Source organism: Petaurus breviceps, unplaced genomic scaffold (genome assembly GCF_028583685.1).
Source record: "Petaurus breviceps papuanus isolate PSGF00001 unplaced genomic scaffold, PetGlider_PUasm1.0 90750, whole genome shotgun sequence".
NCBI classification, from domain to species: domain Eukaryota; kingdom Metazoa; phylum Chordata; class Mammalia; order Diprotodontia; family Petauridae; genus Petaurus; species Petaurus breviceps.
The window spans coordinates 9454118-9714379 of NW_027187335.1; the positions used below are offsets into that span (position 1 = coordinate 9454118).

At 38.7% G+C, this 260262-nt stretch overlaps 4 protein-coding genes and 1 long non-coding RNA gene across 28 annotated transcripts; 2 read left to right on the top strand and 3 right to left on the bottom strand.

Annotated features, from left to right (window-relative positions):
• Positions 1-43369: 43369 nt before the first annotated feature.
• Positions 43370-88272, bottom strand: UTP18 (UTP18 small subunit processome component). The gene is made up of 14 exons (XM_069067502.1): positions 87851-88272; positions 82945-83057; positions 82589-82684; positions 79028-79095; positions 77147-77232; positions 75863-75988; positions 75564-75738; positions 69337-69437; positions 69006-69096; positions 60344-60467; positions 54607-54781; positions 50169-50311; positions 46338-46377; positions 43370-43648 (listed from the first exon to the last, which is right to left on the bottom strand). The coding sequence occupies exons 1-13, from the start codon at positions 88187-88189 to the stop codon at positions 46353-46355; spliced, it is 1662 nt and encodes a 553-aa protein (XP_068923603.1). The 5' UTR covers positions 88190-88272; the 3' UTR covers positions 43370-43648; positions 46338-46352.
• Positions 88273-88374: 102 nt separating this feature from the next.
• On the top strand, positions 88375-169277 carry MBTD1 (mbt domain containing 1). Of its 19 annotated transcripts, none has more exons than XM_069067489.1 (20): positions 88667-88923; positions 89961-90076; positions 90450-90610; positions 100665-100826; positions 110257-110458; positions 121278-121417; positions 122643-122757; positions 123571-123653; positions 134960-135077; positions 151114-151248; positions 151728-151816; positions 152890-153124; positions 153752-153807; positions 154150-154254; positions 155144-155291; positions 156177-156259; positions 156819-157053; positions 157476-157553; positions 161085-161276; positions 165993-169277. In XM_069067489.1, the coding sequence occupies exons 4-20, from the start codon at positions 100815-100817 to the stop codon at positions 166109-166111; spliced, it is 2145 nt and encodes a 714-aa protein (XP_068923590.1). In that variant the 5' UTR covers positions 88667-88923; positions 89961-90076; positions 90450-90610; positions 100665-100814; the 3' UTR covers positions 166112-169277. The 19 variants fall into 19 exon arrangements, with proteins under 19 accessions (XP_068923596.1, XP_068923595.1, XP_068923590.1 ...); XM_069067493.1 differs by having other exon boundaries at positions 88680-88738; XM_069067490.1 differs by lacking the exon at positions 90450-90610 and having other exon boundaries at positions 89942-90076.
• LOC138145874 (uncharacterized) lies at positions 161285-165551 on the top strand. The gene is made up of 2 exons (XR_011164329.1): positions 161285-162857; positions 162898-165551. It is a non-coding gene; the product is annotated as an uncharacterized lncRNA (long non-coding RNA).
• Positions 169278-178134: 8857 nt separating the features above from the next.
• On the bottom strand, positions 178135-184222 carry LOC138145875 (nucleoside diphosphate kinase B). The gene is made up of 5 exons (XM_069067506.1): positions 184067-184222; positions 183569-183698; positions 181287-181388; positions 179513-179625; positions 178135-178439 (listed from the first exon to the last, which is right to left on the bottom strand). Exons 2-5 carry the CDS (start codon positions 183692-183694, stop codon positions 178322-178324), a joined length of 459 nt encoding a protein of 152 aa, XP_068923607.1. The 5' UTR covers positions 183695-183698; positions 184067-184222; the 3' UTR covers positions 178135-178321.
• Positions 184223-189629: 5407 nt separating this feature from the next.
• Positions 189630-202978, bottom strand: LOC138145877 (nucleoside diphosphate kinase A). 6 transcript variants are annotated; one of them, XM_069067509.1, is made up of 6 exons: positions 202792-202977; positions 202077-202173; positions 200175-200304; positions 198828-198929; positions 197984-198096; positions 189630-189919 (listed from the first exon to the last, which is right to left on the bottom strand). In XM_069067509.1, exons 3-6 carry the CDS (start codon positions 200298-200300, stop codon positions 189802-189804), a joined length of 459 nt encoding a protein of 152 aa, XP_068923610.1. In that variant the 5' UTR covers positions 200301-200304; positions 202077-202173; positions 202792-202977; the 3' UTR covers positions 189630-189801. The 6 variants fall into 6 exon arrangements, with proteins under 6 accessions (XP_068923610.1, XP_068923608.1, XP_068923611.1 ...); XM_069067507.1 differs by having other exon boundaries at positions 201994-202173; positions 202792-202976; XM_069067510.1 differs by lacking the exon at positions 202792-202977 and adding an exon at positions 202509-202601.
• Positions 202979-260262: the final 57284 nt, after the last annotated feature.

Here is a 260262-nt window from a genome sequence, read left to right on the forward strand (position 1 = left end):
TCTCTCTCTCTCTCTCTCTCTCTCTCTCTCTCTCTCTCTCTCTGTCTCTCTCTCTCTTCCTCAAAAGTCTATTTTGCTTCTAAACATTGCCTCCCTTAATCTTCCCTCCTTTTTATCACCTCTGTCTTTCTCTTAGCTACTTCTCCTATTTCCCTATTGGGTAAGTTACATTTCTATACACAACTGAGTGAGTGAGTGAGTGTGTGTGTGTGTGTGTGTGTGTGTCTTTGCATGTACTTCCCTTTTTGAACTACGTCAAATGAGAGTGAAATTCAAGAATTCCTCTCATCTCGTTTCCCCTTCATTGTAAAAGCTCTTCCTTGCATGCCTTTTATGTGAGAAAATTTTCCCCTCTTTCTACCTCTTCCTTGCCCCTTCTCCCAATGCATCTTTCTTTCTTACCCCTTCATTTCTGGGGGAGGAGATCATTCCAATATAAGCGACTCACATCCATGTCCTCTATCTATGTAAACTCCTTTTAACTGCCCTAATAACGATAAAATTCTTAGGAGTTACATGCATCATCTTCCCATATAGGAAAGTAAATAGTTTAAGTTTATTGAGTCCTTTATGATTACTCTTATATGTTTACCTTTTTATGCTTCTCTTAAATCTTCTATTTGAATGACAAATTTTCTATCCAGCTCTGGTCTTTTCACCAGGAATATTTGAAAGTCCTCTATTTCATTAAATATCTATTTTTCCCTTAAAGATTACACTCAGTTTTGCTGAGTACGTGATTCTTGGTTATAATCCTAGCTCCTTTGCCTTCCAGAATATCATATTCCAAGTCCTCCCCTCCTTTAACATGGAGCTACTAAATCTTGTGTGATCCTGACTTTAACTCTACTATATTTGAATTCTTTCTCTCTGACTCCAGGAAGTATTTTCTCTTTGACCTGGGAGCTCTGGAATTTGGTTATACTATTCCTGGTAGTTTTCACTGTAAGATCTCTTTCAGGAAATGATCAATGGATTCTTTCAATTTCTAATTTACTCTCTGGATGTAAGATATCAGGGCAGTTTTCCTTGATAATTTCTTGAAAGATAATGTCTAGGCTCTTTTAATCATGGCTTTTAGGTAAGCCACTAATTCTTAAATTATCTTTCCTGCATCTATTTTCCTAGTCAGTTGTTTTTTTTCCAATGAAATGTTTTACATTTTTCTTCTTTTTTTTCATTCTTTTGATTCTGTTTTATTGTTTCTTTATATCTCATGGAGTCATTGGCTTCTACTTGCCCAATCCTGATTTTTAAGGAATTACTTTCTTCAGTAATTTTGTTTTCTTTTTGTTTTTCTTTTTCCATTTGGCCAATTCTGCTTTTTAAGGAGTTCTTTACTTCAGTGTTGTGTTTTGGTTTTGGGTTTTTTTTGGTACCACCTTTTGCATTTGGCCAATTATGTTTTTTAAAGATTTCTTCTTTGCAATGGATTTTTGTGTCTCTTCCACCATTTTACCAATTCTGTTTTTAAGGTGTTTTTTTCTTCAGTATTTTTTTTTTGGTGCATTTTTACCAAGCTATCAATTCTCCTTACAAATTTTCTTCCATCACCCTCATTTCTTTTCCCATTTTTTCTCTACCACTTTTATCTCTTTCTTTAACTTTGCCAGGAATTCTTGTTGAGTTTGGGTCCAATTAACATTTTTCTTTTAAGGTTTTTAATAGCTGTTTCCACTTTGTTATCTTCTTCTGAATTATGTCTTGGTCTTCCCTACCATTGAAATAGCTTTTTATGGTTAAAGTCATTTTTTGTTATTTGTTCTTTTCTTCCAGCCTCTTCCTTGACTTTGAACTTTAAGTTAAAGTTGGGCTCTGCTCACCTGGGAGTGGGAAGACACTGTCCCAAATTTTGGTTTTTTCATGCTGCTATTTTCAGAGTTAGTTCTAGGGGTCTGCAAGTTTTTGGTGCTCCCAAGATGGTGTGATCTTTGTATGGTCACTGCTCTCCAGGTGTGTACTCTTAGCAAGAGGTCCTGGTCCCCTGCAGCAACAAGCACTACCAGTCCTATTTACTTTGGAACTGTGACCAGGACCCCTACTCCATTGTGACAGACCACCAGCACCACTCCCCACCTCCGAAGTGAGACCCAGAACTATGTATGAGCAAAAGAACTGCCAATAAGCACCAGCTGTACCCAGTGCCAACAAAGAATCCCCTGTCTTTTTGACTGATTGCCCTACCCCCCTTACTGTCTCTGGGCTGAGAGCCCCCAAAGCTGCTGCTGCAGCTGCTGTTGTTGCCTCCACTACATGTCTGGGCTCTGGACAGACTGCCACCCTGGTGTCACAGACTTCTGCTACTTCTTAAGTTTTCTTAGGTTGGAAAAATGACTCATGCTGACCTTTTGCTGGCTCTGTTTGGAGGGGAATGGTAAGAGAGTTCAGCTGAGTGGCTATCCCAGATGAATCCACTATCATGGCTGTGACTCAACTGGCTGATTATTAAGAGAGTAGATGAGTCCCTTAGGGAGACAGTCAGCTATAATATTATTGATTCTGTGGGCCCAGCAGTTGTTCTTTAGTGTAGGATTTGGAAGAGTTTTGGAGGGGCTGATTCCAACTCACCCCCACTGCCCAGTCCTTTTGAAGATCCCCACCTATGTCTGAGGTTTGTCTGACTTTGGTTTTCTTTTTGAACAAAGCCTCCTTGTCCTATCATTGGTTGAATTTGGAATTCAATTTGGATTGTCCAATGCCTTGGAGGGGAAATTTCAGTTCCCAGCAGTGGTTCTTCAATGTTAGACATATAATTGCCGCTGACATTTGCGGCCATTGTAAATCCCTGCCAAGATATTCCCCATCTCTAATGGGACTCCTTCACAGTGAGATTACATCCTGCCTGATGAGCCCATTGTCACTTCATTAATTTCTCCCTGATATTTTGCCTCTTAATAGCTATTTATTCTTAGTCCTCTGAGGTCAGACAGGGTCATCATCTCTGGGAGGAAATTCAAGACAGTCTATGGCAGCTCAAGAGAAGGTGAAAGGGAGATGAGACTCCCTTTGTGAGAATGCAATTGATTCCTATGCTTCTTTGTTTGGTCAATTATTACATGTAAAGATGAAGCAAAACATGGGGGAACAACAAGAAGCAAGTCCCCTTCCTGGGTAAAGAAAATATTTTGTAAAGAGTGAAATCATTAATTATTCAAAATGATTACTGGTCATCCTGAGCAATAAAAAGAAAAAGATGAATTGAATTCCGGGTAAAGGCACACTTTTCTGATCCAGTCTTTGTCATGTGTAATTAACCACTTAAGATTTCACAAACATCAACTTAGTTCCCAAGCCAGGCAGACAGGCACCAGACGGGACTGTAGGATTTATAAGCATCGTTAAGCTTTGCTGTAGAGACTGCTCAGTCACTCTAATGATTTGCATTGCCGGTACTTAATATTTTCAAGTAAATGCCAGGAATGGGGTTTTGGACGTAACTTAAAGAGTTTGCTAATTCCTTTGTTCCTTGATTATTTTGTGTGTGTGTGTAATTGTTGCAAAAACATGATTGCTTTTCTTAAAGTTTCCAATTCATCCTTGGCAGTGAGGGGAAGTAGTATGGTACAGCGGGGAAAGAGCCAGATTTGGAAACAGAAGACCTGAGTTCATGTCTAGCTCTGTCACTTAACTACCTGTGTGACCTTGGACAAATCACTTAACCTTTCAGGTCCTAGTTTCCTCATCTGTTAAAACGAGGGGGTTGGACTAGATGTACTTTTCGGTTCTAAATCTGATACTATAGTCAGGCAGAAGAAGTGCTGGGAACTGAAGAATTCCAGGTTCAAGGTACTTAGTAGGTGTAGGATACCGGCCAAGTCATTTATATAACTTCTCTGAACTTTAGTTTTTTTTTCCCTGTAAAAATTAGATTTTACCACTATCTACTTCATGGAGTTGTTGTGAAGAAAGTGGGTTACGAATCTTAAAATACTATAGTAATGTGAGTTATTATTATTATTATTCATTTTCATGTTCTTCCATGTAGGGGAAGGAAGGGAGGAATGGAGAAAGGAAGGGAAGGCATGGAGGAAGGAAGGCAGGAAGGGAGGAAGGGAGGAAGGAAGGAAGGAAGGAAGGGAGAAATGACTGTCAGTGTATACAGGATATGGGCACTTAGCAAATTTCTCAGGTTATACTTGAAGTGTTGCAGAAGCAACAATATCTGGCAATTAAATTATGTATTTGCTTTCTGCAACCAGATAGGAAATAGAATAATACACTAATGAATTAATTGACCACTGAAGGAGATCTCATAGCTGTAGGTAAGTAACCCAAAACCACTGAGTCTCAGATTTGCAATGGCTAGGAAAGAAGAAAGTTCTAACTAGCCCAAGTCCTAGAATTCTTAGGGCATGGCACAGGTTATGCTTCAAAATTACTAAAACAGGAAAATCTTGGTTCTGTGCTCTTGAGCCCTCATCTCCATTTTTGGAGTTTCCTTATCTTATTCATGACACACACCCCTTTTAATAAATTCCAGTGGTTCCCTACCACTTTCAGGGTCAAATATAAAATCATCTGTTTGGTTTTTAAAGCCTTCACAATCTGGTCCCCTCTCTACCTTTTCAGTCTTCCTACATGTTACTCCCTTCCATTTATTTTATGATCCTATGACACTGGCCTCTTTGATGTTCTCACACAAGACACTCCATTTCTTCACTCTAGGCATTTTCACTGGCTGTCCCCCACACCTGGAATGTTTTCCATCCTCATCTCTGTCTCCTGCTTCCCCTTGCTTCTTTCAAGTCTCAGCTACAATCAATCCCACCTTCTGAAAGAAGCCTTTCCTGATCCTTCTTAGTTTATGTCTTTCTTAGTTTATCTCCAGCTTACCCTATATATACATCTTATTTATATGTAATTGTTTGCATATTTTCTCTCCTGCTCTCCTATTAGACTGTGAACTCCCTGAGGGCAGGAACTATGTTTGCCTTTGTATCCCCACCACATAGCACAATGTTTGGTTGCTAAATAAATTCTTCTTGACTTAATTCCAGCTATGGATCCGACTAGATGATCCATGGTGTCTTTTCCAACTCTGAAAGTCTGTTCTGTGAATATAAGGTCCCTTTCTCAGCATCCAACAATTCTGCAGATCCCACATGATTGTAGTTTCAATATAGTATCTATTGATTGAGACAATGTATGACAAAAAGTTACTATGATTTTAGTTATGCTTTTAAATGAATTTACTAAACTTTTAATTTAATTAAATCTTAGTTATTAATTAACATAGTTAAATTTTAACAAATTAAATGTATTAAATTATTCATTGCAAGCAATTAACAAGCTTTAATAAATGCCTACTATGTGCCAAGCATGGGAGATACAAAGAAAAAAGTGAAAAGTCTCTGCCTTTAATGAACTTACCAGCCAGCCATCCTGACTTTTTGTGTTGCCACTGGACTCTGATGACTCAGGAAGAGAGAGTGAGGCTGACAACTTTATGCTACTCTTCCTCACTTAAATCCACTTCACAAGCAAGTCAAGATATCACCTTGTGATTTCTTTGGTCCTCTTAGTGAAAAAGACTGAACCACAAAACCACAAAATTATCAAGGAAGACAATATGTGCTATATGTATGTTGCTGTACAGTCGTTTTTCAGTCATGTCCAATTCCTTATGACCCCATTTGAGATTTTCTTGGCAAAGATAGTGGAGTGGTTTACCACTTCCTTACTATATAGCTACATACAAAATAGATATAGGCGTAGGGGCAGGAAAGAGCAAAGAACAAGCAACTGGGAGAGGGGAAAAAAAGACTTCATGTATAAAGTGACCCTGTAGTTGAACCTTAAAGGGAAGAAAGCAATCTAAGGGAGGGAGGTCAAGAGGAAATGCATTCCAGACATAGGGTACAACCAGTACAAACGCACAGAGACATGAGATAGAGTACAGTATATAAGGAACAGTAAGGAAAACCAGTGTATATAAAGGGAGGTAAATATTACAAAATAGTATTAAAGCTTATAAAGTTCTTTACATATACATATGTAGGGTATGTACTACAGATACTATCCCCTTTTCACAGATGAGGAAACCAAGGTTCAGATTGGATAATTGACTTGCTCATGATCACCCAGCGAGTCAGAGGTAAAATTTGAGCCCAGGTCTTCAAGACTCATATCCTACCAGGAAACTTTGAGATGAGAATCTGTTCTATAAAAGGGCACTGAAATGAAGAAGTCTCATTGTCACTTTTCTGTAGATGCTTGGTGCCTGGTATGAATAGATAAAGGGGGCAGCTAGATGACACATGGTGGATAGAATATCAGGCCTGGAGTCAGGAAGACTCATCTTTGTGAGTTTAATCTGGCTTCAGACAATAGCTGTTGGACCCTGGGCAAGTCACTTAACCCTGTTGGCCTCAAGTTTCCTCATATATAAAACAAGTTAGAGAGGAAAATGACAAACCACTCCAGTATCTTTGCCAAGAAAGCCCCAAATGGGGTCACAAAGAGTTGGACATTACTGAAAAAAAAGACTAGAACAACAGCATGAATAGAAGAAAAAGGGGCTAGTTTTAAAATGAATGAATGAAAAAGCATTTGCTAAATGCTTAGCTATGCCAAACACCATGCAAAGAGTTGGGATGCAAAAACAAAATCAGACAATCTCTGACCCCAAGAAGTGAATGTTCTATTAGAAGAAGATAGCACTAATAGAAGAACAGTGGCCAGATGGGATGCTACGGTTTGGAAAGGCCCTGGGACGGTGAGTCATACAGACCGATGTGCCACTGATAACACAGCTGTTCTCCATGCTTGGAATTCTCTCCCTCTTCACCTCTGCCTTCTGCTTCCTGCCTTCAAAACTTAGTCCAGATCCCACCTTCTGCAGGAAGCCTTTCCAGGTCCCTTCTCACATTGCTAGTGTCTTCCCTCCGAGATTGGGTTCCATTTACACTGCATATAGCTTGTATGTACTTGGTTTATTGAATGGAAATTCCCCCTTTAGAATTTGAGTTCCTTGGGATTAGGGACTATTTAGTTTTTCTTTTGACCCTGACCCCGAGCACAATGGCTGTCTTGTTGTTCAGTTATTTTTCAGTCGTGTCTGACTCTTCATGACCCCATTTGGGGTTTTCTTAGCAAAGATACTGGAGTGGTTTGCCATTTCCTTCTCCAGATCATTTTATAGAGGAGGAAATTGAGACAAACAGGGCTAAGTGACTTGCCCAAGATCACATAGCTATTAAAGTGTCTCAGTTCATATTTGAACTCAGGAAAATAAATCTTCCTGATTCCAGGTCCAGAGCACTCTACCCACTACACCACCTAGCTGCCCCCATGGCTGGCACATACATTGTCCACACCTCCATTTTTATTACAATAACATGTAGTTAGCCCAGATTCTCAATGCCTATACCCACAAAATACAAGCTCTAGTAGGTCTTACAAGCTGGAAAGAGTTTGAATTGATTGAAGGCCCATGACGGACTGTCCATCAGTCCTAGATCCCCTGCAAGGTGTTACATCATCATCATCATTATTACTGACAAGCTGTCAAAAATACTCCAAAAGTTGTAGTAATGTTACAATAGGCCCCACCCTCATGAAATCAGAAATCATTGAATTGTCTAGAATTGGGGCAGTGGAGAACAGTACTCAGGAAATCTTAAGCCCCTGGAAGATTCTACCCAGGCCCAAACTGCTCTGTGGAGAACATCCCACCTAGGCCACAACCCAGGATAATTCAAATTCCTTCAGTTACATTCAGACAGGCATCTAATTTGGTCTCATAGACATCTTATTTCCAGTTTTCACCAAGCTGATGGACACTAAAGAAATCTGATTCATTACCCCCTGGTTCTCCTTCCCCAGTCATTATCCCCATCATAACAACCTTTCATGATGTATAAAAGGTCATTAGCCATTTGGAGGGAATTCACAAGGTCAGGCCCTGTCCCATTCCATCAGAATCAACCAGTTCCTAAAGCACTGAAGAATTCCAAGAACCCTCATTATTTCTTCATCATTAAACTAGAAATATGCAGCCAATAAAGCAATCAAAAAGTAAAATTACAAAGCAATAAACATGTTTGAGTGGTTTCATTGCTGCACGAAGCAGAATGCAGAGCTGATCACTACACATCACGACTTCATTAGCAAGAGGACCTCGTCAAACAGGCCTCCATCTTGTAGGGTACATGCGAGTAATTCACATTTCTGTAGCACATTAAGGTTTACAAAGCAATTTCTTCATAACTATAAGAGGTAGATAGCGCAAATATTATTATCCCCCATTTAATGGATGGAATGTGACTTGCCCGAGAACAGACAGCTAGAATGTATCAAGAACAACCATCTATCATGGTGGAAACTCCTTTCAGTCATCTACGATTCAGTAATAGATGAAGCAGCAAAGTAGCACTTTCAGGAAAACTTGGGTTCAAATTTTATCTCAAATATTAGCTGTGTGACCTAGTAGCTCAGATACTTCCTCACTGTGTGACCCTGGGAAAGTCACTTAACTTTTCTCTCTCTCTATCTCAGTTTTCTCATCTATAAAATGGGAATAATAATAGCACCCACTTCCCAGGATTGTTGTGAGAATTATATGAAATAATATTGGATAAGTTCTTTGCAAACCTTAAAGTGCTATATAAATGTTAGTTATTATTGTTGTTGTCAGGGCAGATAGATGGCAAAGTGGATAGTCAGAGGCTGGGCCTGGAGTCAGGAGTAGAATGGAGTAGAACACAAAAAATGTAGGACTGAAAAACAGCTGAACAACAAACGATTGTCATCATCATTACTATTATTATTATTAAATAAGTCCCTGGGAGTTACTTGAGAAGGTGAGATACTAGATGGTTTGCTCAGGGTCACACAGATAATAACAGAGATGGACTTTAAATCTAGGCCTTCCTGACTCCGATTGCATCTATCTACTACTTTTTACTACTCCTTGTTTTTGCTGTTCAATTCTCCGTGACCCCATTTAGGGTTTTTCTTGGTAGAGATACTGGAGTGGTTTGCCATTTCCTTCTCCAGCTCATTTTACAGATGAGGAAACTGAGGAAAACAGGTTTAACTGACTTGCCCAGGGTCACACAGTGAGGAAATATCTGAGCCTGGATTTGAACTCAGGTCTTCCTGACTCTAGGCTCATATCCCTCTCCATTGCACCACCTATCCACCCTTTTGCTATTTCCATTACACTCTGTATATTGAAGTAATATACTAGTTAGTATGTTTATGCCACTTTAAGCTAGCATTTGTATACCACTTTGAGGTTTACAAAGTGCTTTAGAAATATTATCCCATTTTATTTTCACAACAATCCTGGGAGGTATGTCCTATTATTATCTCCATTTTACTGTTGAGGAAACTGAGAAAGAGAGGATGAGTGACTTGGCCAGGGGTCACACAGCCTTAAAGTGTCTAAGGCTGGACTTAAACTCAGGCCTTCCTGACTCCAGGCTCAGAGCTCTCTATAATGTATGACCTACCTCCCTAAAAATATGAATTAAAATAGAGCAAACTATTACAAATGTAGGCTGAATTACAAGCAGCCCCACCCAGTGCTTCTGCTAGATCCTGAGCCAATTCATTAACCAGAAATGCTTCCACAGGCCTAATTTTAATCAAAAATCTCAACTCCACTGATAAGAGAATGAGAGACCCCCAGCATCAACCCCTACAAGAGTGTCATCCTGGGAGAAGGATGAAAGCAAACATTTTCCTGCAGCAGAATGACATGTTCTTCATGATATATATTAAAGAACCAGGAACCTGGAAGTCTCCCTTGAGAACTTATCCTTTGTGTGAAATGCAACCCTGTAAAAATTCATTAATATCTTTCAGTGGCATAGTGTATTTCACAATATCTATTATGAGAATTAAATCATACCACAATTTCAAAATGCATAAACATAAGATAGGTTTTATTTCAACTTGGAGGGTCTCACAGTAATTTACCACAATTTATAACCGTCAAAGGCATTTCCCAGTTGATGGGAATCCACAGACGGCAGCAGCATGTAGAAAACAAACCCATTGCTTGACAAATGCCATCTTCTTGACCATCCCATAGAAAGCCTTACAGGAGACGACCAGTGGTTTGTTCCTCACTCTTCCTGGAAACTGCCCCAGCAGAATTCTAAGAGCATAAGGAACAACACAGCAGTAAAGAGGACAGTGAGAGCTGAACACAGCCTTGGAAAAAACTGCTTGGGAGCCTCTCTGAGGGGAAATAGGGTTTTACAGCATTGTGCTATGGTGACAACAGCCCTGGATCCTTCGTCAAAACATCCATGCTCTGATCTCAGCTGTGCCACTCTGTATCAGCAATGCCATATTCACAATGCCTATGGAGATTACAGATATGCTGATATAATTATCCCTCACAAAATAGTCAGGTTTGCCATTTGGGGAAATAAACTAGAAAATTTATTAAGATACCAAAAGACTGAGTCCCAAAACCAGAAAGTGAAAGCCATCAGAGTAATTATGATATTGGCACAGGTAGATAAAGTAGAAAGCACCCACATTTTCAAGCCTTTAAAACAGAACAGGCTACCTCAGGCAAAGGTCCTCCTCTCCCCACTCACAGCAACCACCCAGCGCGCTCCCAGCAGCTCCGGCCCCCGGCAGTGCTCAGCAGGAGTCCTTAGCAGAAAGTCCTTAGCAGTCCTAACTCAAAAAAAAAAAATTTTATTTCCCCAAAAAAGGGCTTTGCGCTGCCGCTGCCTCTGCTGCTGCCGCAACCGCAACCGCCGCCAACCGCCAACCGCAGGACCGTTAGCTCGGCTTTTCACTTTCTCTCGCTTTCCGCTTTCTCTTGCTCCGCCCCTTCCTGCTACGTCAGCAAACCGCAGGACCGCTAGCTCGGCTCAGCAAACCGCAGGACCGCTAGCTCGGCTTAGCAAACCGCAGGACCGCTAGCTCGGCTTTCACTTTCTCTCGCTTTCCGCTTTCTCTTGCTCTGCTATGTCAGCACGTCCATGGGGCATGGGAGACCTTTAAATCCCATAACCCTTACATTCGGCCCCAAGATCTTTCATGTCCCTTACTTGGCAAAAATACAGTAGGAATAACTGGTGTCAACAAAATTTCACAACAATATAACAAGAATAGCACACAATAAACACATAAAACCATATTTTAGGGTGGGGCTTGAGCACAAGCTCCCCATCATTCCCCTCACCCCGAACAAATGGGGCCCCAAAATCTTGTGGTAAGGGGTGAAGATCTCTTCTTCTATGGCTACTTGCTGCTGAAATCGGATGTAGAGCTGTCCCTGTCCTAAGGGGTCCCATTTGAGAGGTCAGTTCTTAATATGCTTGATGCCAGGTCCAAGGGTGACACATCACAGTTGCAGACAGGGGGTGACATCCAGCTTAAGCTATCAGGCATCTACAGATGGAGGGTACCAAGCCTGTGGAAACAAATCTAACAAACAAGATGAACAAACAAAAAATCAAAAAGAAGCAAAGAGACAATAACCAGACTATTGTAGCCTCACTCACGGTAGAATAAATGACTTAAGGGTACAATTTTGTAATCATCTTCTCCAGAATAAACAATAGTTACAGTGTTATCCTTCCCATATGCTATAATCTCTGCAGCCTTTGGAACATCATCTGGCTTCCGTTTTACCCATACTTTAGCTCCTGATTTTATTCTATCACTAGAACCAAATCCTTCAGTTCCTGTGACAGTTATTTTGGAAGGAGGGTCAGTTTTTACAAGTGGCATTGTTTTACAAGGAACGATAATCACTTCAACTATCCTATCATTCTTGTGAATCTGTATGGGCCCCTCACCTAAATTCTGGAATGTTACAACAATTTCTCCTTGATAATTAGAATCTGTTACTCCAGCCAATACATGTATTCCTTGAGCTGCTAATCCTGATTTGGGTAAAATCTGTCCAAAGTGATTTTTAGGGATTCTTATGCATATCCCAGTGGAAATTTTTCTTACTTCTTTCCTGTCCAACCAAAAGTCCTCTAAACAATGTAAATCATACCCCACCGAACCAGGTGGTCCTGGGTACGGTGCTGGGACATCTGGCCTCAAGGTCCAATACTCAATAATTGGGATCTTGTGTGTTTGTTGTTTTCTAATTTGCAGATTGGGGGTCATCATTCTGGCTAGAGGTGTACTTCCTCCCAATGGTCTATTATTCAAATTACGCAAAGCCATAAACAAATTATCCTTCCAATGTTGATATGAATTATTGGAACTTAACTTCCTCAATTGTCCTTTCAGTAATCCATTCATTCTTTCAATCAACCCAGATGCTTCTGGATAATATGGAATATGATATATCCATTCTATATTGTTTAGTATACAATACTTCTTCATTTCATTGCCTTTGAAATGTGACCCGTTGTCACTTTGAATCTGCATTGGGGTTCCATAATATAGGCTTATGAGATCTAGAGTTTTACAAGTGTTTTTCTGGGTTGCATTCTTATAAGGACAAGCTACTAGTACACCTGAATAGGTATCAACACAAGTACATATAAATCTGCATCCTTTATCCAGTGGTAGTGGACCAATATAATCTATTTGCCAGATTTGGGCTGGGACTTTTCCTCTTGCTATCTCTCCAGTTACTACCCGAGGAACAGTTCGCTCCTTTTCCAATTGACATATGTGACATTCTTCTGCTATCTGTTTTAACAGTGAATGAGAGATACTAATACCTCGATCTTGTGCCCACTGGTGTGTGGCCTGGACCCCCAAATGGCCTGCTGTTTGGTGGACCCATTTTGCTAATACCGGATCATCAGTTGTTGTCAAAGTAGGAACAATACGTTCAGTAGCAATCTTTGCCAGTCGATCAGCATGAGCATTGTACTCACGTTCTGGTGTGGTGGGGGCCACGTGAGCATCTACATGAAAAACTGACAAGTCAGTGACCAAAGACATGTTCCAGATATCTTCCCATAATTCTTTGCCCCAGACTTGTTTACCATGAATTTCCCAATTTTCATTTTTCCACATGGGCATCCATGTAGCTAACCCATTAGCTACCGCCCATGAATCAGTGAATATATGACACTGTCCTCCTTGTTCTATTTTGATGGCTTGATATACTGCCATAAGTTCAGCATATTGGCTACTTGCACCTATCCCAGTACTTTCCAAAGTCCTTCTAGTTGCATGGGTTATAGGCCACTGCTTTCCAATGTCTTTTTTGCCCCAAATATTTTGCTGTCCCATCAGTAAACCATGCATGTCTCTTTTGTTCCTCAGTTAATACATCATATCCCTCATTCCATTTTACAGTTGACTGTACCAACTGTTGCTTTGGCTCAGGGGGTGTGTCATTCCTCTCAATTTCTATGTTTGCTATAGATTCATGCAGAGCAGAGACTCCACTTTTGCCTGTTTTCACTATATTTTGAATATACCACTTCCATTTGATTATACTAGCCTCTTGGGCATGTCCAATTCTGTGAGAAGCTGGGGTACTCATTACCCAGGTCATAATTGGGATTCTAGGTCTTAATATCACTTCATGGCCCATAGTCAGTTGTTCAGTCTCCACCAAAGCCCAATATGCAGCTAACAACTGCTTTTCAAAAGGTGTGTACTGGACTCCAGATGAAGGGAGTTTCCTACACCAAAATCCCAAAGGTACATTTCGGCTTTGTTGTTTTTTCCATAAGCTCCAGTTTGCATAATCATCTTGTACAGTCACTTGCAATTCCACTGGACCATTTTGCATGGGCCACAAATCTAGGGCCAATTGTATGGCAGTCTTGGCTTCTTCAAAAGCTTTACTCTGCTCAAGTCCCCAATCGAATTCATATTTCTTCCGTGTGACTCTATATAAAGGTTTTAAAATCTGTCCCAAATGTGGAATGTGGTGCCTCCAGTATCCAAACAATCCTATAAACTTTTGGGCCTCCTTCTTATTGGTAGGGGTAGGAAAATCCTGAATCTTTTGTCGGGCTCGAGGAAGAATCTCCCTTGGCCCCTTGTTCCATTGTATACCCAAAAACTTCACATTCTGAGCTGGTCCTTGAACCTTTGCAGGGTTAATTTCCCACCCTTTACTTTTCATATGCTCAATTAGAAGGGTCAAACTCCTTTCCACTACTTTCGCATCTTTTCCCTGTATCATGATATCATCAATGTAGTGGGTAAGCTGTACACCAGGTAGCTTTAATTCATCCAACTGTTCAGCCACAATCCTGTGACAAATAGTGGGGCTATGTATGTACTCTTGTGGCAAGCGAGTGAAAGTATATTGTCTACCCTACCAAGTGGAAGCGAAGTGGTCCCATTGTTTAGGGTCTATTGGGATGGTGAAGAAGGCATTTGCCAAGTCAATAACTGCATACCAAGTCCCATCATATTTCTGGATCCTTTCTATTAAGGTGATGGTATCTGGAACAGCAGCATACAAAGAAGGAGTAACCTTATTCAACTGTCTATAATCCACAGTCATTCTCCACGTCCCATCTGATTTTCTTACTGGCCAGACAGGATTATTCCATCTTGTGGTTGTAGGGACTAACACTCCTGCTTCAACATATTCCTTTATAGTAGTGGCAATTTCATCTTGCCCACCTGGCACACGATACCGTTTTAAAGTAATTACTTCAGAAGGTTCAGGCAAAGTGATTGGGTCCATTTTTAGTTTTCCCACTAAAACTGTATTAATTCCTATCTTCCTCACAGCAAATTGGTATCTTCCTTCAGGTAAATTCAGAGTCATGCCTCTCAATACATCTATTCCAATGATGTATTCAAGAATGGGTACAACAACCACAGCATATTCCTTCTTAGGTAACTGCCCAATTTTCATTGTTATTTTAACCTGTCTGGCTGATATTTCAGTGTCTCCTAGACCTGTGATGGTAATAGGAGTTCCATATTTAAACTTATCAGGGTTACCATAGATAAGTGTGGCCTCAGCCCCAGTATCAATCAGTGCCCTAGTCACAGTAGTTGATCCATTCTTCCAATATATTGTTAAACCAATATGGGGTCTGCAATCTCTTCTGCATATTTCTTTTACCTGGGCTGGGGCTTGGCCTATCTCCTATTCCCCCTGAAGGTGGGGCAAACTTGGATACAAAGATTCAGATTCAGAAATACCTGCGGGGGTGGTTCCTGCTTCCCTGTTCATTCTAATGCTAAGTACCTTTTCTTGGTACAGCTTATGCAGCCCTTCAGTTGGAATACCATCTATTCTTCTAAAGTCCACCCCAGCTCTTAATAGAGCAGTAAACAGTTCCCTTCTTGTGGGACTATTTTGTCTCTGAATCCTCTGGCTGTTTACTCTTCTCTCTCGAGGCAATTTGTCTTTTTCCCATTCCCCTAAATCACTTAATTGTGAAATCTTATCCAGCACCTCTGAAAGAGGGTGCCCTATTTCTCCAATTAAAAGAGTCAGAATTAGGTGCTTATATGCAGGAGGAGCCGTCTTCACTATGATATTTCTATGAGGAACTCCTAGGGGGGTATCATAATATGCATTTGCATCTCCAATCAGGATAGCAGTTTTCATTACCTCCTCCTTTAGCTTTCTCATACAGTCTCTAAGTGAGTACCAGGGTCTGTCTCCCCTAGGCCACATAGATTCAGTTGGATATTGCTTTTTGCATCCTTCTGCAGCTAAAGCTAGAAGATTAGTTTTGTTATTTCCTCCTTGCATATGGTGATCCCTAAAAGCCTGGTGTACAAAAGGATTCTGACTGATACTTATGAATTTTAAACAGTCCTCATTGTCCAGTGTTATTCCTCCAGCGCCTTCATCAGTGATTCTTACTATCCAAGACACTAAAGACTCCCCCATTCTTTGGGTGAATCTACTCAATATATCAGTGATCTCCTGTTGAGTGAAATCCTCAATTATCTCCCTGGACTCTGTTTTGCCTCGGTGGTTCTCCTGTCTTCTTCTTCATATGGGGAGAGCTTCTACATTAGAAGACTCCTCAGCTAACCTTGCTCCATTCTCCTCACACACATTCTCCTGGAAGCTGTCAGGGCAACTCTGCCCAGCCTGTACAAAAGCTGCATGCACATTTGTTCTGCTAGTTTTTTGCTTCCTTTTAGCTACATGAACTAAATATTCTCTAAATTCACTAAATATAAGTGCTTGCTCCTGGACCACATGAGTCCCTCCAGTTTGGTCTTCTGAGTGCTGTGACACAGAAGAATCCTCAGGCAAACCAGCTGACTCCCTAGCCATCCGAGCTCTTTCCTTCAGCAGCTTATCCCTACTTTTACACATAAGGCGATAACTTGTTAGCAGCACCCAGCCTCTCCTGCACACTCCTGCCAGTTCTTTGCCTGGTTCTATGGGTATTGCTTTCAAACATCTTTCCAAATCTCCAGGTTCTCCCTCTTTTAGCCTTGGTTCCCAGTTTTCACAGGGCCCTGTGCTTTTAGCCCATTCTCTGGCTAGAGAGGAATAAGGCAAATCCTCCCATCCTGGAATAGCCATTTCTCCCTCTAAAGACCCACTGCTTCCAAATAGAGGCCTGACATTTTGTGATCCCATCCTCGTCGCCAAATGTATCAGCAATGCCATATTCACAATGCCTATGGAGATTACAGATATGCTGATATAATTATCCATCACAAAATACGTCATGCTTGCCATGTGGGAGAATAAACTAGAAAATTTATTAAGATACCAAAAGACTGAGTCCCAAAACCAGAAAGTGAAAGCCATCAGAGTAGTTATGACATTGGCACAGGTAGATAAAGTAGAAAGCACCCACATTTTCAAGCCTTTAAAACAGAACAGGCTACCTCAGGCAAAGGTCCTCCTCTCCCCACTCACAGCATCCACCCAGTGTCCAGGAAGTGCGCTCCCAGCAGCTCCGGCCCCTGGAAGTCCTCAGCAGGAGTCCTTAGCAGAAATTCTGGCTAAGTCAAAAAGGGCTTCGTGCTGCCGCTGCCTCTGCTGCTGCCGCCGCCGTAGCCACCACCACCAGCCACCGCAGGAACTCCAGCTTGGCTTCTGCTTCCTCTTGCTCCGCCCCTTCCTGCTATGTCAGCAAGTCCAATGGGGCATGGAAGATCTTTAAATCCCATAACCCTTACACACTCATTCAGTGTGCACAATTCACTTCTCCTGCCAGGCATTTCCTCACCTGTAATATGAGGGGAGTGGGTTCAATTATTTCTAGGCCCCTTCCAGTTTTCTCTCCCCCTGTAAACTGCTGGAAAGCAGGGACTGTCCTTTACCTCTTTTTGTATTCCCAGAGTTTAACATAATGCCCACTACATATTAGGTGTTTAATAAATATTTATTGATTGGTTAACTGACTGATGATAACGGGGAAGAAACGGAGAGACCTGGGGTGTAATTCTAACATCTCTATTTTCTGTGGAACCTTGGACAAGTCGCTTCGTTTCTCCTGTTGACTCTCTCCAATTTATCAGGTCTCTATTTCTTGTTTGTATGTAGTTCTTTTCATGTTGTCTCCCCTATTTAGACTGTGGGTACCCTAAGAGCAGGGACTGTCTTTTGCCTTTCTTTACTATCTCTTGTACTTAGCACAGGACCTGGCACTTAATATGTGCTTATCAATTGAAGATGCCTGGTGAGAGTGGAGTGGCACTCAGTTGCATCATCCAGAAGATGGAAATAATGATACTTGTCCAGCCTACCTCATAGAGTTATTCTGAGGACTGAATGCGAGAATTAGAGCTCCTGGATCAGAGGTTCCCTCTTGACATAAAGTACCTAAATGAACTTTAGGACCTCTCGTTTATCTTGCTGGTTAGACCCATTGATATGGAACATGGAAACTTTAATAGTTAACACTTCCTTTCCCTCACCTTATAAGAACACAGGCTTGCAAGGCTTCAAAATATATGTTTGTTTGTTTTTTTTAAGCAATCAGGGTTAAGTAACTTGCTCTAGGTTACACGGCCAGTTATTTCTGGGTGTGGTGCTGAGTGTCTGAGCCTGGGATTCGATCTCCAGGTCTTCTCAACACTGGAGCCGGTGCTCTTACTCGCTGTGCTACCTGGCCGCCCCCAAAATATATGTTTTGTTTTCACAGTAAACATTACAGAAAGTTCTCAAATCAGAGTTCATTGAAAGTCACAACTACTATACTACCCTTGGTAAGCCCCTCTCTCTCTGAGAACTTGTACAGTCTCTATGACTTACAGTATTACCCTTGGTGGGGCCACAGAAAAAGAGAAGGCTAGAGTTCACCCTTCCATGTTTGTATTCATACTCCATTGCTCTTTTGCCAGCACCTTGCCTCCCACAGGTGCTCTGCCACTCCACTCTCACCAGGCATCATCAATTGATAAGCACATATTAAGTGCCAGGTCCTGTGCTAAGTACAAGAGATAGTAAAAAAAGGCAAAAGACAGTCCCTGCTCTTAGGGTACCCACAGTCTAAATAGGGGAGACAACATGAAAAGAACTACATACAAACAAGAAATAGAGACCTAATAAAATGGAGAGAGTCAACAGGAGAATGGCAGTAGCATTGAGGGGAATCAGGAAAGGCTTCTCATAGAAAGTGGGACTTTAGTTAGGACTTGAGGGAAGCCAGGAGGGAGAGATGAGGAGAGAGTGGAATCCAGGCATAAGGAACAGAAAAGGCCTGGTTTGGAGAGATGGAGAATCTTCTCATGATAGCCAGGGAAGTACCAAGATAATGAATTGCAGAGGCAGCCACAAGTCAAGCAGGAATGTTTTAATGACACTAGTGTCCTGGCATACCAGGAGAGAGAGTCCTGGATTCTACTCTGCCAGTGCCCCAAGCCAGGTTGGACCACTGGAAAAAAAGCAGGGGCAGCTGACTTACCAGGTTTAACTCAAGGAAAAATCAAGTTAGTCAAAACAGCTGGTAACTGCATTCCTACCAGGGAGGAAAGAGTTGTATTCACTCTCCTTTGCAGAGGAGACAAAAACTTCTTAGAAAACAGACCCTCTTCCATAGTCCCACCCCATTAAAAACAAACAAGTATTCGACCATTAACATCCCAATAATAATAGCAGCTCACATTTTCATAATTACAAGGTTTACAAAGTTTTTTTTTATATTCTTTATTTCATTGATCCTTGCAACAATCCATATAAGATAGGTACCATTATTACCTCCATTTTATAGATAGGGCATGTTGTAGGAGCAAAAGTCTACCCTTCCATATCCCATAAAAATTACTCTAGTTTTTCCTTAAAAGGTATTGAAACTATTCTCAAGACTTGATTATGTCAGAGGTCTAAAGGTTCAGGCTATTGCTATCAGTCTATGGTTTTCTGAGCATATAAACAACCACAAGGTTGTTTACGTGCTCAGAGATTTGGCTGGAAAACCATTGATGGGTAACTCAGAAGCTTTGTAAAGCTAAATCAACTTAGAATATCTTAAGCACATATTCCTTACTGAAGCTCTTTCTCTTGTTACGGCTCAGTAAATATCCTTTTGTTAACTGTTGAATGAGCTACAAAGTCTCATTTCATTCGACTATAAAATATAAACTACCAGGGGACTGGCCTGAGTCAGGCCCAGCCAAGAACAGGGAAACTGAGGTTCAGAGAATCTGATAGCTGACTAGAAAACCCAAGTCTTTGGAGCAGCTAGGTGGCACAGTGAATAGAGCACCAGCCCTTGAGTCAGGAAGATCTGAGTTCAAATCCAGCCTCAGACACTTAACATAAAAACTAGCCATGTGACCTTGGGCAAGTAACTTAACCCCAATTGCCCTACCCTCCCCCCTCCAAAAAGCAAAAAAAAAAAATTTTTTTTAATTAAATAGAAAACCCAAGTCTCCCTGGTTTGAAGTCTACTGCTCTATCACCAAAGTCACACTGGAGCTCTCAATGCAGCATAGAAGGAGTCAACAGCTTCAACCTCATGAGAGGGTAAAGAATTCAGCTATAAGAATACAGTGATTCTGGGCCTAGCTTTGCTAACCTTTAGTTACTTCTCTCTGCATCTCAGTTTCTTCTTCCATAAAATGAGAGAGTCTGTCTCTAACATTCTAAGATCCTCAGATCCAGAAAAACCTTTTTGTATCATGTAATCCTCCAGCAGTCTGGCAAAGCCTATATAATCCTTGTAAGAAGAATGTTATTAGGTAGAAGCACGACCTTCCCGCGGCTCCGGCTTCCACCCTCCCCAATCCATGTAAAAAGGGGACTCTAAACAAACTTTGGAGCTGCAGAACCCACAAAATGACACAGAGAAGCTAACCTCCCGCTGAGGACAGCCCCGCAGGCCGGCATGAATCGGCCAGCGCAGCGCTCTGGGAGCCGAGCCCAGCCCCACCGAGGCTTTAGCCCCAGGGTGGGCCTGACCAGCCGCCTGCCAGAGGGACTCCTGATCAGCAGCAGCTGTGGCCGTTTCCAGATTTATCAATACATAGATGCGAAGGACAAGGTGAGAGGCCAGTGCAGTCGGGACTTTGGGACTCAGGAAGTGGGAGTGCGTGGCTTTTACCCCCGGAGCGAGAAACCGCTGAGATGCCAGCACAGCCTGCCAGCGCCACGTGGTGTCTTCAGCTCCTGGCCTGCAGAGTGTAGGGGGACCAAGCACCAGTCTGAGGGGTCATCGCTCTTGCTTTAACCTGCTTGGATCTGGATTGCAGTCTAGAGTGGAGGTCCTGGGGTGTGTGTCCAGCTTGCCAGAGCGTGTGGAGAACTCAGAGAGGGCACCCATCTAATACCTCCGGGAGCTGAGAAAACCCCAGCGTTTGGGACGAAAACTCCCCTGTCTGGTGGCAGAGTCCTACTGTGGCAAAAAGCCCAAAAGTCAAATCATTGAGTGGCAAAATGAGCAGGCAAAGGAAACAAAGCAGACAGAAGATTCCAACATTACACTCCTATTTTGGGGATAAGAAGGAGCAAGGCATGGAACAAGAGGAAAACAGTGAAGTCAGAACTCCTGCACCAATAGCTTCAAAGGAAAATACAAGCTGGTTACAGGCCATAGAGGACCTTAAGAAGCAGATAAGAGAAGTGGAGGAAAAATTGGGAAGAGAAATGAGAACAGTGCAAGAAAATTATGAAATGAGAGTCAACAGCCTGACTGAAGAAAATAATACCTTAAAAAACAGACTGACTCAAATGGCAAAGGAGGCTCAAAAAGGCAATGAGGAGAAGAATGCCTTAAAAAGTCGAATTTGCCAGATGGAAAAAGAATCTCAAAAGCTCACTGAGAAGAATCATTGCTTCAGAATTAGATTGGAGCAAATGGAAGCTAATGACTTTATGAGAAATCAAGATGCTGTTAAACAGATCCAAACAAATGAAAGAATAGAAGGCAATGTGAAATATCTCATGGGAAAAACCACTGACCTGGAAAATAGATCCAAGAGAGATAATTTAAAAATTATTGGACTGCCTGAGAGCCATGACCAAAGTAAGAGCCTGGAAAGCATCCTCCAGGAAGTTCTCAAAGAAAACTGCCCTGATGTTTTAGAACCAGAGGGCAAAATAGAGGTTGAAAGAATCCACCGATCACCTCCTGAAAAAGATCCCAAAAAGAAAACTCCTAGGAATATTATAGCCAGGTTCCGGAATTCCCAGATTAAGGAGAGAATATTACAAGCAGCCAGGAAGAAACAATTTGAATATTGTGGAAACACAATCAGGATAACCCAGGATCTGGCAGCTTCTACAATGAGGGATCGAAGGGCCTGGAATGTGATATTCCGGAGGTCAAGGGAGCTGGGATTAAAACCAAGAGTCACCTACCCAGCAAAACTGAGTATCATGTTTCAGGGGAAAATATGGTCATTCAGTGGAATAGAGGACTTTCGAGCATTCTTGCTGAAAAAACCAGAGTTGAATAGAAAATTTGACATTCAGATACAAGAAGCAAGAGAAGCATGAGAAGGTAAACAGGGAAAAGAAATCATAAGGAACTTATCGAAGTTGAACTATTTTTTTTTTTAAACAATCGGGGTTGAGTGGCTTGTTCAGGGTTGCATGGCCGGTTGTAGTTTCTGGGTGTGGTGCTGAGTGTCTGGACCCGGATTTGATCCGGGTTGTCCCGGCACTGGAGCCGGTGTTCTTGCTCGCTGAGCCACCTGGCCAAAGTTGAACTATTAACATTCCTACATGGAAAAACAATAATTGTAACCTATGAAACTTTTCTCAGTAGTTGAAGGGATTAGAAATATATATATATATATATGTCTTTATATGAGGGTATGCGGGCATATGAATACATATGTGAATGTGTGTATATACGTTTACAGGTATACATAGATAGAGGGCACGGGACCAATTTAACAGGAAGGGATGATACTTAAAAGGTGAAATTAAGAGGTGAGAGGAATATAATGAGAGGAGATGGGGAGAGACAGTGGGGCAAACTATCTCATACAGAAGAGGCAAGGGAAAATGGTTACAATGGAGGGGAAGAATAGGAAGGCAAAAGGGAATAGGTCAACCTTATTCCTATTGAATCTGGCTTGAGAAGGGAGGGAAATACACACTAAATAGGGGATCTCACCCTCCAGGAGAATAGGGGGGGAAGGGGATCTGAGGGGGAATGATGGAAGGGAGGGCAGGCTGGAGGGGAGGGAAGTTGGAAGCACCCACTTTTGAAAAGGGACAGGATCAAAGTAGAGAATAGAACAAGTGTGAGGTGGGATAGGAGGGAGGGAAATATAGTCAGTCTTTTACAATACATCTACTATGTTATTGTTTTGCATTAGCCACACATGTACAACCTATACTGAACTGCTTGTCCCCCCAGTGGGGGTGGGTGGCAGGGGGGGGGGGGAGGGGAAGGAAATGGGAAATTAAAGATTTAAAATAAAAATATAAAAATATATATATATATATAAATATGTGTGTGTGTGTATACACTATTATTAATACCATCTTACATGTAATTAAGAAAAAAGATATACAGGCACTGAGGCATAGAGATCCACTGGAAAAGTTGAAACGGGTATGGGAGAAAATATGGGAGAGAGCAGATTGGAGTTGGGGATATCCTGTGGGACTGATGTTTTGGGGGGACGGGTGGGGGAAAAACGGGGAGAAAATTTGTAACTCAAAATCTGGTGGAAACGAATGATGTAAATCAGCAGTTAATAAAGCATTTAAAAAATGATAAGGAAAAAAAGAGTGTTATTAAATGCATAAAGTAAAATGCATAAAGGAAGAGGAGGGAGGGAAGCAGGCATCTATTACACTACTGAAATGCAAAAATAAATAAATAAAATATATATGTAATCTGCCATTGTTCAGTGGTGTCCAGCTCTTTCTGACCCCATTTGGTGCACCAAGCACTGTACTAAGCATTTTACAAATATTATCTCATTTGATCTTCTGTTAAAATTAATCATCTGAAATAAAAAGGAAACCGATGACAAAAGTGATCGAGTCATATGCGGTCAGATATGGCCAATGTGTCAAATTTGCTTTTGCTTAACCATTAGATCTGTAAGCTCCTTGAGAGCAGGGAGTGTAGGTACTTAATAAATATTGATTGATTGATTACCGATTATTTGTTTTAAGGGACAGTTGGGGTAGGGGTAGGGAGTCAGTATTGAGAAATAATCTAGATGTAGATGCAAAAGAAAAGAATCAGTAAAACTAAAGAGCAACCAAAGGAAACTTAATTAATATATTTATTGTCATGTTAGGGACATATCATTGAGCTGAGAAAAGTTAAATTATACTTCCCAAACTACTTCTTGCTCTGGAATTTGTTTTACCAGACATTCAGAGAAAGCACAGTGGGGCTCCCACCTCCCCCAACATGAGGAATATCTAAGAAAAGCTTCTAGGAGATATGAACTTGATCTATGGTTTCACTGATGGAGAGAACACTCAGGAAAAAAGTTGCCTAGAGCACCAATGACTTATCCAGGGTCACACAGCTAGTGTGAATCAGAGGCAGCCCCTTGAACTCATGTCTTCCTGGATACTAGGCCAGTTCTCTATCCATTACTCCAAGTTGCCTCTACAGATACTGAACTACAAGGTGCTTTCAAGGTCATAGAATGCAACCTATTTGTTTTAATAAATAATGAATCAGAGCCCAACAAAATGAAGTGATTTACCAAAAGCCATGCAGTTAGAAATTGGCAGTGGCAGGATTTGAATCTAGGTCTAACTATCTCCACATCTACTACAATCCACTTTCACCTTCACATCATGAATTGCACTTTCACATTCACATAGTCAATGGGTGGGGAGGGGGAGGGAAGGATGGGAAGTATTTGATTTGGTGTTCTCAAATCATCAAAAACCAAAGATAAATTACATTTAAATTACTTTTTTTTAAAAAAGAAGGAAAACTATGCAGAGCAGCTACTTTGGAACAAACAGGTAGAGGGGGGAGGGAGGAAGGGGAAGAAAGAGAGGAGGGAAGGAGAGAAAGAAAAAGACATGGAGGCAGAGAGATAGGTGGAAGGGAGGAGGGAGAGAGAGAAGAAAGAGGAAGGAGAAAAGAGGAAGGGACGGGAGAGAAAAGAGAGAGACAAAGGGGAAGAGAAAGGAGAGAGGAAAGGTGAAGGAAAGAGAGGAAAGGAAGGGAGGGAAGGAAGAGGAAGGAGAGAAAGGGAGGAGGGAGAGAAGAGAGAAGGGAGTGAAAGAGAGAGAAGGGGAAGAAAAGAGGGGAACGAGAAAAGAAAACTCAAGAGAAACAGAATTAAGTTCCTTTATCTAATCCAGAACTAAACAAAATTATAGCCAAGGATAGAAGGGAGGGAGGGAGAGGCAAAGGCAGAGGGAGAGAGAGAGAGGGAAGGATGGAGAGGGAAGAGAGAGAGACAGAGAGAGAGAGAAAGAGAGACAGAAACAGAGAGACAAAGACAGAGACAGAGAAAGAGACAGAGACAGAGAGAGACAGAGACAGAGGAAGGAGAGAGAGAGAGTGCACAAGCACTACATCTTTGTAATTCACAAAGTAACCTACTCCTTTATGATTTAAAAAGCCAACGTGTACCATTATGTGACTGGAGTTTTTAAAAGCTCACAGTTAATTATGGAATTCAAATAAGGCCTCAGGGGTTTTCCTCTTTAATAATCATTTCAGGGCCTGCATACAATTCTGTGAGTAAAATGTGACTTCATTCACAGACTTCTAAGAACATTGACACTCACAGAGGCTGACATTATGGCAAAAAAAAAAAACAAACAAAAGTTGAGAGACACCAGCTACTTTGTCCAGCATCTTATTTATCATTACAGATGCTGCTGCTACTAATACTAATAATAATACTCCACATTTTCATAATACTTGATGTTCCTAAAGGGCTTTTCTCAGTTCTGAGGTAGAAGATATAAGTATTATTACCTTCATTTTTATGCTAAAGAAACAGTTTCAGAAAAATATAGTGACTGGCCCATGGTCACAGAGTTGGTAATCTCAGATCCATGATTCCAATGATATGAATTCCAATCCATATTTTGTGATTTCTTGTAATAGAAACAGTAATAATAGTGATTAACATTCATCTAGTGCTTGCAAAGATATTTATATATATTTACTCATTTGATCCTCAAAACAGCTCTGGGAGGTAGAGGCTATTATCCTCATTTTACAGATGAGGAAACTGAGGCTAAGAGGTTGAATCACATGTTTTGTAAGTATCTGATGCCAGATTTTAACTCAGGTCTTTTTTACTGACTTCAAGTCTGGTACTCTTACCTGCTATGCAGCCTAACTCCCAGATTCCCATTTTTTAAATTACATACTAAATTCTTACTGTGGAAAATACTACATTAGTCCAGGATACAAAGGGGGAAAATGACACAATACTTGCCCTCAAAGAACATACAGTTTGGGAGGTACAACACGTATAAAATGTAGAGTATTTGAAGCAGAAGAGAGCTCCCTTGCCCCTCAGAAGTAGGATATGTTTTCCAGTTTCACAAAGAATTTATTATAGTTCTCAACTTGTCTTCCCCAGTGTCCAAGCCATATAATTCCCATTCACATCAGCACACTTTTCTGAATGCAGGGTTTTTTTGGGAGGAGGGGAGAAGGAAAGGGGGACCAATTTTCTCCCCACTAGTCCCTTTACCCTCTTTCTTTCCCTAGGGCAGCTGGGATAAGTTACTCAAATTCCTCAAAATTACTTTTCTGAAATTTTAGAGAAAAGGTGGGAGAGACAGAGCTCCTCCCATGGACTGGGGAGAAAGATTTCTATCTCTGATACACTAAAAATTCATTTCTTAAGGGTTTATTATGTGCAAGGTACTAGGGACACAGAACAAAAAGAAAACCATTCCTGTTCTCAAGGAGCTTACATTCTACTTGGGGAATGACTCAGTTAAATATAATACAGGCTAACAAGTGAAATGGCAAAAAGATCAGATGAATAGGTCAAGGAAAATCTGAGAATGGAGCAAGAACAGCTAATGCTGCAGACAGTTCAAGAAGAAAAGATCTAGAAAATGGCCACTGGATTTGGAGAATAGGTGATTAGTGATTTTGATAGAACAGGAGTAGGGATTAAATCCAGTTATTCTACCAGTAAGTAGAGGAAGAAATGAAACGGTATCTAGAAAAGATGGTATAGAAAAAAAAAATTAAGGAAAAAAAGGGTTGGAGAACATTTCTAGTTATGACAGTTTGAAAGGAAATGAAAAAAGCCCAGCTCTCTTATATAAACCCAAAAAAAATCTGAAAAGAACCCCAGAAAGATCAATGATGAAGAAAACTCAAGAGAAACAGAATTAGGCTCCTCTATCTAATCTAGAACTAAACAAAATTATAGCCAAAAGCCAGTGGAAGCTAATAGAAGGATCATATCAACGATCCCAATGAGAGTTTAGGCAAATGAGCCAGAAGTAGGCAGATGCACAGAGAGGAACCACGCCAAGAAAGTTAGTGCAAGGTCCTGCAAATATAACTGAAGCCAGAGGTTGTTCTGAACAGGGAGTCCAAAGCCAGCCAACATAAAAAGTTAAATCCTGGACCTGTCCTGTAAGGAGAGAAGCTGGCAAAAGCATGAGACACATTAGGTCTCTGAAAAGATAGAGAGGGCCTAGCCACACACTCTTCAGAACACTGGAAGTCACAAAAGGAAAATAGGGACAACTCTGTTTCTTGCTGCAAGCTTGAAAGAGGCAGTGCTATGCAGTTGGTCTAAGGTGAGCAGGTAAAGTAGGAACTAACTCCTACTTGGGAATCATGCAAGAAGACAGAGAGAAACTAAGGCCAGAACTCACAATGGATCATTAGTAGACTCATAGAAACCAAGGTCCAATTTACAATTAGGGGCCCATTACCAGCTACCCCATTCAGATAAGCAGTGAAATATCCACACTAGAGATGGAACAGGATAAGCAAGTCCTACCCAACCCATTTGAGAGTGCTAGTATTGCGATCTAAACCCAGGGATGCCAAAAACTGTTGCAGTGGGGCTCTGCTCACCCCAAAACTATTGGAGTTTCATGATGCATTGTGGTGGAACCATCTCAAAGAATTCAGTCAGACCACCTCTAATCCAAGTATAGGCATTTATTAAGATTGACACCTATCATGAAGCCAGCTAAGTTCCAAGAGGAACCAGCAACTTCAGAGAAAGCAAGATGGATTTTTATAGGGTAAAGATGCAATAACATAATCAAAATTTACATAGAATAGAAGAATATGATTAATATTTAAAAGGCAGGAGGAGGTTGTTAAGGGATTAGGTAATGGAGGAGGGGGTCCCATCTATGGTGGTTAAATATTCTGGTCATGCTACCCTCCAATTGGCTAGCTATTGTGGTCCTGTCTGGTCAAGATAGATAGGTATAGCCCTGTCTTGGGCTAGATGGATGGTGTGATTGTGATTACCTGTTTCTGTGGGAATGGCTCTGGGGGCAGTGACTAGATAGAGGCAGTAGTTGGATTCCCATCACATGGACACACCTGCTGTTTCTGTAGGAACTAAGAGTTCAGGGACACACCTGTTGTTCCAGTGAACAGTGAGGCATATATGAAGAAGTTAGGACATTGGGCAGGAGGAGGCGGGGTATTGGTAGGTGCAGTGGACCTGCTGTTCAGTAGGGTCAGGCCTGTAACGAAGTTAGAAGTTAGGGGGGCAACTTTATTAGGATTCCATCACTAGAGTGGACCAGCCTAATCATGAAGTCCCAAACCAAGAACTAAGAGGCTGAAAATATGGGTAAACAGAAGAAAACACCTATTATATTGAAGAAATTCTATGAATTAGGAGAAGTCATGGGTGAGTAAAATGAAGAACTAGCAGTTACAGTGTTGGAAACAGAATCAATATGTATGTTGAAGTCTGCTCACAGGGAGGCAAAAGTAGGAGAGGAGACAAAGACTGCAAATGAGGCACTGACCTTGTTGAGAAAAAAAGGAGGTTGGTAGCTACCAGAATCTTGATTAGGTAACAAATATGAATTAAATGAACCTCAAAGGAGAAGTTAATGAACGATGGTGGTTGAGGGAGTAAGCAGCAACCAGGAGCAAGGAACTCCTGCACCATGACCAGTGAAGGGAGTGGAATTACAAGCACAAACTGTACTGGAAAGGGTGGAGAAGAAAAACCAGGAAAGATCCAGGTCTCAGTGAGTCCTAAAACACAGGAGTTCCACCTATTGCTTTAAAGTTTACAATGTTTTACAAATACTATCTCATTTTATCCTCACAGGAACTGAGGGAAGTTTCTTTAGTTTTTTTTATTAGTTTATTTTGTTATTAGCTATTATTATCTATTTTTTACAGATGAAGGAAACTGAGGAAGACAGATTAAGTGAATTGTCCAAGGTCACATAGCTAGTGTTTGAGGCAAGATTTGAGGTTTTTCTGACTCCAGGTCTTATTCTCTGTCCTATACACCATCTAAGTGCAAAAGGAAAAAGTTTAAGATGAAAGAAATTTTTTCTTTTTCTTTTTTTGTTTAATTTCTTTATTTCTAGTTTTCAACATTTATTTCCACAAGACTTTGAGTTACAAATTTTCTCCCTGTCTTTTCCCTATCCCCACCCCAAAATAGCAATTCTACTGAGTACCCCTCTCCTCTTCCCCCAATCTGCTCTCTCTTATATCCTCCCCCATTTCCCCTCTGACTTTCTAGTAGGGCAAGATGGATTTCTATACCCTAGTGCCTGTATATCTTGTTTCCCAGTTGCATGTAAAAATAATAATATATGTATTTTAACATTTGATTTTAAAACTTTGGTTTCCAGTTTCCCTTCTTCCCTCATCACCCACCCCTTCTGGGAGGAAAAGTGATTCAGTATAAGTTATACATGTGTAGTTACGCAAAACATTTCCATAGTAGATATATTGTGAAAGAACAACTGTATTTCCCTCCATCCTATCTCGCTCCCCACTTATTCTATTTTCTGTGTTGACACTGTCCCTTTTCAAAAGTGTATGCTTCTAACTACCCTCCCCCCCAATCTTCCCTCCCTTCTATCATCCCCCCTCTTATCCCCTTCCCCTGCCTACTTTCCTGTAGGGTAAGATACCCAATTCAGTGTGCATGTTATTCCCTCCTTAAGCCAAATTCAATGAGAGTAAGGTTGACCCATTCCCTTTTGCCTTTCTCTTCTTCCCCTCCATTTTAAGTTTTCTCTTGCCTCTTTTATGAGAGGTAATTTATCCTATTCTATCTCTCCCTATCTCCTCTCATTATATTTCTCCCTCACTTCTTAATTTTATTTTTTAGATATCATCCCTTCCTATTCAACTGATCCCGTGTCTGTATACATGTACACATATATACACACACTCACATATGTATTTATACACACATATACCCTCCTATATAAACATATATGTATACACATATATATTCCCATCGACTATCCTCATACTGAGAAGTCTCATGAGTTACAATGATCATTTTACCATTGTTCAACTTTAATAAGTTCCTTATGATTTCTTTTCCCTGTTTACCTTCTCATGCTTCTTGTACTTGAAAGTCAAATGTTCTATTCCATTCTGTTTTTTTCATCAAGAATTCTTGAAAGTTCTCTATTTCATTGAATTACCATATTTTCCCCTGAAACATTATACTCAGTTTTGCTGGGTGGGTGATTGTTTTAATTCTAGCTCCTTTGAAATTCAGAATATCATATTTCAAGTCCTTCGATTCCTTAATGTAGAAGCTGCTAGATCTTGTGTTATCCTGATTGTGTTTTCACAATACTCAAATTGTTTCTTCCTGGCTGCCTGTAATATTTTCTCCTTGACCTGGGAATTCTGGAATTTGGCTATAATATTCCTAGAAGTTTTCTTTTTGGCATCTTTTTCAAGAAGTGATAGGTGAATTCTTTCCATTTCTATTTTGCTCCCTGGTTCTAAAATATCAGGACAATTTTCCTTGAGAATTTCTTGAAGGATGATTTCTAGGTTCTTTTTTTGATCATGGCTTTCAGGTAGCCCAATAATTTTTAAATTATCTCTCCTGGATCTATTTTCCAGGTCAGTGGTTTTTCCAATGAGATATTTCACATTGTCTTCTATTTTTTTCATTTGTTTGGATATGGTTTTATAGTATCTTGATTTCTCATAAAATCATTAGCTTCCATTTTTTCCAATCTAATTTTGAAGGAATTAATCTCTTCAGTCAATTTTTGAAATTTCTTTTCCATCTGGCAAATTTGGCTTTTTAAGGCATTCTTCTGCTCATTGGCTTTTTGGGCCTCTTTTGCCATTTGAGTTAGTCTATTTTTTACAATATTATTTTCTTCGGTCAGGTTGTTGGCACTCTTTTCATGATTTTCTTGCATCATTCTCATTTCTCTTTCCAGTTTTTCCTCCACTTCCCTTGCTTGATTTTTAGAATCCTTCTTGAGCTCCTCCATGGCCTGTGATCAGTTCATATTTTTCTTGGGAGTTTTTGATGCAGGAGTTCTAACTGCGTTGTCCTCCTCCCGTTCCATGCTTTCATCCTTTTTGTCCCCAAAAAAGTATTGTATGGTCTGATTGCACTTGCTCTGCTTGCTCATATTGCCAGCCAATTACTTGACTTTTGAGCTCTTTGTCAAGGTAGAACTCTGCTTCCAGAATGGAGAGAGCTTTGTCCCAAATCACTGGAGTTTTCACAAATGTTGTCAGAGGTCTGAGGAGGGCACCCTCTCTACAGACACCACACCAGCAAACTGGCGTTTCTCACCCCAGGAAAGCAACCCAGACCCAAGCAGGTCAAAGTAAGAACTTGGTCCCCCTACAATCTGTAGGCCAGGAGCTCCTGAGGCAGTCACATGGAAGCTGCTGCAGCCACCATACCTCTGCCACCTCTTGCCCTGGGGGAGGAGCCAAACCATGCCCTTCCTTTCTAACAGAGTTCCCCACTGACCTTTTATTTTCTTTTTGGCATTTATGGGTTGAAAAGTCTGGAAACTACTTCTAGGGTTATATCCCAAAGAGATCATAGAAGTGAGAGGAGACCCATCTGTACAAAAATATTTATAGCAGCTCTTTTTGTGGTGGCAAAAAAATGGAAATTAAGGGGATGCCCATCAATTGGGGAATGGCTGAACAAGTTGTGGTATATGTATATAATGGAATACTATTGTGCTATAAGAAACAAGGAGCAGATGGATTTCATATTTACCTGGAGAGGGTTATATGAATTGATGCTGAATGAGAAGAATAGAACCAGAAGAAATTTGTACACAATTACAGACACAATGTATGTGTGATGACCAACTTTGATAGACTGGACTCTTCTCAGCAATGCAGTGCTATAAATCAATCCCAAACAACTCATGATGGAGAGAGATGTCTACATCCAGAGAAAGAACTAGAAAGAACTGTGTTTGAATCCAGATTGAAGCAAACTATCTGATCTTTTTCTTTTTCTTGTTTGGTTTTATTTCTTCTTTACCATTTTTCATTCCATCTGATACAATCTGTCTTTATAACCTGACTAATGTCTAATGTGAAAGTATTTGCAGATCCTATACTTGATTGTATGCCATCATGGTGGGGGGAAGGGAGGGAGGGAGGGGGACAAAATTTGAAACAAGGAATTGTGGAATTGAATCTTGTAAACTAAAAGTAAACAAATTAATAATAAAAAAAAAAAAGTCTGGAAACTGCCACAGCTGCTGGAAATTCATTCTCCTGAAGTCTGCTCCAGCTGCAGTTGCTTCCCTGGGGTCAAAACCGCAAGGCTCACATGGAACCACACTCAGTTCCCAGAACGTTGCAATGGACCTTTCCTGTCAACCTGCCAGGTTGCCTTCAGGGGGAGATTTGTTTCTCTCTGTCACTTTATAGGTTCTGTAGCTCTAAAATTTGTTTAGTCATATTTTATAGGTATTTAAGGTGGTTGTGGGGGGAGGTCACGGAATTTCCTGCTTCTACTCCACCATCTTGGCTCCACCCCCTAAAAGCAAATTTCTAATCTATGGAGTGTGCATTCCAGAAAGCATGACTGGACAGTTTTAGAGTGGAATGCTCAGGAGGGTTGGGTTGAGGGAAATTGGAATAAGGGTGCAGGCAATGTCAGATGAAGAATGAGTTTAGTACAATGACAACAGTTGAGTTAAGAATGACTAGGATGAGGAAAGCATGACAGGGTGGGAATATGATAATCATCAAGTAATTGGTTAGATTATCATCCCTCAGTGGCCAAGTGTAGAGATCAGGCAGGTTGGTGGTAGAAAGTGAGCTATGAGGCTGGGCCTTCTTATACAGAGGTTCAGCTTCTGGTGTGTAGCTGGAAGAGGTACAGGGTGGGGGAAGTACTAGTTCAAGTTCATCTTGTTTATCTTTAGCTAGATTTGGCTAGGTCTGCAAGGAGCTAAAACTGCCTCGGGAGGGGAAAAAAAATCAATAAATTGAGCATCAAATTGAAAAATTAGAAAAACAACAAGCTGAAAAAATCTCTAATAAGAGAAATATTACAAAAAATTTGAAATGATAAATAAAATTAGAATCTAGTTTTTTTTTTAATCTAAGAAAACAGATAAACCATTAGTTAATCTGATTTTTCAAAAAGAAAGCCAAATGGCCAATATAAAAGTTTTTAAAGGAATTTCACAACATGTGAAAAAGAAAATATTAGAAAAGAAAATAGTAGAAGCTATTTTCTCCAATTTTTTACCAATAAAACTGATAAGTGAAGTGGATTAATGTTTCCAAAAATATAAAATGTCTAAATTAACATTATGAAAAATAGAGAATTAAAATTCAGAAAGAGAAACTGAATAAGTCAAAATGAACTGTCAAAGGAAAAAATCTCAAGAACAGATGAATTCACAAATGAATTTTATCACATTTAAAATTCTATCACAGATTCTATCAAGCATTGAAATTAATTCCAATACTACATAAATTTTTGCAAAAACAGAGAAAGAAGAGATCCTAGCAAACTCTTTCTATAAGACAAATATGTTCTAGAGATCTAAAACAGGAAGAGTCAAAGCCAAGAAAGGAGGCTGTAGACTAATATATCTAAAGAATATCAATGAAAAAATACTGAATAAGATGTTAGCAAATGCTACAACTAATTTTTTAAAAAAGACACACTATGACTAGGCTGACTTTATACCAGGAACATAGAGTTGGTTCAATATTAGCAAAACTATAAACATAATAAACCACATTAATAATAAAAATAATAAAAGCACAAGATTGTATCAGCAGATTTAGAAAAGGTTCTTAACAAAATTTAACTCCCTTATGTTTAACCATTTAAGGAAGTTTGCTACTTGATAAATAGTATGGATGGATGAATTAATGAGATAAATGCAAAGGTAGTTATTAAACAATTAATATGTGCCCAGCGCTGTGCTAAGCACTGGGAACACAAACACAAATGTTATCTTGCAAGGGCAGCTTATGGTTGTTGAGAGTCAGTCCATACAAAATTTACTCTTCATTTTCAGATGTATCCGACTCTTCATGGGCCCAGTTTGGGTTTTCTTGGCAAAGGCACTGGAGTGGCTTGCCATTTCCTTCTCCAGCTCATTTGACAGATAAGGAAACTAAGGCAAGCAGGATTAAGTGACTGTCCAGGGTCACACAGCTACTAAGTGTGTGAGATCACATTTGAACTCAAGATGAGTCTTTCTGACTCCAGGTCGGGCACTCTATGAACTATGGCACCACCTAACTGCCATTATTTATCATAGAGCCTTAATTTAGAAAGGCCATTGCATTCTGGGTTATAGCCATCATCTTGTCTTTTGTCCTGCCACTAAGACTTAGAAAATCACTGAAGCTGAAGTTTAGAGAGATTATAACAATGACAACAATAACAATAATAGTTATTATTACTTCATTCTCATCTTTTTGTATAGGGCTCATTTAGATAGAAGTGGTTCTAGGACAAGTCGTCATCCTGTTGTTCTTTCTATAATTGGTATTCTACAGACACTTGTGGCCCCCAACACTATGTGACCCTGGGCAAGTCACTTGTCTGCTTTAGTTTCTCATTGATAAAGTGAGCTGGAGGAGAAAATGGCAAACCACTTCAGTATCTTTGCCAAGAAAACCCCAAATAGGGTCATAAAGAGTCGAACATGACTGAAAAATGACTCAATAAGGTACCACATCTCACCAGTCAGATTGGCTGAGATGACAAAACAGGAAAATGACATTGCTGGAGAGGATATGGGCAAATTGGAACACTAATGCATTGCTGGTGGAGTTATGAACTGATCCAGCCTTTCTGGAGAGCAATCTGGAATTATGCCCAAAGGGCTATAAATACTTCCATATCCTTAAACCCAGCAATACCACTCCTAGGGTTATATCCCAAAGAGATCATAGAAGTGGGAGGAAGACCCATATGTACAAAAATGTTTATAGCAGCTCTTTTTGTGGTGGCAAAGAATTGGAAATTAAGGGGGTGCCCATCAATTGGGGAATGGCAGAACAAGTTGTGGTATATGCATGTTATGGAATACTATTGTGCTATAAGAAACGAAGAGCAGACGGTCTTCATAAGCCTCTATGGAGAGGCTTATATGAACTGATGCTGAGTGAGAAGAGTAGAACCAGGAGAAATTTGTACACAATTACAGACACAATGTATGTGTGATGACCAACTTTGATAGACTGGACTCTTCTCAGCAATGCAGTGATATAAGTCAATCCCAAAAGTCTCATGATGGAGAGAAATGTGTGCATCCAGAGAAAGAACTAGAAAGAACTGAGTTTATATCCAGATGGAAGCAAAATACCTGATCTTTTTCTTTTTCTTGTTTGGTTTTATGTCCTCTTTACCATTTTTCATTCCATCTGATACATTCCATCTTTATAACCTGACTAATGTATAATGTGAAAGTATTTACAGATCCTATACTTGACTATATGCCGCCATGGGGGGGAGGGGAGGGAGGGGGACAAAATGTGAAACTCAAGGAATTGTGGAATTGAATCCTGTAAACTAAAAGGAAACTAATAGAAAAAAATCTTTTTTAAGTAAGAAAACTCAGCAAGTAAGAGTACCAGCTCCAGTGTCGGGATGACCTGGGGATCAAATCTGGGCTCAGACACTTAGCACCATACCCAGAAATAACTGGCTGTGTAACCTTGAGCAAGTTATTTAACCCCAATTGCTTAAAAAAAAAAAAAGAAAAAGAAAAATGACTCAAGTCAGACACAACTGAAACAAATGAACAACAAAAAATAGCACTTACCTTCCTGAGATTTTGTGATTAAAATAATATTTGTAAAGCACTTCACAAACCCTAAAACACTATGTAAATGCTAGCTGTTATTATAAACCCCTTATTTTACAAAGGAGGAAACAAGCCCACAGGGGCTAAATCTCATCCAGTCACTTATGTCCCTGACTCCAAATCCAGTGCTATCATACATTACACCACAATGCCCTTCCTGTCTTATAAGGTAAAATGGCATTGTCCTTCCATACTTCCATTGCCCAAGGTCACATTATCTTCTTGCCTAAATAGTCTGCTAACTGGTCTCCCAGCTTCCAGTCTCTCCCTTTTCAGGTGTGACAGGGTATAGGATCTTTCTGCTTACTTCAAGAATTTGTCATTGCATTGGCAGGGGCACTCCCCTGATATGAATCACACACATCCCTTCACCTTATTATTCTTCTATCAATTACTGCAATTCATAAGTTCATCACTCTTGTGGCCAAACTTTTGGCAATGAACCATCCTAAAAGAGAGCTGTTGGTCCTCATACAAAAGACATACATTACTGTTTTTTTATTTTTGTTTTGGGTTTTTTTGGGTGGGGGGACTTGGAGGTGATCTTCCTATTACAATACTGTTATTTCACTAGATGGGAAGAACAAATTTAAAATCCAGTTAAGGGGTGGCTAGGTGGCTCAGTTGATAAGAGCACTGGCCCTGAAGTCAGGAGGACCTGAGTTTAAATCTAGCCTCAGACACTTAACATTGACCAGCCCTGTGACCTTGGGCAAGTCACTTAACCCCAACTGCCCTCCAAAAAGGAAAAAAAATCTAATTAAGACAGGAGTCTCTTCATCCAAAATATGGTCCTTGATATATAATCTCAAATCAAACAGCAACAAAAATCATTCTGATGTTCAATGGCTCATAAGAACATTTGTTGAAAAGATTAAATATCGTCCACGAAAGACCTGAATTTCTGACTCTGAGTGCTTTTATATGTCTAATGATGAAACACTGATGTACAGTTATCCCTTGTACATAACAAGAGGTAAGCATGTTCCCACAATCTAGAAAATCCACATAAAATCTTTTGTCCTCCCTTCGTACCAGAGAAGTCTGAATTTTTCTTTTTCCTTTATGGAACATTTACAATATCTTATTATAAAACTTCAGTTGATATATACCATACATGTATTTTACACATTTCTGAATTTCTAAATTTTTTCTGTGTTGTCTGTGGCTTCTACAAAACTGCCCTAAAATACCAATTTAATTTATTACATATCAAAATCTCGATGGGAAAAATCTTGATGTGGAAAGCATAACTATAATTGCTATCTCACAATGTAAGATGGTCACCCCCAAACTGGGAGAAGTACATGCTATTTTAGCTCCATTTGATTTCAAAGGTCCATAGATTCATAGCTAAAAAATATGGAGTCCAGCCTCCCCATTTTGCAGATGTGAGACTCAGAGAGGTTAGATAACCTGTCCAGGATCATGTGGCTAGGCATGTTTTAACCTCAGGTCTAACTCCCAAGTTCAGTATTCTGTCCACTACAGCACCCAGTTCCTGACAAGGTCTCGGATCTCACCCCTTTGTAGATCTGAAGGCCCCAATAATGATCTGATCCCAGACTCTAGAAAGGAAGGTTTGCAGATATGGAGCAAGTTCTTTTCAGCAGTCAACGCACTCAAATTACAGTTTTGGCTTTAGCAATGCCTACAAACTGTATCCCTCTCCCATTAGTCATTTTGCCATCAAAAAACAAAGCAATATAGAAAACACAGAGGCTCTGAATCCATCGCCACTCTTGGTGATACAAAGTATGTGTATCATTAATCTCACCTTCCCATTTGAAGGAGAAATAAGACTGTATGTGAAGAGGGACCAGGGGGTGGTGGATAGCACACTAAATTTAAAATTTAAAAAGATGTGGGTTCAAGTTCCTCTGCAAACACTCACTACCTGTAGAAACCACAGCTAAGACACCAAACCTACCTGCTGTAAAATGAGGGGGTTGAATTTGATGGCCTCTAAGATTTCTTATAACTAGATGTTTTGATGGCTACAATTTTTGTTGTGGACTAAGGACCCATACTAAAACAAGAAAAGGATAAAATTCTTTGTGAGGCAGCCAGGTGGTAGAGTGGATAGACTACTGAACCTGGAAAGCAGGAGAGCTGAATTCAAATCCAGTCTCAGAACTTACTAGCTTTGTGACTCTTACTTAAAAAGTCACTTACCCTGCCTCAAGTTTCCTCATCTATAAAACAAGGATAATAATCATAATAGCACCTATCTCCCAGGACTGTTGTGAGGATCAAATGAAATAATATTTGTAAGGTGGTTAGCCCAGTGGCTGGTACACAGTAGGTGCTAAAATGCTTGTGTATAGTCCCATTTTGAAAGTTTTGTGATTAGATCAGGAAGGCATCATAACAGAGACAAATAGAGAGGGCATCCTAACCGCTACTCTCACAAATCACAAACCATCTAGTCCATTTTCATCCTGTGCTATTTCTATTCTAAAGTGCAGATGATAGTTTAACTCCCCTTTCTACCTTTTCTGTAAAAAATAAGAGTCCTTTCAATGCCCTTGGTTTCCAGAGATTGAAAATTATTGGTAAACAGAAAATTGTTGATAAACGATGTTTCCAAGCCAATACTCCAGGGTTTTAGTGACAGCAACACAAGACAAAGGCAAATAAACTGGTTGGTGACCATCTCAGGAATGAATGATGATTTAGATTGGTCTAAGCACAAGGTGATAGGAAAAAATATCCTAACAGCAACCGAGCAGCTATGCAATCAATTCCACAATCCAATGCTGCCCTCTAGCAACCTAACAGGGAAATAACATGGTAAGTTTACTTAGTATTGTAAATCTGTCAGTAATTTTGGCCATTGAATATGGTGCAGAAAAGGAGGGAGAGGAGAACGGATGGGACAGATATACAGCAAATGAAAAGTTCATTATTGTTCAGTGCTTGTGTTTTCCTAATGCTAGAAGAAGTGCTTTGTGTCCAGTTAGTAAGCACTTAAAATCATTCATTCCTTCCTTCTTGAAAGAATTAGAAAAACTGAGCATTCTAAATGGATCCAAAAAGGTGGCTATATCATGCAGTAAGAGGAAAGGATAACAATCAGTCTAGAGGTGTATTAGTACCCATTGGTCAAGACTGTGTTCACGTTATGGGACCACATTTTAGGAAGAACTTTTAATAAAATGGAGAGAATCCAAAGTGGGTGACCAGTAAGTGCCTCAAGATCATGCCATATCCTTAAGGCTAGGTTAAAGGAAATGGGGATATTTAACCTGGAAATTAGGGGAGATGTGATTGACAGCTGTTGTCCAGCATCCAAAAGGCCGCCATATATAAAAGGGAGACTTCCTCATCTTGGCTGGATCCAGGTGGAAAACCAGAGTATATAAGCTTGATGTGAGCTAAAATATAAAAAGTTATCCTAGTTAGGGGGCAGCCGGGTAGCACAGCGAGTAAGAGCACCGGCTCCAGTGTTGAGAAGACCTAGAGATCAAATCCCAGGCTCAGACACTTAGCACCCACCCAGAAACACCTGGCCGTGTAACCTTGAGCAAGTTACTTAGCCCCAAAATGCTTAGGGGCGGCCAGGTGGCTCAGCAAGTAAGAGCACCCGCTCCAGTGTTGGGATGACCTGGATCAAATCCGGGCTCAGATACTACTCAGCACCACACCCAGAAATAACTGGCCATATAACCTTGAGCAAGTTACTTAACCCAGATTGCTTTAAAAAAAAATTATCCTAGTTATCCTAGAATGTAATGGGCTTCCTCAGGAAGTAACAGGTACCCCCTGCCCCCGCAACCCTCCGCACCCATCCCCAAGATCTTTAAACAAAAGGGTCGATGACCACTTCTAAGAACTGTTGTAGAGTGGATTCTTTTATGAATTAAGAGTACATGGACACTGAGGTCTCTTTCAATTCAAAATTCTGTAATTAAAGACTTACAGGAAAGCTTCCACCATGTTAGGAAATTCTTGTATCTATAGAAAAGATAAAAATAAATCACACAGGATGGTATTCATAAAATTTAAGAGTTTAAAAACCTGGATCAACCTCTTCAGGCCACAGATGTATAAAATGCAGCAAAGAGACATATAGTGACTCTATCTAAGGTCACACAGCCAGTAAGCAATATTGTCAGAATTTAAAATCTCTTAACTTCAAGCTCATCACTTATTTCAAGAAAAGGCATGGACAAGTTAGAATCTGCATAAGGAGGCAGAGCTGCAGACTGACCTATTGAAGTATCAAGGGAGAAAACAAAATGACTATGAGAAATATCATATTACCTCAGTATAACTGTCATTTATTTAACAATAGCCAGCACTTATATAATGCTTTTTTTAAGGTTTGCAAAATGCCTTAAATGTTATCTTAAAGAAGATGGTGGCATAGAAGCAGGAAAACTCCATATGCCCCATCCATAACCACCGCAAATAACTATCAAAAATTACTCTAAACAAACTTTAGGGCTACAGAACCCACAAATTGACAGAAACAAACCTCCTACTGAAGACAGCCAGCAGGAAGGGTCCATTGCAGTGCACTGGATGCTGAGTCCAGCCCCACATGAGCCGTGGCTTTAGCCTCAGGGCAACCATGACCAGAGGGACTTTAGGAGAATGGATCACCAGCAGCCTGGCAGTTTCCAGAATTATCAACCCATAAATGCCAAAGACAAAGTGAGAGGTCAGTTTGGACTTTTTGGGAATGAGGGGTCCAGGAGTGCAGCCCAGGGAGTGCAGTGCAGCCTCTGCCCCCAGAAGTGGCTGAGGTGCAGCAGCTGACACCACATGGCTGCTTCAGAGCTCCCAGCCTGCAGATTGTAGGAGGACCAAGTGACCAGTGTGAGGAGTCATCACTCTTGGTTTAACCTGCTTGGATCTGGATTGCTATCTAGGGTGGAGATTCTACGGTGTGTGACCAATGTGCCAGAGCCAGTGGAGGCTTCTGAGAGGGCACCCAACTAATAGCTCCAGCAGCTGAGAAAACCCCAGCGATTTGGGACAAAGCTCTCTTCTCTGAAAGCAGAGTTCTACTGCTACAAAAAGCTCAAAAGTCAAGTAACTGAGTGGCAACATGAACAAGCAAAGGAAGCAAAGCAAGCACGGCAATCCAACTTTGGATTCCTTTTTTGGGGACAAAAAGGATCTAAGCATGGAGCAAGAGGAAGACAATGAAATCAGAACACCTGCACCAAAAGCTTCCAAGAAAAATATGAACTGATTACAGGCCACAGAGGAGCTTAAGAAGGATTTTGAAAACCAAATAAGAGAAGTAGAGGAAAAATTGGGAAGAGAAATGAGAATGATGCGAGAAAATCATGAAAAGAGAAAACAACCTGACTGAAGAAAATAACCCCTTAAAAAATAGACTAACTCAAATGGCAAAAGAGGCTCAAAAAGGCAATGAGGAAAATTCTGAATGCCTCAAAAAGCTGAATTTGACAGATGGAAAAAGAATCTCAAAAGCTCACTGAACAGAATCATTCCTTCAAAATTAGATTGGAGCAAATGAAAGACAGTGACTTGATGAGAAATCAAGATGCTGTTCAACAGATCCAAGCAAATGAAAAAATAGAAGGCAATGTGAAATATCTCATTGGAAAAACCACTGACTTGGAAAGTAGATTCAGGAGAGATCATTTAAATGCTATCTTAACTGAGACAACAACTCTATGAAGTAGGTATTATTATCATCCTCATTTTATAGGTGAGAAAACTGAGGGTGAGAGGTTAAGAGACTTGCCCAGGGTCATACAAGAAGTTATCTGAGTCAGGATTTGAACTCAGTTATTCCTAACTCCAAGTTCAGCACTCTATCTACTATACCATCTAACAAATAATTTTGGTTTAGGCATTCAAAATCTACTAGCAACTCTTAGTGTTTACTTTCTGGAAACATGAAAAACACCACCATCCTTGCCTTTGCCTTCAAAGACCTTGCAATCTAACAGCGGAGTTAAGATACATATACAAATTAATAGAATAAAAAGTAATGCAACAAGGGCAAAGGAGAAAAGCAGAGAGTATAAGAAGGCAAAGGCAATTCAAAACAAGTAGAAATTGTTTTCATTTGCTGAGGGGGGAAATCAGAGGTTTCAAGGAAATATGAGCCAGCTCATCAAAAGAAAGGATTTCCACAAGTGGGAGGGAGGGAGAGGAGTATATATTCAAGACATGGGTAGATAACTTGTACAAACATTTAGTGAGGGGGAAAAAAGTATATAGTCACAGCATGGGTAGATAACTTGTACAAATGTTTAGAGGGAAGAAAGGACAGGGAAAGATAAGAAAATATCTAGTCATCAAATCTGGCTGGAAAGCAAACTGTATAAAAGTAAATAATGTCAATAAGGTTGGAAATGAAAGTCTGAGGCAGACTGTTAAGAACAAGGTAATGTTTTATCCAACAGCCAGGGGAGTGAGGAAGAAACTGAAAGTTTTTGAGTAGGACATGGCCAGGTTGTACCTAAAAGTTAGGGTGGCATTTTCATGGGAGATGGACTGGAGAGACCAGAAGCAGTGAAACCAGTGAGGAGGCTACTACTGCATAAGCCCAGGTGAGAGGTAATGAACGTCCCAGCCTACTGGGGGTGGTAGGGGATATAAATGATGTCACAAGTACCAGAAAATGATACCAGGTAGAATCAGTAGGACTTAACAATAAAATCTGTGTGGAGGATGTAAAAGGGGAAGATAGTAAACTTGAGGAAGAGGCAAGACTAAAATATAACTTTTATTTCACACTCAGGTGTCATCAACCGAATTAAGGAAATCAGAAGGGATTGTTCCAAGAGAAAGAAGAGATGCAACTGACGATTTAAGCTGGAACCAAGGGAGAAACTAAGCATAGGACCTTAGAGTCATACAGAGAGGTGATTACTGAAACTAGAGAAGTGGGTAAGATTGCCACAGCAAGGGCGGCTAGGTGGCGCAGTGAGTAAAGTGCCAACCCCGGAGTCAGGAGGAACCGAGTTTGGTTTCAGCCTCAGACACTTAACACCCACACACACACAAAAAATTAGCCATGTAACGTTGGGCAAAGTTACTTAACCCCAACTGCCCTTCAAAAGGAAAAAAAAAAAGATTGCCACAGCAAAGTCAGCAGAAAAGAACAGTATTACAGAAGCCAAGAGGCCAAAGTATCCTAGAAGAGGTCGAATGGCCAAAAAGGCAAGAAAGATGAGAACTGGGAAAAGGATACTGGATTTACTAATTGAAGGGTCAATGAGTGTAATTTCAATAGCATATCGTGGTAGGGGACACCACAAAGAGTGAGAGGCTACTAATGTGAGAAAGTATCTGAGCCGGAGAAGAGATTTTTAATACAGAAAGCCCTGATATGATTACAAGCAGAAGAAAAAGGGTTAACAAAGAGAGAAACTGAAGGTGAAAAGATAACAGAAAATAATACAGGGAGCAAGATTCCTAAGGAAATGGGAAGGAAGATGATGAAGGGCCCAAGTGGAAGGGTTAGTTTTTATAGAGAAGAGGGCTACCTCATGCTATAAGACTGAAATAAAAGATGATAGGCTGGAAGAGTGCAGAACCTTAGAGGTATGGTGTATGGGAGATGAGGGAGCTCATGATGGATGGCCTCAATCTCCTCAGTAAAATAAGAGGTAAGGTCATCTGAGAAAAAGGAGGTTAGAGTAGGGGTCTTGAGGAAAATCAATCATTCAAAAAGGAAGGAAAATACTAGGCAGAATTAACTGTATGGTGAGACTTTTGCTTATATTATTCTTGAATACAAGCAGGTGTTTCTATTCTCTCAAATTCAGAGATTTGAAATGTATACAGCAAAAATAATAAAGGAGGGAGATGACACATCTGCAGACTAAGTCACTGTGATTAAGACAACACTGCTATTAAACAAACAAGTTGTTTTATTAATTTATCTTTCTTTTTTTTGCTTTCTGGAGGGCAACTTGGGTTAAGTGACTTGCCCAAGGCCACACAGCTAGTTTTTGTGTTAACTGTCTGAGGCCACATTTGAAGTCAGGTCCTCCTGACTCCAGGGCCGGTGCTCTATTCACTGCACCTCCTAGCCGCCCCCATCTTTCTTTTATTAACATATATTTATAAAACAGTAAAAAAAAAAAAAAAAAGGTATCAGCAAGAACTTCTTTTGTGATTTAACTGGATCTGAGGAAAAAAAACAAGAGATGATAGTGAATTAATTTATGTTGGTGATCAATAATATATATTATATAATATATAATAATAACTCATTCTAGAACCTTTCCCTGATCCTTCCAGATGAAAGTGTTTTGTCTTTGGTCACACTTTCCTAGATTGCTCTGAATCCATTTCCCTGCCCTCGCCCCCAAAACACACACACACACACACACACACACACACACACACACACACACACAACCCCAACCACCTTGGTGCATGTCATATCACCCCTAGTAGATTCTAAGCTCCTTGATGAAAATGACTATTAATGACATCCAGACTAAATGCTTAAGAAATGTCTACTGAATTGATTAAAATGATGAGCTTTCCTCCCTGTTGTCACTTTAAATGTCTGCTGTAGGGACCATTATTACATTGCTCTTCCCTGAATATGCTGTTATTTCTAAAGGGGAAACACCAAGGCACTAGTGACCTGTGGGCAGCCAAAGTTGCTCAACACAAAAAGGTTGAAAACCCCAATGTTCTCAATTTTTTACTCTACTTAATTTCTTCTGAGCCCTATGCTCTATGCACCAGTGCCAATTACTATGAGCTGTGTAATTATTCCATTGTTCATAATGACATTTTGATTTCATCTAATCAAAAGACAAGTTGCCACAGCAACATGCTAAATGGCTAATCTGTAGCACTGGCCACCTTTCGGTAAAACATCCCATCATTTACAGAATCAATTTAAAAGGGCCCTACCGTAACTGCCCACAGATTCCTAATATAAGAATACCTTCTACAAAATCAGTTTAAATTCCTAAAATTTCAAACTGGAAAAGATCTTAAATTTCTCCTCCTTTTTAAAGATAAGGAAAAAGAGCGCCAGAGAATGGCAGGTCTTCTCCATGATCCCACAGGTAAGAAATAGCAAAGCCAGGATTTGAACCCAAATCCTGTGCTTTCAAGCCAGGACTCTGTCTCTCTAGGACAAAATGCTAAATCTTAGAAGCCTAGACACAGAGCTGGAGGGATGCAGACATTGTACAGATGAGGACACTGAAGCCCAGGAACGTAAGTTGACTTGTACATGTTATACAGCTTGCACCACAGAATTAAAAGAGCACATAGAAATCATCTAATTCACTACCCTTATTTCACAGGAATCTGAAGCTTAGAGAAATAATGTTATTTGCCCAAAGTTTCAAACTTAGGTTTTCCATTACCCCACACTGCCTCTCCTGAAAAGTGGCAGCATAGCTTATGTGTGAATACCTCTAGTGATAAGATACTCAACATGAACCTGATACATTGTTAAGACAGCTTTAGCTAGTCTTCTATCTCCTAAACGTCCAACCATCAATCCTTATTCTGAACTCTGGAGTTACATAAAGGTTTACTCCCCTTCTCAAAAATCTGACGATAATACGTAGTCTTCTGAGCTAAACATCCCTGGTTCCTTCATCTATTCCCCATATGACAAGGGTTACATTCTCACAATTTTAGCCACTCAGCTGGGTGGCATGAAAAAGAATGCATGACTAGAGTACAAGTTTGGCCTCAGACACTTATTTGCTCTGTGCTCCTAGGAAAGTCACTTAACCTTGGTTTCCTCATGTATAAAAATGGGGACAATAATAGTACCTACCCCCCAGGGTTGTTGAGAGAAGCAAAGGAGATAATAGTTGTAAAGTGCTTTAGCACAGGGCCTGGAACCTAGTAGTTGCTATGTTAATGTTAGCTATTACTATTATTATCATTATCATCATCATTATTATTATATTAACATCCTCATAAAATATCATGCCAATAACTGAATGCGATACTGTAAGTAATCCAATCAAAAGAGCACAAGATGATTCTTTCCCATGGCAATAGTTTATATAGTTTATGATCAACTTTCCTTACAAGCCTGTGAGGCAAAGAGTACAAACACTTACCTCATTTTACAAAGGAAAAAATAGAGGTTCAGGGAGAGTAAAGCTAGTAAATGCCCCAGTCTGGATTCAAACCCATGATTAACCCCAAGTCTATTGATGTTTCTACCACACCAGTCTTTTGTAATCTGCAGATGATTTCCAATGTACTGTGTTTCCCCGATAACAAGACCTATCCCGAAAATAAACCCTCCCCTTACTGTGTAAGATTCCTCTAAAATCAGCCCTCCCCCGAAAATAAGCCCTATTGAGATTGCTACTGTAGTGAAGGTGATCCCCTGTGCTACATGCTACATTACGGTACCCTCTGTATGCACCGTACCCCCCCCCCCCGAAATGCACACGTGCTCCGAGCTGCATCCAATCAGAGCTGCAGCAGTGAGAGCATCATCCTGTTCTTTATTGAATTCATTATTGAATAAAGGTACATTTTTTTGTTCACATTTACCTGTTTATTAAAATTGCTGTCAATGTTTATTAAAATAAGCCCTCCCCTGAAAATAAGCCCTCTGGTGTTTTTCTGTCCAAAAATTAATAAGACAGTGTCTTATATCGGGGAAACACGGTATTGTTCCAAGGTTATTTTGAGCAAAGTAACTCACCTCTTCCTTCTCTATTTCCTATACCTTCAAAATAAGTAGCTCCTCCCAAATGTAGATGAAATGCACCCCACTCACATCCATTCATCAAAGAATTCAAATTCCTTTGTCCTTCAATGGCAAAGAACATAACCTTAGGCCCAAAGGAGTTTTAACAAAAACGTTTCTTACCTGCAACAACCCTCCTCAGAAGTCTGAATAATGGTGCAACCTGCAAACAATAAGAGAAGGAGTTAGTCATTTCACAAAGTATTACAATTCCTGTTTCAATCAGAACTCAGAAACTTTCCACTGCGCTTGGAGCAGACTCATTCTTCTTTCACAGAAGAACATTAAGCAAAAATGTCAGCATATATACTATCTGATGACTTAAGTCACTTGGAACCTAGTCCAGATAACTCACAGGTGGGGAGCAAACTAGAACATAAAAATGGAAAAGGGTTTGCTATGTGACAATAATGTTGCAGCAATTCAAAACACCTGCTGAACACATCTTTAGTGTAGAATGTTTAATGTAGAATGTTCTGTAGCCTACATTTCAGATCAATGGCAATTTCAGTTTCCACAGAAAAAGGTTACAGAGATTTTATTACATAAACAGGAACTATGGAAAAAAAACAAAATACTTAAATATAAACTAGAATCAATTTCATCCTATAGATTCGGAGTATAAACAGAAGCTAGAGAAAATGTTCAGAAGCCAATAAAAATTCAAACAGAACCTTCACTGATGAAATGGCATTGTTTTCTAACCAAGATATTTTTTCAAATAATAAGTGTTCTTTTTTTAATTAATCTGTCCCTTCCATTACCACCACCACCTACCACTGAGCAAATTTCTTTTAAAATCTCTGTCACAAATCCATCAATTCATAGCTAATACAGCCCAGCAAAACCAATTCACACAACAAATATGTTCAAAAGCATATGTGCCCTCCGTCACTCTTTTGGACTCATGCTTGATCACTGCATTGGTCAGAGTTCAGAAGCTGTTTTTATTTTTATAAATGTATAAGCATTTTAAAATTAGTCTCCTAAAAAAATCTCCTCCCCTCTCCCCAAATATACCAAGCAAAACATTTTTTTCAAAACTGAAAAAAAATTTTCATTACATATGCCCAAAATCTTTTTTCAAAACCAAAAAAAAATTTTCATTACAAATTCCCTCATTAGCCATGTCCAAAAAGGCATATCTCTCTTTCTGGATCTTAAAATCACCACCTCTCTTTCAAGAAATAAGGGGTATTTCAACCTCATCCTTTACCATTGTGTTAACCAGAGATCTACACTTCTTCAAAGCTATTTTTCTCTACATTATCACTGTATAAACTGTTATCCTAGTTCTGCTAATTTTGCTTTTAATCTGCTCATAAAGATCTCCCTAGTTTCCTCTAAAATTGTTCACTTCATCACTTCTTATGGCACAATGATATTCCATTAAACTCATATACTACAATTTGTTCAGCCATTCACCAAGAGGACGATGCCCCTTTAGTTACCAATTTCAGGGCTACTACGAAAAGAACTGCTATATGTACAAAAAAATTTTTTTCTTTCTTTGATTTCTTTGGTTCCTAAGCTCAGTATTGTTATACAATATAGGTAGATTTATTTCACACTCTACACATAAGTGCTGAAGTTATCATTTCAATAAAATTTTTAGTTGACTTTCTAGGGCTCTCTAAGTATACCATCCTAATCATCCATTTTTTAAAAAATGACAATCTTGTTTTCTCTTTGACTATGATTGTTCCCTCAACTTATTTTTCTGTGATAGCTGGGCATTTCCAGCACTGTTTCTAGCACTGTTAAAATAGTAGCGGTGATTATTAGCATCATCCTTGCTTTATCTCTAATCTTACAGGAAAAGCCTTTAATTTTTCTCTATTACATATAATGTTTGCTCTAGAATTTAGATAGATAATATTTACTGTATTAGGGAAAGGTCCATTTACTCCTATGATTTCTAATTTTTAACAGAAATGAGTGCTACATTTTGTCAAAGAAAGTCTTTTCTGTATCCAATGATATAATTACATGTTTTTGATTACTTATGTCAGTAACACAGCTTACTGCATATATAATCTTCTTTATGCTGAATCAACTTTCCTGGTACAAACCCAACCTAATCATAGCATATAAACTAATATGTTGTTTTAGCCTACTTGCTAATATTTTATTTAACATGTTTGCATTTCAATGTTCATTATGGATATCAGTCTGTATTTTTTTTTTCTGTTTGTCTCTCCCAACTAAGATATTTTTTAAATATCCCATTTTGGAATCAAAGTTATAGGATCACTGATTTTCCTAAACTAGCTTTTGGCCCCCTTTAGAATTACAACAATAAGCCACATTACAATCTCCTACATTCTCTTTACAGGGATGGAATACCTCCAAAAACTCTTAAAATATTCCTTTTTCTAATTTGCAGAGTTGCAGATTGTTTGAAAATATTCATTCTACAATGATTCACCAATAAGCACTTATTAAGTTCTTACTATGTGCTAGAGGAAGGAAGGAAAGGAAGGAAAAAAAGGAAGGAAGGAGGAAGGGAGGGAGAGAAGGAAGGAGGAAGGGAGGGAGAGAAGGAAAGAAGAAGGAAGTCCTCCTGCTTTCATGTAGCTTACACTGGGGGAAAATATGCACACGTGTAAGTTGAATACAAAATATAAAAATGTTGATACAAGGTCATTTGGAATGGACGATGAGACAACAGTAGAGCAGATTAGGAAAAGTCTCATGTAAGAGATGGCATATGAGCTAAACTCTGAAGGAAACCAGAGATTCTAAGAGGTAAAATGAGAAACACCATCCAAAATATAGAGATGAGCAACAGAATGCCACATGTGAATAATAGCACATAGGCCAATTTATCTAGAAGGCAGAGCAAATAAAAGGGAATAAGCCTAGAAAAGCAGTCAAATTGTGAAGGTATTTAAATGCCAGAGAAGTATGTATTTTGTTCTTTAATATCCAGGAATGAAGAAAGGAGGCTAAGTACTCATAGATGTTCTGGTGAAAGCTGTTTAGTTCTCTCTAAAGAATATCTATGTCTTCTGACCTTCAGGCAATTAAACCTGGTATATTCTTGGGTTTCCAGCTAATATATGTGGGAAGCATAAAATGGGCCGAGCATACAAGTTTTCATTCCCCTTGAAATTAGCCATCATTAAGGCTTTATACGTGCAAATAATCTTAATATGTTAAATAAAACCTGATTTTTACAGAGTATTACATGTTCAGGTCAACTTAATAAAATATTTATTAAATACCCACTGCTTAAAGAATACTGTGCTAAGCTCTAGTGAGTCATGAAGTTTAGATAAGACATAGTTCTTGCCCTAATGGAGGCAAGACAAGGGATATGGACTCAGACAGTTAAGAGTACAAAAAATATATGACAACTGAAAAAACAATGTGCTATAGGGATACTCTAAAAAGAAAGGTCATTACCAATTGGGGTTAAAGGAACAAGGGAATGTGGTACATTGGGAAAACCTTAGACATAGGTTCAAGTCCTTTTTTTACTACTTATCACCAACTAACTTACAAAGGAACCTAGAGCAACACTTTATGCCTTCAGGTTGCTTTGAACATGGCTGACTTGGTCAATATCAACACTGGTGAATCAGAAGCACACATTCTGAGTGAAAGGTAATCAGCTAGTAAATTGCAAGGGCCCTCTCATGAAAGATTTGGGGTCTATTGCCCACGCTCCCTGCCTTCATGGGCATTCACAATGGGAAGCATTTCACAAGCACTCAAGCCACAGTTCCCACTTCTGGAATTTTGGTATTTTGGTTCTCTTTTATAAATGACACATTAAACTTCCCTGCCAATAAAAAACATAGTATGGAGCATAGCTAAAGTCAGATGTCATAATCTGAACACGAGACAACCTATCAAAGACCAAGTATGCTAACTGGTATCCTTCACCCCCTGCTTTCAAATGTAGTCTGCTATGAGTGAATCTTTAAGCCTTTTAAAGTCACATCTTACCTATACAATAAGGCTTTGCCCTTGTTGTTCCCCAGTGCAAAATATCCACTTCTAGGAGAGAAGTCCAATGTTTGAGTGAGGAAAATCTGCTTTATTCTATTCATAGGGAAGTTTAAGAATACTGTACAGGAAGGTAGATGAACCTGCAGGAGATAATAAAATTACCTTAATAACAGCAAGAATTGGAAAATCTTTGCAATTTTAATGTTCATTTGAACAGTGGCTAAAAAACTAACTGATTAAACCTTACATTACATATAGTACTCCAAATGAAGTAATGTTCCTACATTAAAACTAGATTTGGGTTTTATTTGATTTGTAATTTAACACAACTCAGCCAACTTTAAATTTTGAGGAAAAATTTAAATATGCTTACAGATTTTAACCTAGGATACCAGGATGTAGAGAACATAGAGGAGAGCCAACGGTACTATCTATATTCATAAGGAATTGGCCTTAAATCATGAAACTCAACTCAAATCCAACAAGAATTTACTGAAGGAATAATCACGTACCAGACTCTCTGATAATGTGATGATAATGATGACGAGGGATCATGCCAGTTTGCTACAAGAACGCTAACTGCAAACAGCAACCTCCTAATATTATGGAGATAATTATGGGAGATTGTACATGCCAAAAATGCCAACATAATTAACACGGAATCTTTCAAAATAATCTGAGTATTTTTCTCACATCTAACTTGATTTGTAAATATGTGAAATACCCTTTTGGTCCCAGATTAGGATAAGTCATGAGAACCTGATGTATGCAATGACTAAACAAATATTTATGTTTTCTCCTATTACCACAGGAGAGTCACAGCATATCTGAAGATAGGGCAAGGTTGAATCACAAATGCTGTTATCCCCAGCAGCTGAATTTTATTTACTGCCATGGCCTATTCTGTATTATCTTCCTCCTTCCTACTACTCCCTCCACAATACAGATCAGAGAGACATACACTTGAACAACTTAGCTCAGAGATAAATGTATATGGACAAACATATACACAAATTTTATTCAGTGATTTCCCTCGACAATTTGTCAGCTTTCACTTAATACAGTCACATGTTTAGAGATATGACTGTATACCATAATAACATCAAGGTTATTTTCAGTGTAGTGCTAGTTAAAACACATTACACTGTTTAGTTTACTTAATTAAACTCTCTGCCCAGACATTTATCAGACTTAATCTGAGTAGCTGACTATGAGAAAATGTAAAGAATTTATAGGGAATGTTCGCATTAGAATATCAGACATGTTCACTTAATTCTAACTCTATGCCAATTTTTCCTGCAGAGCATGTTGCTAATGCTAAGTGCATTCACGCTCAGAGGGTTTGGATCCATAAAGAAGTTGGTAAGTCTCAAATCTGACTTTTGCTAGAGTTCTTAAACTCTATTTTCTCTCCAGATTCCTTGAGCAACTAGCCTGAATGTCAAAAACATTTTATAAAAACAATCAACTACCTGGGTACCTATGTTAATGAGTGCTAATGACAGAAAATGCAAAAATTATTTGTATTTTCTTTAGAGATGTATATGATTTGAGGGATGTTAGGAGATTTAATTCCCTAATTACGGTTTGCTTCTGATTGCAGCAAAATTAGTTGGACTTTCTCCAAATAGATACCAGCCAAGAAGAGTGAAGGTGAACAGTGAAGTACATATAATGGTTAAACGGGAAAAACAGACCAGAATTAATGATCTACCATAGGGGTCAAATAATAAAATTGTCTATTAATTTGTTTTGCTTCCATAACACTTGCCATCTAACAATCAAGTGAATTATGCACATTAACTTTCTTTTTTTAATATACTTTATTTTAACATGCATTTTTAAAAATTTTCAGTTCCAAATTCTCTTCCTCCATCTAGCTCCTACCCCACCCATGAGAAGGCAAGCAATATTAATATACATGATATACATTAACTTTCATACCACAACTCTCGATTTATTTTCTGTAAACCTTTTGAACCAGAATATGGATAGTTCAATCCTTCTACCTGACCTGAATGATTTCTTAAAGAATCAAGGCAGCTAGGTGGTGCAGTGAATAGAGCACCAACCCTGGAGTCAGGAGGACTTGAGTTCAAATCTAGCCTCAGACACTTTACACAAAAACTAGCTGTGTGACCCTGGGCAACTCACTTAAACCAACTGCCCTGCAAAAAGGGAAAAAAAAATCTTAAAGAAAGGAAGTTTTAATCAGTCCCTTTCTCATTTTAAGTACAAAGATCAACCCCAATTTGAATTTATTTAATTTTCCAACTAACACATTTTAAGGAACACAGTTGGAGTAAGGCTTAGAGACTTCCCCTAAGTTAAAAGCTTAAGGACAAACCCAGAGAAAGTTCTGGCCAATTTTTGCCAGAGGATAGAGCCTATGCCTTCTTGGGTCAATAAATCCAACAGAAAGTATCAGTGTTCAGATGATGAAGCCCTGCACACTGTGAGATCCAGGTCATTGAAATTCATTGAAATGACATCTTCTAGACTAGGAAGTTAAGAAGCTAGAATTCTTGGCCACATCATACAGCCATTTACCTGTGTTTAGGTTTTTGTTTGTTTTTTTGTTTTATTTTTTATTTCAGGGAGTCAGGGAGAGTGGTTGGGAAGTTTGCGCATTTTTTTTATGTTAAAACCTTCTGACCAAAAATGTAAGCACCAAATTGGCTCATTGAATAAGTGATTTTAATTAATTTTAAAAGCTTTGCTTCCCAGGGCGGCCAGGTGGCGCAGTAAGAGCATTGGCCCCAGAGTCGGGAGACCTGGGTTCGGTTCCAGCCTCGGATACTTGGCAGCCACACAAAAATAACTGGCCATGTAACCTTGAGCAAGTTATTTAAACCCAATTGCTTTAAAAAAAAAAAAAAAAAAAAGCTTTGCTTCCCATTGTGGATTTTTTTAGATCCTAACCACTGAAAGCATTTTTAAAGACTCCTGACCATTTTAGTAATAACCATTTGTGATATCCTTCAATGCAACCTGTTGCTGTGTTACTACAACTTGTCTGAAGCCAACTATTTGATTTGGATAGAAATCTGTCTTCCTCTACCCCTACTCCATTATATGCCTCAAATTAAAAGCTGTGATTGTAGATTTAATTAAAGGGATCCTGATAAAGCTTTGATGATTATGATCCAGGAAGTTCCTTTCCACGACAACACTATTATTATCATAACAATTAGGTTTTCTAGAATCAAATGTCCACAAATGAAGTCTACTCCATATGTGGATGCCTACAACTTAATGGATGAAAAAGTCCTACAGTCGTTTTCTCTGTTCAATATACCAAGTTCCAAATAATTACACTTCTATGTTTCCTACTGGTATAATGTCTTGGATTTATATACATTACTTTGTAGTAAGATAATAGAAAAGTCTGCATCATTTTAAAGTGATTTTATATAATGGGGTCCAACAACTAACTTAACACTCTTTCACTGATATATCAGGACAATGACGTCCTTGGTTCCTTTTCATTGGACATTAACTATTTTTTTAAATAACAAAGCTATTTTTAAAATGGCTATTTTAAAAATAAATATCCCTACCATTTTCCCACAATCACAAACCAGTGCACTTTCATGACCACTAAGGAAAACCAGGAAGAACACTGGTTACATATATTTCAGAATACATTCTGTGAACATCAGATCCCAAAGTTTCCTGAAAAAATATGCTACCATCAAAAAAATGAAAAGTCATCTAAATGCTATAGAACAACACAAATTTGTGAAATAGATTTTCTTTAAAAGCAGTAATGAGTTTTATCCTTCCTCATCTATTTGACTGTATCACTGTTAGAAAAATGACACACATATCAAAATTTATTATTTTTCCATAATGTATTAAATTTCTAAAGCTAGCAATGTAAGAATTTCCTTTCACCCTACTAAGACCACAGACTCAAAGATGTAGGGAAGGAATTCAGGAAAGAAACTGTAGAGGAAGGAATTATAAGCTATATATTTCCCTTATACACTTGAAGGGGAAAAACACCCTCAAAGAATTTCAAGACAAAGAATGGCAATATAAATATTCATTTTTTTTTAAAACAGGGAAAAATTCATTTATATATATATTCATCTAAACTGAGAGTGAAGATGCAGCTTTGCCAAAAGTATGATCCTAACATCTGGACATACCTGGGTACTAAGGTAAGGTCCAAAATCTGGGAAGTCTCCAGACTAGGACCTTTTCCCAGTCACTCAACAGACATTTATTAAGCATCTGTTATGTGACAGGCCTATGTCTAGGTGCAGAGGGTACAGTTTCACACACTATGTCAAGTGATGCCAAGATATGGCAAGTATGCCTTCATATTTCTTTTTTAAACCAATATTTTCTTTTCCAATCTCCTTTTCAAATCTTTAAGTTGGATTAAGAGCTATTATGAACACTATAAAGAAAAGGTTAAGAAAATTACCAATCTAGTAGCTTCGTTTGCTTCACTAGAAGCTATAGCTAGAATTTCTGTGGTAGGATTGAAGGCCATAGAAGTAACGCCAGTAACCAAATTCATTATAGCTTTTATTGGCTTCGGGTTAGTTTCTCGGAGACAAGTATCTTGGTTATAGATATTTACCACACCAGAACTGGAACTATGAAAGAAAAAGGAAAAACAAAGCAAATATCAGACTCAGATCATCCAGAAGAGCACAGTAAGAATTTTCACAACCTATATGAACACAAATAGATATAAATGGATATTGTCATTCACAAAATCTTTGAGAAACTGGGACCTATTCATATATATTTGAACACTAATTTAAAGTTTTAGAAGGTTAAGTACCATTAAACTTTTTTTAGTTCTACAAAGTTCAACTAAACTATCCGTAGATAAGACCTCAAATATTTTTTGATGATCAAGATGTTCAGAAAATGGAAGAGATAAACCCCATATTTTCACACATTCATTAATCATGAGAAGGAAAAAGGTTAGTTTTGCATATTAAAAAGCAACAAAACCAATCAGGTGCTAATTAAATCAAAAGCATTTACATTAAGTCTAAAGTAGGAAATTCTTATCTTTTTTTCTGCAATTGGGGAATCCCAAAAAGACTCCAAGAACCTTGAATAGCAGCATTTTCCACCCCTGGTCCCACTTCCTGCTCAACACTCACAGCCTCATTCAGAGAATCAACCCTACAGAGTAGCAGGTAGTGGGAATTTGCCAGCCACAAAGGTAATACTGTGTGGCAAATGTGCAGGTTCTATTTTGGAAAGCCTTATAGGTATAGTACGTGTAGTTAAGAATAAGAGACAAGAGAATGGCTAGGTGGCGCAGTGAATAGAGCACCCTAGAGTCAGGAGGCCCTGAGTTCAAATGCAGCCTCAGACACTTAACACACATACAAAAAAACTAGCTGTGTGACCTTGGGCAAGTCACTTAACCTCAATTGCCCTAACTTCCCCCCTCCAAAAAGCAATAATAATAATAATAATAATGAAGAATAAGAGACAAGAGCTGTATAAATAAATAGTTTTCAAAAAAGGAAATTCAAGTTATCAACAACCATATAAAAAGATTCTCCAAACTCCTAATATTAGTCAATTAAAATAACTCTGAGGTTCACATAACAAGTTAACAAAGATAACAAATATGGAAAAGAACAGTTACTGGAAGATTTTTAAGAGGAGAAATCACTGATGCACTGTTGGTAGACCAATTATTCTCAAAAGCAATTTAGAGGTATAGCCAAAATGTCACTAAACTATTCATACCATTTGATCCAGTGATATTACTATTAAGCACAGATTCTAAAGAGGCAAAAAAAAAAAAAAAAGAGGAAACACAAAAATATTTATAGTAGCACTTTTGTTGAAGCAAAGAACTAGAAATAATGTGAATTCCAATCAAACTGATAATGGCTGAATTAATTATGGTATATAAGCATAATGGAATATTACTGCATCGTAAAATATGACAAAAGGAACAGTTTCAGAGAAGCCTAGGATAACCAGTGTAAGTAGAACAAAGTGAAGTGAGTAGAACCAGAACAATTTGTACAATAATTACTATATTATAAAAGAATGCTGTTAAAGAATTCTGATCAACACAATGACCAAGGATCCACAAGACTGATGACAGCATGTTTCCCATTTCTTGGATGAGAGGTGACATAACCAGAGATACAGAATGAGACATGCATTTTCAGAGTCAGTGGGTGTTTCCAGCACTGTATCTCCAACTGCCCTTTGGATGTCTCTTACTAGATATCTCAATTATCTTAAACTCAATACGTCCAAAACTGAACTCATTTACTTTGCCCACAAAACTCTTTCCTCTTCCTAACTGCCCTGTTATTTGAGAGGACACCACCATCGAACTTCCAGTCACCCAGCCTGACAACTGAGGTGACATATTTGACCCATCACTTCCTTTCATCTCCCATTATCCAATCTGTTGCCATGTCCTATAGATTCTACCTTCACAATGTCTCCCATATACGTCTTCTTTTCCCTTAACACTGCCAATTCTCCAATGCAGGTCAACATTGCCAATACCCTGGTGGAGGTCCTCATCACCTTGAACCTCAATTATTACAATAGCCTTCTGGTTGGCCTTTCCTCCCTCTAGTCCATCCTCCACTCAGCTATCAAAGTCCTTCCTCAGGTGCAGGTTTAATCATGTCACCCCTGTATTCAACAGACTTCAGTGGCTCCCCATTGCCTCCAGGATCAGACATAAAATCCTGTTTGGCTTTGAAAGCTCTTCACAACCTAGTCCCTTCCTACTTTTCCATACTTCTAACACTTCATTACTGTCCACATACCCTGTGCTCTTGGCCTCCTTATTTCCCAATTCCACGTCTTTGCCCTGGCTGTTCCTCCTCAGCCCACCTCACCTCTGCCTCCTGGATTCTCCAGTTTCCTTCAAGTTTTAGCTAAAATTCCATTTTCTGCAAAAAGCCTCTCCCAATCCCCCTTAATGTTAGTGCCTTCCTTCTGCCTCCAATTTAAACTATACATTCAATATTTGAACAGTTGTTCTCATGTTATCTCCCCAATTAATCTGTTTCCTGGAGTGTGGTTGGGGGGAAGGGAGTTCATAGTTAAGGAGAAGGAGGAAGAATGTCAACTTTTTTTTGGTTTACAGAAGAGAGTAAAAAGAAACTGAGAAACAGAGACAAGCAAAATACAAAAATTATCACGTAAAATTTAAAATAATTAATAACAGTCGGTGGGTAATAAGAATATCTCAGTTTCATATAATCCTTTCTGTACTTCTTTCAATATGGGTGTTTGCTGTTGTTTCTTTAGTTCCCAATTAAAAAAGAGAATTTTTTTTTTTAAGTAAAGGCCAAGGAGTAGCTAGGTGTCGCAGTGAGTAAAGCGTCAGCCCCATAGTCAGGAGGACCCGAGTTCGGTTCCGGCCTCAGACACTTAACACCCACACCAAAAAAACTAGCTGTGTAACCTTGGGCAAGTTACTTAACCCCAACTGCCCTCCAAAAGGCAAAAAATATATAAAATAAAATAAATATAAAAATAAAAAGGCCAACATTAGAAATAGCAGCAGAACCAGGATAGTAGTATTTTTTGTTTTTGTTTTTCAAATCTAGGAGAAACCTGTGTATGTTTGAAAATGAACCATAGAGTCTGAATGCAGATCAAAGCATACTATTTGCTCTTTTTTTTGTTTGTTTCTTCTTTCTTGTGGTTCCTCCTAATGGTTCTAATTCTTCTTTATAACATGATTAATGTGAAAATTTTTTTTAAGAGTAGAGAAAAAACAGATGAAGAATGCTACAGAGATGGGGGACAAAGTAGAAAACAAAGTGGAAAACAAAGTCCTTAGGAAGCTGGAAGGGCTAGAGTAGAATAAAAGTTTAAATGGAATAGCTAGCCTTACAGGAGAGGCACTGCTTCTGAGACTAGAGGAAAGGATGAAAGGACAGCTACAGAAACAGCTTCGCACTACAGAGAGCCTCAGTTCCCGAAGTAAAGTAAAAGCTGAGGTCACCCTCTGAAAGTAAACAGGAAGAAGGAAAAACTTGAGTCTTTGGTAAAGAAAAGCTCAATACAACAGCTAAGGTGGCCCTCAAACCGGGGAATCAATAATAATGTAATAACAGTTCCCTTGTGCTTATTCAGTGCTTCATACTTGATAAAGGGTTTCACATCTACCCCTTTATCCTTAAAAGGTCCTAAGGGGAAATCCTTTAAAACGTACCTCACAGATGAGGAAAGTAAGACACAAAGAAGTTAACTGATTTGCAAGAATAGTTTGTCAGTGTCAAGGCCCAGCCCACAAAGAAGATTCAACTTCCAGTTTCTGCTCTTCCTACTAAACAACACTATCTGCCTTAATTGTAGTTTCTTTTTAAGATATGAAAAAATACATGCCCAAGTAAATGCATCAATCCAAGCCAACTTGGGATGCTTCAAACACTGCCCTGCACAGAAAATCTTTATCCTAACTACAAAGGTCCAGTAAATTCTCACATCACCACCAATACTATAGCAAAGATTCAACATGCTAAGAAGGTGTCAGCCACTAAAGTATTATCTTCATGAAGAGATGAGTTGTGAAAAACTGTTCTAAATTAGGTTGGGAGGGAAGAGCAAATCCAGACACATTTTAAATGTCCTATGGGCAGTTCACTGATTAAAGGACAATCAATTTCTGTAATGACTACATGTAACAACGCAAACATCATAAAATGGGGAGTTAGGAAATCTGAGTTCTAGACCAGGCTTTGTGAATAAAATAACCCTGGGCAAGTCACCCAACTGCTCTAAACTTCAGTTTCCTTATTTGCAAAATGAGGAGGTAAAACAAGACTTTGTCTAAGGTTCCTTCTAAATGTAAGAATATGATTCTTATAAACTAGATTCTATATAATACCACCATAAATAGAACTGCTACTTTATAAATTATAAACATCTTTCAGAACTCTTCTAAGGTTGTACAGCTATCTCATTTGACTGATTTTCCCATTGGTTAAATTCTGGAACCTCCATTTTGGGAAAAAGTCCCATCCCTCCTTCTCTCAACTTAGCCACCATATGCCTCAGCTGCCTTCTGACCTATGGGCAGGCCCCTTCTCCCACTGGTGAGTTCTGCCTGGAACCTCTATTCTGGGAAAAAGTCACAGACCAGCCAAACCTCTTCTCCAGATTTAGCTACCATGCCTCTACCTATACACGACCCCACCCCACAACCTGATTTTCAGCTTCCTTTTTGTATGTTGTCCTCCCCAATTACAATACCCCTAGCAATTGGCATAGTGCCTGGAACAAAGTTAAGTGCTTAACTAAATCCTTGCTGACCAATGACTAACTCCCCTTACCCAGTAAGGTAAGAAGAATAAGTATTCTGTCCTAATCTTCCTGATAAAGAAAGCAATGCTCCAAGAAGCAGTAAGTTTCCCAAGGCTGCATAGCTAGAAAGTGGCAAAATTAAGGTGAGAACGCAGGTCTTTTGACTCCAAATCTAGGGCTCTTTCCACTATACTATACTTTCTTTCATGAAAAAAAAATTTCCTTTTAATTCAGAAACAAACTATAAATTAGAAAGAGATAACAAGGAAGGAAAAAGGAGTCATTAAGAAAAATTTCAATAGTGAAGAAATATTTGAAAGTGATAACAGAAAAACAAAATTTATGTTACTTTAGAAAAAGTTCCTTGTTATAAAGATGGCTTTCTCATTGCATTCTAGACTATCAACATCTTTTTAGAGTCTGATTCAGTCAACTACTATGTTAAAACTCCCTCTAAGGCTTGGTGCTATCTGCAAATTTGATGAGCAGGTCATCTTAACTTTAATCCAAGAAAACATTAAAATATTAAACAGCACAAGGCCAATGATCCATTCCTGGGTACTCCACTAGGAAATGCCCCCTCCAGCAGCACGAGGGTAAAAATAGTTACACAAATGTTAGGACATGGCAAAACTGTTCCTTCCAATTATAAAATTAAATGCAATTGTAAGGTCACCCTGCATTTTACTGGTTCAACAGCTGCTACAGAAACACCAAAATTAAGTCCTATGTTATGGCAATAACAAGCAAAAGGCACATCTGAATTTAGGCTACTGATACAGAATTTTGAGTTACTTCTATGAAGAAGAGCAAATATATTATTTAAGTAAGATATCTAGCATTATCATTAATTAATATACAATGCTAAGAGGTTACAACCATTTATCTTTACTCACCCACAAGCAACATATTGTCCATTCCTAGACACAGCGATGCTTAATCCCCGCAAACACCCTTCATCAGTAAATTTGTTCAGGCACTTCCTGGTATTTACATCCCAAATGTAAACTTCACCATCCACTGAATGAAGGAACAAAAGGGGAGAAGTAACATTACAATTTTATCATCTCAAGGAAAAAAAAAACATCAGTCCTTGGAGCCACCCAGGAGTTACCAGGTAGGCATACAGTAAGCACTATATGCGGCAATCTGTGACACCTAAAGAAGACACTTTTCACTTCAAATTAAACCTAGATAAGGTGCAGCTAGGTGGCGCAGTGAATAGAGCACCGCCCTGGAGTCAAGAGAACCTGAGTTCAAATGTGACCTCAGAAACTTAACACTACCGGTAGCTGTGTGACCTTGGGCACGTCAGTTAACCCCAATTGCCCTGACATCCCCCCTCCAAAAAGAAAAAAAATTTAAACCTAGATTAATGATAAGAAAATAGCTGTTTCACACTGGATTACTAGCTTCAGATTTTTAGACAATAAATCAGGGCTTTAAATGACAAATTTAATTCCTACAAGTATGATAAGCATTTTTATTTTTTCCTAAATTTGACCCAAACCTAGTGAAATCCTCCTTCCTGCCTCAGGCCATCCTCCCCCCCAGGAATAGCTGCACTTCCCTTTCAGACTCAGTTCCTGCACCATTTCCATAAGGCATTCCCTGAAAATCCCTGTGGTAGATGCTCTCTACCAAGTCAAACTTTTCTAGAGCTTCTTGTTTTGCTTTTGTCCTTGTGATGGGGTACCTGGGGTCTAGGTCAAACCAACTTGTAAAACCAGTCTGTGAAGTTGTAACTGCTACTTGTCCTTTCCCACCCTTGAGCTCTGCCCCTTCTCCCTATCCCACACTCCACCTAGGCAACACCCTGTGACCCCTTTTGTCTCTCTTCATTTCTTCCTGGCCCACACCCTCCTTTGTCCTTGCCTTTTGTCTCTTTGACCTGGCCCAAATCTTATCTAAACTATCTATTCACATGCTCCTCTTGGTCAGCTCTGACCTTTGTCTATGCACTGAGGCCCCTCCCATCAGGTCAGCCCTGACAGTGGCAGCCCTACCCTTTAAAGGTAAAAGCATGCACCCCTCTCACTCGCAGGTCCCCTAAAGGATTCTTGCCCACTGTGATGGCATAATAATAAACTTTCTCAACTCTAACTCCAAGCAAGGCTGAGCTGAATTCTTTCCAGACACCCTTGCAGGTTTCCTGAACCTATTGGGATCCCGTCCCCCATCACAACCACTCTGGAGAACAATTTGGAACTATGCCCAAAGCTGTGAGACTGTACATACCCTTTGATCTAGCAATACCCCTTCTAGGTCTGTATCCCAAAGAGATCACAAAAATGCGGAAAGAACCCACATGTACAAAACTATTCATAGCAGTTCTTTTTGCAGTGGCAACTGAGGGGATGTCCATCAATTGAGGAATGGTTGAACAAGTTGTGGTATACAAATATAATGGAGTACTACTGTGCTAATAAGAAATGATAAGCAGGTAGATTTCAGAAATACCTGGACTTACATGAAATGATACTGAGTGAAGGGAGCAGAACCAGGAAAACATTGTACATAGTAACAACAATAGTTGATGACCAACTTTGAAAGACTTAGCTCTTCTCAGTAATACAATGATCTAAGACAATTCCAAAAGACTAGTGATGAAAAATGCTATCCATATCTAGAGAAAGAAATGTGGAGTTTGAATGCAGATCAAAGCATATTTTCTCTTCTTTTTCCCTCAGGATTTTTCCCTTTTGTTCTGATTCTTCTTTCACAACATAATTAATATGGAAGCATTTTCAATGACTGTGCATGTATATAGCCTATATCAGACTGCTTGGCATCTTGGGGAGGAAAGGAGGGAGAAAAAAAAATTTGTAACTCAAAATCTTATATAAGTAAATGCTGAAAACTATCTTTACATGTAATTGAAAAAAATTAAATACCCATAAGTGGGGGAAAATAAAGTATATGTTTCTATAAAATATATGTTCAGTAAGAGCTTGAAGTTCTACCTTTGTTTCTTTTAAAAAAAATTTTTTTAAAGGGAAATGAAGGCAAGAGAAGCATGATAAATATAATATCCTTTGACTATAAAATGATAGGCTAATGCAGGAATTTCCATGGATCCCAAGTTCAGAGGAGGCTAACAAGTTCATTTTAATGAGAAGGCTAAGGGTGAATCTGAGGACCACAAGGAAAAGAATACTGCTTCTTTAAAGCACCAAAGGAACAGAGAGAGGCCAGATAGTCACTGAGATGTTTGTAAAAGTAAGTTATATGGAAATACACAAAAGATGTAATATTTCTTCAACATGTGAGAACTCACTCCAGCAACAGAGTTCAACTGATCTATGACTCAGGATATGGGCTGTAGAGTGTTGTCTGAAGCTCATAAAACATCAAGTGATTTGCCTTCTAAGTATCAGAGGTGATATATGAACTCAAGTTTTTTTCTTAAAAGTAAAGTAAAAGGGTGGCCAGGTGGCACAATGAATAAGAGCCGGGCCCCAGCATCAGGGAGACCCGGGATCGGTTCCAGCCTCAGATACTTAACACCCACACAAAATAACTGGCCATGTAACCTTGAGCAAGTTACTTAACCCCAATTGCTTTAAAAAAAAAAATAAAGTAAAATAAAATAACAAAAAAGAATAATAAGAGCCCATTCCTACCACCCCAGGTCCATGACAGAAAAACCTAAGTAGTAACCATTTAACACTTTAAACTTACATTAAGCTAAATTAGAAACATGACTTTTTTTGCACTTATAACTTATATAACTATATCATTTGCTCCCAGCCTCCTTTAAACTATAGCAAAACAGGTGTGTTCTTTAAAGAGAGCCTCTCAGGGTCACAGAGCAGGAGGGTTTTGGAAGGTAATCAAAGACACATTATAAGGAAAAATCCCAAAATGCTTCATAAATCCCAGAAGCTTAGTTTGTCATAGATAACTCTTCCCCACATTCCAGGGGGTGGCAATGAAACAAAGACAGGCAGAGAGGGAAACAAAGTTGGCAAACTTTCAATCTTAGGGATGACCTAAACTCACTTATTTCCTTATAGAACACAGATTTTCAGGAAGAAGCAGCTGAGTAAAAAATTTGTCTTTCATTCATTCAGCTGTGTCCAACTCTTTGTGACCTGTACTATTTGGCCAGCTAATTATATCGCCTCTTTTCTTTATCTGAATATGAATTCCTAAATCCATAACACTTTACATTATTCAAAATGCTTTGGTATTTTTTGTATTGCATAAATTACTAGGTCTGTACAAGATTTTTTGGAAAAGACTAAGATCACTGGGCCTGAAATCAGGAAGACCTAAGCTCAAATCTGGTCTCAAGATACTTACTAGCTATGTGGCCCGGGGCAAGTCACTTAACCCTGTTTGCTTCAGTTTCCTCATTTATGAAATGAGCTGGAAAAGGAAACAGCAGACCACTCCAGTATCTTTAGCAAGTAACTTCAAATGGGGTCACGAGGAGTTAAAAAAGACTGAACAACAAGATCACATAAGGAATTTGGCAACAGTTAACTATGATAACCTCCCAACTCTCAAGTACAAAATAAGATCCCCTATGCACACCTTTCACTCACACCTGGAATTTCCCACCCTTGACCTTTAATTCCCAATCAGCCCTTTGTATTCAAACTGAGATAACTTTGCATTAAAATCAAGCAGTACTGGGCGGCCAGGTGGGGATGACCTGGGGCTCAGATACTTAGCACCACACCCAGAAATAACTTGGCCATGTACCTTGAGCAAGTTACTTAACCCCAATTGCTTTTAAAAAATAATAAATAAATAATGCAGTAGGTGCCCCACTGTTGGAATTGGATTAGGACAGGAACTCACTATAAATTATACTTTCTAATTCCCAAAGCATTTCTTTTAAAAACAAAAAACCTCATACATACTCAAAGAATCACCAATTTTGAAAAGCACTTCATTTGAACAAGACCTTTATACTGCTGAAGCAATATGGCATAGTGGATAAAGCAAAGTCTTTGAAACTAGGAAGACCTGAATTCAAATCCTGCCTCTGGCATATACTACATAACCAAAAACAAGTCACCAAAGCTTTAGGTGCCCTGGGAACTCAGGACAGTAAGTTACAAGGGAGCTTCCAATCTGCCACATCAGTGAAACCACAGTTCTAGCTAGAGAAGAAAATGCTCTAAGCTCTGTGCTTAAATCTCATATTAAAAGGACATTTCAATGAGCATATGCCAAGAAGATGGTGTCTAAAGAAAGCATTTGTTATACAGGACTTCTTGTTCAGACAGAGCTCAAGGTAGAGACAATAAGTTTATTAAGTTCTTAACACAATGCAAGCATGTAGAGATGCAAATAGCAAAATGAAACCATCCTTGTCCAGAAGGAACTGACATTCCATTAAGGCAGGGTTAGTACTCATTCCTGACAAGGTCACGAAGACACCCTTGTTAAGGGGCTGTTACACTGAAGTGGCCAAAGGAGAATAAGCAAGTTTTCAAAGAAATGCAGACTATCAACAACTGTATGAAAGAATGCTTAAAATTATTAAAAATAAAGAGAAATGGTAAATTGAAATAATGTTTCACCTTACAACAATCAGATTGGCAAAGATGACAAAAGATAAAAATGGCAAATGTGAGGACTTTGGGAAGAGGGGCACATTATTATACTGTTCATAGATCAGTAAATTGATCAAATCCTTATAGTGATACCATATACCATAGTTGGGAATATATATGAATTATACTAAGAAAGTCACTAAGCTGAACCCTTTGACCCAATGACACCAAGACTGGGCATCTTCTCAAGGTCAAAGACCCTTCTAAGGAAAGTTCTTAAATATAATATTTATAGCAAAATTTGTATACCAGCAAAAAATTGTGGAAAAAGACTAACTGTCCAACAAATGGAGAAAGGCTAATGAAACTGTGGTGTATAAATTAAGGGAATAGCACTACACTATAAGAAATGATGAATATAAAGGATTAAGAGAAATTGGGAAAGAATTTTATTACCAAAATAAGTACAACGTAACAATTTACACTAGGACCACATCAATGTGAAAAAACCCAATAATGAAAGAGGTCAGAACTCTGAATGCAATGATCAATCTTGACTCCAGAAAACAGTAACACATACATCCCTCCTCTTGGCAGAGGTGGTGGATTATAGAAATGGAATGAGGCAAATATTGTCATGAAAAATAATATATTTTTCATCTGTCAAGAACACACACATACACAATCTTCTTTCTTCTCTGAGTCTTACAGTTATTTCCCCCATTCTCCAAATCAAGAACTGTCAAAGGCAAATGAGGAAACCTAAGACAAAAAGCAACCAAGTCCCATGGTGCAATATACCATAGTAGGGACATGCCCTTTCTAAAGTTCAATCTCTCTCATAAATTAAGAAGATAAGAGTAATGTAAATCAACTAAGTCAGTGCAGTTTGGTCTCATTTACAACCCATTCAATATGGTCAAAATCCTTTTGAGTTATTTAAAGCACAGCGGCAGCAGGCTGCCTTCAAGAGGTTTCCTGAAAACAAAATGAACCATGCCAGCTCCTGAACCTCTAATGCAATATTAGTTCGAGGTGACACCATGCATGGAGAGAGGCTGCTAATAAAAATCCACTAATGCTCCCTCTACTCTCCAACTCTGCCTTGTTGAGGATCCAGACCCAGACTAGCTGGTGGAATACTTTTATCTTTTTTATTTCTATTAGAGCAGTTTTCCCACATTCAAATTTTTGATGAAGTGAAATTTAATTCCATTAAAACTGGAATGAGGACAAGTGGGAAGCTATTCAAGAAGGAAGACTAGGAAAAATGATGCTCAGGAGGACCATACATGAACAAAAGTGATGAGAGAAACGGTATATGAAAATGAGTGAAAATTATTAAAGTTTAGTTTTAAACCTCTTTGGGGGGGAGGGAGGCACATGGGGGAAGTAGAGAAAGGAACAGGTAGAGCCAAACAGTTGAAAAACTCTTCACTCCTCCCTCCTTCCAAACATCAATCAATCAAAATCAATACACATTTAATTAAGCACTTACTATGTTTATGTGGCAGGCACTATGCTAAGCACTGGAAATACAAAAAGGGGCAAGTGACAGTCCTCAAGGAGCCTACAATCTAATGGGGGAGACAACAAACAAATACACAGAAACAACTATACCCAGGATAAATAAGAAATATTTAACAGAGGGAAGGTACTAGAATTAGGAGTTGGGAAAGGCTTCCTGTAGAAAATGGGATTTTAGTTGGGATATAAAGGAAGCCAGTGAAGTCAGTAGGTAGAGATGAAGAGGGAGAGCATTCCAAGTATGGGGAACAGTCAAAGAAAATGCCCAGAGCCAAAGGATGGAGCTTTTCACTCAGGAAACAGTCAGGAGGTCAATGTTACCAGATGGAAGAGTACATGGCATAAGAAAGTTGTAAGACTGCAAAGGCAGAAGGGGGCTAGATTGTGAAGCGCTTTGAAGACAAGCAGAGGATTTTTTTTTAAATAAAAAGCAATTGGGGTTAAGTAACTTGCTCAAGGTTACACGCCCAGTTGTTTCTAGGTGTGGTGCCAAGTATCTGAGGCCCAGATTTGATCCCCAGGTCATCCTGACACTGGGGCTGGTGCTCTTGCTACCTGGCCACCCCTAAACAATTGGGGTTAAGTAAGTTGCTCAAGGTTACACAGCCAGGTGTTTCTGGGTGGATGCTAAGTGTCTGAGCCCGGATTCGATTCCCCAGATCATCCCAACACTGGGGCTGGTGCTCTTACTCACTGTGCTACCTGGCCGCCCCTGAGTAGAGGATTTTGTATTTGATCTTGGAAGCAACAGGGAAGCACTGGAGTTTACTGAGTAGGAAGTTCCATGATCAGAGCTGCACTTTATGGAATACCAGCAGATATTGCAATAGTCTGGGTGTAAGGTGATGAGGGCCTGCACTAGACTGGTGGCAGTGTTAGAGGAGAATAGGAAGAATATTCAAGAGATGTTGCAAATGTGAAATCCATAGGCCTTGGCAATACTCTAGATATCTTCAGGGGCAGGGCACACAGTAGGAAATTCCCAATGACTCCTAAGTTGTGAGCTTGAGGGGCTTCGAGGATGCTACTGTCCTCTACAGTAACAGGGAAGGTGGCTTGGAATAAGGGTAGTGTTGGAGTAAAGATAATAAGTCCTCTTTCGGATACATTGAGTTTAAGATGTCTGCTGGACATACAGTTCATCTCAGAAAGTCAGCTGGATATGCAAGCCTGGAGGCCAGCAGGAAGGTCAGGGCAGGACAGGTGTAGATTTGAGAATCATCAGCATACAGATGGTAATTAAATCCATGGGAGGTGAGATCACCAAGTATAGGAGTGAAGGAGGAGAGAGAAAAGAGGGAAGAGAAGGGGATAGGGAAGGGAGAATCCTGCAGTATACCTATGATTACAAGGAATGAACTAGATGAAGATCCAGTGAAGGATCCTGAGAAGAAGCTGTCAGATGGCTAGATTTCATCAGACATCTGCCAAAGAAAGCCTTGACATAAAAGAGGACAAGAATCTCTGTCCTAGTAGAAGTGCTGAAGTCTGACAGATATTTCCAAGCAAATACACAGTCTTTAAAAACAAGTTAGTACTACACTGACAGTATCCCTGGATTAAAATGAAATACCAACCCTCCTGAAAAAAGCAAGGACAAGCTCACATCTTTTCACAAGTTGCCAAATTCCACTGGCTGAGGACACCACATTAATGCTTCTGCTGTCAAAAGAAACCATCATAATAGGTTTAGAGATGCAACTGGCCTCACAGAATGACTCCCTACAATAACAAAAACCAGGACAGTCATTCCCTGAGCTCACATAAGCAAAAATATCCTTTTAAAAGGATATATAACAAATCATTCTTTGATGATACAGAGTTTGGCCTTTCAAAATGAAACCAAAAACTTTTAGTAAGTGATACTTGGTGATAAAGTGATTGAGCTTTGCACAGCTATATTTGGTGGCCCTCAATGAATAAACTCCTCCTCTTACTATGCAATGTCAGACCACTAGAGCTGCAAATACTTATTATGAAATAACTTCTACAAAATCCTTAGCGTTCCTGTTCCCTGGATAACTAACAAGTGCATTCTTCTTCACAAAGTTATACATTCCAGATTGTATTTTACTTCTTAACATGGCAATACAGAAGAAAGTACAAAATGTTAAAACAGGTTAAAAAGACAGCTATGATACAACATAATCATTTTATATTTCTTTCAAGAAGTCTAATACAACCTGCTTCTTACAATTCCTCTTAACAGTTGCTATTTATATAGCCTATATTCAACTATATAAATTACAGCAATATGGAATCTTGTCTTGTAAATAAGTTTTTGCATATCAAGTTTTTCCATAAAAATTAATATTTAACACCATAAGAATTCATTACTACTGCCTGGTAAAAAGGGTAAATGTGGAATAAACGAAGTTTTGAAGTTTAAAACTAGTTTTCATTCCATGGTTTGCCCATTCAACGCAAGAAATTAAAATTCAAGAAGAAATAAAATTTAGTTTTTAAAATATGAAGATTTTAATAAACACATCCATACCATTCTTTTAGTCATTAAACTTACCAGAGCTGGCATATATCTTTGTGCTATCTGATGAGAAAGCTGATGCTGCTGCTTTTCCATTTATTTTCACACTACCAATTAGCTCTTTCGTCTAAAAAATAAATAGGAATTAAACTGTTCAGGACCACATCACAGTCTTAAAAATAACCTTTCTATTTTCCAAGTTCTGTTTTTCTCTATTTTGAAGATTATCCTGCCTTAACAATTCAAGTTTCTTTAATGGCCTATGTTTCCTTATTTGAGACTCCATATTCAAGTCTAGAATAACCTAGGAATTTTCAGAGTTTCAGGTTGGGATACAAGACAAAAACAAGAATTAGCAATAAGTCACCTTCATTGAAAGTAGATGAAAATATCCTGAAGAACCATTTAAGAGCAAAAAGGATCCATCTGGTGATATTTCAAAATTTCTGACAAACTTCTCCTTTAAACCTTTAAAAAAAAAAAAGAACAAATGAATTCAATAGGGATTAATCATTTCAATCAAGCTCTCATCTATTAATTACTCAGAGCCTTTTTAAGCTCACAGGACACAATTGAAAAGGGTCAGCAATCTATATAGGGCTGCAAAAAAAGTATGCAGATGAGCTCTGTGAGCTACAAAGAATGCCTCCTAGGGGTTTTAAAAGCACAAGCTCACTCTGCTTACAGGGTCTGTCAGGAGACAGTTACGCGGCCTGCAAGGTGTGTCCCTGTCCTCTCCCCAAGACATTCTAGTCCTTCCAGGTACCACTTCGTGGCACACACTGTGCCAAATACTAGCCTGCTTAGGTAATAGTTCACATTTAAAGTTTATAAAGTACTTCCTGGAGAGGAGGAAAAATGCTGAAAGACTGTAACAGATCAGCCAGCATACCAAATGAATTAACACCCATGGGAATAGTAGCTAAAAAAATCTTGTGAGTAAAAAAGATTTGGGGATGCTAGGCAAAGGAGAACTGAACAAATGTATCTAAGGTCAAGGGAATGTAAAAGCAAACAAACACAAAAAAACAAACACTTCCACAAACTTGCCATGTGAAAACAGGAGGGCCAACATGATATAATTGCTAAGTACCATTAGATTTTTGGGAAAAATACTGACTGCCTATAGTGTCTGACCTTTTCTCAACTACAGTTCACTACAGACTGAGGAAGCAACACACAGAAGGAGCTGCTACTCCCCCAGGAGTCTGCACACAGGTGTGTCACAGGATCTAATCTGTTGCATCCCCTTATACTCTGAGACAGAAAATGGTACGTTATGGAGAAGTTACAGTCTTCAGTGGTTTATGACAGAGTCTGAGGAAAACAACCCACGTCCAAGGGTCAAGCCTTTTCTCAAGCCCTACAAACACTGTCCCAATAAATAAAAAGGGTTTCTAAGCAATAATTATCAGTCTTAACTCTGCACAAAATAAGCTTTCAATGACCCATGCTTTAACTGCCTTTGCTCAAGGGGAGATGGCTAAGGACTATCAGTAAAGGTCCCCTTCCCCCCATGCCACCCCAATTGGACTCTTTTTCAAAGACTTAAGTAGTTTTCCAAGTAAAATAAAAGTTGGTCCTACATTTTTGAAATTATTATTAAAATTAGTATTTTGAAATCAAGATACTAACCTCATAACTTAGTGCAACCCCAATAGAAGGTCATTAGATAATTTTTTGAATCAAGGAGAATCAAAACAAAAAGGAATGTATAGACCATTGTCCTTAATGAACATAAATGCAGAAGATTTAAATAAAATATTAGCAAAGAGGCTACAACAATATATCACAAAGATATGTGCTGTGATTAGATTGTATTTATACCAGGAATGCAGTCTTGGTTTAATATTTGGTTTATTTAATTTTTTAATTTATAATAAAAAATTATTTAATATTTGGTTTAATAAATAAGTTTTTTCTTTGGAAGTTTATTCATCACTCTGAAATTTGGTTATTTAAATTCTCTATTTCTCATTCTATTAATTTTGATATGTAAACATTCACTTAGTTCATTAAATTTTCAGTTTTAGGCACCAGAGGCAGCTGGTGATACAGGGGATAGAGTACTGGGTTCTAAGATCAAAAAGATCTGAGTCATTAGAAAATGCTTAGGAGCGGCTAGGTGGCGCAGTAAATAGAGCACCGGCCCTAGAGTCAGAAGAACCTGAGTTCAAATCCGGCCCCAGACACTCAGCACAAAACTAGTCATGTAACCTTGGGCAAGTCACTTAACCAAAATTGCCCTGCCTTCTCCCCTCCAAAAAGCAAAAAAAAAAGGGGGGGGGGGGGAAGAAAATGCTTAGTGTGTTGAGGCTCCACAGGTAGAATCCTCCACTGAGCAGGCTATGATGGAAACTGCATCAGTGAGAGTTCTTGTAGGTAAGAAGTCAAATAAGTAGAAGCGAGAGATAAATAACTACTGCAAAGAATAAGCAAGGATCTGAGAAAGGCACATCTAAGATAAAGACAAAATAGCAACGTGGCAGTATCAGGAACAAAGACAAAACATGAAAAGCACTAAACCTAGACCAGAGTCCAAGGAACCAACTCTCCAAACAGACTTAAGGCTGAGCAAAAGGTTTATTTGTTGGAATGAATACAGCAAATTTACTGACTTCTTTTTGAGCCCCAGGCTTTGGGGTAATCCTTATTTTCTGAATGTACTTCATCTACAGGCACTTTCTACCTGTTGTTGACATTTTCTACCTTGAAAAGTGTGCCCCTGGCAATCTCTTTGGTTCTGAGCTTTAGGGTGCTTTAAATGCACCATCATATCTGCAAAAATAATTTCTCAATAATACCTATGGCTATTCCCTCAATTTCTCTTGCTCATTTTACTGCTATAGTCAACATTTCTAGTAATTTGTCAAACAGAAGGGGTGACAAGGAATAGCCTTGTTTCAGCCCTTACTTTACTAGAAAGTATTCTAATTTGTCTCTGTTACATATAATGGTAGTTCTTTCTGGGTTTTGGATATATGTTTTTTTTTTGCATAACCAATTAAGTTTATAGTTGTCCAAATATTAAACCAAGACTGCATTCCTGGTAGAAGTACAATCTAATCACAGCACATAATCTTTGTGATATACTGTTTTAGCCTCTTTGCTAATATTTTATTTAAATCTTCTGCATTTATGTTCATTAAGGACAATGGTCTATAGATTCCTTTTTGTTTTGATTCTCCTTGATTTATATCTGTGTCACAGAACATATCTGGTGGAATTCCTTCTTTATTTTTGCAAACAATTTATACAATATTCAAATTCATCTTTGAATGCTGCAGAGAATTCACTCATGAATCCAGATGGTTCTGGAATTTTTTTCTTTGGAAGTTTATTTATCACTCTGAAATTTGGTTATTTAAATTCTCTATTTCTCATTCTATTAATTTTGATATGTAAACATTCACTTAGTTCATTAAATTTTCAGTTTTAGGCACCAGAGGCAGCTGGTGATACAGGGGTTAGAGTAGTGGGTCTAAGATCAGAAAGATCTGAGTTCAAATTTGTCCTTAGATACTCACTAGTGACCCTGGAGGAGTCATTTAGCCTGTTTGCCTAAGATTCTTGATATATAAAATAACAGCACCTACCTTTCAAAGTTTTTCTGAAGATTAAATGACATGATACATGCAAAAGCAGTCAGTGGCTTAGTGTGACTGACGCAAAGTAGGTGACATAAATGCTTATTTCCTTACTCCTTCCCTTAATGGCATATAGTTAGGCAAAATAGTTTCTATTAATATCCTTTTTTCTTCCTTTGTTCTAAATTCTTTTTTCATTTCTGAAATTAGTAATTTGATTTTCTTCTAATGGTTTTTTTGAAGGAAAAAAGCTACTAGCTTTCTTTCATATGGGTTTTTTATTTTCAATTTGGATTTCTATTTTGGTGTTTAAATGAGGTTTTTAAATTTGTTAGTTTTCTGGTATTTTCAGTCGAATTCCCAATTCACTGACCTGTTCTTTCACATTTTTGTTAATAAAAATATTTAGAGATATTTGTTCTTTGACCTACCAACTCTTTAGGGTTACATTATTTGGTCTGCAGTTTATTTTTATTACTTTTGTCAGTGATCCTTGATTTAATATAAGTTTCACTATAATAACTACAACTATTTCTCCTCTCCTCCTCTATTTTTATCTCTGAGAAGATTTCATTTTCTGAATAATAGAGTATTAGGTATCTTTCAAGAACTGAATAGAATACAATTCTACTATCATTATGAAAATAAAAACAAAACAACTCAAGTAATACTTGTCAGAAACCTAACTAGTAGAGGTAAAAATGAGAAGGTATGGGATACTAATGTATTAGCAAAAAATGTTTATCACAGAAAATATTAGAGATGGACAAGGGAGGGAAGAAAGAGGGAAATAAATTAGTTGAGGACATGAGGAAAAGGACTCCATATACTAGAAAAATACAACAGCATTGGATAATAGGCTAACAGTTACAATACAATCAGACCCAAATCAGATGACCTGGAAGGAGAGGCAGGAGAAGAATATCAGAGAAAGAGAAAGTGAAAAAAAGAGATTAGAACCATCCTTTCTAACACATGTATTTGTAGCATAAATAGCTAATATTTAATCATTATTTCCAGATGATATGATAGGGTACCTAGAAAATCCAACTACCACAACCAAAAAGTTAATGAAGACAATGAGTTGAACAAAATTGCAGAATTTAAAAAAAAAACCTGTAAAAACATCTGCTTTTTTACTTAACAATAAAATAAAGAGAAAGAAAATATAATTTTTAAAAGAAACCTCTTTTAGACTGACAACAGAAACTACCAACTATTAATATGAGATTTAAAATACTTAGGAATACAAAAAACTTATAAGGAAGACAACTCTGGAAACACAACAACCAAAACAAATGCAGACCTAAATAACTGACTAATTCAATTAATATGACAAGAAACTACAAAACTCTAAAAATTAAGTAGTGCATTTAATGCAATATCTTAACAAAATACTAAGATATTTCTTTATAAAACTGGACAAAACCACATTACCAGACTTTAAACATATTACAAAATGGTTATTATCAAAATCATCTAACATTGGATTTTTTAAAAAAAAAAGGATATTAGGTAAACCAGACATTCAAAACAAATGGATTTGTACTTGATAAATCTAAGCAAACTTGGGAAAAGATTCATCACAAAACAAACATACTTGGAAAAAAGGTTAGAATTTTGGTAGACAGATTTAGACATATCTTATGGTATATACCCCAGTGAATTGCAGCTTAGAAACCTTAAAAAAATCATTTTTAAAAATGAAAGAAGGGGCGGCTAGGTGGCGCAGTGAGTAAAGTGCCATCCCGGAGTCAGGAGGACCTGAGTTCGGTTCCGGCCTCAGACACTTAACACCCACACAAAAAAATTAGTAGCCGTGTAAACTTGGGCAAGTTACTTAACCCCAATTGCCCCCCAAAAAGAAAAAAAAATGAAAAATGAAAGAAAAAATAAAAATAAAATGAAAGAAAAGCAGATAAAGTATTCATCTCAATTCTGGAGGGGAAACAATGTCTTGATTCAGTAAATATCAAGAGTTACAATAATAACTGAATATACAATAATATCTACAACAACTGAAAATAAAATACTTCTAAACAATAAAAAAGGAAAACAAATTGAAAATAGCTATGGCAAAAAAGATAAAAACTTGACACTTACATACATAAGGAAATGTTAGAAAGTAGTAATAATAATTCCTAATACACAATCAACAAGTGGTCAAAGGATAGAGGCAATTTTCAAAAGAAGAAACATGGTGAATAATCATTTTTTTCACATCCCAAACCTAATACCCAAAGATGCAAATTAAAACAACTTTGGGATACTGCCTCATACCCACCAAATTTTCAAAGGTAAAAGCAACAAGTAGAAAAGTAGTAAAATTTTGGAGTAACTGCTACTCATTTACTGCTGGTGGAATTGCACATTTATAGAACTTTTTGGAGAACAAATGGGCAGTACAATGAAAAAGTCATAAAAGAAAAATGACACATTTTGACTCAATAATTTCATAGTTGGGGATACACAATAAGAATATTAAAATACTAGTTTTTAAAGGTTTTCATAGCACCATAATCATAAAGAACTGGATACAATCTAAATATCCAATGACAGAGGAATGATGAAATAAATGTCACAACATTTAATATGATCTAATGGTTAGATCTGTGATTTCATCAGTTACATACCTCATGGAACTCCTTAAGCAAATACCCAGCACTTATAAAGATGTATAAATTAATCTCAACATGTTGCCCTGGCTCAAAACACCTCTGTGTGTTGAGACATAACTTGATTCCAAAGTTTCCTGACTGTGAAGTCAGTAGTGATTCTCTATCCACTATGCACCTCTCATTAGTAAAATAGTCAAAAAACCAAATGGATTCAGACATGGTGCAAAATTGGAGTTAGTCACCAAGCAGTATACTTCAAACAACTGACAACACCAAGTTAACTACCCAGGATATTTTATGAAGCCTGAGGAACAGTGTTTACAAAGATTTTACCTAGATTCACACTAATCTCAAACAAACATGGCAACACTGTTCTCTAAAAACCTTACCCCTTACTTGATGCACAGGAATTACATTTCCACCCATCATGTCATATACATAAAGTATCTTGCTGAGATTGCTTGTGGCTAGCACTTCTTCTCCATTGGCACTGAAACGGGCCCGATAGACAGGAAACTGTTCTAAATAGATGCTCTGGATTTTAGGATTCATTTCTCCATCAACCTGTCAAGAAAGTACAGAATAATTCCTCTGGTTATTATGATGTCCTCACCTGTCCTCCTAAACACATGCAAAGTAATTCCTGTGCCATTACTACCATTCAGTCTCCATAAAAGTAAATGCATGCCTGAAACAGGGATATAGCATTATCCAATCCAGCAACCATAATAACTTGAGCAGAAGGGTGGAACTGCACTGATGAGATCTTAGCAGAAGAAGGACGTTCAGCATTCGCATTCAAGCAACTCTTCATCTGTGGAGGAGGAAAAAAAGATGACTATGATATGCTTAACACAATTATGCAGAAAAAAAAGCAGTGGCTAGCTAACTAAGACTATCTAATTTTCCAAGTGTAAATCCCTAGCACTGATTGTTTCACAAATAGTAAGAATTTAATGTTTACTGTATTGAATTATAAGGAGAAAGGCTTTGTATTTACTTCGAAGTAAAAAAAACATCTTTTGAGTGTAGACAGTAGCATAAGAGAAGACACAAGAGAAAAGAAATGAGACGTTGGATTCTAGACCTGGCTCTATTACCAGGTAGTAGCTGTGTGACCTAAGGCAAGTCATAACTGTTCTGGGCCTTGGTTTGCTCTTTTATAAATTCTGTCCATGTGTTGGGGGTAAGGGAAGACAAGGGACAAATAGTTAAGACAGCCTCTAACATTTTTGTATGAGTGGTAAAATTTGGTCTTTATCTTGGTGCTTCATCTTAATCCTACTCTTCTTCCTACCCCTACCATTCTTTTTTTATTGAGAGGAAAAGGAAGTTACTTAGTCACAAAGAGCTAAGAAAAAAAAAATCTAAGATTCCCAACTCTCAGGGTCCTAGACATTGCCAATACTTCCTAGCCAGATCCCTTTAAAATTACACAGCCTGGGGGCGGCTAGATGGGGCAGTGAATAGAGCACCAGCTCTGTAGTCAGGAGGACCCAGCCTCAGACACTTAACACATACAAAAAAATAGTCATGTGACCTTGGGCAAGTCACTTAATAACCCCAACTGCCCTCCAAAAAGCAAAAAATAAAATAAATTAAAATTACATAGCCTAATGTAGAAAAAGAAAATCCACAAATATTGGATGATATATATTATGTATGAAAATATAATAAAATTATATATGAAAATATGATACATATTTTATTTTAAGCATGTGTATGTATGTACATATAAACACACACATATACACGTGTTTATTTATATTTGTTTATACATATGTGTTTGTTTATTACTAGGCAGAAAGCCCATCCAACCCCAAAGATGGAGTGCTATCCTTTCTCTATACTCAGGAACTAGAATTAAGACTAACGTAACACGAACCTGCTCAGGATGCTAAGAACTTATAGTACCATAATGGATTAGTACAGAGAACATAAAAGCTCATTAAATCAATATTCACCCTCTTACCTGCAGGATTCCACGTGGTAAAGAGGCTGATGTGGATATAAAATTTCCCGTCCTTTTCAAGAGGTCATCTTCCTCATCACTTTCATCTAAAACAAACACAACAACCATAGGAAAAATATGTACAAATCACTAATAAAAAGAAAAATGCAAACTAAATCAACTGGGGTTCTAGTCTATACCTGGCAAAGACCAGAAAAAGGAGGGGAGAAAAACAATTGTCAAAGGGGCTATGTAACTACACTCACATCATTCCACAGTTGGTGGAGCTATGAATGGCAAATCATTCTGGAAAGCAATCTGGAGCTATACATAAAAAAGTTACTAAACTAAGAACCAGCAATACTAGGTATAAAAGGAAAGGATTCATATGCAAAATATTATTATCAGCATTTTTTGTGGTTGCAAAGAACTAAAGTGCGTGCCTGTCAGGAATGGCTGAATAAATTATGATATATAAAAATAGTGGAATATTACTGAAATATAAAAAGTGATAAAAGGAAAAAATTCAGAGAAACATGGGCAGAATTACATGAACTGATGCTAAGTGAAATGCACAGAACCAGGAAAATTATATATAATTGTCTATACTATTGTAAAGGAAAACAACAGAGTTAAAGAACTCTGATCAATGCAGTGTTTAACAATAAACTACAGAAGATTCACGATGAATCATGCTGTCTCTTAGGGAAGGTGGAGGACTACAGAAAAGTGCAAAACTTGACAGGTTTTCAGACTCAGGCACTGTGTGATTTTTCTACAAGGAAGGGGGTAGAGATATCAAAAAAAGACAAAAAGGTGTTAATGAATAACTTTTTAAATAAATAAGAGAAAGAAGGAAGTTCAAAAGAAGACAAGCAAAGATAAGTTTTAGTACTATTGTCTTAAATACTTTAAAAAAAAATAAGCTATGTGGTAAAAGATTCATGGTTTCCATATAATCCTTTATCCTGTTCTCTGCATGTAGAAATATGCATGTTTATTAATGTTTATCACACATAAGAAAGAGTTCAATAAGGAAAGGAAATTTGGGGGGAAAATAAATCAAACAAGTACCACAGGTGATTTTTTTTCCCCAAGGAGTAATACTTGCCTGTAACAACGCCAAATTTCTGTATTTCTCTTTTTATTTTTTTGTCTTTATTAATTTGTTTGCTTTTAGTTTACAAGATTCAGTTCCACAATCCCATGAGTCTCAAATTTTCTCACCCTTCCTCTCCTCCCTCCTGTTTCTCTCCTTTTTAAAAAACTAAAATGGGGGTAGAGTTAAAAGTTAAAAAAAAAAAGACATGTCTTTTTTTAGTCAAGACTAACACTGAATTCTTACACTTCCGAATGAGAGAATCAAGATTCAAGAAAATCATGGAAGAAAAGGATAAATTAATATAACCAGATTACCTGTGTCTCCATTACATTTGAGGTCCTCCCAACCCTTAGGTTTAAAAAAAATTCACTGCATAACTACAAAATGAAGGCACATGCACTTGAAAGTTATTTATATTTAAAAACAAACAAAAAAAAAGAATTTAGTTAATCGTATGCTTGATCAAGCAAGTCAACAGCACACTGTGCCTTCTACAAGTATTTTTTTTTAATTAAAATATAATACTGGGGGGTGGCCAGGTAGCACAGCAAGTAAGAGCACCAGCTCCAGTGTCTGGATGACTTGGATATCAAATCCGGGCTCAGATACTCAGTACCACACCCAGAAATAACTGGCCGTGTAACCTTGAGCAAGTTACTTAACCCCGATTGCTTAAAAAAAAAAATAAAAAAAAAATAAAAAATAAAAAAAAAAATATATATATATATACATATATATATATAATACTGGGCTTCATGAATAAATAGCCCAGGATACTGAACAAGAGAAACAACAATTACCTTCTGAATGTATCTTCTTCCTGCTAATCTCTGCCCAGGAAGGTATTCCACCCATTGCATGCTGAAATCTAAAAAGAATAATAACAGGTACATTTTCTTAGTAATTACTTTGATTTTTTTATGCTTACTGGCAAACAGAACATGGACTTACCATGGTATAAGAATTACCACGAACTATTCCAAGAATTTATAACAAAAATGGCTATCATTTTTATATGATATCTCATATAATATCATCAGCATATATCATATTATATAATTTAGAGCTGGAAAGTGACCTTAGAAGCTAGTGAGTCAAATCCTCTAATTTTATATAAAGGAAAAGAAACCATAAAGATAAAGCAATTTGCCAAAGATCACACTGCTAGTCAAAAGGAATGCCAGGATTTAAAGTGAAATCTTATTTCTAAATTCACTGCCATTTCTAGACATGTGGCTTCTTTTCTTGCTCCTATTCTAACAAAATATGAAACCTCTATGGCTCACTCCTTCCTCACCCTAAAAAAACCTTGAATTCTATGAAATACACCTATTAACTCTTTACTGTTCAATAATATACTAGTCTACTATTTTTCCTTATTAGTTCATGTCAAAACATCTAAGACTGCAGGAATTAACATCTTCTGCACAGCATCATATCAAATATAAAGCTGGAAAGGACTTTTAGTGCAGAGAAGCCTTTGGAAGATGATAGACTACATATCAAACACTATGCCATTTAGAAAAGTAACCCATCAGGGTTCTGTTCCCACTTCTGTTTTCCAATCTAAACATTGTATTAAGACAACTTGGGATTTTTTTTTTTTTTACTAATTTGATAACTTTATTTCCATATAAACAGTTCTCTCTGCAGTCCTGTGCATGTTATTTTATGCATTAAAAAAAATTGTTCTGCGAAGGGATCCACAGGCTTCACCAGATTGCTCGAAAGGTTTGTGACACAAAAAAGGGTGTTAAAAAAAGGTATCCTGCCTTGATAAATGACAAACCATAATGAAGAATATGTTTGAATTTCACAGGTCTTTCATGATAGCCTAAGCTTAACATATCTTTTCCTATTTTGGTAATGGTAATCAAGGAATGAGATGTTAATTCAAAAAATTATCATTCCTCAAAATGCAAGTAATAAATGCAACACATTTGTTTGCTAATTATTCTTCTTCACCGAAACATCCAACTTAAGTCACTTTCTAAACTATAGAACAAAAAGAAAACATTTACTTTATGAACCTAGAGAAGGATACTCCAATCTAACAATTTCATTGGTTCACAGCAGCAAGTACCAAGAAACAGTACTTTACTTATTCCTACAGTTGTGACAGTGGAAACATCAATCATCTAAAATGTCATTTATGATATTGGTTCCTGAAAGTTTTTTCTCTCTGCATGCCTGTTTCTCAGGGTATCTAACTCTCCAACTAGGTTCTCTATTGCTTTTTTTTTTTATTTTTCAAATGCTTTATTAAGTTCTGATTTACATCATTCATTTCAGCCAGATTCTGAGTTACAAATTTTCTCCCTGTTTTTCCCCTACACACCACCCCAAAATAGCAGTCCCACAGGATATCCCCTCCTCCAATCTGCTCTCTCCCATATCTTCTCCCATACCCCCTTCAACTTTTCCAGTAGGGCATGGTGGATCTCTGTGCCCCAGTGCCTGTATATCTTATTTCCCAATTACATGTAAAATAGTATTAATAATAGTATTTATATATATAATATATATATTTTTTTAACATTTGATTTTAAAACTTCGAATTCCAGATTCATTCCCTTCCTCCCTTGTCTCCCACCCTTACTGGGAAGATAATCAGTTCAGTATAGGTTGTACATGTGTGGCTAATGCAAAATAATAACACAGTAGATACATATTGTAAAAGACTGACTATATATCCCTCCCTCCTATCCCACCTCCCACTTGTTCTATTCTCTACTTTGATCCCATCCCTTTTCAAAAGTGGGTGCTTCCAACTTCCCTTCCCCCCTCCCAGCCTGCCCTCCCTTCCATCATCCCTCCTCTCATCCCCTTCCCCCCTACTCTCCTGGAGGGTGAGATACCCTATTTAGTGTGTATTTCATTCCCTCCCTGAGCCAAATTCAATGAAAATAAGGTTGACCCATTCCCTTTTGCCTTACTATTTTTCCCCTCCATTGTAACCATTTTCCCTTGCCTCTTCTATATGAGATACTTTACCCCATTCTGTCTCTCCCCATCTCCTCTCATTATATTCCTCTCTCACCTCTTAATTTCACCTTTTAAGTATCATCCCTTCCTATTAAATTAGTCCTGTGCCCTCTATCTAGGTATACCTGTAAACATATATACACACATTCACATATGTATTCACATACCCATATACCCTCCAATAGACACACATCTATAGATATAGATATAGATCTATTTCTATTCCCTTCAACTGTTTTCATACTGAGAAAAATTTCATCAGTTACAATTATCGTTTTTCCATGTAGGAATGTTAATAGTTCAACTCTGTTAAGTTCCTTATGATTTCTTTTCCCTGTTTACTTTCTCATGCTTCTCTTGCTTCTTGTATCTGACTGTCAAATTTTCTATTCAACTCTGGTTTTTTCATCAAGAATGCTTGAAAGTCCTGTATTCCACTGAATGACCATATTTTCCCCTGAAACATGATACTCAGTTTTGCTGGGCAGGTGATTCTTGGTTTTATTAATCCCAGCTCCTTTGCCCTCAGAATATCATATTCCAAGCCCTTCAATCCTTTAGTGTAGAAGCTGCCAGATCCTGAGTTATCCTGATTGTGTTTCAACAATATTCAAATTGTTTCTTCCTGGACTGCTTTGTAATATTCTCTCTTTAATCTGGGAATTTCAGAACCTGGCTGTAATATTCCTAGGAGTTTTCTTTTCGGGATCTTTTTCTCTCTACTCCCTTTCTATAATTCACTCTCTCTCCCCTCTTCATCCTACCCTGCCATTTCCTTTAACTCATTCATCACAAGCATTAGAATGTCTACAATGGACACCACAGATGGCCAAAATGTAGGACATTCTCTTCTCATTGAAATTTAACTGTTTTTAAATGTTAAAAATAAAAGTCATATGTATTTATATTTCTCTCTAAATAAACTGAAATTAGTTTTTACTTATATTCCCTTTGACTGTTCTTAGGGATTAATGGCCAATAGGGAAAAAAAATCTTTCCTACCAATGAGTCACACTCTATGACTCACAGTACAGAGCCCTCTGAGGGTAACAATTCAGTTACCCAAGCAAACCAAGATTTGCAAGGCACTTTCCTTATAACACTGCAGTAGATGTCATAAGTATTACTGTTTCCCACTTACCAAATTAGGAAAATGAGTAAGGCTCATTTGTCCAAGGTCAACCATTTGTCAGCTGGCATTCAAACCCAAGTCTTGCCTAAACTGTTACCACTGATGTTCTATAGAACATATAATTTCCAACAGGAAAATACATCATTAAAATAAATCTACTGTAGCCAATGACTTTTCATTTATCATCAAAAGACAGTTTCAAAACATATTACTGGTTATAAGTAAATCACACAAAAATGCTTACTCTTCTTTAAGTCTCCTTTGAAGTTTGTCTTTGGAGAGTTTCTTTTCACCTGCATTTTTTATCATATTTCTCCGAAACCGATGAGTCATGTCAATTCTATAGAAACAGAATAGCATGATCTGAAAATTCAATACATTCATTTTGTTGAAACATAATACTGTTTAAAATCCTAGATTCCACACAATTCCTCTCACTGATTAAATGACAAAAAGACTTTTCTGAAGTATCTGGTAATTATAATTACAAGTACATCATTTATAAAAGATATCTATTTTACCCCATGTGTAATTAACATTTCAAATACCAATTTATTCATCATTTCAATTTCCAGAAATGAATGCATGTTCTCAACTTACTCTTCTTCATCTTCATCTTCAGTATCTACCCAAGCTGGCTTCTTTTTGGAAGGAATATCATTTCTTGCTTCATTTTCCACTTCTGAGTCACTAGAGTCTTCCTGGATATCATTCTAAAGTATAACAAGAATAAAGTCAACCAACATTGATGTATCCTCTTCTTTGAAAGGCATCATAGCAAGGTTGATAAAAAGTAAGATTTGGGAGTCAGGAAAGCAGTTTGGTGCAATGGAACAATCACTGGCTATGCAACCAGAGGCCACAGGTTCAAAACTTGTTTGTGACACCCTAATCTTGTGGCTTTAGGCAAATTGTTTAACACTCTTAGGTCTCACTTTCCTCATCTGTAAACTTATGACCCAATGATTCTATGGGATTTATAAACTGACACATACCTTTTATGTGATGATGAGCATGTCACTTCTCAGTGGCACAGGAAATGCTCTAAGATTAAGTTATGTTAGAGTGCACAGGTCTGACCATATTTTTTTGTGTCTCTTCAAGCACCTAGCACAATCCCTACATGATAAACCCCAGCAGCTCCCCACTACCTCCAGGAACAAAGGTCGAGTTCTCTGGCTGCCATTTAAAGTCCTTCATAACCTGGGTTCTTCCAATGTCTTTGGTCTTCTTACACTTAATTACCCTCCCTGGCCTCCAGGTGTTGCTGTTTCTCTTAACACCTGCCTTCTTGCTGCTCCTCATCTATCTCCCAGACTCTGCCTTTTCACCAGCTGTCCCCCATGCTTAGAATGCACTTCCTACTCACCTCCACTTCCTGGATTCCTCCAAGACAGTTAAAATCCCATTTTCTACAAGAGACAATTCACATTTTCCCTTTTTGCCTTAATGCCTCTTCCCCCAACATTACCTTTCATTTTACTCTGCACATATTTTATATATATATGTTCACACTAGAATTTGAGTTCCTTAAGAGTAAAGGACTATGTTTTTGCCTTTGTGTCCCCAGCCCTTGGCACAGCACCTGGCATATAATACCACTTAATAAATGCATATTCATCCAGTCAATAAGAATGATCTGCCCTTCTCTCCACCCCCAACTCCCAGGAAAAAAGTTAGGCAACTGAGATATAAAGATAGATATGGTCCTGCTTTCAAGAAACTTACAATCTAATAAGGGAAAGAGAATAAGAGACTAGATAGGAACTGGGCCTATCATTTCACTAGTACAGTATAGATAATCCTCTGATAAGGAAAGTCCTATCAATACAGGCTGGTACCTTCTTGGAAACTTAATAAAGCCCCAAGATGTTAAGTGATTTACCCAGCAACATGAACATAGGTCTTCTTTCTGGTTTCAAGGCCAGCTCTCTACTTATTACACCATTATGCCCCTCTAAAACGAGAGGGAATAAAATAAATGCAAAAAAAAAAAAAGATCCACGAGTCAAATCTCTCTAAAACTGTAAATACACATCAAGTTTTCTCCTCTTTCTACACAATGGATGGTAGAATGCTTTCAGTGCAACCCTTTCTGATGAGATAAAGGATGGAATGTTAGTGACAAGAAGTTCTATAAGCAGAAAATGAAAAGACTCAAGAAGACCAGCAAAGGGCTCTGGACAGGAAAAGAAAAATGGGACTGTCAAGGAGAGAAAGTCAGCAAGCAGAAAGAAAAGGATCACATTGGAGAACAACAAAAAGTAAGTCAAGACTAAAGAAATTAACAGACATAGGGCAAAAACTAAAAAGAAAACAAAAGTGAGGGACAATGACAGAGTTAAAGAATAAAAAACATTCATATATTATAATTCATTCAATAAATGCTTGAGTGCCACAAATTATGCTAGGTACTTGAAGAGACACAAAGAAAAATGGGACTGCCTAGCCTCAAGGGGCTTACAATTTAATACTAGAGAAAAGACACAACTAGGTAATTCCTGCTCCACATCCATAGCAATACCACTTCTCTACCTCTGTAACTAACTTAGGATCTTTCACATCAGAGCCTACTTCATTCTAAACTTTTAAATTCTCAATTCTTCCCTCAGGATAAATCTGTCACACAAAATACACCAAAGAAACAAGCTTCTGCTTGCCCTCAATTCCATGAGGTAGGAACACATAAAGAATTCCCTCACCTCCTCAGGATCTATCTCTTTCAGAGCATAGGACCTTTCACAGTAATACTTTCAGCTCCTTTCTTTCTCAACTACTCTTTCTCTATCATTCTCCTAAGGTAAGAAGCTAATCATTTTTGCTTCTTTCCACCACATCTCCTATATATCAAATCTCACCATTTTTTTCCTTGGAAACACACATCTCATACTGGGCTATTCTCTATTCCCACTGCAGGTTTACTGCCACTTTCTTAAATGGTTTCCCAGCCATCCTGCTACCTGTCTCTGCCCCATGATTCTGCAGATCACAGCCAATTTAATCAACCAGTTTCTCCTATTTAACAGCTTGAAGCAAATCTCCAAACTCCTCTGCCAGGTCTTTCTGAAATTCCATCATCTGGCCCCACTTTATCTATAGGATCATATTTCCTCCTGTACCCCACCACCACCCTTTGGTTGCAGTCCTCACTGGGCCTACCATATACCATGATCTTTCCACCAACCTACTGTTCCTCTCACCTTGTACTTCCTTCAGATGTACTTCAATGCCTTGTACTTCCTTCCAGAAGATAGTCTAAACATGTTCCTCCAGAAAATCTTTTAGACCAAAGGTCACCAAACATTTTGATCAAACACCCCTAACAATAAAAAAAAAATTGCAATGCATTTCCACTATGTGACTTGACTTATTTATCATTTATACATATATATTACTGTACTAATAACTATGTACCTCACAAAACTTAGACTAAAAGAGAACTTAAATAAGGATGAGTTAAAGATGAAATAATATTTGATCCTAATGTTAACAAAAAACAAGTGTTTAGTAAGCTTACTGAGTAGAAAACACCATGTTCAGACTCACACTTTAGCATCTGTGTAGAAAGATGTATTACTGAAGAAATTTGAGGTAGACCAATTAAGAGGTTACTGCAACTGCCCTGGAGGGAGGTGATAATAAGGCTTTGAACTAGGACAGAAACTGTTTTGAGTAGAGAGAAGAGAACAGATTCAAGAGAGGTTATGGAAGGAGCAATAGCAAGATTTAACAACTACTTGGCTATATTGAGTGAGGGAATGAGAAGTTGAAAAGTGGATGATCAAAAAAAAGTGGGGAATATCAAAAGAAACCGAAGTTCAGAAGAAGTATGGATCTGGGAGGAAAGGTTATTGGATTGTTTCAGACATACTGAGTTTGAGATGCTCATGTGACTTCCAGTTGAATATGTCTAATAAGCAGTTACTGACATGGGCCTGGCATTAAGCAAAGAAATTATTGATGGATAGATCTAGGAGTTATTTGCATAAAAATGGTAACTGAACCCATGAGAGAGACTGTATGTAGATAGAAGATAATCCAGGACAGAACTCTGGAGGACACCCAAGTTAGAAGACAAGATATGGATAATGATCCAGCAAAGGGATCTAAGGAGTGACCAGAAATTTGGGAAGAGAATCAAGAGAGCAGTATCATAACAATACAAAAATAATAAAAGTATTCTGGAAAAAAAAAAGATGTTCAATAATATCCAATCTACTAAACTGTCCAGAAAGATGATTGAGAAAAGAAAATCTGATTTGACAATTAAGGTATTGACAATTTCAATTGAGTAAAGAATCAAGAAAGAGGGAAGGGAACAAAGGTAATAAGTTCTGTTTCAAGTATGAGATGTCTATAGGACATCCAGCTGGAGATATCCCAAAGATTAGAGACAGGTGGTCAGGAGAGAGGTTTGGCCTGGATAAACAGATCTGGGAATATTTTTATATAGAAGATAACTGAATCACATTATATAGAAGATAACAAGATCACCAATTAGAAATAGTATACAGCAGGGTTTGACAAACTACCTGCTTAGAGCTATGCTAACCTATCAGGTAGGAAAAGAATCAGGTGACAGAAATATAAAAAATCTAAAGAGCAGTGAATATCCAGAAGAGAGTGATCAACAGGTTCAAAGCCTTCCAAGTTCAAGAAGGACTGAGAAAAAAGGGATTAGAATAAGCAAGTTGGAGATATTGGCCACTTTGGAGAGAGCAGTTTCAGGTGAATGAGGAGGTCCAGAGCCAGACTTGGGAGAGAAGAGATACTACTAAAAGTGGAAGCACATATTATGGACTAATTAATTATAAACCACTTTCTCCAGTTTAACTAGGGCAGGAAAAAGTATAGCAGAGATGAAACCATGGTTTTGTTTCTAAACAGTGGGACATTACATTAAGAAAGACTGAAAATTAGGGCGAGTGGGAATAACAAATAAGGCGATATGCTGTAAAAGAGGGCAACTGAGGTTGCTAATAGAGGAGACTGCCTGGTCAAGGGTTATCTCCTGGAGGAAAAAAAGATGGAGAAGACAATGGGAGCAGACATCTGAATGACGGGTAATGAGGTAGAAAAGCAAAGAGAAAGTTTTCTGCAAGGAAAGGTCCTCCGTTTCCAGGGTGAAAGGAGGAGGAAGAGTCATAGGAGGCTTCAGAAAGAATGAAAAGGTTTGGAAAGCATTTGTACAAGAATCGCCTTGGTCCACGGAGTGCCCGGGAGAAATTCTGTTAACAAATTTGGAGCAGACGCGGAGCGCAAGGTTTCCTGCTTTTCTCTAGCTTCCTACAGCAGCACGTGTTTGGTAATCAAAGGCGAGAGTGACCAGATCTTCGACAAAGTAAGAGCGCAACGCGAAGTTTATCATGCCCACCAAGGGACCCAGATGGGTACAGGAGAGGAGTGTGGCCACTGCAGGAACATCCTCTCCCGACCCCAACACACGCCGCCCCGCCCCCACGGTAGAGGGCCAGACTCCCTGACTCCCTCGGTGGGGCTGGCTCACCCCGAGGCCCCGAAGCCGCCCCAGCAGCAGGTCCTCCTCGTCTAAGGCGTCGTCGCCGAACACCAGCTCCTCCAGACACCGCTCCACCTCCGGCTTGTCGGTGCCCAGTGCCAGCCGGTGCAGTTGTTGGAGCCGCCTCTGCTCGTCCGCCGAGGAGCTGGGGCCGGGCCCGCCATCGGGCCGTGGAGAGATCTTTTTCCGGACCGGACGGGCTGACTTAGCGACCTCCCGATTCCGACCCCGGCCCCGACCCAGGCCCAGGCCCCGACTCCGGCGCAGGCTCCCGCCCCGGTTCCAGCCCCGGCCGCGCTTGGAAACCACGCTCCTATCGGGCGGCATGGCTCGGTCGGGTACCCTCTCCGCGACGAGGAAGATCTCAGTACGCAAGCTCAGGGTAGTTTCTATTTCCGCCGCCGCGGAGGTTGATGGGGTGAGCTTGGTCCCTTCCCACGTGACTCAACACTCTCCCTACGTAACGTCCCACTCCCCTCACGAGCCCCTCCCCACGTGACACTCCCTTAGTAAACCTTATCCCCGCGGAAATAGGGGGAACGATGTCGAAATGGTTTTGACTGATGCACCCTACGAATTTTAGCTACAAAAGAAAAAGCTGAACGGAAAAAAATGGTTAAATGTGTTTTAATGTCTGCATGCCCAACGCTCAGCTTGGTTTGATGGCTCGGCCTAACCGCAGCTTAGAGACTCTACAACCCCTTCCAGGTTGGTAGCGCCGGGAGAGTACGGCGCCTGTCTAGGGTCTAGTGCAGGAAGGGAGGGAGGGCAAGGGGGAAGTGGGCCAATCGGGCCACGGGTCACAGCGCAGGCGCGTTGGGCAGGGAGGGCTATGTTAATGTTGTTGATATCTTGGGGCCACCCGAGTTAAAAGAGGTAGGGATAAAATCTTGGGGGTCACCGGAGCTGCGGCGAGGAGTCTGGGTTGAGGCAGGAGCCTTTCTGCAGCTGCTGTCCCGGGGAGAGGCGCCGACCCCCGCGGCGGGGAGGGGGCTCGGCGGACCTGGGGAGCACAGCCCGCCTCTGCCCATGAGGCCCTGATGGAAAACACAAAGGATCTGGTGAGAGCGGAACGCGGCGGCGGCTTTGTGTGGAAGCGGACGGGGATGGGTGAGCGGCAGACCGCTGCAGCCCCCCGACCAGGCACCGCCGCCCCCTCGGCTCCCCCCCCACCTGCCCTAAGGGCCGTTAACGGTTCCCCGGAGCCGCCCCCTTCCCCAGAAAGAAACAGCCTTGGGAAAAGTTTTCGTCCGCGGCTGCGCTGGGGGCGGGAGTGGCCTCGACCACGCTCCCTGCCCGGCCGAAGCCTGGAAGCCATCTCCACTCCCCCCCCCCCCCCCGAACCCTACCCCCCCCCAGCATCCGGGGCTGCGGGACGGGCCGCACGTGGTGATGGAAACATATAAAGGGGGCGGGGTGCAGCGTGGGAACCAGGGCATCTCCCACCTCTGGGTATTGGCCAAGCCCCTTAGGAAGGGGGTGGGGGTGGGGAAGGGGGTGTGTAGTGTACACCAGGCTTCTTCCTGGGGTTTGTCAGGCCTTGGGTTTTCACGAGTGTCCTCGTCCCGCCCCCCTCTGACCTAGATTCCTCTGAGTTGGCGTGAACTAAGGGGCTGGGGGAGTGGGTGGAAAAATCAGTCAGTCAAACATTTATTAAGAACCTACTACGTGCCGGTTCTAGTGCTAAACATTGGGAATAAAGAAAGGCAAAAAACAATTCGAGCTTTGAAAGGAGCTGCTTGATAATCTTAAGGGAAAAGCATGCAAACAGTTGTGTTGTAAACATGATAAATACAGGACCAACTGAAAATAATCTCAAAGAGAAGTTATTAGAGTTAAGAGAAAGAAAGGTGTGAGAAACAGGCATAGATGGTTAACAGAAAACTTTGTTGCGTCCCTTGGGTTCTAGGCTTCTCAAGGGAGAAGGATTTTTGTGTGGGAAACATACAAGCCTCAGGAGAGTACTTGCAATCCTATTCTGAGGTGTAGTCTCCCAGATCTTACTTCCTCCCCATTTTTCACCCACAAAACACAAATACTTGTTGCCTAAGTCATTTTTCTTAATCTTTGCTGTCTAAGGAATCCATCCTATTCGCAGGTAGGGGACTGAATGGACAAAAAAACTGCCCTCCATAGAAGCCAGTCCTCCTTGGAAGAAACTAACTAACTAATCTGCTTTCTAATGTGACTCTGCCCAGGTTCTTCAGAGTAAGAGTAAGAATACAAGTTTTTAAAACCTTTACCCTTCCTTCCCCCCAGCATTTTCTCCAAACATTTCGATATTTGCAAAGTGACTTTTAATGATCTTCACAGCGTTAGAATATTTGCAAAATGATCTTTAATGTTCTTCATAGTAAATTAGGGTATTTGCAGAATTGCTTTTAACGATCTTCCAGTAAGCAGAGTAGAGTATTTACTATTTTATATATTAATTCAGTAAAAAAATCTAATTTGTTGTTTTTCATATAAGAATTTTCTCTAACTTAGATGAACAGTGCTGTATCTAAAGTCAAATCATTTCACCCAAAGTAGGGGTAGTAGCTGCTATGAAGAATGCTTCAGTAGCTTTTCTCTTCCCAATTTGAAGGTGTGGAAGAAATCTGAACATGTACATGCATGATTGGTATCTGCAAAGTGGACACATGTAAAAACCAGAGGAAATACTGTGTTTTTTTTAACTCCTACTCCCAGGCTCTATTAGGCTAATTTAAATATATTCCCCTCACCTCCACCTGCTTCAACCCCAGGGTAAGTAAAAGACAGGTATAAGTTACTTTGAAATTTCCCCATGCTTAGGCTGCAAGTTTTTTTTATGCTTACCTCAACTCTAGAATTTTTTTTAATCTCTTTGTACCTTCTTTAAATAGGAAACATTTCTGTTTTTATGTAGAAGTCCATGTTCACAGGCATATAAGTACTTTAATAAATGATTAACTTCTTTTAATAAAATATTTATTTGTTAATATCTTATTGGAGGACATTTCTATGAAAACTTCTAGTTTGGAATTTTCTGTCCCTTAAAATATCCTAAAAGTTTTAACTAATGTTGAGTTCTAGGGTGTTTTCCTGCTTGCTTTTAAGATGAACTGTGGGAACTTAAATTAATTGACTTACTAGACAAGAAAAACTGGTTTGATACATATTGCAGAAAGTCCTGCTTCACTTAAGTTTTTTCTTTACACTTGGGTTATAGATTGACCATAGCTTTGGCAAGTATTCAGTTGTTTCTGCTCTTCAGTTTCATCTAGAAATTTTACCAACTGTGGTCTTCATTTCTTAATGATTTTAAAACTACATATTACGTTGGTTTAAAGGAAAATACCAGCTTTAGTTTCGAACTAAACTAGAAACAATTCCATGTAATATAAATAGAGTGTTCATTCATTCAAAAAATGAATGAAAGAGTATTAAGCCCTGGGGATACGAATAGAAAAAAGCAAGATTGCCCCTGTTCTCAAGGAGCTCACATTCTGATGGAGGACACAACATATGGGGACATTTTTATTGCAGATCTTGATAGTGTAGTGACAAAACAGATGGTAGTGTATCTTTAGTATCTTTGCCATTGATAAAAATTGTATTAGTGCTGAGGACTTTGATATTGAAACCTCCCTTAGAGGGCCTTTAATAGCTGTGGTTGTTGAGTAGGCAGGAGCAGTTGCCAGGTCTGTTCCTCACAAAGTGCCCAGGACATGGGGGGGGGGGGATGCCCCTGCTATCCATATAACTCTTGGGCACAGGATCCTACACTGCCTTCACCAGCATCCAAAGGAAAGTACTAGTTTAGGTAGTAGGTTGTTACTCCCCTGGACAAGAGCTTCTGGGCAGGACTAGAAGCAGGACCAGTTGACTGGGAATTAAAGGGGGACCCACAACTATTCCTAGGTCTCCTTGGCAATTGAAAGGCATTCCTCAGTGGAAGAAACGACCAAATTCTAATACATGACAGATCACTATAATTGAAATATTTGTTGTACAACTTTCTTAACTATAAAATATTTGATTACCATTTTGAAATTTGGCATTTTTATTTAAAATTTAGAGTGCTACTTCAAGAAAACTCAAAAAATTTGCATTAATCACAAGAATTAAAGTCTAAAGATGACAGAAAACATTAGTTTAACTTGTCACTGTAACTAGAAAGCCTTGTGACAATAAAAGGAAGATTAAAAAATATACAAATCCCTCTCTACTTCCCCCATTCCCTGTCATATTTACCAAAAGCAAAATTGCAAGAAATACTGATTATCATTCAATATATGACTGGAATAAATTTATAATAATTTTTTTATTTATCAATTTTTTCCTTATTTGGTGGACCCCACAAGAAATGAGAAACAGTGTAATGAAAATCTTTGTAAGAGGTTCAGAAATAAAGTAAAACTCAGTTTGGGTAGGAACAGACCGGTCTAGAAACCAAGAGACCTGGATTCAGTTCTCAGCTCTATAGCTAACTAGCTGTAAGCCTCAAATTGTTGTATGTAAAAATAAAGGTGTTGACTAGATGGTCCCTCATGTCCTTTCTGACTCTTAAATTCTGTGATTTTATATTCTAGCATTAACAATTTAGTTGTGATTTCACTGTAATGTAAACTTTGCCCTAAAACGTGGTGGCTAGAATTCTGCAGTTGGAGTTCAAATTCCACTTCAGACACTAGCTAGGTCACCCTAAGTCAAGTCACTTAACTCTCTGAGACTGTTTCTTCACTTGTAAAATGGGGATTAAAATACCACTGACCTCACAGGGTGGGCATGAGGCTCAAATCCCATGTATGTAAAGTGCTTTACAGAACTTAAAGGACTCTATAAAGGTGAGCTAGTGGTGCTCCTGGGATCTAAGTTAGAAAGGACCTCAGGTCATCTAGTCTAACACATACACTGAGCTGGAATCCACTCTATAACATCTCTGACAAAGACCTCCAAGATGGGGAACCTGATACCTTAAAAATCAAGTCATTGTATATTTGAACTGCCCAAGATATTGAGCAGCTTTTCCTTCTTATGACCTGAATTTTGCATCTCTGCAGGATCCACACATTGCTTCTGGTTCTGTCCTTCTGAGCCAATCAAAAAAATCCTACTGTCATTCTATATGACAACCCATCAACTATTAGAAGAAAGATTTTTGTATCTTACCTACTTATTGTCTCAAAGTAAAACATCCCCAGTTCTTCAACTGATTGTCATGTGATGTGATTTCAAATTAACACTCTTTGGGTCCAACAATTTAGAAATTACATGTGGGGGGAAGGTGGAGATAGTGCAGAATAAACATTTATTAAGTGCCTACTATGTTAAGTACTGTACTAAGTACTTTACAAAGATTTCATTTGATCTTCACAACTACCCTTTTACAATTGAGAAGAATTGAGAAGAAAGAATAAGTGATTTGCCCAGGATCATACAGTGTTTGGGGCTGAATTTAACTCAGGTCCTTCTGACTCCATGCTTTTATCCACTGCACTATCTAACTGCCATCAGTCAGCAAGCATTTAATAAATGCCTATTATCTACCAAGCACCAAGGGTACAAAAACAAAAATGAAACTGCCCTCAACATTCTGTTGGGAGACAATTTGTCCATGAGTATATAAATATATAAACAAACGCATGGCAATGGGGTAGATAGGGAAGGTTTTAAGAGAAGTAAGGATTCTGAGAGACAGGTGAGGAGGGAGTACATTTCTGACCAATTGAGTTCTTGCTTTCAGGAAGGCCAGTTTTGCTTAGATCATTCAGTTTGTGAAAGGTAGTAATAGATACAAGATTGGAAAGGTAGACTTAGGTCAGGCTGTGAAGGGCTTTAAATGCCAAACAAAGGATTTTGTTTTTGATCCTTGGGGTGATAGGGACTAACTGGAATTTATTGACCAGGGCAAAGAAACAAGACCAGTGCTTTAGAAAAATTGCTTTGGCATCTGGATGGAGGAAGAATTGAAGAAGAGACCAATCCGAAGGGTTTATTTCAGTAGTCTAGAAGAAAGGTGATGAAGGTCTGAACTGGAGTAATCATGTGAGAGGAAAAGAGGGGTCCGAATACCTGTGTGGGATGAGGGAGGATGAAGATGAGAGGCTGACTCTGAGGTTGCAAACCTGGCTGATTAGAAGGATGGTGATGCTTTCTACAGAAATAGGGAAGTTATGGAGAGGAATGGATTTGGGGAGAAAGGTGATGAGTTCTGTTTTTTACATCAGCCACTTCTTTCTGTATACTGAGATGTAATTCACCCCAGGCCTGTTGACTTGCCACTACTGATAGTAGCTAGGTTTTTTCTTGCTATCTCATCATCTGTTTTGAGTTTTAATTCCCTATTAACCATTTTCTCCCATATAGTTCCTAATCTCCTTGGTGGAGAAAAAAAAAATAATTGAATAATTCTGAATTCTCTGTTATCTCATCACAATTTCAGTCCTCATTCTTGACCTCTCAGAAGTATTTGATATTGCTGACCTCATCATCCTGGATGCTCTCTCCAGTCTTGGTTTTTGTGACACTGCTTTCTCTTGGTTTTCCTACCTGTCTGATCCATCCTACTCAGTCTCCTTTGCTGGATCTTCATCTGTGTATCTCCTCCTAACTGTAAGTGTATTCCAAGGCTAGATCCTGGGCTTGTTGTCTTTCTCTTGATAATCTCAACTGGTTCCAGAGGTTCTATTTTCACCTCTATGAAGATGACTTCCAGGTCTAGATATCCAGCCCCACTCTCTCTCCTGAGCACTAGTTTCCCATCACCAACTTAACTATTTGGCATTTCAAACTAGATATCTTGTAGGCATTTGTGCTTGTGTAAACAAAAGTTTATTTTTTTTTTTAAGCAATTGGCGTTAAGTAACTTGCTCAAGGTTACATGGCCAATTATTTTGTGTGGGTGTTAAGTATCTGAGGCCAGAAAAGATCCCAGGTCCGGGTGCTGTTAATCACTTCACCACCTGGCCAACTCAGAAGTTTATTCTTGAGGGATTCAAATCTGTCTTGATTTTAGAGGTGATCCAAGGCTATCTTTTGTCTGAACTTTTCTGTATGTGCTTTCCCCTAATCGAGAATATAAATATTACACTAAACTTTACCAAGTGTTCCCCTCCTAGTCTCTTACGAACACTAAATTGGAATATTAATTTCCCCTTCTCTAGTCTGTTCCTTATTGGTCAGGTCTAGAAAGCAGTTAAACAGTTCCCCTCATTGCTTCTCTTTGACTTCTGAAGGATGAAATTATCAACAAGGCAAGAACTTATTGGCTGCTCTATTTTTAGCAGGAAAAAAAAGCTGTAGCAGATGTCCAGGTAATTCATGTTGCCGTGCCCCAGTTTTGTGATCTGCTTTCTGAATGCATCTTCCATTTTTCTTTCTGCCTGGGAGTTCTCTAGTATGATCCCACCAACTTAGTGCTTCTGTTTCTTTCATCCAATCATTATACTCAATTTCTCAATCCTGTTTCCACATGGATTCTTAGATTTCAACAAAGGAGTGTATTTTTTTCATGAGGGTATCACTGTGGCATAGTAGAAAGGGCCCTGATTCACAACATCTTTCATATATGTCTCTTTCTATCCTCTGACAATGCTGCTACCCTGGTACAGTTTTTTATTACCTTACCCTTAAACTATTAGAATAGGAGGATTGGGAGGGAAGGGAATAAGCATTTATGTAGTGCCTACTTCATGCCAGACACTGTGCTAACTGCTTTAGAAATATGTCATTTGACCCTCACCATAGCCCTGGGATGTAGATGCTATTATCGTCTCTATTTTACAGTTTTTGAAACTGAGGCAAAGAGGCTTAAGTCACTTGCCCAGGGTCACACAGCTACACACAGCACAAGGCTAGATTTGAATCAGGTCTTTCAGACTCTGGGCGTAATGCACCCACTGTGCCCTGTAACTGCTAGGAATGGCCTGCTGGTTGGTCTGCCATGCTTCGAGTTTCTCCACTACGATCATCCTCCACTCAGCTGCCAAAGTGATTGTCCAAAGAGCAGGTCTGAACTTGTTATCTGCCCCAACACACTTTCCTCAGTAAATTTCAGTGGCTCTCTATCACACCTAGAAGGAAACATAAAATCCTTTAAAGCTCTTCACAACCTGGCCTCTTCCATCTTTTTCATTCTTCTTTATACTTTACTCCCCTCCACATACTCTAGAACCTGATGATACAGTCCTTGATATTCTCCACACAAAACACTCCATTTCTGAAGTTGGCAATGCTGTATTGCTTGTCTCCCATGCCTGGAAGGCTATCTCCTTATCTCTGCCTTTTTTGCTTTCCTGTCTTTCTTAAAGACTCAGTTTAAATGCCCTCTTCTACAGGAGACCTTTCTCATTCCTTCCCACTACTATTATCTTCCTTTTGGGCTTACCTTCCATTTTCACCATTTTATATGTTGTATATGCCTAGTTTTTACAAAGTCTCCCCCATTAGAGTGTAAACCTCTCTGAGAGCAGGTACTGTGATTTTCACCTTTCTTTGTATCCCCAGTACTTAATATAATGCCTGACACATAGTAAGCTCTTTAAAATGCTTGTTGATGATATATACAGTTCAAATCTACCTCCTTGTGTTATGATTTCAAATCTATTTTGTTCCCCTGTTGTGTGACCATAATTTCTTACTGTTCTCTTCCTATGAATTTCTCAGTCTCTTTAATCTTATTCTTAAGGTACATCTTTTACCTTCATGATATCTAAAGGTTCTACTTGGACAGTTTTCTCTCCATCTCCTCCTTCCTTCCCCCACCCCCATACAAACTTCTGCTCTTCAGTCATTGTTCTTTTCCACCTCGTCCTCAAGAACCTTTGACTCTGTTCCTGGTACCACCCTAAGCTCTGGAAAGTGAACTTTCACCTTTTCTTCCCAGGAACCAGAATCTGGATCACTTTTCAGCCATTTCTAAACAAAGCTGCTCCTCACATATCCTCTCCCTGTTCCTAGCTTCCCTTTATATGGATATGGATTGTCTGGCTTTTCTGGCATTTGTATCCCTAGTATTTAACATGATGTCTGATATATAGTAAGGATTTAATACTTTATAATCATTCATTTCAAGACCCTCCTGATCAGATTCCTAAGCTGTTAAGCAGTGATGCTGTTTCTGATCTTTTAATAGACTCTTTACCCTTACTTCTGTGAAAGACCTTGTCACACCAACCTCTCAAGCCCTACCCTAGAAATCTAAATCCCTTTCCCCAGAAACTTCTTAACCACCTATTCACATTCTATCTTTCATTCTCTTCTGAAGCTCCTTCTTAAGCATCAGTGATAACAAATAATACCTATTTATTTTTTGATCCATTATTAGGAGACTTCTGCCAGATTGCCTCATATGGGAGAGAATCTAAAGAAATTCAGTTTCCAACCACTTAATACCTCCTGCTTCCTCAGCTCTCTCCTCTTGTCTTTTCTCTTCCCTGCCTTCCAGCCTCTCCCTGCCCCTCTAATGCTGACTCATTCTTCATCCCTCCAGATGCCCACAGTATGGCAGACATTGCTTTGCTAGTTGCTTTCTTGTGTGCCTTGTATCTTATCTTGCTCTTACCCTCCCCCCCCAATGATGTAGAAGCTCTTTAGAACCAAGGAGAATGTGATATCCTTCCTTGTGACAGTGACATTGACACTGTGCTTAACACAGGCCACAATGTCCAAGAATATAAGAGCCAGAAGGAAATAGGGAGCTAGAACCCCTTCATTTTTCAGAGGAAGAACCTGAGCCCAGAGATGTAAAGAGTTTGAACGTGGGCCCCTCCCTCACAGTCCAGTGCTCTTTCACTTACACCATTTTCCTCTGTGACTTGACCTTTAGACTCTCAAAGAATATTAACAGTTTTTTGCTAGATATCAGCTATTGTATATACAAAAGGTAACTGGTAATTTATAAAACCATAACTTTACTTATTAGCCATGGTCATCTGATCTAAAACCCCACATTTTGCAGATGAAGCTGTCAAGTTCAGAGAGTTCCTGTGACTTGGCCTTGGCCTTGCTAGCACATTAGAGTTAGGACATAAGCCTCAGGCTTCTCACTCTATAAATTCAGGGCTCTTTTCACTAGACCATGTAAGCACTGTTGTTTAGTCTGAGATTAGCAGTGTTTTTCTTAAATTTCTGCCTTAGACTATTAAGAGCCCTCTTACCCAGAGAATTATATACTTCAATCATAATTTTAATACAGTTTTCTACTACCTATCTTAAAGTGCTCTTATTTTCACCTCTTATCAAATTGGACTACATAACATCCATATATGTCATTTATTAAGTGTCTGTGCTAGGCTCTCTGGTAAGTGCTTAGGCTATCAAAAAAAAAAGGCAAAAAGCCCTTGATATGTCATAAGTAATATTGAAGTATTTGTCTTAGAATATTGTCACTATTCACTATACTCTGTAGGTGTTGATTTAGCTGAATGTCCTTGAACCAACGTGGCAAGGCTAATATTATTTTGAACTTGAGGGCAGGGATGGGGAATGCTATTTATTGCCTGTGGTTCTATAAACTGTGATCTAACTCAGACATTGGGGATGATGAAAATATGTTGGTACAACTATATACATTCCTCTTTATAATGGGAGTGTTTTTATGCTTATGTTTGAGGGAGGGGGGGGGGGGCTTTTCCAGTTGTACTTTATAAGATCTCTCTTTTCCTCCTCCCTTTACTTGGGGCCAGGGAGCTCAAGCATTAATTCACTGTCTTGCTGTAAAGGATGATCAGAGCTAAAGGCAAAGGATGTGAAAAATGTCCTATTATATTCATTGATTTGTTGATCAAACGGATGTGTCTGGGGAGTGGGGCAGGTAGTGGGGGGGGGGGGGGGGGGGGGGGGCTTTTCCAGTTGTACTTTATAAGATCTCTCTTTTCCTCCTCCCTTTACTTGGGGCCAGGGAGCTCAAGCATTAATTCACTGTCTTGCTGTAAAGGATGATCAGAGCTAAAGGCAAAGGATGTGAAAAATGTCCTATTATATTCATTGATTTGTTGATCAAACGGATGTGTCTGGGGAGTGGGGCAGGTAGTGTGTATATATTTGTGTCCTACGAGTGGGTGGGTGAGTGGGGGCACCTGTGTCTGTCCACTCAGTTTGTCCTTTGAAAGTGGGGAGCTAGGACAGGACCACAATAGTACACATGCTTAGAATGAGAAAGGAATTGAATATGGGAAATTGGCCGTGTGAAGCCAATAAGTCTCCCAGGGCTTCAATCCTCAGATGAGAGAACCTACAGAGATAGAGGTAAAAAGGACTACTATTCTTTCTTTTTTTTTTCTTTTCTTTTTGGAGGGGGGAGAGCAGGGCAGTTAGGGTTAAGTGACTTGCCCAAGGTCACATGGCTAGTAAGTGTTAAGTGTCTGAGGCCGAATTTGAACTCAGGTCCTCCTGATTCCAGGGCTAGTGCACTATTTACTGTTCCACCTAGCCGCCCCCAAGGGCTATTCCTTCTCATAAGGCCTGAGCTTATCAGAAAGAACCAACTGTTAGTATTTAAAATTGGCTGATCAAAATACCATTTTCCTCATTTTATAGATGAGGAAAAAGAAGGGGCAAGGCAAGAAAACTTATAGGTTGCCAGAGCATAGAAATTAAGATAAGCGAATCTCTTAGGAATGGTTTAGATTTTTTTTAATATCTTCTTTTTTATTATAAACTTAATCATCAACACATACAAATTTAACATACAAAGAAGAATAAAGAAGATTGTATATAAAACCAGTAACTTTGTTCTATAGAGAATTTTTAAGTGAGTAATAAATCTAACAAGGTAATAGCATAATTATACTATTTGTGTCACTTCTGAACTTTTTTCTGTTTTTCTAACGATCTGTCTTTCTTTTTTCCTTTGTCTTTTTCTTTCTATCTGTTTCTTCCTACTATGAGCCCTCTTTAGAGAAAGTGCCTTCCCAGGAGCCCAAGGGGGATAGAGAAGTCTTCATTACTTAACTTTTCCTGAAGAAAGAGGGGCAAGAAACACAAAGCTAAAAGAAGTGGTAGGAGGGATGACACACAAGGCACTGACTGTTAAATGAAAGTGAGACTTTCTGATGTGGGGGACCTGGAAGATATGGGGATGGCTCCCTAGGCCTCATGGCCTGATAACTGGCATCATCAGGATCTCTGTTTATGCTTATTCCTGCAAACCAGGCTAACAAAAGGAAGAATAAGTAAATAATTTCTGCTTAGGCTGAAGTTTTATGTTCATTTGAGAGGTGATGCTTTCCCACCCACATGATAGAATGGGGGGTAGATTCTAGAGAAGCTAAACAGTTGCCCAGCTACTACTGAGGAAGGTCTTCACATTATACCTTTATATCATTTGATATGGTCTGAACACCTCATGTTCCAAAACCAAATATTTTCCATTATTGCAGATACTGCTTCCTTTTACTATAGTCGAATTAATGATAAACCAACAAATTCCTTTTTGTATTTAATAGTTAAAATAGTAAAATACTATAATTTAGAATTGAGACTATGTAGACTCAAGTCTTGACTAAATCCCTTGTGAGGCATTTTTATATAGTGGATAGAGGGTCAGATTTGGAGGCCTAGGTTCAGATCCCATGCCCAACAATTAATAACTGATTTAACTTTTCTGAGCTTCAGTTTCCTCAACTGTAAAATAGGGATAATAATATCAACTTCATAGGATTGTTTTGAGGGTCAAATTCGATAATCCTCTCAGTCTTTGTGAGGTTGTCATCTATTTCTCTGGCCCCTGTGTGTGGGTGTGTTCCTAGTGTCTGTCTTGTGCGCTCTTCTACCTGTGTAAATTCTGTCAGTGATCTCATCAGCTCACATGGGTTCAATTATCATCTCTGTGCAGACTACACAGCTTGGTGCAGTGGAGAAAGTGCTGGATGTGGAGTTAGAACCTGCGTTCAAATCCTGGCTCTGCTACTTATTCCATGTGTGACCTTGAGCAAGTCCCTTAATCTCTCAGTTGCCTCATCTTAAAATGAGGGAGTTGGACTAGATGACCTTGAAGGTAAGGTCCCTTCCACCTCTAAATCTGCCTTCCTTTTGCCTCCCAGAGCTACATACCAGCCTTCATCTCTCTCCTATACTCTAATTTCACAACATCAGTTCACTGCTATTTGTTTCTACCTTTTCTCTAATCGCACCACAGCCACCCTTGTCTCATCACTTCTCTCCTGGACAGTTAGAACAGCCTTTTGTTTGTTCTCTTCCCTCTCTCATCTAGTTACAGCTCCAGAACTGGTGATCTTTAAGTCCAATTCTGATCATATAACCCTGGCTCAAGAAGTTTCAGTGACTCTTTTTTAGCTCTAAGATGAAAAACAAACTTCTCTGTTTGGAATTTAAAGCCATTCAGTGTCTGGCTCCAAGCTGCCTTTCCAGACTGATTTTATTTTACTCCTCTTTATATACTCCACAGTCCATCCAAAGTGTCCACTATAGACAGCATTTCATCACCCACTTCCCTGCCTTTGCAGAGGCTATTTCCCCCAAAGAATACTGTCCTTCCTCATCTTCCTCTCTTGAAATCCCAGGCTCCCTTCAAAATTCAACTCTTTTGCTACCACTATAAGAGACCTTTTTAGGTCTCCTCAATTATTAGTGCTTTCCTCTGCCCCTACCATTGAAATAATTTTGTGTTTCATTTGTATATGTTCTGTATTTATTTGTGTTCATAGTGTTACCTTTTAGTAGAATGTAAGTTCACCGAGGGCAGGGACTTATTTGTTCTTCTGTTTTTCTTTCTAGCCTCTAGTTTGGCACATAGTAGGTGCTGCTTAAATACTTACGGAATTAGATTGTATTTTTTAGTTCAATTTTATTTTATTTTCAGTTAAATTTTCTCTCCTTCCCATCTCATGACCACCACCACCACTACCAATTGAGAAAACAAGAAAAATAACAGCTTTTATAAATATGTATAATCAAGTAAAAGAAATTCCCACTTAACCATGTCCAGAAAAAAATAAATTTTAGTCTCCATTCTTAGATTCTTCACCTGTCGAGATGGGCAGCATAGTTCCTCATGAATCCTTGGGAACTGTGACTGCTTCCCTTTTTGATCAGAGTTCTTTCAAAGTTGCTTGTCTTGACACTGTTGTTGTTATTGTATAAATTATTCTTCTGCTTCTGTTCATTTTGTATCAGTTCATTGAAGTCTTCTCAGGTTTTTCTAAAAGCCATCCCCTTTATCATTTCTTACAGCACAGTAGTATTCCATCACATTTATATATCATAACTTGTTTAGCCATTCCCCAGTTGATGGACAGCGACATACACCCCACTTCATCCCCACAGTATTAAAGTACTTTGAAAATCTTATAGTGCTATGTAAGTAAGTGTGACCTGTTATTACTATTAGAAAATTTTCTGGTAAGAAAAGGTTAATCTGTATGCAAATTATAATAGAGAAATGAAACCTTGAAAATTAATGTCTATGATAACTTTAATCAGTTCCCTGTATTTTGCCACTATAAAATAAGAGCTTTTGATGCCTTTACACAATGCACTCTTCAAAGAGTACTTATTGCTGTTGTGGAGTTAATTTTAAAACACTACGGATTTTAATTCAGCACAAATATTGCATTTAAATAGTTACATTCCTATTTAGCTGAAGGTTATTTTCATTGCAATTTAGAATATTTGGAATAGTGTTGTCAAAGAATATCACTCCACCTATCTTGTAGTGAAACTGACCTACATAATGCTTTTCCAGATCTGTCAAGCCCTTTTCCCTACTGCCATGCCTGTACACTAACCCCATGTCAATAATGCACTGTCCTCTCATATTTTACCTGTTGAAATCCTTCTTTTAGTTAAAGGCTGAGCCCAGGTGTTATCTCTTCTATGAAATGCCCTGGCTCTGGGGTCAGAACTCTTGAGTTCAATACCCAACTCTGATATTTATTTTCTGTGTGATCTTGGGCAAATTAGTTAACCTGTATGAGCCACAGTAGCCTTTTCTATAAATGGGCTGGGGGGGGCGGGGAGGAGGTGCGGCTAGATGTGTCAGTGAATAGAGCACTGGCCCTGGAGTCAGGAGGACCTGAGTTCAAATCCAGCCTCAGACACTTAACACACACACACACACACACACACACACACACAAAGCTGTGTGACCTTGGGCAAGTCACTTAACCCCAATTGCCCTCCAAAAAGCAAAAAAAAAATCTATGACATGAGGGGTTCGGACTATGTGGCCTAGGATCCTAGGAAACATTCAAGGATTTCTCAAACGCCTCTTACCACTCACCTCTCTGTTGCCTCCAGGTTGTCTTAGCACTTTGTATAAACCTTTCTCAAGTACTTAGCATGTTGTTATTGAGTCGTTTTTCAGTCATGTCTGACCCTTTGTAACCCCATTTGGGGTTTTCTTGGCAAAGACACTAGAGTGGTTTGCCATTTTCTTCTCTAGCTCATTTTACAGATGAGAAAACTGGGGCAAAGAGGGTTATACAGCTAGCTAGTGTTTGAGGCCAGATTTGAACTCACAAAGATGAGCCTTCCTAACTCCAGATCTGGAACTCTAGCCACTATGTCACCTAGCTAGCCTAATAAGTTAGCATATTCTAACTTGTTGTATCCTTGTGTCATCTCTCATACTAGAGTATAAATTCCCTAAGATTAGCCATTCTTTTTCATGTTAATATCTTCAGTGCCTTGTCTGAAAGCTGTATTTTCCCAAGTCTGAGAAAAGAACATGGAACTAAACGTTTGGATTTCTTACCACTGTGGAGCAATACAGGGGACACCATTCCCATTTAGGGAGAATATGTGACATTGTTGACTGACCTGTGGCTTCAGTCGTAATAAATAGCTCTTACTGTCTTGACAATGACTACCTCATGAAGTGTAGGAGAAAAGGCCTGGACTCTAGCCACTTTAAATGATACCCATAATACTTGGAAATTTACAGAATTGATCTGTTAGGCCTTATCATCTGCCTTGCCTTGTGTACCCTCCAGACTTCCAGGAAACAGGATCTACTATATTTGATGTCATACACAATTAGTGTATGAGGTCTTTGAGAGCAGGGACTATCTGTTTTCTGTTTGTATTATGAGTGCTTAGCATAATGCTTGGCACATAGTGAGCATTTAAAAATGCTTTTCCTTTCTAAGTGAATGCCTGTGGAAAAAAATCCTATAGAAGATTAAAAGTATGACTTCAGTATCTCATATTTATTACATACTTGATAGTTACAGAGGCTTTACATATATTTATGTGTGTATATATGTTGACACATCTCATTGTATTCTCACAGTAATTTAATCTTTTGACCTACTATCACCACTTGAAATAATTATATCACCTTTTCATAAAATCCCCAAATCTTTCTCTTTTCTCTGTCCTTGTTTTGCTGGCTCTCCATCTCTTCCACTCTCTTTCTCCCCCTCCCTTTCTCTCTTTAACACATACCCCTTGGTTTCTACTTTAATGAGATTGACTTAAGCTACCTCATTTCTCATCATCTATTCCTCAGTTTTTATTCCTCATTATACATGTGAGGTTAGCCATTCCTTAAAAACCTCTCTACCCTTTCTCTCCATCTATCAAACTTATCAGTCTTTCTGTCTCTGTTTGCTTCTAAAAATTCTCCACTAATCTTTTTTTAAAGCTTTCCTTTTTCTTGCCATCCTCCATGTTATCATTCATTTTTACTTTCATTTTCATCAGTCTCTTGAAATTTTCTTCAGAACCTCCAATAACCTCCTAATATGCCAATCCAATGACCTTTTCTCAGCCTTAAACTTAAAGCATTTGCCATTGTGATCCCATCTCTTTGAAATTCTCTCAGCTACCATAATGTTGTTCTCTTCTAGTTGTCTCTTCCTTAGACTTAGTCCTTCTGCTTTTAAGTGATTCCTCCTCTTAATCAATTAATATTACTTCAGTTTACCTGTGCAGTTGATTCCCAGAATTTTATTTCTAGTCCTAAACTCCAAACATCAAATTTCTAACTGCCTACTACACAAATTTAGTACATAAACAATTAGTTCCTTAAATTTAACTCATCATTTTTCCCCAAAAACTTGTCCCTCCCCCTCATTTCTCTATTTCCAATGATAGTATCAGCATCCCCCCAGTTTTCTAGGAAACTGGTTCCCTCTTCCTCATTTCTCATACAGTTGCTACCTCCTAATCCTTCTACTCCCAAATGTCTCTCACTTTGTATTCCCATGGACACATCCAGAATTCAGAGTTTTATCTTATCTCACTTGGACTATCTTAGTAGCTTTCTAATTGCTATCCGTGCTTCCACTCTCCCTCTTATTCCATTTGAATGTTCCCCCTAACAATATTTATCTTAATCCATTTGTGTTCAGCTCTTGTTCACATCTACCCATAAGTTCACCACGGGGAATCAATTCAATGTGTGATACTCACACAGCTACTAAATTTTCTTCATGCATAAATCTTCATCATATCCCTCTGTCCAGAGAACTTGAATACCTCCACATCACCTATAAGACAAAATTAAACTTGTTATCTTAGCATTTAGTAGCCACTAGTCTTCCCACATGCTTTTCCAATCTTATTTTACATTATTTCTCTTCACAAACATACTACACTTTAGCCAAATTAAATCATTTGCTATTTTCCAGTCTAATTCTACTCCATTCTAGTGCCGTTCATTTTTCTAGTCATGTCTCTCCTCCAAAGAACAACCTGAGAGAGACAACACAGGTGGACAGTATGTTGGGCCCAGGATTAAACAAGACAAAAAGAGTAAGCTAGGATGCCTTTAGGAAATTTTGAAGTTCCTTTAATGAACCCAAGCTTCCCCCCAAAACAAAGCCCCAGCTTTTTAATATGGACATTTTACAAGTGTTCTTGTATGGCTTCAATATCTGGAGCACAACAGTCTCTGAAGAATTGAAATTAAGTATCGCTCTGAGAGCCATGGTGGATCAGAACTGACTACAGTATATCATCAGGGAGGAACTTAAAAAACAGGAAGGGGAAAAATCAGAAAATGTATGCTAATTAAAGAAGTGCTTGGTCATAAATGAAGAATAACAGGTGGGTGACCTAAGCATTTCACTAGAATTTTCACAATATCAAGAGAAAGCAAGAAATGTCTCCAGGACCTGGTATGGGCTTCCCAGAGGGGGCTCATTATTGTTAGAGGGAATGTCCAAATTGACAAGGTCTCAGATCCATTTGAATCTCCCTCATATCTGGAGTGTAGTATATCCACATGAATTCTTCATTTCCCTCAAGGATCAGCTGATTATAACTTTTTTCCATGATGGTTTCCATCACTCCCCCAGTTCTGGGTGATCAACACCCTGTTTTTATCTTTGATGCCACTGTCTTCCTTGAATTTAACTATGTTCTAACTTACATCATAGGCGTGGGCACATGTTAGTGTGTGTGTGTGAGAGAGAGAAAGATCCCCATTTCCTCCCCTCCCCCCAGATTATAAACTCCTTAAGGGTAGAGATTTCGTGTTTATAATCTCTGAATCTTAAAGAATGTAGTAGTATAATATATATTTACTGAATTGACCAACTTTGTGAGTGAAATGGTATGTTATGATCCCCATTTTATGGACAAGGAATCAAGCTCAAAGAGGTTTAAAAAATAGCCTGCCCAAAATCTAACTGCTAATAATCCAGCCCTGAATCCCATTTAGAACTAGGATTCAAAGTTGGAAATTCAGTTTAAAACTTAAAGCTCTTTCCTTTATGCCACAGTATCTCTCATATCAAAATGGCTTTATGAGTACCATTTCCTACCAGGGGTGAGGAACCTGCAGCTTCAGAGCCACATGTGGCCCTCTGGGTCCTCAAGTGTGGCCCTTTGACTGAATCCAAACTTCGAAAAACAAATCCCCTTAATAAAAGGATTTGTTCTATAAAACTTGGACTCGGCTAAAAGGCCATACCCAAGGACCTAGAAGGCCACATGTGGCCTTGAGGCTGCAGGTTCCCCACTCTTGTGTGACTTGGGGAGCTCTATGATATTCTCATAGAATAGCAATTTAGTGACTGAATAGTTGGGAATTGCCTTTATAACCTGTAGCATGTGGTTGTGAATATCTTCAGTAGTGACAAATATTCGTCCTTTGTGGACACATTTGGTTTTTGGAAAAAGTGAAAAGTCATTCCAAGCCTTATATATATTTATTCTCTTTATATTTATAGTTATTTGTATATTTATATATGTAACTATTGTCTCTCCCAATAGAAAGTAAATTCTCAAAGTAGGAATTGTTTCTTTCTTTGTACTTGTGTCCCTGGCACCTCCTGTGTGTGACTCCCAGTAGATACTTAAGAAATTCTCGTTGGCTAGGTAGCACAGTGAATAGAACATAGACCCTGGAGTCAGGAGGACTTGGATTCAAATCCGGCCTCTGACACTTAACACTTACTAACCATGTGACCTTGGGCAAGTAACTTAAACCCAATTGCCCTGCCTTACCCCCTCCAAAAAAAGAAAAGAAAAGAAATTCTTGTGGATTGAATGCTTGATGCTCAAGTTTCTTTATCCCAGAGAAACAAAAAAACAGGGTAGAATTCTAAAGTTACGAAACTGTCCTTAATTGTTTGGTTTGGTTGGGATTTTTGTTAGTTGGTTTGTTTTTTAATCTGGCTAATAAACTGACATTGGAGACCATTTAAAAAGATTTATTGTACCAGTGTTTTGGATGTTGAAATGAATATATGCTCCAACTTTGAGGATGTTACTTATCTACATATGTTTAGTTTTGGGGTTTTTTAGCCAGTTGTACTGCTTGATAATGACTCTATATAAGTATAACTATCCATCGAATAATAGGCTCTAATTATACTTGATAACTGCCCACTTACCCACACACCCCCACTCCAGTTATTTGAAACAGACAGATGACTTTGGAAGTTTTGGTTACATTCATCAGGTAACAGCAGGTTTTTAGTTACAACACATAAAAAAATCTTCCCGAAGAGAAAGGTGCTGAACCCTTTAAAGAGAAAGTGTCTGCTTCTCCTGAGTAATTATGATAGGCCACAGGCACTGTCTGTTAAGATTTATCCTTTAAGGATCCAGAAGATGAGGAAACTTGTTAGATGTGATCCTTTCTGCTGAGGGGCAGGGGTGGGAAACGTTCGACCTCAAGGCCACATGTGAACCTCTAGGTCTTCATGGTGGCCCTGACTGAATCCAAATCCCAGTAATAAAAGGATTTGTTCTGTAAAACATGAGCTCAACTAAAAGGCCACACCCAGGGACCTAGAAGGCCTCAAGGCCCTGCTCTAAGAAATACTGAGGCAATTTTTTTGACAGAGAGGTATGCTGTTTTCCTGGCTCATATATCAGAGATATTACAGCGGCCACTACCAAGACTTGACAGGCCAGATGACTAAGGCTAAGATAATGTGAAAATTAAAGGAGACTTGGAGAAAAAGTGATTATTGCATTCTGTTTTAAAACATATGATAGAAGAGGAGAGGAAATTGAAGCATAGACTGACATGAACCCTGGATTTTTAGGAAAATAAATTTCAAAGGGTTTAGTGAAAGGATAGGTAGGATCTCATGGAATTATATTCTGTAGGGGAAGTCAGTACAGGAAGGTTAGAGAGCTCTCAAGAACAAATAAAATTCTGAAGACAAATACAGTGAGGAACAAAGGGAAAAATTGTCTAATTAAACTATCACCCTTCTGAGAATAGGGACTATTTGGGGCCTTTCATGTTAGCTTTTCAGCTAACATGTGATCTCAGGACTTAGCACACAGTACCTGGAACATAGTAGATGCTTAATAAATGCTAAATGACTGACAACTCCCCAGTTCATTACCTCCCCAAAGAAGTTGTGGATTCATAGGAAGCTCAACTTAGTTTTCCAAGTACAGTGTTAGAAGAATGTCAACTGTAGTTGTAGAATGAAGCATACTTCATCATAGATGGTCAGTGTGTTTTTGTTTTGCTTAACAGAACTTCTTTGTTAAGAGGGAAGGTTGATCATTGGGAAGTGACTACTGTGTTTTGTTGTTTTGAGAAGATCAATCAAAAATTTCTTAAAAAAAAAAACTCAGGTTATGCCATTTGTGCCACTGAAATCATTTCCTTTTTTTTGACAGTTTTACTAGACTAGTAGAACAAGGGTATTGTGTGTGTGTGTGTGTGTATGTATACATATATATCTTTTATCAAGATTTTTTCAAAGCCCCTCATGTTAGTCTTGTGGAAAAGACGGGGAGACATGAACTAAATGAAGATGAGAAAATGTGAAGTAGATTAATCAAAATGCCTTTATCAAGAGCTTTCTACATGGCAAGCACTGAGCTAAGTGAATCATGAATGGCCTTTGTCTCCTTGGAAGCAGTTCTCCAGTGGTGTGCCCCAAGAAACTATGCTGTTTAGTGGGTTTATCATTGACTTGAATAAAGGCTTAAATGGTGTTCTTGTCAGGGTTGCAAATGAGGCAAAGCTGGGAGGGATCATTAACATGGATCCAAATGTACTTTTAGAAGCTAGACCATTGAACTGATTCTAATAAGTTGAAATTTAATAAGGACAAATGTGCAAAACCTTGTATTTGGGTTCTAAAAGTCAACTTCTCAAGTACGTGATGGTGGAGGCACAACCAGGGAACAGTTTGACTGAAAAGATTTCGTGAACTTCATTAAACTGCCAGCTCATTATAAACTGAACAGTGTGATGTGGCAACCTGAAAAGCTAACATTACCGTAGGCTTCACTAAATAAGACATAGTATCATTTATTTCTGAAGTCTTACAACCTCCTCCTGTCATCTGATTTCTTTAGGACTGCATAGTTGATATAATTATCTGTTGTTTTATTTTTGTCTTTTAGAAAGCTTATCCCCCCAAAAAAGTAATCTAGGAAAAGACATGGGATATGGCATATGAAAACATAAAAACAATGACCTGTGGTTTGGGGGGATTTTTCAAATTGGTGTGTATTCATTTGGGAAAAGAGAATAGCTTTTCAAGTTCAGTGGAAGAAGAATCTACATTAACCTATGAGGATAACCTATATCCTCATATCCTCATTTCTTTGAATAGGAAGTAATTTTTCCCTTGGGGCAGTTTTAACCACTACTTACATTCAAGATAATTGTAAACTATGTGACCAAAGAGTCTCAATTAGGGTTAATACTCATCTGAAAAGGTGAATATCCGAAATTTGAACAAGGATAATCCTGATGTTCTTCCTGTTCACCTACCCAGCGGTCCCTAAGAAATTTCACAGAAGAATGACTATTACTGTTTTTAAGTGGCCTAAATAATGGCACTAAGCTTTATACCTTAAGAATTTCTGCCTAATAAGATTGGCTTCTACTTTTGAATAAAAAATTTTACATTTGTAATAATGAAAAACAAAAGTTACTTTTTCCAAGACCACCATTTCCACTTCAAGAACATTTAATTTGATTTGTTTAATTTCTTGTTAATTGTAATGCAATAATGTTCTATTTCTGTTTTAAGACTGAGCATCCTACACATTCCGAAAGGAAGCGGCGAGATTCATTCGGGATGTTTGACGGTTATGATAGCTGCAGTGAGGATACCAGTAGCAGCTCCAGCTCTGATGAAAGTGAAGAAGAAGTTGCTCCCTTACCCTCTAGTCTCCCAATTATTAAGAATAATGGACAAGTCTACACGTACCCAGATGGTAAATCTGGCATGGGTGAGTGCCAAAGTTTGTGCTATCTTATTTTTAGCTTTCTAAAAACTGAGAATTCCTCTTTTATTCCCCTTAAACCCCCTTAAAAATTTTCTAGTGGAAGAGACTGACATATGCCACAGAATTTGCATTTCCAGATAATATCATTGGGTTTGAGTAATTTCTCTTTTATTTCTCATACCCACCTTTTAGTGGCACTACCAGTAAATAGCAAAATGTTAAAATAATAATAAGCAAGGAAAAGGAGGAAGAAGAAGAGTAAGGACTGGGTTATTTTAAGATAGATTAACAGCTTCTAAAGTATTGAGAGTTCATAGCATCATAAAAGCTTAAGAATTGGAAGGAATGGGAGTAGAAACAGGACCTCTGTGCAGCGCCAGCTCTCACCACCTCCAATCCATGTAAAAGAGGACTCTAAACAAACTTTGGAGCTACAGAACCCGCAAAATGACACAGAGAAGCTAACCTCCCACTGAGGACAGCCCGGCAGGCCCAAAGGAATCAGCTAGCTGAAGCGCTCTGGGAGCTGAGAGCAGCTCCATGCCTAAGTTTTAGACCCAGCCAGCTACTGGCTGGAGGGACTCCAGATCACCAGCAGCTGTGGCAATCCAAAATTATCAACACATAGATGATAATGACAAAGTGAGAGGTCAGTGCAGTGTGGACTTTGGGACCCAGTAGCTGGGAGTGTGTCAGCTTTTGCCCCCAGGGCAAGAAGCTGATAAGGTCTGCTGCAGCCACCACCACATGGCAGCTTCAGTTCTTGGCCTGCAGAGTATAGGGGGACCAAGTGACCAGTCTGAGGGATAATCACTCTTGCTTTAACCTGCTTGGATCTGGATTGTGATCTAGGGTGGAGGTCCTGGGGTGTGTGACCAGCTTGCCAGAGCATGTGGAGGCTGCAGAGCGGGCAACCAGCCAATACCTCCCACAGCTGAGAAAACTCCAGCATTTGGTATGAAGCTCCCCTGTCTGATAGCAGAGTCCTACTGTGGCAAAAAGCCCAAAAGTCAAGTAATTAAGTGGCAACATGACCAGGCAAAGGAAGCAAAGCAAACAGAAGAATCCAACATTAGACTCCTATTTTGGGGACAAAAAGGATCAAAGCATGGAACAGGAGGAAGACAGTGAAGTCAGAACTCCTGCACCAAAAACTTCCAAGAAAATACGAGCTAGTTCAGGCCATAGAGGACCGTAAGAAGCAGATAAGAGAAGTGGAGGAAAAGTTGGGAAGAGAAATGACAACAATGCAAGAAAATTACGAAATGAGAGTCAATAGCCTGACTAAGGAAAATAAAACCTTAAAAAATAGACTAATTCAAATGGCAAAAGAGGCTCAAAAAGGCAATGAGGAGAAGAATGCCTTAAAAAGCCAAATTTGCCAGATGGAAAAAGAATCTCAAAAGCTCACTGAGGAGAATCATTGCTTCAGAATTAGACTGGAGCAAATGGAAGCTAATGACCTTATGAGAAATCAAGCTGCTGTTAGACAGATCCAAACAAATGAAAGAATAGAAGGCAATGTGAAATAACTCATGGGAAAAACCACTGACCTGGAAAAAGATCCAGGAGAGAGAATTTCAAAATTATTGGACTACCTGAAAGCCATGATCAAAGAAAGAACCTAGGGGTGGCTAGATGGTGCAATGAGTAAGAGCGCTAGTCCCAGAGTCAGGAGGACCCGGGATCAGTTCCGGCCTCAGATACTTAACACCCACACAAAAATACTGGCCATGTAACCCCAATTGCTTTAAAAAAAAAAAAAAAGAGGAAAAAAGAAAGAACCTAGAAATCATCCTTCAAGAAATTCTCAAGGAAAACTGCCCTGATGTTTTAGAACCAGAGGACAAAATAGAGGTTGAAAAAATCCACCAATCACCTCCTGAAAAAGATCCCTAAAAGAAAACTCCTAGGAATATTATAGCCAGGTTTTGAAATTACCAGATCAAGGAGAGAATATTACAAGCAGCCAGGAAGAAACAATTTGAATATTGTGGAAACACAATCAGGATAACACAGGTTTTGGAAGCTTCTACACTGAGGAATTGAAGGGCTTAGAATATGATATCCCAGAGGGCAAAGGAGCTTGGGATTAAAACCAAGAATCATCTACCCAGCAAAACTGAGTATCATGTTTCAGGGGAAAATATGGTTATTCAGTGGAATAGAGGACTTGTAAGCATTCTTGGTGAAAAAACCAGAGTTGAATAGAAAATTTGTCATTCAGATACAAGAAGCAAGAGAAGCATGAAAAGGTAAACAGGGAAAAGAAATCATAAGGAACTTATCAGAGTTGAACTATTAACATTCCTACATGGATAAATGATAATTGTAACTGATGAAACTTTTCTCAGGATGAAAATAGTTGAAGGGAATAGAAAAAAATATGTGTATGTATATATATGTCTATATTGGAGGGTGTATGAATACATAAATATACACACATGTGAATGTGTGTATATATGCTTACAGGTATACATAGATAGAGGGCACAGGACCAATTTAATAGGAAGGGATGATACTTAAAAGGTGAAATTAAGAGGTGAGAGAGAGGAATATAATGAGAGGAGAAGGGGAGAGACAGAATGGGGTAAACTATCTCATATAGAAGAGGCAAGGGAAAATGGTTACAATGGAGGGGAAAAATAGTAAGGCAAAAGGGAATGGGTCAACCTTATTTTCATTGAATTTGGCTTAGGGAGGGAATGAAATACTCACCCTCCAGGAGAGTAGGAGGGAAGGGGATGAGAGGGGGGATGATGGAAGGGAAGGCAGTTTGGGGGGGAGGGAAGTTGAAAGCACCCACTTTTGAAAAGGGATGGGATCAAAGTAGAGAATAGAACAAGTGGGAGGTGGGATAGGAGGGAGGGAAATATAAGTTAGTCTTTTACAATATATCTACTATGTTAATGTTTTACATTAGCATGTACAACCTATACTGAACTGCTATCTTCCCAGTAAAGGTGGGTGACAAGGGAGGAAGGGAATGAATCTGGAATTCAAAGTTTTAAAATCAGATGTTTAAAATATATATATTATATACTATCATTAATACTATTTTACATGTAATTGGGAAATAAGATATACAGGCACTGGGGCACAGATATCTACCATACCCTATTGGAAAAGTCGAAGGGTATGGCAGAACATATGGGAGAGAGCAGATTGGAGGAGTGGATATCCTGTGGGACTGCTATTTTGGGGCAGTGGGTAGGGGAAAAACGGGGAGAAAATTTGTAACTCAGAATCTGGCTGAAATGAATGATGTAAATCAGAAGTTAATAAAGCATTTGAAAAATGAAAAAAAAAGAATTGGAAGGGACCAAAAATTTAATTTCTTCCAGTCTTCCACTCAGTTCAGGAACCCTTGCCACAATTTTCTTTAACAGTGGTCATTCAACTTCTCTTGAAACATTTATAGTAGTATCTTACTATTTCATAGAGCAGTTCATTCTATTTTTAGTTCTTGGAAGCTCTTCCCTGGATTGAGTTGAATTCTGCCCCTTGCCCTCACCCACCTTAGTAACTCCTGCCAATCATTGCTGGCTCTGCCCCCTGGCCTAAGCATAAAATTAGTGTTCCTCCCTTTTCCATGTGAAAAGCCTTCAGATACCTGAAAGAATAGGAGTGAAATGGAGGGAATGGCTCTTTCTGTCCCAACCCTGCAAGCCAAAGTGGCAACTCAGAAAGAAAGAGCATCTGAAGTAAATACAAATGAGAATCAGGGCCATCTTTGGGCAGATGGTAGCCTCACATTAAGGACCAGCTAGATTTGTTAGCAGCTAGGTGAGCTCCTCAGTCCACTAAGAAATTTTCAACCATTTGTAAAAGAATTGAAGATATCCTAGTGCAAGCCAGCCTACATTTAGAAACATCTAAGACTTTATAAGACTTTATGTTTGGCAGGCAAAAGATTTTTTGTAGCTATTCAGTCATGTTGCTGAGCTTCAGTGCCGGTAACTGAATGAGCCCCCAAGTAGAACCTTCCTAAGGATTCCTGACTGAACTTCAGATGTTCAAGGATCCACTATAACCATAGATGGTCAGCTAACAATTTCAGCATCCCCAGAAGAGAAGAATTTGGTAAAAGAATGCCTCCAGCCTTTTCAGGTGCTAAGCCAAGAACTTGATTCCATCCCTGCTATGTTCTAGGGGCTGTTATTTCTACTCTATTTAATCTTTGGTCTTTCCCTATCTTCTGGCTTCTTCCCTGCTCCCTATAAAAATGGCTTGTTTCTCCTATTCTTATTTCTCCTTCACTAGGAAGACTGAGAAAACTCCACTGCATATCATCCCTGATCTTTGGTCCCTTCCATGGCTAAACTCCTTGAGAAAGCCATCTATATTAAGTGTCCTCACTTCCTCTTTTCTAAACCCTCTTTAGTATGGCTTCATCCTCATCATTCAACTTAAACTGTGCTCCCCAAAGTTACCAATGATCTTTAATTGCCAGAAGTAATGACCTTTTCTTAATCCTTATCCTTCTTTATAGCATTTGACCCTGTTGATCATATTTGCCTCTTAGTTATTCATTTTTCTCTGAGGGTTTTGTTGTTGTTGTTGTTGTTGTTGTTGTTTTGCCTTTGGGGAGGACATTTGGGGTTAAGTGACTTGCCCAAAGTCACAGGGCTAGTAAGTGTGTCAAGTGTCTGAGGCCGGATTTGAACTCAGGTCCTCCTGACTCCTGCGCCACCTATCCACCCCCTTCTCTGAGTTTTCATGGCACTGATCTTTACAAGTTCTCCCCCTATCTGTCTGATCCCTTTTTCTCAGATTCCTTAATTGGTTTTTCATGCTTGTCATGCCCACTAACCATGGATGACCCCTCAGGCTCTCTCCTGAGCCCTTTTCTCCCTCTGTATTATCTCACTAGGTAATCTCATCAGTTCCCTTGGGTTCAGTTATCATCTCCAAGCAGATGAACCATTGTGCCACATTACCAACTATCTTTTGGACAGCTGGATTTAAATTTCCCATAAGCATCGCAAATTGAAAATGTCCAAATCAGGATTCATTAGTTTCCCCCAAAATCCTCCCATTTTCCTTTCCTATTACTCTCAAGGGCACTGCCATCCTCTTGGTCACCCAAGTTCAAATCTGTCATCTTTGACTTCTCACCCTCACTTACCATATCCAGTCTATTGCCAGATTTTCTATTTTATACCTTCACATCTCTCATTGAAATATAAAATGCTGTGTTTGGCTTTTAAAGCCCTTCACAATCTGGCCTCCTTTTACTTTTACAAAGTACACTTCCATGTACTCTTGGATCAAATGACATTGACCTGCCTACAATCCCTTACAGATAACATTCCATCTCTCAGTTCTGTGTCTTTGCATTGGCTGTCCCACATGATTGAAATACTTTTCCTCATCACATATGCCTCTTAGTTTCCCTGGCTCCCACCGTCTACAAAAGACCCTTCCTAGTCCACCCAGCTACTACTGACTTCTTCTTTGAGATTATTCTTACATCTGTTGTCTATATATCTTATATGGTTATTTGTATGTTGTCTCTTCCATCATAATATGAGCACCTTGAAAGTAGGAACAATTTTGCCTTTCTCTGCATCTCCAGCACTTAGCATGATGCCTGGCACGTAAGTACTTAATAAATGTTTGACTAGCTGACCTCACTTGGAACTTTTGGCCCTCAGAACCCTTTTAGGAAGATAATACTAAAGCCATATAAGGAAGAATTTAGAAAAGTGGACCTGCCCTTGCCAGCCCTCAGTATTCAGTGCCTTCACATTGAGTTCCACTCCCACCTCAGAAGACCCTAGCCACTTCCTTTATTGTAACCAAGTATCAAAGAGCCTTAATATTGACCCCAGAGAAATTTGTAGAGGTAAGCAGTACTTAATTCAGATAGTTACAGAATACACAAGCCCACTGTTGAGGGCTTTGCTTATGCTGTGGGCAGCTAGACCATTATATGACCCACTCCCTCTTTTAGGACCCATACAGATAGAATGAAAAGGAAAATAAGACTCTATGATGTCGAGCAACTTGCCAAAGCTATGATCCCTATTACCCTGTGGTTGAGGTTTAGATCCTTATTTCTAGAAGTTTCATTGTCCACTTCATGGACCTTGCATTGGTATGACAGGAGGAGTTTCCATTCCAACCCTGAACTGCCCCTAAAATTAGCAAGACAACTGATGAATATCTGTTCCAGCAAGGTACCCTAACACACCAGATTGCTATGCTGCAGGTCTGGTAGATAAGTATTATCTCCAGTATTATCCCCAGATATAACTTCTGTCCCTATCCTGTTCATTTCCAGTAGCACTCAGAATGTAATGCCTGATACTGAATGGCCTGCACATCATTTGTCGGGCCTGATAAATTATCTTTGACTGCTTCCTGTTGCACCCAGCACTGTTTAGATGCCTATCAACTGGCCAACAGCACCTTCTTTTGATGGCAGCAAATCAGAAGCATCTCAGTAGGCCACATGCTGCCAAAACAGTCCTGAGGGGAAATTTTTTATCCTGAACACTTTCATCAATAAAGGAAAGAACAGATAGAGAAGTGGAACATTTCTTAGTTAAGAAAACTGGAAAAGCAACAAATTTAAAAACAACAATGAAATTCTAACATATAAAATCTAAAAAAAAAATCAGAAGAGATTTTTAAATGGGACATTTTTAAATTACCTTGATGAATAACTAGGACCTGTTTTTTTTTTTAATAATAAAATGTATGAACTATTATCTAGTTTAAGAGAGGAAAATCGGATTTCCCATGTCAGAAATTAAAAAGAATTTAAAATAAGCAGAGAAGATATAAAAGTCAGAAACTGTTTTGCCTGCTTATACACCCTCCAGGATTGATGAATGAATGATGAAATGAAATGAATATTTTTAAAATATAAAATAAATTATTGGCCAAACTATATAGGGAATGTAAAGAACTAAATCTCAGAAAAACATACTGAGCAAACCATAGGTCACCCACCAAAGGAAAAAGGCATAGACCATCTGCATTTACAAGTAAATTCTATCAAACATTTAAAGAATAGCTAATTGTAATATAACACAAGCTGTTTCCAAAAATAGGGAAAGAACCTGTCAAATTCCTTCCATCATACAATATGGTCTTGATACCTTATAGACAAAACAGAAAGACTATAGACCAGAATCCCTAATGAATGTCTACAGAAAGACTTTAAAAATTAGCAAAAATCTTATAGCAGCATATTAAAAATATTATATGCTATGACAAATGAAAAGTTGTTTTAATATTAAGGGAACTAAATATAATAGATCATATTAACAAAAACAAAAATCACATAATTTTATCACTAAATATGCAAAAGACTTTTGACAAAATAAAACATCCACTCCTGTTGTTATCACTAAAAATCATAGGAATAAATGGATCTTTCCTTACTATGGTAAAATAGTATTTGTCTAAAACTAAGATTCAGCATTATACACACATATATACATACATATGTGTGTGTATATATGTAGATAGATAATCTGAACAGAGATAAATGAGAGAGACTGTACCAGTAAGACCAAGGGTAAAGCAAGGATGTCCATTATCATAACTATTATTTGATAGTGCTAAAAATCCTAGCCATACTAGTAAAATGAGAAAAAGAAATTGAGGGAGTAAGCATAAACAAAAAGGAAACAAAATGACCACTTTGCTTATTAATGGTCTATTTAGAACCATAGTAATTTAACTCACAATTAATTGAAACAGTAGTATTAGCAGCCAAAGTATCAGGGTATCAAATAAACATACATAAATCATGAGCTTTTCTGTATATTGCTAACCCAGCAGGAAGTGATAGGAGAAATTCCATTTAAAATAACTACAGTGTCAAAAAAACTTGGATGTCCCCCTATTAAGGTGGACACAGGAACAATATGAATACAAATACAGAAGACTTTACAGAAACAAGCAGTCCAAAATAATTGGAGATATGTTTATTCTTCATATTTGGATCATGCCAATATAATAAAAAATGACAGTACTAAATTATTTTGCTTCTTCAGTGCCATACCAGTCAAACTACCAAAGGGTTACTTTAGAGTGGGGAGAGAGCATCATTCAGCTGGTGAAACAAAAGATTAGAAATCTCAAGAGAAATAATAGGACAAAAATGTGAGGCCTAATAACACATCTCAAACTACTACAAAGCAATAATCTTCAAAACTAAAACTGGCTAAAATATATAAAAGTCTATCACTTGAACTGATTAGGTTCACAACCTCCAAAAGCAAGCAAACCTAATAGCATGTATTCAGTAAACCCAAAGATCCCAGCTCCTGGGGTAAGGGCTTACCACCTGACAAAAGCTTTTCAAATGAAAAAGCATTCTGGTAGACTTGGGTACAGACTAATAACTTATACCATATACCCCAATAAACTCCAGATGTATATGTTATTTAGATATAAAAATGTCATGTAAATAGAGGAGATAGCTTTCAAAACTATAGGTAGGGGATGAGTTTTTACACCAGAGAAGGAGAAAGGATGACAAGATAAAATAGACAATTTTTATTACTAAAATTTGAAAGATTTTGCACAGAAAAACTTTACTGTTTTCCCTTCTAATTTTAGTTAACTGAGGAGAAAGATTTGTAGTAAGTGTCTCTGATAAAGGTCTTATATCAGTGATATGTAGGGAAGTGATGCAAATATATGAGCCATTCACTAATAGATAAATGGTTAAATGATATGAACAGCTCTCAAAGGATGAAATCCAAACTGTCAATAGCTATATTGAAAAATTCTTCAAATCACTAATAATAAAAGAGATGAAAATTACAATTCTGAGTTTCCATATCATGCCCATGAGATTGGCGAAGATGACCAGAAAGGAAAATGGAAAATGGAATTTCCCAGCCATCACCAGAACATTGTTGCCACCTTCAGCACCTAGAAATCAAAACTCATATCCTCATACCAAACCCACAGTTACAATCTCAGATTTGTACTAGGACTTTGATCCTTGTGAGATATCAGTGCTCACAGCTGCACCTAAACAAAGTCTCTGCTGTCCTGGGCTTCCTTTTAACCAGCCTCTGAGATGGACCATTCATCTGTTCTGCCACCGTGTATGTGTGTGTGTGTGTTGTATTTAGAATACGTGTGAGAAAGGACCATGATGGGGGGGGGGGGTGTGCTCAGAATGACAGTGGGTAGAGAACTTGCCTTGAAGCCAGGAAGACCTGGGTTCAGATCCTACCTGTGACACATACTAACTGTGTGATGCTGGGGAAATGACTTAATTTCTCAGAGCTCTAGGCAGTCCCCTTAGAGTCTGAGTTGCAGAAAAGAAGCCAACTTGCATTGGTAAAGAGTTTCCTCATCCAAGGAGTTCTCTGTATCAGTGAAATCACAGGTTCTGTCCCTTCCCCCTGCGTATAGAGATAGGTAAACACATACATACTCACACACTCACCCTTAATGTTGGAATATTGGACTCCATTGATCAATGGGAGCTAGCCCAGAATCACTATGAAATTAGACTTGAGAACTTGTGTTCCAATCTAGTTAAATAATTTGGGACATGTGACAGAATAAATACAAAATAATTATAAGGTAGTTGGAGAAAAGTATTAACAAGTTAGGATCAGGCATCTTGTAGAAGTTGTTACTTGAGCTGTATCTTGAAGAAAATGAGGCAGAGACAGGGAGAAAGTGCATTCTAGATGTTAAGGATAGTGCAAAGTCAGAGACAAGAAATAGAGGGCTCTATGTGAGAAATAGAAAGCCAGTTTAGCTAGACCATAGGATATAAGAACAGTAATGTATAATAAAACAAGATAGTTTGTAGCCAGCTTATGAAAGACTTTAAAAACCAAACAGAAGTATATTTGATGCTGGAACCTATAAAGAACTGCAGAAATTTCTTGAATTAGGGTACTGACATGGTCAGTGGGTTTAAAGCTTAATAAAAATCACTAAGGCAACTCTGAAGGATGGATTGAGTGGGGACAAACTTGAATCAGTGCAATCAATTAGATGTTAAAATAACCAGGCAAAAGGTGAGGAGGACCTAAAATAAGATGATATCTCTATGACTAGAGAGAAAGGGTAGCATCTGAAATGATGCAGAGATGGAAATAGCAGGATTTGACAGCTCATTTCATATGTGGGGTGAGGTAGAAGCAGGAATGCCTGAAAATACCAAAGTTACAGACCTGGAAAACTGTAAGAATAATGGCATCCACAGCAGAAATAGAGATGTTTCGAAGAGGGGGAGATTTAAATGAGTTCCAGTTTTGCACATGTTTAATTTAAGATGTCAACAAGACATCCAGTTTGAAATGTCAAGTAGGCAGTTGGTGATCTGGGGCTGGAGCTTAAAAGAGAAACTGGGAGTGATTATATAGATCTGTGAATTATCTTAATAATAAATAAACTCACGGGAACTAATGAAGTCTGCAAGACAGCATAAAAAGAGAAGAGGGCTTAGGCCAGAGTCTTGTGGTATATTCACAATTAGGGGGCATGTTAAGATGATAGTCCAGCTAAGAAACAAAACCAGGAGAGAGAAGAGTCAGGAAAATCCAGTGAAGAAACAGTATCATTATTATCAACATGTTATCTGGATTTTTATTTTATTATTTAGCAAGGAAGCTGCCTCTAAAACCAACTTGAAGTTCTGGCCATGAAATCACATCTATTTTCTCTTAACTTCTTGAAAACTGATAGCCACTACAAGGAATTTATAGGAGGGTAAAAATTAGTGTAAAGAGATCATTATCCCTTGGTTCTTTGAAGGTCTGATTAAATTGTATGGTTAAAAACTGAATTTTTGTAAGATATTACTGATAGCTTTCTTTTTGTTAATTAGCCACATGTGAGATGTGCGGAATGGTTGGAGTACGAGATGCTTTTTATTCTAAAACAAAGCGTTTCTGCAGTGTTTCATGTTCAAGAAGTTACTCTTCAAACTCCAAGAAGGCAAGCATTTTGGCGAGACTTCAGGTAACGGTACAGAAACTTTTTTATTCTTTTGAATCTTTAATTTCTAAAGCTTTTTATGTTTTTTGTCATTTGATGATGATTGACCAAGTGATGCTGCTGCCAGCTGGGTAGTGCCTTGTTTTAATTTTACATCCAGTTTTATAATGAAGTGATTTTGTTAAAAAAAATTCTCTGAACCTCCTTAAGAAATATCCCTGTTTTACCTCAAAATGATGTTTTTTATTACATGAGTGAATTAAATAAATTATATCCATTTCTCAAGTGAATATATATTGAAAATGGCTAGGTAATTTTTCTCATGTAGCACTTGAAGCAGTTTACTTTTAGTATAAAATAAAAATAAAGGTTTTGTTTGTTTTGAGTGAGAGGTTACTTTTCATGATTATCTGCTAGTTTTATTTTGCCATTATCTTTGCTTTTCAGTGTTGCTTGCATTTATCAAATTGAAACTGCATTTCTAAATCCTTGCAAGTTTGAGGAGAAAATTAACCTTCAAATACAGAATCTCTTAAATATTTATTGGCTTACTGACAAAATTATCATTTGAGTTCACATTTTAGCTTTTCACAGTTCTTACTTGATTATTTACATCATAGATTTTATCTCCTTGAGCACATCTTAAATATTTCTTTATTCCACTTAACTGGTAAATACAATAATTTCCCCTCTTTCTTTGCAGTAGCACTGCTAGTTCAACTGCCAGATTTCAGGAAATATACCACATGGATATTCATTAGTTGCTTCATCAACTGCCCAAAGAAACTAGTCTAAATCTCTGTGGCTGGCAGTTTGTTGTGTTCTGAATTTTACCCATGACTAGACTTGTCTTTGTTCCTTTATCTTCATACTGAGAAACATCACAGTTCTTGCCTTCCAGTCTCTGAGAACTAAATTGTCTTGCCCTGTTGTGTGAAGGTGGCACCCACTAAAAGTGACTGTGTCTTCTATGGGAAGGACTTGAGGCTTTGCCACAGCCTGATATTTTAACTGTGCATATATGTTATACTTAATAGATGAATATTAATTTATTAATTAATAACCTGCATATTGCTGTGGCAGTTTGACATCCATGTATTTCTGCATCCTAACAGCTTCCCATCTTGAAATTTCCTTGTGCTTCCCTAATTTATAATTTTCTAAAACATCAAGATTTAAATAACAACCTAGATAGTCATTTTTCTAGGGATGAATAAATAAGGTCACTCTGTTTACTTAACTCTTCTTGTTTCAGGGTAAACCTCCCACTAAGAAAGCAAAAGTTCTTCAGAAGCAGCCTTTGGTGGCAAAGCTAGCAGCTTATGCCCAGTACCAAGCCACCCTACAGAGCCAGGCCAAGACAAAGTCAGGTAATGTGGTGATGGGGGAGATCAGACTTGATGGAGGCTGAGCTAGGGTTGCCCAGACCTGATGTGGGAGGAACCTAACTGAACTAGCAACATCATCATAACAGAACCTTTCTTTATAATCCTAACTATTTTTTTATGCCAGTCCCCTAGAGGGCTGCAGAGTAGAAGAAAGCCTGGAGCCAAAGCATTTGGCAGGTTCTTGAGGGAGGAGGACAGAAGGTTAGAGACAGTAATAATAGCTAGCATTTATTTACTATGTGCTGGGCATCATACCAAGCGCTTTACAATTGTTATCTCATTTGATCTTCTTAACAACCCTGGGACATAGGTGCTATTATTATTCCCATTCCACAGGTAAGGAAACTGGGGCAGACAGGTTAAATGACTTGCTGAGGATCACACAGCTAGTAAGTGTCTGAGGCTGATTTTGAACTCACCTTCCTGACTTCTGGTCCTGACTCTGCTCATGATGGCACCACCCAGCTGCCTGAGACTTAGGGCAAGAGTAAAAAGCCAGGAGAGCCACCTTGCCCTCTGGAACATGTTCCCGTTCAGTAGTTCCCTGCCCACCACCCTTAGGAAGCTCCAGTGCAGAGACATGAGAAGTTGTCATTACTGTTCTCACATGTGGGGTGGCACTGACTGGCTTCATTAGGAAGATTCATAACCTTTTTGGAGTAGTTAACTTGTACATAGTCTAAATTAACAACTAACAGCTTTGATGTCACTTCATATTTTGTTTCAGTGGACTTTTACTGGAACTTAAAGCATTTAAGGTTTTGATTTTTTAACTTAACTTCCCTTTTTTCTCAGCAGTCTCCTTGGAAGGCTTCAGTTGGGGTAATTACATCAACAGCAATAGCTTTATAGCTGCTCCAGTGACCTGTTTTAAGCATGTAAGTATAGATTTGCTTCTTTTTTCACTTGAATAAGTATAAATAGAGAAATTAACTGGTTTTTCAAAAACAAGCTTTTGTTTTAACAGAGTATAATGGAAATTTTTCTCTTCACCTTGCATAAGTTTGCCATTGTTAATGGAGAGGAGTCCTATATCTGCACCTGATTATAGGGAAAGCAAAGAATTCCTCTTCTCATTTTGTATTGTATCCATGCATTAAGTCCTGAAGATTTGGCAGTGTTGTTAATATTGTAATGTTAGATATTACATTAAAATATTAACAAAGTATTCTTTAAATCCATCATTATTTAATAGATAATGCAAAATTACGTTTAAGTTGTCTAAGTAAAAGGACTAATTTCACTACTTCCATTTATCTAGTAATAAAAGTAAAGTCACCCTGTCATGCTTTTCTATAAATATGTAAAAAGTTAAAATGAAACGTTTTCTATTCTGCAGTTTGTTAATGTCCACCTTGGGGCCACATCACTGTCTCTTGGGACCCAGCAGATCTATTGATTATCATTTTTTTGTCACCCTTGGTATCTGTCTGGCCCCTTAGAGCTGATTCTTTGCTTAGATCTGAGGTTTACTTCCTAATGTTTTTGTTTTTCTTTTTATTTTGCAAGTACAAAGCAATAGGAATTGCTTATGCCTGTAGTCCCCAAAGCCAGCTCTTTATAGCAGCCTCTAAGACCTTCCCATTAATTATGGGTATAGTATAATGCTGTTTCAGCATAGTGCTATAGGTAATTCTTGGTAAACATGTTTTTAAGTTGATAATTAATATGTTAATATGGCATTTTTAAAATTTAGGATTCCAACTATGACTTAAGAAGGTCCTTAATTATTAAAGTATTCTTTTTTAAAAACTTGACATTTCTTTAGTTTTTAACTATTTCTTTATATCTGCTTTAGCTAGAGGTAGGTTCTTAAATGAGAAGTAGCTAAATTGTGACTTTTTATGGTTGTTAAGGCTGATCTTAGCATTAAGACTTGTTTAATCACAGATATCAGTATGTGGACAGTAGCTGTAGACAGAGCCTCAGTTTCTGCTGCTCCTGGAAATCCAAAGACATTATTCTCTTGATAATTATTGGTTTTCCTCAGGGCAAAATATATCACTTTTAAACAAATCATTGAATTTCACTTACATGCTCTAAATTAACAAAGCATTTTCATGTAGTTTCAGATTTGTTTAAATAGGATTTTACTAGTTCTTTGAAATGAAATGTTTGAGGTTTATAACTAAAAAGGGGTAAATAACAACAGTTTGCTTACCACTCTCCCTTGCTATGAATTAGTAGTGACTGGTCTTTGGCTGGAGAGATACAAATTAAAGTACCAAGCAAAGAAAGCCTAATTGAACTGGCCCAAATGGAATATCAAACATTTGATCTGAGTGAAATGTATGTTTATTTTAGCAACATGCAATGTTGCTATTGTGAGGAAAGCACACCACTGCATACCATGGAGTCACGCATATGATACGTAACAGTTTAGAGGAGTGTGGGGAAGGGGAACTTTGGAACTTGCTCTGTTTTCCAACAGCAGAGTTAGCTTCATTTATCAAAAAATTTTATTATATAAAATGGAGCTGCCAGAATTAAAAGGATAAAAATACCTTAGCACCTATACTCACTCTTCAGGCTTTCATTAATTCCTCCTATCACAAGGAAGGACCTGATGGCCCTCATTCATTTCTTTCTTTATTGACTTACTGTGCTTCAATGAGAATGAGTTTTTGAATTGACTTATTCATAATATGCATTTTTAAGCCTTCAATTTGTAATGAAGGAATAAAAAGGTAAAACATAAGTTCTTTTAGGGTGACTAGTGGTGCTTTTTGAGGAAGGGAAAGGACAGAGTGATCTCCATAGAGCACCCATTGTTCTTCTTGGGAAGCAGAAGTCATAGCAAATAGAAACCTCTTCCTAGGATCTGCTGTGACTAAAGGAATCTGATGTTTTCCTGCCTCAGCAAGGTCCAGCCTCTTCCATCTGCTCTTTTATCCCAGCTCTTCCCTCTGCCTCAATTCTCCACTATTCATTCTTTTTTTTTTCTTTTGCTCATTTGATGTTACTTAGTAGTTAGTGATATTTTCTTAGAAAAACTCCTTGTTTCACTTTAATTTCTTGGAACATACTTGATACCGTCTACATTTCTACTATTAGTATTGACCAAAAGAGTATAATTTAAATATATCTTCTTTGTTTAAATAGAGATATTCCTAAAATTCCACAAAGTGGTTTATCACTTACTATTCAAGAAGAGCAGTGGTAACATATCCTCAAAATCAAACCAAAGTTGACATATAGATTTAACATAACCAGAAGATGCATTTTTTTAAGTAAATCTGTATATATCATGACTGCTATCTACAGAATGTCTGATGTATCTTGTCTTTTATTTAGGAATTTGAGAGACGATCCTTATAGCTTCATTTTTAACAGTTAGAAGTATAATTGTCTTACTACCTTTTGGTTAGTCAGGTTTTTTTGCCTGAGGACTCATAATTTGTTTTCCAGAACACAAAATCTGCATCTCAAAATGGCTTTAAGTATCTAAATATAGGGACTGCATCACAGAATCTCAGAAATGGAAGTGACCTCAAGGGTTGTCTGGTCCATCCCATATGAGCAGGAATCCTCTCTACAGTATCACTAAGCTTCTGCTTGAAGACTTCAACCACTTGGAAACTCACTATTTCTCAGGCATCCCGTTATTCTTTGAAATAGTTTTTCCTTTACAATGTAAATCCTTTAGAACAGTACTGTGTAAAATCCATGTGTTCTTTTCTTCCATAAATCATTTGAATTTAATCCTAGGATATTCTCAAGCATAGCAAAATATATAGAGACCATCTGTACTACAGAGAATGGGGGTTGATTCTTGACTTTTTTCAGAAAATATTTGAGGATAGGACTCATTTCATTTAAAAGATGCTGTCATGCCCTGTTCCAGTCATCTATATGCTATAAAAAGCAGTAAGATAGGACTAAAATAGTAAAGCACAAAATATGTAAGAATGCAAAGTTATATATAATCAGATTTTTTTTTTTTTGCTTACATGTTTCAGATATATGTTATGCTAAACACTTTTGTAAATGGCACCATGTATACTAAAGTCTCTTCTCTTATTGATGTTCTCATCACTCAAGAGACCAAAAATGTTTTGGTTGTACTATCCCTTCTCTCTCTTTGAAAATAATCTAAGAAACTTTGAACCAAAATGAACTTTTATCAGTATGAAGGAGAGTATGCACTATGACTCCAAAACTACACTGATAGCTCATTCCACTGTATCATCTTACTCCTTTTTTTTTGTACCTAATAATGTATGCCAAGTCTTCAGATATGTAATAGAGATGACTTTGTTCATTTCAGACTTAGCCTGGGAGTGAACTTGTATTTTTGCTAAAAAAATTTAACTACCAATACCTACCTCTACATATGCTCTAGTACAGTTCATGAGCAATTAGTGACTCTTTCTAGAATATAATTAGCAACTTACTGAATTTCAGCTACTAAGATTGTTCTCTGGATTTATGATATTTTTAAAATATTCGAGTTCATTTGAAATTCAGCAAACTTTAAGTGCTTATTAGATGCAAGCATTGGATGATAGAAAGATAAAAATAATATAATTCTTGCCCTCAAGGGAGGTCACCATCTCATTAGGAAGCTATGACAAATATACCAAAAAATTTAAAAAACCTTACCACTAGAGACTAGACAATTAAATAGTAAGTGTTGTAAAAGAGATCTAGAGTGCTGTGGGCATTCAAAACAATAGATCGTATTCATGCACTGAAATTAACCTTCACTGTCTCCTCCTTGTAGGTTGTATTATAAATTCCTAAAGAGAATGATGTTTTCCATAGTAATTTAAATGTAATAGGGTATTTCTGACTGATTACAGTGAAACTATGGGGAAAACAGCTCTTTGCACAAAATTATTTTCTCAAAAAGCCATAAAGTTTCCTTTTTTATTTTGATAATAACATGGGCCTTTGCAGTTTACAAAATTTTTTCATATACATTATCTTATTAAATTCAACAATGATTAAGCACCTACAATATACAAAGGTGCTAAATGTTGGGGATATAAATATGAAAAAGATAGTACCAGTGGACTTAGTCTAATCAAGGAAGTTTAAAGGAGAGGTTTAAAAATATTTGAAGAAGACAAAACTTTAATGCAGCAGAGAGGATAAGGAATTGCTTCCTAGATAAGGTAGAAAGCATTTGAATTTTAAAATCATGATGAGGGTGACAAAGGTAGGGCAAGTGTTACAGACATAAGGATCGTTGTCAGCAAAGGCATGAGGTAGATAAGGTAGATCTGTAGATTATCTGTACTAATGTATAGATAATCTAATTTAGCTAGAGTATAAGCAGCTAAGTGGCACAATGGATAGAGTGCCAGGCCTGGAATCAGAAAGATTCATCTTTCTGAGTGTAAATCTGGCCTCAGACACTTCCTAACCCGGGGCAACCACTTTGTTTGCTTCAGTTTCCTCGTCTGTAAAATGAACTGGAGAAGAAAATAGCAAACCACTCTAGAGTCTTTGCCCAGAAAACCCCAAATGGAGTCATGGAGAGTTAGACACAACTGAAACAACTAAAACAGCAACAAAATTTTTGGTAGAGGAATGGTAGGGAAAAATATAGGTTTGGAAGCAAATCATGGAGTTGTCTGAAATAACATAGAAAAGTTTGTATTTTATTTAGGAGGCAGAGGTCTTTGAACAGAGGATTGATAGGTTCAGAGCAATGCATTAGGAAGATTACAAGGAGAGTGGTTACAAAGGACAGATTAGAGAAGAAAGAGACTAAAGGTAGAAAGGAATAATATAGTAGTCTAGGTAAACAGTAATTTAGACCCAGTTACAGGAAAAAAGGAATGGAGTGGGGACAGATAGAGATGGGGTAGGATGGACAGAACTTGACAACTAAAGGGCAGTGAGGAAAAAGTCAATGATGACTCTGAAGTTTTGAGCCTGTGTGACTGGGAAGGACAGTGGTGCCATCATATGAAAGAAAAGGCAGATTTTGAGAAGAAAGTAATAAATTTGGTTATAGATATCTTGAGTATGAGGTCCCTATAGTATATTTCTCCCTGTAGATATCTAGCAGTCATTTGGAAATATGATATTGGAGAATCATCTTCATAAAAGCAATAACTGAAGCAATGGAAATAGATCACCAAGGAGGAGAGACTAACAAGCAATAGAGAAGATTGAAGACAGGGCTTTGGTGACCCCTACCCATGGCCTACTGAATATTAGTAAGAGGGTGGGAAGTCAGCAAAAGAGACAGAAGAAACAGAAAGGTGGGAAAACTATTAGAATGCCCCATCACAGGAGGGTCCCTTTAGCCTCAGAGTAGCCCTCTGAGACTGTGGATTCCACAAATGAGAAAACTAAGGCTCAGAATAGATTCCATTAGTAGCAAACCACAAAGGCAGGAGTTGAGCCCAAGTTGTCAAGTTTCTAGTCCAGGGTTCTTTTCACTATATAGTGACATCTTTTGGAAAGATACCTTTGTTAATGAATAAACTAAACCTCCTCTGGGAAGAATAGAGTTGATTTACACTTGTGAAAATCACCTTATTTTGCATATTTGTTACATGTATGTATATACATACAATTTTGCTATTTCCTTTTTATGTGATCTCTTTGATTTTCTCAAATGATTTTGTTTTTTGCTTTACTATCATGATTCCTAAGGTCCATTACTAGCATTCATATTTTTTAATCAAAAGGAATGTATTTTTTCCCTTCTAAACCACTAGTCATTTTCCTATGTTTATATGTAACATATACAAGCACCTATCACACACTTAATGAAATTTCATATTTGGAAGGGACCTTAGAAGTCAATCTGATCTGGGGCGGCCAGGTAGCACAGCAAGTAAGAGCACCGGCTCCAGTGTTGAGAAGACCTGGAGATCGAGTCCCGGGCTCAGACACTTAGTACCCACCCAGAAACACCTGGCCGTGTAACCTTGAGCAAGTTACTTAACCCTGATTGCTTAGGGGCGGCCAGGTGGCTCAGTGAGTAAGAGCACTGGCTCCAGTGTCGGGATGACCCGGATCAAATCCAGGCTCAGATACTCAGCACCACACCCAGAAATAATAACTGGCCGTGTAACCTTGAGCAAGTTACTTAACCCCAATTGCTTATTTAAAAAAAAAAAGTCAACCTGATCAGATTCTGTGTTTTAGCAGAGAAGGGAACCGATTTATCAAAGATTACTCAAACAGTTTATTAGTGATTTAGTTATAGTGTTCTGTAATTATTAATCTTACTGCTACCTCAAACATCTTTTCCCTCTACTACCAAATTAAATATTCTCTCTCTCTCTCTCTCTCTCTCTCTCTCTCTCTCTCTCTCTCTCTCCCTCTCTCTCTCACCCTCTCACCTGTTGTCAGATTGCAAGGTGAGTGGGTTTTGTGAGAAAGGGAAGGATTTTTTTTGTCCTGTTAATCATGATTTCCTCATCCTACTTTGTGTGGTTTCAGATATATATTCTTTTTTTTTTAATCATCCCTTTTTTCCCTCTTTCTTGTGAAATTTTAACATATTCTCTGTACTTTTTTTTTATAGCAAACACATACTTTCTGTTTCTACACTAGATGCCAGTACATTAATTATCTCTTAAAATGAATCTTGAAAGTATACTGTAATGGTAACTTTCATGTAGATTTTGTCTTTATCACTGTTGGGCCAGATTCATGTATAATTTCACAGCTAAACACTATCCTCTACTCTTATTCATTAATGCCAAGGGTTTCTATGCAATTATCAGTGTTATTTGGGCCCACAGTATATATAGCAAGTCTGTGTAAATTTTTTTTTGTGGTCAGTTCTAGTGTGTATCATATCTATACACTTAACTGAGGATCCAAGCATCTCTAGAAATCCCTGCTATAATACACTTCTGAGCTTACAAGAAATCTGGGGAAAGGGAACTTCCCACAAAAATATTTTCTTACAGATGAGAAAAAAAGATCACTTTTGTTGTTGTTGTTGGGAGGCCCTTAGCATTTGGATTTGGGCCATGTCCAACAGGACCTTCCTGATTGCAGCTTACCTTGCAGGGAAGGAGAGTCGCTCACAGATTAACCCCCACGAGTGGTTCCTGGATCAGGAAGTGGTGAACCAGATCTTCCTTGTTTGGGGAGGCACCTGAGGTGGATCTCTTCGCCATGAGTCTGGAAGGTAAATTTGTTGTTACCTGTAAATTACGGTTCTGCTAGTTCATACTATGCCAATCCAGACCAGTTATCCCTCCTGCCAGCAAGTGAAGACAGATGACTTGAACGAAGATGGCTATCAAGGCCTGGGTCATTCAGTCTTCCCCATTTGAGAATATTCATTTTTAACAAAAGAGAATTATATATGTGTGTATATATGTATATATTCATATTACATATATATGCATATATATGTATATATAAGCTGTTTGTTTTACTATATGGAGCACATTCCACGTTGTGGTGCTCTTTTTTTCCCCCCATTTTTCTTTTTTCCATAGAGACAAACATATGGATTGGTTTAGGAGGGTCTAGCAGAACCACAACCTTACAGGCAAGAACAAATGTCACTTTCTGCTACTTTCTCCTATACCAATCCAGACTGTAGGAACCAAAAAGTCATATCCTTGTGAAAAATGAAGATCATTACCATTTTTAAATGAAAATACTGATACTTTATTTACTTGAACTTAAATTAGTTGATTCATTAAAATTAATTTTTATTCTAATCAACCTATCAGTTTGGCAGATAGACAGTCAGATCTATATTAGGCTCATACGTTCAGCTCACTAGCAATAAATACAGTGACCTAAACCAAAACCTGTGTGATAAATACAGCTGAAGTATTTCTCATGATCTACAAAGTCAGATTCTTTTCATATTTATTCTCTCCTACCTCCACCTTACCACCCACCTAAGAAAAAAAGATGTGCCTTAAATTTTTAAAATTCTAGCTACCACCTAATCTATCTTAAGTAGATTAATACTGGTAAGATCATAGAGACTGTCTTTTATATAAAAACAGATATATAATCCATCTTCCTTTAAGTTTTCTTATTATACCTGCTGGCAATAGGAGTAGCTTCAAAGTCTAGTGTGATATAGGGAAGATAGCAGAACATGAAGAATCCAGTATTTGACATAAATTAACAAATAGGCAAAAAAAGTGATTGACATATTTTTCCACAACTAGAGAACCCATTCATATCTACCCTCCAGAATCAGTGATAGCTGAGATACCCTGTTTTCACCATATATTTGGAAGCATATTTCATGCCCATCACTGGTACGGAGTAGTCATAATTGATTCTGTCTTTTACTTTGTGGACTTAACCTAGTTCTATATCCCTTCACATTTTCTTCACCTCAATCTGAAATTGTTCTTTCTCATACTTTGGCTCTTGAGAAGGTAGGGATTAAACAGATAATGTTTCATACAAGTTGGCGTATCAGAAGAGAGTCTACCAAAGAGAGGAAGACCATGTACAAGTGTCTACTGCCTGATGTTCAAATTGGCTAGGTCCTATATCTCTGATTCCTTTGGTTACTCATTCTTCTGGCTATATTTTCTTATATTGATTTGCCCCAAAATGTACAAATTCACCTGGCCTTACTTGGTTCCCTTCTTTATCATCAAGGTTTTAAATTATTTTAGTATGGTTCTTATCATTTACCTCCAGAGAAACTTTTAATGTTTTCTGTATTTCTAAAATTCACTTATTTAATTTAGTTAACAATTACAGTGGTGTGCAAATTAAATGGGACAATTAAAATAATTGCATTTATTGATATATACAATAAACCTTACAGCTATTTATATCTTTTAACAAATTTTAATATGCAATATGTCCTCTTTTTGCTGCAATCACTTGTTTTATATGATTTGGCATTGAGTTCATAAGACTTTGACAAATAATTCTCTAATTCTTCATCATGAAACCATACATCACAGTGAATATTAAACATGCCTTTGACAAATAGTCCATTTTCCCACATCTAGTCTTGATAACCCATAGGTTATCAATGGGGTGTGAATCAGGTGAGTTCCCAGGCCACTGAAGCGTGTTTCTCTCCATCTCTTGGACACATTTCTCTGTCTTTCATGACATAAGGTATGGGTAAAGGTTGTGGTATAATATTCCATCTCAACTTGGGAATTTCTGTCATTTTAGGATAGTTCTGCTTCTATCAGTAAATATTTATCAAAGTTTATCATTGCCTCACTGGGGGCAATCCTGCCAGGGCCATTAAAAGTAAAAAGTCCCCTGACATTTTTCAGCAGAGATTTTAAAGTCTGATGGAGAGTACTAGATCTTATAGGATCACCTAAACTTCTTCCAGCAGCAGTTTTGGTATAGTTTTGAATGAAAAAGAGTTTCATCAATAAAAAATTACCTTTTTTCAGTCTTCAGTCCTCTGCTCTTTGTATTGTCTTACTCATGTCAAGCATTTTTGTTTCATAGCAACTTTTAGCCACTTTTTTTTACTGATCTTCTCATTGTTCTTTCAACTTTAAGAAGCCTATGCACATAGAAGAATCAAGAACGACCCCTTCAACTGCCAGGTCCCTCTGAAGGTCTTTGCTTGTCTTCTGAGGATTAATTAGGCTCTTTTGTATTGCTATTCTGTTAGTTCTTGGCAGTATTTATCATTTTCAATTGCAGTTTTCCTTTATGTTTTGGTTATACTGATTCTTTTTTAGTATATGCTTGAATGATCTTAAAATGCTTGACATCCCCACACCAACAGCCACAGCAGTTTCTCTAATAGTCATTGAAATGTGCTCTTTAAAAGCTCAAACTTTGGTACCTTCATTGAGAGTAATAACCACTCTTTAAAACCATAGAACTAAAAAGCATAGCAGAAGACCCAGTGAAATATTTGTAAATGGCAGGAGATGCATTACTCAACTAATAGAGAACTAAAAAAAGTGGGGAGATTAGTTTAATTTGGTTTCATTTTGTCATTCTGTTCTGAGACACAGTAGTGTTATTGAATGCATGCATGCACATGCACACATACCCAAACACACATGACTTTTGCTATCCCAAAATGAGACCATATCTAAATTAGTGCTTTCCCACATGACAGTATTATGTCCTTAATACATGAAGAAATATTTCTTAGGTAATATTTCATATCAGCTTTACTCAATGTATTTGGTCATGGTCAGATGTTCTAAAGGAGCCTGGTGTCAGGAGATACAAATACACTTATGTGACCATTGCTGTTACAATATGAAACCATATAAAAATCACTTGTCCCAAATAATTCTCACACCACTGTATACAAGTTGTAAATAAGTTTCAAGTATCAATTGACTAAAAAGTAATAGGGGGTACACATTATAATAGTTGTAGACTATAATGGTAAGAGGTTTTAGAAAAATCCCATCACATTACTATGTAGATTAGCTACCTCATGGAGACAGAAGTCACTTAGATTTTTTTGGTGATTTTCATTTTCTAATATTCAAGTTTTTTCTTTTGGTGATAGAGATTTGTATTAAGTTATTATGTTAATCATGTTAGAAAAAGTATGAGATGGTTAAACTAATAGTTTACTATACTATAGGTCTCTAAAATTGCAACTCTGCCTTCTGAGTGTTTCATTTCCTGCTACCTTCTCTTTTGCCCATTCTCACAAACTTTCTCCTGTGAATCAGTCTTAAAAGTGGAAATTTTTTTATACTGAGGTGAAAAAATACCTTGAACCTTCACATCTTCTCTTACCTACCTTCTCTTACTAACTTGGAATATATTGCCCCAAATACTGTACTTAATGATATAATGCATGAAAGGCAGGTTGCAAGTTTGAATTGCTTTTCTTGTTATTCTTTGTCAAATTAAAATTATATTCATTCAAAGGTATATTGCAAATAGCAACAAATATCTTAAATTGGCTCTGTCTTGTGAAAGCTACAGTTGATTTTGTAATCCTGCTTTTATAAAACATTATTTTCTATGCACTATACTAAAATAATATGCTGAATTCTGAAGCTGACATTTGTGTGTTTTAACTTCTTTGAATTCTTTTAAACTTGAATTCATCCCTGAGACTAGATACTTATAAGAATATCAAATAATAAAAGTCTATGAAAAATAAAGGGAGAAGAAAAGGTTGAATTTTCAGAGAAAATTACATATTAGTCTGTCATTTCTTGTGTATTTCCATTGTTGGTGACAGTTAATAAAAATAAAGATTGTATTCCAAGCTGAGTGCTAATAATAAGGTGCTAATTTGGTACTTTTTACATGACAGGCACCCATGGGGACCTGCTGGGGTGATATCTCAGAAAATGTGAGGGTGGAAGTTCCCAATACAGACTGCAGCCTACCTACCAAAGTCTTCTGGATAGCTGGAATTGTGAAATTAGCAGGTGAAAAACCTTCATAGTAATTGACCAAAAAAAAGCTAATGATACCTATAATTAGATTATTTTATAGGTGCTTATAAATTTTATGGTACATGGAGGTTTGGGAAGTTGTAATGAATAATGAAAACTGACTATATTAGAAAATTTGTGTAGCCAATTTGCTTAATGTAACTGATTTGGATTGTTAATGATAGTGGTGTCCATGTCAACATGTCCTGTCAATTCTTTCTTCCCAGTGTTTCTCAGATTTGTCCCATTCTTACATTTCCCACTAATATCACTCTCTTGGTACTGCAGTACCTTATTATTGAATAGGTACACAGGTAGGAGCTCCTGCTATTAGTTTTAGCTGACCAGTTAGCCTGGGTCCCTGATTTTCCAGGTCAGAATTTTCCACAGACTCCTGGCATGGAAATGTGGGAAACAGAGCAACTCTTCACCCTCCCTTTGGAGCTCATATCCCTTTGCTGTGAACAGTGAAGGAACAGTGAGACTACTAAGGACCCCAAATCCAGAGGGTACATAAACCCTTTGAATTACATACACAGGAGTCTGGATGAAGAGGGAGATAACAGAGCAGTATAGAAAGCTCTCATTTCCTTTTCCCTACCATAGGACATGAATGTTAAGTATAAAGTATAAATTTCAAATGTTAAAAATAACTTGTAAATAAAATATTAGAACAATAAGTCTGTCTTCCATTAAATGTTCTAGTGTATTTTTTTAAGTTTTTACATTTATTAGTGTGAATAATAACTCAAATTTGCACAGTACTTTGGAGTTTATAAAATACTTTCATCACAGTGTGATACTTTAGTTGTGGGTTTGGGGTTTTTGTTGAATTTTTTTTTTAACTGTTACAAATTATGAGAAAAGACCTCCACGATTAGTCTTTATGTATAGAGGACCTAAAAAGTTTTAATATACTACTACCCAAACCTTATCATCAGACAGATTTGTTATAAAATAAAGATTATAATTTGGTATGGTAAATAAGGTCTACCTATAAAAAATAGCAACAGAAAATAATATATGATTAAATAATTAGTGTATGATTAAATACCCATACACAGATAGTAAGGACTAAAATAGTCCAGGGCAAGGAGGGAATTCTGGCTTGGCATACTCACACCTAGTATATTATGATATCATCATATTTAATCTCTTTTCCTTCCAATTCATTCTGTTTCACTAATCTATCCTGCTGTTAGATTAATCTTCTACAAAAACTATCTTTTCACTAAAAAGGCATTTGACAAAATTCACTCTCTACTCATGACTATTTTTAAAAAATAAAATACTTCCATAGTGTCATTAAATTGTATATAGAAATTCATTTTATTTACAATAAACACTAGAGCCATCCTTTTAAAATCATGAGCAAAATAAGTATTCCCAGAAGACAGTTGTTTGGAAGAGAGTTGAAAGCTGAATGTGTAGACTTGGGAATCTTCTGCAGAAAAGTGAGAGTTGAATCCATGGGAAATGATGAGACCAACAAGATAGAATATAAAGAGATAAGAGGAGAGGGCCCAGGAAAGAAATACATATGTAGAGGTGAAGACAAGTATGTTGATCCTCTAAAAGGAGACTGAGGAAAGGAGATCAAATATGTGGGAAGAGAATCATGAATGAGCAGTGTCACAAAAATCCAGGTTGGAGAGAATATCTAAGAAGAAACAAGTGATCAACAATGTAAACGGCTGTAGAGAGATTAAAAAGGAATAGGACTAAGAAAAGACCATGGAATTTGGCAATAAAGACATCATTGATGAACTTAGAGGAAATTGTTGCAATTCAATTGTGGGGATGAAAGCCAAATTGAAAGAGATTGAGAAATGAGAGGTAAAAAGATGAAGACAGCAAACTTAAGTATATTTTTCTAGGACTTCGGCTGTGAAAGAGAGGATGGCTATAAGATTATTCCTTGAGGGGCTTATTCAAATAAAGGGTTTGGGGTTTTTTAAGGACGTCTATCCCCATCGTTTAAATACTCTTCCTCTTCACTTCCACCTCTGAGAATCCCTGACTTCCTTCCAAGTCTCAGCTGAAGCTCAAGGCCTTTCCCCATTCCCCCAGCTGTTAGTGCCTTCCACTCTATTCTATCTTGTATGTACCTGCTTGTATACATGTTGTCTCTCCTTCCCATCCTTAATAGAATGTAAGCTCCTTGAGGGCAGGAATTGGTTTTTTATTTTTCTTTGTGCCTCCAGTGCTTAGTACAGTGCCTGGTATACAATAAGTACTTAATAAATACTTGTTGATTAATAGATTCTGGGCATTTTTGTAAGCAAGAGGAAAAAAGCAGTGGCTGAGGAAAAATTTATATCCCCTTCTGCCTAATTTTCAGAAGGCAGGCTCCTGGAGGAGACAGGAGATTATCAATTCAAGGGCAGGAATAGAGGACTTAGCAGTGGCAAGGGGGAAAAACCATCTTATCTGCCAGCGCTGTAACAGAAAAGAATACTGGGTGGGGGTTGGGGTGGGAGTGGAAGGGGGATACACTGAAAGAATACTAGATTTGAAATCTGAGGACATTTAACTATCTGCCCAACCTTAGACAAGTGATTTACCCTTTCTGAACCTCAATTGAAAAGTAAAAGCATTAGAGTAAATGACCCTGTGACTATTCATGTTCAACATAGTCCTGAAAAAAATAACAAGTATAATTTTTGTCTTCAGATGTGATTTCATTGGTGTAGAGAACTTGCAGGGAGGAAACACCTACCAATGCAAATTCATACTTGCTTTGCAATTTATAGTCTTAGGAAGTTACTAGGGCATTAAGAGATTGGGTGAATTGCCCAGATCACAAAGCCAGCATATATCAGTTAACTCTGCATATAGTAAAAATGACAAAAATACAGTGTACGAATGGATGTGGATGGATATATTTCCTTCTGCTATATAGATCACAGATCATCCATGCCTTCCCATCCTCTAGCACTCTTAACCATATCATATCCTCCTATAAATTTAACATGGGTGTCTACCCAAATTGCAAGGGCCTTCTCCATGTTTTCTTTAGAATGGAGTACTTAGGCTGTCCATCATTTATACCTTGCTTTCAGTGTGTAACCAGTCCCATCATTTTTTCTAGTCACACATTTCCCTGACATCCTTTATACATTTCTAACTAATTTATAGCCTATTGCAGCCTCTTTATAACCCATTCTCTGTTGTCCTTTGGGTGATTCTTAACCTCAATATTTCATACACCATCACCAGAAAAATACTGGTGTAATAAGATGGGCTTTTGTGTGTGGAAGAAGCTTGTACAGTTTCCCAAAGACAATCCATCCTGTTCTTTCCCTCTTCCTGTTCATCTCTGGACCCCACTCACTGTCCATTCGCAGTGTCTGGCCTAAATATATTTACTGGTGGATAAACAGATTGATAAATTGTCCATTCAGCTGCAAATCAAGACTTTGACAGCTGTCCACTTGATTTTTCCTGTGTGGATCATATTGAATAAGCCAAATTCTTCTGGGTGATTTTGAATTTCATCTAGGAGACTGCAATGTCCTGGAACTTGATACAGTCAGCACAGTTTTATCTGCAAACCAGGAGTATCTGGATGACGTCTTCAACCTGAGCTCTATGCTGCATCATCCTCCAGGTGTTTGTTAGTGGCAAGCACCTTTGGCAACCTTATATCTGTTTTACTCCTCACTGAATGTTATGGAATATCTTGCAAAGTATTTTGTAAGATTTTGAGATGTTCTTGGGAAACAACCTTGATGGAAATGAGCCTGTAAGGTGGCATTTTCCTCTACCAAAGCAAATACTTTCATATAGCAAACCAACTCTTTAAGTAAAGTATGATCTTGTATTCTCTATATTGTCAAGTCAATTTTGTGATGGTAAAGATATACAGCCTGCTGTGAAGAATCATTTATGAATTCCTTGCTTATTCTCTTCTGATACTGTCATGAAGAATCCCCTCAGTGTATGTGTACATGATTCTCATAAAATTTTTGTATAGGCAGTCAGATTCATGTTCTCTTGATTGCTTTTTTTTAAGTTAATAGTATCTGAGGCTTTTTTCCCCCACATCAAATGAATCCCTCAGTGTCCTCAAAATTTTGTCTTTTCAAGCATGAACCTTGTCTCTGTTTGTATCTGATCTAGTCCAGATGCTTTCTTTTTGAGTCTTTATTTTCTTTAGTACCATTTTAATTTTCCAAGTAATACATCCAGAACTGTATTGTTAAAGTCCAAATGTAGCTTGTCTATGCCTGATGGTGAAGAGTCTGTTATAAAGATATTTATAGTTCTTTTTCATTTTTCATATATTGCCCTTCTAGTTTCATCATTAAATGCCCTCATAATGATACAGTGGGTCTCTCACCAAGCTTTCTTTAAATGTTTCTTTCCATTGTCTCTCACTGTGTTATGAGAAATACTGCTCATAATTTTCCTCCATTAGATTTTACAAATGACTTATAGTCTACATTCTTGTCTTGGCAATTATATCACTGAATGAGGCAGTTTGTAGATTCTTTTATTTTCTCGTCACAGTATTTGATTTAAATACGTCAAACTTCTAATGTGATTATTGTAATTGGTGTCATTGTCCTTTCCTCTATCCATTTCCTATTTTTAATCTATTCAGAATTCAGTTTAAATAGGTCAGATTGAAGTTGATTGAATTATGGATTATGTCTTTTTCTTCTAGTATTGTATTTCTTTGTTGATCTAACTATACATAAATCACTGGTTGAAGAATGACTCCCACATAGATTCATTTTTATTTTAGTGATGCCATTTGTTGCTTGTCATTTCCAGTGCTTCCTAATTCTTTTCCCAAAGAGAAAATGTATGACATACAAGTATAAAGGCTTCTGTGTAGAGTGCAAGCCTTTGGCGTCTCCCATTCCTTACTCCTAAATCATATTTTCCACTGTTTTGTCACCATCTTCCTCCATACCCACATTTGCATTGAAGCCACTAAATTATTAAAGCATATATTTAACTTGGAAGATCTTACCAGATTTTTTTTAGAATTTATCTGCTACCCCAACCTTTGCAGCTAGAAACAGGGCGATAATCTTTAATTATTCTCATGGTAGTCTTTCTGAAAATTTTTATCAAGAGCAATGTAATAACAAGATATCTAAAGAAATGATCATTTCTTTTAGTGTTTGGATGTATAATAAAACCAACTCTTATATTTTCATCTCCAAGAAGAACCCAGTAGCCATCCTTCCATTTAACTTAAATTTGGTCTTGTCATCTGGTTTCATTTATGGTGAGAACATCAAGTTTGATACGATTCACTTTCTCTAATAAGTAGTATGCCCATTTGGTCATTGAACAAGCATCTACCAATTAGAATACTAACAGCTAAGTTAATGTTTATATGTAAAAACTCTGTGATTCTTGGCATTGTTTTCCACCAGTCTGGCACTATAAATGCAGAGTGGCCACACAGGACTGAGAGCCATTTTTTTAGTATCTTTTGTTTTATGAATTGGAGTGATAGTATCCCAGGATAATTTATGAGAGAAAAAAATGAGCAGATACAAATTCTAACAAATAGAGTGAAGAAGAATAAACTACCAGCAAAGGGGAACTGCCTTTGTAGTCCTTAAAATATTTGCTACAGCTACAATTTTCAAAACTGCTCAAGACTAGGAAAAAAAAATTGGAGTAATGAAAGGGAGCTAACAGAAAGAAACCCAAATATGTTGTTGCCTCGGCGTCCTGAACTGAATTAGAGTATTAAAGGGAATAGACCAATCCAAACAGGCATTAAACTACAATTGAATTGAATTACATGAAATTGAATTACTGTGGAGATAAATTGGTTAATGCTACTTCTCAGCCACCTTTTTGATTGGGCACCAAAATTTGATGGCCATGCTTAATGTCATCTTAGAGAAACTGTCTTGTGAAAAACCACCAAAAATGATAGCTTATAATTTATAAGCCTGTTGAGATTTTGCAATGAGGAAAGGAATCCATTGAAATTAAACAGGGAGAATAAAATCATTAGTCACATGTTTTAGGGAGCAATTCTTCTGTGGGAAAAAAAATTTTAGTTCCATACAATATGCTACATTCCATAATAAACTCCCAACTGCCATAAGGTCTATATATAAAAATAGATACATATTTAAAAGTTAAAAGAAAACCTAATGGGCTGCTTAACCCAACTTAGAAAAGGGAACAGTAAATCATTGACTGTCAGGAAGAAATCATTGAAGGTGATGTTAAAAGTTTGGATTACTTGAAAATAATTTCTTGCACAGTAAAAAACAGTAAAACTAATTTATAAAGAAAAGCAAGAAGAGGTAGGAGATGAGAATTGTGGAATATCTATCACCTGTTCTGTCATCTTGGTCAATACGTTGGTTAGATTTGCTTAACTACTTTTTTCTTATTTTTATAAAAAAGTTTTTTTTGAAGGAATGGCTCACTGACTACAGTGGGAAAGAGATATATTCAGAAAGTAATATAAAAACAAATCAATTTACTTAAAGTAAAACCATATATTACTAGCCTAAAAAGGCAACAGACTGGGAAACATTTACAAAAAAAATCACAGCTAAAATAACTTCTAGAAATTATTAGGTGTTGATATGTGTATAAAAGCAATAATTACGCAGTCTTTAGTAGACATGTATAAATCAAACAGTTGTGAACAGATATTTTACAGAGGTTGAATCATAGATTTGGAAAAATGTTGAAAGCCAAACATATTAGACCGTCAGTGGGTACCACTGGGTGTTGGAGCTAGCTAGGCTCTTATGAGTTCCCAAAAGTCAGTTATTAAATGTTCAAGAAATATTTTAACAAGATCAGGTCTTGATTTGCTGTTGACTAGACACAAGAAAGTGATGGTGAAAATGTTTATAATCAACTTTAAAGTGGATTATTCATACTTCCCCACCCCACCCCCCAGAGCCTATTATCAAACATTTACCAGCACTCCCTTGGGACCAAAGTTTTTTCATCATGGTGGAACCTACCAGAGTTGGTATTGAGAACTCAGGGTTACTCTCTGTGGCATTGATTCAGTGGAGTAGGGATGAAAAGAATAGAAATATATCCCAAAGAAATAGGTTTCCAAGTTGTTTTGTATAAAGATTTATGGCAGATATTTAATAGCAAAAAAACAACAACAAAAAAAACCTGCCCCATAGTTAAAAAGCAGCTAGACTCACTTTATTAATTCAGTTTACATAGGCATTTATAGAGTACTTTGAACCCAGGTGTTTTTCCTCTGAATACAGTGCTTTTTCCATCACAAGATATATATATAATTACATCACTATAAGGAAAGCAAATAAAGAGTATGCAGAGAAATTTTTTAAAGTCTATATTAAATAACAAGGTGGAAAAAGTAGAACTCAGTCAATAGTTGACTACAGTTTTGATATACAAAACTGCATATACAAAACATACAAAAATGCATATGTGTGTAATATAGAAAGGCAGTGTGGTGTAGAGGGTAACTTCATTTGAAATCAGGAAGGCCTCAAGGCTTTCTGACACATGTCAGAAGGAGTGTCATTTTGCCTCAGTGTCAGAGGTATTTAAGACTAAGAACTCTTGCCATCCTGCAGTGATAGAAGGAATTTACTCATCATGACCTTTTCAAATGAAATTGCAGGTGTACAGTCCCACTTTTTCAAAAAATGTGATGTAACATTCATATTAGAGATTTGTAGAATTTTTAGATTCCTTAAATTCTACCTCAGCCCCTCACAGGGATTGTCACCCCAAAAATGTTGTACTTCACCCATTTAAAACTGATAGTCTAACTATATGTCTTTGCTTCATCCATCTTAAACCTATGTTTCTCCCTTATCTCAAAGTTTACCTTCACCCAGTCCTTAACACTTTTTCAGACTGTTGCTCCTGCTCTGACTTCCCTGCCTTTCCAGTCTTGACTCTCTAGTTAGACATTTCAGTCCGCCACTGTCCTCCACCCTTAAGTCCCTCACTCTTTTGCCATACATTCCTTGCCAAACCTCAGTCCTACACAGAGCTGTGCCAACTGGGTAAAACACACACACACACACACACACACACACACACACACACATCTCTCACACACTTCAACTGGACCTGTACTGCAATATGGCAGGCCCTACATTCTGTTCTTTGTTTCCTCCCTCATATTTTAGTTAAGGAAATAGTACTTTGTGAGTTAGTGACTTGGTAAAGGTCATTTCATTACTCAGTGATAGAAGTGAAACGAAAGCCCGAATCTCCTGCTTCCTGGCTCAACACTTCTTAAGAGTGTAGTCATAATTAACCTTTATGTGACTTGCGCAGTGTTCTCCTCACAACATGTCAGAGAATTACTTATCATCACCTACTTGCAGTTGAGGAACTGAGGCTCCAGGCTAATCAAGTTTCCTACTACAGGTTAAAGTCAGACAAATAATCAGTACCAGACCCAGAAACCTAGATCTTAGTCTGGGTCTACTGATAGCATTTATTCAGTGTTCCTCTCTCTATCCCATTTGGCATTACATTTCTTTTGTTTTAATTGAATCTTTACTTCTCTCAATCAACAAAAATCTGCCTTCTCTCCCCACCTCCCAGTGACCCCCACGTTGAGACACACAAAAAAAAAACCATTACAAATATATGTAGTCAAACAAAACAAATTCCTCATCAGTCATGCCCCCAAAAAAATTACATAACATTTTTTAACATTCACTTTTTTTTTTAGTTCCAAATTCTCTCTCTCCCCCAGCTATTGAGAAGGCAAACAATATGATACCCATTATACATATGAAATCATGCAAAACATTTATATATTAGCCATACTGCCAAAAAAAATTTTTTTAAAAAGAAAAAGTGAAAAAATGCTTCAGTCTGCATTCAGAGTTTATCAGTTCTTTTTCTGGAGGTGGATTTCATCGTGAATCCTTTGGAATTGTGGATCATTATATTGATCAGCATACCTATGTCTTTCACAGTTGATCATTATAATATTGCTGTTACTATGTACATTGTTCTTCTAGTTCTCCCCCCTTTTCATCAATTCATGTCTTTCCAGGTTTTTCTGAAACCACCCCCCTCATAGTTTCTTATAGCACAATAGCATTCTAATCACGATCATATACCACAACTTGTTCAGTCATTCCCCAAATAATGAGCATCCTCTACATTTTCAATTCTTTACCACTACAAAAAGAGCTGCTATAAATATTTTTATACTTATAGGTCCCTTCCCTTCACTTTTTGTTGTCTTTGGGATACAGACCTAGTAGTGGTATTGCTGGGTCAAAGTTTTGTAGCCCTTTGGGCATACTTCCAAATTGTTCTCCAAAATGGTTGGACCAGTTCACAACTGCATCAGTAATGCATTAGTGTCCCAGTTTTTTCCATATCCTCTCCAGCAAATTGTCATTTTCCTTTTCCATGTTAGCTAATGTGATAAGTATACAATGATACCTCAGGGTTATTTTGATATGCATTTCTTTAATTATCAGGGATTTGGAGCATTTTTTTCATGACTTCATAGCTCTGATTTCTTCTGAAAACTGCCTCTTCATAGCCTTTGACCTTTTATCAGTTGGGGAATGGCTCTTTTATAAATCTGTCTCTGAAAATTGAGGCCTTTATCAAAGAAACTTGCTGTAAAAAAGTTTCCCCAGTTTTCTGCTTTCTCATAATTTTGACTGCACTGGTTTTGTTTATGCTAAAACTTTTTAATTTCATGTAATCAAAATTATCCATTTTACCTCCCATGATCCTCTCTCTCTTTTGTTGGGTCACAAACTCTTCCCTTGCCCATCCATTTGACAGGTAATTTTTTCCATACTCCCCTGATTTGCTTATGATATCACCCATTTAAATTATGTAGACGTTTTGACCTTGTCTTGGTGGTTGCATCCCATTTAAAGGTACAATCAGAAGGGAACGGGAAAGATTATCTTGTTACTTATTGATTTGTTGTCATTGCTCTCAATGTATAAATGTATTTTTTGGTTGTAAAGTTGATTTAATGCTGATCTGCTCACATTCCATTGCTCAAGAATCTAGTTACTCCCTTTGCTCCATCTTCCAATTGCAGATTTCTCACCTAGTAGTCAGGGCCTTTGAAGTGGCATTCCATATTGGCCTCCACATTACCTAATTTAACATATCTCCTAATCTTTGACTTTCACACCACAGAGTTATGTCTCCTTATTGTGCCTGCCCATATACCATACTCGTTGCCATAGTAGTGCCAGAAGATACCCAGACCATGGGACTCTCTTCCTTCCAGAGATACTGAGCTATAGCACTACCTGTCTTCATCCTTCTCAGACACACAGAAGAAGTAGGTAGCCCTTGCCTGCCAACAGCATCCCTTTGATACTGTGGGCATCCTTCATGTGCCTTACCATGACCCCTGTAGCTAACAACCTCCAACCACCTGATTCTCTTCCTATCCCTGTATTACTCAACCACCAGCCACAAAGGAGCTAATTATTCTCAGCTGCTAAGTCCTTGTTCTCTCATGTTCATCTTCCTTAGCCCTAGCCAAACTTTGTCTCATTCCAATCCTGCCTACCCCTTTTACTGTGCCCTCTAGAATTCCTATTCCATAGTGAACAAACCTCCCTTCATTCTGAACCTCTTTCTCTTTTGAGAAAGTAAATCTTTTGATCTGCTAGACTTGATTTAAGATCTGACTTCCCCCAGATGTTATTGCCATCCTCCCTACCACAGGCTATACCTTCACTCACTAGACTCCCTTAACCCTACCTTAACACACTGGTCCTAGAAGAGACTGTCAGAATGCTCCTGGCTCCCCTCTGCCATTTCCATATTCTTCCTTTGAAACTCACTCGGTTAAAATTTTCCACCACATCCAGGTCATGGTGGCTGTTGTCTACCAGCTCCTAGTTTATTCTCTCCCCTTTCTCAAGAAGTTCAGCACCTGGCTTGATGTTTTCCTACCTTTATACTAGGGTATTTCACCATTCCTCTTGAGTCTTCCTCAAACTCCATGACTTCACAATTCCTCAGCTTCCTTCCATCAATCCTATGACCTTCACTCAGCCACACAAAGGGATTGTCATACCCTGCCTGATCTCATCATTACTCCCAAGTGTTTTACTTCCCTCCCTTAAAACTCTTAACTTTCTTCATCTCTTTCTATGCCTCATCCTTCTTAAACCTATTCTTTGCCCTCTTTTCAACCTCCAGTCTCTCTACTTCACTCTCAAACCATTGCCCTTGCTTTGATGTCCTTTTTCTCCCTTTCTAGTCCTGACCCTCCAGTTAGCAAATTCAACCCCACACTGTTCTCTGTGCTTGAATCCCCATTCCCCTATCCCTTGCCAAACTTGAGTCCTGGATTATTCCTATGATTTACCTTCTCCTTTCCTAATTCCTGTACTCCTAAATGGGGCTGGAGAAGATCACTCAGCCTTAGGGGTGGCTAGGTGGCCCAGTGAGTAGGGTGCTGGCCCTGGAGTCAGGAGGACCTGAGTTCAGATCCGGCTTCAGACACTTAACACACACAAAACAAAACAAAAAAAAAACCTAACCGTGTGACCTTGGGCAAGTTACTTAAACCCAATTGCCCTCCAAAAAGCAAAAAAAAAAAAAATCACTCAGCCATGCTGACTCAGTGTGTTTTCTGTGTATGTCATCTAACTTCAGCTGGGCCCACCCTTCAGCAAGGTAATCCTTTTATTCCTGCCCAAGTGATTACAGATAGAAAGTCTTCTAACCTTGTCTCTCTTCAAGTTTCTCCCTCCTCTCTTCTCTCTCAACTTGAGGTCCTTGCCTCTCTACTAAGAAAATTGAGGCCTTTTGTTTTAAGCTCCCTCTTCACCCCTTCTCCATTTCAAAATCCTTTGACATCATCTGCCATTCTCTATTCTGTCAATGACAGAAACTTCCTTGGCCAAACCAGACCTTCCACATGTATCCTCAATCCTGTCCCTTCTTATCTTCTCTAGCCAATTATAACTTTAATAATACCTTCTCTCTCAAATTTTCAACTGCTCTTATCTATTGGTTCCTCCCTTACTGCCTCCAAACATGCTCACATAGCCCCTTTCCTGAAAAGACCTTCCTCAGGCCCTACTATTCCCTCAAACTTTCATCCTGTATCTCTCCTCTTTCTCAGCAAAACTCCTAGAAATAGTGTCCATACACACTACCTTTGTCTCCCTCTCAGCACTGTGCATTCTGGCTTCCAATTTCACCACTCGACTGAAATTGCTCATTGAAGTTACCAGTAATCTCCTAATTGTCAAATCCACCACTCTGTCTTTTCTCAGTTCTCAATCTACTTGACCACTCTGCTTCATTTTGACATTGTTGCCCAGTCCCTCCTCTCTGGGTTGTCATGACAACTCTTTCCTGCTTCTCCTTCTCCCTCTAGGACCACTCCTCAGTTTTCTTTCCTGGACAGATCATCTACATCACACCTTCTGTGAGTGTGCCACAGGGTCATGTCCTCCTCTCTATATATTCTTTCTTGAACTCTTCATCAAGTTTCCCTGTATTTAACTATCATCTTTTTTTTTTTTTTGCCTTTTGGAGGGCAATTGGGGTTAAGTAACTTGCCCAAGGTTACATTGCTAGGCTAGTTTTGTGTGTGTGTGTGTGTGGGTGTTAAGTGTCTGAGGCCGGAACTCAGGTCCTCCTGACTCCAGGGCCAGCACTTTACTCACTGCGCCACCTAGCCACCCTTAACTATCATCTTTATACTGATTGCTCATTGATCTATCTAGCCACAATCTTTCTTCTGAGTTCCATTCCCTCATCACCAACTTCATGCTTGACATTTTAAATTAGATATCCAGTTGGACATCCCAAATTGGATATACCATATCTCAAACTAATCATGCCCAAAATAGAGCTCATCTTTTCCCTAAAACCCCACAATTCTTCCAAACTTTCTTATTTATATCAAAGACTCGACCATTCTTCCATTCTCCTAGTTTGTAACATTGGTATTATCCTCAACTTCTTACTCTTCCCCACACCAAACATCAATTCTTTTTCCCTCTTTTCGTTTTGTAATAATTCTCATATCTGACACCATTTCTTGTGCAGCCACCGCCTTAGTTCAGGCCTCATTACTTCTCATCTACATTATTGTAATAGTATCCTAATGGGCCTTCCTACTGCAAATACCTATCTTTTTATTCCAGTCTACACTACAAAATGATGCTTAAGTGATGTTCCTTAAACTCAGATTCAACCTTATGACTTCCCTACTCCTAATTAGCTCCTATTTGATCCTAGGATCAAATAAATATAAATTCCCCTGTTTAGCTTTTAAAGCTCTCTGCAACCTGGCCTCCACCTATCTTTCTAACCTCAATGGACATTACTCCATCTCCCACACTTTGCAGTCCATCTAAATTGCCCCTTTTTATGTTCATCACACATCTCCTTTTTCCATGCCTTTGCAGTGACTTACCCCCTATATCTGGAATGCACTTATTCCTTACCTTCTACTTTATAGAATCTCTCTCTCTTCCCTTCAAAGTGCAGTTTAAGTACCATCTCCTACATAGAGCTTTTTTTCTCCTACATAGAAATCCTGACCCTCCCTCTCTCTTTAATTATTCTTGTATATATACATGCATATGTGTGTGTTTGTGTTTATATGTATGTATATGTGTGTATGTCATACACACATTAGCTCTTTAGATGTGTCTGTATATTTACATACCATATACACAATATGCATGTATACATAAACACATATACACATACGTGGCAGATGCTTAATAAATGCTTGTAAATTGATTGCTTGATTCCTGACTTCCCTCTTATTGTCAAGGGCACCACCATCCTCCCAGCTACCTAGACTCCTCACACTTTCACCCTCCAAAATCTAATCATTTATTAAGTCATGTCTGTTTTACCTTCACAAGATCTCTTGCATATATCACCTTCTCTTCTCTGAAACCACCACCACTCTGGTGCAAACACTCATCAACTCACACATGGACTATTGCAATAACCTTATAGTTGGTCTCACTCCCCACACTAGTTTTTCTTCAACCCAACTGTCAAAGTGATCTTTCTAAAGTTAAGATATTACCATGTCACTTGGCTACCCAGTAAATTATCTAGTGGTTTACTATTACTTTCAGGATCTAAATAAAATCCTCTTTTTGGCATTTAAAACCCTTTATAACCTGCGCCTCCACCTACCCACCTTTCCAGTCTCCTAACATGTTATTCTCCTCCATTTACTCTCTAATCCAATAAAACCCCTTGCTGTTCCTTGTATAAAATACTCCAGGAATTTTCACTGACTGTCTTCCATGCCTAGAAATTGTCTCTTCCTTCATAGCTCCTCTTCTTGGTTTCCCTGCCTTCCTCAGGTCCCAGAAAAAATCCCATTTCCCTACACCTCTTAATGCAAGTACCTTCTTTGTGAGACTGCACCCAATGTATCCTGTCTATATCTTGTTTGTACATAATTGGTTGCATGTTATTCCCCAAGCCCCCCATCTCTCCCATTGAAGATCTTCCAGTTCACAGAGATGGCCTTCTCTTGATTCCAGCATGTTATAACCTTGCTGGACCAGAGAGTTTTTGTGCTCATAAGCTATCTGGTATTAATCTCTTATAGGTAGGTTATAAAGAAATGTCATTTATATGCTGAGCATCTTCTTTTTTAATATGTTAAAGACCAAGACAGTTAAGACCTAAGAACAACTGTCAGATTTATATATTATCCTTCCAGGAAATTGCTGGAGCTATCTCCTGTGCTTCAGCTTTCCTCCTCACCCTTCATTTGCCCAGCCCATGAAATTCCTACCTGTCCTTTAAAAGGTCTAATTCAAATGCCATTTGTTCAGCCAAGCTTTCCTTAATTGCCTCTGTCAATCAATCTAACCCCCAAAACCCCTGGAAGCACAGGGTTGATACTTCTCATAGGTTCTCATAGAATCTGTATTCTGTTTATTTGTGTATGTCATACTCACCTTATAGATTGTCATCTCCACAAGAATGGGAAGTCTGCCACACTTTTATACAGTGCTGTTTATTAGTAGCTGCTTAATGTTGGATAAATGAGTTTAATTCAGATTTTTCTGTTTGGTTTAATGGCTTAAAGCTACTGTGCAAAAATTCACATCTGAGATGAAGAAGCCTAGCTTCCTGGCATAAAACCAGAGTTTTATTTTCAATAAGAGTCTAAAATCTAAATTAACTGTTATGTAACTGTCACTGCTTTAGGGACAGGAGATAATTAAAGAAACAGTGGTTTCCTTTTCCTTGGTACATAGTATTAAATTGTCGGCCCATCATAATTATAAGACCTCTTTAATACCAAATAAATGACAGGGGGGAAGTAGCCTTAAGAATTGCCAGAACTCAAATTTTTCATTGTTTAGATTTTTTAAAATAATGACTCCTAGCCGCAGTGAATAGAGCACCTGCCGTGAAGTCAGGAGGACCTGAGTTCAAATCCATCCTCAGACACCTAACACAAAAAAAATAGCCATGTGACCTTGGGCAAGTTACAACTCCAGTTGCCCTCCAAAAAAGCAAAAAAAATTTAAAATAATGGCTCAGGAGGAAGCTAGGTGGCGCAGTGAATAGAGCACCAGCCCTAAAGTCAGGAAGACCTGAGTTCAAATTCGACCTCAGACACTTAACACACCTACTAGTCGTGTGACTTTGGGCATATGACCTAACCCCAATTGCCCTCCAAAAAAGGGGGGGGGGCAAAAAAAATGGCTCAATCTGATCATCCAGGAAACTAGCAACTGCTTTAAAATATAACTTGGAATAAATTACAATATAACATAATAATGGGTGCAGCCCATTCCTCCTCTGCTTCAGAAATTCAGTAATAGACATTCTAATAGATTTCGGTGATTTTTCCCCCCAGAATTTGTAACAAATTGCAAGATGAAAGAAGCGGACCTTTCTAAACAAAGAATAAGAAGTTCCATGCATTTTTCCCTAAGTTAGTTCCAATTATTATATTTTATTTTCCTTGGTTGAATCCTATTTGCTACATTTGGGGTTGATTTGGTTTTTTGTTGGTTTGGTTTGGGGTTTTTTTTTTTTGCCTTTAAACATTTTTCATTTCTTTCAGGTTATAATGCCCTTTTAAGATATGAAGGGTTTGAAAGTGACTCCAGCCTGGACTTTTGGTGCAATATATGTGGGTCTGATATCCATCCAGTTGGTTGGTGTGCAGCCAGTGGGAAACCTCTTGTTCCTCCTCGGAGTAAGTAAAAGTAATAGAAACTGTTGACTCACAGTATTTTAAGTGAATATATCCCTCTTACTATTTCATATGTAATAACTCCAGGAATGATACTGTTTCAAATCTATCTTAATTTAATTTCTAAATTGGTATTTTTGCTCTGATTATTTTGCTAACATTCAAATGCATGCTAATTTTAAAACCCTGAAATCCTGGGGTATCTGGTACTATTGGCATTACTTTTTTTTTTTCCATTAACAAAGAGGTCTGTTTACAAAACAGTTCCATGCCTTGTTAAATATGACTGGGTTGGGGCAGCCAGGTGGTGCAGTGAGTAAGAGCGCCGACTGGAGACCCGGGTTCCATTCCGGCCTCAGATACTTAACCACCCACACAAAATAACTGGCCGTGTAATCTTGAGCAAGTTACTTAACCCCAATTGCTTTGGAAAAAAAAAAATATGCCTGAGTTGTTTTGTTTGTTTGTTTGTTTTGCAATAGCCATTCAACACAAGTACACAAACTGGAAAGCTTTTCTAGTGAAACGACTTACTGGTGCCAAAACACTTCCTCCTGACTTCTCTCAAAAGGTAAAGCTGCCTTATATAACTAAAACATAAAGAATTGTCTGGATTTAGGTATTTGGGGGTTTTCAAGACCTGTTAACCTGAAACTTTTTGTTAATTTAGATATGTTTAAAATCACAGTAAACTGATTTTATTATCCATGAAACATTCTTCATAAAACCATTTGAAGGAAATGCACATCCTTTTTAATACTTGGGTACATCAGATTTCATCTTTGTGGGTAATTCCTCCACCTGTGCAGATTAAAACCTGTTCACAAGTTCTTGTGCTGTTCATACTCATGTCTTTCCATAAATAATTCTTAGTCTGTCTTTCCAGACTGATAATGTTACACCTCATCATGCCCTTTATATTCAGTTAAACTGACTTAATTGCTATTCCTACACAACCTTTCTCTTCCCTCCATGCCTTTACATAGTTGTCTCCCATGCCTGGAATGCTTTCCTTCCTCACCTCTACTACTTAGAACTCCTCACTCTCTTCAAGGCTCAGCCCAAGTGTTCCTCACTCTAGAAGCCTTTTTTACTTATTCCCCACATCACTTTGTACTAATTTTACATACATACATAAACATTTGTATGTGTAAATATGTGTATACCCTTCTTACGTGTTTGTTATGTGTGTATATGTGCATCCTTTTTGCATGTTACATCTCTCCCAGTAGAATGTAAGCTCTTTGAGGACAGGGACTTTCTATCTCTAGAACCTAGCACAGTGCCAGACAGTGCTAGGCTGGTTGATTGATTGCAGAATCTACCTACCATTCTGAAGGTCATCTTCTGGTTCTTTTTAAGATCTTTAATACTGTCCATTTGTTGTTTTCTCTTTATTATGTGACTGCTTCTACCTCCTTTTCTGGTCATATCTTTTTTATTTGCTTTAATAATAGAATAGTAAATTAATGTCTATACCAGTATACATAACCAGGAGAATGTAAGTTCCTTCAGGGCAGAGTTAGTTTTATTTATCATCTTTGAATACCTAGCATCTACCTTAGTCCTTTGCATGTTTAGGTGTTTAATAGATGTTTGTTGGATTGAAATGAGTGCCTAGCTATTTCTTTCCTTGATTTCCAGGTGTCAGAAAGTATGCAGTATCCTTTCAAGCCTTCCATGAGAGTAGAAGTGGTTGATAAGACACATCTATGTCGAACTCGGGTTGCAATTGTTGAAAGTGTGATTGGAGGAAGACTAAGATTGGTGTATGAAGAAAGTGAAGACAAAACAGATGACTTCTGGTGCCACATGTACAGTCCACTGATTCATCATATTGGTTGGTCTCGAAGTATAGGTCATAGATTCAAAAGATCTGGTGAGCACATTTATAAAAAATTTTATTACAAATATCAGTGAGACAATGGAACTCTTCAAATATTTTTCTTTTCAAAATGTCTTAGATTTAAAATAGCCTTCTAATTATCTAAGCAGCTTCTAATTTAGTTAGTGAATGTTTACACCAGAATAATAATGTCTTAACTGATTAATTTCCTATACTATCTTTGCTTGCTCTTGGTTACCATATGTGCCCATAGTAATAATAATGATTATTTTCTTATTCTTCAGTCTTTCAGCTCATCTTTTAAAAAATCAAAAACACTTAAACATAGTTTTCCCCACTTTCCCATTTTAATCAAGTTATTAGAAGTACATTTGGATAGGCATTTTATCAGACACATTGGTAGCACTCCTAAAATTAGGTGATTTAAATATTTCTCTGCCTTATAGAATATCAGCATTCAAATTAACTTAATCCATTTAATAGTATATGCACATGTTCTCTTCAGGAAAAGGACTCCTTAAGAGTAGTTTTGAAGTGTGGAAGACATGTGTTTGCCATGTTTGAGGGCATCATGTGCCATGTAGGTTTTAAGACTTTCAAAGAAAGGTGGTTTTTGATCTTTCAAATGCTGACAGATTAGTATGTAACTTTTCCTTGTAGATATTACTAAGAAACAGGATGGACATTTTGATACACCACCACATTTATTTGCTAAGGTAAGAGATTTTTCATAAGAACCCTCATTTGTAAATTAGATTTGAAAGAGGGTTGTGGGTATTTTCATAAATTAGTGGAAATCACAATTATATGGTCATTTACAAAGATTAAGACTGTGTAATACATAGGTATCATGAATCTCTATTATAATTGCCCTAAAATTCTGTCTTATTTCCCTGTATTCCTTTAATGCTATTGAAAGTTTGAACAACAATGTTAGGTAGGTAGGAAGCTATTTCACCTCTTCTCTGGTGAGCTTTTTTAAAATGGGTACTGTTTTGCAAAATACTGGAGCAGCACTTTTTGCATAATAGTAGATGTGCTTTCTTATAATCCTTTAGGTAAAAGAAGTAGACCAGAGTGGGGAATGGTACAAGGAAGGAATGAAATTGGAAGCTATAGATCCTCTAAATCTATCTGCAATATGTGTTGCAACCATTAGAAAGGTGAGATGATGAATGTAAGTTTAAATAAAAAGTGAATGTTGACTTGGTGCTACATGGTTATGGCAAAAAAAAAAGTAGAAGCTGATTAGATTGGTAGTGAAATGTTTATACATGTATGCTTATGTCTGAATCTGTACTAGGAAAAGAGAATGCCTGTGTTAACCCAGATAACTTCAAAGTAAGTTTTACTTCCTAACATAGGTCATCCGTATAGCACTTTGCAAAGATTGTTGTTTTGAGACTACATTCTACAGAGGGACACTATCCCATGTTGTATTCTGCAGTGTATCCTGTATTACAAGCAGTTTATATTTCCTGGTCACTGGCCCTAGGAAAGAATTGTAAAGTAATCAGAATTGGTGCTTGCAGTGTCCAACCTCTTGGTCTTGCAGCAGGTGTTCCATCCCTACTTCCACATTTACATCTTCCCATTCCATACCTAATCCTTCTAAAGGATCTGGTACTGAATTCATAATCAGATATAAATAACTAGTAATCATTTAAATTCTTGATATTCCCAAAGATGTTTGCATTTTAACAGAGTTCAAAAACCCTAAACAAAAAGAACAACGTTCTAAAGTACGGAATTTTAGGCATCAACCAGGGTTGGGGAATATTTTAACTTTTTTTTTTCACTCATATATAGCCCTATCCCTAGTACATACTGGATTTTACACTGCCAACTAAGAATTAATGAAATTGTATATTTGAATTAGATAACATAAAAATCTATGAGTTATAACCTAAGCCTTTTTTCACCTTTATAATGAAATTCCTCCAGTAGATTAAATAAAATTCTAGGTGAAAGGATAGTATAGATTCACTTCTTTAACTTGAATTCTTAAGAGTGTTTCCTAATTTCAAATATTTGGGCTTTTAATTCATAAAGGTGCTAGCAGATGGATTCCTTATGATTGGGATTGATGGATCAGAAGCAGCAGATGGATCTGACTGGTTTTGTTACCATGCAACCTCCCCTTCTATTTTCCCTGTTGGTTTCTGTGAAATTAACATGATTGAATTAACTCCACCCAGAGGTATCTCATTTTAACCTAAAATGACATTTCTGATATTGTACTGTATTTTCATCACCAATTTTTTCTTCTCAATATCATTTTGGTGTTTATATGCAACTTATCCAGTGTTGTCCTTAAAATCTGTTCATAGTACAAAAAAACTCTACTTATTGCAAGGTTTAATGGACAGCTATGCATTATGGAACATTTCATTGTGGGTCTTTGTATAGCATGAATTAATTGATAGTACCAGATGCTATTGGGAAAAACAGGTTTAGCAGGTAACAGAGTATTTTTTACTACACACATCTTTAAGCCTTAAAGCAGCTTCCCTCATTAGATTGTTCATTGAAAATTCCATTAAAATGCCTTTTTTAAGATGTCAGGCTGTCTCAGCTAAACAAGTGGACACAGCATGGTTCAAAGAAAGATAACTAAAGACACAGCATGGTTCCAAGAAAGATAACTAAATGGGAGGAAAAAAATGCAAGACTAAGATAAATCCTGTGTTCCTTTTTCCCCCCCACAAAACACATAGAAATGACCCCACAGTCTCAAGAGCTTCATTAAACCAGGCCTAAGTGTGAAAACAGACATCTTATAACTTCAGGTAATGCTTGAGTTGAGAAAGATGCTTCTGCAAAGAGTGTCTTAGGTTAGCCTCCATCCAATTAATTTGATCCTCAATGTCTGTTTCTAGGAGGACAAAATCCTTACAATGTAGGGGGATCAAGGAAGAGTTATATAATTCATTAGAAGCACAGGCAATGGTGCCTGAAGTTGATTTGGATTACCCTTCTGAAAACCTCCAAAATTTTTATTTGTTCTTAGAAACTTTTTATGTTCTTTCTTAATGTTTCAGGAATTTAAATGAGTTTCCACTTAGGAAAATGCTATATTTTTCAGGTTATACAAAACTTCCTTTCAAATGGTTTGACTACCTCAGGGAAACTGGCTCCATAGCAGCACCAGTAAAGTTGTTTAATAAGGTAAAAAGAAAATTGTAGTTACCTACTTGTAAAGGTTTTTCTTTTCAATACAGTTTCATAACTAGTCCTTAAATGCTTCACCATCTTAATTTATAATTAAAGAACTCTCTAAAAATCATGGTCATTTTTGTATAAATTATTCCTGTTTAGTTCCCTTGCATTACCTTTGGTTTTCCTAGTTTGAGTCAATTCAGCAGACATTTATTAGCTAATTACTAAGATATAGAACTTACTGGCTAAGGCCAAGCATTTTGCTTGGTGCTTCCAAAAGAGAAAATTGTCGTTTACATAAGACTTTATGATAGAAGGCCCTATTCACATGCTATCTCATTTGCTACCCACATCCCTATGGTGGGGTCTAGTGCAAGTGTTGTTCTTTCCTCACAAATAAGGAAACTGAGATTTATAGTTTAAATGGCTTGCCCTGCATCATACCACTGCTAGAGGCAGCACTTGAACCCATTCTTCTGGTTCCAAGTCCAAGGGTCTTTCTGCTGTCCCACAGGGTCTTCTTGTGGTTTCTGCCATCTGTCAGCTAGAATGTTCTTTTTCTTATCAGGATGTTCCAAATCATGGATTTCGTGTGGGAATGAAATTAGAAGCTGTAGACCTCATGGAACCACGCTTAGTGTGTGTAGCCACAGTAACTCGAATTATTCATCGTCTGTTGAGGATCCATTTCGATGGTTGGGAGGAAGAATATGATCAGTGGGTAGACTGTGAGTCCCCTGACCTCTATCCTGTTGGATGGTGCCAATTAACTGGATATCAGCTACAACCTCCAGCACCACAGAGTGAGTTCTTGACTTACCAGAAATGTTATTTGTGGTTTTTTATTCTTAAATCTGGACCTCTCCACAAGTACATATTTTATGTTTTCTCTTAATTATACTAATTACATTCTAAGGCTATGGAACTGGGGCATAATTTCATATGTCTGATTCAACAATAGTCTGCCATAGCAACCCTGAATTTAAGGGTCAAGAGTTGTAGAATACAGATCAAAGTCAGACTAAATTATGTTCATTATTTGCAAAAGGACATTGTATCTTAATACTATTCATGACTTCCCTAGAATCCTGTCATATTTATGAAGCTTTAATATACATTTATTGTTAGAATGTTCTCTCATCTGAATACAGAGTACAATTCATTTAAATAATGGTTGCTATCATGAGTAAGTACCCAGGACTGTTGTTTTTCTTTTATTTTTCAGCATCAAGAGAGAGCCAGTCAGGTTCATCAAAGCAGAAGAAAAAGTCTAAGTCACAGCAATACAAAGGACACAAGAAAAGTGGGTCACCAAATGTTAATATGCGTTTCTTTTTCATTGTTAACAAATTGTGGGCAGTGTGTGTTCTCAGGGGAAGTAACATTCTTTGTTGAAGTTGATGATTGTATATTAAGTATTATGCTTAAAGGTGCAGTATGCCATAAAAGGCAAATCTTTTTAATGAAAAATGCCTTGGGGTTTTTTTCAATTTGTAGGGAAATGGTTAATTTTTTTTTTAATCTTGCATGGTAAAAGATGATTGCTTTAATATTTTTAAACATTTTGGTAGGATCTCATAAATGACACTTATAATTCTAGGTAATCTAGCCCAGATATTTCCTAATTATCATAATAGAAATGTAGTTTTTACAATAGAGTCAGAACAAAATTAATCTATCCAGTCTATGACCAGCATTCCTGTCTAAAAATAGCATTCCATTGTTAAGAAATCCAGGCTGCTTACCCATAAACAAAATTCACACAGGTTATATGTACATCATAACAATGAAAGAATGGTTATTGTTGGAAAAGAATAGCCAATAGAGTGGAAATATTAAACAGGTCTTTTTGACAATATTTTAAAACATTTTTCTCAAAGGTATTTAGCTTGAATGTATAGATTTTTTTTTTGTTTCATCAAACTTGTCACACAGTTTTTCATGCCAAGAGACAAGTTTGTTCATACTGATTTAGAATTTTATTTTTTGAGAATAAAGATGCAATTTAGAATAGAAACTCAACTCCAGATTTTTTCAGTTATCTGACTTATGTTCAAATGAGAAGTTATGATTATCATCAACTGGTAAGAGATGGGCAGTATGACAAAGAAGCGTTCATGCCCTGTTCTTCCCTTTCTCCTGTTTTTAGTCTAATATTCACCGTGTTGATAATTTGAAGTGAAATGTCCTCTTTCTTCCATCCTCTTGCCATTGTAGAGACATTTGGGGCCAAAGAACAAATTTTCCCCAAAGCATGAAACTTTCCCCAAACTCCATCCTTCTTTGGTGCTATTGTTGTTTTCACACATCCAGAATTATTTGTAGGTTAGACATTTGCCAGGTGTAGCATTATTTCCATAGCAGAGCATACAGAAATGGGAATTCGGGCCCCATGAACCAGGAAACTTTACTAAAAATTGTTCCAATGAAGGTAGGAACTTAAAGGAAGATTGTAGAAGATATAATCTCTAGGCTTACCATAAAGGTTTGTAACCAAGATTGTCTTGACTGTTTCTTGTTTGAAATTTTTGATGTTAGAATTTCTCCTTCCAAAGTAGAACTAGATTCCAGCCAGTGGCTATATGAAATTTTATTTTCAAGATTAATTTCTCAATCTAGTGAATATTGTATACCTGGCATATATACTTGGAACACAAATTTTGCAGATTCTCTATCTTGTATATGTTGTGAGTGTTGTTTTAGACTGATTGATTCAGACAGGCCCTAGAAGAGAAGATCTCATTGCAGAGAAGTGATGGCATTGACAAGTGCGTTTTTAATGAGATGGTTCATAGCAAGACTGGGTTTAAGGAAAATGTTCTTAGCGGAAGATACGACATTTTTATTTCATTAGCATTTCAGTTCCTCTTAGCTTTATGATGTCTTTTATAAAGTTTTAAAGCACTCAGAAATGGAGAGGAAAAGAAGCATAAAGGACCATTTTCTCCTTGTGACTGTCCTGAGGAGACCTCTTGATTCTGGCTGGTTAGAGGAGGGGACCTTTCTCAGGTCCTTCAGATCCCATTGCCAGATAGGGTAGAACTGATCCAAGATCTGTTCAAGAAAAGAAAGGGTGGTGGTCTAAATAAACCCAGGCACACAAAGCACTACAGCTCTTGCAGTCAGAATTCCACTAGTGGTAGACATGATATATGAAGATAATAATTTTAAAATAAATAACTTTACCGGCATTATGTGCAAATAGAATTATGTACTGGTTATATGATTTGTACTTCAGCTTCAATTTTTTTTTCCTAAAACGTCCTTTACTGCTTCAATGGTGCTTATTTCTTTTGAAATAGGAAAGGTCTAGTTGGAGAAACTATTGTTCTAAATTGTACACAGGGATATATGTGTTCTTGCTATGAGTGTGGATGCATGTCAGCTAGTGTTTTCTAAAACAAGGATAACATGCCACCGGTAGGCTCTTATAGTTTCATGGTAAATATTCTCAAAAACATCTTTGAGGTAAAGGTGCATTCATTATAAAGTAAGGAAATTGGCATTATGCCTTGTCATTGACTCTTCTAGTGGTTGCTAATCTTAATAGTGTTCTTAGTTTTCTGTAGTTAAGAACTTGCATTTTATTCTCTGGTCAGATATTATTGAAGTTTCAAAGGGATGGACACATGGTTAGGGTTAGCAATTAAGAAATCAATAGGAGTCTAATATTTAGATTGGTCATAATGTCATTTTAAGTAGCAGTGATACACAGCTTTGGTTTGATTTTTTTTTCCCCTGGATATGTAAACATAGGCTGTATTTGATCTTCTTACTTGAGATATTTTAAACCCTGAAAGAAAACTTTTTTTTGGCATCTTAAACATATATATGCAGTATGGTAATCTGCTGTGACTTTTATTCATTTAGAACAGTGGTGTCAAACTCAAATAGAAACAAGAGCTACTACACCATACAAAGGATCTGTAATATGCAGGGCACATTTCACTTAATTTTAAAACGCTTTATTATCAATGTTTTATTGTATATCTGTTTTGTTAAATTTTTCCCAAATACATTTTAACCTGGTTCAGGCCACATGAAGGAGTGTTGTGAGCTGCATGGTTGATACCTCTTGTATAGACTGCCTATGCCTTGCCTTCTTGCCAAATGGATGGCAGTATTTTACTTTTTTGTTTGTTTGTTTATAAGTAATTCAAATGTATGTGCATCAAATTCTGCAACGTTTTTGTTGGCATTACAAACATTGAATAAGTCTTAAAGGTTATGTTTTCTCTTGAAGATGAAACTGAAGGGTGTGATGCATTTGTGATTGAGATAAAATTCTTTTGCTTCTGAATGAGCATACAGTCAGAGTATTTATCTTAGAAATAGTTTCAGAACAACAGCTACCTCAACTTAGGTGCTTTATGAAGAAAGGGTTTTTAAAAAATTACTTAGGTACATTCATATCAGAAATCCTGTCACACTCTGACTTCACAAACAATTGCACTTTCCTTCCTAACCAAACACCAGTATTTGGGATTTTGTGTGAAGTGGTGCCACTAAGCAGGATTTAGAAGAACCTCTCCCACTTGTTAGCAGGTTATTCCCTCCAAGATATGTCTAAGGATTATTCTTGGTTAAAGGAAATGAACCAGCTATTCTCCCAACCCAATCAATGCTCTCTATAGCTCAAATTTTGCTTTGTTTTTTCAACTGGTTCAGGATTCAGAGCCTGGGATTTTCAAACTCCCAAAGAAGGAATATAGAATCCCATGTTTTCAGAGTACCAACCTTGTGCTCTGTGCTCCACAAACTTTCCAACTTATTAATGCACTTTTCTTACCACACATGTAAGTAAAAGCTTACTTTAGTCTGACTTAATGTTTAGAAAGGAAGATGCCAGTTGGGAAGAAGCCTGTCAGTTTGTCGAGCCTGCCCATGACAGGTGGGGTGCGGAGGAGCCTCTCTGGTGACGAAGAGTTGACTCCTCCTCCATATCGAACCCTTCCAGCACAGACAGCCCCGGAGGCCTTCCCACCTCCCAGCACTAGCCGAGAGTTCAGTCCCAGCCTCAAAACAGGTAATTAGTCACATCAGCACCTCAGGTACTGCAGATGGTAATTTTACTGGGTAGGGTGGTGGGAGACAAAGCATGGTCTGGCATGAAAGATGCTGACTCATTAACTTTTTTTTTTCTTTTCAATTAAGAAATTCATTTTCATTAGTGCTTGGTAGTTACTTCACTAGATAAATCATATGAGAAGGATTTTTGTTTTGTTTTAACCACTTTAGAGCTTTAGATCAGAGTAGAGCCACAATGTCAAATAATTAAACGAAAAGATAACCAGAACTTTTTAGTGTAATAATACTTTATAATCTCATTCAAAAACTTCAGAACATTTTACATTGTGGATTTCTGTTGGATTTGAATTCCTGAAAAAGTGGGATGCATTAAAAATATCTGATTATCCAAGGCCAAAGGTAAAGATTCATTTAACAAACCCATAGCATTTCATAACATCACATTGGCTGGGAAAGGAGCTCTCGAGTGAGATTGGAGTGTATTCTTGGTGCTGATAATAGTTTGGAACAGTGAGTAAAGAACTGTCAGACTTGGAGGAGAGATGGTATTTTCAAAGTCAGCTATGAAGTTGACTGCTGAAATTGGCTATATTGCATTTCTGTAATTGTATATCTTTGTGTGTGCCTTCACAAGCTCCAGCAGTTAAATAAGTACATGGCATTTGGTACGAGTTTAATTCTTGTAGGCCAAGATCATTCCTAAAGGATGTAAAGCTTGGAGGATGACTGTTGAGAAGATTTGTCTTTCCTTTAATCGGTAAGACCTGACACAAGGTAATTATTGAGTATTGAAGAATGAGTCACCTTAACTGAATATGATGGAATTGAGTCTTGTAAGTCTAGGTTAGATGCTCAAAATCTAGATATTTGGTTAGATTGTAATATGCACATCTATGCTGTTATGTTTAGACTACAATACTTTGTACTTGTTTTAAATGTCACTTCTCTGCTGAGAGCCTAGATGTATGGGACTTAGTACCTGGCTCTGAATCCTTTTCATTCCTTATTTTGCTAACATTTGTGGAAATGAAAACTTCAGTGGCATTTGCCTTACTATAAATATCCCAAATGATTTTGTAGAATAGGCATGCATCTCATTCCACTTCCATTGTTTGTATAGTTTCCTTTTCATTCCTTGTAAAAAATCAGTATCAGATCCTCTTGCCATTTAGAAGAATTTCTGTAGCCTACTTTGCATCCATAAGGACTTTAAGTCCAACATTATCTGTCTTGCCTAGTCAAAGAAGAAACCTTCTAAATGTCTCATTCTATTGTGTTCTTGACATATTAGGCCAAATAGCTCCCAAAACTTATTTATTTTGTGATTATATTATTCGTATCCTTCGTAAAAGGTCTTTGACCTTTTAAATTTGAAGCTTTGTTCAAAATAATTGGCATTTTTGAGAGGTTTTTTAAACACTGGTGATTTTCACAATCTGTCTTGTTTCGTTTGCCCAGGGGAACTGAATTTGTTTTCTAGATTTGGAACAACCTAGAAGTATTAAAAATGAGTGCTTCTGGGTAAACCATGTGGCTTAGCAAGAGTGCTTTCCCCCAGCTCCTCCAACAATATATCTACGTAGATGGATAGATAGATAGATAGATAGATAGATAGATAGATAGATAGATAGATAGATAGATAGATAGATAGATAGACAGACTAGAAATATGTATAGTGCTATAGCTATATCTTCATATAGATATAGTAGCCATAGAACTATGAACTTGTACTTTGTGTAAACTTGAGTGACTCTGCTTTTTTAACTGAATATTGTGGTTTAATAAGATCTCTTAGAAGAATTTATAACTATGGGCTTTGTGGTAAAATGCAATTTGGTTTTTTAAGTTCCTGCAGTGTTGAGGATTTGGTGTCAAGGTAATGTTAGAACTGCCTCTTTTTAAAGTTTACAAAACTTCATTAAGCTGTGAAAGTTGTTTTAGCTTCTTAGGAATTAAGGTTAGAGGCTGAGGAAGAAAAACAGACCATGAAAACAGACTCACAGATTTTGATTCCAGGTAGATGAGATATGTGTGTGTGTATGTGTATTTATATATATTGAACTAGGCTCCACTTGAATGAATCTGTCATCATTGTCTCCAGCTACTTTTTTAAGCATATCATTTTCATGTTTAGAGAAGATAGGAGAATGAAAACTAAAAATTGGCTGTTGTCTGCAAATGTAGGTAACATCAAGGCATACTGTGGATGTTCCACTTACCTTTCTTATATTTGAAACATCAGTCTGAATGTAACCTAGGTTTCAGTAACACTTTTCTCATTCATTTGGTCATCATATAAAAAAAATTATTTTAATCGACCTTTTAATGTGGGTACTGCACCTTTAATGAAACTTGGCCATGTTTGATTTTCATTGGGCTTTATTTTCATGTAGTCAAATTGCTTTGAATGTTTCTTTTATTTGGGTGATAGATTTGAAGGTTAACAGGTGAACACGTATTACTATTCATTATGCCACTCATTCTCTGTGATGCTTTTTGAGATAAGAGGGAAAGAAAAAACACGATATCTGGTTTCATTTACCTTTCATCTGTTTGTGTTTGAAGATTCCTTGAGCAGTTACAGTATATTCCCTTCCTGCCCATTAACTTCCAAGAGCATAGACGTTGTTACAAAACAAATACAAAAGCAAAGGAATTGAATAGGATCATCTTTTAAAAGATTATGTTTTTAATAAGTTAGTAAAAAGTCAGAGATGATTGTTATTTCACAATCAAAATTAAGGAATTAAATATACTTAATTGACCTCACTATTTTTAGTACAGTTAGTCATTAACACTTAGGAAATGCAAAAATGCACCCTCTTTTTCTGTATTGAATAGCTTGATGACTCTGTTGGATTCTTGCATTCTGGAAAATGGGATTAGTTCTTTCAGGATCAGTTGACAGCTGTACAAATCGATTTTCTTAGATTTTTTAGTATAGGCAGTTTTTTACTTATGAATGACAAAAGTTAAAAGTGATACATGTATACGCATGTAGACACATATACAGCCTCCCTGATTGCCTCATGAAATATATCATGAGAAAACTTGGAATTTTTAGAAAAGCCATGGCTTCAGAAGAATAAAGGAAATTTTTAAAAGTTAGCAAGCAGCTACTTTTTTAAACTACTATGGGAAAACTGAAAGATTATGGTATTGAGAGTTCCATAAAGATTGCTTCTTCCTATCCCCTTGCTGAGACCTGCTATACGGAAGAATGGGAGACTTCATTAGGGGGAGGGAACAGGAAGGAGGCAGGAGATGTGGGAACATGGACTACTTTGGGGACAAAGGGGAAACACATGAGCAGAAACAGAAACCATCCTAGAGTGTGATGGTCAGCCACACAGTAGAGGAAAAGCACTGGATTAGAAACTTTTAGAAAGACCTAGAACAGAAAGGGACCCTTAGGGGCCATCTGGACCTTGAAGGGAAAACAGGGAGGCCCTAAGGTAAAGTGACTTGCCTGAGGTCACAAAGGAGGTAGAATAAGGGACAGACTCCCAACTTCAGTTCTCTTTCCACAGCACACCTCTGCCTCCCAATCTTCATGGGCATCAGAAACCTGGAGATTCAGACTCAGCTCTGGCTTGTGATGTGGGGCAAGTCACATCAAGGTCTCAGTATCTTCATCTATAAAATGAGGGAGTTGAACTAGATGGTTTTAAAGGCCCCTTCCACATATTAATTCTTCTAATTCTATGATACTAAATCAAAGGCAGACATTATTTTTGCAGATTTTGCTTTGCCTAGGCCAACTCTGCCTAGAAAATGGAAAAGCAAACTCTTCTACTTCCTTCCTGCTTGTCCTCCTTCACTCTTTTTTTCCTCCCTATCCCATACCTTTGGGGCTTCCTGCTCTCAAAACACAGAACTCAGGCAAGTACGGTATCTGCTCTTATGTGTTAAATGAGCATTTATGGGCTGGCCTGGGAACATTTTGACCTTCTTTTATAAAAAACAGCCACTTCTTTGTTAACTAAGGACTGCCTATGTATTTAAAATTAAAAGAGCATTAATTAGTTTCTGCCCAGAAACCTTTTACTGAAAAAAAAAGGCCTTGTTTTATGACATCATCAGTTTCACACTCCTAATTTTCATATTATTGTTGCCACCAGTGAGTGATCTTTCTGACAGTCTTAGATAGTTGTATTTATTTATAAATGGGCATTAAATTATAACCAATTTGTTATAACCCAGGGAATGTTCTTTAAAGTTTCCCCAGGGCATATTATAAATACAAAATAAAGCCTACTTAATGTTTTTAATCACCAAAGATTATTAGAATATTCATTTCATATTTCTTGTTTCATTCATCCACTGACAAAATCCTCAAGCCTAAATATAGACTTTCATTATTCAGTAAGCATTTATTGTATGAAATAAATGCTTATTGAGTGGAAAACTTTGCACGTGACTATCATCCAAATAATAAACACCATGGTTTTATACTTGCCGTGGAAAAGTGCCCTCTGAGGAACACCAAGTATTTGTCTTTCATATTCGCATGGCTCTTCATTATCTGTTAATATCCCTTATCATCTTTGTTGCTTTAATCACCTTGATGCTCATACTTACAATTTAGTGTTGTTTAAGTTACTAAAGGGATGAAGAAGCCTCCTTACCTGTAAAGTTGGCTAGACTGGATAAAGGGCATGTTTTATTAGGTATTAGGTATGTATGTCTTCTTTTTCTTTTTCTTTTAATGTAGTGACTCCATTGCAGCTGAAGGAAGAGTTGCTAGATGGAGAGGAATACAGCTTCCTCCAAGGAGCTTCTGATCAGGAAAGCAATGGCTCTGCCAGCTACTACATCAAACAAGAACCCTGAGGTGACAGCTCAGAAACGAGGGGGAGGGAGAGCTTTCTGCAGGACGGATTTATTACCAACCCAACTGGACAGGGGGATAATTCTACTGGGTCACTTTGCTAACCATAGAAGAGATTTAAGTTCTGGATTTTTGAGGTGGGTGGGGAAACTATTTTAGTCAGGGGAAAATTTTTCAATTTATAAAGATGGACATTTTTGTGTTGTATTTGAAGCTTTTGAAAGAATTTTGTAATATTTTCCAAGTTTGGATTTATTGTGCATTGTTAACAAGAACTGAAATTCTAACTTTTTGGTAAGATTTAAAGTTTAAGTAACAGGATTGCAGGAAACGATTTAAGAAGGATATAGTTGCAAATACAAATGAACTGTCATTACAAATGAACCTTTTTTGGTACAAGTTGGGAGACTTTGGAATCTTCGAAACTATGCCAGTCACATCTCCAGCTTCCTCTGCTGCAGAAATATGCAACCGATGCCCTCATGGAAGGAGCATCACCACGTAGATCACGGAAGGTGGGACGAATTTTGAGTTGTTGGCATTTTATTGCAGACCATTTTAAATGTTTGTACAGAAATGTTTTCATTCTGGAAAATGCTCAAGAAAATTTATTTGGAGTTCTGTATGAAACTGGAAGAACTCTAGATACTTTTTACAAGTTATCTTTTTAATTAGAAATGATCAAAATTATTTTAACACTTATGTGTTAATTAAACTGGAATGGTTAACATGAGCTTATGCATAGCATCTTTGTCTTGGCAAAGTGGGGTTGGGGAAAATACAAGATTGTCCTAAGTTTTTCTTTTTTCTAAAACACCCCCACAAAAGAGATGAGATTTTTTTCTTTCCTCTCTGACATCTCCTCCCTTCTCCTTCTGTGAGATGACATTTAGCATAAGCACACCCCAAAGCCAGGTGTTCTGTATTAGCCAGAAAGTGGAAATGGAGCATCTTCTAAAGCCAGAATAAGTCTGAATTTCAGGATCATTCCAGTTCTGCTTTAATTGTTAAAAAGTTATTGAAAAGGAATGTGTTCATTCTCTTAAAAATTCCCATGTACTGTAAAAACTGTATATCACTACAGCCAAAACAAGTTCTTAACAAAAGTAACAACTGATTTGGACCATGTAAACATTCCTTGTTTTAAAGTGTATGTGGCTTCTTTTAAAAGGGTGGTGGGAGGGGAAACATGTGCTCTTTGCATTTTTAAGCTTTCTACTGAGTTGTGACTGAAAAAAATAGAGAGTTTTAGCTTTTACCAGTAAGGTTCATTAACTAAATTCTCAGGAATTAACTGCGTGTGTTCTCTAAGTGCTTCTGGGCCTTAGCCTGTCCCCTTCAGAGTGCTATACTGACCATCTCCTCTGGAGTATAGGTAGGTAGTAGGTAGGGCTAATTAGAAAATAATCAACATGATTAACCTCTACAGTCCTTCAGCCTATGGAATGCTTTAAAAAATGTTAACAGAAAGCCCCAGGAGACCATTTTAGCTAAGTTTTTGTTTGACTTTTAAAAGTGCATAGAAAGTTGAAAACCAGCAATTTATTTTCTAAAATATTGCTCTAATTTTGGGTACATAACATTGGTAATACGCACAGGTTTACCTCATTCTATGCAAGAGGGGTTAATAATGTGGTTTTGTAGTTGCTACTGGAAGTAAAATTTGTTATTTATCTCGTAGGAATGTATGGAACCCCAGTGTCAACATTTCTTAATACTGACCTTTTGGGGCATGTAGATCATATCAACAACACTAGTTGATTCTCATGTGTCAAATGTATGTGAATTCAGCTGTTAAATTACTGGTTACTTACTTATCCTAAACTAAGATTGTTGAGGAGGACTTAATGCAAATAGTACTGTCATTGCCTCCTAAATCTTTAACTTTCAGAATCCTCCCATTAAACTGAAAACTGGGAAACTTCCAAAGGAAAGGTAGCAGTTGTCTTAAATCAATCCTCAGGCTCAGTGATAAATTCAGGATTCTGAGCCCACTCGACATGGGCATAAGAAGCCAAAGTTTTATGGCTTACCCCACCTCCCCGTTGAATACTTTGATCTTGAGGTCAGTACAGCCTGGGGTTGGGGAGTCTACAGGGAATTAAGATGTAAAGCAGGAAGGTCAGATCTAAGGCCAACCTGTCCTAGAGGTAGTTATTGGAAATGTTCACTTGTAGCCCAGACACTGTCAGCTTCCAGTTCTAAAGCTAAACCAGGCACACTAAGTGGTTAGAATCTCCCGTCCAAATGGCATGTTTTTGTTATCAGTGATAGTGCAGGTACAGCTTTTATTGTTTCAAAACTGTGACCAAATGTTGGAGGGGACAAGAACTTTGTGAGGTCATAAGAGGAGTCCCCCTACTGCAGATGATCAGAACATCATCTCTATGAGGCTTACAAATTTTATGTCTTAGCCATAACTTAAATAGTACAACTTTTAATAGCCCCATTTTCCTTTACAGTTCAAAATGTACTGCTGACATTGAGTTTTCTTTCCTTTTTCCCCAAGTTGGGATTTTTGGTAGTTTAAACTCTTTAACCTTTTCCTTGCTGTGTATGAGGAAAGCTAAAGCTGTTATCAACTTCTTGTTCTACGGATACTAACACGGGTTTCAGTGTTTTGTTTGTTTTGTTTTAATTATTATTATTATTATTACTATGTGATGTGAATACCCTTTCCCATCAATATTTGTATTATGGTGCTATATATTTGGTGATGATTCTTTAATATTGGGAAGGGATTTTTAAATACTGTGATTAAACTGGGTTTTCTTCCTTTAATTTTCATATTTTAAATAAAGCCACAGTCATTTATACAAAAACAGCATCTGTCCCTGGGTAGATCTTTGGGGCAGAAGTCAAAGTAAACTACATAGGGTTTTTACATCATTTCTGTATGTATTTGATATATAGATCAATATCTGTACAAATTTAATCTTTTATTTTCTTGGTAATTGTGTGATCAGTGGGAAAGTGTTTAAAACTTTCTCATGAAGTGTACATAACAGTGAAAAATGCTTTTGGAAAAATTTATGTTCCTTTCATTTTTACCAAATTGCAGATTTTCAGCATGGATGTGAAAAGCATTAAAATTATAACTTTGTGTACAAGATGAAAATAATTCACTAAACTTGCCCTTTTTTACACAAAATAAAATGTTAAAGTAAACTTTGTATGGATGCAAGATTTACATTATTTACATTTGTTTTCTTGTTTTGCGGCAGGCAGTCTTGGTTGAAGAAAAACTTTTTTTTAATTGCCAGTTTTACTCCCACTAACAATGTTTTCATATCTAAAACATTTGCATCAGAAAATTTTAAGAACCTTCAAGGGTGTGGCAAAACCACTTTGTGTTTTGGGGTAAATGGTTAATGATCCTCTGTGCCCCAGATCAGCCAGCCCCCACTTACTCAATGTTTGATGTGTTCAACCCAACTTTTGGATGTATCATTCCTTCACCTTGCTTCAGAGAGAGGGCTATTCAGTCAGCTGACAAACATTTAAATAAATGACAGGATTTTAAATACAGGGTAATTATGGAGGGCACTAGCAATTTAAAAAGTCTTCTTGTAGATTGGTGCTTGACCTGAGTCTTGAAGGAACTAAAGGATTTTGTGAGGAAGCAGTAAGGATGGGAGGACATGACAGGCACAGGGAATAGCCAGTACAAAAAAGCACAGAGAGGGTAGATGAAGTGTTTTATGAGGAACAAAGAAAGCCAATTCACCTGGACCATAGAGTGCAAGATAAGGAATAACCCATAATGAAGCTGGAAAATCTGGTTGTGAAGGGCTCTAAAAGACAAGCCCCTAGAGTTTGAGTACAGAAATGGCATCATCAGATCCAGGATTGAGGAAAATCACCTTGGTGACCCTGTGGAGAATGGATTGGAGTGGGGAGAAATTTGAGGCACAAAGACCAAATAGGAAGCCATTACAGCAGTCTAGGGGAGAGGTGATGAGGACCTGATCTAGGATGGCTGGGTGGTGGCTGTATAAGTAGAAGGAAGCAAAAAGATGTGAGAGATGGCCCTGAGGTAGAAACAGCAAGGTTGGCATTTGCCTCAGTGTGTAAAATGAAAGGGAATAACACCAAAGAAGGGTGGGCCTGGAGAAAAAGATCATCTTCTGGAGTCATAGAGGCAGTCTAATTAGACAAGGGCCTGGGAGTGATTCTGTTTTGCCCTGATAATCTTAAAAGAGGGGAAGCACAACAAGGCAGGGCAGTGGGAACAAAATTATTTCACATAATCAGAATATATGAATTGACATCTTTATCTTTACAAACAAGGGCATGCTGGGGAACAACTGACACTTGAACCTCATTCTCATCTGAACTGGTCAAAGGAAGGAAAAGTACTTACACATAGTTGGGTACTGAAATATATATTTCACTCAGAGAGAGAGGAGTGAGGGAAATTTAAGAGGGAGAGTAGATTAAGAGAGATAACAAGCAAAACAAACTCTTAAGGATGAACAAAATAGAGCTTTTTTTGAAATGAAAGAATTCAGTGACAAAGCTGAAGAACTCTCCATAAATTGGGGAATGGCTATACAAATTAAGATATGTGAATATGATGGAATACTATTGTACTGTAAGAAATGATAAAGAGAAACCATCTGAGAAGACTTTTATGATCTGATGCAGAGTCAAGGGGTCAGACCCAGGAAAACAATTTATACAATAGCAACATTAAAGACAAAAAAAACTTTGAAAGATTTAGGAACTCTTATCAACATAATGACCAACCGTGGTTTCAGAGGACTAATGATGAAATACGCTACCTACTGCCTGATAGAGGTGAAGGATTCTGGAAAATTAAACAGATACACACGCACAAGCATATATATTTGGACATGACCAATTTGAATATTCATTTTGCTTTACATGTTGCTATACATTTTTTTTTTTGCTTTTTGGAGGGTGATTGGGGTTAAGTGACTTGCCCAAGGTCACACAGCTAGTTTTTGTATTAAGTGTCTGAGGTCAGATTTGAACTCAGGTTCTCCTGACTCCAGGGCCAGTGCTCTATTCACTCTGCCACCTAGCTGCCCCTACTATACATGTTTATAACAGGTTTGGAGCCAGTTTTTTTGTTCTCAATTCTTGGGCAGGGGCAGGGGGTGGGGGGGAGGGAGAAGATGGTAGAAGGCAGATTTTTGCTAATTAAAATTTTTTAGGGTTTGAGTTTTTGTTGTTGTTTGGGTTTTTTGTTTTTTAAAGAAAAAATTCTGGCATTTGCTTTAGACCAGCACTTCAAATGATATGCACCATACATAACATATTACACCAGTAGAATTTAGCTCCAAATAGACAGACACGCTACTTAAATATAAAAGGTCACATCATAGACAAATTATAGAAACATGGAAGAAATTTTAATTGAAGATCTGTGGATAGGTGAATCATTCATAACCAAACAAGGGATAGAAAAGATCACAGAAGATAAAAGATAGTTTTGATTACATAAAATTTAAAAAGTTTTGGCACAAACAAAACCAGTCTCACTAACCTAAAAAGGAAATAGGGGGAAAAAATGCAACAAGTTTCTCCAACAAAAGAAGTTTGGAGAGGTCATGAAAAAACAGGTGTGTTGATTAATGTTGATGGAGCTGTAGAGTATCCAAACGTTTTGGAAAACAATTTAGAACTATCCCCCAAAAGTCATTAAACTTTTGACCCAGCAGTAACTCTACTAGACTTATATCCCAAAAAGGTTGAAGAAAGAAGAAAAAAAAACTCAGTACATAAAAAATATTTTTGTTTTGGCAAAGAACAGGAAACTAAAGGGGTACCTATCATTGGGGAATGGCTGAACAAGTTAACATACGTGGATATAGTAGAAAAATATTGTGCCATTGAAAATTATGAAAGGATAGGTTCAGAAAACTGGAAAGGAATGAACTGAGACAATGGGATAAGCAGAACCAAGAGAGCAATAATAGCCATGTTGTATAGATAACTTTGAAAAGCTTACAATCTCTTAAACCAATGACCAGCATCCTTGCTATTAAGGGGGTGAGGCATTCAAGATAGAGAATGAGGCATGGATTTTTGGGCACTGAATTTGTTTTGCTTGGCATTGTAAATTTGCTATGAGGGTTTTTTTCTCCTTATTTCAGATCTGTTATCAGACACTTAACTGTGTGACCCTTAAGCAAATCACCACCTCTGTTTTCCTCAGTTTTCTTACTTGTAAAATATGGGTCATAACAGCATCTACCTCTCAGAGTTGTTTTGAGGTTCAAAGGAGACATCTGTGAAGCACTTTAGCACAGTGCCTGGCCCATAGTAGGTGCTGTATAAATGCTTATTCCATTCCCTTTTCCCTCTTAATTGGGTGAGTGGCTGAAGAGAAGTTAAATGCTCGTTAATTGAAAAAAAATTGGAAGCAATTTGGAACTATACTAAAAACTATTAAATTGTGCATACCCTTCAATCCCGCCATACTACTGCCACAGCTAACTAAGCCAGTAACCCCAAGAGGTCCAAAAGGTTTTCTTCAGTTGGGAATTGGCTGAACAAATTATGTTGTATACATGAGATGGAATACTATTGTGCTGTAAGACGTGATAATGGGAACAGTTTCAAGGAAATCTGAGAAGACTTAGACAAATTGATGCCATGTAAAGTGATTAGAACAAGGAATGTAATAACTTTTTAAAGACATAGCTTTGAAAGACTTAAGAGCTCTGATCAACACAATGATCAACCTTGATGCCAGAGGACTCATGATGAAACAGGTTACCCAGCTTCTGACAGAGATGGGGTGTTGTCAGGGTACAGATTGAGACATTTTTTATGGTTTTTTTTTTGTCTTTTTGGAGGGGCAGGGCAATTGGGCTTAAGTACTTACCCAAGGTCACATAGCTAGTGAGTGTTAAGTGTCTGAGGTCAGATTTGAACTCGGGTCCTCCTGACTCCAGCGCCCATGCTCTATTCACTACACCACCTAGCTGCCCCTTGAGATATTTTTTGACATGGCCAATTCAGGAAATTGTTTTGCTTAACTGCATATTTGTTACAGAGGTTTTGTTTTTCTTTTGCAATGGGACAAAGAAGGTAGGAGTCAGAGAAGGTGAATTTTGATCAATTTTTTAAAATAATTTTTTTTAATTGTAACAAAAGCAATGTATAACTATACCCATAAAGTTACCAGATTGTGCAAATCTTTGACCTAGTTATTCCACTCCCAAGATTTAAGTGGTGCCCTGCAAGTAGGGAATAACTAATCAAATTACGGTATATTAATACAGTGGAATACTTTTATGTCATAAAATGATGGCAGGGATGACTTCAGAGAAAGTTAGGAAAACATGTATAAACCCATGCAGACTGAAGTGATCAGAACCAGAAAAACAATTTATATAATAAAAACAATATAAAGATAACTCTGAAAGACTTAAAAACTTGGATCAATGCAATAACTAACCACGAATCCAAAAGATAAGAATGAGATATACTTTTGGACACGGCTAGTGGGGGGATTTGTCTTGACTATACGTGTTTGTTTAAAAGGTTTTGTTGTTTAATTTTTTTTAATTTCTCAAGAGGGTGAGGAGGCAAGGTAGGAGGGAGAGAAGATTAATATTTTTTTAATTATCAATACCTGACTGTATATGCAGTGTTCCACACCTCGTGTCCTACTTCCTGCAATACAGAGGTATGTTTGTCATGTCTCTAGAGGCACTCAACTTTCCAAACCAACTAGATCTTTTAGATTTCAAACTGGCCTCACCTAACTCAGGAATTTTCTTGACATTAAAATATTCCCACTTACCTCTTCAAATGTCTGTTGTTTTCATGAATTCCTTTGTTCCACAAACTTAATATACCATCTCCCATGTCCCCTCCCTTGCCCATCAATGAAATTCCTACTTTCCACCTTGTAGAATCTTCAAGGCTTAGCTGAAGTACTACCTTCAGGGTTTATTGGAGCTCCCCAGTTGTTAGTACTTTCTTCTATATACAGTTGTATTCCCAATAGGATGTAAGTTCCTTGAGGGCAGAGACTAAGCCTTTTTGTTGGATTTTTCCCCTGTAGTATCCTCAGAATGTGACAGTGTCTATTGACTTGTCTACTACTTGTACCAAGTAGGCTCCTAAATATGTTGAAGATAGTGGTAAATTAGTATCTCTCTGTTACATTTTCATCCCTGATGGATGGGGATTATATAATATGGTACTTTGCACATAACAGTTGCTTGAATTTAATTAGCCACTGATCTACTTCCTATGTAACTTAATTGGTTTTGAGCTTTTCCCCTGGTGAATTAAGTTTCCCAGACTAGTTTTCTTTTACTGTCTCGAGAGTTTTCATTCTCATTCATCTTAATTATAACCCTGTTTAGAGATTCCGTGCAGTGTTGAATATTTGTAGAAATAATAAACCACAAATACTTCCTCTAGTTCTGCTTGGTAATGTACAAATATTTAGTTATAGAACCAACTTTAGAAGCACACAGGTAGGACGGTATATGATTTGCAGATTACTTTAGCAACATCATTTCCTTAATTCAAACCCAAGGAGAAAAGTGCTATTATGTCCCCCTTTTTCAGACGGAAAAAAAATCTCAAAAAGGTTCCTAGAACCCTAGATCTACAGCATTAGACTTGAGAGGCCATTTGGTCCAGCCACCTCATTTTACAAGTCACTGAGCACCAAGGTTAACTAATTTGCCTACATCAAGTAGTATATAAGTATGTACATCAAGTACATACAGCTAGTATGAGATGGGGTTTAAACCCAGGTCTTTCTTGATTCCACATCCAGTATTTGTGCCACACCAAACTATTTCTTCTGTTCACCCAAACATCATGAACTTGAAGTTTCTATTCACTCACCCTCACCACTATCCCAGAGTGGACCCCTTTGTCTAAGACCCCAATTTGTCTTTTCCTGTGCAGCCCATAGGAGTTTTGTACTTAATGAGTTAAGCACTGGTATATATGCTGCAGCTGCAAAGAAAGGCCAAAACAGTCGCCCTGTCCTCAAGATTATATTGTAATAGAGACATGTAACTCAAGGTCCATAAATGAATGGAAAAAAATTAAGTGCTTACTGTGTGCCTAGCATTGTGCTAAGTTCTGGCAATACAAATAGAAAAGGCCACGTCTGCTCAAGGAGCTCAAAGAAGGGGAAGATAAAATTCCAACTACAGAGTGAATGGGAAAGCCTAGAAGTCATTAAGATGCACTGCTGGGCTAGATCAGGTCAGATGACAGTGCCTGGGGTGTGTAAGACAGAGACCTGTCAGGCAGATGTTAAGGCTTGGTGGTATTCTGTCTCCCCAGGAGTCAAGTTGGTAACTCCCCACCTCCAAGACATGTGCAGTCAAACATCTTGGTTCTGGCAGCCCCAGATGGAAGAGTGGGGAGGGTGTCCTGAGTGGTGGCCCAGCCATGGGAAGGAACCTTCCATGTAACCTGAAAAGGCCTCCTGCATGAGTGAGTATGTGAGCTCTCTTGAAGGAAGCAAGGAATTGTAAGAAATAGATGCAAGTAAAAAGAGCATGAGGGACAGCCAAAACAAAGGCAACAAGACATGTCACCTGCAAGGAATAGCAAGTCAGCCCATACAGCTGGACTGTAGCAGAGTAGGGAGGAGGCTTAAGACCAGGAAAATGGCTAAGTACACAAAAAGAGACCTTTATATCTGACCCTGCAAAGTCAATGCAGCCAGCTGAGATCACTGAATAGCAGGGGTGACGTGGTCAAACTTAAATACATTAGAAAAATCCCTTTGGCAGCTACTTGGACAATGGACTACAATGAGCAGAGACTAGTCAATCTATTGTAATAAACCAGACAAACTGAACTGCAAGTGGTGGCCTTCAGCAGGGAAAGGAACCTATACAAGAGAGGACAGTAGAAATGAGATTGGCAAGCCATTGTATATGTGGAGTATGATGAATACTAGAATAAGTTTAATATTCAAGAAATGAGTGTTAGTGAATAGAGCACGGGCCCTGGAGTCAGGAGGACCTGAATTCAAATCCAGCCTCAGACACTTAATACAAAAAACTAGCCGTGTGACCTTGGGCAAGTCACTTAACCCCAGTTGCCCTCAAAAAAAAAAAATGAGTGCTTAGGACTGAGCAGAGAAAGGGTATAGATAAGCACCTTTCTACTAACTGTACAAATTGTAGTTGGAAGGAAGCAATCCGGGAGATTAAGGGCAAAGGGGCCGATACCTGTATGTGAATTCAACCTGTTTTAGTTGTGTTACCTTGATTGGGCAAGCTTCTTGAATTACTGGGCCTGTTACATCTATAAAATGAGAGGGTCGTACCATATATAACCAGTAAGATCTCCTCCAGTTTTAAATCGGTGATATGAATGGTGACATTCACAATAGAAATATAACAAGGCTGGTTAAAACCTAAGTCTTACTTGCTTTATAGGAGAACTTATAAACTACCTTATCTTTTTTTTTCTTCAAAATTTTATTTTAGACTCAAATACAGAAAAGAAACAAACATATTGGAACTTAAATACAAAGTTAGAAAGGGAAAAAAAACGTCCTGTGCATAGCAGAACATGAGAGGATTCAAAATATGTAACAAATTTTCATTTCAAGAAAGCCTATATGATAAATAATACTTATGTTGAGAATTGTCCATCTTTTCTTTGCTTCCTTGTGAATTTCCTTTTGTTCTGTTTTTTTTACTGTTTTTCCCCTCCCCCTAACCTCCCCCAAGAAGGCTACAATAGTTTCATTTCTCTATAGCTATATATATATATACACACACACACACACACACATAGATCTAGTTTCCCAAATCTATTCTCCTGACCTTTGTTTTTATGTACATTATCTTGTTACCTCTCCTTCCTGCCTCCTCTACTTTACTTCTACCCCACTACCTTGCCCCCTATCTTCCCATTCCCATAAATCTAAATACCTTTCTATACCCCTATTTACCTCTCACTCTCCCCTCTAAAAATCCTGGCCTTGTTGTCTTCCCCTTCCCAATACATTCTTCTGAATTTAGACTTTTATTCTCTTGTAAATATATACATATTGTTTCCTCTTAAACCCATTCCCAATGAAATTAGGTTACCCAAACTACCAGCCCTCTCCCCCATCTAATTCCTCTGTATCAATTCTTCCTCTGGCACCTCATTTGTGCTCTTTTAAGCTGTTCCTAAATGGTTTTACTTTTTAAATTCATATCATACTCAGGTTTACCCCAATCTTTCTTATGATAAAAACCATTTTACAGTTATATCAAATGTCCATTTTTTTTTCATTCACAGGGTATGATTATTTTCAGCCAGAGTGCCAGTTCTTTTGGCTATTTGATATGTTGTCCAAGACCTGCAGTCCTTTAATGTCTGTTGCTAGGTCTTGTGTAATTCTAATTGTGGCACCATATTTAAATTGTTTTAATCTTGATTCTTTTATTTTTGCCTTGAGCTAGGGATTTTGAAATTTGACTGATATTTCTACAAGTTTTTCTCATAGGATCTCTTTTAAATGGTGATCAATGGATTTTTTTTTTTTCCATTTCTACTTTCCCCCTTGTTTTAATGCTTCAGGACAATTTTCTGTAATTATTTCTTTTTTTTTGGAGGGCAATTGGGGTTAAGTGACTTGCCCAAGGTCACACGGCTAGTTTTTGTGTTAAGTGTTTTGAGGCCTCATTTGAACTCAGGTCCTCCTGACTCCAGGGCCAGTGCTCTATTCACTGCACCACCTAGCCACCCCTTCTTTAATTATTTCTTACATTATTGTATCAAGACTCTTTTTGATCATAACTTTCAGTTAGTCCAATTATTTTTATATTTTCTCTTCTTGATGTATTCTCCAACTGTTGTTTTTCATGTTTCACTTTCTCTTCTTTATTTTACAAGGGATCAAAGAAATTTGCTGCCTCCCTACTCAAAAAAATAAAAAATTAGAAATGCACAGCCAGCACTAGATGAAATATTCTTCTAGATTAATAGGTTTAATCAATAATTAGTGTACTAACACTATCATGAACACAATGTGCCAAGTTTTCAACTCAATAACCATACAAGATTGCCCCTTATTTCCAAGGCTTTATTGAACAGGATTACAGGGCTGTTTTAGAAAATGATGATTCCAATTCCTTTCAATCCCCTGGCATGAAATGTTGTATTCAGGGATGGAGACATACATACACATACACACAAATACCACAGCTACTAAAAGGAGTAGGTCCAGTATATATCCACTTTTAAAACCCTTATTCATAGACCCAGTCATGAGCACAAGACTTATAATCAACCAGTTCTTCTGGCTTAAACCACAGGCTGATCTCCTTCTCAGCACTTTTTACAGAATCACTGCCATGAATGATGTTCCTAAGGAAATAATAATCAGAAGTTACTATGTTGTAAACAAACAATTAACAGCTGTTTAAAAACACCAACTGTTTCAAAAACCCCTCGAGTAAGACCTGGTGATACAAGAAGTCATACTGCTTAGAAGAACAAGGAGTGACCAACACCCACTAAATGTGTTCACACTAATGAAGATTAGACTACCCAGAGGCTGAGAATCAGTGGAATCCTTGTCACGCCATTTTTACTGTCATTAAATTCCCCCCCACCCACATACCCTCTTAATCCCAGTAAACAACTTGTTCCCAAATTTTAGCAAATGAAGGGATGCTATCTCAGACCTTCCAACCCTAAATCTATAGTATAAAAGGCCTGCCTAGACATATCATTTATGGTTAGAACAGAACAAACATGCTGTTATTTAAGCAGTTCCCTTGCATATTTCAATTTTATAAATTGGATTCTTACTATTTTTTGGCTTTTTGGAGGGGGGAAAGGCAGGGCAATTGGCTTGCCCTGTGTGACAAGTTCACACAGTAAGTGTTAAGTGTCTTAGGTCACATTTGAATTCAGGTCCTCCTGACTCCAAGGCCAGTGCTCTATTTACTGTGCCATCTAGCCACCCCATTAGATTATTTTCAACGCAGTAAGAAAGGTTGCTGCTTTGTTGATTTTTTTAAGTCCAATTTTTTCTGGTCATGATGGGATATAGACTGGATTTATCATGCCATCAATGTAGAGACCTCCCTCTATCAATGCAGACTGTCACCTTCTCTGCAACTCTTTAGTCTTATTGGGCAGAGTTGGCCAGGGCACTGAGGGACTATCTGGTCCAGGGTCACAAAACTAATTGTGTCAAAGACAGGACTTGAACCAAGTATTATGGGCTTCAAAGCCAGCTCTGTCAATCACTATACCCTGCCTCTAAGGATAATGATCATTGCCTACTTTGTCAGTTTTTTATAAACTTGGATTTTCATCCATCAGATTTCATACATCGGAGTTATTTACCCCTCCTACATATAAATGCAATCAAGACAATGCAGTTTTTTTACTTCCCAGTAAGGGACTTTTAAAAATTCCTCAGAACTCACCTGCCAACTTGAATGCAGAAGTCCCCACGAATGGTGCCTGGCTTGGAATCAGCTGGGTTGGTCTCTCCCAGCATCACTCTGCCTGTCTTCACCACATTTAAGCCCTCCCAAACCTCCATGGCAAGGAAAAAAAGGCAAAGCAAAAATTCACATTAGATTTATGTTCTGACTGGCGGTGATACAGGGTAGGCCCCTGGCACTGAGAGCCTTGTTCCCAACATTACAGTTACAAAGAGGAAAAACAAAACAAGCCCCAAAACCTTATCTCAGGGAACTCCCTACCTAATTTGGGGGAAAAGAGACATACAATGACTTGAGAAATACAAAACTTCAGATAAGAAGAGCCATTGATAAAAGAATGAATAATGATTAGCCTAGGATGGAATAATAAAGAGTAAAGATGAGTTTTTGTTTTTTGCTTTTCTGGAGGGCAATTGAGGTTAAGTGACTTGCCCAAAGTCACAGCTATTAAGTGTGTTATGTGTCTAAGGTCTAATTTGAACTCAGGTTCTCCTGACTTCAGGGCTGGTGCTCTATTCACTGCGCCACCTAGCTGCCCCTTAAAGATGAGTTTTGAGCAGGATTTTAAAGGGATGGTGGCATCACGTAGGGGAAAGGCCAGAGATAAGAAGAAATTATTTGAGATCATCTAGTTCAAAATCCACATTTTAATGATGAAGAAATTGAGGCCTAAAGTCACATAGCAAAGCTAGGAATTGAACACAGGTATGACTCCCAATCCAAGACTCTTTCCAGTGCTTCCTTTGACAACCCAAATCTGTGACAACCCTCCCTCAGGATGCCATTTGCTTACTGCTTTCACTTCCTCCATGACCCACGCTGGAGGGATGTAATCGAAGAAAAAGCAGCCTACCATACAGCGCCCTCCATTTTCTCTTCCTTCCCACATGACTACTTCAAAAGTATGTTTTAATTAGAACTCAAAATTTTAGAGGAAAAAATTTGTAACAGCCCCACTAAAAATGGTGGTCAACTAGAATCCAAAGAATGAAGCCATTCAAATTATACCCATATTATTCCATTTTGCCCTGGGGTACATTAGGTCATTTTTGTCTTCTTTCCCTGAAATCCAATCACCCTTCCTAACTGCATCCCTAAAATGACAGAACATTACTAGTAGACTATAAGCTCCATTCCATTGGGAAATAGGTCTTATTAGAACTTCCTTACATGATTCCAGAGGATAGAAGATAAAGCATGGTACCCACCTACTATAAAAGAAGTATACACAGCCAGGTGGCACAGTGGGTAGAAGGCTGGTCCTGGTGTCAGAAATACTAGAGTTCTAATCCAGCCTCATACACTAGCTGTGTGAACTCAGGCAAGTGACTTAACCTGTCTGCCTCAGTTTCCTCATCTGTAAAATGGTTATAATAATAGTACCTACCTCCAAAGGGTTGTTTTGAGGATCAAATGAGATAATATTTGTAAAAAACTCTGCCAACATTAAAGCATTAAATATATGCTAGCTAGCTATTAAATAGATGAGACAAACTCTTGGACATGGCCAATGTGGGAATTTGTTTTGCCGGTTATGCAGTTCTTATGAAGGTTTTATTTTTAATTGTTCATTTGCAATCTTTGGGAGCCCTAAATCCCTAGTGTCTTTGTATCCAGCGACTGCTTGGTAAGTCTTTATTGAACTGAATCAAATAATGAGGAGTAATGTAAGGCAAAGGCTTCAAAGCTGGGTTCCTAGGCAAAGTTCCTAGGAAGTGGTAACTTGGCTCCAAACACAATGAATGATACTTACCATGGCTACAACAGGCCCCGAGTTCATATATTTCACAAGCCCAGGGAAAAATGGCCTGTCCTTCAGGTCAACATAGTGCTGTTTCAGATGTTCCTCTGAGGCCTAAGGGCACATAAGAGTGGGGGTTACTAGAGGAAGACATTATAGTCTCCCTATCCAAGTTTGAAAGGGAAGAAGAGGGAGATGGAAAGCTTAGCACCACTTTGGCCAACAAGGTGTTGTCTAAAAACTCAGGCAAATTCAGCATCTGCATACAAATGAATCAACTATATTATACTATGAAGCCAGCTGGGAAAAGAGGAAGATGGTCGGTCACTCTACATGCTGCATCAGGTAGTCCACAGGACAACAACCATATGAGGAGACATAAAGAAATCCATTCAAGAAAATATGGCTAATATCAGAACTTTTTGCATGACTTCACATTATAATCGATATCATAATGGGGTGAGGAGGAACAGGAAAGGGGGAAAATTTGGAACTCAAAATTTCTAAAAAGGAATGTTACAAAAATTTTACATGTAATCAGGAAATATTTAACAAAATAAAAATATTTAAGATTAGGGAAATGACGACTAATCTTGATAAGACTGGGCTCCTCTCAGCAATGTAAGGTTATAAGACAACTCCAAAAGGCTCATGATGGAAAGAGATATCCACATCCAGAGAAAGAGCTACACAGTCTGAATGCAGATTGAAGCAAACTACTTGCTCTCTTTTTGTTTTGTTTCCTCTTTCCCATTGGTCATTCCATTGGTTATAATCCTTCTTTACAACCTGACTAATGTTTAATGTGAAGGTATTTGTAGATTCTAAATTTGACTACATGCTGCCATGGGGGGTGGGGAGGGTTGGAGGGTGTGGAGAGGGAAGGGGAGAAACTTTAAAACTCAAGGGATTGTGGAACTGAATGCTATAAATTAAAAGTAAATAAACAGGGGCAGCCAGGTGGTGCAGTGAGTAAGAGCACAGGCCCCAAGTTACTTAACCCCAATTGCTTAAAAAAAAAAGTAAATAAACAAATTGATTAAATTAAAAAAATAGGGAAAAAAATAATCTATTCAAGGAACTGGGCATGGTTAACCCTAAATGCCTATAAGTATTTGAAGGGCTATCATTTGGAAGGGTAAGATTAAACTTATTCTTCTGACCCTAGGGGGTAAAACTGGTAGAAGCCAATTACAGAGAAGTAGATTTCTTCTCAATACAAAGAAAAACTTCTGAACAGTTTCTGTCAGAAAGTGGAATGGTCTGTCTTACCCTAGACTCTAGGGCCTACAGGGACTGGGTTCCAAATCACTAGATTTCTACTTTCAAGGATACTGGAGAAGGAACTGCTGCTTAGGTATGTATAGGCCATGTCAGATTGCCTCTAAGGGCAACATCTCTTAAAATTGTTTAATCTGAAGATCTTGACCAGCCCTGGACTATTTTCTTCCGTGGAAAAATGGTCCACCAGTTATCCTAAGAATCCAAAACAAGTGAGCAGACATATCTGAACACTGCCATTTCTGAATTTATATAACATGACAGAATTAAAATATTTGAGTATTCCAAGAAAAAAAAAATTGCAAAGGCCTGAATCCTCTATAAAGATTTCCTGTCCTGCAAACGGAGCATTTGAGTGAGCAAGGCTTCTCTCTCAGCTGCCATTCCTAAGGGTGAAGAAAAAACTAGCGACAGATTCGAACAGGAAGAAGGATCCTCGTGGGTCAGAAGGAGAGGTACAAATCACCTTAGCCAAGGACATTTGCCATTCAAGCGGCCGGCCACCGACACCGGAAGGGAGGTTATCCCCCAATCAGCCCTCCCTCCCAACAGGGGACAGGAAGAGTTGAAGGAGGAGCTGAAAAAATGGCGATCAGGTTGGGTGGGTTTGGGGTTTTTTTTCCCCTTCAGTGCATTAATTCATAAAATTAGAGCAAGGAGCCGCCGCAGCTCAGATTGCAAAGGCAGGCAGATAAGCTGCTGGGGAAAACTGGGAGCAGCCCCACCGAAGGCAGGGTGTGGGGAGAGGAGGGTGCCCATGGCAAAGGGCAAAGAAAGATATGCCTGAGGTTTGGGGGGCGCTCTGAAAAATCTTTAATAGACCATCGAGGTCACGCACAGTTTGGGCAGTCCAGGGAAACCTTATGGACCCCTTCTCAGAAGGTTTCTGATGCACAAAATAAAATACATGGGATTACAAAGAAAACCGGTAATACTGAAATCCACTTATCAAAATAGTTTTAAAAAGTCAGGTCCCTGAGGCTTGGGGGAGGGGGAAGGCGAGGGTCCCTTACCCTAAGGAACTTCATGCCCACGAGACGGAATCCCTTCTGCTCAAAGCGTTTGATGATGTCCCCGACCAGGCCCCGCTGGACGCCGTCGGGCTTGATGGCGATGAAGGTGCGCTCGGTGTTGGCCATGGTCCTGCGTGGGTAGAGAAGACGAACCGGTCAGGAAGCCACGTGGAACGGCCTAGTCAAGGGTGGGGCGGGGGGACCGCTGTGGTCTGCACCGACCCTGACCCCTTCCTGGGTCCCGGGGACTCCTGCCCCTCCCCCATTCCTTTAAGCCTCTCCCCCCCTTCCCCGGCGCCCAGCCGGGCTCCACGTGGCTTTCACGGAGCCGAGGAGCTGCTTCCGCCCGGCCGGGATTCCTCCCTTCCTCCTCCTCCTCCTCGGTTCCAGCCGGCGCCTGCCCGGCCGGACCCCAGCCGGAGTAGACGAGGGCAGGAAGGAGCACCTGCTGGGGCATAGCCGCGGGACGGCAGCAAGCGGGGGCCCTGCCGTTCTCACCAGGGAGAATCGGGCTGGAGCAGGAGAAAGAGGAGTCTATGGCTGCGGCAGAGAAGGAGGCTGGAGCCCCAGGAGTCGGCACTAAACAAGGAAACCGAGAACACCGAGCACAGAGCCCGCCCCCACCGGCAGGGGCGGGGCCTGAGGAAGGGGGCGGAGCCCAAAGGAAGGGCTGGGAAGGGAGGGAGAGGAGGGGGAGGGGATAAATGAAGGGGGGAAGCAAAGGGGAGGAGGAGGAGGGGTAAGAAAGAGGGGAAGGGCAAGAAAAGGGGAGGAGGAGGGAAGACGAGAGGAGGGAAGAGAGGAGCAAAGAGGGGAGGGGAGGAGAAGGGATCAGGAAAGAGTGGTGGGAGAGGGAAGGGGAGCAGAGTTGGGGGGGAAGAAAGGGGAGGAGGAGGGAAGAGGAGAGTTTCACGGAACAGAAAGATGTCACTGCATCAGAGTATGTGGTGGGGAGTAAGGTATGAGAAGAGTGTAAAGGCAGGCATCTAGGTGGCTCGGTGGATAGAATGCTGTCCTGGAGTCAGGAAGACCTGAATTCTAATTCAGCCTCAGATATTTTTACCAGCTGTGTGACCCTAAGCAAGTTACTTAACCTCTAATTTACCTTAATCCACTGGAGAAGGAAATGGCAAACCACTCTTATCTTAGACAAGAAACAGTCTGGACGGTATTGGCATGCAGCGGTTGTTGGGGTCAAGAAAGGGCAATTATAACAAAGGGAGGGAGGAGCTAGGTTATGAAGGCCTTTGAATGTGAAGTGGAGGATTTCTTCCTGGAGGCCTTAGGGAGCCACTGGAGTTTATTGGAGGCGGGGAAGCATGGCCGGGTTGAGGGGGTGTATGACATGGTCAGACTTTGGAAAGTAATTTTGTTGGCTGAATGGAGGATGCACAGGAGCGGAGAGTCCTGAGGCAGGCAGACCCACAAGCAGGCTATTGCAATAGTCCAGGCGTGAGGTGATGAAGGTTTGAACCAGGGTGATAGCAGTGTCAGAGAAGACAGGGCATATTCAAGAGATGTTGGGGAGATGAAATCAATAGGCCTTGGCAACAGCTTGGATATGGGGATTAAGAGATAAGAGGAGTCTGAGAATGATTCCTAGGTTTGTGAGCTTGGGGGACTGTGCAGATGGTGTTGCCCTTGAAAGTAATAGGAAAGGTAGGAGGGGGTCGTGTTTAGAAGGATAATAAATTCTTTTTTGGATACATTGAGTTTAAGATGTTTACAGGACATCCAGTTCCAGATGTCTGAAAAGCAGCTGGAGACTCAAGCTTAGAGGTTATCAGAGAGGTTGGGGTAGGAAAGACATTTGAAAATCATCAGCATATAGATGGTGATTAAATCCATGGGACCTCATGAGATCACTAGCTTCCTTGCCTAGGCGTTCCCTCCACCAATGAACTCTTCAATTCAGTTCCCATCCCTTTGAATCTTCTGCAGCTGGATACCCAGCATTGGCACAGAGCTGGTACATGGTAGGAATTAAATGTCTGTTGATTGATTGGCTGAATATTGACCTGGTAGATGGAGTGGGAAGGTATTTCAGAGATCTAGATAAAGTTCCTTCATTTCACAGATGGGGACTAAGTCCATGAGTAGAGAAATGGCTTCCCCAAATACACAGCACTGGGACAGAGGCAGGGACAGAACCCAGGTCATTTTATACCACACCATGACCACTACAGCCTGCCAGAAAGAAGGGGAGCTGTGGTGAGAAAGTGGGACTATCATGTCATTTTCCTTCTTTGTAGAATGAGGGTTGAGCTAAAAGTCTGAGGCCCCTTCTAGGGTCACAGACTGACCCTTTTTCCATCCCAGGGACATTTTTTTGTCATTGTTTCTAGTTCCTGGGGGTCTGAGCCAGCCTCCTGATAGAGCCCCCTGCTTGGAGCCCAGAGGGACCACAGGTCAAGAAGGGAGTTTGTAAGGGTTATGGGATTTAAAGATCTTCCATGCCCCATTGGACGTGCTGACGTAGCAGGAAGGGGCGGAGCAAGAGAAAGCGAAAGCCAGAGAAAGCGAAAGCCAAACTAGTGTTCCTGTGGTGGCTGGCGGTGGTGGCAACGGCAGCAGCAGCAGCAGAGGCAGCGGCAGCGCAAAGCCCTTTTTGAGTTAGGACTCCTAAGGACTTTCTGCTAAGGACTCCTGCTGAGGACTGCCAGGGGCCGGAGCTGCTGGGAGCGCGCTTCCAGGACGCTGGGTGGTTGCTGTGCGTGGGGAGAGGAGGACCTTTGCCTGAGGTAGCCTGTTCTGTTTTAAAGGCTTGAAAATGTGGGTGCTTTCTACTTTATCTACCTGTGCCAATGTCATAACTACTCTGATGGCTTTCACTTTCTGGTTTTGGGACTCAGTCTTTTGGTATCTTAATAAATTTTCCAGCTTATTCCCTTATATGACAAGCATGTCGTATTTTGTGATGGATAATTATATCAGCATATCTGTAACCTGCATAGGCATTGTGATACAGAGTTTCACCTGTAATTTTGCTAGTCCTGAGTCAGCTTCAGAAGCTCCTCCACTAACGCCTATGGAGAGAGCTCCTTCCTGATTCTCTTCCCCTCCAGCGTACCATTTGCCAGGCACCTTGGAGCACATACAGCTACAGGAGGAAAACAGGGTCTCCTCAAGCGCAGGATTATCTTTTACCTTTCTTTGTATCCTCAGTGATGACTTAACGCCGTGCCTGGCACATTATAGGCACCTAATGTTTACAGACTCAGCCACTTGAAATACAGCTTATTCTGTGTATAAGTGGGAGTCTGCTTCTACCAGGGAATGATTGAACAAAGTGGAACACAGGAAAGTAATGGATGATTGGCATGCAATAAAAAAATGACAAGAATCTAGAGAAGCACAGAAAGATAAATGATGCTGAATAAAGTTAGCAAAGTAATGTATATGTATATACACACACAAATCTCTATATATACATGTATGTATGCATACGTATCTACTGTTACACAGTGAGGCGTGTTCTATTTACATTGATGTAATTGTGTATATAGATTATATTTATAGAATACTGTATTTACATTGTTGTAGAAATTGTATTTTACAATATTTACACTGTTAACATATAATACATATACACAATTACAACAACAATGTAAATAGAACAAAAAAAAATTCCAAACACCATGTAACAATACTAAGCTTGACTGGGGGAAGAGCTGAAAGATTCATTGCAGAGGTAAGGGACTATGGATGTAGAATACTGTATATGCTGTAAAACAGTTTTCTCACTTTTTACATTGATGTTACAAGACTCGCCATTGAGGGAAGAAGGATGTCTTTGGAGATGAATGTGAGGAAACAAGTCATTAAAAATAAGATTTTTTTTTTTAAATCAATTCAGGGCCCTAGGTGGCACAGTGAATAGAGTACCAACCCTGGAGTCAGGAGGACCTGACTTGAAGTCCACCCTCAGAAGTTTAGCATTTACTAGCTGTGTGACCTTGGGCAAGTCACTTAACCCCAATTGTCTTCCCTTGCACCCTCCAAAAGCAAAAAAAGAAAAATCAACTTTACTAACCCAGCATTAGCCTTTAGCTGCTCCTTCCCATGATGAGTCCCACAGTTCAATGAAAGTCTAAACTATTCTTAGGCCTCACAGCACAAAATCTTTCTTGCCCCATACCCTTTCAAAGTCAAATTTACTGAACCCTGTACTAGATCCTCCTGAAAGGTGTCTTTATTCTCTCCTCCCCTACCCCTCAACCCTCAATCTACCTTTATACCTCAAAGGGCTATTATGCAGGATTTACATGAATCAGTATATTACATACTAATACTTACAAAGTACCTTACAGTACCTTCCATACTATAAAGTACTATAAAATATCTATTTTTTATTATTATTACCATCATCCCCTCCCAGAATCACCATGCCCAAATAAGAAGGGAAAATACCAACTAGATAAAATTGCTTCAAGCAAGTTGTGGAATGAAAAACTACCCACAGGGGCTGCCTGAGTCTCCAGTTTACTTTGATGTAAAATCAACATTTTGAAAAAAGGATAACTGACAAAGGCCTCGTACAGTCCTTTGATGTTCCTTCAGTTACAGCACAGGACCAGGCCCCATAGGACATGCTCATTCATTCATTTCCTCATGAAGCATTTTTTAAGAGCCTTCTATATACTTGGGATTAGTGACAAGACAAAACAAAACAGCCTTGGCCTAGGAGGAAGCTAGATTCTATTGCTCAATACTTCCCTGACAAATTAAACACCAAGATGCATTTTCATGGCACCTTACTAAGCAAAAAGGACCCTCCCTTGTTGAAATGTGCCATAGGAACAATATGGTGGGGGGTAATCGCTCCTAGCTCCCAAACTGTTTACCTGAGCTTGTTTCCCAGCAGACACACCAAGGCTGCAAAGGGAAAAAGAAACAGCAGTAGGAACTACCAGGAACAAGAGGGAGGGTGAGCTAAGCACAACAAAGCATGAGGGATGGGTAGATCACTGGGAAGCCCCAGTGGGCTCCATGACCCAAGGAAACAGGACATGGGCCAGAGAAAAAGAAAAGACAAGAGACTTATCACCACAGGAAGCAAGCAAAGGAGGAACAAATGGGACTCAGGTTGTCATTGGCTTAAAAAAGTTATAACTGGCACAATTTTTAGTTATTATACACACCAGCCAGCATGAATGCCAACCAGTAATTGACAAAAGCTTATCATTAGGGTACAGCCACTTAGAAGCTAAAGATAGAATATGAGCAAATATTTTATGTTTAAAACCAGGCAGAATGTTACTGCAGACAGAATGACTGAGTTGGGGAGGGGGATTGGGAAATCTCACTTAGAGGTCACTCCCCTTACCTCTCCAAGTCCAGTAAAGGGGTGAAATGGTACAATTAAACCTCACTATCCCCCTGCTCCAGGTGCAGTGATGAGTGATGAACTTGTAAGTCATCGGATCTGAGAGAATCTCAGCTCTGCCAGTTCCTTCCTGTGACTTTGGCCAAGTCATGTCTCTATTGGGGTACCCATTTCCTCATTTGTAAAAGAGAACACTGGGCTAGATGGGGACCTCTAAGACCCCTTCCAGCTCAAGGTCTATAATCTCATGCAGAATTGTACTTGAATAGCTGGCTTGGGAAAGGGAGTTTTACTGGCCATGACAGAGAAAACTATCTCTTGGGGAGTTCTTAGAGTTGGGTGGGTCATAACTGGCATCACCAAGGCCATAATGTACTTAGGGTTCAGCATGACAGCACCTACCTACTATGGAAAGGAAAACAGATCTTCTTGGGAACATCTATCACTTCTACAATATACCCTCCCAATGTCCAACAATTATATCATCTTCATAACAACCATATGAAAGAAGAATAGAGATTGGACCTCCCTCACCTCTTCCCCACTCCTGCCTCCCCTCATTCTCTTTCTGGAACTGTATCCCCACTGTATCAAAGCCTAAATATTAATGACTTGTCTATTCTTTATACTACTCCATTAATTCAACCAGTTCAATAATACACTAAAAGAAAAGAAAGCTGGGAACATTAACATCCTCCCACCTCTTCCCCTCAGGACCACAGAATGACACACTCAATAGCTCCAACAACCTTTTAATATGACCAGAAGGACAGAACGCTGTGCAACCAAAGTTAATGGCAAGCACAGAAGTCTACAAAGTCCATATGGAAGCCCTTGGAAATAAGCAGAGCCACAGTACGGTCCCCTCCCTGTGGGAATGGAGAAAGCTCCATATGCCTCCTCCACATCACTCATAGATCCACTGCTGGGTGCAACTCTTGTAATCAACCAATTCATTGGGATGAAACCACAAGTTGATCTCTTTCTCAGCACTCTCCACTGAATCACTGCCATGAATAATATTCCTGGGAAGGAAAGGGCATGAAAGAAAAGAAAATCTGTCATGTTAGGAATAAAAAAGAGTTTAAAAAGCACAGTCTCATTCCTGCAGTCCCTTCTTTCCTACTACCAGGAAGACACAAAAGAAAATGGTCAGGCTGTGAGTGGGCCTCCTGTCTCTCAGAGGAGAGGTGGTGGACTATAGGTATGGCATAAAGTATGTATTTTTCAGATGTGAACGTGTGTCAATTGGTTTTGTATAACTATACTTCTTTTGTTAAAAGGCAAGGTGTTGGGGGTGTCATTGGGAAATGACTTTTTCTTAAAATTAATTTGTTTCTTTACTTTTAGTTTTACAAGATTCAATTCCACAATTCTTTGAGTTTCACATTCTGTCCCCCTCGATCACCTCCCCCCGCCCCCGCCCCCGCCATGGCAGCATACAGTCAAGTATAGGATCGGTAAATACTTTCACATTAAACATTAGTCAGGTTATAAAGATGGACTGTATCAGATGGAATGAAAAATGGTAAAGAGGAAATAAAACCAAACAGGAAAAGGAAAAAGATCAGGTAGTTTGCTTCAATCTGGATACAAACTCAGTTCTTTCTAGTTCTTTCTCTGGATGTAGACATCTCTCTCCATCATGAGTCTTTTGGGATTGACTTATATCATTGCATTGCTGAGAAGAGTCCACTCTATCAGAGTTGGTCATCACACATACGTTGTGTCTGTAATTATGTACAAATTTCTCCTGGTTCTACTCTTCTCACTCAGCATCAGTTCATATAAGCCTCTACAGGTAAATATGAAGTCCATCTGCTCCTCGTTTCTTATAGCACAATAGTATTCCATAACATGCATATATCACAACTTGTTCAGCCATTCCCAATTGATGGGCACCCCCTTAATTTCCAATTCTTTGCTACCACAAAAAGCTGCTATAAATATTTTTGTACATATGGGTCTATCTCCCACTTCTATGATCTCTTTGGGATATAACCCTAGAAGTAATATTGCTGCATCAAAGGGTATGAAATTATTTACAGCCCTTTGGGCATAATTCCACTTTGTCTCCAGAAAGGTTGGATCAGTTCACAACTCCACCAGCAATGCATTAGTGTTCCAATTTCCCCACATCCTCTCCAGAATTTGTATCTTAGCCAATCTGACTGGTGAGATGTGGTACCTCAAAGTTGTTTTGATTTTAAAATTTGAATTCCAGATTCATTCCCTTCCTCCCTTGTCTCCCACCCTTACTGGGAAGATAATCAGTTCAGTATAGGTTGTACATGTGTGGCTAATGCAAAATAATAACACAGTAGATACATATTGTAAAAGACTGACTATATATCCCTCCCTCCTATCCCACCTCCCACTTGTTCTATTCTCTACTATGATTCCTTCCCTTTTGAAAAGTGAGTGCTTCCAACTTCCCTCCCTCCCAGATTGCCCTCCCTTCCATCATCCTCCCTCTCATCCCCTTCCCCCCTACTCTCCTGGAGGGTGAGTTACCCTATTTAGTGTGTATTTCATTCCCTCCCCAAGCCAAATTCAATGGGAATCAGGTTGACCCATTCCCTTTTGCCTTCCTATTCTTCCCCTCCATTGTAACCATTTTCCCTTGCCTCTTCTGTATGAGATAGTTTACTCTGTTCTGTCCCTCCCCATCTCCTCTCATTATATTCCTCTCTCACCTATTAATTTCACCTTTTAAGTATCATCCCTTCCTGTTAAATTGGTCCTGTGCCCTCTATCTATGTATACCTGTAAGTATATATACACACATTCACACATACCCTCATATATAGACATATTATATACATTTCTATTTCCTTCAACTACTGAGAAAAGTTTCATAAGTTACAATTATTGTTTTTCCATGTAGGAATGTTAATAGTTCAACTTTGATAAGTTCCTTATGATTTCTTTTCCCTGTTTACCTTCTCATGCTTCTCTTGCTTCTTGTATCTGAATGTGAAATTTTCTATTCAACTGTTTTTTTCAGCAAGAATGCTTGAAAGTCCTCTATTCCGCTGAATGACCATATTTTCCCCTGAAACATGATGCTCAGTTTTGCTCGGTAGGTGACTCTTGGTTTTAATCCCATCTCCTTTGACCTCCAGAATATCATATTCCAAGCCCTTCAATCCCTCAGTGTAGAAGCTGTCAGATCCTGGGTTATCCTGATAGTGTTTCTACAATATTCAAATTGCTCCTTAATCTGGGAATTCTGGAACCTGGCTATCATACTCCTGGGAGTTTTCTTTTTGGGATCTTTTTCAGGTGATTGGTGGATTCTTTCAGCCTCGATTTTGCCCTCTGGTTCTAAAACATCAGGGCAGTTTTCTTTGAGAACTTCCTGGAGGATGATTTCTAGGTTCTTACTTTGATCATGGCTTTCAGGTAGTCCAATAATTTTTAAATTATCTCTCCTGGATCTATTTTCCAGGTCAGTGGTTTTTCCCATGAGATATTTCATATTGCCTTCTATTCTTTCATTTGTTTGGATCTGTTTAACAGAATCTTGATTTCTCGTAAAGTCATTAGCTTCCATTTGCTCCAATCTAATTCTGAAGCAATGATTCTCCTCAGTGAGCTTTTGAGATTCTTCTTCCATCTGGCAAATTTGGCTTTTTAAGGCATTCTTCTCCTCAATGCCATTATGAGCCTCTTTTGCCATTTGAGTAAGTCTGTTTTTTAAGGTGTTATTTTCCTCAGTCAGGCTCTTGACTCTCATTTCATAATTTTCTTGCATTGTTCTCATCTGAGTTGTTTTCATTTGCATTTCTCTAATCAATACTGATTTAGAGCATTTCTTCATGTGCTTATAGATATCTTTAATTTCTTTCTCTGAAAACTGCCTGTTCATATCCTTTGACCATTTATCAATTGGGGAATGATTTGTATTCTTATAGATTAGACTCAATTCTTTGTATATTTTAGAAATGAGTCCTTTGGGGGGGCGGAGCCAAGATGACGACCTTCCCATGACTCCGGCTTCCACCTTCCCCAATCCATGTGAAAAGGGGACTCTAAACAAACTTTGGAGCTGCAGAACCCACAAAATGACACAGAGAAGCTAACCTCCCACTGAGGACAGCCCGGCAGGCCGGCAGGCCGGCAGGAATCGGCCAGCACAGTGCTCTGGGAGCTGAGCCCAGCCCCACGCCAAGGCTTTAGCCCCAGGGTGGGCCTGACCAGCTGCCTTCGGGAGGGACTCCAAATCAGCAGCAGCTGTGGCCATTTCCAGATTTATCCACACATAAATGTGAAGGACAAAGTGAGAGGTCAGTGCAGTCTGGACTTTGGAACCCAGTAAGTGGGAGTGTGTGCCTTTTGCCCCCTGGGGCGAGAAGCCGCTGAGCCACACAGCCAGCCAGCGCCACGTGGCAGCTTCAGCTCCTGGCCTGCAGAGTGTAGGGGGATCAAGCGGCAGTCTGAGGGGTAATAGCTCTTGCTTTAACTTGCTTGGATCTGGACTGCAATCTAGGGTGGAGGTCCTGGGGTATGTGTTCAGCTTGCCAGATCATGTGGAGACCTCAGAGAGGCCACCCATCTAATACCTCCGGCAGCTGAGAAAATCCCAGCATTTGGGACAAAAGCTCCCCTGTCTGGTGGCAGAGTCCTACTGTGGCAAAAAGCCCAGGCGTCAAGGGACTGAGGCGACATGACCAGGCAAAAGAAACAAAGCAGACAGAAGATTCCAACATTACACTCCTATTTTGGGGACAAAAAGGAGCAAAGCATGGAACAGGAGGAAAACAGTGAACTCAGAACTCCTGCACCAAAAGCTTTAAAGGAAAATACGAGCTGGTTACAGGCCATAGAGGACCTTAAGAAGCAGATAAGAGAAGTGGAGGAAAAATTGGGAAGAGAAATGAGAACAATGCAAGAAAATTATGAAATGAGAGTCAACAGCCTGACTGAGGAAAATACCACCTTAAAAAATAGACTAACTCAAATGGCAAAAGAGGCTCAAAAAGGCAATGAGGAGAAGAATGCCTTAAAAAGCCAAATTTGCCAGAGGGAAAAAGAACCTCAAAAGCTCATTGAGGAGAATCATTGCTTCAGAATTTGACTGGAGCAAATGGAAGCTAATGACTTTATGAGAAACCACGATGCTGTTAAACAGATCCAAACAAATGAAAGAGTAGAAGGCAATATGAAATATCTCATGGGAAAAACCACTGGCCCGGAAAACAGATCCAGGAGAGAGAATTTTAAAATTATTGGACTACCTGAAAGCCATGATCAAAGTAGGAACCTAGAAATCATCCTTCAGGAAGTTCTCAAAGAAAACTGCCCTGATGTTTTAGAACCAGAGGGCAAAATAGATCCACCGATCACCTCCTGAAAAAGATCCCAAAAAGAAAACTCCCAGGAATATTATAGCCAGGTTCCAGAATTCCCAGATTAAGGAGAGAATATTACAAGCATCCAGGAAGAAACAATTTGAATATTGTGGAAAAACAATCAGGATAACCCAGCATCTGGCAGCTTCTACACTGAGGGATTGAAGGGCTTGGCATGTGATATTCTGGAGGTCAAAGGAGCTGGGATTAAAACCAAGAGTCACCTACCGAGCAAAACTGAGCATCATGTTTCAGGGGAAAATATGGTCATTCAGTGGAATAGAGGACTTTCAAGAATTCTTGCTGAAAAAACCAGAGTTGAATAGAAAATTTGACATTCAGATACAAGAAGCAAGAGAAGCACGAGAAGGTAAACAGGGAAAAGAAATCATAAGGAATTTATCAAAGTTGAACTATTAACATTCCTACATGGAAAAACAATAATTGTAACTTATGAAACTTTTCTCAGTAGTTGAAGGAAATAGAAATGTATATAATATGTCTATATATGAGGGTATGTGGGCATATTAATACAGATGTGAATGTGTGTATATATACTTACAGGTATACACAGATAGAGGGCACAGGACCAATTTAACAGGAAGGGATGATACTTAAAAGGTGAAATTAAGAGGTGAGAGAGGGATATAATGAGAGGAGATGGGGAGAGACAGATTGGGGTAAACTATGTCATACAGAAGAGGCAAGGGAAAATGGTTACAATGGAGGGGAAGAATAAGAAGGCAAAAGGGAATGGGTCAACCTTATTCCCATTGAATTTAGCTTGGGGAGGGAATGAAAGGGGGGATGATGGAAGGGAGGGCAGTCTGAGGGGGAGGAAAGTTGGAAGCACTCACTTTTGAAAAAGGAAGGGATCAAAGTAGAGAATAGAACATGTGGAAGGTGGGATAGGAGGGAGGGAAGTATAGTCAGTCTTTTACAATATATCTACTATGTTATTGTTTTGCGTTAGCCACATATGTACAACCTATCCTGAACTTCTTATCTTCCCAGTAAGGGTGGGTGACAAGGCAGGAAGAGAATGAATCTGGAATTGAAAGTTTTAAAATCAAATATTCAAATATATATGTATATGTGTGTGTGTGTGTGTATATACTATTCAGAAGTTAATAAAGCATTAAAAAAAAAAAGAAATGAGTTCTTTATCAGAGACATAGGTTGTAAAAATTCTTTCCCAATTTCCCAGCTTCCTCTTAATCTTGGTTACATTGGCTTTGTACAGAAGCTTTTCAATTTAATGTAGTCAAAATTATCCATTTTGCATTTTATAATGCTCTCTAATTCTTGTTTAGTCATAAAGTCTTCCCCTCTCCACAAATCTGACAGGTAAACTATTCCTTGTTTTTTCCGAGACTGCTTACAGTATCTACCTTTTTACCTAGACCATGCACCCATTTAGACTTGATTTTGGTATATGGTGTTAGATAATGGTCTACTCCCAATTTCTGCCATACTATATTCCAGTTTTCCCAGCAGTTTTTTGTCAAATAGTGATTTCTTATCCCAAAAACTGGGGTCTTTGGGTTTATCAAACAACAGATTACTATAGTCATTGACTACTGAATCTCATGTGCCTAATCTATTCCATTGATCCACTACTCTATTCCTCAGCCAGTACCATGTAGTTTTGATGACTGCTGCTTTATAATACAGATTGAAATCTGGTATAGCTAGTCCACCTTCCCTAGCATTTCTTTTCATTAATTCCCTTGATATTCTGGACCATTTATTCTTCCAAATGAATTTTGTTACTATTTTTTCTAGCTCTAAAAGTAGTTTTTTGGTAAATTGATTGGTATGGCACTAAATATATAATTTAATTTAGGTAAAATTGTCATTTTTATTATATTAGCTCAACCCAGCCACGAGCAATTGATATTTTTCCAATTAGTTAGATCTGACTGTATTTGTGTGAAAAGTGATTTGTAGTTGTGATTGTAATGGATACCGAGAAAAAACAGGACAGCTAGGCCAATTATAATTTTATAGAAGTGTGTATTAACCAGCCAGGGCTGCCTCTCAGACCGAAAGACAGCATCGAGCTTTCTGTTAGACATAATTTTATAAACAACGTGATTGCTGGCAACAGAATATCTTTCTAAGGGGTACAATGTCTTTAGCATTGTGTCTACTGAAGCAAAACATTCTCAGTATTATTCTATTAAGACAAATCATTAATATTATTTCTACTGAAGCAAAGCGAAGCCATAGTCCCTTAACAAAGCTTTGAATACAAACATAAACAGACCTGAATCCATGGGAATCTGTGGCATGTTTTAGCAACACAAGTGAAACATTTCTTTACTATTGGAGCCTATTAGGTGGTTTTCAAGGAACCCAGTAGGGGTCCCCTCTAACAGGTTTAAGGGGGCTCTAGTGTATAATTTCTGGTGGGCACTTCAGTGATCATATAGGTCCTGGGTTTGTTTCGGCAGGTAGATTCCCAAATATTTTATGTCTACTGTAACTTTAAATGGGATTTCTCTTTCTATCTCTTGCTGTTGAATTTCATTGGAAATACATAGCAATGCCAAGGATTCATGTGGGTTTATTTTATATCCTGCAACTTTGCCAAATTTATTTATTGTCTCAAGTAGTTTTTTACTTGATTCTCTAGGATTCTCTAAGTATATCATCATATCATCCGCAAAGAGTGATAGTTTGTTCTCTTCTTTGCCTAATTTGATTCCTTTGATTTCTTTTTCTTCTCTAATCGCTACTGCTAACATTTCTAGGACCAGACTGAATAAGAGGGATGATAGTGGACAGCCTTGTTTCACCCCTGATCTTATTGGACATGCTTCTAGCTTATCCCCATTACATATAATATTTGCTGATGGTTTTAAATAGATACTACCTATTATTTTAAGGAAGGCTCCATTTATTCTTATACTTTCTAGTGTTTTTAATAGGAATGGATGTTGCATTTTGTCAAAAGCCTTTTCTGCATCTATTGAGATAATCATGTGGTTTCTGCTAGTTTTATTGTTGATATGATCAATTATACTGATGGTTTTCCTAATATTAAACCATTCTTGCATTCCTGGAATAAATCCTATCTGATCAAAGTGTATTGTTCTTGAGATAAGTTGCTGTAGTCTTTTTGCTAATATTTTATTTAAAATTTTTGCATCTATATTCATGAGGGAGATTGATCTATAATTTTCTTTCTCTGTTTTATCTCTTTCTGATTTAGGTATCAGTACCATATTTGTGTCATAAAAAGAATTTTGCATGACTCCTTCTTCAACAATTTTCCCAAATAGTTTGTAGAGCATTGGAATCAATTGTTCTTTAAATGTTTGACAGAATAGGACTTCAACTACTCTTTTTTAAATCGCAACCTTCTACAAGACTGGCTCAAATATCACCAACATGATGATACAGATACAGAGCTGACAAACAATAGACAGTTTGTGGAGTTCTTTGTGGTGCTGACAATTGGGTCAGTCCTCTTTATCTTCTGCACAGCTGCCACATATATGCACCCAGTGCTTAGTACAGGGTTAAAAGCACAACAGGTATATAATCATGTTGGCTGACTGACCTAAGATAGAGAGGCCCAGAGCCAAGCCAATGGGTGAGAAAGGTTTACTAAAAGATGCGAGCCTCCTTCTAGTATTACTGCAACTTCTGCACATTTTTATCCCCCACAGTTGTGCTGAAGAAGCACAAATCCCTCTGACAATGAGCTCCACAAGGACCAAGACCTACCTGCCAACTTGAATACAGAAGTCCCCACGGATGGTCCCTGGTTTGGAATCTGCTGGATTGGTCTCTCCTAGCATCATTCGACCTGTCTTCACCACATTCAGCCCCTCCCAGACCTCCACAGGGAAAAACAAAGTCAAGGGAGAAAAGGAATCAGTGGGGAAGACCCAAAGGTTGCTAATTCCAAAAGCATTCTCCCCTGAAGAGAGGCCCACTGGTGAGGCCTCCACAAACCCAAGATTCAGATAAATTTAGGAAAGATTAAGTGAAAGCCAACTGGGATGCTGAGGAATGAAGTCGGGTGGCCTCTCAGCCTCAAGTCACAGGCCTTCAGTTCGTTCCACAGAGGATCTGAATTATCTGAAATTGGAGGATTCAGCTTATCTCTAACTCAGAAAATCCTCCAAGACCACAAAGCTCCCTGTACATAGGTGAGGATAGTCATGGTAACAGTAACTGACACCTATATGGCACTTCCAACTTTGCAATGCATTTCCATACATTACAATCCTGTGATGGTGGGACCAAATCTAGGGATTCAGGGCTAGAAGGGACCTTATTGGTCACCTCATCCAATCCCCTTATTTTACAGGTGAGAAAACTAGGACGTGGAGGGGTAAAGTCACTTAGCCAAGGTCACATAAATGATCTAAAGAGTTAGGAAGCTGAGGCTTAGAGATGTGTCAGGTATCAAAGGAGTGATTCAAACCCACATCTTCCTGGCCCCAACAACGGCCAGCACTCTGGCCACTACACCAAGCTGTCCAGGAGTAGGAATTTACCATCATCCATCCTAATCTATCCCCAATATCCCCAGCTTACACAAATGGTCCCTACAAATACTCACCATAGCGACGACAGGTCCAGAATGCATGTACTTTACCAAGCCTGCATAGAAGGGGCGATCCTTCAGATCAATATAGTGCTCTCTGAGGAGGTCTTCAGAAGCCTGAACCAAAGAATTGAGGATGAGAACCAAGGTCCTGAAGTGCATCTAAGGCATGTCCAATCTATTCCCACCCTTAAAATCATGGCATACATTTTGGATGCCTGATTCAATCAGGGATGAGGTCAAGTCCCAAACATAGGTGCTAATGGAAGAGAATGGTTATTTATTTCTTTTTAGTTTCATAATTTAGCCCTTAACACAATACCTGACACAGAGTATGTGCTTAACAAATGTCAACTGAATCAAATTGTTGTATAGTGCTTTTTCCTTTTTTCTCCCTACTTAATACTGCTGGACTTGGGTTAATCATAGGAGAGCCCTGAGAGTTATAGAGACAGAAGAGAATTAAGACCCTTATTTTATAGTAAGAAAGAAATATTAAAACTAATTTGTATTCCCTGACCATTTGTCAACAGCAGAAAGAGATAGTTCAGAAACAAAGCCAGACAGATTTTTTAATTTTCTGGAGCAAATCTAAGGTTGATTTTTATTTTTGCCAACTCCTAATTATTCAAACTGCCAACCTGCATTGTGGATTCTCCAAGCTCCTTGTCTCTCCTTCCATGTTTTTGGGATGGGTGGGTCATAACTGGCATGTTTTTGAGGTACGATGATTTCTCAACTTATCGGCACCAAAGGGTGAGTAGAGGAGATACTGGAGCTGAAAAACCTCACTTTCAGGGGTGAGTGTTCTTTCTCCTTCTTTAAAGTAGATGCTCCCCAAGAGCAGAGCCCATGTCCTCATTGTATCCCCCCACCATGGCTCTGGACTCTGAACACAATGGGTGTAGAGTGATTGAAAGATTTCCTGCCTCGGAAAAGAAAATGTTTTCTAAAATGATCTATTCTGGGAAGCTCAAAAATACAAACTCAAAACATGCCCCAGGGCACGTTGGATTAGAAGGATGAGAGATTTATTAAGAAGCCCTCTACCACATAGGGTGGGGGCTTCTTTCAAAGGTGAAAAGATTCAGATATAAACTGGGACAAAGGCACCCAGACATATGCAGCCCCATGATATAACAGCAGGCCACTGAACAGTTCCTAGTACTACCTCAAGGAAAATAATTCTCCCTCTTCCCCAAAAAGATTATGAAAAGTGAAAAATAATCCACATTGCCTCCCTACACCCACTCCCATACCTTATTTCCGCCAACATTCCCACTCCTGTATTAGGGGAAAGGGCCATCCCATCATACCAAATGAGGGAGTACATCTGTTCAAGAGGGGATATAACCTACTTACTTGCATGAATTTTAAGCCAACAAGACGGAATCCTTTCTGTTCAAAGCGCTTAACAATCTCTCCAACCAGGCCCCTCTGGACCCCATCTGGCTTGATGGCAATAAAAGTGCGCTCGCTGGTAGCCATGATCCTAGAGGTGAGGTGGCAGGGGGGAATGAGGCTATAAGTGTCCTGTTTGTATCATCATCCTTTCCAAGCAGATTACATAGTAAAGCCGATTTAAATCTATCATATCAACTCAGAGCTTTTTTATTACAAACCCAGTTCCCTAAATCTGCTAGCTTTAATATCAATTTTTAAAAAGGAGTATAACATTTCTCCCAATCCCACAGATCCTACTTTTTTCCTATTCAATTCAGTAAGTGTTTGTCAAACACTTACTGCTTAACTGGAACTGTAATAACTATGGGAAAGAAAAGTAGCAATGGCTCATCCCTGCCCTGATTTCTCAGACAAATCTAACTATCCTTTTCCCCTTTCACTCCCTACCCTAAATTATACTGATCTGTAGATGACAACAGTAGCACATACTGAAACAAAAGACAATACAAGATAGTAAAAAACAACAAGTGAGTTTGTGGTGCTCCATTCAAATCCTATGATGAAGCCTCATGGTGCAGAGATGACCCTGGGTGCTACACCTGTGGAAAGCAAGCTGTGACATGACCAACCAAGCCAGAATAGCTTTTGAGTACAGGTGTTAATTATCTATCTTCCCCTTGGTACCAGTGTAGCCAAGTGTAGAGTGGCTCTCCTCCAAGGAGGCTATCCAACAGGTGATGAATTTTTTAGACCTTAATTAAGCCCTGCTATCTGCATGATGGGAAAAGTGAGTGGGGGGGGGGGGGCTGGGGTAACATGAAATTACCGATCTACCAAATCTAGTGATGTAAGAAAAGGATGTGGTATAGATTCTCTGTTCTATGAATTTCCATAACATTTAGAGTTCAAATTCAAACCACTCATTTTACATATGTGGAAACCAAGTCACAAAGAGTCAAAGTGACTTGTCCCAAATAACAAAGCTAGTTGGTAGCAGTCACTTTTGCAACCTAGGTCTCCTTCCTCCCAATCTATCCCTCTTTCCCTCAGAGCAAAAGGAAAGGCTGTCATTGTCTAGTTTTAGTTTGGAAACCAAGAGTATGTACCCTTTTGACTCAGTAATTCCACTACTAGGCACAAATATACTCCAAACACATCAAAGAAAGAGTGAAAGGGCCCATGAGCACAAGATATTTACAGCAGTCCTTTTTTGTTGTTGTATAGAACTGTTGTATAAAACATGGGGAATGGCTGAAAAATTATGGTATAAGGTAATGTGATACTACTTTAACCATAAACAATGATACTGATTCAGAGAAGGAAAGAATTGTATAAAATGATGCAAAATGAAGAGAACAGCGCAAAGAAAACAATTTTTCCAATGAAACAACATTGTAAAGGAAAACAAGGGTGAATGAGTTAAAAACTATGATCACTACAATGACTACTCATTACTCCAAAATACTTGGGATGATACATTCATCCAACCACTGGGCAGAGAAGAGCCGGACTAGAGGAGCAGAATGAGACAACCATTTTCAGACAGCCAATTTATGGTTCATTTTTGTTTGACTATACTTATTTTACTTTCATAGAGTGCAGCAGGGAAAAAATTAAGAAGTTAGTAATAGTCATTAAAGAAAAAGGAGGAGGGGGCATCAGACACTAAAAACACAGAGAAGAGGCAGAAGCAAATTCAGAATGAATCACAAGCAATTGAGGTGATGATGGACCTTTTGAATAAAATTCAATATATATATATATTTTTAAATCATACTTAAGATCACAGTGATCCAACGGAGAAGGCACTGGAACTGGAGCCAGAAAGGCCTGAGTTCAAATGCAGCCTCAGACACTTACTAGTGTGATCCTTCGCCAAGTCACTTAAAATCTCTTCGTTCCTCAATTTCTTCATGTGTAAAATAGGGAATATAATAGCACCTATTTCCCAGGGTTGCTGTGAGAATAAAATATTTGTAAAGCATCTTAAAGAGCTATATAAATACTAGATTTTAAAAATAGATTTTATTAGTGTGATATTTAAGTCTTTTGTGTACTTTTTCTTAAAAAAGGCTCTCTGTATAAGGAAATGTTCCCGTTTGTCAATTTCATAAATAAATCTTAAAAGAGAGGAAAAAAATAAAGGAACCAAGATCTTAAAAGAGAGGAAAAAATAAAGGAACCAAGTGTGTGCTGACATCCTTACTAGAAAAGGAAGGAAGAAAGATGCCTGGAAGGGGATACAGATAAAGGTCCATGTGACCTTGGGCTAGTCACTTGGTCTCTGTATACCTCAGTTTCTCCATCTGTAAAATGACGGTGCTGAGTCAACTGGTCCCCCACGTCCCATCCAGCTCCAGACTCACGAACCTACGACCTCAAGGAGAACCCCAAGGTCGCAGGTTTAGGGGCATCCCCGCGTCCCAGCCTCCTCCAAGGATCAAAACCTGGGCTGTGCGGTTCTAATGCGGGGACAGGCCGGAGAGGAACCGGGTTGGGGCTCAGACTGCTCCCCGGCAATCCCAGCCAAGCGCTGCCCAAGCCCTTGACCTCGCGCCCCTGGAGCCCCCCTCACCTGGACCCGCACTCTGTGCCGGCGCCCTGGTTCCACCTGCCCAGTAGCTGCCCCGGTCCCACGTGGCCCCCTTCGAACCGAGTGCGGAACGCTTCCGTTAAGGTCTAGGGATCCAGGGAGCCGATTCTGAAGAGCACCAGACTGTTTCCTTTACTCCCCGCCCCCTTCGCTTCGTCTGCGTAGAGAGGACCTGGCGGATGGCTACTTCCGGTGGAAGTTGCATTCCTCTTCCGGCCAGATGGTGGGGGGAAGACAGATGGGGAGAAGGGTGGAGCTAGTGTGGTGGCCCTCTCCGTTCCTGCGTTCGGCCTGCCTTCCTCCTATAGACCCCCCCCCCCCCCACGCTCCCGGGGCCTGCACGACGCCGTCATCCCTCGCCGAAGCCCAAACAGTCGCTCTTATAAACGCCCTCTCTGTGCAGTCGGCTCCACCTTCAAAGCTTCACCCTCCCAATTTCCTGGCTCGTGATCTGCCGCGATCCGCATCCCGGGCCTTCCGCCTCCCACTGCGGCTGCTTGTTCATTGTCTGAATCTGAGCTGCTCTTCATCTTCCCTGCCTCTGCCTCTGCCCCTGCCCCGCCCCCACACGCCCTTATTTTATTCCCCTTGTATCTGTGCTCTAGAGAAATCTATGTATTTTGTGTATATTATTTATACACATACTCACGATAGCCCAAAAGTCTTGTTGCGGTTTTAATAGCTTAATTGTAAGTAGGGATTATGTCATCCTTTGTACTTGAATCCTCAGTACCTAAAAAGGTGCCTGCCATATTGGTGCTGGGGACAGATAGGTGGTGCAGTGGATAAAGCACTGGGCCTGGAGTCTGAAAGATGAGTTCCAAATCAATGTCAGATACAAGCTTTATGACCCTGGGCAAGTCACTTGCCTGTATAAAACTGGAGAAGGAAATGAGAGACTACTCCAAAATCTTTGCCAAGCAAATCTTATGGACAGTTGGTCAACGGGGTCACAAAGAGTCGGCCAGGACTCAACATATCGGTGATGAATAAGTAGATTGCTAGCTATTCCCAAAATATCAGATTCCATTGGTAATCTGGGTGCTTTTGCACAGGCTGTTTCCTGTGTTTGAAATACACATCTCACCTCATGGAATTCTTCCTTTTCTTCAAAGAACCACTCGAAATTATTTACTTCTCTGTGTAGTTGCATGTGAGTCAATTTAAGCATGTATTAATTGCCTACTGTATGCCAGCTGCTGGGGATGAAAAGACTTAAACTGCTCGTTCTCTAGCTTACATCCCATCATGGTAAACAAGATATACACAGAAGAAAATGTAAAATATATACAAAGTAAAGGAAAAGCCATTGGAGGAAGAAGGAGTTGGGGATGAGACACTGCCATGCAGGGAAGATTTAGAAAAATCTTATGTGGTAAAGCAAGCTGAGACTTTATAGAAGCTAGATATTCAATAAGGCCAAGGCCCCAAAGGAAGGCACCATACAAGAGATGGAATATCATATATAAGATACAGGGAAAAGGGCAGTTTGGCTGAATTCCAGAATTTGTGAAGGGGAATAAATCTAATATGTCTGGAATGGTATGTCATTGCCAGATCCTGAATTACTTTAAAAGTCAATCAAAGTGGGCAGCTACGTGGTGCAGTGAATAGAGCACCGACCCTGAAGTCAGGAGGACCTGAGTTCAAATCCAGCCTCAGATACTTAATACTAGCTGTGTGACCTTGGGCAAGTCACTTAACCCCAATTGCCCTGTATTCCCCTCTCCAAAAAAAAAAAGTCAAAAGAGTTTATGTTTGATCTTGGAAACAAGAGATACTAGACCTGTTTGCGCCGGGAATGACATGGTCATTCTGGTCTGTGCTGGGGACACTGAGGAGGCTATATCAGAGAAGGAAGAGGGCAACATGGAGACCAATTAAGATATTGTTGGAATAGTATGGACTGGGTGATCCAGGCCTGAACTAAGATGGTGGCCATTTTGGTGAGGAACCCTGAAAGCCCTCATCCCCAGTAGAATAAGGGATTTTCATTTTTGCCAGAGGCCTAGCGCAAGTGCTTTGCACCGAGTAGATGCTTGATGTTTATTGAATGTAATCTGTTGAGGGTAATGCCATCCTTCTAGTGCATCTAAATGTACAAACTCAGTTATCCTTGAGCATTCACCTCATTAACTCTGTGGTCCAACATCCAGCAAAATGGACTACTAGCTATTCTTTGATTTCAACAGTTAATTTCCAACATCTGCATATTCACATAAACTATTCCCCAATCTTGGAATGCTCTCATTAGCTTACTCTGAGGCTCAGCCCAGGTACCACATCCTCCACAAAACTTTCCCTGATAGCCCAAGTTTTTAGTATTCTCTCTCTCAATTTACATTATACTATATATATTTTTGTATGTCTTGTATTTTACCACCACTACCCCTTTTCAAAGACAATATAAAATCCTAAATGAAGGGACTGTTTGTTTTTGTCTTTGAATGCCTGGTATTTGGTGTCTTGTTAGAATAGATGCCCAATGGTTGGTTGGTTGTTGTCCTTCATTCTCAAAGAGAACCAAAGTGACATCACTGTTAGAGTCAAGTTTCAGTGTGACTGTGGCTGATCAGTCACAGCTCAGAATCCTCTATGACATGTCAGACACAAATAGTCCATGTGAACATATGGGGTACATACTCCAAATTTGTGCATCCTGTATTTCCTTTGAGCTGTCTCAATTCTGCTTTACTCATAGGAAAAAAAAAGATGCCTAATAAATTGAATTGAAATGAATCAATTGACTCATGCTAAAACGTCAAGTGCATGAAGGAAAATAATATGAAAAAATTCTGTAAGACAATTGGATCTTGATTATAGAGGGTTTTAAATGCCTGCCTGAGGAATTTGTGTTTTATCCTAGAGGCAATAAGTAAGAAATTATATAATTAGACCTGTACTTTAGGAAGCTATATAGAAAATGGATTAAAGAGGGGAAAGGTGAAGCAAGGAGGTCTCAAAGTTGAGGGAGAAATGATAGCTTGAATTAAGGCACTAAAGAATCCAGTGAAAGTTGTTTTTTTTTTAAGAATTTACTCTGGTTGCCTTTTTTTTTTTGCTGTTTTTCTGATTTATTAAGACATTTTCCAAAAGATTTCTTCAATTAGAAGTTCTTTGAAATAATACCATCATTTTTTGCCAGCCAGAGAATAGAGTCATCAGATTCCCCCATTCTTCGAATTGCTCCACAAATTGTATAGGTTTTAAACTAGCCATTGAATCTTCCTGTAACCTTGTCAACTTCGGCCACGTTCATCTGAATGGATGCGTGGTCCTTGGCCCCATGATCCTGTTGCTGGCGAAGTATTTCCGCGGCACATACAGGTCCAACGAAGTCGCCAGCGTCGTTCTGCTTGTCGGAATCTGAGGGACCGAGTGCAAACACGAAAGCAGCGGAAGAGAAAAAGCTACTCTGGTTGTCTTGATAGGGGATGAGGGGTGGAATTAGAGAAGAGAGGTATATGGAGGTAGATGTAAAGGAGGTAAGGTCAGGTGATGAGTTGTTAATACAAAAGTTCCTGACCTAGGCTATGAATTAAAAAAAAAATGTTGACAGCTACTTAATTTTAATTGCTTTCCTTTTTAATCTATACATTTTACTTTATGCATTTAAAAAAATTTTAGATGGTATCCACAGATTTCACCAGACTATCAAAGGGATCAACAAGGGGGAAAAAAGGTTTAAGAACCCATGCATTAATGTATTAACAAGGTATCACTCTGTGATCCCTTTTTAAAAGTGTGAATATCTCTCCCTACTAAAAGAAGCAGCTTGGAATTGACTGGGTTGAAATTTTGGCAGTTCCTCAAGGGCCCTTAAAGGCTGAGTTGGTAGCTCTGTAGTTAGTTTATCAGTTTGAGCCAATAGTGGAGGAAGAACTCAACCCCTGGAAAGAAATCCTTTTTTTTTTCTTCCTTTTGGAGGGCAATTGGGGTTAAGTAACTTGCCCAGGGTTACATGGCTAGTTTTTTTGTGTGTGGGTATTAAGTGTTTGAGGCCAGAACGGAACTCAGGTTCTCCTGACTCCGGGGCCGGTGCTTTACTCCCTACGACACCTAGCCACCCAGAAAGCAATACTTCTTGAGGAAAAGGAGATTTCTCTCTCTTCTTTCCTCCATCCTTATATCAGTCATCTCACTTTGAAGAGAAGCCACTTGACCCGATGGAGAGATGCCATTTAGCATTTTGAGAAAGAATTGTAGGCACAGCTGAGGGAGCATATAAACACACTTCCAACAGATATGTGTGAAGAGAGGCAATTACTTGTCAGGAAGCAGCTTCACGAAATTGGACCTCTGGCAGCAGAGACCTGGCTATGGAGTTCACAAAGACCTAACCCTGGAAATCATCTGCAGTAAGGACCCTGGGAACCCAGTTAAGCAACCAGTCCAGCAGTGATGCTAAGCCCCATAAGGAGCTTTGTGGGAATGTTTCAAGGGGGAAAAAAGGACTTATAGGTCCTGCATGAACAGAGTTGTTAGTTGCCTTAGCCATATGTGCCCCTGTGTACTTTGCTACCATTTTACTCTGTGGCCATTCTTCTCATGCAAGCCATGGACACTGTGTATTTTTTTAAGAGAGTGTACCCCAAGATCATATGAAGAATGTTTTGCAATTACTGCTTTTATTATGCCATCTTTACAAATGCCTTTTTAAAAAACTACTTGCATATACTGGTATGACAAGTAATGCCCCCTAAAGGCTCCAAGTTAAAATTTATACGCTAGAGAGGGCTCATGAATTATACTGTTAGAAGTGGTTATCTGCAGGGGACCCCTTGAACCTCTAGGCAGTAAATACCTTCTATGGAAGTAGGTCAAAAGAGGTGCTACATTACCGAGGAAATATTAGGCCATTGTTTAGATGGTGGGAGGGAGGAGATATGGGAGAGAGAAAAGGCCTTACATTTGCACAGTCTATGGCAGAATTTCTGAAATGCATTCCCTTGCCTTTACCTTTTAGAATTTTCAACTTCCTTTAAGGCTCACTTAGATGCCATCTGTTTTTTCTCCTCAAATCATCTTGTATTTACTTATCTATGTATATTTCATATCCCTCATTAGAAAGTAAACTCCTTCAGGGCAGAACTGATTTTTGTTTTGACTTTGTAGCAATCATACCTTATAAATATAATTGGCACATAATAAATTCTTGTTGAGTTGGAAAGTCAAGGATGTCTCTCAAGTTTACAAACTCAGGTGACCAGGGCTATAATGATGTCCCCCAACAGAAAGAGGGGAGTTTGGAAGCAGGGTGAGTTGAGAGGAAAATATGATAAATTTTGTTTATAACAGGTTGAATTTGAGTTGCCAGTTAGATATCAATGAGGAAATAACCAGCAGGAAGTTGATAGGGCATTAGAATTCAGGAGAGAAAATGGGAATTGGGAGGAATCATCTGCTAGAGATGATATTTGAACCTATGGAAGTTAATGAGATCACCTGGAGAGAGATATAAAGAGAGAAGATAAGGAGAACCAGATAGAGACCTAAGGCAATGATTCACAAGGGTTTTTTTGTTCTTCCCTTTCAACAACAATAACAAAAAAGTGTTGTGAAGTCCAAAGGTAATTTAATATGCTACTCTTAATATTCTTTGAGATGTATTCAGTAATAGCTATAATAACTTTGCCCCCCAAAGGCTCCAAGTTTAAATTTACATTATATAATTATAATGATAAAGCATTATTCTATCAATGAAAACTCTAACTATAAAATTGTAAAACTATAGAATAATAATAAAACTTTATAAAATATTATTGGGACGGGGCGGCTAGGTGGTGCAGTGAGTAAAGCGCTGGCCCGGGAGTCAGAAGGACCCAAGTTCGGTTCTGGCCTCAGACACTTAACACACATACACACAAAAAAAAACCACTAGCCATGTGTAATGTTATGCCAAGCAAAGGCAACTTTCCAAGGTTCAGAATACCAGCATAGGTGCTCTCCATTTTATTCAGTGACCAACCAAGAACAGAGAAGATCAAAACATGACATCATTCAAAATACAGCATTTACTAAGTGTGATTAAATAATCTCCAAGTACTACCCCACCCCAGGACCTTCCAATCATTCAATCAATTACAAAGTCCCTGTTCTAAATACTACTCCACCCCTAGGCTGTACCTTCATTTAGTCCATCACAAAACCCCTCTTCTCAAATGGAGATTAGTTTCCAAACATAAGTAAAGTACATTCATTTGTTCAACCATAGAACACAAAAAGGTCAAAAGTTCCCCACCCCTGGATCACAATTGAATCTACCCCAGAATTACATCAAGTTTAAGCACAGCACTTAATACCCAAATGGAGGTGTTTTCTTCATCTTGACATGAGCCAAGTTCTCAGCAATCTTAGTTCCTGGGGAGACAAGGCTTAGCAAGGCCACAAGATACATTGCCAATCCCTTCATTGATTCATCCTCTGTCTGTACAACAGTCCTAGAACCCCTGAAAACATTAGCAAAACCCTCTCCCAGGATTTCTGTAAACATACAACAACAAAATCCTTCTTCAGGGCTGCTGAACCAACAGAAAGGTTCCCAGACCCCTGCAACAATAGCATTGTCCTTCACCAGTGGACAGTATTCACTCTGTCTGCAGGACAGTCTCCAGACCCCTGCAACAACAGCACTGTCCTTCACCAGTGGACAGTATTCACCACTCTCTGTCTGCAGGACAGTCTCAGGAGCTCTTAGCCAACAGCCAGGTTCCAGGACTTCTTCAATAAAAGGACTGTCTTTCACCAGTGGACAAATCTGGCAAAACAACATCAAAACAGACAGACAAAGTACCAGCAAAACAGCCATGTCTCCTCAGTACTTGGCAGCTCAGGGGGCAGGTCTCAAAAGTCCAGGGCAATTCAAAGTGGCCCCCAGCAATTCTCTCAGTCTCTCTCTGCCTCCACGAGGTGCTGCTTCCAAAAAGTTCTTCTGCCTCTCTCTTGTGTCTCTCCAAATCTATGTCACCAACTCCTCCCAGTTCAGGACTTTCTTTTCACATCAACAAGTCCATCCCACAGGTGGGATTAACAAGCTCTGGGTTTTAACACAATCAGTTTGAAAACCAAGCCAATACAGGGGAATCTTTAATTGCCATTACTATCACACCATGTAACCTTGGGCAAGTTGCTTAACCCCAAATGCCCTCCAAAAAGGCAAAAAAAAAATTATTGGGACATCCTATGAGAATTAAAAGAAGTAATCCCCCAAGATTTCATGCTAAATTTCTTTATTTTACAAATTTTGTTGGACATAAATAACATTTTACTGAAATAAGTTACAACTTGGAAAATATTTAATGTAATATAATAATTATGTGTAAACCTAATTTATGTAATGGGTTTTTTAAAACAAAGATTGGCAATATTTAGCTCAACACCAGACAAACTCAATCTAAAATCTCATTCCACAATAAGTATATCTCTGTATTTTTATTTTTTTTAAGAGAATACAATAAGAATGTTCCTTCACAAGTCTGTGATAAAAAATGGTAGAATTTAAAAGTTCTGTTTCTGAGATTTGGAAATTTGTAGGTTTGGGGTTTCTTTTAGCAACCTAAACAATAGATGAAAATGAAGTAACAATATAAAATATTTACTTTTCTATTGGTTGCCAAGAACTGTATTAAATGATAAATGTACTTAAAATTCAGTTGCATTTATTGCTTTGCTTTTTAACAATATTTTTTATAAGCTAAGCATTGTAAGGAAAGATTCTCTGACACAATAGGTATTATTCTCCTGAACACTATTGAAGTTTTGCCAACCGGTTCATTTGAAAGGTAAAAGAATAGTTACATAAGGAGAAAATCTGAATTAAAATAAATAAATAAATATTTGATTGGCTAAAATAAATAAAACAAAAAAACCTTAACACTGAGGTGCTATATAATATGTGTCTAAAGAATGTTTATGTATGTTTAAGTCTGATGTCTTCAAGATGATTCATAATGAATGCCCAGAAATAGTTTTCGAACATCCTGACATTTGTTATAAGAATTCACATGAGTCCGGCAGCCAGGTGGCACAGTGAGTGAGAGCATCGGCCCCGGGGTCAGAAGACCCAGGATCGGTTCCAGCCTCAGATAATTGGCACCCACACAAAAATAACTGGCCATGTAACCTTGAGCAAGTTACTTAACCCCAATTGCTTTAAAAAAAAAAAAGAATTCACATGAGTGTAACATCTTGACCAAGTGATTACACAGGTAAGGCACAATTACAAGGTATCTGAGGGGAATGAGGGAGCTACCCTGGTGAAGTGTACAGAGGGTACTTATATGTGTCTAATCATCTATTGGGGATCACTTTGCAGCTGAATGTCAAACCCTTGTGGCAGTTTGGAAACAATTTGATGACAGGCTGAGACATTGAACTTAGAAACAGTCAGAGTTTTATGTAATCACTACAAGAACACCAAAATTGTTGTGTACATGATCAAGACAGTTTCAGATTGCTTTGGAAACAAACCTGCAATACTTCAAAAATATACATGCTTATTGTTGCAGAGGAAAAATGTATTTGTAAAATAACTGGGTAATTATTTACTACTTAAAGATTCGATAAAAATTTTTTTAGAACAATCCCCTTTGACCATTATTAAACCACCAAATGGAAGCCACTGCCCTAGAGGGTACCTACAGTAAAAGGACAGGAGGTAGATCAAGAAAAGGATATTAGGAAGCAATGTTCAAACATGCTAGAGAACCAAGCAAATAGTGTTAACAGAACCAAAAGGAAAAGAAAATGGCTAAAGGAAGGGGTACGGACAGAATATATAAAAACATCAAAGTTAATAAAGACTGAGAAAAGTCCATAAGATATAACAATTACAAATTATTAGTAATCTTGGAAAGGACTGGCTATAGTCAAATGGTGGGGTGATAAACTAGATTATAAAGGATTATGGAGTGGGTTGGTAGTGAGAAAGTAGAGACAGCTAAAGTAGTTCTTACTATGAGTGCAGCAGCGAAAGAGACGATAGATAATGGATGATAACTAAAGGCATGGCAGGGTCAAGTAAAGATTTTTTGTTTGGTTGTTTTTTAAGGAAGTATGGTATATCTGAGCATGTTTGTAGTTTTACTGAAAAAACTTGTGAGGTCTCCTTTCTTTTTCTCCCATCTAATTCTCATAGCCTTTTGATATCAGTTCCAACTCTCTTTGCCTTTACTCTAGTCTCTGATAATAAAGTAGTTTTCTTCACCAAGGCCAGCCCCTTCTAAATTTATCCTTAATCCCATCTCTTATCTTCTACAGCAAGTTGCCCCTTCAATAATTTCTCCCTCCTCCGATTTTCTTTTTTTTTCTATATTAAAAAAATTCTAGTAGACAGCTTACATAAAACCCTCCTTTAATTTAATATGATAGCGTCATACAGTGATTACTTAAAGAACTGCTTGGGTCAAGAATGGAATGAAATAGTCCGTCAAAGAGACGTCATTGCTGATTTTTTAAAAACCAACACATCTACCAATTATGTTTAAAAAAAAAAAGTCTGCAAGGGATATTTTCTCAGTGCTCACTGTGGCAGGATCCTTCTCATCTACATGCAAAAGATGGAGATGCATTCAGCCAAATGACCATTATGCTACAGAATGGGAATTCAGCTTCCCAAGATTCATAGGCCCTGGATCAAAGACTCTAAAATCTTGGAATCCCAAGTTTTCATTGTTCTTCTGATGCCAGTGGTACAAAATTTGCAGCAATCTTGCTTTTCTACTTCATAAACAGACACTTGGGTGATACTATTTTGTGTGCAGCATGTCTGGATCAGTGTTGTGATCCTCTGTTGTGGTCCTTTTGTCCATGTTGCAGAATCTTTCCACAGCAGACATGTTGTATTGTATGCTCTATTTTGGAATGTCTGATTTAGAGTCACAGGTTAAGGAGCCATGATCATCATAATTGAATAGCATTGGGTAGTAGTCATGGCCAAAAGCCACTACACTATTCTCAGAAACATTCAGGAGAAGGAGGAACTCATATAGATATGAGTGTATGCACATGTATATATGTATACATACAGAAATATATATGCATACACACATATGTATATATATGTATACACATGAAACCATCATGCTTTTAGAGGCATCATTAACTGATATAGTACTATCATGGCTGACCCACAAGAGGTAGTTTCCATTGAGAGAGAAATTAACTCCATGTACCTAACCACCACTTCTATTACCATCAGATTCTAATCTTTTGACCAAAAGTCATCTTGGTACCCCATGGAGTACTAGCTGTTTTTTCATCAACTTCTTTAAATAGACAGAACATAATCTGTATTTGATGTCACAAAATCCAGAAGCCAATAAAACATTGTTGGGGTGCCTGTGTAAACTAAGAACAGTAGAATAAATTGACTTTTTTATTTGTTTGTTCACTACCAGTAATTTTTAGACTCAAAGTAGCACACAGAAATCAGTTGAACTCTGCTATCCAAGCAAATTTATTCTCCTGGGTAGACCACTTTACAAAGGTGGCTGAATGATTAATCCTCAGGATCACCAGGGTTGATCTCCAGATGCCATCTTTCTTTTTTTTTCTTTTTTTTTTTGGAGGGCAATTGGGGTTCAGTGACTTGCCCAAAGTCAAAGTCACATGGCTAGTAATTGTATCAAGTGTCTGAGGCCAAATTTGAACTCAGGTCCTCCTGACTCCAGGGCCAGTGCTCTGCGCCACCTAGCCACACCCAGATGCTATCTTTCTAATTCTAGACATATGCACTTTAGTCTGTACCCCCAGTTACAATTTGATCACTCTTGGGCATCCTGTCAATCAGTACCTGTGATATGTCCATTGTGTTCCTTTGGGTCATGGGTTTTCATCCATTACTTCCTGTTCTTGTAGAGATAGACTTCATGATTATTAAGGCTAAGGGCAATCTGGGTACAATCTTCATTCCAAGTGTGGCAGGTTATTGGTTCTAGAAAAATTTGTGTGAGAATATTGTTTTTAGCATTTTCAAAATGAAAAAAGGTTGGATGGAGAGAGTGCAGATGGGCCCTGGATCAGAGGAGATTTGTGGACTCTGTTCAGTAGCTGTGAATAAGCTCTAGTGGCAGAAGGAAGATGGAGGCCAGGCTCCCTTCCAATTTTCAATAATTCTTTATTTGCTGGTTCCTTCCCTGCTGCCTACAAATATACCTATACTAAAAAAGCCTTTACCAGATGCTATTGTCCTATATCTCTTCTCTCCTCAGCCAAATAAAAAGCCACCTATACTTGCTGCTTCTACTTTCTTTCCTCTTATTTCTCAATCTTTTGCAATATTGCTTTCAATATCTCTCAACTAAAATTGATTTCTCCAAATTAATAATTTTTAATAGTAAAATTTTGGGGCATCTAGGTGGCACAGTGAATAGAACACCAGCCCTGGAGTTAGGAGGACCTGTGTTCAAATCTAGCCTCAGACACTTGACACACTTACTAGCTGTATGATCTTGGGCAAGTCACTTAACCCCAATTGCCTTGCCTTCCCCCCTGCAAAAAAAAATTTTTTTAATGGTCTTTTCTCAGTTCTCATGTTTCTGGACTTCTCTATAGAATTTGGCACTATTGATCACTACTGAATATTCTCTCCTAGCTCTTCTTTTGACAGCCTAACTGTTCCTTCTTAGTCTATTTTGTAGTAGCATGACCATGTCACAACCCCTAAAAGTGGATGTGCCCCTTGGGTCTGTCCCAGACCCTCTTTTATATTCTAGACTCTTACTTAGTGACCACATCAACTCCCATGGGTTAAATTATCATCCCTATGTAGGTGATTTATATATATATGTATATGTGTGTGTATGTAGTAAGATTGATAGATAGATATTCTACTCCATCAACTGTCTATTGGACATTTCAAGATAAATATACTAAAGTCAGTCAACTAGTATTTACTAAATGCCTACTATGTGCCAGGAACTATGCTAAGCACTAGGGATTCAAAGAAAGACAAAAGACAGACAGACATTTCAAATTCACCATGTCCTAAATCAAACAAGTTATCTTTACCCTCACAGCCCATCCTTCTTTGTAACTTCCCTATTTTTTGCCAAGGGCATAACAATCTTATTGTTTCCCAGCTTTGTAACCTCAGTATTATCCTTCACTCTTCTCTCTCCTTCATACCACATATCTCTTGAGTTGCCAAACATTACCATTTCTACTTCCAACAATATCTCTCCCTAGCTGACCGTCTCTTACTGTTCATACAGCCACCACCTTAGTTCAGGACCTCATCACCTCTCACCTGGACTATAGCTTCCTAATTATTGTCTCCTCTCTCTGATCTATCCTCCATATAGCTGTCAGAGGGATTTTCCTTAGGCCCAGACCTGACCATGTCATTCTCACTCTCCCACTCAAAATGGTCAAGTAGCTATTTAGTGCTTCTGAAATACTTAAAACAACTCTGATTAGTCATGACTCTAAAGGACTGATGATGAAGAATGCTATCCACCTTATTACAGAGAAGTGATAAACTAATATGCAGAATGAGACACATTTTTAGACTATGAGCAATATGGGAATTTGTTTCTCTTAACTATGTTCATTTGTTATAAGAGTTTTGTTTTCTTTTTTTTTCCCCATTGGTGGGAGGAGGTAAAAATGGGAAGGAGAAAAATAAATCCTTGATCATTGAAAAAAAGAAAATTTAATTTTTAAAAATAGTCTAAGCAGTAAGTGATTAGAGTTTAAACTGTGAGTGGAGAAGAGATGGATGTGAAATATGGAGGTAGAAATGGAAAGACTTGGCTGCTTATTGAATGTGAGAGAAAGGGAAGAGTTGAGGATGATTTGATGCATTGAACCCCAATGACTGAAAGGATGACAATGCCCTTAAATAAAGAAATTCAGCAGAGGGGAATGTTTTGGAGAAGAGAAAATGAGCTCTGTTTCGATTGTCTTGAATTTGAGATAGCTATGAGATATTTAGTTAAAGAGGTTGGAGGCCATCTCCAGTTGTTCTGATCTATATCTTGCCACTGGACCCAGATGGCTCCAGAGGAGAAAGTGAGGCTGGTGACTTTGCACAGCCCTCCCTCACTTAAATCCAATTCACTTGCAAGTCATGGCATCACATTCCTGATGTTATGGTCCTCTTCAGGAATGAAGGACAAGCAACAACAGTTAAAGATGTCAAATAGGGAGCTGGTATTGCAGGACTAGAGTCCAGGAAAGAGACTGGGGTTATATATTTTCATCTGGTGTTCCTCAGCATAGGAGTGATAATTGAACCAATGGGAAGTGATGAAATCAAAATCTAGAAGAGAAAGGCAGTATATATGGAGAAAGCCCTAGACAGAGTTCTGGTAAATACCGATTCATAGGGGATGAAACAAGGATGACAATCCAGCAAAGGAGGCTAAAAAGGAAGGGGCCAAGGGGCAGCTAGGTGGTGCAGTGATTAGAGCACTGGCCCTGGAGTCAGGAGGACCTGAGTTCAAATCTGACCTCAGACACTTAATACAAAAACTAGCCGTGTGACCTTGGGCAAGTCACTTAACCCCAATTGCCCTACCTTCTCTCCTCCAAAGAGAAAAAAAAAAAAAGGAAGGGGCCAGACGTGTAGGAAGAGAACCAGGAGGACAAGTTATATGAGCTCATGCAAAATGAAGTGAGCAGAACCAGGGAGGACATTGTATACAGTAACAGTAATATTGTAAGGATGATTAACTGTGAAAGACTTAGCTACCCTGATTAAGTCAATGATCCAAGACAATTCCAAAGGTACCATCACAAAAAATACTATCTACCTCCAGAGACCAAATTGATAATGCAGATTGAAACATACTTTTTTAACTTTCTTTATTTTTCTTGTTTTATTTTTGTCTGTTTTGCAACAATGCTAATATAGAAATATGTTTTGTATGACTTCACGTGTATAATCAACATCAAATTTCTTGGCTTCTCAAGGAGAGAGAGAAGCAGGAGAAAGCAAGAGAATTTGAAACTCAAAATTTAGAAAAAATGATTATTAAAATTATTTTACGTGTAATTAGAAAGTATTTATGACATTTTAAATTAATAAAAATAAATTTTAAAAAGAAGAGAACCAGGAGAGAGCTGTGACATAAACATAAATGCTGTGTCACAAAGTCAGAGGGAGGCTGTCAAGGACAGGGGTTCTTAACCTGCAGTCCATGGCCCCTAAAGGAGGCCACTGATAAATTTCAGGAGGCCCATGAACTTTGGGGGTGGGGTGGGATTACATCTCTATTTTCACTATCATCTAACTAAAATTTAGCATTTCTTTTAATTATGAATGTAGGCAATAAACATTATTCAGAGAGGGGTCCATAGGCTTCAACAGAGAATCCCCTAGAATCAAGACTATAGGAAGAGAAAGTGGTCAACAGCATCCAATGTTGCAGAGAGACCAATAAAAATAAAGACTGAGAAACTGCTATTGGATTTAACAATTTATCAATTATTATTACCCTTGGAAGAGCAATTTTAATTGAGTGACAGGGTTGAAAGTGAGTGGTAGATGTGTAATGAGATAAGAAGAAAATATAGACAAAAGTGTAGAAAATTTTTTTGTAGGAATTTGCCTGTGAAAGGGAGAAGAGATATAGGATGATGCTTGAGAGGATGGTGGAATGAATGAAAGGGTTTTTTTAATTTAAGTTTGAGGAAGAGCTCATCATGTCTAATAGAATTTAAGGAATGAACCTATGAGCAAGGAGAGATTAAAAGTTATACAAAGTGATAATCAAAGGCTCAATCTGCCAAAGAGGGATGGGATCCAGACACAAAGTAGAGAATTGGTGTCTGTAAGAAGAACTACCTCTTTCTCCAAGCCTGGAACAAAGAAGTATACTGCTGAGGTGACTTGAAATATAGAGATGGGGAGAAGAGGGAGCTCATGGTGAATGGGATGGCCTCAATATTTTTTAGTAAAATATTTGGCCAGAGCCTCTGTTCAGAGGGAGGATGACAGTATAAGTAGTTGAGAGAATGTTCGGAACAGGTACTGAAGAGAGTGAGACAGTCAGGGAAGAGCAAAAGGTTGGTGTGAAGTAGTGAGGGCCCAATTAAGGCACCAAGTAATGATTTAGCTATTAGTAATGTAATCATTGAATTTGTGGTAAGAGAGGGGACTTGATTTTAATCTAAAGTATGAACATTCCTGACAGGAGCGGGGGCGTGGAAGGAATATTCCCAGATAGATGAAAGCTGTTAGTCATAAGAGAAGGAGTTACTTTGAGTTGAACTTGGAGATAAATGCCTAAAGGGACATCAACTAGGCTGAAATCTCCAAGTATGATGGCATAGGTTGGGGAGAGAGAGAAAAAAACTGTGAGCAAGTACTGAATTCCTTGGGAAAGAAAAGAGAGTGACTTGGAGTCCAGTAAATTATAGCAATAAGGCTAAGGATGGGAGGTTGATGAATGATGATAGAGAAAGGATATGGAAAGGCATTGGGAGCAAGGAATTCTCTGCCTTAGCAATCAGCATAAGAGAAGGTAGCTAGGTAAACAGTCTCTTCTATAAAAGGCTAGCTTTCCATGAGTACAAAAGGATGAAAAGAAGAGATTGAAGGTGAAAATTTTTGTTTTTTAGGTATTCGGATTGGATTTCAGAGGGCAGAGGCAAGGCAAGTCAACAAACATTTATTAAGCCATGTACTAGGCATGGTGTTAAGTGCTGGGGATCCAAGGAAAGGCAAAAACAGTCCTTTCCCTCAAGGAGATCACAATCTAATGTGAGACACAACATGTAAACAACTATTACAAATAAGATATATGCAAGATAAATTGAAGCTTATCAACAGGAGGGTAAAAACATCAAGGGAATAAGGAATGGCCTCGTATAGCAAATGGGGTTTTAACTGAGACTTGAAAGAAGCAAAGGAAGCTAGGAGGCTGAGATAAGAAGGGAGAGAATTCTACATAAGATGCCCAGAGTTGGGAGATGGAGTATCTTGTTCCAGGAACAACAAAAGATACTCATAGAGTACATAGAGGGGAATAGAGTATTAAGAATACTGTAAAGATAGGAAGGGGTCAGGTTGTGAAGGATTTCATATCTGATCCTGGAGGTAACAGGTGGGGGGAAGGGAGGCGGCAACGTCAGACCTGTGTTTTAGGAAAATCACTTTGATAGCTGAGTAGAGGATGCATTGTAGCCTGGGGAGACTTGAAGAAGGAAGAGCGACCAGCATGGTATTACAACAGTCCAGGCTTGAGGTGATAAGACCCTGTGTCAAGTTGGTGGAAAGTGTTAGAGGAGAGAAGGAAGCCTATACAAGAAGATAGAATTGATAGGACATGCCAACAAATTGGATATGGGAGGTGGGAGAGAATGAGGAGTCAAGCATGGCACCTAGGTTTCCAGCCTGGGTGACTGAAAGAAAAAGCTATGGGTGGCAGTGGGATTCAACTGGATGAGAATGAAACTATGAAGAAAAAGCAAAAGAAGTGAGGCTTTTACATAACAAATGGCACCTCTGAATCACAGATAAGGGAAGCAGGAGGTGTGGATTGGCCAGCCTTAGAACTAGTACCAGTTGGTTAAAGCCTGGACCTTCTAAGGGTACTATGATGATGGAGTGCAAGTCATCAAGGTTCCTAACCTAAGTGTCACACTCAGCTCCTCAGTCTCAATCACCTCACATGACCACCCAGTTGTCAGATGTTTTTATTAATACTTGCCTAACATGGTTTCAGAAAAACCTGGAAGACTTATATGAACTGATGCAAAGTGAAGTGAGAAGAACCAGAGGAACAATGTTCACAGTATCAGCAATATTATAAAGATAATCAACAGTGAAAGACTTAGTAACTGATCAATGCAGTTGACCTAACACAGTTCCAAAGGACTCATGATGAAAAATGCTATCTACCTCTAGATTGGGAACTGATATACAGATTAAAGCATATTTTTCTCTTTTTCAGAACATGTTTTGTATGATTTCATATGTGTAATGAGTTTTGTATTTCTTCCTTTCTCAGTGGGTAGAGGGTAGGGAGAGGGGAGGAAAGAATTTTGAACTGAAAATAAAATTGTTTTAAAAATTAACGCCCCCCCTAAGTTACTCTTCTGTGTGTCTTTATCTCTACTCACATACAACCCTAGTTCAGGCCTTCAACACCTCTTATCTGGACTATTAGGACAACTCTGAATTGATCCTCCTGCCTCTAGTCTCTCCCCTCTCTAATCTTTGTTTCACAGGACTGCCAAACTGATTTTTCTAAAGCATAAATCTGACCATGTCACTGCCTTACTTGATAAACTCTAATAACTCCAAGATCAAATGTAAACTCCCTTTTGGTATTTAAAGTCCTTCACAACCTGGTCCCAGTTTTCCTTTTTAAACTTTTTTTTCCTTTTTTATTGGACTTAATCACATGCATAAAAAACCAACCCTTTCAGAATACAAAGAACAGAAAGAAGGTTTGTATGAAATTGAACTGTTATGTATATTATTTTATACCAGTACATATATATCTATATCTATTTATATAATGACACCATATATTGCTGTGTTTGTCCTTTATTCTCGAAGAGGACCATGATATCAGGGAATAATGACATGACTTGCAGTTGACTTTGATTTGAGTGAGGGAGGGCTGTGCAAGGTCACCAACCTCACTTTCTCCTCCAGAGCCATCTGGATCCATTGGCCTGATATTCATCAGGACAACTGGAGACGGCCCAGGATGCAATGGAAGTCCCTGGTCCTTTTAGACTAAGGTCTTTTCAGATTCTCATTCTGAGTGAGGTGATGTCCATTCAGTGAATAGGCCTCTTTAAAGAAGTGAATCAAGGGATGACCTCTTTAATAAAAATAAAATAAAACTGCGGCTAGGTGGTGCAGTGAATAGAGTACCGGCCCTGGAGTCAGGCGGACCTGAGTTCAAATCTGGCCTCAAACACTTAACACAAAAACTAGCTGTGCGACCTTGGGCACGTCATAACCCCAGTTGCCTTCCAAAAAGCAAAAAATAAATAAATAAATAAAACTGGGAGGGGAAGTCCCTCAGGATTGCTGATCGAAAGAGAAACAGTATTTACTATTTACATATATATGTATATATATATATATATAGCAACAAGATAATAATAAAACTGCTCTATTTGTTTCCTCTTCTATGCTTTTTTCTTCTGAACATAAAAAAATGTTTTGATGTTCTTCATTTTACATCTATAACCATTTCCATCCTCCCCTACCCCACCCCTTGAACAGAAGCCCTCCCTTGCCACAGATGTATATAGCCATATTTGGACTTACTTTCTAAGCATGAGCTGGCTACACTTCTCCCCTCAGAACTCTAAGAGTATCCTTGAGGGGTCAGGGGAGTAATTTACTGCCATTAGCTCAAGTCCTCGTTCCAGGCATGTTCTTCTGCTATTAGCTGTTAGTGTCCTAGTTACATTTTATAAATTGACATCAATTAGTTTTTACAAAGGAATATTAATTCCACAGGTATAATACAAACAAAATTACATCTCCCCATCAGCATTTGGGGGCACATTCTCCCCTGTATTACCTTGTTCCTTAGGTAGAGTGGGCTCAAACTATAGAACTTTGGTCCCACCAAGGTCTCATCCAATAGCGAAATCAGCAAGCACCTACTATATGCCAAGCACTGTACTAAGTACTGGGGATTCAAGGAAAGGCAAACGATAGCCTCTGCTCTCAAGAAGGAGCTCAGAAGCAGCTAGCTGGCACAGTGAATAGAGCACTGACCCTGGAGTCAGGAGGACCTGAGTTCAAATTTGGCCTCAGACACTTAACACTTACTAGCTGTGTGACCTTGGGCAAGTCACTTAATCCCAATTGCCCTGCCTTCCCGCCTCCAAAAAGAAAAAAAAATAAGGAGCTCAGAGTCTAATGAGAAAGTCAACATACAAACGAAATATGTACAGGATAAATTTCAATATAATCAACAGAAAGAAAGCCTTAGCTTTAAGGGGGATTATGAAAGGCTTCCCATAGAAGGTGGGATTTTAGCTGGGACTTATAGCAAGCCAGGAGGCTGAGATGAGGAGGAAGAGAATTCAAGGCATAGGGGACATGTTGACAATGAAAATGCCCAGAGTCAGAAGTGTTTTGTGGGAGGAACAGCAAGAAAACAAATGTCACTGGATCAGAGAGTACTTGGTGGGGGTAAAAAGTGGAAGAAAACTGGAAAGAGGAGGAAGCCAGGTTATGAAGGGCTTTGAATGCCAAACAGAGAATTTTATATTTGACTGTGGAGGTGATAGGGAGCCACTGAAGGTTATTGAATAGGTAGGTGACTTTTGTTTTGTTTTGTTTGTTAGACTCATGTTTTATGAATATCAATGTAAAAGCAGAGTGGAGGATGGAGAGGCTTGAGGCAGAGAGAACAACCAACAGACTATTACATTAGTCCTTTGGTGAGGCGAGGAGGGCTTAAACCAAGGCAGCGGGAGCGTCAGAGGAGAGAAAGGGATAGAAAGGAGATATGTTATGAAGGTAGAATCAAAGCTTCAATTGACAGGACTTGACAACAGAGTCACGGCATGGCCATTGGATGAGTTATTGTAGCTCCTTCTTGACTGCCTTCCATCTATACTGAGTCAAACAAATCATTCAGAGCTTTGCTCCTCACCATCTGATTTCCAGCAAATCCCAGCATGGACTCCAGCTCCCAGACTTCTGGTAGTTCACTATAACCTTTAGATGCCCACAACATCACAGCTGCCTTTGATACTCCTTCACCTAAAGTAGGAAAGACCAAAGGCAAAGAATAGAGGCCTGTACTCATAAGCCACCTGTTGGTCTTATCTGGGGAGAGTCTAGGCTCTCCTCATCCAGGGGTTTCCATAACATATCTCTCCTCATAGGCAGCTAGCCTGAAAAAGAGGAAGTGCTAAAGCACTTTGGCTGGTTAGAGCCTTCTGGAGGTACCCCAGTTCTGGCTATCATGCCAATCAGTAGTCTGTTTAGCAGGCCAGGACCCATTATAAAATGTCTATACAAGGTTAGGAAGAAGGGTTCCCTCATCATGTCAGACTCTCCAGCCTCTCCTACATGAGATCCATATACCTCCTTGCCATAACTGCCCTCCAGATAGGTAGATAAAGATATACCAAATATATATACACACACACATATACATACACATATACACACATACTTATATGTGTATATATACATATATATGTATGTTTGTATATATACAAGATAGTTCTTACTTTTCTGAAAGAAATTATAATTCAATTTCCAATTTTTAAATTGTGCAGGATTTCATAATGTGCAAATGTCAGTCAGGAAAGGTTGAAGATACTGAAATAGCAAAGAAGTTCCCAGAGTTCCTGCAAAAAAATAATAAATGAAGTCCCAGCTTGCTTTAATGTAGACAAAACTGGCCTATTTTATCATAGAATACCATCTTGAACCTCCATCTCAGTGGAGAAAAAAACTATGCCAGGGCATAAAGCTTCAAAAATAGTTACTCTTTTGCTTGAAGGAAATGCATCTGGGACTTACAAATTAAAACCTTGTTCTTGTACACCACTTAGAAAATCCCAGAGCATTGGAAGGAATCAGTAAGGCAACACTACCCATATATTATTTCACTAACCCTAAGGCAAAGATAATTCTTATCATCTTTGAACAATGATTTATGCACTGCTTCTTTCCTGAAGTCAAGAAGTTTTGTAATGATGATGGCATTCCTTTCAAGATTCTACTTATTTTGGATAATGCCCTAGGTCACCCTCTCCATCTGGATGATTTTAATGAAAATGTAAAAGTGGTCTAACTCCCACCTAACGCTAGCACTACATTTGTAGCCTAGATGATCACAGCTTTGAATGCAGAAAAGGACTTAACATTGAGAGATTTCCGAAAGTCCTATAATATTTACCATGCAATCCAGAATATTGCTAAGGCATGAGAAGATATAACAGAAACATGTATGAAGAGAGTTTGGATAAAAGCATGCCCACAGTTCATTTCTGTGGATTTGACAAAAATGAAAGGTTAGAAGAAGTGAGTAATAAGACTGTAAAATTAACACAAGAATTGGAGCTAGAATGAAACTTATGGATCTAGCTGCATATAAAAATATATAAAAAGAAAGGGAAGCTTCAGAATCTGAGGTCAAACCAAAAAGGTTCACAATGAAATCACTGGCAGAAGCATTTCATCATTTGAGTGAATTTTGTCCTTGTATTGAAAATACCTCAAGATTTTTATAAGTTCAAAGATTAGTTGAGGATAATATTGCTCGCTATTGTCAGACAGAGGGAAAAAAGGAAGACTGTCCAAACATCTCTCATTGACTTCATAAAAGAAAGTCACAAAGCCAACCACCAGTGATAAAGACTAGGCGCAGTAGGAGGGGAAGGAGCAACATACTGCATAGTGCTGAGCATACTTTAAAATCAACTTTACCTGTCGTTTCATAATTCTGTTTGTTATCATGGTACAATATTTAAAATGTTGTATTTTAGTACATTTTATGACTTGCATAAAGGTATTCTTTTGTCTAAGCTTTAGTTGTATAGGCTAAGTGAAGTGGGTGGATAGGGACAAATTTGCATTACATAAAATCTCTTTACATAGAAGTCAGCAGAAAGGTCCACTTAGGTAAAGCAAGAACTGTTTGTATAGATAAGCAATACAAATCAACATACTGACAATCCACTCTATTTCTCAGCATTATTTCACATTACTCCCCTCCCTACATGCTAAGATCAGCGGTGTGCTAGACTCAGCTGGAACTGAGGAGAACAGATCCTTAGATTTTAACTGTGATCACTTTGTACCTCAGAAATTTGCAAATACTACAAATCAGGGATTAATTTATTGCTCTGTTGATGGTCTAGACTTAAGAAAACTATGAAGAAAATGTTAATACAAATTAAACTTTAAAAGTGTGGTAAAGCCTGATTTTCCCTCCTCACACACCCAATTGTTAAACATTTATTAGCATATTCTTGGCTGTGGTTCAGGAAAAATGACCTTTTTTTCTATTGCTCATGCAGGGTATTCACTCTCCTACCTCAGAGCCTTTTCATTGGCTGTCCATGTCTAGAATGCATTCCCTCCCTAAGAAACCCTTGTTTCTCTTCAAAGCTCACCTCAGTTGCTGTCATAAGCTTTCTTCCCAAAATCACCTTGTTTCTTTCTTATTTATACCTACTTATGCATGTGTTGTTTCCTCCAGCGAGAAGGTAACCTTCTAGGTGGCAAAGTCTTGCTTTTTTCTTCACATTGCCCAGCAATGTCGATAGACACTTAATAAATACTTGTTGATTGATAAATATCCCCTCTCTAAACAGAAGGGAGCTGGAGTTGGTGGTAAAGTTCAGGTTAAAAATCTGCATCCCCAGGGACTGGATTGAATTCATATGTTGTATCAACATCATCCCATATTTTTTCCTCCTTTCCCCTATTCACAAAAGAAAAGATGTCCCTGCTTTTCCCTAAGGCTAACCTCCCTACCTGTATCCTTAAATCCATTTCCTTTTGCCTTATCTGGAGCTTAGCTCTCTCTTTCTCTCTCTCTCTCTCTCTCTCTCTCTCTCTCTCTCTCTCTCTCTCTGTCTCTATCTCTTTCTCTGTCTCTCTCTCTTATCTTGTCTTTCCCTCTCCACTGGTTCTTCCTTCTCTTTCCTCAAACATAATGTGGTCTCCTCGATCCTTAACAAAATTAAAGACTTCCCTCGCATTTTTTGAAAAGTCACATCAAGTGACCTACAATCCTGTATCTCTCCCCCTTTACTGTTAAACTTCTATAAAGAACTGTGACTTCCCTAATACTTCCACTTCTTCACTACCCACTCTTTAACTTCTGACTTTCTGGTCTCTAGTCTTCTTCCTTGACTTTAGATCCTCTACAGTCTCCTGGTTCCTCTCCATCCATTCTCTTTTCTTTTTTTTTTTCTTTGTTCACTCCTTATCCTCTACCTTGCTCCTTAATGTCAGTGCTCCTTAAGGATCATCTTGTCAGAATTCTTTTCTCTGCCACTCTTGTCTTAATGTCAAATTAGGAAGACTGGAATACCAAAAGCCAAGACAAGGAAACATGGAACTTATAGCAAGCCAGTTTATTGAGGGAAAATACTTACAAAACAAAGGGCAGCCTGGGAGAATGATGGAAATAGGTTGTTGGGGTCCCGGCGAAACTGGCCACCTTATTAGCAAATCTGTGAAATCTGGTGGGTTTTTATAGGATTCTTATTTGTGTCTATCAGGGGTCAGGGAGGAAGATGCCTGGACATGGGGACTGGTGCTGATTCATGATACTGGGACGGAAGAAAGATTCCTGGGAATTAGGGAGTTGGTGATACTTAAACTCCCTGCCATCAGGAAGAGGGTACAGTATTTACCTCATTACTTCTGGTCTTGCTAAGACTGGGTGACAGCTTCCCTATAAAGGGTTTTTGCGCTTCCTCTGTGATTCTTCGTTAGCAGCTAGAGGAAGCTACAGCATTTCTTACAATTCTCTTCCTTAATCATCTCATACACTCCCACAACCTCAACTACCACCTCTATGCAGATGACTCATAGTTCTTTACCTTCAGACTAAACTTCTTCAGAACTATAGACTCATATATTTAATTAAGCATTACACCTGAAACTAAAACCAAACACATAAAAATAATTTTTTCCCCTTTCTCCCTAAAACACTTCCTCCTACTGACTTCACTATTTGGGACCACGACACCATTCCTGGGGACTCCCAAGTTTCTAATTTTGTGGTTATTTTTGCTCTTCTTTAGCATTCATATGTAATCAGTTACATTGTCCTATTGAGTCTAACATCCGTCTTCTCTATTTCCACCAATACCTTTATAATACTCATGCATTCATGCGCTCATGTATACATACGCGCGCGCGCACACACACGCGCACACACACACACACACACTGCAATAGCCTTCAAACAGGTGTCCTTTCCCTTTCCCCTCTTTAAGCTTTCTTTCATTAACATAGATCTGGTCATACCATTCCTGTACTGAAAAATCTCCATTGTTTCCCTTTTGTCAGCCAGGAAGGGCAATGTATAAAGTACTAGACTTAAGAGTTGAAAAGAATTGAGTTAAAATCCTGCCTCAGACTAGTTCTATGACTCACAGCAAGTCACTTAGCCTCACTTGGCCTCAGTTATTTATCTGTAAAATGGGGATAATAGCACCAACCTCACAGGACTGATGTGAGAACCAAATGAAATAATATATGTAGAGTGCTTTGTAAACTTTATTGTACTATATATAAATGACAGTTATTATTGTTGTCATTCTTACTTACCAAGTCAATGTCAATGTCAAACTCCTTTGCATTGTATATATTCAAGATCTCCTTAATCCAGTCACAGTCTACCTTTCTAGCCTTCGTTTCCTCCATACTCCAGCCAAACTGGGCAATTCTGCACCCCAAACACCAAATGCCACTTTCTGTGGCTATACTTTTTGCCCACACTACTCCTCTGCCCAAAGAGCTCTCCCTCTCTCCTTTCTCTACCTCTAACCTTTACCAAGTGAATTTTTGCCTAGTTTTTCAGAGTCCTGCTCATGTGACCCCTTCTTCGGAAAGCCTTCTCTGGTCCCTCTTTTCCTTGGTGATAACCTTCCCCTTCAGAATTCATACAGCCTTGTGGATTTCTGACACAAGTCATGTAATAAGTCCATATTATCGTTGTTTTTGTTAGTGTAAGTGTCTTATGCCCTTTTAGACCATAATCTTCCTGAAGACTCACTAAATTCTTAATAGTGCTTCAGATAGAGAATTTTCTTACATGAATTTGTCCAACAAAAATGTATTATCCCGCAAGGTGGCGCCCTAGCATCACTAAGATGAGGACCAGGGTAGGCCCTACAATCTATTTCTGATACAACAGAGTTATTTTTCTAGCTGAAGGTGGGTAGGAGGACCAGGAGTAGAGTAAAGAGAGAGGGAATTAAGTGATATACAAACTTATCTTGTTATTACCAATTTCTACTACCTGGAGAAAGAAAAATACAAAGGAAGAACCACACCTTCCAGGAAACCTTCCCAGGCTAATCATGACTCAACAAACATTTCATTGGAACAACCATTTATTAAAGCCTACCCTGCCTGTCAGAAATACTGTGTTGTTTGCTTAACATACAGAATAAAGGAATAAAAAATCATTTATTAAGATGTTACTAGGTGTCAAATACTGTACTGAGTGCTGAGATGGAAACACAAAGACAGGGGCAGGTTCTGTTTTCAAGGAGCTTATGTTCTAATAGGATGAAGAAATGGGATGATTATTTTGGTTTGGAAAGTTATAAGGACGGTAAATAGAGAGTCTTGAGGAGTAGACTGACACACACTTTCCTGTAGAGGGTGGGGAAGGGAGAAAGGCACAAGATATAGGGCTTAGGCATCATCCCTCTTAACTTCCGTTTCTTCCCTAGCTTAATACTTAGAGATACAAAAGAATGCCCTCTTATAAAGAAGTTTAGATTCTCTAGGAAACTTCACCTCTTTCCTTCCCAAATCTTTCTTGTGAATAGATCTCTAATTTTGTTAAGCACTGTTCCCTTCCTTAGTAAAAAGTTCTTAACCTGAAGCCCATAAATTTGGTTTACATTTTTAACAACTGTATTTTGTTATAATTGGTTTTCTTTGTAATTATATGTATTTTATTTAATATATTTGAACATTTTATTCTAAAAGGAAAAAGGTTTATGTTGTTGTTCAGCCACATCTGACTCTTCATTACCTTATTTGGAGTTCTCTTGGCAAAAATACTAACGAGATTTGGCCATTTCCTTCTCCAGCTCATTTTACAGATAAAGAAACCGAGGCAAACTAGGGTAAGTGACTTGCCTAGGGTCACACAGCTAATAAGTATCTGAAGCCAGTTTTGAACTCATGAGTCTGAATATTCCTGACTCCAGGGCCCTGTACTCCCTCCACTGTGCCACCTAGCTGCCCCAAAGCTAGGTTTCACCAGACTCTCAAAGGGATCCATGGCACAAAGAAAGGTTAAGAACCCCAGCAGAGTCCAACTAAAGGTCAACCTCCTTAGGATTACTTCTAACCTTGGACTTCAGGAAGCACAACGGCACCATTCTTTTTCATCTAAGTCTTCTTTTGCAAAACAAACACAGAGTTTGCCTCCTATCCTTGTTCTAGACCATAAGCTGCACAGGGACAGGGACTAGATAAAGCTTAGACAAAGCTTGGTCACTTCTTGCATCATGCTCTGCTTAAATAAAGTAGCATGTTGTGATGGAAAGAGTGCCACGGAACGTTTTTGTGTACCAGATCTGGCACTTCTAGCTGCATAGCTTGGGATATGTTATTTAACCTTTCAGGTTTGGTTTCCTCATCTATAAAATGGGGATGATGAAGCTGTCATGCTTACCCCCCACAGGCTTGTTGTAAAGAAAACCAAGGAGTCACATAACTGAGTTGTAGTAAATGGTCAATTAGCATTTCTGTTGAATTGAAAGCTCTGCCCACCATCACTAACCTCAGAGCATACAGAAAAGCCAATTAACTTCATTTGTTCCACAATCACTTATTAGGTAATTGTGATGTTCCAGGCACTATGCTGTGGATTCAGACACAAAACCACAATGGTTCCTGTCTTCAAGGAGTTTAAATTCTTAAGGGTAGGAGCTTGGTATAAAAGAGGAGCAACATATACACAGAGATGTATATACACACATGCATGTGTGTGTGTGTGTGTGTGTGTGTGTGTGTTCACCAGAGACAGAGAGAGAAAGGGAGAGAGAAATTTCAGGAGATCACATCAGAAACAAATTAGAGAAGAGAGGAAGGAAATACATTTCCTAATTATATATAGGGGAGGAGTTCATGATCAGAGAAGGAATTAAGAGGATTTTAGAAGATAAGACAACTTTGCTTACATAAAACTTAAAAGTTTTTGCATGAGATTGACAGACATACACACATATGCATATGTGTATGTGCCCATGTGTATACATATATAAACACATATGGCACACATATGTGTATACACACATATATACAGTATAAAAATCCCTACTTTTCTCATATGTTTTACTATCTTTGACTTCTTTCTCAACTGCATTTACCCAATGACACATACAAATCAGGAACACAATGAATGGCCATGTTATCTTAGAGAAACCGGTTTCTTTTAGAACAAAAAACAAGGCAAAAAGTAAAACAAACTCCTAAAGACAAAGGTGGGGAGAGCAAGCTTATCTTTTCCCTAGAGAGACTGAGAGGATTAAATGGAAGCAAAGGATGGGAGGATAATAAATAGTCCTATAGCACAGAGGTACAGCACTTTATATTCATTTGGATATAATTTATAAATATATTTATATTTCTATAAATAAATTATATATATAAATTGGATATAAAATCCATTCAATGGATATTCATTCATTTAGTCAGTCAACAAGCTTTAAGTACTTACTATGTGTCAGACACTGGGCTAAGTACTGAAGATAAAAAGAAAAGGCAAACCCAAGGCTCCTGCCTTAAGAAACTCGCTTTATACGGAGGAAGACGACATGTAAATAATTCAGGACATACAAGATATATTATATAGAAGAGGTGGAAAGTAATCTCAGAAGGAAGGCCCAAGTAGTGAGGGGCAACAAGGAAAGTTCTCTTGCAAAGCTTGGCATTTGAGCTGTTTGATTGAAAGAGGCCATAGGATCCAAGAGACAGAGGTGGGAAAGGCATGGGGGATAGCCTGTGAAAAGACAGGAAGTAGGGAAATGAAGTATTCTGTGTGAGGAGCAGCACTAATGTCAGTGTAGCTGGGTTGTAAAGTATATGGAGGGGTGGTGGGGGTGAAGGTAGGAGTGGGAGGGGAGGAAATAAAGTATAAGAATACTGGAAAGGTGGGAAAGGAAACAAAGTAGGTTTTATTGGATTTTGTAGGTAATAAGGAGTGCCTTCAATTAATTAAGTAGAAGAGTGACATCATCACAGCTAGCATTTATATAGAGCTTTAAGATTTTCAAAGTGTTTTACATATTTTATCTTATTTGATCAGATTGTTCTTCAGGAAAATCACTTTGGAAGCTAAGTGGAAGAAGCATTGAAGTGAGGAGAGGCTTGAGACAGAAAAGCTATTGCAACCAGATAACTACTGCAATAGTACAGGCGTGAGGGGTGAGGTGATGCCATCTTACACCAGGGTGGTATAAGTGCAGATAAGGAGATATAAACAAAAGATGTGAAGGTAGAAACAAAACTTGACAACAGATTGGATCTGTCCATTGAGTGCTAGAGAGAAGATGACACCAAGATTTCAAGCCTGGGTGATATGAAGAATGGTAAAAACCCTTGTCAGTAATAGAAGCAATGGGGAAAGGGAAGGTTTTCTTGGTGGATAGGAGATAAGGGGGCGGGGGGAGATAATGAGCTCTGGTTTGATGTCATAAAGTCCTGTTCTCCTGGATCTATAGACTGGTACTTTTTTTTTTCATAATGTGGAGCTCATTGCAGCTCTTGGGTCTCTGGCACAGCACCCTCAGCAGCCCTGGTTTCTTTCTAGACTCCAAAATGTTTACATCCTTCTTCCCTGTTCATCTCTCATATCATATCACAGCATAATCAACTTCTTTGAGAGGTGGAGGAATGGGCTACTATGAAAGGAGAGAAGAGAAGGTTCAGAATAACCTTTGTTGGAGAGTCAATTAGTGAAGCGTAAAGAGGATTGTCGTGATGTAACAAGGGCCCAGTTGAGAGCAGATAAAAGAAATTTTCCGTGGACCCTCATCAAAGTCACATTACCTCCTTCAGATCTCTTGAGCAGCATGTGAGCAAAGAAGGTAGATGGCAAGAGTAAGTCAGAGTTAGGATTTAGCAAAGCCTAAATGACAAAAATGGAGCAAGGAATTTGGGAGTAGAGGACAGGGCAGAGAGGAACTGGTTCACTAACAGGTTGAAATGAGGAGGATTCTTAGTGCTTTTGGTAAGGTTCTAGATTCCAAGATTCGGTAAAATGAATCATGAAGCACACCAAGTCAGAATCAGCAGAAAAAAAGCCAATCAAGTCAGTTTTATTGAGGGGAAATACTCACAAGAAGGGTCCATCAGGCAAGATGGAGCCAGGTCCACAGAGAGCCACAAGTGATTGCACCAAAACCAGTAAAATCTAATGATTTTTTTAGCGCTCTTTTCTGGGTCAAGAAGAACTAAGAGTTGGTGAGAGAGAGAGCAGGGAACCTCACCTGGGGACTCATACAGATCCATCCTGGTTGGAAATGCCTGGGGAATTGGGACCAGTTAACTCTCCCATCCAGACTCTTCACTGGTTGGAGAAAGGGTCTTTCAGCCATTAGCCTTACTTTGACAGGGTGACTCAGGAGATTTGAGTTTTCCCAGGAACTTCTTTGTCTATGGAATGGAGGTGAGAATATAACTAAAGCAAAGGTGATGGTCTAGCAAAAAAAAAAAAAGGTTGGAGAAGGTGAGGATAAAAATTAAATTTGGGATCACAAAAGATAAAACAGTTAACTTTGATTACATAAAATTTAAAACTTTTTTTCACTAACAAAACCAGTACAGCTAAAATTACAAGAGAAACAGTTAACTGGGGAAAAAATCTTTGCAGCAAGTATCTCTAATAAAGATCTCATTTGTAAGATACATAAGAAATTGATTCTAACTTAGAAGAATAAGAGCCACTCCTCAATTTATTAATGGACAAAAGACATGAACAGTATTTTTTTTGCCTTTTTTTTGGGAGGAGGGCAATTGGGGTTAAGTGACTTGCCCAAAGTCACATAGCTAGCTTTTGTGTTAAGTGTCTGAGGTCGAATTTGAACTCAGGTCCCTCCTGACTCCAGGGCTGGTGCTCTATTCACTGTACCACCTAGCCACCCCATAAACAGTAGTTTTTAAAGAAGAAATCCAAACTTTCAAAAGCCATATGAAAAAATTCTCCAAATCACTAATTAGAGAAATTAAAATTAAAGCAACATTGAAGTTTTACTTAATACACACCAGCTTGGCAAAGGTGACAAAAAAGGCAAATAACAAATATTGGAGGTGCTACAGGAAAATGGACACATTAACACAGTATTGGTAGAATTGGAAACTGGTCTAATTATTCCAGAAAGCAAATTGGAACCATGCCCAAACTATCCATACATTTTGACTCAATGATACTACTGGGCCTATAACCCAAAGAGATCTAAGAAAGAGGAAAAGGACTCATCTATAAAAAATATTTATAGCAGTTCTTTAGGTGCAGGGCACTATGCTAACACTGAATTAATAACAATAAATGTGATAGTAATAAATAATGGTCATGAATGCAATGGCATATTATTATACAATAAAGAAGATGAAAGGAATGGGTTCAGAGAAATCTGAGGAGTCTGTAAACTAATAAAGTATACAGAATCAGGAGAACAATTTACACAATAACAGCTTTGTAAAGATAAATAATTTTGAATGAGTCAAGAACTTTGATAATGATGAAACAATGTTGAGGCCAGTTCCCTCATATTCCATAATGTTTGTGTTCTGGCCTCACTTTCTCAAGGTCACACAGAGTTCTCATGTATTCCGGTCTCTTCACCGCCAACCCTGGGGACCCCACAGGCTTTGTTTTCCCCGTTGTTAGAAGCAAATGACTTATTCTCCAGTTCTATTTAATCACTGAGCATTAATTAGTTTTTACAAAATGATATTTGCTTAGCTAAAGGAGACATAAAAACATTTCTCTCAACACCACCAGGGGATATTCTCCTCCATACCACCTTGTTGGCTAGGGTAGAATAGGCTCAACTTAATTTGGTTCCTATATAGCATTAGTCCCACCAAGTTTATGTCTATGGATGAGTTCTCCTTTTAGCTTTCCCCTAGCAGGGGAACCCAAAAGCCTTCCAGAGGATATTGGGACATTGATGCTGGGTTGGCTGTAATACTTAACTTTGGCTCTGACTCTCAACTTTCTCTCCCAACCTTTTAACACTCTCAAAATCAGAAACCACTCCCTGCATTTGATATCATGAGCAAAATTGTCACTGAGATCGCTCAGAATCAAATGAAGCTGGAGATTATAGGCCTATTCAAATGTCACCACAGCCAGTCACAGAGTCTCCTCTTCAACATGTAGTTAGCTGACCAGAGCCACACTCCACAAGTCTTTCTTTCCAAGGCACTTCCCTTAGAAAATTATTACAATTCTTCTAGAAGAAAGGTTTGCAGGTTTTCTAAATGGAGAGATGCTGTCCCAGGCTTTCTGCATGTATACCAGACCCTGTCACATGGAGAACCAGAGTGATGAACAAGGTCTAAGGTCTAAGGTCTCTGAGTTCTAGTTCTGTGATCTGCTACCTGGTACAGGGGTTAAGATCTGCACCAGCAAAGGGAGCAGCCACAATGAGGAAATCACAAACCCTCAGAGTAATTATTTAGAAGATCCAAGGGGCGGCCAGGTGGCTCAGCAAGTAAGAGCACCGGCCCAGTGTTGGGATGACCTGGGGGATCAAATCCGGGCTCAGATACTTAGCACCACACCCAAAAAATAACTGGCCGTGTAACCTTGAGCAAGTTACTTAACCCCAATTGCTTTAAAAAAAAAAAAAAAAAGATCCGAGCCATTCAAATCTGTGTACATAACTATAACCAGTTCTGAGAAGCATAAATGCATCTTAGGAGAAAGAACAAAGACACAACATTGATATTCTCTAATTGGGAATGAGCCCCCAAGGACTCTTCACTTCCCATAATCAAGAGTAAAGTATGTAGCCTCACTTACTTTTGACCCCAGAGTCAAGCTGCAACTCAAATAACAAATAATTATTTCTGCCTCACATTTCCTTCTTATAAACAGGGAGGGAGTCTTGTTCCAGAGTGTGCATTTAGAGATCTAGGGATTACTACCCTGTAGAGGCCCTCCTCTCTAATGAGGGACCAGAGCAGCATTGGACACACCCAGAGGGCGAGAAAGCAATTTTGGAGGATCAGAAGCATTCTTCTGGCTGCAATGGTCTGAGCAACTATGCAGTGGCCAGGGGCTTGGCATCATCATCATAATTACAAGTGACATTTATATAGCACTCAAAGGTCTGCAAAGAATATTATAGACATTTTATCATTTAAACCCCACATTCACAGTAGTTTTGTAGCATTGGGAGTGTGCTCTGGCCCATTTCTGGGAAGGAGAGGTAGTCAGGTACCTTGCTAAAAGCCATGTGTGACCCAGGAACTTCCAGTTAGTCCTTTGGTCCCGGAGGACCGGTTGTGTCAAAAATGATAAGTTATGAGCAAGGGTCATTACATACTAGGATGCTGGGACTTCGAGCCAAGGTGCTACAGACAAGAGCAAGACACATGGACAGACCAGATCAGCCAGAAATTGCTGGGTTTTATATTTCCTACAGTAAGCTGGCACAGCACATGACCATGTCCAGATGAAGGGCTACCATCCACTCCAGTTCCAGATAAGATAATGCAAAGTAATTGGAGTAGGGGAGGGCAATAGCAGCTGGTGGGGTGGAGCTCAGGATAGGCATAATGAAGGTGGACTTGAACCTAGCTTGGAAGGAAGCTATGCATTCTAAGAGGTAAAAGTGAAGTAGGAGGAGCAGACAGGTGAATAGAGCACCAGCCCTGGAGTCAGGAAGACCTGAGTTCAAATGTGACCTTAGACACATGACACTTACTAGTGTGATTTTGGGCAAATCATTTAACCCTCATTGCCTTGCCTTCCTCCCTCCAAAAATCAAACAAAAAAAAAAAACAAATAAACAAAAGTAAAGTAGGAGCACCTAGCTCTTTCAGGCCTGGCCCTTACTGACTTCTCATGCCATTGGGAAATCATCCCAAACAATAGAAGATTTCAAATAGCAGGCAACTTGGTGAAGAAGTGTATAGATTGCTGAGTCTGGTATCAGGAATCCAGAATTCAAATCCTGCTTCAGACACTTACTACCAGTGTGACCCTGCGTAAGTCACTTAACCTTTGTCTGCCTCAGTTTTCTTAACTGTAAAATGGGCATAATTATGGTAGTTACCTCCCAGAGTTGTTGTGAAGATCAAATGAGATAATATTTGTAAAATACTTAGCACAGTAGCTGGCACACAGTAGGCATTTAATCAATGCTTGTTTCCTTCCATCCAGTTGGACACATTTTCTTTCTTTTTAATATTTCTTATGTCTTTTGTTTTTATAGTATAATCATTTCTAGGAAGAAAAACCCTTTCCCCCACAAACCACTCCCAGGATTGAACCCTCCCTTTTTATTTGTTTGCTGTTGTTTTAAAGCCTTTAAACAAAAAGAAGACAGCTAGTGACCTCATCTAGCCATATATATAATATTCTGACCCCATCTCTCTTATGTGAGAAAAGATATATATATATATCTGTTCTCACAGACCTTCATTGTTTTTTGTTGTTTTTTTTTTTTACAATTTCTCGCTGTTTGAGTTCTCAAATAGGTACATTTCTGTAATTTTTATTTAAATTTGGGACATAAGAGATTATAATGACATTGACTTGTAGTTAATGAGACTGTAGCTTTCTCATCTGTGAAATAAAAAGCTTGGACTAGATGAGATCTGAGGTCCTTGCTGGTTTTACCATTCCATCATTCTAATGCTTTACTATTCAGTACAGATCCCTAATGAAATATTCATCCTAAAGAAAGAAAACAATGGATAAAAGGAACTCAGACTATGATGTCATTAGAAGTGACACAGTCAGTCACTGTTTCCCTCCTTTTTTCAGATTTGTTGTTTTCCTCTACCATTCTTGGACATTAGATGCTAGCACCTTAACTGGAAGTGGCCCTGGATTCCCCTAACCTTGAGGAATGTGTGAGGGAATATCCTTCTTTGATAAATTTTCCCTCTCTGGATTTCCATGATCATTATTCCCCCCGTCTCTCTGATTTATTCCTCCCTATTTCACTTGCTACTCATCCCCCAAATGTTAGCTTTTGCCCTTTTCTCTATCCTCTCTTGGTGACCCTAACCACTATCATGGCTTTAATTATTAAGTCTATCAGGTCCTCGCCTTTAACCATGACCTTTCCAGTAAATACCATTCCCACATTTCTAAATGTCTTGTTAGATATCTATACTTGAAAGATCCATCTCTAAAGGGAAGCAGAAAGCTGGGAAACAATTTTTATAGCCAGTGTTTCTGATAAAGGCCTCATTTCTAAAATATATAGAGAATTGAGTCAAATGTATAAGATACAAGTCATTTCCCAATTGATAAATGGTCAAAGGATACGAACCAGCAGTTTTAGATGAAGAGATTAAAGCTATCTATAGTCATATAAAAAAATGCTCTAAATCATATTGATTAGAGAAATGTACATTAAAACAACTCTGAGGTAGCATCTCACACCCATCAGATTGGCTAATATGACAAAAAAGGAAAATTATAAATGTTGGAGAAAATGTGGGAAAATTGGAACACTAATGCATTGTTGGTGGAGTTGTGAACTGATCCAACCATTCTGGAAAGCAATTTGGAACCATGCTCAATTTGGAACTGCATACCCTTTGACCCAGCAATACCACTTCTAGGGCTATATTCTAAAGAGATCATAAAAATGGGAAAAGGACCCACATAAAAGTGACCCACCCAGTACAAAAGGATTTATAGCAACTCTTTTTGTGGTGGCAAACAATTGGAAATTGAGATGCCCACCAATTGGAGAATGGCTGAACAAGTCATGGTATATGAATGTAATGGAATGCTATTGCGCTATAAGAAATGAAGAGCAGGCAGACTTTAGAAAAACTTGGACTTATATGAACTGATGCAGAGTGAGGTGAGCAAAACCAGGAGAACATTGTACACAGTTATAGCTACATTATGCAATGACTAACTTTGATAGATCTTCTCAGTAACGCAAGGTTCTAAGACAGTTCCAAAAAGCTCATGATACAAAATGCTATCCACATTCAGAGAAAAACCTATGGAGTCTGAATGCAAATTGAACCACACTATTTGCGCTCTCTCTTTCTTATTTGTTTTGTTTTGCTTCTTCTTTCTTGTGGTTCATTCCATTGGTTCTAATTCTTTTTTTACAACATGACTAATCTGAAAATATGTTTAATATGAATATATAGGTAGAGTCTATATCAGATTGCACACCATCTTTGAGAAGGGGGAGGGGAGGGAGACAGAGAAGATTTAAAACTCAAAAACTTGTGAAACTGAATATTGAAAACTAAAAATAAATAAATTAATTTAAAAAACCCCAAAACCTGGAAGGACTTACATGAACTGATTCTGAGTGAAGTGAGCAGAGCCAGGAGAACATCATACACAATAACAGCAACATTGTGAGATGACCAGCTTTGATAGACTTAGCTCTTCTCAGTAATACAATGATCTAAGACAATTCCAAAAGACTCATGGTGGAAAATGCTATCCACATCCAGAGAAAGAACTATGGAGTCTGAATGCAGATCAAAGTATACTATTTGCTCTCTTTTTTTGTTTTTGTTCTTTTTCTTTCTCATGGTTTTTCCCTTTTGTTCTGATTCTTCTTTCACAACATGACTAATGTGGAAATGTGTTTAATATGATTGTACATATTTAGCCATCAGATTTCATGCTGTCTTGGGGAAGGGGAAGGGAGGAAGAGGAAAAAAATTTGGAACTCGAAATCTCATAAAAGTGAATGTTGAAAACTAAAAATAAATAGGAAAAAGAGAAAGATTCACCTCCAACTCAATGTAGAAGCTGAACTCATTATCTTCCCCCTGAAATCTGGTCTTTTTCCTAACTTCCCTATTTCTCTTCATGATTTCACCATCTTATAGTCACATAGGCTTAAAAACCTCAAAGCCATATTTGACTCTGTCCTATTTCAACCTTGATATCCAATCAGGTGTCAAGTCCAGTTGGTCCTATCTCTACAGTTTCTTTTCAATCTGTCTTCTCATTTTTATTTCCATCAGAACCACTTTAATCCATTCCCTAAACCCCTCTCATCTGGCCTAGAACAATAACCTGTTAACTGGTTTTCTGGCTTCCAGGTTCCCCCCATCTCCAATTCTATTTTTCCCCCCATAGAAGTCCTTTGTTAGCAGAATTACATCTTCAGTAAACAATTTGATAAGTCTAGTTGCCACAGTAGATCTCTAATATACTAATTCATTAAATTGCCAATATAAAAAAATGACCATCTCCCAACAAATGGCACAAGGCAATTTATCTTTTCAATAAACAAAGTTCCTTATGCCTCAACAGGTAGCTTCTGACTGTGCCTTTGATCAAGCTTGAAGCCAGCCACACATAATCTGACTGAGCCATCTCCTTATTATGAGCACTGAAAGCCTGCAAATGGCATTACAGCTTATCTCATTCGATCTTCACAACAACCCTGGGAGGGAGGAGCTGTCTTTATTGCTGTTTTATTTAAGAGATTCAGAGAAGTTAGTTGACTTACTCAGAATCACATAGCTAGGATCTGAGGTGCACCTCTTATAACAAATAGGCTTAGTCAAGCAAAGCAAATCCCCTCACTGGCCATGCCCAAAAATGTGGATCTCATTCTGCATCCTGAGTCCATCACAGCTCTGTTAAGAAGTAGGGCATCATACTTCATCCTCCATCCTCTGGATGTATAATTGGTCGTTACATTCATTGATCAGAGTTTTTCTTCAAAGTTGTTCTTAGACCTCTCTTATGCAGTTATTATACTTTAACATATATGTTCATACATATATGTTAAACTAAATGACACAACAAAAGACATGTATGTATACATATGTGTGTCTGAAATTTTTTTCTTTTCTTCACTCTCCCCTAGATGGGTAGGGTCATTTTTTTGTCTTTGTATTCCCAATACATTGTACCTTCTATACTGTAGTATAATCTTAACAGATTTTTGTTAGGAAATCCCTTAAGGGCAGGGAATATTTCATTTTTTTCTTTGTATCCTCAGTACCTTGCATAGAGCCTGGCACACAGTTGGTACTTAATAAATGCTTGTTGATTGATTAATATTAGTGTCCCTAGCCCTAGCTGCCAGCCAGATCTACTTGCCAATCCCTTATACACCCTCACAACCTGTTCATTACCCTGGAGAAACACTCTGTCGGTAAAGAAGTTTAACATTCATAATGGGGTTTAGGACCATATTTTCCATGCTTTCTTGTGACCAGCTCATTGACCCCATATCACATAGACTTAATATCCTTTTTGCACAGTGATAGCCCTGAGCTAATGCAACACTTCTTTCTAAGTCTCTTGGCATCTACTGAACTGTACCTGAATGTCCTTTGTTCTGGGACTTCTTTCTTTTTGTCCAGGGTGATATTACTGTTAAAAACAGTGAGTGTCACAATCTCATTTTCTTTTTTCCCAATCCATCCACAGGAAGACTTTGAACTTTCACCTCTGAAGGTACTTACTGAATTCTTATCTGATTCTTTTTAGTTGCAATACTTTTTTCTTGGAAAGGTATCTGACACAGCCAGTGGGACCATGGGTAGATCGCTTATCCTGTCTGCAAAATTATTTGCTGTTTTGAAATCACATGTCCGGTTTAAAAAAAAATTTATCGTTAGTTCATTGGACCCTGCCTTTCTTATCTCAATAATCTGACTTTTGGAATAGTTTCTCTCTTGAAATAACTTCAGCTCTAGAGATTTCCTGATTGTTGTAGAATAGCTAGAAAGGATCTCAGAAGCCATTTAGCTCAACCTACCCATAAAAAAAAGATTTTCTCAACTCTTATCTCCTGAACAAGTCAACAATGAGCCTCTGCATGAAGACATGAGGAGAGAATGATCTTCTGAGGCAACTCTTGCCCAAATGAGTGAGAAAAAAGTTCAAGAAAAGTTCCCTAATTTTCTATTATTAGGGGTAAAGAGGGGAAAATATATTTTCTCTAGATTAGTGTGGACAAAGGATAGGGGTGACACTAGGGAGACATGAATTAGGGAGGAAGAAGGTAATTGCTATTAATACCCAGAATGAATTAACAAAATTGGTGACTTTCACAAAGCAAATACTCATTTGTCCCTAGTATCCACATATTTAGGCCACTGCTCAAGGGTAAGCAACAGTTAGAAAAGAATTTAGGAAAATGGCCTCAGCACATTCCAGAAAAGTCTTGTCCTTCCTGTATCAAAGAAACACAAGTCATAGAATCTTAGAACTTTCAATCAGCCATTCAACAAATATTTTATTTTTTAATACTTAATTTTAAATTTAAATTTAATTTTTCAATTAATAAGCATTTATTTTCTTTCTCACACCCCTCTCCCCCTCCAATTGGGAAAAAAAAAGGAAAACAAAACTCTTAGAATAAATATGCTTAAACAAGCAGAACAAATTTTCATATTGTCCATGTTCAATAATGTTCTTTCTTATCTGCCTCTTGACTCTATCACATGGATAACAAAATTATTTGTCATCTGGAATCACGTTGGTCTTTGAACTGATTAGAGTCCTTAAGCTTTTCAAAGTCCATAAGCACTGGGAAGCTAGGTGGTAAGGTAGATAGAATACCAGGCCTGGAGTCAGGAAGACTCATTTTCCTGAGGTCAAATCAGGTCTCAGACACTTGCTGTGTGACCTTGGGCAAGTCACTTTACCCTGTTAGCCTCAGTTTCTTCATCTGTAAAGTGAACTGGAGAAGGAAAGAGCAAGCCACTCTAGTGTCTTTGCCAAGAAAACGCCAAATGGGGTCACAAAGAGCATACAACTGAAAACAACTAAACAACCACAAGCATTAAACATCTACTACATTCAAGGCATTCTACTAGACATGGGAAGAAACCTCAAATGCCATCTAATCTGACCTGTACCTAAGTGCACATCCCTTATACCATATTCCTGATGAGTGGTCATCAAGCCCTCAATTAAAGATTTCCAGGGATTGAAATCCACTATGTAAGGAAGCCCCTTCCACCTTGGGGCAGTTCTAATTCACAGGATAGATAGATTTAGAGCACATTGGAGGTCATCTTGTCCAAACCTATCATTTGAAACTGAGGTCCAAAAAGATAAAATGCCTTGCCTAAACTACACAGGTAGCTCTTGGCAGTCAGGACTGAAACCTGGATTCTATGACTCCAAATCCAGTAGACTTTACATTGCACTGTTGATTTCTCACTTAGGAAATCTTTCCTTATATCAAACTTAATTTGCTTCTCTGAAACATCTACCCATTCCTTCTAGATCTGCTCTCTGGTAGCAAGTAATATAAGTCTAATCCCTGATGCATGTGACAACTCTTCAAATACTTGAAGACAGTTTTATCATGTCCCATCTGAATTTCTCTTCTTCATGCTAATCCTCCCTTGTTCTGTCAACTGATCTCCTAGTTACCAGTCCTCTGACTATTTTAGTTGCTCTCTCCTAGATGTACTCTAGATTGTTAATGTCTCCCAAAGTAAAGTGCCCCCCAAAACTAAACACAAACTCCAGGTGTGGTCTGACTAAGGTTTGATATAGTGAAGCAATCAACTCTTTCATTCTGAACTTTTTGCTTCTCTTAGTGAAAATTAAATCACAGTTACTTTCCTTTGGCTACCATGTAACAGCATTGATTCATAATTTGGCAATTCACTGAAATTTCCACATTTTTTTTTTCACAAAGCATAGTATAGCCCCTCCTCCCCATCCTGTAATTGCAAAGTTGATTTTTTGAAACCAAGTTAAATACTTTATATTTATCCATGTTAAATTTCATCTTTTTTAGATTTGGCTAATTAGTCTAAAATCGTTGAGATCTTTTTGGACCCTGACTATTGTCATCCAACAGGGTAGCTATGCCTCTCAATGGCAAGTCATCTATAAAACTGAGAATCATGCTTTACTGGGCCAATCCTGATTCAGGCTAGGTCCCTGGTAGTTTAGGTTCAATAATGAAACTAAATGATACACTCATAAATCATTAAGCAATCAGTCAAAGGAAGTATAGCTTGGAAAATATACTCCACAAAGACACAGCATTCAAATCAGGAAAAGTGTCCTTCCTTTGCCTCCATATGAAAACTTGTCAGAGCAAGATGTGAGAAATTGGGACATCCATCAAGTCTGAAAGCCCCTAAATTCATGTGGAAGGATCTTTTTATGCACTTAATTGAACAGAAAACCTGAATCCACCACAAAAGTACAACAGCAACCAGGCAGCTTGAGCTTTAGCCTCTTGAACCAATCATGTTTGGGGGTCATCTTTGGCTTTTAGGGGGAAAAAAATGGCCTTACTTCCATGAGAGGACAGTGGATAGGTGGTAGGGAATAAGGAGGGAAGCCTGCTTATCACATATGTCTTCTATAACTAAAACCCTGATGAAAATGTTAGATAACACAGGGCCAAAGACAGATCCCTGGAGCACTACACTTAATACTTTCCTCCAAGTCAACACTGAACCGTCTTTAGGTCAGTAATTTAAAGAGGTCTGAATCTATCAAACTATACCATGGCCTAGTTCATATCTCTCCATCTTTTTTTACAAAGATAACCTGAGACACTATGGAATGATTTGCTATAATTTAAGCATTCTAAATCTATAGCAGTCCCTTGATCTACCAGTCCAATAAACCTATCAAAAAAGAAAATAAGGATAGTCTAACATGGTTTTCTCTCTACTATTCTATTGCTACTTCCCTTAACAAAATTCAAATCCTAGATGATATCTACCATCCATCATCCTTGTTTTCATTCTGCACAATGCAACTGGAAAAAGTCAATCGCCGAGATGACTGGGTCAATCAATCAATATTTATTAAACTCCTATTGTGTGCTTGCCAAGTGCTGTGTTAAAAGTACTGTGGGGATACAGAAAGAAGCAAAAGACAGGCCCTGCCCTCGAGGAGCTGGGAGACAACATGCAAACAAATATAAAAACAAGCTATATACTGGATTAATGGGAAATCATTAACATCGGAAAGTCACTAAAATTAAGAGGGCTTCCTGCAGAAAATGAGGTTTTGGCTGGGACTTAAAGGGAGCCAGGGAGGTCAGTAGTCAGAGTAGAGGAGGAAGAATTCCGGGCATGGGGACCGACCAGAGAGAATGTCTGGAGCCAAGAGATGGAGTGTCTTGTTCGTGAAACAGCCAGGAGGCCAGCTTCATTGGACTGAAGAGAATGCAATGGGGAGTAAGATATAAGAAGACTTAAAGTAGGAAGGGGCTAGATTATAAAGGGTTTTGAATGCTACACATAGAATTTAGTATTTGAGGGCGGCCAGGTAGCACAGTGAGTAAGAGCAACAGCCCTAGTGTTGGGATGACCTGGGATCGAATCCCGGGCTCAGACACTTAGCACCCAACCAGAAACACCTGGCCGTGTAACCTTGAGCAAGTTACTTAACCCCAATTGCTTAGGGGCGGCCAGGTGGTTCAGTGAGTAACAGCACTGGCCCCAGAGTTGGGATGACCTGGGATCAAATCCAGGCTCTGATACTTATTACCACACGCAGAAATAACTGGCCGTGTAACCTTGAGCAAGTTACTTAACCCTGATTGCTTTAAAAAAAAAAAAAGAATTTAGTATTTGTTTCTGAAGGCAATAAGAAACCACTGGAGTTTATTAAGTTGGAGGTATGAGGAGGGGGCAGTAACTCAGTTGGATCTTAGGAATCTTAGCATTTTAGGAAAACCACTTTAGTGTCTGAATGAAAAGGATGGATTAGAGTAGGGAGAGACATGATGCAGGCAGACCCACCAACAGGCTATTGCAGTAATCAGTGAGATAATGAAGGACTGATAGGGGTCTCACACACACACACACACACACCCAGCAGTTTCAGAAGAGAGAAAACAGCATATCTGAGAGATGACGCAAAGGTGAAATCAACAGGATTTGGTAGCAGCTTGGAATTGGGAGGGGTGGTGGTGGTAAGAGATAGTTCGGAATCCATGATGACTTGTGAGTTGTGAGCCTGAGGGACTGGGAAGATGGTGTTGCCCTCTACAGTAACAGGGAAGGTGGGAGTGAGGGTGGGTTTAGAGAAAAGATAATTAGTTCCATTTTGGACATACTGAGTTTAAGATGTCTATTAGACATGCATTTTGAGAGTATGAAAGTCAGTTGGAGATGTGAGACTGGAGGTCAGCGGAGAGTTGAGGCAGGCAAGATAGATTTGGAAATCATTAGCCTAGAGATAGTAATTAAATCACCAAGTGAAAGGAGGGAGACATTTACTTTGGGAGACATTAACAAGCTAGAGGGGGACAAGTGTCCATCATAAATTTATGTCATCCAATCTTGTTAAGATTTTAAGGTTTTCACTGCTGACCCAAAACCATAGCCAATCATTTGTGAGAGACTCCATCTCCCATACCTCAAATTACATCAACCTCATCTATATTTTCCTCTCTTCCTTTGTTCCAGTCTTTTTGCCACTGGCAACCCCTCTATTTGTCCCTTTGATGCTATCCTCTAGGAAATCATGTTTTCTATTATATCTTCTCCCTACCCAATTTTCAGCCTCTCCCTCCCTGATGCCTAGCTCTTCTTCATCTTTAAAAAATCCTCACTTGGGCCCTCAACTCATTGTCCTAAATCTCTCTTCTCTTTTATAGCTAAACTTCTAGGAAAAGCTATCTGAAAAAATGAATCCACTTTCTCAGTTTCCACTCACTTCTTTTTTTTCATTTAATTACATTTTTTAAAAAATTATATTTTATTTTTTAATACACAGAAATCTATTTTCTCCCTCTCCTAATCCAAAAAGGAGAAAAGAAAAAAGAAGACAAATTCCTCATAACAATTACAATTTGGTTTCCATCTTCACCACTTGACTAACATTCCCCTCTCCAAGGTCACCAATAATTTCTCTATTATGAAATTCAATGACCTTTTCCATCTTCATCCTTATTGACTTACCTACAGAGTATGATACTGTTTACCACCCCTTCTTCTGGCTTTTGTGACATTGTTCTGTCATGGTTCTTTTCCCACCTGCCTGACCAATCTATCCTGGGCCCTCTTTTCTCTATACATTCTCTCTTGATGATCTCATCAGGTCTCATTGGCTCAACTGTTGTCTCTGTGAAGTTGACTTCTGAATCCCAAATTTCAGCCATCATATCTCTCCTGAGCTCCAGGTTCATGTTTCCAACCTCTCACTGGACAGCTTCACCTGAATGTCCCATAGGCATTTCAAATGTACATATACAAAAAAATGCACTTAATAATTGCTTATTGTTTGATTGATTGATGAAGCTCTTAGTGATCAGTCTCCCTTTCTTTTTTTTAATTTTTAAAAATTTAAACATTTTTATTAGAACATTGTTCTGACAAACTAGTTACTTTCTAATAAACAATCCCTCGGAGTACATCTATAAAAAAGTTAACCTCTTCTCTTTCTACATGCTTAAAAACTGTTTCTTTATTGAGACATTCCAGAATTGTGCCTTGAAGTTCACTGTCCTATATGTGACAGGTTGACCCCTTAACCATTAGCATGACAAAGGGTGCAGACAGACCTCCTTGCCTTCCATGTCTGGTATGTACTTTCTTCTCATCAACACCTTAATCTATAATCCCCAGCTTCCTTAAAAGCACAATTCAGGTGTTACGTTCTGGAGGAGACCTTTCCTGTTTTTCCTCCCAACTGAGTTCTCTACCTCTTAAAATTACATTATGATCAATTTGCATTTATTTATTTATTTTCCTGTATGTTGTATTCCCCCAACATATTGTAAGCTCCACAAGGTTTTTGTCCTTGTATCTGTAGCATCTAGTGCCTTGTAAATAGTAAGTGCTTAATAAAAATGTGAGAGCCTCATTAAATTTCATTAGTTAGATTTAGTCCCTTATTCTAGCCTTTTGACATCTTTGTGTATCACTGTTCTCTCATTCACTCCAAGCCTCATGTTACTAACAAATTTGGTAATCATGCCATATTTGTCTTCAAGGGCGCACTGAATAGAGCACCGGCCCTGGAGTCAGGAGGACCTGGGTTCAAATCCAGCCTCAGACACCTAACACAAAAAAGCCTAGCCATGTGACCTTGGGCAAGTCACTTAACCCCAAATGCCCTCCAAAAAAAAAACCATATTTGTCTTCAAGTGATTCATAAAAATATTGAATTGTATGGGGTCAAGGGGAGAGCTTTGTGGTCCAGCACTGGAAATTTCTATTCAGAGTCTTTATCAATCCTGAACTACCTAACTATAAAGGCATAACTCGGAGATATTGTGAGTTCAGTTTCAGACCACCACAGTAAAGTGAATGTCGCAATAAAGCAAATATTTTGGTTTCCTAGTGCACAGAAAAGTTATGTTTACACTATACTATAGTTGGTTAAGTGTGCAATAGTATTATGTCTAAAAAACAACTCTACAAATCTTAATGAAAAAATATTTTGCCAAAAAAGAGCTAACCATTATCTGAGCCTTTAGCAAGTTGTGCTGAAGTTTGAGGTGGCTATGGCAATTTCTTAAAATAAAACAAAAATGAAGTTTTCCACATTGATTGACTCTTCCTTTCACTTGAACACTTACAGGACATTGTAGGGTTATTAATTGACCTGATTTCAATATTGTTGTGTCTCAGGGAATGGGGGGGAGGGACTGCTGGTGGGTGGATCAGTCAGAACATACACAATAATTACTGATTAAGTTGCCCCATCTTATATGGGCATGATTTGAGGCACACCAAAACAATTATAATACTAACTAATGTCAAAGATCACTGATCACCATAAGAGATATAACAATAATGAAAAAGTTTGAAATATTGTGAGAATTACCGAAATGTGACACAGAGACACAATGTGAGCACATGCTGTTGGAAAAAGGAGCCAATAGGCTTGCTTGATTCAGGGTTGCCATAAACCTTAAATTTGTAAAGAACACAGTATCTGTAAAGTTCAATAAAGCAAAGTGCAATAAAACTCCTATCCAGGCCATATATTCCTATCTTGTCCACAAAGATATCATTAAAGATTGTGTCAAAACGTTTTGTTGAAATTCAGGATTATTACCTATGGCATTACCCTAATGTACCTATTTGTGAACCCTGTCCAAAAACGGAGATGAGGTTAGGATGGCATGATGTGTTTTTTTATGAAATGATACTAGCTTATAGGAATTGCTGTTTCCCTCCCTAAGTTCTCATAAAACTATCAGTTTAAAAATTAATACTGAAATTTTGCCCAGAGACAAAATCAACTTCTCCTTCCTTTAATTGACAGAATTTATCTTCCTTTTCTTTTAATAAAAATAAATCAGGGCATTTGTCTCCCACTCTGTGATGCCTCTTTCATTTTCCATAGTTTCTCAAAAATCAATGATGCACAGCATCACATCTACATATTTTTTTCAATATACTAGTAAGGTAGCTTAGATCCATTGAGGCTACCCAGTTGCTCTTTTGCTCTTTATATAACTTGGGTTTTATTTCTTTTAAGCTTTTCCTTATATCCATTTCAGCCTAACAATCATGGAATGGAATGGAACACAGGAGTCATTGGATTATAGATTGTAGATCATAAGGGGTGGCCAGGTGGCTCAGCGAGTAAGAGCACCGGCTCCAGTGTTGGGATGACCTGGGGTTCAAATCCGGGCTCAGATACTTAGCACCACACCCAGAAATAACTGGCTGTGTAACCTTGAGCAAGTTACTTAACCCTGATTGCTTTAAAAAAAAAAAAAGAAAAGAAAAAAAAAGATTATAGATCATAGATTTAGAGGTGAAAGAGACCTTAGAGGTCTTCTTGATTAACCCCTTAAAGATGAGGAAACTGAGGTCGACATAAGTTAAGTGACTTGTGTAAGGTCACAAGGATGGTAGATATCAAAGCCAGGATAACTGTCCAAAAATGGAATAGTCTGTCTTGAGGGTTAGTAAACTACTTATTTCTTAAATAGTAGGGTTGCCCCAAATTATATGTAAAGATAATTTTTAGCATTCATTTTTTAAAAAATTTGGAATTCCAAAATTTTCTCCCTCCTTCCCTTCCTTCCACTCTTCCTGAAATGGTAAGCAATTTGATATAGGTTATATATGCACAATCATGGAAAACATATTTTCATATTATTCACAGTTGTGGAAGTAGAAATAGACTAAAAGGAAAAAAAAACACACAAAAAATAGAGAAAGTGAAAATAATATGCCTTGATCTGTATTCAAATCCATCAGTTCTTTCTCTGGATGTGGATAGCATTTTCCATCATTAGTCTTTTGTAATTGTCTTGGATCATTGTATTGCTGAGAAGAGTTGTCATTCGTAGCTGATCACCACACATGTTGTTACTGTGTACAATGTTCTCCTGGTTCTGCTCATTTTACTTTGCATCAGTCTTTTCAGGTTTTTCTGAAAGTTTTCTGCTTATCATTTTTTATTACACATTAGTATTCCATTACATTCATATACCACATCTTGTTCAACCATTCCCCAATGATGGGAATCCCCTCAATTTTCAATATTTGCCAACACAAAAAGAATTGCTATACATATGTTTGTACATGTGGGTCCTTTTCCCTTTTTTATGATCTCTTTGGGATATAGACCTAGTGGTGGTATAGCTGGATCAAAGGGTGTATATACACAGTTTGATTTGGGGCATAGTTCCAAACAGCTCTTCAGAATGGTTAGATCAGTTTACAACTCCACCAACAGTGTGTTAAGTGTCCTAATTTTCCCACATCTCCAACATTTATCATTTTCCTTTTCTACCATATTAGCCAATATGATAGAAGTGAGGTAGTACCTTAGAGATGGGTAAATTACTAACTACTGGAAGAATTGATGGATAAGCTGGTTGACCTCTTGTCTGGAATACTATTTATATAAAGCATTCCTGCATTGGAAAGGAAATTGGACTGGATGACCTCTAAGGTTCTTTACAACTCTAATATTCTATAAGTCCAGAAACAAAGTACCTAAAATAATCAGACCTTTTTATTTCATTTTGTCACTGAAGCAGTTCATAAAAATCTTTCCAAGGTTCTCTGAATCCACTTCTTCCATTGTTTCTTAAGGCACAATAACATCCCATTATATTAATATATCACAACTTGTACCTACCTACTTTGTTTCCAGTTCTTTGCTACAACAAAATTGCTGCTATATTTTTCTTTGGGTCCTTTCCCTATGTCTTTGATGTCATTAAGGTATAAACCAATTTGTGATAACACTGTGTTAAAGGATATACACAGCTTAGTGACTTGTGGTGTGTAATTCCAAATGGCTTTCCAGAATAAGTGACCAATTCGTAGTTAGAGAAATAGTGTACTTATTTGGAACTATGCTCAAAGAGCTATAAAAATGTGCATATCCTTTGATCCAGCATATCTTATGATCCCAAAGAGATCATAAAAACGGGAAAAGACCCACATGTACAAAAATTTTTATAGCAGCTCTTTTTGTGGTGTCAAAGAACTGGAAATTGAGGGGATGCCCATCAATTTCGGAATGGCTGAACAAGTTGTGATATATGGATGTAATGGAATACTATTGTGCTATAAGAAATGATGAAAAGTCAGACTTCAGAAAAACCTGGAAAGACTTATATGAACTGATGCTTGAATGAAGTGAGCAGAGCCAGGAGAACACTGTACACAGTAACAGCCACAGTGTACAATGACTGATTTTGATAGACTTAGCCCTTCTCAGCAACGCAAGGACCTAAAAAAGGACTCACAATGGAAAATGCCATCTACATCCAGAGAAAGAACTATGGAGTCTGAATGTAGAGCAAAACAGACTATTTTCCTTTTTTGTTTTGTTTTGCTTTTTTTTCTTTCTCATGGTTTCTCCCATTCATTCTAATTCTTCTATACAACATGACTAATGGGAAAATATGTTTAATAGGAATGGATATATAGAGCCTATATCAGATGGCATTCCATCTTGGGGAGGGAAGAGGAGAAGGAAGGAGAGAAAATTTTAAACTTATGGAAGTGAATGTTGAAAACTAAAAATATACACTAAAAAAAATAAAAAAAGAAATAGCGTGCTTACCCTTTTCCTATTCCTCCAAAATTGTTATTTTCTTATTTTGTCATCTTTGGTAATCTGATGAGTATGAGATGGTACCTCGGTTACTTTAATTTACATTTTTCATATTCTTAGTGATATGGAACATTTTTATATGGTGGTTAATAGTTTGCATTTTTCTTTTGAAAATTGCTTGTTCATGTCCTTTTATCATTTATTTACTCTTCTTATTCTTATATATTTTGTATTAGTTCCTCAGGTATCTTGGGTAACATATTTTTATTAGAAATATTTGCTGTATGGGGCGGCCAGGTGGCACAGTGAGTAAGAGCACCGGCTCCAGTGTTGAGAAGACCTGGAGATCGAATCCTGGGCTCAGACACTTAGCACCCACCCAGAAACACCTGGCCGTGTAACCTTGAGCAAGTTACTTAACCGCAATTGCTTTAAAAAAAAAAAAAGAAATATTTGCTGTAAAGATTTTTTTCCCCAGTCAACTGTTTCCTTTCTAATTGTGTTTTGCTTGTGAAAAAACTTCTCAATTTTACTAAATCAAATTGTGCATTTTTAATCTTTTATATTCATTTCTATCCCTTTCTTTGGTGAAGAACTCTGTCCATAGACATTTTTTGACCAGGTATTTGGGCCAAAACTGATCCCCTACCCACCCACCCAACCAGGAATGTTCCTTGACACCCTGAGCTGTTTGCTTTATTCTTCCAAGTTCTCAGCCCCAGAATTTGCTGGGTTTTTCCCTTTTCCTAGGCATGCAGCCTAAATCAGCTTTTCCAAGCTGATCTTTTTAGCAGCTACTCTGTTTAACTCCATCCTTTCATCTCTTCTCTCACTTTAGCTCAGTCTTTCATTTATTTACCTCATACTTCCTTGACACATCCTGACCCCAATCAGGTTCCAGCGTAGCTATGCTCATTCTTGTTCTGGCTCCTAACACTCCATTTTTGGACTCTCACAAAATAACCACTTACAAAACCTACATCATCGTCAATCATTTATGAGATAGGTCTCCTCCACAGCAGAACAAACAAAACAAAAGACAATGAGTGAATTCAACACTTATTACTTACCCATAGGTTCAAAGCTAAGGGCTGGGGATTTGAGGATGAACAATGACTGTCCTAGAGTGGGGAGAGACTGGATGTTCAGGGGTGGGGAGTAGTTATGGGGCTGTTACAAGACAGACCAGGCAAGAATGCAAGGAAGGCTTGAATCACAGTGGTGATGGTGTGAGTGGAGAAGTAGGAGAGCTACAACAGATACCTAAGAGATACCTAAGCAAAATTGACACAGAGAGAAGACTTTGAGATATCAAGTGTCATTGAATTGATCCTATTGGAGTGTCAATAGTCAATAAGCATTTATTATATACTAGTATGTACCATGTGCTAAGTGCTTAGATATAAAGAAAAGAAAAAGATAGTCCCCACTCTTGGGGAGCTCACAGTCTAATGGGGAGACGACATACAAACAACAATGTACCAATAAGCTATAGGCAGTATAAATCAGAGATAATCAACAGAAGAAAAACACTAGAATTAAGGGGGGATTGGAAAAGGCTTCCTTTGGGATCATGGATGGAACAAGGGTTTTGATCCTTTGTTAAAAGGATGCACAACTTCACGGGCCTCTTGATAAGGTGCTACTTCAAAAGAAGTTTGGCCATTGAGACAGAAAGAGAAATTATGCAGTGGATCTTAAGAGGATTGACTTTATTCTTTGGTGTCTTCTCTCTCCCCTTTTGAATATTCTGTGATCCTTTCTCTCGGACTTCTGGAGAGAGGAGGAAGGGTTCCTCCGCTTACCCACCCTACCAGCTAAGGCGGAGGCTTGAATATGGCAGGAGTCACATGTGCTGCCCAGGTGAATCTGAGCCTGAACCTCAGGCCTTTGATTGTCTTTTCAACTTTATTTTCCTGAGTACACATAATCAAACAGCAATCAGAAGATGGATTTTAGGGGAGTGGCTCCCTTGGATGCTTGGGAGTATGGCAAGTAAAAGATGTGAAAGATCAGAGGTGACCAGAAGTAGGAGGAGTATTCTGTGACTCCACCCTTCTCAGATAAAATGACTCACCAGGAAGATAAGCACAAGCTATGCCCTGGATTGCCAGAAGATATGAACTCTTGAGTTGTTCAGTCAGTGCAGAGTTGAGGTAAAGGTGAAATGGTTTTTCAGTAGTCCTATAAAATGTTTCATGTTACGATATTTTAAGTGTCAGCCTCTGGGGAGAGTATCAGGTTGTAAGTCTTTGTGAATGTTGTTTTTTGAAGGGAAGATAAAAAAAAGCAGCAAAGGAGAGACACAATACAGCATAAAACAAGCTAATTAAATTCATACTCCACATGGGGACTGCTCCCAACCCCCCCCCCCAATTATGTCTGGGAGTCCCTCATTAATATGACATCTTCTCACCTGGAAAGCTGAAATTTTAAAAAGGCCGCCTCAAAGAAGCCTCTTCCTTGATCAAGTGCAGAACCCCATTTCCTTTTTGCCAGGGTGGGGGGTTGACCAAGGCATCACTAAGGGTCTATCACCTTATTCTAAAGTGCCAAAGAGTCCTTTAAGGGTTGGGTCAACATGGTTGAAATAGCCAGGAAGTTTGTCACCTTCAAGGCCCAGAGAATAAGTCACTTTGTCTTTGAAATTTCTCGGGGAAATGGAGATAACAAGGGAATGACAACTCTGTTCATGAAGGTCTCTAGAATCCTAGATATCCTGTTCTTAAGGTCATGGCAAGAGAAAGAATGGGGGTTAGTGATGGTCCTTTGGGGAGACCATTCTCAGAATCACAATGTCCAACTCAGCTAAACTCTCCATTATTCTTCCTTGTTGACATGTGATCATAATTACACCAGGGTATATCTGTGAAGCAACCAAAGGTCAGGGGCTTTATATAAAGTGGGTAGTTTCTTAATCAGGAACATTTGATTGTTTTTCCTCACTCTCCCTCACCCAGCCTATCCAGTAATTTTCAAAATCTTACCATTTCTATATCTACAATGGCTCCTCTTCCTCTGCTCAATCCCTCAGTATGAATACCAACATCACTGGGTGCAGTGATGAAAGGTATTAGTCAGATCTTGGCTCCTCTCATTTATCTGAATAGGATATTTTTCTGAAATCTTCCTAGTTCTATTTTGAGCAGAGAGCAAGGTGAGTGGGGGTGGAAGGGGTAGGGATGTAGGTTGACACAAAAATGTGAGTGACAGTTTTGTGACAGATCCTAAGCTAGGTTTTTACACAGAATATGTAGCTCTGAAGTAATTAAACTCTATTATATTGAAGACCTATTCACCTTCCTCTGCTAAGGATACCTAAGACAGTACCTAGGAAACTATTTACAGTCTAAGTCCTATTTTCCCCACAGTCTAAGCCTTTCTTTAAGGCTTTTCATAATCTTCATTCTGGGATTATGGAGACAAGGTAAAGGAGGAGAAGAGCATGGATATCATGGAAACCCAGGTGTTCTATATTGGGGTACAGATTCAGCTCAACTTTATGTAACTTTGCATAGTTGGTCATTGTACATTGGTATCTGCAGGCAGAGAGAAATACCTCAATGCCTGTCTCCTCAAGCCCCTGAAAACCATAAGTCTTTGACTAATAAGATGGCCCTCACTCAGTCCCATAGGAAGGGGAAGAACTGAAATTTCTCAAGAGGCAAGAACTATACAAGCATGCCGAAGGGTGGTTGTCAGGATCTTTGGAACCTTGAGGACTCCACAACAGGAAGAGAGGTTATAGTTACAATGGTATGTGGAGGCAGGGTGGCCACCACCTGCCACTGCCATAGACCTCCTTGCCAAAGTGGCTTTGCCAACTGCGATGCCACAACCTCCACACCCAAACTGCTTAAACTGTAATGAGACAGAGAGAGAACAGATGAGGTCAGAGGCTGACCATGCTAGAGGGACTCCCAGTCCCACTGGCGCTGCCTCATCCAGATGTGAGGCACGAGGAAGCCACAAATCGATGCAGACGGTAGCTGACCCTGCTGCTCAGAACAAAACTACTGACATTATCACTCCCCTGTCCTTCACCATTCTAGGGTTCTCATGTATGTGTTTTAGAGAGAAACTAGTTTCTATACCATTCATTATGTGTGTGTGTGTGTGTGTGTGTCCCATGAGGATTCTTTCTCTAATTGTTGAAACTAGCAGCTGGGGGCTCAAGCTGAACCAAAGGGATTTTATTGCTATACATTATCATGGTTCCCCTAGTGCAAAGAAGAATAAATGAATTTGAACCATTCTGGATATACAGGAAACCAGCAGTTTCTGGAAGGAGGTTTGGTAAGTGATTAATTTGGAGCCATTTTCATTGAGACTAATCTTACCAAGTTCAAATCTGGCCTCAGAAACTTACTAGCTTTGTGACCCTGGGCAAGTCACTCTCAACCTTGTTGGTCTCAGTTTCCTCAACTGTAAAAGGAACTGGAGAAGGAAATAGCAAACCACTCCAGTATCCTTGCCAAGAAAACCCTAAATAGGGTCATGAAGAGTCAGATATAACTGAAGAACAGCAACCTGTTTGAGGCAAAGGCTTCTAATTGTTTCTCCCTAGGCAGGTTTGAAAGAACCTCAGACTCCCTTGTTGTTGTTGTTTGTTGTTTGTCTTTTGTTTTTGAAAGGGACCAATGACATCATGGGGTGATACCTTGACTTGCTTCTGAATTGGATTTAAGTGAGACAGAGTTGCACAAAGGTGAACCTCACTCTCTTTTCCATAGTCATTAAAGTCTAGTGTCAAGACAAAAGTCAGAATGACTCACAATGGTCTGGGATGCCATGACGACCTTGGCATCTTCATGTCTGACCAAGCTCTTAAGTGTTCCACAGCTCCTGCTTCAGTCCCCTTCATGGCCATTGGAACAAACTATTCTTAGCTGCCCATTTTGTCAGGGGGAGGTTTTCACATGCTTGGGGGGGTAGACATTCCACTAACTCACCCATAGGCCTATTGGTTATCCTCAACCTGGATTATCCTGTGTACCAAAATGGTTTTACTGGGGTGTGGTCACTGCCAAGGCTAGTGACTAACGAGCCACTAACATATGTGGCTCCTTGGAGTCACAGGTGAGAGTTGAGTGACAGGTGGACACCAAAGGTAGATGAACAGCCCTGAAAAGGGCTTGGGAAACCCTCATACCAGAAGCACTAGTCCTTCCTGAACATTTCATATACCCCACATGATAGTTAGAGAGTCCTTAGCTACCTTAAATGAGTTTAAGACACCAGACCTAAGGAGTTGAGGAAAGGCATTGAAAGTAAAGTCCTCAGGGAAGCCTAAAGGGAAAAGCTGGGAGAAGAGTAGCACCACCCAAAGGTGAGCTTGGGACAGAAGCCAGCAGTAGACAGGTCTCTTCTTCAGCCCAATACCTTTCAGACTCAACCATTAAATAAGAAAAAATTAAAACCCCACCTCAACTGTTGCTAGATTTGTATTTTTCATAACACCCAGAAAAGATGAGAAAAAAGATTAGAGAGAGAGGTAGCAGAGTAGCCCTGGATGTCAATGAGAGATATTTCTCTGTTGAAATTCAGAAACCTCAGGGGTAACACAATGAGAAGCATGAGAATAAGGATAAAATGAGAGAGAAATAGCAATCCTACCCAAGTGGAAAGTGCAACAAACTGGACTTTGTTTACTGTGTCTAGGTTTCAAAAACAGTGTTTATTTTGTCTTTCTGACCTAGATAGGTATAAGAATTTGGATGATTGACCCCTGTGAATTTGAGTGACTGTCTGGACAGTCTCGTCTAAGCTATAAGTAGAAGTGGCATGGTTAAGATTTAACTACCATTTATTTTGCTGAGAGGAAAGAAGGAACTATTAAAGGAGCAGAGCTGCCAGTACCTATGGAAATGGGTCATAGTAGGGGCAAAATCGGAGATGTGTAAGAGATAGTAAAGGGATTTAAGAAAAATACTAACATGTAAACTTTGTTCTAAGTTCTGTTGAGGTAGGAGCACCATTTGCTTGGGTTTCTCTCATGTAAATTAGGCTTATTTTTCCCTAAAAGGAAGGGAAAGTTCCTGAAACTCAGTTGGTTCAGGGAACTAGGACTCAAGCCATTGACCCAGCTTCTTGGCTACCTAGGGCATAGAAAAGCAAATCCATAAAAAGCTGGGACCTCTCAAATTGGATGGATATTCCATTGCAATGTGAGTTCTGACCAGGCCCCTGGCTGTATGGAGATTTCTTCCTGAACCTACACTCTACCCTTGGTGTATATCTTTCCTATGCTACTGTTAAATACACTTCCTTTTTGGTAAACATTATTCTACTAGTGGTTCATTTTGCTCTAATCCAGAGCCTGATTCACTAGATTAGAGTGAGTCAAACCTGGTCCACAACAAGGGGATTATTTCATTTTCTCAAAGTGCAAGTCTACATGTGATGAACCACATATATCACATATATCACCCCAAGTGGCCAGGGGAACTCAGCCCAACTACCAGAATGTTCAGTGGAATGGCACCTGACACATTCTTCTCCAATTACCTGGGGTGCATTTGATACACTTTCCATTTACCACATTCTAGAAAGTTCTTTGGGGACCTGGGAGCTTCAAGCATTGCTCTTTCGAGTGCCTTCCCCCAGTTCCTTTTATTAAAGGGTTTCAACAAACCCAATGTGGCACAACTCTTAATGGCTTTCTAAATGGCATGCAAAGTATACCAGTAGTCTATTCAGCACAGTTCCTGTTAGACAACCCTACAATTAATAGTTGTTTTGTGAAAGATACAGACCTACTATACTTGGTGGATTTTAGTCATTCCCAATTATAAAGTTGTGCGTATTCAACAGATGGCATTTTGTAAGGTTCTTTACAGGTTATCCATATTTATAAGAACCTGTTTCAACCCAAGCAATAAGGAAAAAACAAAAATTGAAATTAAAACAAACAACTAACAAAAATGAAAAACAGTAAAAAGGACAATAGCAACCTTTACCTCTCATAAGGCAAATCTATTCAAATCTATTCTCAAATGAATTCTACAAGCATATGGCTCTTCTCTACTATAGATTAGGGACTTACTATTGACTGAAAATTGCCCTCTCACCCTCATATGAGACACCAGATTGTACTGGGTGAAAATTCCTCCATAAGTCCCAGCAACACCTAGGGCGACTTCCCCCAAAAGAACCTTGCCAATGCAGCCAAATGGAAGTCTGATATAAGATTTCTCCAAGTGTTCCATGGGAGTATGCCAAATGGAGGTATGACTAGGTCATATAATAAGTAGGCTCAACTTAGAAAAGCAAGAAAACAAACTCAGAGGAGCCCAAACATTCATGGGGATCCCCAAAAAGGTTTAAGTTCTCAGCACTGATTGCAATTAGGCCCTCAGATTCTGGACAAGGTCACCAACTATAAAAGACTGATGCTGGACTCATGGGAGCTAGCACACTCAGTCTCTCCTATTAAGGAGTCACTAGCTCTGGACTCATGCACATGAACTAGACCCAGTGTTTGGGGAGCCAGGCCTCTAAAGAAAAAGGTCAGATACTTCTTATAACCAAGAATAGGATTTTTTTGTCATCTCCAAGTGCCAAGTCTTCATCACTGAGCCACAGGAGTGGTGGCCCACCGGAAATGGCCTTGAGGGAGCTCAGTGTTGCTGTAATTGTATTTGTGAGTATTTTGGATGGGTCTTGCTACAATAAGAATTAATGATGTCATTTGCTTCCAGATATAATTCTAAATATAACCCCCAGTCCTTTCATAACACCCTTCATCTTCCCCAATGAGCCTTCATTGTATCTGAAAGACCAAAGGACACAAAGACCCATGTCTGACGCAACATTCCACACTCATAGTCTCACTTCTTTAGAAGGGAAGCAAATTCATTTAATTGTTCTCCAAGACCAAGACACAATTACTCAAATTTTGGCTTCCTTTTAATGTTCTCTTGAATTCTGTTATTATAGTCATCGTCTTTGTGGCTCTGGCTTACTTACAGTGTTTACTTCACTCTACCCTCTGTTCACACAGGTCTTCACATGTTTCTCTGAATTCTTTACCTTTGTCATTTCTTATGACCTGATAATATTCCATTACATTCACATGCCACAGTTTGTTTGACCCTTCTCCAACTGACATGTAATTCCTTTATTTCCAATTTTTTTGCTACCACAGAAAGAGTATTTTGGCCTATGGGCCAAGTGAAGGAAAACTTGGGCTTAATTGATAAATTAGTGGTGCAGTGGATAGAATGCTGCTCCTGGCATCAGAAAGACCTAAGGTCAAATCTAATCTCTGACATTTACCGGTTGTGTGAACCTGGGCAAGTCACTTAACCTCTCTCAGCCTCAGTTTCCTTATCTGCAAAATGGAGATAATAATAGCACTAACCTAAAGGTTGTTGTGAGACTAAAATGTGGTAATATCTGTAAAGCTCTTTGGGAAACTTAAAGTATTATATAAATGCTAGCTATGATGACAATGGCTAGTCTTGAATTTAGGACTACATGGATTTAAGTCCAGCCTCTGACACCTACTGTCTGTGTGAAGCCGCAAGGACCCCAGCATCTCCAAGGTGTCTGCCAACACAGGTTCTTAGATCTGCTTTGTTAAAGGAAAGCAACTCAAAATGGGTTAACAAGCTTACTTTAATCAGTCAAATATGTATCGTTTACCTAGTTCAGGGGAAAGAGGTCAGCATCCTGAACTTCAGAATATACAGACAGAATTATCAAGACAGAAATAGATCAAATAGACAGATTTCCAAACTGTCCAACCATTACATCCATACCAAACAACATCTGGGTTTCAAAGCCGGGGGGCCCTGGACAATGGCTTCCCAGAGTTTCATCTGATCAAATCACAGAACACTTCTCAAAGTGAGCCCCAAAACAAAGCTACACATCAGGGCTTATATAGCTTTCTCCTGGCTCAGAGAATGTAACAACCTTATTGACTCACTGGCCAATCAAGAAGTATCTACTGAAAAACAAGCCTCCCACCCCAGGCTCCAGGTGTACTTTTTAGCCTAGGGCAGGGAAGATCTTAAAAATTTACATTCCCATTACACTTTGTGACCTAGGGCAAACTGTTTAGCCTCTAAGTTCACAGACAACTCTTGACTACAAATTGAAGAATATTTGAAGATCAACATTGTCAAAAGTTGTTTCCTCCTTGGAAAATCCCTATACCAATGAAACCACAGATGTAGACTAAAAAAAAGAGGAAGCAAATGTATTATTTTCTCAGCACTGGTAGCTAAAAGACATACTAGCTGGCCTGGAAATGCATGAAAAATATTGAGAACGTAGTGGGGATGGGCTGAGGTATATACCGTGTTTCCCCGATAATAAGACACTGTCTTATTATTTTTTTGGACAGAAAAACACCAGAGGGCTTATTTTCAGGGGAGGGCTTATTTTAATGAACATTGACAGCAATTTTAATAAACAGGTAAATGTGAACAAAAAAATGTACCTTTATTCAATAAGCAAATCACTGGGGAAGAACAGGATGACGCTCTCACTGCTGCAGCTCTGATTGGATGCAGCTTGGAGCATGGCGTGCGTTTCACGGGGGGGGGGGGGGGGGGGGGGGGGGAGGGGGGGGGGAGGGGGGGTGGGTGTGGGGGGGGGGGAGTGATGCACCCTATGACAGACTAGACGAGAG

Bases quoted from the DNA above. Each gene is read 5' to 3' on its own strand.
- UTP18 (XM_069067502.1), bottom strand. From the start codon at position 88,189: ATGCCGCCCGATAGGAGCGTGGTTTCCAAGCGCGGCCGGGGCTGGAAC. The intron at 69,097-69,336 runs GTGACTTATTGC...TTTATTTTTTAG, and splicing joins TTCATCTACTTTCAATGAAG to ACGAAAGAGCTAATTGGTAG. The intron at 60,468-69,005 runs GTAAGTTTAATG...TCCTTCATTCAG, and splicing joins AAAGATATATGCCAGCTCTG to TGGATGGTGAAGTTTACATT.
- MBTD1 (XM_069067483.1), top strand. From the start codon at position 88,903: ATGGAAAACACAAAGGATCTG. The intron at 123,654-134,959 runs GTAAGTATAGAT...TTTACATGACAG, and splicing joins CAGTGACCTGTTTTAAGCAT to GCACCCATGGGGACCTGCTG. The intron at 151,249-151,727 runs GTAAGTAAAAGT...GTTTTGCAATAG, and splicing joins ACCTCTTGTTCCTCCTCGGA to CCATTCAACACAAGTACACA.
- LOC138145877 (XM_069067511.1), bottom strand. From the start codon at position 200,300: ATGGCTACCAGCGAGCGCACTTTTATTGCCATCAAGCCAGATGGGGTC. The intron at 198,097-198,827 runs GTGAGTATTTGT...TTCCCTGTGGAG, and splicing joins CTGGACCTGTCGTCGCTATG to GTCTGGGAGGGGCTGAATGT. The intron at 189,920-197,983 runs GTAGGTCTTGGT...TTTCCTTCCCAG, and splicing joins TTCTGTATTCAAGTTGGCAG to GAATATTATTCATGGCAGTG.
- LOC138145875 (XM_069067506.1), bottom strand. From the start codon at position 183,694: ATGGCCAACACCGAGCGCACCTTCATCGCCATCAAGCCCGACGGCGTC. The intron at 179,626-181,286 runs GTAAGTATCATT...CTTGCCATGGAG, and splicing joins CGGGGCCTGTTGTAGCCATG to GTTTGGGAGGGCTTAAATGT. The intron at 178,440-179,512 runs GTGAGTTCTGAG...TTATTTCCTTAG, and splicing joins TTCTGCATTCAAGTTGGCAG to GAACATCATTCATGGCAGTG.